The 288,358-nt window shown below is 47.7% G+C and overlaps 1 long non-coding RNA gene across 1 annotated transcript; it reads right to left on the minus strand.

Moving 5' to 3' along the window:
• Window positions 1-79,433: 79,433 nt before the first annotated feature.
• LOC138247239 (uncharacterized) lies at window positions 79,434-199,602 on the minus strand. The gene is made up of 2 exons (XR_011194380.1): window positions 199,524-199,602; window positions 79,434-79,820 (listed from the first exon to the last, which is right to left on the minus strand). It is a non-coding gene; the product is annotated as an uncharacterized lncRNA (long non-coding RNA).
• Window positions 199,603-288,358: the final 88,756 nt, after the last annotated feature.

Below are 288,358 nucleotides of genomic sequence, written 5' to 3' on the forward strand. Positions count from 1 at the left end.
AGCTGCCACTCTGGAACACCAAGGGAACAATGTCAAACCCACAGTTCCATAGTGATGGTCTGCACTGTATGTACATATTGGCAGCTGACCATCCCTACATTACTTTAAGCCACACTCTAAATTGGCCACCCTCCCATGCTGCATGTAGTGTGGAAGGGGTGTGCAATGTTTCTTGCTGCAGGACTTTCACTACAAGATACATAGCTTGAAGGTGCAGACTCACATGTTGCTGTCCCCTAAGACCTGAGGAAGTGCCAACAAAACAAAACCACCCCAGGGGTGCAGCATGCAGTTTGCAAATAGGAGGAAGACGGTGCTATGAACTCAGATGAATGTGGCACAATGCATGCTGCACATGGCTGCACACACAGAAAGAGCCAATTGGCAATCACAAAAGCATTTGTCCAGGGCAGTGTACTCTCCAGCACAGATACATCCACCTATACATGACAGATAGCCAAGTACCCTGGTGTAGGTAGGTGGGGTAGGTCCATGGCTACACATGTGCAACTGACGCAGGGGACAACAAAGGGTTGCCAAGTAACATTTCACATATGGGGCATCCTTGCATTGTTGAAATGTTGCAGGACACAGCAGCCAATTTAGGAGACATGTTCATCACATCTGACCCCATTGTGTTGTCAAGATGTGTCATTTCCCCTCTATCGATTGCACACTGATACAAAAGTGCACTACAAAATGCATAGTACATACATAGTGACTACTATTGTGGAATTCAAATCAAGTGTCCTAGGTCCTTGACCGAAACACAAAATTGTCATGTCCAACAACCTAGTGCTGAGGAAAGATCACACAAGGTTAGCAACTCACACTAAAACACAAATACATATGAGCCACAACCAGATCCTAATATCAACTGCCTTGCTACATGACTTATCTCTTGCAAGCCCTCATAATGATTTACTCCTGTATTGTTTTGCAGCACATATCGGTTATGGCATACAGCCATGGATAATGACCCCATTTCACAACCCAAGCACAGCAGCAGAGCGTGCATTTAATGAGGGAAATCGGAGGACACGGATCATTGTGGAGAGGACATTTGACATCCTGAAGTCCAGATTCAGGTGCCTGGACATCACAGTAGGCAGCCTCCTATATGCTCCACACATTGGCCCTCATTCCAACCCTGGCGGTCGGTGTTAAAGCCGCGACCATACCGCCGACAGGCTGGCGGTCCAAAAAATGGAATTCTGACCCTGGCGGTTACCGCCAACAGAGACCGCTGCTTCAACACTCCGACCGCCACGGCGGTACAAACAAACAGCCTGGCGGTCCCCGCCAACAGCCCGGCGGGAGACAATGTACCGCCTACCCGATAACGACCCACCAATCCGCCACTTTTTCCGGGGCGGGAGCCCCGCCGATAAAAACACGGCGGAAACAGACTACGAACGGGAAAACGCTCACCTCCACATACTCCACGCGAGATTCCGGCAGTATGGAACCCGAGTTACAGGTCATCCCCGCACTCCTATACCTGCTCCTGTACCAGGAGCACGCCCGGCGGCGCGGAAGACATCGGTGAGTACTGCACCTACGACACAGGGGAGGGAAAAGATTACCGGCACACACCCACCCACCCACACCCACTACAACACACACATCAATGCATTCCCACAGATCACTGTCACAACCCACAAACCCCCCCCTCCGAAATAATGCAAAGACCAAAAGAAGAGATCTTAAACGGGCAGATATATTGAAAAATGGACAGCAGTAATCCAAATAAATAAATAAACTATGTACAAAATATATACATCTACTATATGTAGTCCAACCACTGTCCGTGGACCACAGGGGTCCTGAGCAAAGGGGCAAGGCCCAGTCCCACGACAAGAACTCCACGGAGAGAACACTGCAGGGGCATCAGAAAGAAAAAAGGACAGGCACCTCAGGGGGAAGGGAAGAGGGGGCACCTCAGCCACGTGAGTACACGACGCCAGATCCACGAGGGGACTCCATGACCACTGGCCCATCCTGGGGAGAGCAAAGCCACAGTCCATACAGTCCATACAGTGGGTGGCCTGCCCACTGGGCCATCCTGGGGAGAGCAAAGCCACAGTCCATACAGTCCATACAGTGGGTGGCCTGCCCACTGGGCCATCCTGGGGAGTGCAAAGCCACAGTCCATACAGTCCATACAGTGGGTGGCCTGCCCACTGGGCCATCCTGGGGAGAGCAAAGCCACAGTCCATACAGTCCATACAGTGGGTGGCCTGCCCACTGGGCCATCCTGGGGAGAGCAAAGCCACAGTCCATACAGTCCATACAGTGGGTGGCCTGCCCACTGGGCCATCCTGGGGAGAGCAAAGCCACAGTCCATACAGTCCATACAGTGGGTGGCCTGCCCACTGGGCCATCCTGGGGAGTGCAAAGCCACAGTCCAAACAGTCCATAACAGACTCCACTGCCACTGGAGGAGGCATGTTGGCCAGAGGACATCCTGCAGCCCTGCCCGAGACAGATCCTGCCCTGCCACGTCTGCCAAAGGGCCAGCGGTTCTTGCCTTGAAGGGCCCAGTTCAGCGGCTCTTGCCTTGAAGGGCCCAGTTCAGCGGTTCTTGCCTTGAAGGGCCCAGTTCAGCGGTTCTTGCCTTGAAGGGCCCAGTTCAGCGGTTCTTGAGACGGCGGTCCCCAGCGGAGCGGTGCTGGAGACGGCGGGGCCCAGTTCAGCGGTTCTTGCCTTGAAGGGCCCAGTTCAGCGGTTCTTGAGACGGCGGTCCCCAGCGGAGCGGTGCTGGAGACAGCGGGGCCCAGTTCAGCGGTTCTTGCCTTGAAGGGCCCAGTTCAGCGGTTCTTGCCTTGAAGGGCCCAGTTCAGCGGTTCTTGCCTTGAAGGGCCCAGTTCAGCGGTTCTTGAGACGGCGGTCCCCAGCGGAGCGGTGCTGGAGACGGCGGGGCCCAGTTCAGCGGTTCTTGCCTTGAAGGGCCCAGTTCAGCGGTTCTTGAGACGGCGGTCCCCAGCGGAGCGGTGCTGGAGACGGCGGGGCCCAGTTCAGCGGTTCTTGCCTTGAAGGGCCCAGTTCAGCGGTTCTTGCCTTGAAGGGCCCAGTTCAGCGGTTCTTGCCTTGAAGGGCCCAGTTCAGCGGTTCTTGAGACGGCGGTCCCCAGCGGAGCGGTGCTGGAGACAGCGGGGCCCAGTTCAGTGGTTCTTGCCTTGAAGGGCCCAGTTCAGCGGTTCTTGAGACGGCGGTCCCCAGCGGAGCGGTGCTGGAGATGGCGGGGCCCAGTTCAGCGGTTCTTGCCTTGAAGGGCCCAGTTCAGCGGTTCTTGCCTTGAAGGGCCCAGTTCAGCGGTTCTTGCCTTGAAGGGCCCAGTTCAGCGGTTCTTGCCTTGAAGGGCCCAGTTCAGCGGTTCTTGAGACGGCGGTCCCCAGCGGAGCGGTGCTGGAGACGGCGGGGCCCAGTTCAGCGGTTCTTGCCTTGAAGGGCCCAGTTCAGCGGTTCTTGCCTTGAAGGGCCCAGTTCAGCGGTTCTTGCCTTGAAGGGCCCAGTTCAGCGGTTCTTGAGACGGCGGTCCCCAGCGGAGCGGTGCTGGAGACGGCGGGCCCAGTTCAGCGGTTCTTGCCTTGAAGGGCCCAGTTCAGCGGTTCTTGCCTTGAAGGGCCCAGTTCAGCGGTTCTTGTTTTGAAGGGCCCAGTTCAGCGGTTCTTGAGACGGCGGTCCCCAGCGGAGCGGTGCTGGAGACGGCGGCCATTCTATGGCCAACTGCTCATTGCCTGGTGGTGCCCTCCTGGGCAGCGGGGATGGTGCTCCTTCAATGCCCACCTGGGCTGTGGGTGGTGGGGCCCTCCTGGCCAGCTGGGCTAGGTCCTCCCTGGGCAGCGGCTATGGGGGTGGTGGGCTCTCCCTGGCAGCTGTGACGGTTCCTCCCTGGGCAGCGGCTATGGGGGTTGTGGGCTCCTCCTGGGCAGCTGTGACGGGTCCTCCATGGGCAGCAGGCCTGCTGCCTGACTTCTCCGCCTTGCTGCCCTTGCCCTCCTTAGTCGGGAGTCTGTGGCCCTTTCCTCCCTTTGGAGCTGTGGCTGTTGACGGTGGCTGGCTAGTGTCCTGGGGGGATATAGAACCCGGGCTCCTGCGGCGGCCCTTCCGCCTTCTGCTCCTCTTCCCAGGGGGTGGGCTGCCTGTCCCCTTGCTGCTGGGCGAAGATCCAGACATGCGGGCTGGTGGGCTCCAATACCCCTGCACCCTTGTCAAGGGGGCTGCAGGGCTGGTGGTGGCTGAGGTGCTCTTCTTACCCCGACGAGAAGGAGGGGGGGCTCAGGGTCAGGAAAGAAGTTAGCAGTAGCGAGAAAGATTTTCTTGGGACAATGGAGAGTGGTAGGTACAGTGGGAATGGGAGTGGAGGGAGAGGATGTGGTTGTAGGTGAGTCACGTTTGCTGTCTTTGGGTGCAGGTGCAGGAGGGATAGGCTGTCGTGAGGTGGATGGCTGTTGGGTGGGTGGGTGGCTGCGTTTGTGTGGTGTGGAAGAGGGGGTGACAGACACAGTGGGAGAGGACACAGGGGACGTGTAAATGGCAGTGGGGGTGGTGACTGCACGTGTGCGGACTGTACTGGAGGGTGTGCTGGTGATGGAAACACTGGCTGATGGTGAGGTGAATGAAGGTGTGAGTGTAGACGTCACAGGGAGGGAGGAGGGAGACGAGGAGGTGGGGGTCACAGAGGTGGTAGTGACTGTTGGCATGTCTGCATCGGAATGTTGCTCGTGTGAATGTCTGCGTGATCTGTGGTGCTTATGTTTGGATGAGCTGCTCTTGGGTGTTGAGGTGTGTGCAGGCTGGTCTGATGGTGTGGGTGGGACAGGCAGAGGAACAGGAGACTGGGAGGAGGGAGTTAGTAGAGGCAGGCAGGAGACAGGGACAATGGCTGCCGTCAGTGCTGAGGCCAGAGCCTGGAACGATCGCTGATGGGCAGCCTGACCCGAATGAATGCCCTCCAGGTACGCATTGCTGCGATGAACCTCCCTCTCCACCCCCTGGATGGCATTCAAAAGTGTAGACTGCCCAACAATGAGCGTTCGGAGGAGGTCAATGACCTCCTCACTGAGGGCAGCGGGGGTAACAGGGGCAGGGCCTGAGGTGCCTGGGGCGAAGGAGATGCCCGGCTTCCTGGCAGAGCGGGCACGGGGCGAACGCTAAGGGGCTGCTGGGAGGGCGGAGATGGTGCGCTGGGTGGCGGCTGTACCTGTAATGGCGGGGGGCACGGATGGTGCCACCCCCGCAAGGGAGCTCCCTTCCGAGGACGTGTCCCTGTCGCTGCAGGGTCCAGTCGTCCCCGTTGTGGAGCTCCCCTCGCCCTCCGTCTCACTGGTCCAGTCAGACTCTGTGGCATGGCCCTCCTGGGCCATGTGAGATGCAGCTCCCTCCTGCCCCGATGCCACTTCTCCTCCGCCTGATGATGCTGATGCACACAAGCACAGAAAGACAAACAAAAAGGGGGGGGGGAGAGAGAAATAAAGAGATTTTGAGTACATGGATCACCGGTACAGTTAGCGGACATGACAGACACAGATGCCCCCTGCACTAAGTTGCGCACTTGGGGTCCGCTACGCATTCCGTGGAACATGCCCTACACGCCTAGAGTTGACAACTGCACCCATGAATGACACGGCCCAGGGATGGCTGTACTGGCACACTACTGAGGGTGGTGGCTGGGGACACAGGGGCTTACGGGGTGCCCAGCCTACAGATATCGCCCTGGCCTAGGGGGACCCACAGCCCTCCTCCCCCACCCAGACACCTCCACTGCGCGACAACAGAGTAGATTATGCTTGTACTCACCCCCTTGTGTCTGCTGTGCTGCCCTCACGTGCCCATCCAAATCAGGGTAGGCCACCGCCAGGATCCGGAACATCAGGGGGGTCAGTTGACGGCAGGCACCCCGCCTACGTTGGGAGGCCATCCCCAGCAGAGACTCGGCGGTCTTCTTGGTCCCGCGGCGGATGTCCTCCCACCTCTTGCGGCAGTGGGTGCCCCGTCGCTGGTGGACCCCCAGGGTCCGGACTTCCTTGGCGATGGCACGCCAAATCCCGATCTTCTCATGGGCGCGGACCTATGTGACACGTACAGGGAGGGAGAAATACCACGTTCAAGTTTGTCTGCATTTTCGTTGCCAGTGGCCCAACGCCCCCCATCCCCGCCAGGCCCCCCGCCAGGCCCCCCGCCAGGCCCAACATGCCCCCCATCCCCGCCATGCCCCCGCCAGGCCCCCCGCCAGGCCCAACATGCCCCCCATCCCTGCCATGCCCCCCGCCAGGCCCCCCGCCAGGCCCAACATGCCCCCCATCCCCGCCATGCCCCCGCCAGGCCCAACATGCCCCCCATCCCCGCCATGCCCCCCGCCAGGCCCAACATGCCCCCCATCCCCACCATGCCCCCCGCCAGGCCCCCCGCCAGGCCCAACATGCCCCCCATCCCCGCCATGCCCCCCGCCAGGCCCCCCGCCAGGCCCAACATGCTCCCCATCCACGCCATGCCCCCCGCCAGGCCCCCCGCCAGGCCCAACATGCCCCCCATCCCCGCCATGCCCCCGCCAGGCCCCCCGCCAGGCCCAACATGCCCCCCATCCCCGCCATGCCCCCGCCAGGCCCAACATGCCCCCCATCCCCGCCATGCCCCCGCCAGGCCCCCCGCCAGGCCCAACATGCCCCCCATCCCCGCCATGCCCCCCGCCAGGCCCCCCGCCAGGCCCAACATGCCCCCCATCCCCGCCATGCCCCCGCCAGGCCCCCCGCCAGGCCCAACATGCCCCCCATCCCCGCCATGCCCCCCGCCAGGCCCAACATGCCCCCCATCCCCGCCATGCCCCCCGCCAGGCCCCCTGCCAGGCCCAACATGCCCCCCATCCCCGCCAGGCCCCCCGCCAGGCCCCCAAGCCAGCCAGTGGCCCCAAATCCATATTGAATTAAACTCACTTGTTGGTCTGGAGGACCGTAGAGTAGCGCATACTGGGGGAGGACCCCATCCACAAGTTTCTCCAACTCTTTTCCAGTGAAGGCAGGGGCCCTTTCCCCAGGCGCAGCAGCCATTGTCCCTTCCAGACCGAGGTCACAGCAACACTTGCAGTATAGGTCCTCTCCTGTGAAAGTTCAAGTCGCGAGTGAATAAGTAGTTAGAAAATGGCGGTCACGCCCGCGGCGGTGCGTACTGCGGCGGTGCGTACCGCCACCGCCGGCGCCCTTCGCCATTGGCTCCTGAAACCCATAGGCTTCAATGTTAACCAATGCGGCTTCGCGCCGCGGTCTTCGACCACCGACCGCCGCCTTGTGCCACGCCAGCGCATTGACCTCACATCCCATTGTCACACTTCACAGGTCAGGCAGCCGCCATTTCGAGGGTCCACATGGCTCAATTTCAACTGCGTCACACAGGCCTAGGCCTTGCATAGCCACTCATACACGCCATTCACTGCATAGAGAATCGTTTACTGTGCAAGCTGTGAGTACGTACCTGTGGGTTGCTTGACTGTGTGCTCCATGTTGTCCTTCCTAGGCACCGTCCGCTGGGTTTGGCGAGGAGAAGGAGGAATCCTCCCGTGTACAGACCGCTGGTGGACCTGTCGACAATGGAAGCACGCCACATTATCCTGACCTACCGGCTTGACCGTGCCACTATACATGAACTGTGTGCCCAGCTGGAGCCCGACCTGATGTCCCCCATCCGCCAACCCACAGGGATTCCCCCTCTGGTGCAGGTCCTGTCAGTACTCCATTTCTTGGCAAGTGGGTCATTTCAGACAACAGTGGGAATTGCTTCTGGGATGTCTCAGCCCATGTTTTCGAAGGTGTTATCCAGAGTGTTGTCTGCCCTGATGAAATACATGAGGAGCTACATCCTTTTCCCTGAGGTGGGCGAATTGGCTACAGTGAAGGGTGATTTCTATGCCCTTGGACATATTCCCAACGTCATTGGTGCCATTGATGGGACCCATGTGGCTTTGGTTCCCCCCCAAGGAAGTGAGCAGGTGTACAGGAACAGGAAAAGTTACCATTCTATGAACATCCAGGTGGTGTGTTTGGCTGACCAGTACATCTCCCATGTCAATGCCAAATTCCCTGGGTCAGTGCATGACGCCTACATCCTAAGGAATAGCAGCATCCCTTACGTGATGGAACAGCTAGAGAGACACCGTGTATGGCTATTGGGGGACTCTGGGTACCCCAACCTGTCGTGGCTACTGACCCCAGTAAGGAATCCCCGGACCAGGGCAGAGGAAGGGTACAATGAGGCCCATGGGCGTACTAGGAGGGTGATCGAACGCACCTTCGGCCTCCTAAAGGCCAGGTTTCGGTGCCTGCATATGACAGGTGGATCCCTAATGTACTCACCTAAGAAGGTGTGTCACATCATCGTGGCCTGCTGCATGCTTCACAACCTGGCTTTGCGCCGCCAGGTGCCTTTCCTGCAGGAGGATGGTCGAGACGGTGGTGTTGAGGCAGCTGTGGAACCTGTGGAGAGTGACGAGGAGGAAGACGACGGGGCTGAAACAGACAACAGGGACAGAATCATTGCACAGTACTTCCAATAGGACACAGGTAACAATTCAAACATAATTTAGTAAATGTAAACTACTCTCCTGCATCTCTGCTGCCTGTCTATTTGCCCCAGTGTATGATGACTGAGTTGTGGCTTTTCCCTCCCTATTTCAGATCTGGGGTCCCCACTACGAGTCCTGTGCTTCGTTTCCCCATGGACTACAGCTTTGTGGCAGCGCTTTGTTGACTTCACTATGTACAAGGACATATTTGCACTGTCATGTCAATTACAATATTTTGAAATCACAGCCAGACTCCAGATAGTTTTGTGCAAAATAGGTGTTTATTTCAGTGCTCAAAATGGGATGGGTGGTTTCAAGTGGGTGGGGGCTATGGTGAAGGAATGTCCATGGCAGAGTCCAGAGTAACAGTCACACAGGTGCATTGTCCATAGGCCTGTGGAGAGATGGAGCATGGGCAGTTCAAGGATGGACAGGGTGACAATGTGGGACAGTGGGATGACATCAGGTGGTATCCTTTGCTGGCGGGGGTCTTGACATCCTACTCTGTCTTCTTGCGAGATCTCAGGGCCCTCTTGCGGGGTGGTTCTTCTCCTGCAGGAGGTGGGGGTCTGGTGGGCTGCTGTTGTGCGGGGGCCTCCTGTCCACTAGCGCCGGCGGAGGTGGTTGGCTGTTCTTGGTCCAGGCTAGTGGCAGGGGCCCTTTGTTGTTGTTGAGTGTCCGTCCTGGTGTTGATGAGTTCCTGCAGCAGCCCTACCATGGTAACCAGGGTGGAGGTGAGGGCTCTGATGTCCTCCCTGTACCCCCGATAGTGTTCCTCCTGCAGTACCTGGATCTCCTGGAACCTGGCCAGTACCGTCGCCATCGTCTCCTGGGAGCGGTTGTATGCTCCCATGATGGTGGTGAGGGCCTCGTGGAGAGTGGGTTCGCTGGGCCCGTCCCCCCCCTGTCGCACAGCTGCCCTCCCAGTTCCCCTGTTTCCCTGGGCCTCTGCCCCCTGGCCGGTGTGCCCACTACCACTGCCCCCAGGTCCCTGTTGTTGTTGGGGTGGTGGGTTATCCTGGGTGCCCTGTAGTGGTAGACACACCGCTGATTGACGCGCCCTGGAGACAGAGGCATGGGCCCGCTGGGTGGGAGCTGTGCTGGTGTTCCCAGAGGGGTTTGGGTCTGTAGTGGCCTGTGGCTGTCTGAGGGGAACCGACTGTCCAGAGGTCCCCGATGGTCCGGGCTGGTCATCAGTGTCCAGGTCGACAGAGCTGCTGTCATCGCTGATGGCCTCTTGGGTGGGGGGTGTGGAGAATTCTGGGCCCTCGGTGGCGGTGTGTTGGCGGTCGGGTCCTGCAGGGGTATAGAGGTATGGTTATAGTTTCAATGTGTGCCATATGGGTGTATCTGTGGGTTCCCGTGTCCCCAAGTGCTGGCATTCGTGTGTGGGGGCTTTGGTGAGGGTGGCTTGTGGGGGGGATGTGTATATGCATTGTGCATGCTTTGGTGATGGGTGTCCATGCTTAGTGGACGCATGCAGGCCTAGGTTTTGGGATGTGTGGGTTGTGATGGTGAGACATTGGCAGGGAATAGGTGTGCTGGGGGTGGGGGTGAGGATTGTGGTGGGGGTGAGGATGGTGGTGGGGGTGAGGATGGTGGTGGGGGTGAGGGTGGGGGTGAGGATGGGGGTGGGGGTGAGGGTGGGGTTCGAGGATGGGGGTGAGGGTTGGGGTATGATTTGGCATGCAGGTGGGGGGGAAGCAGTATTGAAGCTTCAACTTACCAGAATCCATTCCTCCGCCGACTCCTGCGAGGCCGTCAGGATGCAGGATGTTCAAGACTTCCTCCTCCCATGTTGTAAATTGTGGGGGTTGAGGTGGGGGTCCTCCGCCAGTCTTCTGCACGGCGATGTTGTGCCTGGATACCATGGAACGCACCTTCCCCCGTAGGTCGTTCCATCGCTTCCTGATGTCTTCCCGATTTCTGGGGTGCTGTCCCACAGCGTTGACCCTGTCGACAATCCTCTGCCATAGCTCCGTCCTCCGGGCAATGCTGGTGTATTGGACCTGTGTGCCGAAGAGCTGGGGCTCTACCCGAACGATTTCCTCCACCATGACCCTGAGTTCTTCGTCTGAGAAGCGGGGGTGTCTTTGGGGTGCCATGGAGTGGTGTGTATGATGTGTGGGGTGGAGTATGTGTAGTTAAGTGTGTTGAGTGTGGTGGTGTGTGTTGTTTTGTGTGTGGATATTGTGTGGGTGATGGTGTAGTGTGCCTCTGTGTGATGGTGTTCTATGATCGCTGCTGTGTCTCTCAGTGCTTCTTTTTGGATTTTGGTCGAAGGGGTTTGTGGGTGATGTGGGTGTGTGTTTTATATTGTATTGTGTGTGTGGGAGTGGTGTGTGTATGTGTATCAGGTGTGTGGAATTCAAATCGTCCAATGTTGCTGAGTTTTGTTCGTTTGTGTGTATTCTGACCGCGGCGGTGTGTACTGCCAATGGAAAACCGCGATTGAAAGACCGCCGCGTGGATTCGTGGGTCAGAATGGCATGGGCGTATTTCTGTTGGCGTGACAGTGGAGGTTTGGTCACCTCCACTTTTCCGCCGACCGCTGGTCTGCGGTCTGTTGTGGCTGTCGGATTTTCGGCGGTTTGGCTGCTGTGGGTCAGAATGACCGTGGCGGATTACCGCGGCGGAATTATGGAGGATTTCTGACCGGCGGTAAGCGCCTTTTACCGCCGAGGTCAGAATGACCACCATTGTCTGCAAGATCATATTGACGTGTGCCATCCTGTGCAACATATGTGTATGGATGAATGTACCATTATATGAGCAGGTTTATGACCTGCCTGAGTAGGAGGAAGACTATGGTGGAGAAGTGCATAAGTGGGAAGACCATGGTATACGCCGCAGATTGCAAATTTTACAGAACTTCTTCACATAATCATCATGTAAGTCATCTTGTTAATGTTGTCAATAAACATCTCACTCATCCACACAATCTGGCTTTGGTGTCTTCAATCTCTCCAACATATACTTTAGGATTATGAGTCTAACCTCAGGGAGCATGTCACAAACACAGATCTGAAGAGTACTGTAGCAACATCACATGTGAAGCGTAAGAATGAACTGCTACCATCACACACATCACAATTAGCCAATCACTTGAATGTGACAACTGAAGGACACAGTTTATGGACCACAACATATAATTAACATACACGTTTGCCAACTTGAATAACAATATCGCATCACTCTCAGCAACAACATGTCTAAAAATGACCAAAATAAGAGGTCCACACATGAACAGTGGATGTCAAAATATGGTGAGACTGTAATGTTTGAACAGACCACTAACACAACTCAGTGTGATATTTGCAATGGCTACATGGAGCATGTGTGACAAGTGGGGACATCATTGATGACAATGCCCAATATGATTAGCCCAGGTATGACAAGCAATGGGAGAAATGGAGTATATGCAGTACATCCATGGAAATCACTCCTGCCACTGCCATGGGGCCAAATCCTGTCACAGGGTACACATGACCTCACACTTTTCACAGACATGTCTATGGAATGCACATCAGACTGGATGAGAACATGTGAAGATATAGCTGCAGGTCCACCACAAAGTAATTGTATTTACAAAGCAAAATGTTATGATTTTCAACTGTCTGTGTGTCAATACATGATGTGGTTGGATTGTAGACAGATTGTGTGTCAATCACAGTATGTAGCAAAGATGTGCACATGTCAAACATATGTGTAGCCCACACACAAGTCATCCATATACTCAAGATTAACACATGGAGACATTTGTTGCATAACATTTGCCAGTTAGCAAGGTTCAGCCATCATCAACAATCCCTGGGCTGTGAATGTTGCATGAAATGTGATGCTCTCTAAGACAACTACACACAGTACATAAGTGACACAAATCACAATCACATACCATGACGCTTGCATAGTACTGACTCCCATACATTTGTGGATACACTGTTGTCACAAATACAGACAAATGCATGATGTCTATATATTTGCATGCTGTTAATTCTGTATCACACACATTGGTGTAACACAACAATCATACACAAATCATATTCTACAATGGACTACCAGATGTGCCCATACACAAAATGTCATACTGCAGCCCAGCACATACATTATTATGTTGATACAGGGTGCATACATCAACAAATCTCAAAATCATGCCATCACAATCAGAGTAAAACAAAAAATGTGGCAAATGCGTTGGAAATATCCAGAAACTCAAACTACATGACCCATGGGCCCTTAGTGTATTTTCCACATTTGCACTCCTCGCAATGCTGATTTACTGTGAAATCGATACATAAGGGTAATGCGTCTATGTAAATAGACTCGCGTAAGTAATGCATCAAAAACACTCATGCAAATCTCAGGTGCGTCAACAAAATACACGCACAACAGAAATCATGTTGCAAGGGCACAGGAAGTGATGTCATAGGATATCCTGTTTACAGGCATGGTACAGAGGGTGTACTTTCACTTCCTCTTTACAGCCTGTGCCTCTTTTGACTGTTTGGTTGTGTTTTGGAGTTGGTGGTGTCTTCTTGCGATTCAGTCTATCTTGTGTTGTTCCCTCCTGTTGTGTTTACTGTTGAATTTTATTGTCATTTGTCCCAGTGTCTGTGAATTTGTTGTGTTCAGTGTATTTTACCTTGTATTTGTGCTGTCCGGTGTCTGTCCGGGTTAGTACTATAGTTGGGTTAGTTGGGATATTGAATTTTTGGGTGTTGTTTCCTTTCATTATTTCTGTGTCTCCATTGTACTGTATAACATTTTTTTCTACTTGTACCCCAGTGCTGTGTCTGGCAGTGGGAGGCTGACTAGAATGGGGGAGGAGGAGCTGGGAGGCTTTATTTGGCTGGACCCGTAGGGTCTGTTGTGGGTTACATATAGTTACAATAGGTTAGACTAGGATAGGTGTTAATTACTATTGTTTAATAGATTTATTAATCATAATAAATGTTATTGGGTACTTACTCACTTCATGTGTCATATGTTTGGATCTCAGGGTTTTCCCATGGGTGTACAGAGCAAATTGTGTATTGTCCTGGGGATTCTGTCCTGCATCTAAATCCCTCTCTTGCCATTTTCAACATCTCCTTATGACTGAGCTGTCACATTGGCAGCTACAACACATCTACTTACCTGTGCACCTGCCATCCAGTGTTCCCACCTCTGGCTGACTATATTGACCATGTATAGGACAGGATAGGTGTGGGCATTCGGCTATTTGTATGTGTTTTGTTTTGGGATGTTGGGCACTCTGGGACATGTTGCAACTGTCTTCATATCATTCATATCCTGCTAAACTGACCAGTGTCAATAATAGATGAGTTTGAGTCCCTTTGTTTCACACCAATGTGTTCTAGTGGTACTCTCAGCTGACGAAATTGCCCAATTACTGTTTCACACCCATTCTTGCAGTATGTAGTGGGTGTAGCATATATGTTTTCAAAATATATCACATATTCAGTGATTCGATTGTAGGGGATGAGGCCAACATCAAAGTACAACATGTAGGTACCATGTGCATAGATATGTGCCCACATATTTATGCACTCTTGTACTGACACTTTGGGGCATATTTATACTCTGTTTGCGCCAAATGTGCGTCAAAAATTTTGACGCTCAATCGGCGCAAACCCTGCCCCATATTTATAATTTGACGTCCGACACCGCGGGCGTCAAAGTTCCACCATGTGCGTCATTTTTTTTAAGTGGGAACCAGCCTTGCCTTAATGGTATGTAAGGTAGGCGTTCCCTTCCAAAAAATGACTTTAAGGCCTGTGCCCCATATTTATACTCTGACGTCATTTTGACGCACAGGAGGGGGCAGGCCTTAAAAAACAGCGCACAGCCTGATGGGCGCCGTTTTTTAACGCCTGGGTCAGGGCAGGCGTTAAGGGACCTGTGTGCTCAGAAGGAGCCCAGAGGTGCCCTCCCATGCCCCCAGGGACACCCCCTGCCACCCTTGCCCGCCCCAGTAGGACACCTAAGGATGGAGGGACCCATCCCAGGGAAGTTGAGGTAAGTTGGGGTAAGTATTTCTTTCGTTTTTTTTTTTTGGCATAGGGGGGCCTGATTTGGGCCCCCCTACATGCCACTATGCCCAATGACCATGCCCAGGGGACATAGGTTCCCTGGGCATGGCCATTGGGCAAGGGGGCATGACTCCTGTCTTTGCTAAGACAGGAGTCATGTCAATGGAGGTTGGGCGTAAAAAAAAATGGCGCAAATCCGGTTTGAGGCCTGAATTTTGCCTCAGACCTGAATTGCCCCATTTTTTGACGCCCAGCCTCCATTTTCCCATACGTCAGCACTGCCTGGTGTGAGTAATTTTTTTTGACGCACACCAGTCTGCAGCGCCGGCTAACGCCATTCCATAAATAAGGCGCTCGCATGGCGCGTTGGAATGGCGTTAGCCGGCTGTAACATTTTTGACGCACAACTGCGTATGCGCAGTTGTGCGTCAAAAAGTATAAATATGGGCCTTTGTGACTTAAGACATGTTACACACATCACAAACACTAGGCATAGTAGAAGTGTCACATCCCATATAAACATGCTGGTTGGGTAGGTGTTGTTTATTTACCAGTGTAACAGTGCAAAATATATAAAATGTCCAGGTCTGTGACCCCATTTGTGAAATCCATCCAATTGGGATATAACCCAAGTCCAGGGTTGAGGGACATGGGATATGTTTGGGTGAAGTGTCTTTCACTGCAGGAGTACATCAATTGCTAAATGTAAAGTTAGGAATAATAGCAGTCCATAGCAGAGAGGTCAACAGTGTGTTGAGGTGGAGTGCATATCTGTCAGAGTGCTAACACTGTCATGATGTCAAGTACAGGACTAAGGAAAACACTGTCCATGTGGGATAGACTGGTGCTACTGGGAACTCCTACAGGGGAAGATGATCTGTTTCACATCTTCATCCTCTGATGTGTGTGTTGCCTCCTGTATCCTTGATGGTAGTAGTGGGGAGGTAGAAGGACACACACACACCTCAGTGGTTACAGCTGTGGATGCCCAATTCCCAGCAGCTGTCATCTGTGGCACTACATATTGCATCACTGCAGGAAGGAGGATCTGCTGGTTTTTAAGTATAGCTGCAACATCCCAGAGGTAGGCAGCCATGTCTGCCCTGAGGGAGTCCAATTCCCTGTGCATGGAGGCCTTATTGTACTCAAGCCCACTGCTGCCAGTTTGGGAGTGCAGTTGTTATGGCCTCTCCCTCATGGCAGCAGCTATGTCCCTCAGACACTCCTGGAATCCACACATTGGGGAGTGTGTGCTTTGGTTGGCAGCAGTCTGTTCTGTTGCCGTGACCATGCACGTCCGCATCCCATCAAGGCTGGTTGCCATTGTTTGCTTCCCCACCTGCACCTCCTTTGCCAGCTCCCACTGGACTCCCATCACTGTCCTCTCGAAGCTGGTGCCTGTATCCTCTGAGTCATCTGCTGTGTCGGTCCTGGCAGGTCGTACTCTTGGGTTGCTAAGTGGGACCTCTTTGCGACTGGAGGTGATGTCTAATTGGCCACAAGGACTTTTTGGAGGGTCTCTTGGCTGATAGTTGCCAGCTGGTCATCCAGGTCATGAGATCTGCAGGAGAACCATTACCCTCCGCAATGAGATGGTGTAAAATCAGTCTATCTGTGTTATGGCAGTTGACAAGTGAGGTCACTGACTTGATATTGGAGGCACATTGTCATATTAGGCGCATGTTAATGTTAAAGTGGTGCAGCACGGCGCTGTGAAATAATAATCTGCGCAGCACTGCTTTACTTTGGTGACACAAGAGTGCACCGTACGCAAGTGATTATGGGGCGCCCCTGTGTTGTCCCCCATTCTGGTACAAGATTAAGCTGCCAGCGTAGTTGCAGGCATACTTGCATCATTGTGCAAGGATGTATGCGTTGAGGGGTGTGACTGTTAAAGTTCGTGACAGTGTCCCTTCATGCACATTAACCATCACCAGTGGCACTTTGGCACTTCTGTGTGAGCTGTAGAATGCAGCACACTCGGAAGAGCCAAATTGCCATTTACATATATTTGTTTATGTGCATAGAGGAACACCTTTATGGTCTTAAACAATCATTACTGGCATTTTGCTCTTCCTATGCATGCTGCAGATTGCAGTGGACATTGGAATTCAGAAATAAAGAAAGTGCTGTTCCAGTAGCTCTAGGGGCCTATGGTGCCCCCATTGGTTCCAATTGATTTTTCCAGTACATCATAGCTGCAGGCTACAGCCCTATGCCCAACCTGCGTATCACAGGAATGGGAGCCCAGTTGCCACAATTGTCTGTGTCATATCTTCTATGTGTGCTGTCCATCCTTATTGTGTTTTGACAGCCTCCTATCTTGTTCTACCCTCCCTTTGCATCCATTTGCATAGTGTTGCTTGCAATGTGTGTTGCTGTGCTCATGACACAGCACCATACATGGCAATGTTCACCTGTTCCAGTCTTACATGTTCCACTTACATCCATGATGTACTGAGACCATGCATCACCCCAGGGATGGCATAGTCACCACACTGTGCTCTTGTTGCCATTGATGTCTCCTCATGTTGTGATTTGTGTTTGTGTGCTACTTTGCATAGCACTCATAGACCTGGCAGAGTACTATTTCCTACACAACTCCCCCCCCCCCCAACACTGGGGCTTTTGCCACCTATAAGGAGCTCATACAAGCACTTCTTCAGGACTGCCATTGCAGCCTGAGTGAAATAGTGTAAGTACTATTTCACAGCCATTTTACACTGCACCAGGTCCCTTATAATTCACCTATATTTCTAAGCTTCAGACCCTGATGGTTAGGTGCATAGTGCCTGTGTGTGAGGGCACCCATGCACTAGTAGAGGTGCCCCCACGTTGTCCAGGCCCATTTTCCTGGACTTCGTGAGTGTGGGGACTCCATTATAAGTGTGCACATGCATATATGTTACCAATACGAGGAGGACTGGGAGATTTTTCTGGTCCAGTGTACTTACTCCCTATACGTGAACCTATAATAAAAAATGTGTACACTGTTCCAAAGCAAGAATATTGTCAATGAGGACGAAAAGAAGACTGAAAGAAATAATTGTAGGAGTGCCCTCAAGCATCACAATGGGATGCTAGGCATCATCATCGGGCTAACTCCTCGCCAGACCGGCACTGCAACGTCTGACGGGCCACCACACAAGAGGTGGTGGCTCTTCAACCGGAAAATGATTCTGCAGATCAAATTAGGTCCGCAGGACGTGCTGACAGAGGAGGAAAGGAGAGTGAAGGGTATATAAAATTGGCTCTGAACACCTAATGACTAGATTTAATGTTTATAGTAAGGGTCAGGCCAAGATTAAAAACAAGTAGGAGTATCAAGGAAATAATGTCTCCTATACTCCTAAAAAAGGGGAAGGAGGAAAGAGTCTTCACTCCTAACATTGGGTCAACATGTTTCGCGCCTACTCGGTCAGGGATTGATCCACTGGCGCTTCATCAGGACCGTTTAGTTGTAACTTCTCCTTAATATACAAAAAAACAAAAAACAAAAACAGAAACCGTAAATGCTGGGAGGTCACTTACAGTCTGTGGACCAGTCGTCACAGTCAGTCTAATTGTAGGTCGCCCTGCATAAGAGACAAAACACATATGTGAGACAAAGTACAGCAGGAAGACATTGATTGATGTCTTGCTGGAGAGTAGTGAGTGTGATAGGCATCAGGTCCCAAAGAAAAAATGAGGAGAAAAAGGTAAACATAATAGAAGGCTTACCATCACATGTAAAGACAGGGCATCATAAGGACGCGTAAAACCTCATAACCAAGGTGAGTTCACTAAATATGAAAAATTGTATTAAAGTATATAATCAAGTAAAACTGAAACATCAGCAGTTGATTAGAATAATGTTTGCACAGGGTTATCACATTTGAATTAATCAATATGAGAAAATTCCATGTCTAAAAAAATTATAGTAGTGCCTCTATAATTGTTTGTCTACACGCTCTCATAGTGCAACAAGAAACACAGAGTATAAAGTCTGCCCAGTCTTCCAACATCAGGGACTTAATCATTCATAGACGACCACGCAGACAGGACGTTTCCACAGACCAGCCCACACTATGGAATCTTCCTCCGGTCTCCGGACACAATCCGTGCGGTTCATGTAATGTTTGTTCCCTGACCAAACGGATAGACAGTCTACAGTTGAAACACTTTGGAGTCTGGCGCCTGACAAAACACACCAATTGTAACACACGTCACTGTATATATTTGATCACATGCCCATGTGACTTACAATATGTAGGGATGACAACGAGACCAGTAAAGTTAAGAATCAATGAACACCGTAGCAACGTTAGATGTGCTCGGATTACGACTAAATTAAGTTCACATTTTTTAGAAGCAAGACATGGCCCTAATGATATGTGGTGGACTGTTTTACAAGTACCTAGACATAATGAAAATGACCCTAAATATCTGTTCAGGACTGAACAGCGGTGGATTTTTCGACTTAAAACAGCTAGTGAGGGTCTCAACGATGATATTCCTTGGTGGACCCTGTCTCCTTAGCCTCCGTGACTGACTCGTTTAGATATGAATTGTCCTTGGTATCATACTCATGTCCCAATATGGAGGTGGAATACATGACCCCATAATAACATTCGGGTTGATGGCCTCTCCTATAATGTTATAGCATGCAGTTTTCGGTAGTAGTCCCCTCTTTGCATTTATGATATCACAGGGGGTCTAATAACAGGACAGTGTCCTGTAATACTAGACTGATTATATACCCCCATACTATAGGGTTACTGTATCTAGACTTCTTTTGATGATCCAGCCTCCGTTCCAAGATGGCCGCCGTTACCAAAGCTCTCTTTTTAGTCCTTCGTCGGTGTCTATTCACCTGACACCGACGTTACGCATTCAGGGCTAATTGCCTGATCTACACTTCATTTCAAAACGCCTCCTGAGCGTGCGTTGCCTTTGCTGTGAGGCACGCGACCTCGGGTAGGCAAAAAACAGACCACCAACAGAGTTGAAGTAAGTGAGCGTTATGTATGCTGGGCGCATTTTTACAGCTTGATCGAATTTTAAGACTGTTACTGAACGATCGGCTAGCGCGTGTTCAGTCATCCTGAATGAGCGCTTAGTCCCCGGCAAGATTTTGACTAGGCTGAACTTCAGCATTAACCTTTTACCAAGCGTCTGCTGCCAGTGTCTCCTGCCTCATTCAAATTATGGGCCACATACTTATATGATTAGGAGCTGGGTGGTCACTTTCATGTTTGTTGGTTACCTAGATGTGGACTCACAGACCCTGGGCAGACTTTATACTCTGTGTTTCTTGTGCACTATGAGAGCGTGTAGACAAACAATTATGGAGGCACTACTATAATTTTTTTAGACATGGAATTTTCTCATATTGATTAATTCAAATGTGATAACCCTGTGCAAACATTATTCTAATCAACTGCTGATGTTTCAGTTTTACTTGATTATATACTTTATTACAATTTTTCATATTTTGTGAACTCACCTTGGTTATGAGGTTTTACGCGTCCCTATGATGCCCTGTCTTTACATGGGATGGTAAGCCTTCTATTATGTTTACCTTTTTCTCCTCATTTTTTCTTTGGGACCTGATGCCTATCACACTCACTACTCTCCAGAAAGACACCAATCAATGTCTTCCTGCTGTACTTTGTCTTACAAATGTGTTTTGTGTCTTATGCAGGGCGACCTACAATTAGACTGACTGTGACGACTGGTCCACAGACTGTAAGTGACCTCCCAGCATTTACGGTTTCTGTTTTTGTTTTTTGTTTTTTGTATATTAAGGAGAAGTTGCAACTAAACGGTCCTGATGAAGCGCTAGTGGATCAATCCCTGACCGAGTAGGCGCGAAACATGTCGACCCAGTGTTAGGAGTGAAGACTCTTTCCTCTTTCCCCTTTTTTAGGAGTATAGGAGACATTATTCCCTTGATACTCCTACTTGTTTTTAATCTTGGCCTGACCCTTACTATAAATATTAAATCTAGTCATTTTATATACCCTTCTCTCTCCTTTCCTCCTCTGTCAGCACGTCCTGCGGACCTAATTTGATCTGCAGAATCATTTTCCGGTTGAAGAGCCACCACCTCTTGTGTGGTGGCCCGTCAGACGTTGCAGTGCCAGTCTGGCGAGGAGTTAGCCCGATGATGATGCCTAGCATCCTATTGTGATGCTTGAGGGCACTCCTACAATACCTTCTTTCAGTCTTCTTTTCGTCCTCATTGACAATATTCTTGCTTTGGAACAGTGTACACATTTTTTATTATAGGCAATCCATATATGTAACTTCACAATAATAACTCCGAATATGGCCATGTAAGGTGTCTCAGAACTGTAAGTTGTACCCCCAATCTGATTCTGGTATTGGGGGGCAATTCCATGCACCCTGGGGGCTCCACCATGGACCACCAGTACTGCCATACCAGTCTTCTGAGGTTTGCACTGCAGTAGCAGCTGCTGCCACCTCACAGATAAGCTTCTGCCTTCCTGGGTCTTGGGCAGCCCTATCCCGAGAAGGCAGAACAATGCATTTCTTTTAGGAGAGGTGTGTTACACCCTCTCCCTTTGGAAATAGGTGTTACAGGCATGGGAGGGGTATTCTCCCAGAGCCTCTGGAAATACTTTGAAGGGCACAGATGGTGCCCTCCTTGTATAAACCAGTCTACACTGGTTCAGGGACCCCCAGTCCCTGCTCTGGCATGAAACAGGACAAAGGAAAGGGGAGTGACCTCTCCCCTGTCCATCACCACCCCTGGGGTGGTGCACAGAGCTCCTCCAGAGTGTCCCTGGGTTCTGCCATCTTGTTTTCAGGATGGTCAGGAACTCTGGGAACATATGAGTGCCAGTGCCAGCAGGTGATGGCAGAGACCCCTCCTCATAGGTGCTTACCTGGTTAGGTGACCAATCCCCCTCTCAGGGCTTTCTAGGGCCTCTCTGCTGGGTGTTTCCTCAGATTTGGTTGTGCAAGACTAGAGCAGGAATATTCTGCCACCTCTGCTTCACCTTCTACCGTCGTATCAACTGCAGAACTGCTCCAGCAACTCTACAACTGCAACAAAGTATCCAAGAAGGCTACTGCAACCCTGTAACTTCAGCTCCTGCCAGCAACTGCAACAGTTTCCAGGCCGTACGTGCTACGAGGACTGCCGGTCTTCATCCTGCACCACAAGAACCGAAGGAATCTCCTGTGGAGTGACTAAGTCGCTTTCCTGCTTTAGCAGGCACTTTCTGCGGCAACGACCGGTACTCTGCGTCCCCTCTCCTGACGATGAGCGTGACTCCTGGAACATAGGTGGTGGACCGAAGTGACCCTGACTGTCTAAAGGTCCAACTGTCCTTTGTGTAGTGCTGTGATGACCGTGATTTGCAACTCCTTTGTCTGCATGTCCTGGGACTCCTGCGGTTGCTGTCTGGACCTCTGAGGGCTCCCTGAACTGTTGAGAGCCCCCCTCTGTCTCCTCAGTCCAAGTTGAGACCCCAGGTTCCTCCTGGATCCAGTTAGTGCCTTTCCAACCAAACACTTCTTTTGCATGAGCCAAAGCCTGTTGGTAGAATCAAACGCCAAAAACCAGCCTGCATTCTTCTACTCGACGTGGGACATCTCTTGCACCAAGTAGGAACCTGCAGCTGTCTTCTTTGGTGCATTTCTTCTAACCAGAGAATCCACTTTTGCAGTTTCATCCGGGTTAGCAGGGGCTCCTGTTAATCCTGGACTCTTCAGCTGTTCTTGGACTTGGTCTCCTCTCTCGGAGGTCTTCAGGTCCAGGAATTCATTGTTGGTGTCTTGCAGTCTTGCTTGCTTTTTGCATAATTCTTTATCACGACTTATTTGTGTTCTGAGGAAACTTGCTGTACTTTACCCCTGCTTTCCTGGGCTCTGGGTAGGGTACTACACTTACCTTTGATGTTTTCTTACACTCCCAGCACCCCTCTACACACTACTCTTGTCTAGGTGGGAAACCGACATTTGCATTCCACTATTTTAGTATATGGTTTGTCTTCCCCTAGGCCCATTTTAAACCATGGTGATTTTCACTATTTGCACTATTTTATGACTGTTTACTTACCTGATTTTAATTACTAGTGTATATTTTATATATAACACTTACCTCCTAAGGTAGTATAGTCTCTAAGATATTTTTGGCCTTGTGTCACTGAAACAGAGTACCTTATTTTTGTAACACTGAGTATTGTCTTTTTTGTGTGTAAATACTGTGTGACTACAGTGGTATTGCAAGAGCTTTGCATGTCTCTTATGTTCAGCCTTGGCTGCTTTGCCTACAGCTACCTCTAGACAGCTTAGTTTCTATACTCTGACTACATATCAATAATAAGGCACTAATAATGACCTGGTATAAGGTGTAAGTACCTTAGGTACCAACTACAAACCACATCAGCCTCATAAAGGAGCTCCTCTGGTATAGGTTCTGCGCAGGGAGTAGACTCCTCCTCATCAAAAGAGAAATCTTCAGGAGAGGGAGGGATAGTGGACAAGGGTTAGCCCTTTCTACCCTAGTTTTATGGAGCACTTGGTCGATTGCTCCAGGATCCAAGTTTCCCTGTCCTCTTTGCTTCTTGGCCTGAGCCGTGGTAAGAGCAAAGATGTGCCCTGGAATGCCCAGCATTGCTGCATGAGCCTCCATTTCCACTTCAGCCCAAGCTGAGGTCTCCAAATCACTGCCCAGTTGTGAGAAAACAGGGCTGATTGCAGAGGCCCCCTAACTTTTTGCCCCGCTTTCCACTTTTTGCTGGTGTTTTCCTGACTCTGATGATTCCCTGGGTACTGCTAACCAGTCCAAGGGCCTGTGCTCTGTGTAAAATCAATATGCAAATTAGGCTAATTATAATTGGCCAAGTTAACCTTCCTGTAAGTCCCTAGTATATGGTAGGGCATGTAGGTTTAGGAACCACAGCATAAGTAGTGCACCCATAGGTGCGCTGCTGAGGTTCCCAGTGTCATTTTAAAGGCAGGCCTGGCTTGCTGGCTGCTTTTAAATTAATGTTACATTCAAATTCGACTTTGGAATTAAAAGTAGTTCCAAAGTCTTAAACAACCTTATTTTTACATATAAGTCACCCCTATGGTGTGCCCTATGTGCCCCTAGGGCTGGGTGCCATGTAACTATAAGCAGGGACCTTATAAAAATAGTTTTATAAGCACTGGTGAGGTAAAAACAGCCAAATTTGTCTTCCCTCATTGTAGTGAATGGCCTTTATAGGCTAGAAAGGGGAGACATTACTTTAATTTTAAAAGTCCCCTAAAGTAATGGATACCAAGAGTTTGGTATCAAATTAATTGTTATAATAAATCCCACAACTTCCAGTTGTGGGATTTATTATAACTTGTTCAGGTAAAGAGTTTTAAACTTTATCTGAAAAGTTGCCAATTTCAGCCCTGCATTGATTTTTCTGCTGTGCTCTGATTGGCCAGCCTCTGGCAGCCTGGCCAGGCTGCCTTGATGAGGTGTAAAGTGGACTGGCTTCACACAAAGAGATGTGCCTGTAGGAGGGAATTTCCCCTCATCAGATGGTGAGGCAGGAAGGGGGAGGGCTGCCAAACTGGTCTTCAAAGGCAGAGAAGGACATTTGGAGCAACCCAGCAACACCCCCACATCCTGCAACCCCAGACAACTAGGTGCCTCCTTGATTAGATTAGGAGAGGGCAGGAGAGGGGTGTGTTTATGATTTTTAGCCACACCAGTGGGTGGGGTCAGCCAGATGTAACCTCCAAAAATCAGATTCAGCCATGATGGATTTTTGAAGAATGTTGCCTCCTGGGATTGATTTTTGCCACACTTCCCAGGAAGAGGTAATCACAGGGGGAAGGACCCTGCACCTGATTGGAGAATCAGGACCCCCCCTGTTTTTCACCCAGGAACAAGGATAAAACTGGCAGACCTGCACCCACACCTCAGTTCACTACCACATCCAACAATGAAGAACCAAAGGGGAAGAAGGACTGCCCTGCTGGACCCCTGGCCTGCATCTGGAACCTGCACTCAGAAGGACTGCACCAGCTGCACACTTGGGCTTCACCACACAAAGGACTTTGCCTGGCTTCACCTGGTTCAAGGAGGGACTCCCTGTTTGCTACAGGTGAAAAATTGCTAACCAGAGTCCCCTGCACCAACTCCTGAAGAAATCAACCAGCTGATCACTGCCCAGTGGCCAAAAAGGAGTTTGTGCCAGGTGCATTCTGGGAGTTGTAGTCTGCACCCCCAAGGATCATCTCAGAGCTTCTGGACCCTTGGGGTGAGCTGTGGACCCCAAAAGAACATTAAAAGAACATCTGGGAGAAGCCCCAGAAGTTTGGAGAAGGTTGGGGAACTTTTGAAAAAAAAGTCCATAGAGAAACCGACCCGCCGCAGCAACTCTAGCCGGCTTGCCTCAACCGCGACCGGGCCTGATATGCAGGTTCGTCCCGCTGAAAAAAATCTCAGAAAAAGAGACTAAGGTGGTCATTACAACCCTGGCGGTCGGTGTTAAAGCGGCTGAAAGAAAAAATTTGCAATTACAACTGTGGCGGAAACCGGAAACAAAGACAGCCACTTTAACACTCCGACCGCCACGGCAGTACAAACAAACAGCGCAGCGGTCACCGCCAACAGACAGGTGGGAGACAATGTACCGCCCACACTATAATTACAGGCCAATCCGCCACCTTTTCCGGGGCGGATTCACCGCGGATAAAAACACAGCAGAAACAGAATCCCGAAGGGAAAACGCTCACCTCTACACACCCCATGAGAAACGAGGACGCCATGGACCCGGAACTCCAAATTCTCCCTGCGATAGTCTTCCTGCTCCTCTACCAGGAGCACGAACGCTGGCGGCGAAGACCACGGTGAGTACTGCACCTACAACACAGGGGAGGGAAAAAACACAGACACCTCAGGGGGAGGGAAAGGGGGGGCACCTCAGCCGCTTGAGTGCACAACGCCAAATCCACGAGGGGGCCACATGCCCACTGTTCCATCCTGGGAGTGCAAAGCCATAGTCTCACAATTCTCTACAGTGGGTGGCATGCCCACTGTTCAATCCTGGGGAGTGCAAAGCCACAGTCTCTCAAATCTCACAAGTGGGTGGTTTGCCCACTGTTCAATCCTGGGGAGTTCAAAGCCACAGTCTCTCACGTCTCTACAGTGGGTGGGTTGCCCACTGTTCAATCCTGGGGAGTGCAAAGCCACAGTCTCTCAAGTCTATACAGTGGGTGGGTTGCCCACTGCCATATCCTGGGGAGTGCAAAGCCACAGTCTCACAAGTGGATGACGGTCTCCACTGGTTCTGGAGGGGGCATGGTGCCCAGAGTGCTTCATCCTGCTAAGTACAGAGGTAGTGGATGACAGTCTCCACTGGTTCTGGAGGGGGCATGGTGCCCAGAGTGCATCATTCACCCCGTGACGGACTCAGTTGCATCAGTGCCCTTGCCGCTCATGGGCCAGCGGTGCTTGAGATGGCGGTGCCCTATTCAGCGGTACTTGAGATGGCGGTGCCCTGTTCAGCGGTGCTTGAGATGGCCGTGCCCTGTTCAGCGGTGCTTGAGATGGCGGTACCATGTGCAGCGGTGCGTGAGATGGCGGTGCCCTGTTCAGCGGTGCTTGAGACGGTGGTGCCCTGTTCAGCGGTGCTTGAGACGGTGGTGCCCTGTTCAGCGGTGGTTGAGACGGCGGTGCCCTGTTCAGCGGTGCTTGAGACGGCGGTGCCCTGTTCAGCAGTGCTTGAGATGGCGGTGCCCTGTGCAGCGGTGCTTGAGATGGCGGTCTCCATTGCAGGGTCTCAGCTGCTGATGGTCCTTCATGGCCCAGCGGGGCTAGTGCTGGCGGTGGCCTCCTGGGCAGATGGGCTGGTGCTAGCGGTGGCCTCCTGGGCAGGTGGGCTGGTGCTGGTGGTGGCCTCCTGGGCAGGTGGACTGGTGCTCGCAGTGGCCTCCTGGGCAGGTAGGCCGGTGCTGGCGGTCCTGTCCTGGGCAGCTGGGCTTGTGCTGGAGGGGGCTCCGGGGCATCAGGGATGATGGCCGTCTTCTCCGCCGTGCTGCTCTTCCCAGACTTGCAGGGTTTCTTGTGGCCCTTCCCCACCTTGGAAGGTGTCACAGCTGACGCCACACTCCCACCGGGACCCCTGGGAGCGGCTTTGGTGGCTGGAGTCTTCCCCCTCTTCCGCCGGGCACTGGCCAACTTCTGATGCTTCACAGGTGGGGGACTGTCTGTGCTGTGGCTTCGTGCCACATTGGCTACACTGGTAGCTCCAGATTCCATCGACTACAGGCACCACTGGTCCCGGAGATGTTGTGGCTGAGATGCTACTTTGGGACCTATGAGACGGACGGGGTGGGGGAGGTGTGGGAAAGAGGTCAAAGTTGGACAGGAAAAGTTTTTGGGAGACACTGGGGCGGGTGGCTGGAGGGGGTTTGGGAGTGGAGGAAGAGGTGGTGGTTGTAGGAGGTGTTCATTTGGTGACTTTGGGTGTGGGTGCATGCGCTGGAGGCTGTCGTGAGGTGGATGGCTGTTGGGTGGGTGTGTGCCTGCGTTTGTGTATCTTGGGAGGGGCGTCACAGACACACTGGGAAAGGACAAAGGGGACGTGTGAATGGTAGTGGGGGTGGTGACTGCACGTGAGCGGGGTGTGATGGTGGGTGTGCTGGAGAGGGACGTAGTGGCTGTAGAGGTAGTGCATGCAGGTGTGAGTGTAGACAAGACTGGGAGGGGGGAGGGAGATGAGGAGGAGGGGGACACAGTGGAGGCAGTGGATGTTGGTGTGCCTGCATGTGTGTGATGCTTGCGTGAGTGCCTGTGGGATGTGTGGTGCTTATGTTTGCCAGAGCTTCCCTTGTGTGTTGACGTGTGTGCATGCTGGTCTGTAGGTGTGCTTGGGATAGGCTGAGGTACAGAGGTTTGTGTCTGGGTGGAGGAAGTTGGAGGGGGGAGGGAAGAGACGGGAACAATGGCTGCCATCAGTGCTGAGGCCAGTGTCTGAAAAGCTCGCTGAAGGGCCACCTGACCAGAATCAGTGCCCTCCAGGAATGCATTTGTTTGTTGCAACTGCCTCTCTACACCCTGGATGGCATTCAAAATGGTAGACTGCCCAACAGTGAGGGACCTGAGGAGGTCAATGGCCTCCTCACTGAGGGCAGCAGGGGTGACTGGGGCAGGCCCAGAGGTGCCTTGGGCGAATGTGATGCCCACCCTCCTGGGTGAGCGGGCACGGGACAAAGGTTGAGGGGCTGCTGGGAGGGCGGTGCTGGTAGGGGGGGGTGGCGGCTGTAGCTGTAGATGCGGGGGCACAGATGTTGTCACCACCACAAGGGAGCTCCCATCAGAGGACGAGTCCGTATCGCTGGTGTCAGCTCCTGTCCCCGCCGTGGAGCTCCCCTCACCCTCCGTCCCACTGGTGAACTCTGAGTCCGTAGTCTCGCCCTCCAGGGCTATGTGGGATGAAGCTCCCTCGTGCTCTGGTGCCACTGCTCCAATGCCTGATGATGCTAATGCACACAGAAACAGGGAGACCACAAAAAGGGGGGACGACAGAAGAAAGACATGTTGAGTGCATGCATTACTGCTACCGTTGGCGGACACGACAGACACAGAAGACCCTGCACTACGCCGCGCTCTTGGGGTCCACTGTTCAACTCCTGGGAAATGGCCTACAAGGCTATGGATGACATCTGTACACATAGATGACACAGGGGCATAATTAGGTGTACTTGGCACTCTACAGAGGTGTTGGTGGGGTGCCACATGGCCTGCCTTACGGAGGGGCCTTGCCTACGGAACTCGCCCTGGCCTAGGGAAACCCACAGCCCACCTCCCCCACCCAGACACCTCCACTGCACGCAAAGTCAGCAGAATGAGAGTGTACTCACCCCCTTGTGGCTGCTGTGATGCCCTCAAGCGCCCATCCAACTCCTGGTAGGCCACCGCCAGGATCTTGAGCATCAGGGGGGTCATGGTGCGACGGGCACCCCGCCCACGGTGGGAGGCCATCCCCAGCTGAGCCTCCACCGCCTTCGTGCTCCAGCTGCGAATGTCCTTCCATCTTTTACGGCAGTGGGTGCTACGTTTGTGGTAGACCCCCAGGGTCCAGACGTCCTTGGCGACGGCACGCCAAATATCTTTTTTCTGGTGGGCGCTGACCTACATGAAATGTACCGGGGAAAAAGAGAAGTTATTACCAACTGCACTGTCAAAGTGATTGGCCCCCATCCCTACCCTTGCCATGTGGCACATGCATTCACCGTCTTTAATGCACGCAGCACTCTCCCCCCTTCCTTCTTACATCCAGCCCTCTCCACACAGGCATGGCACATACAACATGCTCCCTGAGTACTTACCTGTTTGTCTGGAGGACCGTAGAGTAGCGTGTACTGGGGGAGGACCCCATCCACGAGCTTCTCCAACTCCTCCGATGTGAAGGCAGGGGCCCTTTCCCCAGACACTCGAGCCATTGTTTCTTCCAGACTGAGGTCACAGCAGCACTTGCAGTGTAGGTCCTCTCCTGTCGAAGATCAGGTATTGAGTGATTGAACAGATAGAAAATGGCGGTCACGTCCGCGGCGGTGCGTACCGTCACTGCCGGCGTACATCGTCATTGGCTCCTGGGACCCATAGGGTCCAATGTTAACCAATGCAGCATTGCGCCGCGGTCTTTGACCGCCTACCACGACGGTGTACGCCAGTGCAGTTACCTCACATCCCATTGTCCCACTTTACAGGTCAGGCAGCCGCTATTTCAGGGGCTCACATGGCTTCATTTTCAACTGCGTCACACATACCTAGGCCTAGACTCTGCACACATACAGGCCATCTTTTGTGTATGAATTGGTGTTCTGTGTAAACTGTGGGTACGTACCTCTGAGTTGTTTGACTCTGTGCTCGCTGTTGTCCTTCATAGGCACCGTCTGCTGTGACATGTGAGGAGATGGCGACATCCTCCGGTGTACCAACCGTTGGTGGACCTGTCGACAATGGAGGAGCGACATGTGATTATCACATACAGGCTTGACCATGCCACAATCCAGGAACTGTGTACCCAGTTGGAGCCAGACCTGATGTCAGCAATCCACCATCCCACAGGAAACCCCCCTCAAGTGCAGGTGCTGTCAGTGCTCCATTTCCTTACAAGTGGGTCTTTTCAAACAACAGTGGCCATAGTATCAGGGATGTCTCAGCCTATGTTTTCCAACGTATTGTCCAGAGTGTTGTCTGCCCTTCTGAAACACATGTGGCGCTACATCGTTTTTCCTCAGGTGGAGGATTTGCCTACAGTGAAAGGTGAGTTCTATGCCCTGGGACACATCCCCAACATCATAGGTGCCATTGATGGGACCCATGTAGCTTTGCCCCCCCCCCCCACAGGAGTGAACAGGTGTACAGAAACCGGAAGAGTTATCATTCCATGAATGTACAGATGGTATGTTTGGCAGACCAGTACATCTCCCATGTGAATGTCATGTTCCCTGACTCAGTGCATGACGCCTACATCCTGCGGAATAGCAGTGTCCCTTATGCACCTGAAAGCAAGTCAGTGGGAATGGTTGTCTGGGTCTGGGGATATCCCTCCAGGTTAGTGCGTGTCTAACAGTTGTCCCTCACCATTTGCAGGTGACTCTGGTTACCCCAACCTGTCATGGCTACTGACCCCAGTGAGGAATCGCAGGACAAGGGCAGAGGAACGCTACAATGAGGCCCATGGGCGAACTAGGAGGGTGATCGAGCGGACCTTCGGCCTCCTGAAGGCCAGGTTTCGATTCCTCCGTATGACAGGTGGATCCCTATTCTACTCACCAAAGAAGGTGTGCCAGATCATCGTGGCCTGCTGTATGCTTCACAACTTGGCTTTGCGACGACCAGTGCCTTTTCTGCAGGAGGATGGTCCAGATGGCGGTATTGTGGCAGCTGTGGAGCCTGTGGACAGTGAAGAAGACGAACCAGAGGGAGAAGACATGAACAACAGGGACTCAGTGATCCAGCAGTATTTCCAGTGAGACACAGGTAAGAGTACAGACCTGCCTACTACATGTACTTTAACACTACTACCTCTCTACTGTCTGTCGTTTTCACCTAGTGTATGGTCACTGAGTTGTCACTTTACCTTATGATTTCACAGATGTGGGTCCCACTGTGTGACATCTGCTTAGAATCCACATGGACTAGAGCTGTGTGACATAGGTATGTTGACATTGCAATTGAAAGAACATTTTGTCACTGTAATTGATAATACACTATTTCGAAATCACAGACAGACTCCAGATTGTTTTGTGCTTTAAGTGTGTTTATTTAAGTGCTCAATTTTGGAGGGGGTAGTGAAATGGTGAGGGGTGATGGCGGAGAAATGTCCATGGCAGAGTCCAGTCTATTATTCTCACAGGTGCATTGCCCATATAGGCATAGGAAGTGGAACTGGGGCAGTTTAAGTATGGACAGGGTGACAAAGTGGGACAGTAGGATGACAATCAGGGTGGTCTCATTTCTTGGCGGGGGTCTTGGCATTGTGCTCTGTCTTTGTCCTATATCTCAGGGACTGTTTGCGGGGTGGTTCTCCCTCTGCAGGGGGTGCGGTGCTGGTGTGGTGGTCCTGTGGTGGGGCGTCCTGTCCACTATCGTCCATGCTAGTGTCAGGGGCCCCTTGTAGTGCCTCAGTGTCCCTCCTGGAGTTCACAAGTTCCTTCAGCACCCCTACGATGGTGCCCAGGGTGGAGCTGATGGTTCTGAGTTCCTCCCTGAAGCCCATATACTGTTCCTCCTGCAGGCGCTGGGTCTCCTGAAACTTGGCCAGTACCGTTGCCATCGTCTCCTGGGAGTGGTGGTAGGCTCCCATGATGGAGGAGAGGGCCTCGTGGAGAGTGGGTTCCCTTGGCCTGTCCGCCCCCTGTCGCACAGCAGCCCTCCCAGTTCCCCTGTGTTCCTAGGCCTCCGACCCTTGGACCGTGTGCCCACTGCCACTGCCCCCAGGTCCCTGTTGTTGTTGGGTTGGTGGGTTATCCTGGGTTCCCTGTAGTGGTGGACACACAGCTGATTGATGTGTCCTGGGGACGGAGGTATGGGCCCACTGGGTGGGTGCTGTGCTGGTGTTTCCAGAGGGGGGGAAGGTCTGTGGTGGCCTGTGACTGGGTGAGGGGAACCGACTGTCCCGAGGTCCCTGATGGGCTGGGCTGGTCATCTAGATCCAGGTGGACAGAGGTGCTGTCATCACTGTGGGCCTCTTCTGTTGATGGTGTGGACATGTGTGGACCCTCCTGTCTGGTGACGTTGGGTAGGGGTCCTGCAGGGGTATAAAAGGATGGTTATTCCATCTGTGTGTGTCATGGTGTGCAATGGGTGGGTGACCGTGTACCCCAGTGCTTGCATTCCTGTGTGGGACCTTGTGTGATGATGGTTTAGGGGATTGTATGGGTATGTGCAGTGGACATGCTTTAGTGATGTGTGTTCATGCTTTGTTGTTGCATGCAGGGCTTTGTGTTGTGATGGGTGGTTTGTGATGTTGGGACATATGTGAGGAATTGGGGTGCTGGGGGTGAGGGTGAGGGTGGGGGTATGTGTTGGCATGTAGGTAGGGTGGGGGATGTAAAAATTAAGATTTGTCTCACCAGATTCCATTCCTCCACCTACTCCTGCGAGGCCCTCATGATGCAGAATCGGCAAGTCCTGCTCCTCCCATGTTGTTAGTTGTTGGGGAGCAGGTGGTGGTCTGCCGCCAGACCGCTGAACCGCCAGGTGGTGTCTTGAGACCACAGAACGCACCTTCCCCCGTAGGTCGTTCCACCTCTTCCTGATGTCCTCCCGATTTCTTGGGTGCTGTCCCACTGCGTTGACCCTGTCCACTATTCTTCGCCATAGCTCCATCTTCCTTGCAATTGAGGTGTGCTGCACCTGTGCTCTGAATAGTTGTGGCTCTACCGGGACGATTTCCTCCACCATGACCCTGAGCTCCTCCTCCGAGAACCTGGGGTGTCTTTACTGTACCATGGGGTGGTGTAGGTGATGTGTGGGGTGGAGTGTGTGGTGATAAGTGTGCTGATATGTAGTGGGGTGTTGTTTGAGGTGCGGGGAAGTTCTGTGGGTGATGGTGTTGTGTGCCTGTGGATGCTGTTGTTCTTGCTGGTGCTGTCTCTCTCTGGCCTTCTTTTGGAATTATTGGTCATAGGGGTTTGTGGGTGATGTGGGTGTGTGTTTTATATTGTAATGGGTGTGTGGGAGTGGAGTGTGTATGTGTATCAGGTGTGTGTATTTTGAATTTTCCAATGTGGCTGTGTTTTGTAAGAGTGTGTGTATTTTGAGCGCGGCGGTGTGTACCGCCAATGGAATACCGCAGTTGAAAGACCGCCGCGTGGATTCGTGTGTCGTGATAGGGTGGGCGTATTTCTGTTGGCGTGATGGTGGAGGTTTCGTTTTCGCCAGTTTATCACTGACCTTTGGTGTGGCGGACTTGTGCGGGTGTCTGAATTTTGGCGGATTCCGAAATGGGGTCATAATAGCTGTGGCAGAATTCTGCGGCCGCGGCGGTGTGTTGGCGGTCTTCTGCACGGCGGTAAGCGGCTTTTACCTCCAATGTTATAATGAGGGCCTAAGTCCGAAGGTAAAAAGTTGACCGGGACATCCCAGCCAGCGTATCCGAGGAGGGCTCTAAGGACGTCAGATCAAGATCCAGGTTTACCCCAGTCGAAGGATTTTCACCCCGAAAAAACGACTAGGTCCGAAGGTAAAAATCTCCACTGAGGATTCCTGCGACGCATATCCGGAGAAGAGTTCCAGGAGGTCGGATTGGACTGGTAGGTTCATCCTGCTGAAGAAAATCTTCAGAAACGAGACTAAGGGGCTCATTCCAAGTCCGGCGGGCGGAGGGCGCCGCCCGCCGGGCGGAAACCGCCCAAAGACCGCACAGCGGTCAAATGACCGCGTGGGTCATTTTGACTTTCCCGCTGGGCCGGCGGGCGATCTCCAGAAGATCGCCTGCCGGCCCAGCGGGAAAGCCCCTGCAAAGAGGAAGCCGTGTCCGAATGGACCCGTCGGAGTTGCAGGGGTGCGATGGGTGCAGTAGCACCCGTCGCGATTTTCACTGTCTGAATAGCAGACAGTGAAAATCATGGTGGGGCCCTGTTAGGGGGCCCCTGCACTGCCCATGCCAGTGGCATGGGCAGTGCAGGGGCCCCCAGGGGCCCCACGACACCCGTTCCCGCCATCCTGTTCCTGGCGGGTTTTACCGCCAGGAACAGGCTGGCGGGAAGGGGGTCGGAATCCCCATGGCGGCGCTGCAAGCAGCGCCGCCATGGAGGATTCCCTGGGCCAGGGGAAAACCGGCGGGAAACCGCCGGTTCCCCTTTTCTGACCGCAGCTTTAACGCCGCGGTCAGAATAGCCCTTGAAGCACCGTCAGCCTGTTGGCGGTGCTTCCGTTGCCTCCACCCTGGTGGTTTCAAACCGCCAGGGTCGGAATGAGGGCCTAAGTCCGAAGGTATACTTTTTGACCGAGGCCTCCCGCGAGCTGCAGCCGAGCAGGGCTCCATTGCGGTCAGCCTTAAACTTTTACTTTGCCCCGGTCGAGGTGCAACCAGATGACCCGATTGGCGCTTTTTGTTTCGAGGCGCTAAAAAACAATAAATCTTTAAAAATTCATATCTCCGGTTCCCCTTATCCGATTTTATTAATTTTTGTGTCATTTTAAAGATAAAAATATAGTCTATTTATATGAATTGGTTTAGGATTTTTAAACTGTTTCCTGTGTTTTATTTAATTAGTTTTGTGATATTTTAATGCTTTACACTCTGGGGGTGATTCTAACCCTGGCGGTCGGTGATAAAGCGGCGGTCAACCCGCCAACAGGCCGGCGGTCTAAAAAATGGAATTCTGACCCTGGCGGGAACCGCCAACACAGCCCGCCACATTAACACTCCGACCGCCGCAGCGGTGCAGACAAACAGCGTGGCGGTCACCGCCAACAGGCAGGCGGCAGACAATGTACTGCCCACACTATCACAACTCACCAATCCGCCACCTTTTCCGGGGCGGGAGCCCCGCCGATAAAAACACGGCAGAAACAGACTACGAACGGGAAAACGCGCACCAAAACACACTCCACGAGGAAGGAGGACAGCATGGAACCTGAATTAAACATCCTACCTGCTCTCGTCTACCTTCTCATCTACCACGAGTACGAACTCCGGCGCAGACGACAACGGTGAGTACTGCACCTACGACACACGGGAGGGGGGAGGAGGGAAGCTTACGGCACACACATATGCGACCCCCCCCCCAAACTATGTACACACTAATGCAGAGCAACAATGCACAGTGACACCACCCAAACCCCCCTTAAGAATGCAAAGACAGAAATAAATTGGGACGAAAAATTTATATAAAAAATAGACTCTGATATGGAGCGGTCAACTATGCAAAATATCCATAACAAAATGATACTATATACACTGCCATGGAGAACCGAGGCAATTAGTCCTGTACATGTAAGTTAAATGGAACAGTCCGTGGGCTACAGTGTAGCGACACAAGGGCAAAGCCCACACAGGAGACCTGAGTCCTTTGGAGAGAACACTGCAGGGGCATCTGGTGAAAAAATTACAGGCACCTCAGGGGGAAGGGAAGGGGGAGGCACCACAGCCACATGAGTCCACGACGCCAGATCCACGAAGGGGCCACCATGCCCATTGATGTATCCTGGGGAGTGCAAAGCCACAGTCTCACAAGTCTCTACAGTGGGTGGGTTGCCCACTTCACCATCCTGGGGAGTGCAAAGCCACAGTCTCTCAAGTCTCTACAGTGGGTGGGTTGGCGACTTCACCATCCTGGGGAGTGCAAAGCCACAGTCTCTCAAGTCTCTACAGTGGGTGGGTTGCCCACTTCACCATCCTGGTGAGTGCAAAGCCACAGTCTCTCAAGTCTCTACAGTGGGTGGGTTGCCCACTTCACCATCCTGGGGAGTGCAAAGCCACAGTCTCTCAAGTCTCTACAGTGGGTGGGTTGCCCACTTCACCATCCTGGGGAGTGCAAAGCCACAGTCTCTCAAGTCTCTACAGTGGGTGGGTTGCCCACTTCACCATCCTGGGGAGTGCAAAGCCACAGTCCATCTGGTGGATGACAGTGTCCACTGCTCAAGGAGGAGGCATGGTGGGCACAGTGAACCATAAACAGTGCTTGAGAGGAAGGGCCCAGCGGAGCGGTGCTTGAGACGGCGGGGCCCAGCGGAGCGGTGCTTGAGAGGAAGGGCCCAGCGGAGCGGTGCTTGAGAGGAAGGGCCCAGCAGAGCAGTGCTTGAGACGGCGGGGCCCAGCGGAGCGGTGCTTGAGAGGAAGGACCCAGCGGAGCGGTGCTTGAGACGGCGGGGCCCAGCGGTGTTCAGCAGTGCTCTTCTCCACGGCGGGCCCTGTTCAGCGTTGCCTATTTTCACGGCGGGGCCCTGTTCAGCGGTGCCTATCTTCACGGCGGGCCCTGTTCAGCGGTGCCTATCTTCACGGCGGGCCCTGTTCAGCGGTGCTCTTCTCCACGGCGGGCCCTGTTCAGCGGTGCCTATCTTCACGGCGGGGCCCTGTTCAGCGGTGCCTATCTTCACGACGGGCCCTGTTCAGCGGTGCTCTTCTCTACGGTGGGCCCTGTTCAGCGGTGCCTATCTTCACGGCGGGGCCCTGTTCAGCGGTGCCTATCTTCACGGCGGGCCCTGTTCAGCGGTGCCTATCTTCAAGGCGGGGCCCTGTTCAGCGGTGCCTATCTTCACGGCGGGGCCCTGTTCAGCGGTGCCTATCTTCACGGCGGGCCCTGTTCAGCGGTGCTCTTCTCCACGGCGGGCCCTGTTCAGCGGTTCCTATTTTCACGGCGGGGCCCTGTTCAGCGGTGCCTATCTTCATGGCGGGCCCTGTTCAGCGGTGCTCTTCTCCACGGCGGGCCCTGTTCAGCTGTGCTCTTCTCCACGGCGGGCACATCCAGTAGGTCAAGGGAGCCAGACCTGGCCTGGACTCCCTGCTCAGTCGCCCTCCGACCGTGATGCTTCTGGACCCTTCGGGGACGGAGTCCTGGGCCCTTTGGTGTCCTCCTTTCCAGCTGGGATGTGGCATGTGGGGCCCACCTGCTCCGCGCTCCTGCTGCCTGACTTCTCCGCCCTGCTGCCCTTACGCTCCTTAGATGGGGCTCTCGGGCCCTTGCCTCCCCTAGATGATGTGGCTGGTGAAGTTGGCGGAGTTTGCTCCTTGGGGGCAGCCGTGTCAGTCCTCGCACGGCGGCCCTTGTGTTTCCTGGTCCTCTTGCCGGGGGGGGGGCTGGATGTGTCCTTGCTGCTGATTGAGGTGTCACTGCTGGCAAAGGGTGGACTCCAGAACCCATGCACAACAGTGACACCCGAAGCTGGGCTGGTGGTGGCTGTGGTGCTCTTGGGACTCTTTGCAGATGGAGGGGGTAGGTCATCGGAGGGAAAGAGGTCAAGATTAGCCAGGAAAAGTTTTTTAGGGCCAATGTAAAGGGTAGGAGAAGTGGTGATGGGAGTGGAGGAAGAGGATGTGGTTGTAGGAGAGTCAGGTGTGCTGTCATTGGGTGAAGGTGCTGGTGCTGTAGGCTGTCGTGAGTTGGATGGCTGTTGGGTGGGTGGCTGCCTGCGTTTGTGTGTCTTGGAAGAGGGGGTGACAGACACAGTGGGAGAGGACACAGGGGACGTGTAAATGGCAGTGGGGGTGGTGACTGCACGCGTGCGGACTGTACAGGAGGGTGTGGTGGTGATGGAAGCACTGGCTGATGTTGGTGTGCATGCAGGTGTGAGTGTAGACGTCACAGGGAGGGAGGAGGGAGACGAGGAGGAGGGGGACACAGGGGTGGCAGTGACTGTTGGAATGTCTGCATCTGGGTGTTGCTTGGGTGAGTGTTTGTGGGAGATGTGGTGCTTGTGTCTGGATGAGCTGCCCTTGGGTGTTGAGGTGTGTGCAGACTGGTCAGATGGTGTGGATGGGATAGGCTGAGGAACAGGAGACAGAGACAGGCTGGAGGCAGTCAGAAGAGGGAGGCTGGAAACAGGGACAATGGCTGCCGTCAGTGCTGAGGCCAGAGCAGTGAACGATCGTTGATGGGCAGCCTGACCCGAATGAATGCCCTCCAGGTAGGCATTGCTCCGATGCACCTCCCTTTCTACCCCCTGGATGGCATTCAAAAGGGTAGTCTGCCCAACAATGAGCGTCCTCACAAGGTCAATGAGCTCCGCACTGAGGGCAGCAGGGGTGACAGGGGCAGGGGCTGAGGTGCCTGGGGCGCAGGAGACGCCCGCCTTCCTGGGCGAGCGGGCACGGAGCGTAGGCTGAGGGGCTGCAGGGAGGGCGGGGCTGGTGCGCTGGGTGGCGGCTGTACCTGTAGAGGCGGGGGTCCCGGATGTTTCCGCCACCGCTAGGGAGCACCCATCCGAGGACGTGTCTGTGTCGCTGCTCTCACCACCGGTCCCCGTTGTGGTGCTCCCCTCGCCCTCCGGATCACTGGTGCCCTCGGTGTCTGTTCCTGGGCCCACCGGGGCCTTGTGACTTGCAGCTCCCTCGTGCTCCGATGCCAAATCTCCTCCGCCTGATGATGCTAATGCACACATGCACAAGAAGATGAAGAAGAAGGGTGGGGGGAGAAAAAAGAAGACCAGGTTGAGTGCATGCAATGTCAACACCGTTGGCGGAGAGGACAGACACAGGAGCCTCATGCACTAAGCCGCGCATTCGGGGTATACTACTCAGTACTTCTGACTAAGACAACAGGTCAAGAGAGGACAAACGCGCAGATGTGTGAGGCTGGACCATCAATAGCTGTACTTGTCACCCTACAGAGGTGGGGGCCGGGAGCACAGGGCAATGCCTAAGGGAGAGGACTACACTACAGAAAGTGCCCTGGCCTAATGTCACCCACAACCCTCCTCCCCCACCCAGACGCCTCCACTGCGCAGAAAGATAGCAGAATGTGCTGATACTCACCCCCTTGTGTCTGCTGTGATGCTCTCAAGCGCCCATCCAAATCAGGGTAGGCCACCGCCAGGATCCGGGACATCAGGGTACGACTGGCACCCCTCCTAGGTTGGGAGGCCATCCCCAGCAGTGACTCGGCGGTCTTCCTGGTTCCGCGGCGGATGTCCTCCCACCTCTTGCGGCAGTGGGTGCCCCGTCTGACGTGGATACCCAGGGCCCGGACTTCCTTGGCGATGGCACGCCAAATCTCGACTTTCTGATGGGCGCTGACCTATGTTACATGTACAGGATGGGAAGGAAACATTCATCAACTTACTGCATGTTAGATGTGATTGGCCCCCCCTCCCCAACCTTGCCATATGGCACATGCTCTCATCTGTCGTGCGTTGCACTCCTCATTCGCCCCCCACCCCACCAACTTACATCCACCCCACTCCACACAGGCATCGCCCATTCCATGTGCACCCGGTGTACTTACCTGTTGGTCTGGAGGACCGTAGAGTAACGCATACTGGGGGAGGACCCCATCCACGAGCTTCTCCAACTCTTCAGACGTGAAGGCAGGGGCCCTTTCCCCAGTCGCAGCAGCCATTGTCACTTCCAGACCGAGGTCACAGCAGCACTTGCAGTATAGGTCCTCTCCTGTGGATGATCAGGTCTCGAGTGATTAGGCAGATAGAAAATGGCGGTCACGCCCGCGGCGGTGCGTACCGCGGCGGTGCGTACCGCTACCGCCGGCGCACCTCGTCATTGGCTCCTGAAACCCATAGGCTTCAATGTAAACCAATGCGGCTCCGTGTAGCGGTCTTCGACCGCCTACCGCCATGGTGTGCTCCGCCAGCGCATTGACCTCACATCCCATTGTCCCACTTCACAGGTCAGGCAGCCGCCATTTCAAGGGCCCGCATGGCATAATTTCTACTGCGACAAACAGGCCTAGGCCTTGCATTGCCACACATACACGCCTTTCAAAACATAGATAACCGTGTGCTATGCAAGCTGTGGTGAACGTACCAGTGATTGGCTTGACTCTGTGCTCCATGTTGTCATTCCTAGGCACCGTCCGCTGGGACTTGCGAGGAGAAGGATGAATCCTCGCGTGTACCGACCGCTGGTGGACCTGTCGACAATGGAAGAACGCCACATCATACTACGATACCGACTTGACCGTGCCACTATCCATGAACTGTGTGCCCAGCTGGAGCCAGCCCTGATGTCCCCCATCCGCCAACCCACAGGAATTCCCCCTCTGGTGCAGGTTCTGTCAGTCCTCCATTTTCTTGCAAGTGGCTCATTCCAGACAACAGTGGCCATGTCATCTGGAATGTCTCAGCCTATGTTTTCCAAAGTTTTGTCTAGAGTGTTGTCTGCCCTGACGAAACACATGCGGAGTTACATTATATTCCCTGAGGAGGTTGATTTGGCCACTGTGAAGGGTGATTTTTATGCCCTTGGACATATTCCCAACATCATTGGTGCCATTGATGGGACCCATGTAGCCTTAGTCCCCCCAAAAGACGATGAGCAGGTGTACAGAAGCAGGAAAAGTTACCATTCTATGAACGTCCAGGTGGTCTGTTTGGCTGACCAGTACATCTCCCATGTGAATGCCATGTTCCCTGGGTCAGTGCATGACGCGTATGTGATGCGTAATAGCAGCATCCGTTATGTGATGGAACAGCTACAGAGACAACGTGTGTGGCTAATAGGTGACTCTGGTTACCCCAACCTGCCTTGGCTATTGACCCCAGTGAGGAATCCCCGGACCAGGGCTGAGGAACGGTACAATGAGGCCCATGGGCGAACTAGGAGGATCATAGAAAGGACCTTTGGGCTCCTGAAGGCCAGATTTAGGTGCCTGCATATGACAGGGGGATCCCTGATGTACTCACCAAAGAAGGTGTGCCAGATCATCGTGGCCTGCTGTATGCTTCACAATCTGGCATTGCGACGTCAGGTGCCTTTCCTGCAGGAGGATGGTCCAGATGGTGGAGTTGAAGCAGCTGTGGAGCCTGCGGAGAGTGAAGAGGAGGAAGACTCAGAGGACGACACAGACAACAGGGACAGAGTTATCCAACAGTATTTTCAGTAGCACACAGGTAAGAATCACCCACGCCATTTTACTTTTCCTGCAAGCCTCCTGCTTCTCAACTTTGTCTATGACCCCCCAGTTCTTTTAAACTGATGTTTGATTTTCCCTTCCCTTTTCAGTGCTGTATGACCCACTCCGTGACTACTGCTTGGTTAGCCCATGGACTAATGCTTATTGATCTCGGTATGTGTTCGGCACAAAGTTAACAGAACATAATTGATCGGTAATGTGTTATACATTTGTAAATAATACAGCCTGACTCCTGTTTGATTTCAGTGCATTGAGTGATTTATTTTTTATGCTAGATAATGGTACATGATATAAACACGGTGATGGGTGGGGGTGGAGTAATGGCCATGGCAGAGTCCAGTTCTCAGTCTCACAGGTGCATTGTCCATATGCCTGTGGAAGGATGGAGCAGGGGCAGTTCAAGGTTGGACAGGGTGGCAATGTGGGACAGTGGGATGACTTCAGGGGGTGTCTCATGCTGGCGGGGGTCTTGACATCCTACTCTGTCGATTTTTTGGATCTCAGGCTCCTCTTGCGGGGTGGTTGTTCTTCAGCAGGAGGTGGGGTTCTGGTGGCCTGTCGTTGTGGTGGGGCCTCCTGTCCACTAGCGCCGGCGGAGGTGGTAGGCTGTTCCTGGCTAGTGACAGGGGCCCTGTGTGGTGCCACATGGTCCCGCAACGTGTCTTCTATCCGGTTGAGGGCCTGGACTATGCTCCCCATAGCGGTAGAGATGTTGGTGAGTTGATTGGTGAACCCCATGTAGCGTTCCTCCTGCTGTGCCTGGATCTCCTGGAACCTGGCCAGTACCGTCGCCATCGTCTCTTGGGAGTGGTGGTAGGCTGCTATGATGGTGGTGAGGGCCTCTTGGAGAGTGGGTTCCCTGGGCCTCTCCTCCCCCCCCTGCCGCACAGCAGCCCTCCGAGTTGCCCTGTTTCCCCCGGCCTCTGTCCCCTGGACGGTGTGCCCACTAACACTGCCCCCAGGTCCCTGTTGTTGTTGGGGTGGTGGGTTAGCCTGGGTGCCCTGTAGTGGCAGACACACCGCTGATTGACCTGTCCTAGAGACAGAGGCATGGGCCCGCTGGGTGGGAGCTGTGCTGTTGGTCCCAGAGGGGGTTGGGTCTGCTGTGGCCTGTGTGTGGGGAACCGACTGTCCAGAGGTCCCCGATGGTCCGGGCTGGTCATCAGGTCGACAGAGCTGCTGTCATCACTGGGGGCCTCTTCCGGGGGGGGATGGACATTTCTGGACCCTCCTGGCCGGTGTGTTGGCGTTCGGGTCCTGCATGGGGTAAGATAGTATGGTTATTGTTTCTGTGTGTGCTATTGCGTGCCATTGATTGGTGCCCTTGTCCCCCAGTGCTGCCATTCCCTTGGGGGAGGTGTTGTGGGGGTGTTTTGGGGTGGGGGGGTATGTGCAGGGGTCATGCTTGGGTGATGGGTGTCCATAGTTTGTGGTGGCATGCAGGGGTTGGTGTTGGGTGGGTTGTGCTGGAGAGACATTCTCAGGGAGGATGTGTGATGGGGGGTTGGGGGTGAGGGTGGTGGTGGGGGTTAGCATGCTGGGGGGGGTGTGAAGTAGTTGAGATTGTACTTACCAGAGTCCATTCCTCCGTGTACTCCAGCGAGGCCATCAGGATGCAGGATGTTTAGTACCTCTTGCTCCCATGCTGTGAATTCGGGTGGAGTGGGTGGGGGTCCCCCGCCAGTCTTCTGCACTGCGATGTTGTGTCGCGAGACCATCGAGCGCACCTTTCCCCTTAAGTCGTTCCAGCGTTTGCGGATGTCGTCTCGATTTCTGGGATGCTGTTCCACCGCGTTGACCCTGTCCACGATCCGCTGCCATAGCTCCGCCTTCCTGGCTATAGTGGTGTGCTGCACCTGTGAGCCGATGAGCTGCGGTTCAACTCTTATGATTTCCTCCACCATGACCCGGAGTTCTTGGTCCGCAAAGCGTGGGTGCCTTTGGGGTGCCATGGGGTGGTGTGGATGAGGTGTGGGGTGGTGTATATGGTGATGAGTGTGTTGGTGTGTGGTGCTTTGTGCTTCTATGTGGTGTGTGTGATGGTGTAGTGTGCCTCTGTGTGATGTAGCTCTCTATTCTGTGATGTGTCTCTCTCTCCTTCGTCTCTGATCTTCGGTCGTAGGGGTTTGTGGGTGATGTGGGTATGTGTTTTATAGTTGTATGGATGTGTGGGACTGTTGTTGGTATGTGTGTCAGGTGTGTGTATTTCAAATTGCCCAATGTGGCAGTGTTTTGGAGGTGTGTGTGTATTTTGAGCGCGGCGGTGTGTACCGCCAATGGAATACCGCGGTTGAAAGACCGCCGCGTGGATTGGTGGGTCAGAATGGCATGGGCGTGTTTGTGTTGGCGTGGCGGTGGAGGTTTGGTCATCTCCAGTTTTCCGCGGCCCGCTGATGAGGCGGCCTTCCTTGGATGTCGGGTTTGTGGCTGATTCACAGTTGTTGGTCAGAATGACCGTGGCGGTTTACCGCGGCGGTAGTATGGCGGAGCTCTGACCGGCGGTATGGGCCTTTTACCGCCAAGGTCAGAATTACCCCCTCTGTCTCCTAAGTTAAGCCTTGTAACTCGTTGCCAAGCTACCAAGGGTTGAGCTGGGTTTAATTTACTGAGACCTAACTGGACCTAAGTGGAAGTTAGTGGCCTATTGCTAATTGTAGGTACTTACCTGCCCTTACCAACAACCCATTTTCCAACTCCAGTATACATTCTACAGGTAGGTCAGTGAATACCACAACTTTCTTCGGACCAGTAACCACCCCCCAAGTTGAGATTCACAACAGCCATGGGGTGGCTAGCAGTGTTATTATGGGCGTCAGTCACTTGGTACTGATGACCAAGTAGGTGTTGCTCGGGGGGCAGCAGTTTCTCCATCACTATTGTGACACTGGCACCTGTGTCCCTGTAGGCCTCAACCTGAACACCATTGATTAGGGGTTGTTGCTTGTACTTATCCATATTAAGGGGACACGCAACAAAGGTGGCTAGGTCAATTCCACCATCAAAGACTAAAACAGCCTCAGTGGCTTCCCATAACTAAAACCACACCCACTACATTACCCAAAGTGAGCCTAGCTACACCCTTCGACTGGTTATTTGTAGTGTTTTTCCCACCACTACTGTTATTACACTAGTGGAAGTAGTGGGGGTTGTGGTGGTGGGAGTTTTGATGTTCCTCCTGGGACAAGTGGGGTCACTTTCCCAATAGCCTTTGCTTTGAAGGAGGAAACACCAAGGCTTTTTCTGTTGGATTTTTTGTGGGCTTGAAGAAGACTCTGACTTTTTATCTTTGTCCCCACCCTTGTCATGAGACTTACAATACTTTTTCTTGTCCTTGTCATCCCCTGTATGAGCTTTTCTGTTCACGTTTGTTCTGACCCATTTGTTTGCCTTCTTTCCCAATTCTTGGGAAGAGGTGAGATCTGAGTCTACCAAGTACTTGTGCAACAAGTCAGACACAAAATTGTTAAGAATATGCTCTCTCAAAATCAGATTGTATAGACCCTCATTGTCAGACACTTTGCTGCTATGCAACCATCCTTCTAAAGCCTTCACTGAACAGCCTTGTGAAGACTCTTTTTTGGCTTCTCTGAATGTAATTCCTTAATTCTGTATTGTTCAGTAGTTACGTCAAATCCATCCAAGAGTGCTGTCTTCAAAACATTGTAATTATCTGAATCCTCCTCTCTGACAGTAAGGAGTCTGTCTCTCCCCTTGCCAGATAAGGACAACCACAGAATAGCAGCCCACTGTATCTGAGGGACCCTCTGAACTTTACAGGCCCTCTCAAGTGCAGCAAACCACTTGTAGACGTCATACCCCTCCTTGTAAGGGGGGACAATCTTGAGCAAATTTCTAGAATCCCCAGTGCACATAGTTTGTGGCCTAATGTGTGCGTTGTCAGTAGTGCTTAACTGTGTCACTGAGGCTCTGCTAACAAGAACCTCATTGCTTATGCTCTCTCTGGTTCTAAATTTGTCATTATAGGCTAGTGACTTCATTTACCAATTTCATTTGGCACACTGGACCCCCCCTTCAAAGTCCCTAGTATATGGTACCTAGGTACCCAGGGCATTGGGGTTCCAGGAGATCCCTACGGGCTGCAGCATTTTGTTTGCCACCCATAAGGAGCTCAGACAAACCATTTCGACAAGCATGCCATTGCAGCCTGAGTGAAATAGTGCACACACTATTTCACAGCCATTTTCACTGCATTTAAGCAACTTATAAGTCACCTATATGTCTAACCTTCATTTACTGAAGGTTAGGTGCAATGTTACTAAGTGTGAGGGCACCCTTCCACCCCCACATAGTTCAGGGCCAATTCCCGGAACCTTGTGACTTCGAGGATGCCATTACAAGCGTGCACTCCATATAGGTCAATACCTATATATAGCTTCACAATGGTAATATGAATATGAATATGACCATGTAAGATGTCTAAGATCATGGAATTGTCCCCTCATTCCAAATATGGTAAGATGCCAATCCCATGCATCCTGTGGGCTCCACCATGGACCATGGACCCCCAGTACAGCCAAACCAGCACTGTGAAGCTTGCAATGCAGCTACAGCTGCTGCCTCCTCACAGACAAGGTTCTGCCCTCCTGGGTCTGAGCAGCTCAGTCCCAGGAAGGCAGAATGAAGCATTTACTTTGGCAGGAGGGTATTACACCCTCCTCCTTTGGAAATAGGTGTAACAGGCTGAGGAGGGGTAGCCTCTCCCAGCCTCTGGAAATGCTTTGAAGGGCACAGATGATGCCCTCCTTGCACAAGCCAGTCTAAACCGGCTCAGGGACCCCCAGTCCCTGTTCTGGCGTGAAACTGGACAAAGGGAAGGGGAGTGACCACTCTCTTGTCCATCATCACCCCAGTGTGTCCCAGACTTCAGCCATCTTGTTTTCCAAGGTGTGCGGACACTCTGGAGGTCTCTGGGTGGCCAGTGCCAGCAGGTGACGTCAGAGACCCCTCCTGATAGGTCCATACCTGGTAAGGTAGCCAATCCCCCTTTTAGGGCTATTTGGGGTCTCGCTGTGGGTTTTTGTTCAGGTTCTACTTACACGTTTCCAGCCGCAATCCTCTGCAACTACTACTTCATCCTCTGACCTCGGATCTATACCAGACTGCTCCAGCAACCGCTGTAACAGCAACAAAGTATCCAGAAGGGCTACTTTTCATGTGCAACTTCAGCTCCAGCCAGCAACTGCAGCAGTTTCCATGGTGTGCACATTCTGGGGACTCCCTGTCTTCACCCTGCACCAGAAGGACCGATGAAATCTCCAGTAAAGTGACAGAGTCACTTCCCTGCTCACGCAGACCCCTTCTAAGTCGACGACTGGTTCTCTTGGACTCCTCTCCTGGCGATGAGCGTGCTCCTTGGAACACAGGGGGTCGACCCCATCGACACAGACTGTCCTGAGGTCCTGCTGACTCAATTTGGAGGAGGTAAGACCTTGCCTTCACAAGAACAATAGTACCCCTGTGTACCGCATCTTCTTCAACTCCGGGGGCCTCTGTGCCCTATTTGCAAAATTCATTTGAGCACAGCCTGGCCCAAGTCTCAAGCACTCTATCCTGTGGCGCACAACTTGCTGAGTTCATCTCCAGCAGCATGGGACCCTCCTTTGTAGTGCTGCACCAACCACATTTTGTACCTCCTTTGTCCCCATGCCCTTGTACTCCTGTGGGTGCTGTCTGATCTTCTGAGGGCTCTCTGGAGTGCTGAGATCCCCCTCTTCTTCCGCACACAGGGTCCCTCCTGGGTCCAGACACTGCCACGTTGACGCAAAATGTGACTTTGCCGGAATCAAGGCTTGTTGGCACCAAAAGTCGTTTGCATCCAACTTCTCTTCGTGGGACATCCAGTGCATCATGCAGGAACCTGTTGACATCTTCCTTCGGTGCATTTCTGCAGTCTTCGTCCTACCGGGGACTCTTCTTTTGCACCCTCTTCTGGGTAGGCAGGGAATCCTGTCCTTCCTGGAACTTCTTCCAACTTCTGGACTTGGTCTCCTTCTTTTGCAGGTCCTCAGGTCCACGAATCAACCCTTTGTGGGTTGCAGTCTTGCTTGGTTCTTGCAATAACTCTAATCACGACTTGTAGTTGGCCTAAGGAAACATGCAGTACTTTACGCCTACTTTCCTGGGCTCTGGGGTGAGGTAATTTACTTACCTTTACTGTATTCTTACTCTCCCAGCGATTCTCTAAACACTACACTTGTCTAAGGGGGTATTTATGATACACATTCCACTTTCTTAGTATATGGTTTGTGTTGCCCCTAGACCTATTTTCTTCCATTGCATTCTGTAGCATTTCCTATTGTTTGCACTATCCTATGTCTAATTACTTACCTTATTTTGGTGCCTAGTGTATATATTGTGTATTATACTTACCTCCAGAAGGAATATTGGTGGTCATTATAACCCTGGCGGACGGTGTTAAAGCGGCGGCAAGACCGCCAACAGGCCGGCGAAAATAAAATGGGAATTAAGACCGTGGCGGAAACCGCCAACAGAGACTGCCACTTTAACACTCCGACCGCCATGGCGGTACAAACAAACAGCGCGGAGGTCACTGCCAACAGACAGGCAGAAGACAAAGTACCGCCCACAGTATCACAACCTACCAATCCGCCACCTTTTCCGGGGCGGATTCACCGTGGATAAAAACACGGCGGAAACAGGAATTTCAAAGGGAAAATGCTCACCTCTACACACTCCACGAGGAACGACAACACCATGGAACCATAACTCCATATTCTTCCTGCACTAGTCTTCCTGCTCCTATACGACGATCATCAACGCCGGCAGCGAAGACAACGGTGAGTACTGCACCTACGACATAGGGGAGGGGGGAGGCAAAAGACAGAGACACACACACGCAACACCCCCATCCCCACCCTCACCCACTACAACACACACACCAATGCATAGCCAAACATTACAGTAATAACCCTCAACCCCCCGGAAGAATGCAAAGACCAAAGGAAATTAGTGGAACCATTGTAATATATCAAAATACAGTAACCAAATTAATCCATATATATATATATATATATATATATATATATATATATATATATATATACACATTAAACAAAATATACACCACGATTAGTAGTGCAGGTAATGCACCATTCATTGTCCGTGGACCACTGGGCCCAAAATGCATGGGCGAGGCCCACACTAGATACCTGATCAAAACGGAGAGAACTCTGCTGGGGCATCAGATAGAAATACAACAGGCACCTCAGGGGGAAGCGAAGGGGGGGCACCTCAGCCAGATGAGTGAACCACGCCAGATCCACGAGGGGGCTCCATGCCCATTGATGTATCCTGGGGTGTGCAAAGCCACAGTCTCTCAAGTCTCTACAGTGGGTGGTTTGCCCACTGTACCATTCCTGGGGAGTGCAAAGCCACAGTCTCACAAGTCTCTCAAGTGGGTGGTTTGCCCACTGTTTTATCCTGGTGAGTGCAAAGCCACAGTCTCTCAAGTCTCTCCAGTGGGTGGTTTGCCCACTGCTTTATCCTGGGGAGTGCAAATCCACAGTCTCTCAAGTCTCTACAGTGGGTGGTTTGCCCCCTGTACCATCCTGGGGAGTGCAAAGCCACAGTCTCTCAAGTGGATAACAGTCTCCACTGGTTCTGGAGGGGGACTGCTGTCCAGAGTGCTTCATTCTGTGAAGGAAAGAGGTAGTGGTGCAGAACCTACACCAGATGAGCTGACAGCAGACACTGCTGAGCTTTTGGGTGCAGGGGGGCTGCTAGGGAAGAGCTGAGCATGGCACAGCAGGCCTGTCTCACACTAGAGGGTTTAAGACAGCAAGCTGTCAAGCAGCAGAATGGGGATGGCACTGATACCCACAAAGTCTATTGGGAAGATAACCTTCTCTATACTGAGTCAAGGGACCTAAACCTGGAGGTGGCAAGAGATTGGTCATCCCTTTGCAGTTTAGGGCGTTTCTTCTGACTTTGGCTCATGACATTCCTTTGGCTGGGCATTTGGGCCAAAGTAAAACATGGGACAGACTGGTTCCATTGTTTCACCGGCTTCATATGTCAGAGGACACCAAGGAGTTTTGGCGCTCCTATGTGACCTGCCAAGCCAGTTGCAAGACTGGTGGCACATCTATGCCCCCCTTAACTCCACTTTCAGTGGTTGGGGTGCCCTTTGAGAGGGTAGGGGTTGACATTGTTAGCCCCCTTAACTCTCCGACAGCTTCATGAAATAGGTTCATCCTAGTGGTAGTAGACCATGCCACTAGGTATCCTGAAGCTATACCCTTAAGGACCACTACAGCTCCTGCAGTGGCAGAAGCCCTCCTGGGAATCTTTTCCAGAGTGGGTTTCCCTAAGGAAGTGGTATCAGACAGAGGTAGTAACTTCATGTCTGCATATCTCAAAGCAATATGGAAGGAGTGTGGTGTTACTTACAAGTTCAACATCCACAAACAAATGGATTGGTTGAGAGGTTTAATAAAACTCTCAAAGGCATGATCATGGGACTCCCTGAAAAAAGGAGGAGATGTGATGTCCTGCTGCCATGCCTCCTTTTTGATTATAGGGAGGTACCCCAGAAAGGAGTGGGCTTCAGCCCCTTTGAGCTCCTCTTTGGACACCCAGTAAGAGGTACCCTTGCTTGCTCTTGTGAAGGAGGGTGGGTAACAACCTTTAAAAGCTCCCAAACAAGACATTGTGGACTAAGGCCCTCATTACAACCCTGGCGCTCGGTGTTAAAGTGGCAGTAATACCGCCAACAAGCCAGCAGAAATTAAAATGGGATTACGACTGTGGCGGAAACCGCCAACATTGACAGCCACTTTAACACTCCGACCGCCACAGCAGTACAAACAAACAGCGCGGCGGACACCGCCAATAGACAGGCGGGAGACAACGTACTGCCCAACCTATGACAACATGGCTATCAGCCACCTTTTCCGGGGCAGAACCAACGCAAATAAAAACACGGTGGAAACTTTACACAGAAGGGAAAACACTCACCTTTCCACACCCCACGAGGAAGCAGGACGCCATGGAGCCCATGTTACAGATACTGCCGGCGATGGTCTTCCTGCTCCTCTATCAGGAGCTCCAACGATGGCGGCGACGACCATGGTGAGTACTGCACCTACAACACAGGGGAGGGGGTAGGGTAAAGAGAGTGACACACACACGCAACATGCAACACCCCCACCCCAATCCTCACCCACAACACACCCCCCTTGAATAACGCAAGGACAAAATGAAATGATTGTCACGATTGTAATCAATAAAAATCCATTAGTCAAAATTCCAACTCCAGTATATACAATTATGTACACCAACTACAAACAGGCACCTCAGGGGAAGGGGGGCACCTCAGCCTGATGAACGCACGACGCCACTGTTCTACAAGGGGGCTCCATGCCCATTGATGTATCCTGGGGAGTGTAAAGCCACAGTCTCTCAAGTCTCTCCAGTGGGTGGTTTGCCCACTGCTTTATCCTGGGGAGTGCAAAGCCACAGTCTCTCAAGTCTTTTCAGTGGGTGGTTTGCCCACTGCTTCATCCTGGGGAGTGCAAAGCCACAGTCTCTCAAGTGGATAACAGTCTCCACTGTTTCTGGAGGGGGCTTTGTGCTCAGAGTCCTTCATCCTGCCAAGGACTGAGGTAGTGGATGAGATACTACACTGGTTCTGGAGGGGGCTTTGTGCCCAGAGTGCTTCATCCTGCCAAGGACTGAGGTAGTGGATGAGATACTCCACGGTTTCTGGAGGGGGTTTGTGCCCAGAGTGCTTCATCCTGCCAAGGACTGAGGTAGTGGATGCCTTTCTCCACTGGTTCTGGAGGGGGCTTTGTGCCCAGAGTGCTCCACGTGCATTGTGGCCGGAACAATACACTCGCCTGGGTGTGTGTGCCACGAGATTGCCGAGGTACAGGTAGGATGATACACCATGGAGGCAGAGACATACCCCACACTACTGTGGCTTCGCATTCCATATGCAGGTGACAACTGTAATGACAGTGATGCTTCATGGAAGCTGCCCATGGTCCTGGAACTCACCACCAGCCTCGGACGACTGGCCACTGGGGATGATAGCCATGTCTGCAGTGGTGCCACTGTCTGAGGATGTCGCGGGCCGCTGCTGTTGTCAGTCGCGGCGGTGCTGGCTGGGGGCTCTGCGGCAGCAGTGCGGGCTGCGGGCTCTGTGGCGGCGGTGCTGGCTCCGGGCTCTGTGGCAGCGGTGCTGGCTGCGGGCTCTGTGGTGGCAGTGCTGGCTGTGGCCTCTGTGGCGGCGGTGTTGGCGGTGGGCTCTGTGGCTGCGGTGCTAGCTGCGGGCTCTGTGGCAGCGGTGCTTGCTGCAGGCTCTGTGGCAGCAGTGCTGGCTGTGGGCTCTGTGGTGGCAGTGCAGGCTGCGGGCTCTGTGGCGAAGGTGCTGGCTGCGGGCTCTGTGGCGGCGGTGCTGGTGGCGGGGTCTGTCGGGGTGCAGGTGGTGGTGTTCTCCACCGTACATGTTGACGGCGATGTGGACAGACGGTGTGACACTGGTCCCTCTGTCGGTGCCACCATGCCCTCTCCTGACCTGCCCTTCAGTTTTTGGCCCTTCCCCACCTTTGATGGTGGCGCAGCTGTCTTGCCACTATCCCCTTTCGTTTTCCCTGACCCCTTGGTGGCACATGTTTTTGGCTTCTCCCTCTGGGATGTGGGCACCTTTTTCACCTTGGCAGATGGCGGAATGTCCTTGCCCTCGCTCCGTGGCACACTGGCAGCCCTGATTGTTGGCGCACTCCAATACCCCGCAGTTGCAGGCACCACTGTGCCTGGGGATGTGGTGGCTGAGGTGCTGGGCTGGGACCTGGAAAGCCTGGCCCTAGGGGAAGGCCGGGGGGGATGTGTAGGGAAGAGGTCAACATTAGCATGGAAAAGTTTTTTAGACACACTGGGACGGGTAGATGGAGGGGGTTTGGGAGTGGAGGTAGAGGTAGTGGTTGTAGGAGGTGCACGTCTGCTGAATTTGGGTGAAGGTGCATGGGCTGGAGGCTGTTGTGAGGTGGATGCCTGTTGGGTGGGTGTGTGCCTGCATTTGTGTGCTTTGGGAGGAGGGCTCACAGACACACTGGGAGAGGACACAGGGGATGTATGAATTGTAGTGGGGTGGTGAGTGTACGTGAGCGGTGTGTGGTGATGGGCGTGCTGGTGATGGAGGTAGTGGCTGAGGATGTAGTGCATGCAGGTGTGAGTTGGGACGAGACTGGGAGGGAGGAGGGAGACGTGGAGGAGGGGGACGCAGTGGAGGCAGTGGATGTTGGTATGTGTGCATGGGTATGATGCTTGTGTGAATGTCTGTGGGATGTGTGGTGCTTATGTTAGCCTGAGCCACCCTTGTGTGTTGATGTGTGTGCATGCTGGTCCGATGGTGTGCTTGGGATAGGCTGAGGTACAGGGGATTGGGTCTGGGTGGAGGAAGTTGGAGGGGGAGGCTGGACACAGGGACAATGGCTGCCATCAGTGCTGAGGCCAGAGCCTGAAATGCTCTCTGTTGGGCAGCCTGGCCAGAATGAATGCCCTCCATGTATGCATTTGTTTGTTGCAAATGCCTCTCAACACCTTGGATGGCATTCAGAATGGTAGACTGCCCAACAGTGAGGGATCTCAAGAGGTCAATAGCCTCCTCACTGAGGGCAGCAGGGCTGACTTGGGCAAGGACTGAGGTGCCTGGGGTGAAGGAGATTCCCACCCTCCTGGGTGAGCAGGCATAGGACACATGCTGAGGGGCTGCAGGGAGGGCGGTGATGGTAGGGAGGGTGGCAGCTGTACCTGTTGATGCGGGGGGCACAGAGGGGCCCGCCACCACAAGGGAGCTCCCATCAGAGGAGGAGTCACTGCTGTCAGCTCCTGTCCCTGCCCTGGAGCTCCCCTCGCCCTCCGTCGCACTGGTGGCTTCAGACTCCGTTGTTTCGCCCTCCAGGGCCAAGTGGGATGCAGCTCCCTCCTGCTCCGGTGCCAATGCTCCTCCGCCTGATGATGCTATTGCATTCAAGAACAGGGATACCACAAAACAGGGGGGGGAAGACAGAAGAAAGACATGTTCAGTGCATGCAACACCACAACTGTTGGCGGACACTACAGACACAGCAGCCCTCTGCACTACGCCATGCACTTATATTTCCTAGATTAATCACATGCCCATGGGGTACAAGGCCTAAGCCCGATTACTGCACACATGGAAGTCACAGGAGCCTGACTAGGTGTAGATGGCACTAACCACTAGTGGGGTTGGGGTGCCACTGAGCCTGCCTCACAGGGGACCTTGCCTACCAAGCTCGCCCTGGCCTAGGGGAACCAACTACCCACTTCCCCCACCCAGTTACCTCGTAATGCACGCAGAGTCAGCTGAATGAGAGTGACTGCCAGTGAGGGGTGTGTAGTGATAGGCGTGCTGGTGGTGGAGGTAGTGGATGAGGATTTAGTGCAAGCAGGTGTGAGTGGAGACGCTACTGGGAGGGGGGTGGACGAGGAGGAGGGGGACACAGTGGAGGCAGTGGATGTTGGATTGTCTGCATGGGGATGGTGTTTGTGTGAGTGCCTGTGAGATGAAGTGTGGTGCTTGTGTTTGCCTGAACCACTTCTGTGTGTTGATTTGGGTGATTGCTGGTCTGAAGGTGTGTTTGGGATAGGCTGGGGTTGAGGGGATTGGGACTGGGTAGAGGAAGTTGGAGGGGGGAGGCTCGAGACAGGGACAATGGCTGCCATCAGTGCAGAGGCCAGAGCCTGGAATGCTCTCTGTTGGGCCGCCACACAAGAGTGAATCCAGGTATGCATTTGTTTGTTGCTCATGCCCTGCTAGACCGCGGATGGCATTCAGTATGGTTGACTGCCCAACAGCGAGGGATCTCAGGAGGTCAATAGCCTCCTCACTGAGGGCAGCAGGGCTGACTGGTGCAGGGCCTGAGGTGCCTGGGGGGAAGGAGATGCCCACCCTCCTGGGTGAGCGGGCACGGGAAACACACTGAGGGGCTTCTGAGAGGGCAGTGCTGGTACTGGGTGGCGGTTGTTCCTGTTGTTGGGGTGGGCACAGAGGTGTCCGCCACCACCAGGGAGCTTCCATCGGAGGAAGAGTCGCTGTCGGTAGTGTTCCCTCCTGTCTCTGCTCCTCTCACCCTCTGTCCAACTGGTGCCCTCATCATCACTGAATTCGGCCTCCAGGACCATGTGGGATGCAGCTCCCTCTGTCGCTGGTGCCTCTGCTCCTCCGCCAGATGATGCTAATGCATACAAGGACAGGGTGACAAAACAAAAAGGAGGGGAGGGACAGAGGATACACTTGGTCAATGCCAGCAACAACACTATTATTGGTGTACACAACACACAGGGATCAGCCCAATGCACTAGGCCATGCACTACCAGTTACAATGCTAGTCACCAGCCCAAGGGGTACAATGCCTAACAGCATTAACTGCACACCTGAAACCCACAGGACCCTGCCTAGTATTAGATGCCCACTGACACTATTGGATTTGGACTGCATCAGAGCCTGCCCAACATGGGACCTACCCTGCCATGTTCGCCCTGGCCTAGGGGCACCCACAGCCCACATCCCCCACCCAGGTAAAACCTTAATGCACGCAAAGTCATGATTCAGAATCTGTACTCACCCCCATGTGGCTGCTGTGATGCCCTCAAGCGCCCATCCAACTCCAGATATGCCACAGCCAGGATCCAGAACATCAGGGGGGTCATGGTGCGATGGGCACCCCTCCCATGTTGGGAGGCCATCCCCAGCTGGGCCTCTGCCGTCTTCTTGCTCCAGCGCAAAGGTCCTCCCATCTTTTACGGCAGTGGGTGCTCCATCTGTGGTGGACCCCAGGGTCCGGACATCCTTGGCGATGGCACGCCAAATAGCCTTCTTCTGGTGGGCGCTGACCTAGAGGAATATTACAGGGGAAAAGGAAAATCCGTACCCGTCTGGACCGTCATTCTCATTGGCCCATATTCCCACCCTTGCCCTGACGCACATACACTCACCGTCCGCACATGCAGGCCTCAGTCCCCCCCCATTTATCTTCCATCCACACCACTCCAAACAGGCATTGCCCATGCAGCATGCTCACAGTGTACTCATCTGTTTGTCTGGAGGACCGTACAGTTGTGTGTACTGGGGGAGGAACCCATCCACTTTTTTCCCCAATGCCTCCGAAGTTAAGGCAGGGGTCCTTTCCCCGGACACATGACCCATTGTCGCTTCCAGACTGAGGTCACAGCAGCACTTGCAGTGTAGGTCCTCTCCTGTTGAAGATCAGGTATCAAGTTAGTGAACAGATAGAAAATGGCAGTCACGTCCGCGGCGGTGCGTACCATCACCAACGGCGTACATCGTCATTGGCTCCTCAGACCCATAGGGTCCAATGTTAACCAATGTAGGATTGCGGCTCGGTCTTCGACCGCCAACCGCGATGGTGTACAACGCCAGAGCAGTTACCTCATATCCCCTTGTCCCACCTTACAGGTCAGGCAGCCGCCATTTCAGGGGGCCACATAGCATTAATATTAACTGCATCACACCAATGTAGGCCTTAAATACACACAGTAACAGGCACATTGCTGATTAATAAATGTGTGCAAATTACATTTTGTGATACCTCAGTGTTGGCTGACTCTCTGCTCGCTGTTCTCATCCATAGGGCACGTCTACTGGGGCAGGTGATGAGATGGCGGCATCCTCCGGTGTACAGACCGCTGGTGGACCTGTCAACAATGGAAGAGAGACACATAATAGTCACCTACAGACTTGATGGTGCAACAATCCATGAACTGTGTGCCCAGTTGGAGCCAGACCTGATGTCAGCTATCCGCCATCCCACAGGAATACCCCTTCCAGTGCAGGGCTTGTCAGTGCTCCATTTCCTGGCAAGTGGTTCCTTTCATACAACAGTGGCCATTGAATCAGGGATGTCCCAGCCAATGTTCTCTAACGTGTTGTCCATAGTGTTGTCTGCCCTGCTGAAACACATGTGCAGCTACATCGTGTTCCCTCAGGTGGAGGATTTGCCCACAGTGAAAGGTTACTTCTATGCCCTGGGACATATCCCCAACATCATTGGTGCCATTGATGGGACACATGTGACCTTGGTACCCCCCCCGCAGGCGTGAACAGGTGTACAGAAACCGGAAGAGCTACCATTCAATGAATGTGCAGATGGTGTGTTTGGCCGACCAGTACATCTCCCATGTGAATGCCAAATTTCCTGGCTCAGTGCATGATGCTTACATTCTGAGGAATAGCAGTATCCCTTATGTGATGGGTCAACTCCAGAGGCACTGTGTGTGGCTAATAGGTGAAGACAAGGACCCAATACCGTGTGAACAGTAGTCTGGGAATGGGGTTGTCCCTACGGGTTAGTGTGTGTCTAACACTTGTCCCTCAACATTTACAGGTGACTCTGGTTACCCCAACCTTTCATGGCTAGTAACCCCAGTGAGAAATCCTAGGACAAGGGCAGAGGAATGCTACAATGAGGCACATGGGCGGACTAGGAGGGTGATTGAAAGGACCTTCAGCCTCCTGAAGGCCAGGTTCCGGTGCCTCCATTTGAATGGTGGTTCTCTCTAGTACTCACCAAAGAAGGTGTGCCAGATCATCGTGGCCTGCTGTATGCTGCACAACCTGGCTTTGGGACGGCAGGTGCCTTTTCTGCAGGAGGATGGTCCAGCTGGTGGTCTTGTGGCAGCTGTGGAGCCTATGGACAGTGAAGAAGAGGAGGCAGAGGAAGAGGATATCGACAACAGAAACAGCATTATCATGCAATACTTCCAGTGAGACACAGGTAAGAAGATGTCATTGCCTCCCACATCTCATACTATTGTTGGAGCTAGCATAAGTCTGTCATTTTCACTCAGTGTATGGACCATGACTTGTCACTTTGCCTTTCAATTTCACAGATGTCGGTCCCACGTTGTGCCCTCTGCTATATTTTCTCAAGCCCTACAGCTGTGTTACATCGGTATGTGAACAATTACATTGACATTGCTATATTCCATGGTTATTGCAATTACACGTTTGTGAAAGCAAAGACTGACTCCAGATTGTTTTGTGATTGAAATGTGTTTATCTCTGTGCAAATAATTGGAGGGGGTTATAAAATGGGCAGGGGGGATGGTGGAGGAATGTCCATGGAAGAGTCCAGTCTATTTGTTTCACAGGTGCATTGTCCAAAGGGGCATAGGAAGTGGAGCAATGGCAGTTTTAGGATGGACAGGGTGACAAAGGGGGACAGAAGGGTGACATTCAGGGGGGGTCTCATTTCCTGGTGGGGGTCTTGGCAATGTTCTCTGTCTTGTTCCAGGATCTCAGGGACCGTTTGCAGGGTATTTCTCCATCTGCAGGGGGTTGGGTGCTGGTGTCGTGTTCCTGTGGCAGTGCCTCCTGTCCACTAGCACCGGCGGAGGTGGAGGGCTGTTCATCGTCCAGGCTAGTGTCAGGGGCCCCTTGTTGTGCCATAGTGTCCCTCCTGGTGTTGACAAGGTCTTGCAGCACCCCTGCAATGGTGACCAGGGTGTTGTTTATGGACTTCAGGTCCTCCCTGATCCCAGACAGTGTTCCTCCTGCAGCCGCTGGGTCGCTTGAAACTTGGCCAGTACCTTTGCCATCGTCTCCTGGGAATGATGGTAAGCTCCCATGATGTTGGAGAGGGCCTTGTGGAGATTAGGTTCCCGGGGCCTGTCCTCCCCCTGTTGCACAACAGTCCTCCCAGTTTCCCCGTTTTCCTGAGCCTCTGTCCCCTGAACTGTGTGCCCACTGCCACTGCCCCCATGTCCCTAATTGTCTTGGGTCGGTGGGTTTGCCTGGGTTCCATGTAGTGGTGGACATACTGCTGCTTGACGTGTCCTGGGGACAGAGGGATGGACCCGCTGGGTGGGTGCTGTGGTGGTGTTTCCTGAGGGGGGAGGGTCAGTGGTGGCTTGTGCCGCTGTCAGGGGAACTGATTGACCCGAGGTCCCTGATGGGCCGGATTGGTCATCTTGATCCAGTTGTGCAGAGCTGCTGTCATCACTGTGGGTCTCTTTTGTGGGGGGAGTGGATATGTCTGGTACCTCCTGTCCAGTGACGTTGGGTTGGGGTCCTGCAGGGGTGTAAAGGCATGATTATTACATCTTTGTGTGCCATTGTGTGCAATGGGTGAGTGACCCTGTACTCCAGTGCTTGCATTCTTGTCTTGGTCCTTGTGTGATATTTGGTTTGGGGTCTGTGTGGGTATCTGAAGTAGACATGCTTTGGTGATGGGTGTCCATGCTTTGGTGTTGCATGCAGGGCTTGGAGTTAGGATGGGTGGGTTGTGAAAGTGGGGCATATGTGAGGTGTTGGAGTGATGGGGTTGAGGGTGGGAGTATGTGATGTCATTCAGGTAGGGTGGGGGATATAATAGTAAAGCTTGGACTTACCAGAGTCCAGTCCTCCTGCTACTCCTGCGAGGCCCTCAGGATGCAGTATTGCCAATACCTGCTCCTCCCATGTTGTTAGTTGTGGGGGAGGAGGTGGGGGTCCACCTCCAGTCCTCTGTACAGCAATTCGGTGTCTGGAGACCACGGAATGCACCTTCCCCCTTAAGTCGTTCCACCTCTTCCTGATGTCATCCTGTGTTCTGGGGTGCTGTCCCATTGCATTGACCCTGTCAACGATTCTGCGCCATAGCTCCATCTTCCTTGCAATGGAAGTCTGCTGCACCTGTGATTCAAATAGCTGTGGCTCTACCCAGACGATTTCCTCCACCATAACCCTGAGCTACTCTTCAGAGAACCTAGGGTGTTGTTGAGGTGCCATGATGTGGTGTGGGTGATGTGTGAGGTGGTGTGTATTGTGATGTGTGAGGAGATGTGTTGTTGTGTGTTGTTTGAGGTGCGTGGATGTTGTGCAAGTGATGGTGTAGTGTGTCTGTGGATGCCGGTGTTGTTTATGGTGGTGTCTCTCTCTGGCGTGGTATCAGAATTCTGGTAGTAAGGGTTTGTGGGTGATGTGGGAGTGTCTTTTATATTGGATTGGGTGTGTAGGCGTGGTGTGTGTATGTGTGTCAGGTGTGTGTATTTCGAATTGTCCAATGTGGTTGTGTTTTGTAAATGTGTGTGTATTTTGAGCGCGGAGGTGTGTACCGCCAATGGAATACCGCGGTTGAAAGACCACTGCGTGGATTCGTGGGTCGTGATAGTGTGGGCGTATTCCTGTTGGCGTGACGGTGGAGGTTTTGTTATCGCCAGTTTATCACTGACCTTTGTTGTGGCGGACTTGTGTGGGTGTCTGTATTATGACGGATTCCGAGCTGTGGGTCGTAATAGCTGTAGTGGAATTCTGCGGGCGCAGCGGTATGTTGGCGGTCTTCTGCACGGCGGTAAGCAGCATTTACCTCCAGGTTTGTACTGAGGGCCTAAGTGCTTGGCCTCAGATCAAGGATGGCTGAGTACATGAAAAAGGCCAGTAAAAACATTCAGGGCAGCCAAGAGCTCCAGAAGTAATGGTATGACCAGAGGGCTGTCCTGACTCAGTACCACCACGGACAGAAGGTGTGGGTATTGGAGCCTGTGGCACCAACAGCACTCCAGGACACATGGAGTGGACCCCATCTCATTGGGGAGAAGAAAGGTGAGGTCACCTATTTGGTGGACTTGGGCATTGCCAGAAGCCCCCTTAGGTGCTTCATGTCAATTGCCTGAAACCTTACTATGACAGGGCAGACTCAACCCTGCTCATGGCCACAGATGAGGGGCAGGAGGAAGAGAGTGACCCTCTCCCCGACCTCTTCTCCACCACTGAAGCTGATGGCTTAGTGGAGGGAGTTGTACTGGCAGATTGCCTTACTGCTGTGCAGAAGGACAACTGCACAAATCTCCTTGATCAGTTCTCTGAGCTCTTCTCACTTGTTAAAGGCACAACTACCTGGTCTGCGCATACAATTAATACTGGAGACAGTTTACCTGTCAGAAGTAACATTTATAGACAGCCTGACCTTCTCAGAGACTGTATTAAACAAGAGGTATAGAAAATGTTGGATCTTGGAGTGATTGAACCCTCTGAAAGCCCCTGGGCCAGCCCAGTGGTGCTTGTCTCCAAATCTCATAGTGAAGATGGAAAAAAAGAAATGCCGTTTTGTGTGGACTATAGGGGTCTCAATCAAGTAACCAAAACTGATGCCCACCCTATCCCCAGGGCAGATGAGCTGATAGATACACTGGCTTCTGCCAAGTATCTAAGCACTTTTAATTTAACTGCAGGGTATTGGCAGATTAAGTTATCAGAAAATGCTAAACCAAAAACAGCATTTTCAATCGTTGGAGGGCACTATCAGTTCACTGTTATGCACCTTGGATTGAAAAATGTACCTGCCACTTTTCAGAGGTTGGTGAATACAGTCCTTCAAGGATTAGAAGCCTTTAGTATAGCATATCTATATGACATAGCTGTCTTTAGCTCCACCTGGGATGATCACCTGGTCCACCTCTGGAAAGTTTTGGAGGTCCTGCAAAAGGCAGACCTCACTATCAAGGCCTCAAAGTGCCAGATAGAGCAGGGGAAAGTGGTTTATCTGGACCACCTTGTAGGTGGGTAACAGATTGCACCACTGCAGGGGAAGATCCAAACCATTATGGAATGGTCTCCCTCTATAACTCAAACTCAAGTGAGAGCCTTCCTAGGCCTCACTGGGTACTATAGGAGGTTCATCAAGAATTATGACACTATAGCTGCCCCTCTTCATGACCTCACATTAAAAAAGATGCCTAAAAAGGTATTATGTACAGCTGGCTGTCAAAAGGCTTTTGATGAGCTCAAACAGGCCATGTGCTCTGCACCTGTCCTAAAAAGCCCTTGTTACTTCAAAAAATTAATAGTTCCAACTGATACTTCTGAATTAGGGGTAGGGGCAGTTCTATCACAGCTAAACACTGAGGGCCAGGATCAACCTGTTGCTTTTATCAGCAGGAGGTTGACCTCTAGAGAAAAGCGTTGTTCTGCCATAGAGAGGGATGTCTTTGCTGTGGTCTGGGCCTTAAAATATTTGAGACCAACCTCTTTCGTACTCACTTTATTGTTCAAACAGACCATAAACCTCTATTATGGCTTAAACAAGGGACAGGTGAAAATCCTAAATTGTTGAGGTCATCCATCTCACTACAGGGAAGGGAATATACAGTGGAACATAGACCTGGGTGTACCCACTCCAATGCAGATGGACTCTCCAGATATTTCAACTTAGACAATGAAGACTCATCTGGGCAATGTTAGCTTTATTGTCCCTTGTTTGGGGGGGGGGTTGTGTAGGAAATCATCATCTTACCTGGCATGTTACCCTCATTTTTACATGTATGTCAGTTTGTTTTTGCCTCTCTCACTGGAATGTGGCTAGCCAGGACACCAGTGCTCACAGTTTGTGGCCTGAATGTGTATACCTGTTTTGTGCCTAACTGTGTCACTGACGCTCTGCTAATCAGAACCTCAGTGCTCATGCTCTCTCTGCCTTTAAATTTGTCACCATATACTAGTGACCACTTATACCTATTTCCATTGGCATTCTGGAACACCCTTATAAGTCCCTAGTATATGGTACCTAGGTACCCAGGGTATTGGGGTTCCAGGAGATGCCTGGGGCTGCAGCATTTCTTTTGCCTCCCATCAAGAGCTCAGACAAACCTTTACACAGGACTGCCATTGCAGACTGAGTGAAATAACACATACGTTATTGCACAGCCATTTTCACTGCACTTAAGTAACTTATAAGTCACCTATATGTCTAACCTTCACTTGTTAGGTGCAAAAGTTACTAAGTGTGAGGGCAGAAATGCCAAGAACCCTGCCAGAAAATGAGACTCTCATGATTGTCACCATTGTGTCCCACTCTGTCCCCCTGTACACCTTGAACTGCCAATGCTCCCCTTCCTATGCACCCCTGGACAATGCACCTGTGCTACAAACAGACTGGAACAATACCCTGGACTTTCCTCCAACATCACCCCATCCCATTGCACTTGCCCCTCTATACATTAGCACTTCAATGAACACCCTTTGAAAAAAAACATTTGGAGTATGTCATGTATATCATATAAGGTATTCATTGAAACAGGTACAAACATTGCAAATCAACTGTACATATAATGAGCATATATTAATGATGTGTAGCTGGCTGTAGTGATCACAACTGGAGTATATATCAGGTCACCAACATCTGCAAAATGAATTGCCAGAGGGGACAGTAAATGGGCATAGAAGTAAGAACTTTCGCCATGCCATTGCCACACAAATTACAACCAATGTCATTGAAATGTAAAGTAACACTGTCCTACCTGTGTGTCTTTGGAAGTATTGTCGGATCACATATTTTCAGTTGTCCTCAACCTCACGGTCCACTGGGTCTACTGTTGGCACACGGGCATCTCCAGCTTCCTCCTCCTGCAGGACTGCCACATGACGTCTGAGGGCCAGGTTATGCAACATGCAGCATGCCACTACTATCTGGCAGACCTTCTTTGGTGAGTACCACAGGGATCCACCTGTTAGATGGAGGCACTGGAGCCTGGCCTTCAGGAGGCCAAAGGTCCTTTCAATGATCCTTCTGGTTCGCCCCTGTGCCTTATTATAACGTTCTTCTGCCCTTGTCCTGGCATTCCTCACAGGGGTCCGCAGCCATGATAGGTTTGGGTAACCAGAGTCACCTGCAAATATTGAGGGACAACATTTAGCCACACACGATCCGATATGGCCCACACCATACCCATACACCAACATCTACTTGGTGGGAACCAGGGCTCACCTAATAGCCACACCCTGTGCTTCTGTAGTTGGGACACGACATTTTGGATACTGCTATTCTTTATGACAAAGGCAACATGCACAGACCCAGGATACTAGGCATTGACGTGTGAGATGTACTGGTCCGCCAAGCATACCATCTAAAAATTCATGGAGTGGAAACCCTACGATTCCTGAACACCTTTTCCTTCTGCCGTGGGGGACGAATGCAATATGTGTACCATCAATTGCCCCAATTATGTTGGGGATATGTCCCACTTGAATAAAGCTTGGCCTTCACTGTGGCCAAAACCTCCACTTGGGGGAAAACGATGTAGCTGCACATGTGTTTTTTCAGGGCAGACAACACTCTTGTCAGCACTATTGAGAACATTGGCTGTGACATTCCTGCTGCCAAGCCCACTGTCACTTGGAAAGAACCAGTTGCCAGTAAATGGAGCACTCATAGCACTTGCACAAGAGGGGGGATCCCATTGGGATGATGGATAGCAGATATCAGGTCAGGTTACAACTGGGCACACAGCTCTGTGATTGTGGCCCTGTCAAGTCTATTGGTGAGGATAATGTGCCTGTCCTCCAGTGTTGCCAAGTCCACCAGGGATCTATACATGGGGGTATGTCTCCATCTCCTATTCATCCGCAGCGGTAGGAATCTAAGGGACAAAAGAGTGAGGAGCCGGTCACAAACTGAACAAAGGAGCTACAACAGTAGTTTGCATCCTGTAAACATGTAAGGGGTCATTGTGATTTTTCCAGTATGTGCTAATATCTCCTGTGACGCAACATTATTCCATGGTCTGCCTCCCCCCGAAATGGCATCCGACTGTCCTGTGTGGCGCGACTAGTGGAAGTGAGGTCTTTCAGCTGATGTTGTGCACAGTTGTGGGAGGTGGTCAGGAACCGCCGTGCAACTCCTCATTGGTTAATATTGGACCCTATGGGGTACAGTGGCCAATGGTAATCTACACCGGCAGTGACGGTATACACGCCGCAGACGTGACTGCCATTTTCTGATACCTCACTTGCTACCTGACCTTCCATAGGAGAAGATCTACACTGCATGTGCTGCTGTGACCTGTGTCTGGAACCTACCATGGCCCTGGTGTCTGGGGAAAGGGCCCCAGCCTTCACTTCAGAGGAGTTGGAGAGACTAGTGGATGGAGTCCTACCACAGTACAGAATGCTGTATGGGCCTCCAGCCCAACAGGTGAGTACACTGTGAGCACGATGCATGTGGCATGAATGCATGGAGTTTTGTGTGTGAAAGCCTCATATAAGGGGGCTGGGTGGATGTCCTCTTGGCGGCATACAGGTTGTGTGCTTGGCCATGTGTGTGGCAATGGTGATGGGAATGGGTATGGTGGGCCATATGTGTAACAAGCAGGACTGTTTTTTTAATGTTATTTTCCTGTGTGTATTGCCTCTGCAGGTGAGTGCCCATCAAAAGAACGGTATATAGTGTGCCATCGGCAAGGAGGTGCAGACCCTGGGGGTCTATGGCAAGCGGAGCACCCACTGTCACAAACGGTGGGAGGACCTGAGACGCTGGGCACAGAAGGTGGCTGAGGCCCAGCTGGGGATGGCCTCCCAACGAGTAAGGGGTGCACGTCGAACCCTGACCCCCCTGATGGCCCGCATATTGGCGGTGGACTATCCAGAGCAGGATAGATGCTTGAGGGCATCACAGCTGCCACAAGGGTGTGAGTACAGTGCCCATCATTACAACTTAACCATGGTAGGGTGATATCCGGGTGGGGGATGTATGCCAGTGGGTGTTCCTAGGCCAGGCCTGACATTGCAGTGTAGGTCCCCCTGGTGGCTAGGGTTCTGAAGGGGTAATCCTGCTACCTAGCTTGTAAGCATCCAATACTGGTCAGGGCTGGGTGGGTCCCAGGTGTGCTGCAGTTGGCGTTGTGTGCCCCTCCCCATGCCTTGGTGGCAAGCTATTTCTCTGGTAGTGCAATGCATAGTGCGCAGGCCCAGTTCTCTGTGTGTGAGTGTGCTGTGTATGCCAACAGTGGTGTTGGTGCAACCATTGACCCAGTATATCCTTTGTCTTCCACCCTCTTTTTTGTTTTGTCATCCTGTCCTTATGTGCATTAGCATCATCTGGTGGAGGAGCAGGGGCACCGGCAACAGAAGATGCTACATCCCACAGGACCCAGGATGCAGAGTCCACCGACGGTGAGGGCACTAGTGGGACGGAGGGCAAGGGAAGCCACATGGCAGAGACTGGAGGGGAAAGTTCAGACACAGATACCTCCTCCAATGGAAGCTCCCTGGTGGTGGCGGACTCTTCTGTAACCTCTCCAGCTACAGGGACATCCGCCACCACGTACCAGCACCGCCCTCCAAGCAGCCCCTCATCAATGTTGCCCGTGCCCGCTCACCCAGGAGGGTGAGCATTTCCTTCACCCCAGGCACCTCAGGCCCTGCCCCAGTGAGCCCTGTTGCCCTGAAGGAGGAGGCTATTGACCTCCTGATATCCATCTCTGTAGGGCAGTCAACCATTGTGAATGCCAACCAGGGGCTGGCAGTCCAGATGTAACAATCTAATGCATTCCTGGAGGGCATTCTCATTGGATTGGCGGCCCAACAGAGATCTATTCAGACTCTGGCCTCCTCTCTGAAGGCAGCCATTGTCCCAGTTTCTACCGTCCCACCTCCAGCTTCCACTGCACAGTACCATTCCCCTCAACCCCAAACTATCCCAGGCACACATACAGATGAGCATGCACACAAGACGACACCCAAGAGTGTCACAGGCAAACAGAAGCATCACAGTTCATCCCACAGGCACTCACATAAACACCATCCAGTTGCAGACACAACAACTAATGACCCACCATCCAACATCGATTAAACATTACAAAGTCAAATTATTGAAAAAAAAAAAAAAACTGTGCATGACGGGGCCAGAGAACTAATAAAGCAACCTGTCAGCCTTAGGGTGGTCTTCCCCCAAACTTTTTGCCTGCTTGCCTCACATTTTTGCTGATTCTTTTTGTTGGTCTTAGAACTCTGAGCACTTTACCACTGCCAACCAGTGCTAAAAACATGTGCTTCTCCTCTAATTGATGCATCCGCAATTGGCATTTTTAATTTTCCTGCAAGTCCCTAGTACAGTATACTACATGTGCCATGGGCCTGTAAATTAAAGTGCTATTAGAGGGACTGCAGCACTGCTTGTGCCACCCACTCATGTAGCTCTTTAACATGTCTCAGGCCTGCCATTGCAGAACCTGTGTTGGCACTTTACCCTGCCATGACAACTTGGCATTTCAAACCCCTTGCCAAGCCTTAAGTTCTACTTTTATTACATATACATCACCCCTACGTTAGGCCCTAGGTAGCCCATAGGGCGGGGTGCATTGCAACTAAAAGGTAGGACATGTACCTTTAGGTTTTGCATAGCCTGGTAGTACAAAAACTCTCAAATTTGTTTTGAACTAAAGTGAGGCCTAACCCTCTCATAGGATAACATTAGATGGTCCTTTTTACATGTAATAAGCCGTAATTCCTGACTGTGAAGGGGTAGATTTGTCATGTTTAGTACCTACGGAATTGTACTGATAAATGATAAATCCTCTTTAATGTAAAGTCAGATTTATTGTTACAATTTTGAAAATGCTACTTTAGAAACTTGACATTTTTCTGTTCTCAGCCCAGAGTGCCTGCAGCCTGTCTACAATACACATCTGGGGTGGGTGACAGCTGAGTTTTGTGCATTCCCTCTTGATAGCCACACACAAAGGGAGCTTAGGTGTGAATGATGCACCATCAACATCTTGATGGGCCATCCCGAACAGGATTGGAGGGAGGAGCTGAGCACAGCCTCACAATTATACCTGAATAAGCTGTGTCATGTCTTCATAGAAAGGACTGCTTAGCCCTCTGTAGTGCTTTTAGAGTCAGGGCAAAAAAGGAGGACATATGTGCACCTCAAAGCCCTTCTTTGAAGCCGCCTACTTCAAAGGCACCACTAGGTATAAGAACTGGACTTATGACCCTGTCAACTCAGTACACTTCTGGACCTGTGGATACTCTTTAAGGAAGAAGGACTATTGTACGGTTACAATGATTGCCACTCTGCTGGACTGCTGCTCTAAAAGAATTGCTTTCTTGCTGTGCTAACCTGCTGCCTCTTGCCCTATTTGCCTAGGTGAGAAGGACTGGAACCACATTACTAGAACCCAATACCCAGAGTGACTCCAAGGGCGAACTGACTACCCCCCTGTTTTCTGAAGTCCTTGGGGCCCAAAATACTTTCAACTCACCTGCTAGAGCACCTGGATTCTCCCAACTGTGACCCTTGCCCTGCCAAGTGGTATCAATCCAGTCCTGCTTTAAAGGAACACAGGTCCCTAACCAAACATGTATAGGTTTTTACTGGGAAAACAGTTATGCCCATACACGATGTCCATTAAAAAAAGTTGAAAGTCTCATTTATTGAACAAATTAATCAAATCAGTTTGTGGAAAGACAAAACACAAAGGACCCAAAATTAAATAAACAAAATGACTCAGGCAATAATGTTGATTTTAATAGGGTAAGTGCATAAGAGTTGACAACATTTTGATTCTTACACAATAGTAGGATTATGTTCAGGACATTTATAAATCATGCCAGAGAATTTCATACTCAATGGTATGAGAGAAGAACTGAAAGAAAAGAAAAGGAAAGAGAATTAATTACCATCAGGACGACAGCTGTATGAATATCATGGTCATGCATGTTTCCATGTGTGAGATACATTAGGTGCCAAGGACTAATATACATGGAGACAATAAAGTCAATAAGGGAGTGTGCACCATGCAAAGGTCCCAAAGGGGGAACTAGGTAATATAAATGGCCTGAAATGTAAACAGCATTACAGCTGATATGAAGATACCAGCACCAGTAGTAAAGAGGCCCGCCAGGTAAGGATAACCTCCAAGGGTAAAACCAGTCTGGAAATGGGAATGCAATGAACTGCTGTTGACTGAGAGAACACTGCATAACAACCAGATACCAGCATAAAGGTGCGTTCGGCTGGGGTGCTATGAATGAAATAAAGCAGAATATGTGGGAAAATAATTACAGGCCATTAATTGAAAGGTCCTTTTCAAACCATGAGAACCATGCAGGTTACTTACATAACCCAATTGAATTGAAAGAGATCATCCAAGTGCTTCTGGGGCCTAGAGCTGCCAGGTCAAGCAACCGTGATGACAAGAGCACCGTGGTAAGGTTAGGATCCAGCCTGCAATGGTGTTCGGCTGGAGGGCTGTAGAGCACATAATCAGGGGAAACATTAGGGAAATGAACAGTGCAAACTGTGCTTTACTGTAAATGATTGGGCAGGCTGCCCAGCCTTACCTAATTAGTTATGTTATGTTATGGTATAGGAGTAAGATTAGGAACAATTAGCATGTTTGAATTGTTTGTGTTTTTTAACATTCTAATAATGCTTATTACAATGATGTGTTTCATCTGCTTGATAATCACAGTTCATGTTTTATTTACAAGGACAAGATTTTTTCAATATTTATTTAAAAATGTATTATTGTATCTTTTGTTTTGTAACACCTTGGGCATGCAAAACTGATGAATGGGTTAGGTCTGTTTCCTTGGTTATCTTAGGAATCAGATTAGTCATGTTCGAGGATATCAACAACATCTATATTAGTCTGCCCCAGGACGAAGGCGTGGACTTTTGATCGTATGCTACTATTAGACCAGGAGATTATAAGCCAACTTCATAAGAAAACAGAGGACTTCGTTAAGATCAATGCAGGGTCTGCCTCTACAACTATAGTCTGGGATACTTCTAAAGCAGTAATCAGAGGTAGGATTGTGAGCCTCACTGGTTACAGGAACAAGCAATACAGGAATGAGCTAAATCATATAGAGCAGGAGATATCACTATGCAACAGCTTGCGTATTAAGGAAGGGGATAAGCAGACATTAGATAATAGAATATACCACGTAAGGTATCAGCTGGAGAATGTATTGCAAGCTAAGATTGCAGAAAAATGGCAAGCAAGTAGGCTCGCCCATTTCAAGTATGGGAAGGTGCAGGGGACGTGTTAGCCTGGAAGTCTAAGGGAAAACAAGTACAAAATCATATTAAAGAGGTCAAGGCTGATCAATCTGTTGAACAGTCAGAGGTTAGGCTGACCTCCTCAGAAGATATAGAAGCTATCTTTCAGTGGTTCTTCTCTCAGCTCTATAGAGAGGAGACGGTGGTGCACGAGGAGGCAATTGAGCAATGGCTGGGGGCTAATTCCCTGCCTTGCCTGGGACAGGAGAAGCAGACTGCCCTGAATGAATCTATTTCTCAGGCAGAGTTAAAAGTGGCGTTGAAGGAGAGCCAGGCCCGATGGTAATTCTGTAGAATTGTATAAAGCATTGGGGGAATCTATTGTTCTAGCTATGTCATAACTTTTTTTAGAAATTTTGATGAAGGTATACCAGAAACCGGCTTCATGGAATGAAGCAATCATTTCACTCATTTTGAAGCCAGGGAAAAGCCCTCGCAAATGTGAGTCCTATAGACCAATCTCTTTGCTAAACAGCGAACATAAGCGGTTTGCAAAAATTCTAGCAGACAGGTTGAGTGGAGCAATGAGAGATTTGATAAATCCAGATCAGAGTGGTTTTTATCAGAAATAGATGCCTAGCTGTTATTGTACTTGATGCTATGAAGGCTTTTGATAGGGTTAATTTGAACTACCTAAATACGATTCTTAAGGACTTTAAGCTGGGTGTAAAATTATTCTGGGCCTTCTGTTCTATCTATCATTCTCCTTCAGCAAAGGTATTGGTGAATGGAAAATTAACTACTCCCTTTGAGATTAGTAGATGCACAAGACAGGGCTGTCCTCTCTCCCCCTGTTATTCTATCTATATATGGAGCCCTTCTCTGAAAAGATTAAGCAAAGCTCCACAATTTCTACCTTTCCCTGTAAGGGATGGGAGAAAAAAACTGTTTTATATGCCGATGATTGTCTGGTGTACACGCCAGATTTACCTACGAACTTCCCTACTCTATTAAGTATTGTAGAGGGTTTTGGGAAGGTTTTGGGTTAACATGTTAATACTGGGAAAACTGAGATAATGGCATAGAATCAGAAGGGTGATCAGAGGCAGACAAAAAAGTCAACGAGATATTTAGGTATAAAGATTGTGCAGAAAATCAAACAAATAGCTTTGATTAACCTAAACAAATCGCTGGTAGAGTGTGGGAGGCTGATGGGTGGCTGGCTGCATCTCCCCCTGACAATTATTGGCAGAGTCAATTTGGTTAAGATGATAATCTTACCCAAAGTGAATTGAATATGTAATTCTATCCCTTTACAAATGGACAAAAAAGTATTGGACAAATTTCAACAAAATATCAATTCTTTCATTTGGGCTCAGAAGGGCTTTAAGTTCACATGGAAGAAGCTGAGCAGAAGGAGAGAAAAGGGGCTCTCTCCCTTCCAGACTTGCAATATTATGCTTAGGCATTTCATCTTAAGAATACTAGGATGTTATTCTCCTCTCCGGGGGCATCAGCTACTGGAGTTATGTTTAAAGCCATGGTAGGTACAGTGAAATGATCAGCAAATTATTTTTTGCATAAAGTTGGTAACCCTAAATTCTTCAAAAAAGTACAACTTAAAATAATACAGTATATGGTTAAGACCTGATATAAGGTGCGGCAAACAGTAAAAATTGAGGATTATAGTCAATAGGTCCCGGTCCGGTACTCCCTTGGAACCCCTGAATGTTTGGGCAATGTAATGGCTCTGCCTCACAGGAGGGCGGGGATTGAAAACTGGGGGGACTTCGTCAGAGACGGCTCCCTAGTGTTCTGGGATGAGCTAACAGTAATTACCAGGGGAAACCTTTCTAGGTTGAACTATATACAGTTGAGTAATTGGTTACAAAGGTGTGGTATTTTTATGTTGGATCAAGGGAACTTGCTGGAGGATAAGCTAATTAGAGACATGGTATATGCCAACAAGATCTCCAGTTGGTACAAGGTAATCTCAGAGATACTTGACAATGACTTTAAGCTACCTGGAGAACTTTGGGAAGAAGATATGTTGTTGCCAGTAGAACGATTACAAAACATATGGCAATCATTTATGCGTATGTTTTTAAGTTCAGTAAGGCTTGCTACGCTGAGAAGGAACTATCTCTTTACATTGCATAGAGCCTACTACTCTCCCTTTAAACTCTCAAATATGAGGATCCTATTGTGAGCTGTCCAAAATGTGGATTGCTGAGTGCATTGGATGTCCATATGTTCACGGACTGCCCAGCTGTCTTTCACTTCTTGGAGGAAGTCTGAAAAATTATTTCAAGTATACTAAAACAAGAAGTTTCAGCCACCCTCCCTTTAATTATTTTTGGTCTACCAGAAGATGGGGAAATAAAGAGTAGGAAGGTGAAGATGGTATTGTTTTATGCGATATTGCTGGCCAGGAGAGAAATCTGTCAGCATTGGGTTTCTGTAGCCCCTCTCTTACATACAAATTGGCTGAATTAGCTTTTTAGAGTAGCAAAATTAGCCATGTTAGAGGGTATTTCATGAGAAAAGAAGGAAAAAATATGGTTTCTGTGGTTGGAATGAAGGGGACTTCAAGGGGAAATTGTGTACTTTGTTGGACTACTAGGTGTGTGTCCGTGTCCGATGTTTAATCACCACTCTACTCTCCCCCACTGGAGGCAGGTTTTGGCTCCAGGGTACTAGTGGGAGAGATTCTGGCATCCTGGCATCAGTCACCTCCACGTATGAGACGGTGCCACTTAATACAGTTTGGAGTGGGCTTAGAATCTGAGGTGTATGAGGACAAAAAAAAACTATAACACTAAAGGCTTAGGGGTTTAGATGTGGTACTGTGAGCTAGCCAAAAAAACAACATTTATGGATGATATAAATAGATTCAGTCTCTATAGTGTGAAGTTTTGTTGACCTAACACACAGTCCTACTAAATGCGAGGAACTGTGAAAGTCTTGAACTGCTCCGTGAGGTGTCAGACAGTGCACCACTCCAATGTGTTATGCCTGGATTCTGCCATGCCAATGTTTGGTATGGAGTCCCAATTGCTATCATTAAAGTCTTGCAAAGTTTTAGATACTGTTTGCCTAGCAGACTTATCTGAAACTAACTGAGCTTGGCCTGTATGACATTCATGTTCTTCAGCACCGAATTGTCTTCAGAATTTATTTTGGAATTTGAAATATCGGTAATACACCTTCGAATGTAGCAGGCCCCAGTTGAAAGGATAAGCATTCCGATCTAGTGAAATAGGGCATTTTAGTGGCTTTCACCAGAATGTTTCTGACAATGTTCATGGTGATAATCTGTAGCCTTTGAGCATTGCACCTTGGTTTATTGCTGGTCTTTTGTGTCGTACAGCCCTTTCAGATGAAGCAAAGAGAAATCACTGTGTGCTTTGTGGTTTTCTTTCCAACCTTTTCAGCTAATTGTCATGGAGTTCTCATGGCGTTGAGATGTCACTGGTCTGCACGTCTCTTACCACCATTGGCTGAGGAACTTGAAGGAACACCCAGGGGCATATTTATACTCCGTTTGCGCCGGAATTGCGTCGTTTTTTGTACGCAATTCCGACGCAAAACTAACTCCATATTTATACTTTGGCGTTAGACGCGTCTAGCGCCAAAGTCCATGGAGTTAGCGTCATTTTTTAGCGTGAACACCTACTTTGCGTTAATTATATGCAAGGTAGGTGTTCCCATCTAAAAAATCGACTCCGAGGCATGTGCGTCGGATTTATACTCCCGGGCAAAATTCACGCCCGGGAGTGGGCGGGTCAAAAAAAATGACATACGGCCGCTTTTGCGCCGTTTTTTTGCGCCTGCAAAAGGCAGGCGTTAAGGGACCTGTGGGCTCTGAAGGAGCCCAGAGGTGCCCTCCCATGCCCCCAGGGACCCCTCCTGTCACCCTTGTCCACCCCAGGAGGACACCCAAGGCTGGAGGGACCCATCCCAGGGACATTAAGGTAAGTTCAGGTAAGTGTTTTTTTTTGTGGCATAGGGGGGCCTGATTTGTGCCCCCCTACATGCCACTATGCCCAATGACCATGCCCAGGGGACAGAAGTCCCCTGGGCATGGCCATTGGGCAAGGGGGCATGACTCCTGTCTTTGCTAAGACAGGAGTTATTTCTATGGGGGTTGGGAGTGAAAACAAATGGCGCAAATCGCGTTGAGGTGAAAAAATTGCCTCAACCTGATTTGCCCCATTTCTTGACGCCGAAGCCCCATATCCCCCTACGCCAGCGCTGCCTGGTGTACGTCGTTTTTTTTAACGCACACCAGACGGCGCCGGCGGCTAACGCCGGCTAACGTCATTCAATAAATACGGCGCCCGCATGGCGCTTCAGAATGGCGTTAGCCGGTGCTAATTTTTTTGACGCAAAACTGCGTTAGCGCAGTTTTGCGTCAAAAAGTATAAATATGGGCCCCAGTCTTTTACTGGTGCTGGACTGGCCAAGATAGGGGAGACCCTTTCTAATAGCCACGGTCTGCTGACTGGAAAAGACGCCAAGACAGACCATACGCTCCAGAAAGAGTCCCAGAGGACAAAAAAAAAATTGGGGAAAAAACACTCTACCACAGGAACTCCTGAAAAAGGGGAAAAAGAAACAATGAAAAAAGAAAAAAATAGACTATAATCTTGCAGGAAGAAACAGGAACTTGGAAAACACGAAAAACAGGAGCGAGGATCACCACTCAAAGCGGAAATGTTTTCAACCAAAGAAAGAAAGGAACTGCATTGCTTATGTACCGGAAAACAGGAAGTGACACAACAGGAAGAAAGTATGACACCATCTTGGATTGGGAAAGACCATATATGAATGAATAGGAAAAAAGACCAAGTAGAAAAGGAAAAGGAAAAAGGCATGCTGGGAAGAACACCAAGGATGAAGACAATATGGACACCAAGAAAAAGAAGAAACGAAGACAGAAGAAAAAGAAAAAGGAGGAAAGAAGAGGAAAGGTCCAAGGAGGTGAGTAGGGGAAAAATCAGAGAGGCTGGCAGGGGCTGCGACACAACCCAGAGCACAAAATGTGCCTCCTGGGCTGCACCGTAGAAAAATGCAGATAGAAAAACGGGCTGCAGTGGTCCCGGTGCTCCGAAACGCGGACCCCTGGACCGACTGTGGTCTGATGAAGAGATGCCACAGTAGTGCGCACCATCACATGAGATCAGGAGATGTATGCCAATCTAATGGGCTGCTTTGTTTACTTTGCTGCCCTGTCTATCTCATTTTGAATCTCATTTTTCCCCAAGTTTTCTCCTGCTTCTTCATAGCACAAGTGAATCTTGACTCAGTCATGCCTTTGGCATCTGAACTTATTTGTTTCTTTGTGGAGCAGAACTGGTGTGCTGTGCAATGTTTCTTCAACACAGCTATATGGGTGTCAAATTGGCAGACTCATTGTGCAGTGGGGAAGATAGATATCCAGTGGCAGAGTTAATATGAGTTGTAGGGTGTATGTGTGAGTGTTGTGTGTGTATGTGTGATGTGTGATTTGTGATGTGTAGTTAGAATGTACAAAGAGGCTTCATGTGTTTTGAAGGAGCATTTTCAGGAAGTTGCTTGGTTGTTAGTTGTATGATGGAAATATATGTATGGGTTAGTCAGGATAGATGTGCAAAGGAAAGTATTATGCTGGAGCAAGAATGATGCATATAGGTATGTGTGTAAGCATTGTTTTCGAGCATGCAGTAGAATGCTAAGAAGTGTTCGGATTGTTTAAATATTGAGACAGATGTGATCACCTCTAGGGGTGGGTGATAAATTCTGCTCTGTTGTTGCTTGCAACACAGAGTACCACTCACAATCCACCAACCACCATGTGACGGAGATTTTTCTCCCATGCAGCTCACCTAAAGGAAGTTGGTGAGCGTAAGCAAGAATTGGCCTTGGTACCATGGGAGATTCTTCCAATGCGGACAGATGATTAGAAAGCTGCTGCTTAAATAGAAATCGACTTCAGCAGCAACAAACCAACTCCAGCAGCAACACCCTCTGGTGTGCTGCATGGTGCAATTCACGATTATTTCTCAGCGTGGAACGAGCTCCTAGTGCTAAAAATCAGAGTAAGCAGCACAACATGCTAATCCTCGTGGGTTTGGGAGCTCAACGGAATCTTGCAGAGTTTTCATGTATCTCAGCGAAATTCTGCAGAGTGAAACTTCACGAGTTCCGCCCACCCCTAATCTCAACCCGATTTTTGCCAAAAGTCTCAAGAGTGAACACGTTAGCTCTGTAGGCAGAACATGCATATTTTATAATGCCTATAAAGTACCATGTGGAAAATGGGGGCGTACATTTTAAAATATTCACTGTTTCTCCCATCTTCCTGAGAGCCACAAGACATTTGGTTTGGTAATTATCTTATTCTGAAAAAAAAAAAGTCTCATTTTCAGTTTTAGGTACATTATCAAAACTTTCCTAGGTGCAATGAATAAAAGTGTATAATCACTTGAGCTTTTGACTGGTTATGTTTTCTTTGCCGGCAAAGGAAAAAGGAGTTTTAAAACGTCCTGCAAGATGTAGAAACAATATTTGCTGCAGGATGTTGCTCGCTCTTTTGTTCAGACTAATAAACTTCTTCCATCAAAGCCATTTCCTGAAGTATGTGAAAAATATATTCCACAAAATCCTGACTAGCAATAGCTGTAAGATCAAGAGCCCTCTGAAAGGCAGAAGGTAGTAATAATTAGAAATCCATTTACCTCTCTGTGGTTTCTGCCTTTGTGCTTAATCCTATGATTTTTTTTATTCAATTAGTCTCCTAGTAACGTTTTCAGAGAAAAGGGAGTACACAAAAGTTCTTCTTAATGTGCGAATCACTATATTTGGAACCGTAGGTACCACCATGTAGAATTACTTTCATTATATATTTTAAGGAGTAGCTAACATTACCATCATGCTGGATTCAACATTTTGTGAAGACATGCTTACCTACACATCATAAAATCAAGTAAAGTGCCCCGCTAGAAGCACAAATGCACATGAAATGTGATTAGCCCTGAACCCTATGATTTTCCTATTAAGTGGGACCAATGTCCTAGGGCCTCATTACGACTTTGGTGGTCAGAATGATCTGACTGCCAAAGCCACGGGAGGAGGCTGCCATCATACCAGCGACTTCCTCCCAGTCAAAATAAAATGTTTCCACCAGGTTGACCTGTAGAAACATCGTAATATTACATTTCTGCTGGTCAGACTGATGAAAACAGTGCCATTGCATTGAGGGAGCTGGATTCAATGCCGGGGCAGAACAGCACTCTCTGAATGTGCACTGTCTACATTTGGAGGGCCGAGGGGTCATGGGCATGGGCCGTGCAGGGGCTCCTCTCTGGCCCCCAACACTGGCTTTCCACCAGCCTTTTCATGGCAGGGACCCAGCCACAAAAGGCTGGCATAAGAAGGACTCATGATCAGCATTGTGACACTGAATTCAATGCCGACATGGCTGACCAAGGCCCCGACCGTCACCACCCAACTGGGATCCATGATCCTGGCAGGCAGTCGCCAGGGTTGTAATCTGGCAGTTGGACTGCCAGTAGTGCGGAGGTCCAACTGCCACTGCAGGTTTGGCGCCCCTTGGACCGCCAAACTCATAATTTGGCCCCTTCTCTGTGCACCCTGATAGAATGCCCTCTTTGGTCATGTAACCCTTTTGTATTATATCTACAGATAGTTGTAGTTCATGGGCACCGTTGGTGGAGGAGAAAACATAACGCTGCTCTCTCAAAGTGAATGTATCCAAGTAGCTCCTGGCCAGCTGACTCAGAACGTTTCCGACACTCCATCAGCATTGGGGTGCATTTTCACTAGTTCTGCTTTATGCTTGGCTAAGAGGAGCGCGCTCTGCCCATAATACTGAACAAGATATGATTATGCACACTTCGGGCTCAATTATCCAAGATTCTGCTGTGACTAACTCATGTACTATGACTTCCTTAATTCTGAGGTGTGAGGTAAATCTTAATAACTGCTTGATTACTCTTTGAGTTCAGTAGCAAGATAGGAGTGCCACAACAGTATGGGTTTGGTGTACAATTCCATGTTACCAACTGGGAATGTGCAAATCATACACAGACTGGTTTGCCAACAGATATGTTATTAATGATGCTCACCATGTCCTAATAGGTTACATTACAAATTGCAATGTTTTGTGACCACTGGCTTTGCACAGGGTTATATAACAACGTAACTAGTGTATAATAATTAGACAGCCTGTCAAAAATATGGTTAACAATTTGGTGTGGAGGCGCACATAACAACTCAAATAACCAACACTGGACACAGCAAACATGGCTATTAAAGAATCTCTGCTCTTCCCCATTGGATATGGCACACAAGCAGTCAATTTCCTGAGACGTGCATGCTATGTTCAAGAAATACCTAGTAAAGAGCATAATTCAATAAAATTCCCAAATTATTATAATTTATGAAAATAGAGATACATGTAATGAGCAGAAAGACACCAATGTCATCAAAATAAATAAATGGAAACAAGAGGTAAGATTGAAGGCAAAAAGGAATTAGATAATTTCAGCAGTATGGAAAAGGGAAAAGCAACAGTTCACTGTGAACCAGGCATTGACGTCATTTTGGGGTCTCCAGGGGTTAAAGCTGTAAACCCTGGCTTGCCCATGGTAACCCCCGGCATTGCATTTGTGACCCCTGCTCTCTCAGGGGTGGCAAGATCAGTGCCAGAAATATGAGCAGATCATCCCTATGGACATTGGTTGGGGCTGCAATCTCCTTGTTTTTTTGTCAATTTATATTACATTAATAGTGAATACTGTAATAACACTTGATTCACTATTAGTGTAATACATATGGAGAACAGTTTGCTGGAAATTAACCCTCACTAGCAGCGGAGGATAGTAAAAATGCTTTTAAATGTATGATGTGTGCATGTGTGAGTGTTTGTATATGTGAGTGTATGTGAATATGTAAGCATGCATGTGTGAGTGAATGCAAAGTTCAAATGGCATGTGATGCAGGTTCCGTTACCCCCAGTTTTTTGGTGAATTGACATCCATGTGACTAGGACCTAGGCACTGAGATGAAGCAGAGGAGTAATCAACTAAGCAGGATGTCCCATTAAAACCTTTAGCTTTAGGCTAAGGGATGGATTTAGATCTGGATGGAGGGGAATACTTCTTCAGAAATATGACAGATATCCCGTCTGCTGCATTACAGTCCCATTATATCCTGTATGGATCGTAATACGGCGGACAGGATATCCGTCATGTTTGTGACAGAGTATTCTATCTGCCCAGATCTAAATCAGGCCCCAAGTCTTAACCTGCAGAAAAAACCTTTTTTGGTCAGTCCAGCAGTCCCTAGCTCCTCAGTTCAAACTTTTGTGGAGCAGGCGTCCTTACAGCCAGTTTCTATGCATGGTCTAACACTATTTAATCAGCTAGGCACTCTTGGAGTCAGGAGGCCTTCTGCTTTTGTGTCATTGTAGAAGGTAAACCAGAGACCTTTCAATTCTCTCTCGGAGAGCATTTCCAGGCCCTGGGTTCCAGTAGGATTCATGAATCCCTGAGCCCTTTTGTGAGTCCTCTCCTTGCTGCTGGTATCAGCAGTTAAAAGTCAGGATTCTTCTTCTACCAGAATGTTCTTCTTCATATGAAATCTTTCCAGGCCCAGCAATGTTCTTATGAAAAGCTCATGGTTTAGATGCAGATTCATCTTGTGCACTAGCCAGTTACTGGAGAAAATCTACCAACCAATCCTATTTTCACACATTTCTCTCATCGCTTCCAGAATTTACTCTTAGCTTTACTGTGGAATGATCCAGCATCCCCAACTTTAGCATGACAGAATCCAGCTACCATCAGGCAGGCCTATTTTCAGCTTCTTGTTCTCTTCTCTACTTCACAGATTCAAAATTGGGTTTTCTTTCTGCTGTGGATGGAACCTTGCTGTCTGAGAGGATACTGGGAATAAATAGGTGCACTCCATCTCAAAACCAAAATCGGTAGTGCTAATGTTGCCTCAGTCCTGCCAACTTCTCCTCCCTACTCCCAGACAGCTAATTCCTGCAAAGCAGTCAGTAGTTAACTCCTACTGCAATTGCTAAGCTTACCAATCTTTTCTGATCCAGGGCTGTCAGCTTTACCAGTCGTGCCTACAAATTCCAACACTGAAGGTGGAGTGAGTGGCTAAATGAGGTTTAACCATGTTCTGGCATTCTAAACACACTTTTAGAGAGTTACCCTTCTACTTATGTAATCAAACATCTGGTTTCAACATAAAGCCACATTTTCAACACTAAGCAGGAAACCATTTTCAAACATTTTTTCTGGCCCTTTTCCAAGCAAAGGAGCAAAACATATTTTAATCTCACTTAGTCCTTCCAGGTAAAAGTGTGGCAAGGCCCACCCACTGAAATAGATTTCACTTTTTTATATTAATATGAAGGCCCACTAAGCCAAATATGCAGTGCACCTTAGTTTTATACATTGGCACCCTGCTTTGGTTGTGTGGGCCTACAAAGCACCCTCTAAGTGTGACTTATGAATATATAAAAAGGGCACACTAGTCATGGCAAAGACACTTTGCCTTGCTATGATTGACTGAAGAGCTTTTAAGCCGCCGCATAGCCAGAGCTATATCTGTGTCTGGTGTATATACACACTACAGATAATGTACAGGGGACTTACAGTCAGTTTGAATGGGCCAAATACACACAGCACTTGTTTTAGAGGGGATGCACTGGCTATTTAGCATTGGAAAAGTGTACAGGATCCGAAAACCAAGAAAAATGGGTTCCTGAAAAATGGCAAAATTCTTGGCTGACCAGAAAGAAAATGCATATTTAGTACACAGCACATGTCTATTAAAGACACAGGTGTTACTTTAAAAAGAAATATTTCCAGTATAAGAACACATTTAAATAAAATAGGCAGTGGTCTTCTGGAGGACACACAACTCAATTCATATAGGAGACAATGTCTCAAGAGGACACCACTCCCTTTGGAAATCAGTCACCACTCCATCTTAAGGGGTCATATATTTTTAATGATTTGTGTTCACAATCCATTGGTACATTCCAATGGAACTTGCAAAAAGAAGATGAACATTAATTTCACAGCCGTCTTGTTTGCAATTTTTAAAAGCATGTTAAAGTTATTCTGGAGTAGTTGTATAATTGCTATTAAGCAATAGGGTGCACATCCTAGTTCCTAAAAAGAAAGGAAAGTATGTAGTGGTGGAAGTCAGTCCTTGGCAAATTCAGCTGTTGTTTGGCATCAGATTTGGCTCCTACTGAATCCGGAAATCCACTATTGTTTGCCTATTCAGACAGTATTACAGGATCATGTGGTTTGGAGGGATGTCTATAGACTATAGACAGGATGTTGTTGCATCTTCCCTCTCCCAGGGTACCTATGTGTGAAAATACATGAGTTGGAGTATTAGTCAATATGGCCACACCAACATACAAGATGCATACATAAAAAATCATGTGACAAAGAATTTCAGACTGAAAATACCATCACAACCAGCATACATCACAGCTGTCAAGTTCACAATGGTCAAATGTGACCCCCATGGCTGTTAACACATGTGTCCACAACATGGATTCGGGAGACACCCAACTATTCACTCCTTAATTCGCCCTCGAAATGTGACAGTTTTTCCCAACCGCCAAAAACACCATCAGTGGTGGTGGTTGCAATCATGCCATGGCCAGCAGGTGAAAGGGCCCCTGCATTCTCTCCAGAGAAGCTACAGAAGTTTGTGGACAGGTCCTTCCCTTGTTTGATTATCTCTATGGCTCACCAGGGGAGCAGATAAGAGTCTTATAGGTGCAATTGATTCTGGTATACACTGTCCCCTCCCTCCTCACAGGTTACAAGGTGTCACTGTGTGGCAGTTAGACTTTATGTGTGCCTCTTGTCACAGTTTGTGTGGCATCAATGGGATATTCATGGTGCAGGTATTATTGTAAAGTACTACATGTTTTGGAAATTCACATTGTGTTGTGTGATGTGTTTTGAGGCCTTGTTCCTCCTTGTGTAAGATGCATATATCTTTCAAGGAGACTTTACTGTCATACAATGACATTTCTTCGGATATGATGGTAGAAAATGACACACAACATGTATGTGCATGACAGCATGAGTTGTGTATGCATCTTGTTTTTGTATTTGAGGGTCTTGTAAGCAATGTGTATTGTGCCCCAGATCTTTCACTCCACATCTGACCTTGCCATTCTATTTTTTGGGAGTCATATCATGATTCATTGTGCCCTTTGGGTTGCCACACAAGCCACACGCCACATTGATGATGGCCGGATGATGTACTTTCCTGCATGGAAGTGATGGAAATGTGAGTGTCATCTGGTAATGCATGCAGAGACCAGGACCTATCAAATGTATCTCCCAGTATGGAACACACTCCAGACTGTGGGAGAGTCACTTTGGCACTGTGTCCACTCCCTGTAGACCTTCAGATCGTGTCATGTGGCCAATATGAGGAACTAGTGGCAAACCTTACCCAGAATGCCTCAGTCCATTGACTAGTTAAGGAATGGGTACTGAGGTAAATCCCTGAACTAGTTCATATGTGCATTTCACATCATTGTCAATGTGTGTCTTTGAATCATGACAGGTCCCTTACTCCCACAGCTCTGTTGTCACCTTCACATTAGTTACATTTGCCCAGTCGAGGAGTGATGCACAATTGACAAACCCACAATACAGATAGTGTGTGGATTCCAGGGAGGTCTTGACATGTGACTCAGTAACTTGGTTACATAGAAGAAATTCACCTAAACACACCTCTGTACAATCTCTGTACGTTTGTCACATATGTTCAGAGGTGTGTTATGTGTTACAGGTACATACCACTAAAACCCACCCTAACGTGATATGAGTCAACATTTGGTAGGCCACATGATAAGGCAGGCACCGTGTAGAGACCTTCCATGCCCACAATGACAGCCCTTTCATTAGCACTCAAGCCTTAAGGTAAGGTTTGTACTATGTTATTTGCCTGTAGGAACTGTATGCATTGAGTCAATGTTGTAGAGTGTAAATGTGTTGGTCCAGTCAGGCACAATGATGTGTAGTGTTTCATTGTGGCTGTCATCAAAGTAAATGTTGCTTGAGCCTGGGCTAACTGGTATTAGTAGGCTTTCTTAGTCACTGTAGGCCATGAGGAGGCTAGTGGGTCAGTTTGCAGATAACTCCAAAAGTGTGTAGTCATGTCCCTGCACTTATCAGCATGTGTACTTTACAGTTGTGGTGTATTGATAAGTGACACATTTTGTGCCTGGTCTTTTTGATGTGTGTGACGCAACCATTTGTGCAAAAACATGAGTGTGAAACATTTTGATTTTTCTCTTGCATCCATACAGGTCAACACCCATCAGAAGAAGGGTATTTGGAGAGCTATCGCCCAGAAGGTGCGGACCTCTGGGGTCCATAGCTGGTGGAGTGCCCACTGTCGGAAGAGGTGAGAGAACCAGAGATGCTGAGCCCTCAAGATCACTGAGGTCCAGCTGAGGTTGTCTTCCCAACGTCGGCGAAACACGTGTCGGAGCCTGACCCACCCTAATGGCCTGCATTCTCGAGGTGGCCTACCCAGAGATTGATGGGCTTTTGAGGGGAGCACAGCAGCCATAAGGAAGTAAGTCCATGGCATATTCCTGTCTGTCACATTACCAAGTGGATGTGTTAGGTTCGGCCATCTCCCCCTATAGATTGTGGATGGTCCATGTGTGAAACACAAGACGGGTAGCTGTTTGTGTATGCATGGAAGTTGATGAATGCTGATATGACTTGCCTATTAGCCCTGGTGTTGGACCTGGCCCTAAACCTTTTGCCTCCTTCCTCCTATTTTTTCTGACATCTGGCTGTTGGCTCTAGGACTCTGAGCACTTTGCTAATCAGTGCTAAAGTGCATGTACACTCCCTTCTAAAGTTGGTATGATTGGCTTAAACCTAATTGGCACTTTTAACTTACCTGCAAGTCCCTTGTACAGTGGTATCCCTATACCCGGGGCCAGTAAATTAAATGTCTATAGTGGACCTGCAGCACTGCTTGTGCACCCACAGAAGTAGCCTTTCAAACCTGTCTCAGGCCTGCTAGAGCAGGGCCTACATGCACAGTATACTGCCACAAGGACCTGGCATCTAAATTTACTTGCCAGGCTCAGACCTCCCTTTTACTACATGTAAGACACCCTTAAGGTGGACGCTAGCTAGCTCTATGGGTTGGGTGCTATGTATGTAGAAGGCAGGACATGTGCCTGGTTGTGTGGCCAGTCCTGGTTGTGACAAACAGCCTATTTGGTTTCTCACTGCTGTGAGTGTTGCCTTGTTCATAGGATTGCATTGGAAATGCCCTGCCTTATGACTAAGGGGTATTGTCTGATTTAATAAGGGTAGCATAGGCATGTTTGGTATGGTTGTAATGGTAGTGAGAAATGCTGCTTACTGGTGTAGGTGTTTTTTTATTATTATTATTACAGAAATGCCCCTTCTAGAAAGTGAGCATTTCTCTGTACATATGACTCCGGTGTTTTGCAGCTAGACTCCAATTCAGCTAGGTCCTCTTGCAACCCCTGTCCTGAAGGAGGGTAGGAAGAACGCATTCGGAACGCTTCACTTTGAGCAGGAAGAGTGTTTTTTCCTACAGGCTTCGGTCCAGGAACACATGAGGACCTCTATTCTTGATTTATTCCTAGCCCCTGGAGAGTGCTTTCTTTTTATAGACATCGCACTTTGAGAAGCGCATTCCTGTATTGCCCCTGGCGGATTCAACGCCATGACCCGGGCGGCTTGTTGAGGAATGTGCGTCCGAAGCACACTGTGTTGTGTACGCCCAGGGCACCAGAAGACGAAGAGTGGAGCGATTGCGATCCTGATGGTACCCCCAGAGCGAGGTGCACTGAGGAAGGCACCCCCAGGCATGGGCAGACACCACCTTTGATGAATTCACCACCGCAAGCCGAGGAGAAAGTCAGCTCGCCTGCCGATCGGGCAGGATATCCGGAGTGCCAGCACTGCCAAAGTGGGAGACCTGATGACTGAGGGCTCCCTTCGGCTACAGGAGCAGCTGTGTCATCCAGAGCTCTAGAGTTCTCACTACACACTCCAGGAGGAGCGCTCACCAGCAGAGAGGTTATGTACGGTGCCCCCAGACTATGAGGGGGCACCAGAGAAGCAGGACACAGGGAGGCAAGGGTGAGTCCCTCTCCCCCACGCTCACTGCGCTAGGAGCGTGAACACTCCTGTAGTGCTTGGGCCATTGGTCTCTCTGGACCCCCGTGAGGGTCAGACAAGGGCCCGGTGGTTTGGTATCATGTGAGGCATCCATAAGCAGACCGGGCTGGTGACCCTTGATGGAGATCCTTGGTCCTGCCAGAACCCACTCTGCTGCACAGCCGGTGCTACAACTGGAGCGCAGGAGCTTCGATATTGGCATATGGACATACCCAGTTTGCCTGCATTGTTTCAGGTTTGTAACACCCCTAAGAATATTGCCAAATTGCATATGCAGTCCTGCTGTTGTACTAAGTACATTCATGGGATTGGTTGATTTTGAAACAATGGTCATGCGTCGTCTTATGGTTTGTGCACCTAGGGTGATATGTACTTGTGACTTGCCATGTGTTTCCTGATGTTCCTTTTATGAGCATCTATATGTATTATGACATGCATTATTTCAGTAGTTTTCCTGACTGCTGCTTATGTTGTAGAATAATCAGTAACCTATGTGTTCTCTGTGACTACTGCTGGATTTCGAACTAGGACACAAACAAGTACAGTCAACAAATGATTTTCTCCACAGGGCCAACACATGGCTGTGTACAGTGATAAATCAAGTAATGTTATCTGTTTTTGTGGGTGTAATTTCTATACAACAGTCAACTACTCTTAAGTGTGACATCCAAAACAGAAGGAAGTAATGGATCACTGTCCTCAGCTATGTACCTGCTCAAGTGAGTAAATTGGCATCTGCACCCCAGAGGCCACTTGTCCTCTGTGTGTCACGTTTATAGTACCTCACTACTGTCTGTCATGTGAAAGTGACAATCAAACATGTGACAGAATACATTGTTCTTTGGGTGTAGCTACAGAACAATACTTTTCCTTGGTAAGTGGGAAATGCCCATTGACATGATTTGTATGGCATCACTTTTGCCAACATTCCTTGTGCCTACATGTTAGCATGTGTTCCTATCACTTTTCACAAATTGTTTTCACTGCTGTTTCATGCATTGTCTACCTGTCTTCATGGGATGATTTCTGTTGTCCTTCGCATGTGTGTGCATGCCAACATGTGTTTGGTATTGTACCTATGTCATGGGGCTACCTTTTATGTGGTGCCACAGATGGGAGTGTGTTACCATGGATCTTTGGCTCACACATATCCTCAGCCATCATTGCATGCTATTTGGCATGTAAAACTGCAGTGGCAAGGAAGGACATGACAGGTAGGACTAAACATTTATCCACAATGTGCATTTCCATACCATTGAAATGAGGAAGGTCCGTTACCTGACTGTTGGCATGCATCATGGAGTGACTTGCAGTTATGTTGAAATCATATGTGGTTGTGTACAACCATTCATCCCCAGAAACCTGGGTTTGCAGGACCAAAATGAAGACAATGATATAGCTTCATATAGGGAAACATGTAGGGGGATTTCTACAAGTACCTGATAATCCCTGGGCCTCCACAACTTTCGAAGGACTATTGGCTTTTATTGATGAAATCAGAGTATGTCATTGTCAGGAGTGTCATTCAAGAGAGGTAAATTCCCATTGGCTAGCTAATTCAATGTCTTGTAGAATGTTAGAGAGATATCTCCATGACATTTTGCACAATTGGTCAACAGTGCACATTTCCATGCTAGATATGGAGTATATCTGAGCAACAATAGTGCAACCTCCATGGCTCCATTAGGAAAAGTTACACATGGTGAAGTGAGCATTGTTGATTTGTTTACAGTGTGACATGGGCATTTCCATGTCACCTTCTTCTGGCTACCATACTTCTGCCAAGAAATGACAGGAGGTTGAACTTATAATTATTATTATTGTGGGATTGTATATGTGACATACAGGTGTATGCATGAGCTTATGTGGGATCTGGTGGAATGAACTTGACATTGCCCTACTATTATGACAACAGGTAACCAAGGTATGCACGTGAGACAAACCATTGAAGGTGATAAGATATCCTACTTGTTCAATGGTTACTGTGTTGCACAACTTCACCCATGCAATTGGAGTTGTCTGAGATTTGGATGTTCTCGTGGGCAACTGTTGACAGCTCATGTGGCATGCATGCATATGGTGTGCAAAATGTGGGAGACACTTTGATAGGGTTTATTGCTGGGGCCTACTTTACATCATAGTAATGTTTGCTAATCACAACTGTTGTTCAAGTGTGATCAGGAACATATAGTGACTCTAATTCTCTTTGTATTTGCTGCAGCATCCAGGGCAAGTGAAGGAGACAGGGCGGGACTAAGTAGCAAAGCATCTGGCCACGGTAACTTCAGTGATGATACCACCGACAGGTAGGAAACAAGTTGCTTCTGTTTAGGGGGAAGGGGTATGGGTGCTTGCAGGGGGGCACATGTGACAGAGGAGGACTTGAATGTGGAAAGCATTGGTTGGGAAGTAGGTGGGGGCCTCTTGCGTTTGGGAGGGGGTGGAGGTAAAAGGGGAAGGGCAAGCTCAAAAAGGAAACTTTCCAAGGTAAAACGAGGAAGGTCATTCGAAGGGATTGGGGATTTGGAGGTTGTGGGAGTGGTGGTCTTGTGCTACCTGCCGGTGTTGGTGGAGCCAAGGTGGTCTCTCCTCTATGGATCAGCATGCACCATAATACAGTGGTCCAACATCCAAGCCGAATGCAGTTAGACTGCCACCGCTGCCATAAAAGCCCACCGACCGCCAAACTCATAATCAGGCTCTTAGTCTGTTTAAGTCAATGTAGTTTTAGCCAAATCAAACATGGTATTCTCACCCTTTGCTCTACCAGCTAGTGCTGGAGTATCCTATTGAAAAAGACATAAAATCCATCAATGTACAATTCCTCCCTCATCAAAATCTCTTAACAAATACAATATAATAGTTGCTAGCAAAAGACAGCCAATCGACATTTGATATTTTGGTATGGCACCAGCAATATTCCAAGAAACAAGAGCCAAATCCTTAACTAGCCTAATAGGGGAAGATGGCAAGGAGGTATCAGACCCAAGACATACAGCTGTGGTCACTTGGGAGTGAGATTAAACAGCATTTCTTGGGTATAGTAGTCAACTATTTGTGCTATCCCCCATAAGTGGCTTAAAGTGATTCACTGTGGGAATATCAAAATAAGAATCACTGCCCTGCTAAACCTCTTTCCCCCAATCAAAATTCCAAGGAGGATGAGATGTCATACTGGTTGGTTTATAAAAATACCCCAAAGAACAAACAGGAATACAATCCAGATTCATAGACAGACAGGACAAATTGTGTAAAAGATACCTTACTAATGTTGGATCCTTTAAATTTAACCGCCACAGAATCTCCTATATTAGCCATCTTATGGAGGCCAGTCCATCCCACCCTTCTAACTAAAAGGATCTTGTTTCAGTTAGTCATACAATATTATTATTAATTTCACACTCTAACAATCCCTCCTCTGATGACTATTTATGTCATCACAAAACTATACTAATTAATGTATTAATTAACTGTATGTTAGCCTAAAACTTAGTCTCTTTAATACATCTATTATTGCTTGTATTTCTCCAATTTTCAGTTTGTCTTAAATCATAAAATTGTTTGCTTCTCAGTTTCTCAAGACTCAATTCTTCCCTCCTCAGATCATTTTTTATTTGTTTTCTCTTAATCAGCTTATTCAGTTTGTAAAATCCGATACTACAAATGACAAAAGTAATTACGATTAAAAATGGTCTCAGAATTTTGCTAACAGTCCCTTTACTAAGATTGCACAGCCAATTTCTCACACTTGTCACACTTTTGGCAACATTTTCCCATAACCCTGGCTCTTTCAGATCTTTTAAGTCTGAATTTGAATTTGTCAGGTTCTTAATACAATTTCTAATTTCTTTACTGTTGTCCGGTGTAAAGGCACAACAATGTTTTGATGGCAGCATCCGGCAGACTCCTCCTTCTTTTGCTAAAATGATGTCTAACACAAGACAGTTATGAAGAACCATTGAACGGACTGCAGCCATTTCTGTATCCATTAAAATTACAGTTCCAGAAAAATAAGTTAGCATGTTATCTGAAATAGTAGACAGCGTTCTAATTTTCAGAGCATTAAGAACAACTCCTATAGAAGGAGTAATTGCTTCAAATATATCCCCAATTATTTCAGAATCGGTTTCTCTTTTTTGGTCTTGATCTTTGTAATTCATTCAAATCATGTTTGTCATCTATGTTGTCAATTTGGTAAATTTTTGGGAATACATACAACTCCCAAATAGCATGTCCCATACATCCCCTTGGGGGACTATAATAAGCATTCTTTCCACAGATGTAATACACTCCTGGAATAACAAGGTCCTGGACATTTAGCAGAAAGTCACATGTATTCTTACATCAAAATACATGTCTGCATTCACTTGTTCCAACAAAGTTGGTATCAGTTCTGGACTGAGTTCCATAAATGCACAGCTTTCCTACATTTTTCACATCTAAAGTTAATTTCTCTTGTCTTTTAGTTTCACCAAATGCATAGTCATTTTGAAATGTCCTCTTCACTAACCCTTGCACTATCTTCTCCTTTAAAGATTTTCTCCTGTCATTATTTTGATCTAAAAAGGACTTTTCTACTGATGGAAGTAAGCATGCGAGATTGTTCCGAAGAGCATAGGCAGTCTCAAAGGTTAATGAAGGCTCAAAGAAACCTCCCGCAATGTCAATATTTCTTTCTTTGGCAATATTACTCAAATGCTGATTAACCAGAGCAAAAGAAAACACAATGGGCCTCATTACAACCATGGCAGACGGGTGAGAAGTGGCGGTAATACCACCAACAGGCCGACGAAAAAAAAAATGGAATTATAACTATGGCGGTTACCGCCACGGTAATCCACCACTTCTTCACTCCGACCGCCAGGGCGGTGACGACCACTGGGCTGGAGACTTTGGTCTCCAGCCAAGCTGCTGTCACCAGACCGCTGGCGGTATCATGACCCTGCATACCGACATTGATTACAAGTGGTTTGGAACCGCCACGGAATCCATGGCGCTAGGCACTATCAGTGCCAGGGAATTATTTCCCTGGCACTGATAGGGGTCTCCCCCACCCCCCTACCCAACCCCGAGTTCCCCCTACACCCCCCACACCCCTACCACCCCCAAAGGTGGCAGGACCCCCCTCCCCACCCCTACCCCCAACACGCACAGACACACACCCCTACACGCACACATATACTGCAACAGCACATACCCGCACACATACAAACAGACATGCACACAGACTGATCCGCACACATTTCCCATACACAACACACACCCTGCATGCATAGATGCACTCACACACCCCCTCTACATACTCACACGCACACCCCCATGCACGCATACAACACACAACACCCCCCCACCCCCTCTCCTAACAGACGATCAACTTACCTTGTCTGTTGATCCTCCGGGACGGGACAGGATCCATGGGGGCGGCTCCGCCGCCAGTTCCCCGTCACCAGAACACCGCCACACCGAATCATGTAACGTGATTCGGTGGGCGGTGTTCTGATGACGGGGTGGTGGAGGTGGAGCAGCCTCCACTTCCCCGCCGATGGCCAGTATGGCTGCTGGCGGCTCTCCATCCAAAAAAGGACAGAGGGCTGCCAGCAATCATAATACGCTGCGCGGAAAAAAAAACACCTGCACTGGCGGTCTTCAGCACGACGGTTCCTCTGAAGTCTTTGAAAAAGACCGCTGAGGTCGAAATGAGGGCGTATGTCTATTTTAGAATAGAAATCTTTAATGTATTCCTGGTTATAAAGCCTTTTTAGTAGAAGGCTACAACTAATTCCATATGTTAGAGGCAGACTATGAAAAGTTATTCCTTCTTGCACTGATGAAGGAACTTGCGTACAAACATAACCCTCTCTTACATTCATTGTCTCAACATATTCATACAACAAGCAATGGAAAACATTAGAAGAAAGATCTACTTGTGATTTGTCTAAATGTAAGTATTTGTCATCCTTATTACTCTTTGAAAGTGTAGTAGTCTTTACAGAACTAATATAAATATTTTCAGGTGTGTGATGAATACTTACGGCCACAATCAACAACAAATATGCTAACACAAAAACAATTCCCAAAACAATACACATACACTTGCAACACCTATTAGTTTTCACGCTATTGTGGTTGTCATCCATCCTGTAAAGAATCAGAAAGTAGAAGGAAAAAAATGTTTTACTAGGCAGATGAAAAATCAAAAACAAACATAATTTTTTGCAGCTATTTCAGCTTTGGGCCTCCTCTACAGAACTGTTGACAAAAAATTGGTTAAGCAGCTTGTCAAAATCAGTTCAGTTTGTCAAAAATGAGTTTCAAAGTCTCTTTCAGTATGTCATGGTCTAATAAACAACAATTTTTATTTGCACTTGTAGCGTGTAGTATTCTTATTGTTCAGCTTGTACTTTAGTTTCAAGTTTCAATTAAAAAAGAAATCAAGTTCCAAAATCTTGATCTGGAAATTCAAGATGAGAACAAAATGACAAAAATTCTCGTTGAAACTCAACTGCTGCACAGTATGCCCATTCAGGACCAGAGTATCTTTGACTTGCAACTCATTTTCTTTTCAATCTTTGATTTCTCCTTCGCTCAGATCTTCCTCTGTGTTTGCTCTTGTTGTGTCTGGCTCTTTATTTATTGTCTGCAGTACATCTGGAACTTTTTCATTTGTCTGTGATTCAAACCACTGGTCTCCTTTCACAATTTTCTTTGACAGCGTCTTTTGCAAAACCAGACTTATAGCCCTTTTTGCTTCAGCAGGATTTTCACTTTGACTTGATGTAACTGCATCATTGGCCAATTCAGGAGGAGTCAAATCTGTATGCCTTTAGGCAACCAGTCCAAACTTCAGATTAAACCAACATTTCTTAAACTTTGCATCTCTGCCAATATATGCTTGACCACAATAATGTCTTGCCATTGCGTCAGTAGACAGTTTGGTAAAACTACCTGTCCTTCAGTGGTAACCCAAAGATTATCTCTTTCAACATATTTTAATTTGATCCAATCTATCTTTTCTTCATCAGACACGTTTTCTTGGAGAGATTTAACCCTCATCCCACGCATCAATTGTGGTTAACAAGTAATTTGCATTTGTTTCATCATTTTCAGATTTCTGTCATTCTTCAGTAGTTGTAATCCAATTCAGAGCACAATATTTGGCTACTTAATCTGCATAATCATTCTTTCTTGAAACAAAATCATTTGATTTCAGATGTGCACTGCATTTAACCACATCAATCTTCTGTAGGGCTCTTAACAAATCATGAATTCTATCACCATTTTTAATTCATGAACCAGAACAGGTTATGTAACCTTTCTCTTACCACAACTGTCCAAAGGCATGGAGAATTCCAAATCCATACTGGCTATCTGTAAACATTGTGAGGGCAACTAATTCAGCAACTTGTGCAGAAAATACTCTTTGAAGCCATGAAGCTTCGAGTGTACCAGAAATTGTGCACACAGGATAGCCAGCTTTCAATATTCCCACATTATCTCTTAAACAGGAATCATCAACAAAAATAATGTCATCATTTTCTTCTAGAGGGGTATCTTTAATATCAGGTCTGTGTTTCGTACACAATTCAGTAACCTCCAGACAATCATGATCAACTTCTTTCAGATTCTCAATTTCAACATTGTCAATCGGGAGTAAGGTTGCTGGGTTAAGCACTGTACATGTTTTCAGTATAACATTTGGAGAACCCAATATGAGGGACTCGTAACAGGTCAATCTAGCATTCATGAGGTATTGCGTCCTGGTGCGCGTTAACAAAACTTCAACAGAGAGAGGGACCAAAACATTCAAGGGATGTCCCATTAATATGGCTTTGCATGGCTTCGCAACCAACCAATGTTACAGCTCACAAACAGCGGTATAAAGCTGCTGCAACTGAATCCAAATTAGAAGAAAAGTATGCTACTGGTTATGCATAAAACACAATATGTACCTGTGTAAGGATAGAATAACACAGACATTTCTTTCATGACAAAACAAAATAAATGGTTTTGTGTAGTCAGGCATTTCCAAAACTGGTGCTCTGCATAAACTGTCTCTCAACTCGGTAAAATCTTTCATACAAGAGTCATCAAAAGGAACCAACATCCTGACATCTCTTTGTGTAACTGGAGGATTCATTGGCAAATTAGGATTACATGGACTGTTCAGCACTTCCTTTAGAACTCTCTGATTTTTTGAAGCAGGAGTAACTACTTCAGTTACATCTAGTGCCATGTAATATTGCGATATCTGTGGAAAAACTACATTAGGTTTGACTGTGACTTTAACTGGTTCAACTCCTTTGATCAGACCAATATCTTTTCCAGATAAATCCCAAACCTTTAAATGTACTATATCTTGTACATCAGTCAGCAGGTCTTTCACTGTGAAAGCAGGAAAGAAACTAATCAGTGGAAATTCTTCATTCACTGAATCCCATTCAGTTTGTATAAATGAATCATCATCACTATTCGTCTGAATAGCAATTCCATCATTTGAACAGGGAAGCGAACAATTTGAATTGCACAATAGATCTCTTCCTAACAAGGAAACTGGACTTGAGTTACAAACTACAAATTCATGTAGTCCTTTCGAAGTTTCCAATTTTAATAGGGACTGGTTCAATTATAAGTGGATCAGTAATGGTTTTTTTCGAAGTTTCCAATTTTAATAGGGACTGGTTCCGTAATGGGGGTTTTCAGAAACTGATTTGCAACTCATACAATCTGTATTGTTTTCCCAGAAAGTGGCACCTTAGCAACTTCTGCTGTTCTCACTGTAGAGCATGTAGCTCCTGTATCAACTAGGAATGAGACATTATGACTCCTTACCTTTCTATTTACATAGGGACCCTTCTGATCCACTTATAATAAAGCTGCTAACACACATTCTTCTTCATCCGAAATTTCACTGTCATCCATCATTCCATCACTCATCACCTCATCATTCGATTCATCCTCACTATGAAGTGTGAATTGCTGAGCTGTATGATTACTGTGATTTAACTTTTGACCTTTGTTCCGCTGAGGAAGCATCATCTGCTGCTGCACCATTGGAGTTTGTGGTATTTGCATTTGTTGCTTTGATACCATTTGTACCTCAGGCTGAATTAACTGTGACTGTGGCACCTGGAAATGTGGCATTTGTATTTGCTGCATTGGTTGGGAACTTTGAATTTGCAGTGGAACTTGTTTCTGATTATTTTGGACATTTAAATTAGAAACCCTAATTTTAAGACCTCTCGAATTAGGAAACTGATTGTTTTAATTAATCTGTGTAACCATGCCTTCTTATACCAACATTGGCAACTGTGACAAGGTAACATCCTTTTCATTGCCTGCATATCACCTGAATTGACCATTACATTTGAATCGATGCGATTACCACCTCCATTTCCACCATGACCTCTACCTCTTCCATGATTCTGAAACAACATGTTTCCCTGTTGCTGAGGATAGATTCCCTGCTGACTTGGATAATTTCCCTGCATCCCTGATTGTGCCGCTTTAATTTGCATCACCATTGCATTTTGCTTCAATTTCTTTTGCTTCATTTCAATCTACAGTATTTCGCAAACTGTAACACTTCATCAACCAGTTTTGCTTGCCAACAAATCAAATGACTCTTAATCATCTGTCCAATTTTAGGTCTCAACCCTTCAACAAATCTAAACACAAAATGAATCATACCTTCAGCTCAATTGTTTCTGTTTCTGTACTACTATAATGTTTAAATGCTTGCAGTGATCTCTCATAGTATGCATGTATTGACTCTGTTGCTTCCTGTGCTCTCCTATCAATTCTCTGCCAATCAATACTTTTGGGTGAAGTTCTCATTTTCAAAAAGTCAATCACTTTGTAATAATACTTAATTACATCAGGTGATGGTGCACCTGTAACTGGATCTTGTGGAGGCTCTCTCAATGGCTACTCTACACTCCTCTTGCATTCAATCCATAAATCAGCTGGAGCCACTATTTTTAACAGGGTATGAAAGTCTTCCCACAGGCATTTCGCAAGCTTCACAAACCAATCTGTTTGCTGATACCATTCCACTGGTTTCACTCTCAATCTCGGGTAGTCATTTGTGAATGACAAAATATCACTTCTGTTCCAAGGGGCATGTACAAAATTCCCTCCTGGAATTTCTCTCATTGGAAATACTTTTACTGCTTTTCAGTCTGCTGTACATTAGTATTCAAATTTGCACAACAGTTTTTCTTCTGATCTCTTTTCTTCACCATCTGCCCTCCCATTTATGTAATGCTCCAAAAAACTGGATATTCTGAATTAATTCTTTAATTTAAATCTTCATTCCTGGTATTCTCATGTTCTCAAAATCTTTTGAATCAAATTCTTACCTGTAACGTCTTCTCAGTTGTTCTGTTTTCTCAAGATCTATGTCATATTTCTCTGCAAGATCTGCTAATTTCTAGTGTACCAGCCCTGCTTTCTGTATAGCAATTTTACATGTGAATCATAACTTATCCTCATTATACAAATCTATTCTTTTTAAATCAATTATTCCCTCAAATATTTCATTCATTTCTATTTTAAGCATTGCCAAGTTCAATTAATTTTCCCTCTCAGTACTTGCCTATGTCTTCGTTCCACTTAGCTTTTCTAGCCAGTCTAATAACTGCTGAGCTGTTAAGCCTTGTAATGAAACAGTATTATTATTTACATTGGGTACATTATTATTTACATTTGGTATGCCCTGTGGAGTAAAACATGGGGTCTCTGGAATCTATGAGGTTCTGGAACAACTCAAATCAGTTAGCAGACCTGTTTTGTCAAACGTCTGGTTCATTTGAGACATAACTCCTGTGTGAACATTTAGGCCCTCATTACAACAATGTTGGTAAATGCCGCTTACCGCCGTGCTGACGGTCGGCAACATACCGTGATCACGGCAGTATAAGGCTATGGGTATTATGACCCACACAGAGAAATCCGCCACTATACAGACACCCACACAAGTCTGCCAGCCCAAAGGTCAGTGATTAACTGGCAGTACCAAAACCCACAACATTACGGCAACAAAAATACGCCCACAGCATCAAGACCCACAAATCACCATGGCGGACATTCAACTGCGGTAAACCATTGGCGATACAGACCGCCGAGTTCAAAATACACACACACTAACAAAACTACACCACATTGGGCAATATAATCTATACACACCTGATACACATACACACACCACACCCACACACCCAATCCAATATAAAACACACACCCACAATACCCACAACCCCTTACAATGAAAAAAAATATTGCCAACGGAGAGAGAGAGAGAGACAAGCCAGGAGCACCCACTGAATCTGAGCCACACAACACCATCACTCATCCACACACCTCACAGCATACACCCCAACACATCACCCCACACACCCTCACACATACTACTCACACTACACCCATGGCACCACAAAGACACCCCAGGTTCTCAGAGGAGGAGCTAAGGGTCATGGTGGAGGAAATCATCTGGGTAGAGCCACAGCTATTCGGATCACAGGTGCAGCAGATGTCCATTGCTAGGAAGATGGAGCTATGGCGGAGAGTCGTGGACAGGGTCAACGCCGTGGGACAGCACCCAAGAACATGGGATGACATCAGGAAGAGCTGGAACGACCTATGGGGGAAGGTACGTTCCGTGGTAGCAAGACACCAGGCAGCTGTACAGAGGACTGGCTTTGGACCCCCATTTCATACCCCACAACTAACAACATGGGAGGAGCAATTCTTGGCGATCATGCATCCTGAGGGCCTGGCAGGAGTAGCAGGAGGACTGGACTCTGGAAAGTTAATTCTTTACTACTCCCCCCACCTACATGCCATCACAAACTCCTACCCCCACCCTCACCCCATCACTCTACCACCTCACATATACCCCACCATGACAACCCACCCATCCCAATACCAATCCCTGCATGCAACACCAATGCATGGACCCCCATCACAGACCTGCATGGACACCCATCACCACAGCATGCACACTAGTGACAATCACTTAGCCAAACCAAGCACAACTCACACAAGCCAAAGCTGCCTTGCTAATAACAACCATAGAGAGATACATATCCATGCACAAGATGGCACACGCAGATACAATAACACTGCATTACCCCCATAGGACCCCCACTCAACTTCTCCGGAGAGGAGGTGCCAGCCACATACAGTCTCCACCCCCCTGAAGAGGCCCACAGTGATGACAGCAGGTCTGCACGCCTGGATCATGATGACCAACCTGGCCCAACAGGGAGCTCTGGACAGTTGGTGACCCAGCAACAGTCCCAAACCACCACAGAGCCTCCCCCCTCAGGAAACACCACCACAGCACCCACCCAGCTGGCCCATCCCTCTGTTCCCAGGACACGTCAATCAGCAGTGTATCTACCACTACAGGGAACCCAGGCAACCCAACAAACACAGGACGATCAGGGACTGGGGTCAGTGGCAGTAGACACATGGTTCAGGGGACAAAGACACAGGACAACAGGGAAGCTGGGAGGACTGCTGTGTGACAGGGGGAGGACAGGCCCAGGAAACCGACTCTCCACGAGGCACTCACCAAGATCCTGGGAGCATACCACCATTCCCAGGAGACCATGGGCCAGATACTGTACAAGTTGCAGGAGACCCAGCGGCTGCAGGAGGGACAGTACCTGGGGATCAGGGAGGACCTGAAAAACATCCACACCACCCTGGTCACCATTTCAGGGGTGCTGGCAGACATGGCCAACACCATGAGGGAGGCAGTGGCACAACAACGGGCCCCTGACACTAGCCAAAATGATGAACAGTCCTCCACCTCCTCCGGCGATAGTGGACAGGAGGCCCCACCACAGGACCAACAGGCCACCAGCACCCCACCCCCTGCAGAAGGAGAACCACCTGCAAATGGTCCCTGCGATCCAGGCTGAAGCCACAGAACATTGCCAAAACCCCGCCAGGAAATAGGACTCTCCTGATTGTCACCCTTCTGTCCCACTCTGTCACCCTGTCCACCTTGAACTGACATTGCTCCACTTCCTATGCTCCTTTGGACAATGCACCTGTGATACAAATTGAATGGACACTACACTGGACTTTCCTCCATCACCAACCCAGCCCATTGCAATACCCCCTCCACCTATTGGCACATAAATAAACACCTTTTGAACAAATTCAAGTGTGGAGTCTGTGGAGTATATGACAAATGTATTAGTTTCACAAATTGTAAACATTGCAATGCAAATCTACAGTAATATTAACATAGGTATGACTTGTAGTTGGCAGCAGTAAACAGACCTGGAGCCAGAGTGGGGCACAGAGATTCCAAAGGATACAGTAAGTGCCCATAGAAATAGGGAAATCAGGCTTCCATGTTAAATGTCAAACACAATACTGCAATGGAAGGTGAAGTAACAGTGTCTTACCTGTGTGACACCAGAAGTACTGTTGAATGAGTGTACTTCTTTTGTCCACATGTTCTTCATCTGCCTCCTCTTCATCACTGTCCACAGGCCCCACCGCTGCCACACGACCAGCTACAAGCTCATCCTCCTGCACAAAAGGCACCTGGCATCTCAAGGCCAAGTTGTGCAACATGCAACGATGATCTGGCACACCTTCTTGGGTGAGTAGTACAGGGATCCACCTGTCAGGTGGCGGCACCATCTGGCTTTCAGGAGGCCAAAGGTTCTCTCAATGATCCTCCTTGTTCGCCCATGTGCCTCATTGTAACGTTCCTCTGCCCTTGCTCTGGAATTCCTCACTGGGGGCCAGATGTAGGAAGCATTTTGCATGGTGCAAACTGCGAAAATCGCAGTTTGCGCCATGCAAAATGCTAATCGCAGTGCTCATTCACAATTTGCGAGTCGGTACCGATTTGCGACTCGCATCGCGATGCTAAATTGCTTTGTGACCGCAAGCAATTCGCAGTTACCACCAGTGTCATACTGGTGGTAACCCATTCGCAAAAGGGAAGGGGTCCCCATGGGACCCCTTCCCCTATGTGAATGTTGCCCAAAACAAATGGTTTTGTAATTTTTTTTGTATTGCAACTCGTTTTCCTTTAAGGAAAATGGGATGCAATGCAAAAACAAAAACTACTTTATTTAAAAAGCAGTCACAGACATGGAGGTCTGCTGTCTTCAGCAGGCCACCATCCCTGTGAGTGCAGGGACTCGCTATGGTGTTGCAAAATGCGACCCACCTCATTAGCATTAATGAGGTGGGTCTTTGCGACCCCATAGCAAATCGCAGACGGTGTCTGAGACACCGTTCTGCATCCGCATTTGCGATTCGGAAATTGCGAGTCTCACCGACTCGCAATTTCCGAATCGCAAATGCAGAAATTGCTACATCTGGCCCTGGGTTCAGTAGCCATGAAAGGTTTGGGTAACCAGAGTCACCTGTAAATATTGAGGGATACCTGTTAGCCACACACTCACCCTTAGGGCCAAACCCACATCCATATACCTACATCCACTGGGTGGGGATCATGGGCTCACCTATTAGCCACACCCAGTGCCTCTGGAGTTGAGACATCACATATGGAATGCTGCTATTCCTCAAGATAAAGGCATTATGCACATAGCCAGGATACTTGGCATTGACATGGAATATCTACTGGTCCTCCAAACCCACCATCTGCACATTCAGAGAGTGAATGCTTTTTCTATTTCTGAACACTTGTTCATTTCTCCTGGGGGGACAGATGAAGTATGTGTACCATCAATGGCACCAATGATGTTGGGGATATGTCCCAGGGCATAAACGTCAGCCTTCACTGTTGCCAAATCCTCCACCTTGGGAAATAAGATGTAGCTGCGCATGTGTTTCAGCAGGACAGACAACACTCTGGTCAGCACGTTTGAGAACATTGGCTGAGATATCCCTGATGCCATGGCCACTGTTGCTTGGAAGGAACCATTTGCCAGGAAATGGAGCACTGACAGGACCTGCACTAGAGGGGGGATACCTGTGGGGTGGTGGATAGCTGAAATCTGGTCTGGCTCCAATTGGGCACACAGTTCTTGGATTGTGGCCCTATCAAGTTTGTATTTCAGGATAATGTGCCTGTCCTCCATTGTCGCCAGGTCCACCAGGTGTCTGTACACGGGAGGATGTCTCCATCTCCTATTCATCTTCAGCGGTTGTACTCTAGAGTGAAAAACGGTGAGCAGAGGGTCAACTTCACACATATGTTAAAATAAATATGCATTCCTTCCTTTACAGAAACAGTATGTGAACTCAAGAATCAGTTGATGTGCCAATGTCTGCTGTGACACAGTTAGCTCCCATGGCCTGTGCCCCCTGAAATGGCGGCTGCCTGACCTGTGAGGAGAGACAAGTGGTAATGAGGTAATTCTGCCGGCGTTGTGTGCCGTTGTGGTTGGAGGTCAACGACCGCCGTGCAACATCGCATTGGTTATCATTGGGCTCCATGGGTTCCAGGAGCCAATGTTGTTGTACGCCGGCAGTGACGGTATGCACCACCCCAGACATGACTACCATTTTCTATTTGTTCACTCAATTGCTACCTGACCTTCAGCAGGAGAGGACCTACACTGCAAGTGCTGCTGTGACCTGTGTCTGGAAGCGACAATGGCTCGAGTGTCTGGGGAAAGGGCCCCGGCCTTCACTTTGGAGGAGTTGGAAGGACTGGTGGATATGGTCCTACCCCAGTACACTTTACTCTATGGTCCTCCAGACAAATAGGTGAGTACACTGTGAGCATGATGCCTGGGTCATAATTGTATGGATTGCTGTGTGTGTAAGCCTCGTGTAGGGGGGGGTCTGAGGGGTCCTGGGCAGAGTGCTGCATGTCTGGTGGTCAATATCTGTGCGTAAGGGGATGGGAGGTATATGGTGGGCCATGAGAAAAAGGGTATTTGGCTTGCCATCACCTAGGAGGTGTGAACCCTGGGGGTCTTTGACAGGCAGAGCACCCACTGCCGCAAACAGTGGGAGGACCTGAGCCGCTGGGCACGGAAGAATGCAGAGGCCCAGCTGGGGCTGGCCTCCCAATGAGGAAGGGGTGCCCGTCGTACCCTGACCCCCCTGATGTTCCACATCCTGGCGGTGGCTTATCCGGAGTTGGATGGGCGCTTGAAGGCATCACAGCAGCCACATGGGGGTGAGTACAGATTCTGAATCATGACTTTTCGTGCGTTAAGGTTTTACCTGGGTGGGGGATGTGAGCTGTGGGTGCCCCTGGGCCAGGGCGAACATGGCAGGGTAGGTCCCATGTTGGGCAGGCTCTGATGCAGTCCAACTCCAATAGTGTTAGTGGGCATCTACTACTGGGCAGGGTCCTGTGGGTTTCAGGTGTGCAGTTAATGCCGTTAGACATTGTACCCCTTGGGCTGGTGACTAGCATTGTAACTGGTAGTGCATGGCCTAGTGCATTGGGCTGATCCCTGTGTGTTGTGTACACCAATGGTAGTGTTGTTGCTGGCATTGACCAAGTGTATCCTCTGTCCCTCCCCTCCTTTTTGTTTTGTCACCCTGTCCTTGTGTGCATTAGCATCATCTGGCGGAGGAGCAGAGACACCGGCGACAGAGGGAGCTGCATCCCACATGGTCCTGGAGGCCGAATCCAGTGATGGTGAGGGCACCAGTTGGACAGAGGGTGAGAGGAGCAGAGACAGGAGGGAACACTACCGACAGCGACTCATCCTCCGATGGAAGCTCACTGGTGGTGGCGGACACCTCTGTGCACACCCCAACAACAGGTACAGCCGCCACCCCGTACCAGCACTGCCCTCCCAGAAGACCCTCAGTGTGTTTCCTGTGCCCGCTCACCCAGGAGGGTGGGCATCTCCTTCCCCCAGGCACCTCAGGCCCTGCCCCAGTCAGCCCTGCTGCCCTCAGTGAGGAGGCTATTGACCTCCTGAGATCCCTCGCTGTTGGGCAGTCAACCATACTGAATGCCATCCGCGATCTAGCAGGGCATGAACAACAAACAAATGCATACCTGGATTCACTCTGGTGTGGCGGCCCAACAGAGAGCATTCCAGGCTCTGGCCTCTGCACTGATGGCAGCCATTGTCCCTGTCTCGAGCCTCCCCCCTCCAACTTCCTCTACCCAGTCCCAATCCCCTCAACCCCAGCCTATCCCAAGCACACCTTCAGACCAGCAATCACCCAAATCAACACACAGAAGTGGTTCAGGCAAACACAAGCACCACACTTCATCTCACAGGCACTCACACAGGCACCATCCCCATGCAGACAATCCAACATCCGCTGCCTCCACTGTGTCCCCTTCCTCCTCGTCCACCCCCCTCCCAGTAGCGTCTCCACTCACACCTGCATGCACTACATCCTCATCCACTACCTCCACCACCAGCACGCCTCTCACTACACACCACTCACTGGCAGTCACCATCCCCACATCCATGCACACATCCCCTGTGTCCTCTCCAACGTGTCTGTGACCCCTCCTCCCGAAGCACACAAACTCAAGCACACACACCCAACTGCCATCCACCTCACAACAGCATCCAGCCCATGCACCTGCACCCAAACACAGTAGACTGACATCTCCTACAACCACTCCCTCTTCCTCCACTCCCAAACCTTCACCCTCTTCCCGCCACAGTGTCCCTAAGAAGCTTTTCCTCACCAACATTGACTTATTCCCTACCCCTCCCCGTGTACTTTACCTCAGGCCAGGGTGGCCAGAACCCAGCCCAGCAACTCAGCCACCCAGTCCACGGCCACTGTGGTTTCTGCAGCTGTGAGAGGCTCAAAGGAGGCACCTGTCAGACCAGCCAGTGTGCCAGCGACACCTGCCAAGGCCAAGAAGGATCCGCTACCTGGCAAGGGCAAGAAGGGGACAGCAGCCAGCAAAGGGAAGGAGGCAGAACCAGCCAGCAAGGGTAAGTCAAAGACTCCAGGTGGCAGAAGCAAGGAGGCACCACAATATGCCAAGGGCAGAAAGGGGAACAGAACACCAGCCATGGCACTTCAGCCGTCCAAGGCCTGGAGGCTACTGCCACCACTGCCTGCACCGCCACCTGCACCGCGGCCAGCACCGCCACCTGGCCCGTCGCCAGCAGCACCACTGCCAGCAGCATCATCCCCGGTGGGCAGCCGTCCGAGGCTGCAGGTGAAATCCTGGAGGCTACCATCACCACTGCCTGCACCGCCACCTGCAGCACAACTGGCATACACTGAGCAGCCGTCACCTCCGGAGAGCAGTTTGTAGTGGTGACTACATGGGCTGCAGTGCGTCATGGCCCCTGCAACACCTGTTGGTGTGACACCCAGGTGAGAGACTGTGACCTTGCCCCATCCAGGATGAAGCACACTGGGTACAAAGCCCCCTCCAGAACCACTGGAAGAAGGCATCCACTCAGCCCCTCCTTGCCCGGATGAAGCACACTGGGCACAATGCCCCCTCCAGAACCACTGGAAGAAAGAATCCACTCAACCCCTCCTTGCCAGGATGAAGCACACTGGGCACAAAGCCCCCTCTAGAACCACTGGAAGAAGGCATTCACTCAGCCCCTCCTTGCCAGGATGAAGCACACTGGGCACAAATCCCCCTCCAGAACCACTGGAAGAAGGCATCCACTCGAGAGACTGTGGCTTTGCAATCCCCAGGACGAAGCAGTGGTCAAACCACCCACTTGAGAGACTGTGGCTTTGCACCCCACAGGTCTAAGCAGTAGGCAAACCACCCACTTTAGAGACTATGGCATTGCACTCCCCAGGACCAAGCAGTGGGCATGGAGCCCCCTCCAGACCAGTGGCGTTATACCATCTTCCGGTTGAGGTGTCCCCCATTCCCTGTCCCCCTGAGGTGCCTGTGTGTTTCCGACCTGATGCCCCTCCAGTGTTCTCTCCCTATTGAGGCAGGAGTCAAGTGTGGCCTTGGCCTATGTGTTATAGCCCGGTGAGCCATGGACATTTTGGAGTGGGCATTGTCCCTCCTTTTGTATATATTGTATTTGTTGTACATACTGTTTATTTCTTTCTGAACATATTTCTAATAATTACTTGTATTACACTCATTTCACTCCATTTCTTTTGTCCCTGTGTTATTCCTGAGGGTTACGGGGTGTATATGTAATGTTGTTGCATCTGTGTGTGTGTATGGTGTAGGGGGTCGGGGTGGAGGTGTTGCGTCTTGCGTGTGTGTGTCACTCTCTTTTTTCTCCCCCCTCCCCTGTGTGCTAGGTGCAGGACTCACCGTGGTCGCCGTTGCCGGTATACATGTTCCTGATGTTTGAGGAGGTATACCAGCATGGGGAACAACTGCAGTTCGGGCTCCATGGCGTCCTGGTTCTTCCTTGAGTGTCGAGAGGTGTTGTTTCCCTGCAGTGTTCCGTTTCCACCGTGCTTTTGATGGCGTTGGTACCGCCCCGAAAAGCTGGCAGATTGGCGTGTTGTAATGCAGTGGGCGGTACATTGTCTTCTGCCTGGCTGTTGGCAGGTACCGCCGCGGTGCTTGTTGCTACCGCCGTGGCGGTCAGAGTAATGGCGGTTTCCGCTCTTGTCATGATTCCATTTTTTTTTACCTCCAGCCTGTTGGCAGTTTTACCGCCACTTTATCCCCGACCACCAGGGTTGTAATGAGTGCCTTGATCTCTCCATTTCTGCATTTGAATTGAAAACATTCTGTACATTATTCTCATTATTTCCCTGGGTAAACAATGGTGCAACGGGCCCGATCAGTAGCTGATACTGTTAATGCTTCAGGAACTTTCTGATTTTTCGAGTAAGTTACTCCTGAATTCTGTACTGTCAAAATTAAAGAACTCGTCAGGGAACTTACAACAGGTGTGTACCCCTGAATATTCTGAACCTGTACTGGAGACACTAAACTAGGTATAGACTCCATCTGGACCATGACTGGTTTCTGGTAAGCCTGTGATATCTGTGATGACTGTACAATAGGCCCTGTTATACTCTGTGCGGAACTCACAACAGGAACAGTAGGATAGACTACAGGTGGGACAGTCAGAATCATAGGTGTCTGAGTAACAGCAATAAGAGGAATACTAGTTGCGATCTGTACTAGACTTTGTGTTACTACAACTGGAAGTGGAGCACTTGGATCACTAATAGTACTTGGATTGTGCTGTATATGGTGAACAATGGCTTCTCAGTAACTGCATTATAAATCATCATCTGATTCATCATCAGAAGTCAATGATTTTCTAGCCTCAACTGACTCCGACTCATCTCCTTCAGAAGACTCTTTATTTTAATTTTTAGTCTTTTGTTTGACACCGTTCTCTTTCTCTTTTGTAATTGCAGGAAACATTTTAATTCCCTGTAAAGTCTCAGTTCTCCAAAATGTTCCCATGTAGCTTCTGCTAATGTCTTCTTCGCTTTTCTCATTCTTGTCTCAAATTTTAATTTCTCTTGTTGTTGGCTACTAATTCCCAAATAGCTGAAGCTTCAGATTGTGCTGGTCTTGGAGGAGGTTTTAAATCGTACAGCACTTTTCTAAAGTTTTCTAAAGTTCTCATATTATAAGTTCCATGGACAGGAAATGCTAAACTCCCTTCATTCTCTGATATTTTGCACCAATGTTCTAACCAAAGAAATGCTCTGGTAGCTTTCTCCTCAATTACGACATGTACTGGAGTACCTTCTGGCCGGCAAATTTCTCCTACTCTAGCTGAAATATATTCATCTCCCCTTAACGCACGCTTTAACGCTTTGAAAAAATGCATTTTTTACTCAGATTTTGACCCAAAATCCTTTTCGCTTGTCTCTTTTAACCAGTAGCCCTTCACGGTTGTCCACCTATCTGTTCATGAGCTCCCTTTCGCCAATCGACCTATCTCAGAGCGGACCTATGTGATGTCACTCTTATGCACACAAGCTGACAAAGTCATGCGGCTTGTCCTCCCAAAAATCATATCTCACAAAAATAATGCAAAATATTGCAAGCACTAATAAAAAAAAAACACCAACTTGTCTGCTTGCTACAGGTGAAGGACACAAACACTTTGGAATCCTCACAGAATTTTCAAATGCGATATTTAGCTCTGATAACTACTCATTCAACTTCAGCATTCTCTGACTCACGAGTAAAATTCGACCAGCAAATTTTACCCTTGACCAAATTCTAGATCCTCCATGTGCACTCAGGAATCACCAATATTAGTCAAACTAAGACATCCCTTTAACACACACTCTAGGAATTTTGTCAGTCACGCTAGATCGACCTACTAAAAAAGGACAGGTTACAACAAAAACCCAAGTATCTCATATACTTGTATCAATTCTCCGGAGTCTTAGACCAACAAATGGTCCGTACAACAACAACCACATGGGCAATTTTGGAGCACAAGGCACCACACATGATTGAAGTTTGACGACTTTCCTACATGCACCCTTTGGAGTACGCACACTCTCTAACAAACTACATTGGAGTATGCCAACTCACTAATTCCCACAAACATCACAATTCACATGTGATTTGCTTAAGCAGTGCAAGCGCAAAACCCTCAATCACAAATCACATTAGGAACACTGAGAACATCTTCAAACATGTGTTGGCTAAATCAAATTCTATCCCTACAACCATTGCAACATTTTTAATTTTCAAAGAAACATTGGTAAAACCAATTTTCCAAATTTTTCTGAATGACATAAAATCTATTTTCTCCTACTGGGACATAGCCAAATCTCTTCTTATTGAGACATAACCATACTGGGACATAGCCAAACCTCACCTGATCTTCTGCAATAACCAAATTCTATTTGTGCGTCCTACCTTATATTTGTTTTGGTATTTTATTTAGAAGAGGACATGTAAGGGTAGTCAACCATCTACCCTCATGAGGTCGAATGAACCTTTGGACTGAGAAAAGTGTAAGTGTGTGGCTCTGAACAAAACAAAGTCAACAATAAACAAAACTTAACAATACCATCATTAATCAACATTAGAGTCAGTGATTTAAACACACCATGACCTATTTAGCCATGAATCACCACACCAGTTTAGTAAAGTTCAAGCATGTGTTTTGCTATTTAGATTGACAATGCTCAGATCAAGTAAATCAAGCGCAAAACCAAATTATAAAGATGCATGAATAACACCATTTGACCAAACCTTCTAAAGAATCTCAGCTTTGATAGAATATGAATTTATTAGGCACTCAAGAATGACCATAGCAGAATAATAGCAGTATCAGGTGCACTGTTGAAATTTAATGCATTGAGTTAACACAGATGTAAATATTTACAATCAGTTACTGTGTGCAGCCAAATTCAGAATGTGACATTCTAACTATTACCCCAAGCATGTTGGGCTTCATGCAAAAAGAAAAAAAGACAAAAAGAAAAAAAGAAGACAAAAACTAATTTGAAAAACATCTATCTATGGCGCTAGCAAATATAATGGTTGGGTTTCTAGAGGAGAAAAACATGAAAACATGTAAACTTGCAAGAAAGACAAATGTGCACATTAGGTCATACATCTCCTCATAGGTTTCAGCAGGCAGCAAAACCTTCATCAGTTGAGCATCTTCTGGTCATCTTCAGTGGACAGTGACATATGGGAAAAGTTCAGTAAAGTTTTGCCTTAATGCATCTGAATTGTAAGTGTCATATAGCACAATTTTTCATTTGCAGAAATAAGTGCACATTTAAACACAGCTTAGACAGTAACTGCAGCTAGAAATAAGTCTCTTTTGAGCAAGAAAGAAAGTAAGTCTGCACTTGGGCAAGAAATAATAAAATCTCCAACTCACATCACCTAAACATTGCTATTTTAAAGCCCCAGAAAATAATTAGCTACTCTACTATTGGTCAGATGATGTGGTGGTTAGGACAGAACCAAATACAGCTATACATGTTTCTTCCTTGCACATTTTACAGTTTTATCCTTCTCGTTGGTTCAGCCTCCCATACGAACATCACCATTTCCGTTGAGGAATGTAACATTTTTCAAACTACACAAAATTACTGAAAGACATTTTTCTCTGATGTGCATGTTCGGTCTTGGCAGCAACTACATTAATATTTCAATATTAGAACATTTCCTTCCAGAAACCACAATGTTTCAGGAAGGTCAGAAAACTTTCCATTGTTCTCAGAATTTCTAAGTATCACATTATTTCATTTTGAGGCTTTTTAAACACAGAGAGTAAAATGTGCAATGCAGTATAACATTTCATAAAACTCAAACTATTCATTTTTAAACTCCTAATTATTATTTCTTCATTATCTACAGTCTGTAAAACACAAAACACATTTAGTTAGACAGTTATTTATTATTTTTGAGTTAACTGTGTCAGTCTTCAAAGTGGGCTTCATTTTACATTTTAATCAATCAATCAAAGAATTTGTAGAGCGCGCTACTCACCCGTGAGGGTCTCAAGGCACTGGGGGGGATTCAGGGGGGGCAGGGAGGGTCACTTGTCGAACAACCATGTCTTGAGGTTCTTTCTGAAAACCAGGAGGTCTTTGGTTTTGCGAAGGTCGGTGGGGAGGGAGTTCCAGGTTTTGGGGGTGAGGTAGGAGAAAGACCTGCCTCCTGTGGTGGTGCATTGGATGCGGGGGACTGTGACTAGGACGAGGTCGGCTGATCCGAGGTTGCGTGTGGGAGTGTGGAAGTTAACTCTTTTGTTGAGGTAGGTTTTGCTGGTGTTGTGGAGGGAATTGTGTGTGTGGATGAGGATCTTGAATGTGATTCTCTTGTCTATGGGGATCCAGTGAAGGGATTTGAGGTGTTGTGAGATTCGTTCGTGGCGGGGGAGGCCCAGGACCAGGCGTTCTGGACATTTCAGCCTTGCACTTTTAAACACACATTTTTCTTTCAGTTAGTGACACAACATTATTAATAATTTCACACTCTAGCACCTGCCAGCCCCTGGTATGTTTTTACTGTTTTAGAAACAATAAAAACAAACCACAGGCTTGCACATTAGAGCACACAACCTAAACTCATGTTTTTAAAAATGTTCCTTTTGTGTGTTTATATCATGCACGCTGTTTTACTTTAGTACATCAATTTATAATACTATATTGAGAGGTGTTAGAAACTGGGTCTTTGGTTGGCAGTCAGGTTACCTCCTGTCCAAGCAAGGACCCTAACTCTAATCAGGGTAAAGGAAAATCACCCTCAGTTAATCCCCGATCACCCACATGGTAGATTGGCATGAGCAGACAGGCTTAACTTCAGGAGCAATGTGTAAAGTATTTGTACCCACACACACACAGTAACACAGTGAAAACACTACAAAATGACACAACACAGGGTTAGAAAAATAGGGAATATTTAGCTGAACAAAACAAGACCAAAACAATAAAAGTCCAACATACACAAGTCAAGATATTAATTTAAAAAAGAATAAGAGTCTTAATATTTAGAAAACAGTGAGAATGCTGTTATTGTTCAAAAGTCCCTGGGTAGCATCAAAATAAAGCTGCACGGGTGAGTGTGCATCGGAAAAGGCCAGCGAGACTGTACGTTGTTCCTACTACGGTCGGGTCGCCATGCGTCAGTTTTTCTCTCCTGCAAGAGAACGATGCGTCAATCCCAGATGGGCACCTCAGGTTCGGGCAGGTTGCGATGATTCTCCGCACCCAGCGATGTTGTGTTGAAATCCGGTTGCACGGTGTCAAGAAACCGTGCTGCGTTAGTGCTTGGGTCATTAACAGCAGCCACTGCAGGTGTTGCATGTCGTTTCTCCAGGCATTGCGTCAATCTCTCAGCCGCGATGCAGGCGGAGTGTTGATTTTAGCCGAGAGGCCGGCGCTATATTGTTTATAAGCCGTGGGGTGGGTGGTGCATCGAAGGTTTCCTAGCACATCGGTCTTTGCGTAGATTTCTGTCTTTTTCCGCCAGTTGCTCCTTTCAAGGGCCCGGAGACAGGTTAGGGTACCACTTGGCAAGGCAGGACTCTCAGCAGAAAGCCCCAGTACCAGCAGAGAGAAGTTTGTGTTGTCCCTGAGACTTCAGCAACAAGAGACAAGCTCAGTTCAAGCCCTTGGAGATTCTTCACCAGTAAGTAGTCACACTTAATTAGTCTTTGTCCTCTCTCAGGCAGAAGCAGCTACTGAAGGACAACCCAGCACAGTCACAGACAAAGGGGCAGTACTACTCCTCCAGCGTCTCCAGCTCTTCTCCTGGGCAGAGGTTCCTCTTGGTTCCAGAAGTAATCTGATTTTCAGGGGTTTAGGTCCTCTTCTGTGATGTTTTCAAGATCCTGCCTTTCCCAGGCCAGGTCCCAGACACACACACCAGGGGTTTGGAGACTGCACTGTGTGAGAGCAGGCACAGCCCTTTCAGGTGTAAGTGACCACTTCTCCCATCCCCTCAGCCCAGATGGCCCATCAGGATATGCAGGCTACACTCCAAATCCCTTTGTGTCACTGTTTAGAGGAGAGGTGCAAACAGTCCAACTGTCAAACTGACCCAGACAAGGAATCCACAAACAGGCAGAGTCACAGAGCAGTTTAAGCAAGAAAATGCCTACTTTCTAATGTCTGATTGGTTCCACATTTCATCCATTATTTGTGTTTGCATACTTTCTAAAAGTGGCATTTTCAAACACAATCTAAAAAAACAACTTCACTAAAAGATGTACTTTTAAATTGTGAGTTCAGAGACCCTAAACTCCAAATTTCTATCTGCTCCCAAAGGGAATTTATGCTTTAAGGATATTTAAAGGCAGCCCACAAGTTAACCTATGAGAGGGATAGGATTTGCAACAGTGAAAACTGAATTTGGCAGTATTTCACTGTGAGGATATGTAAAGCACAAAAGTACATGTCCCACCTTTAACATACACTGCACCCTTCCCAGTTGGCTACCTAGGGCCTTCCTTAGGGGTGCCTTACATGTATAAAAGGTAAGGTTTAGGCCTGGTAAGTGGGTATACTTGCCAGATCAAATTGGCAGTTTAAACTGCACACACAGACACTGCAGCTGCAGGTCTGAGACCTGGGTACAGGGCTACCAACGTGGGTAGCACAACCAGCGCTGCAGGCCCACTAGTAGCATTTGATTTACAGTCCCTGGGAAGCTCTTGTGCACTTTACTAGGGACTTACAAGAAAATCAAATACGCCAATCACTGGTAAGCCAATATACACATATATTTTATGCAGGGAACATTCACACTTTAGCACTGGTCAGCAGTGGTAAAGTGTCCGGATCAAACAAAACAGAAAAATAGAGTCCAGCACACAGGAACAACCAGGGAAGTACAGGTAAAAAGTTAGGGGAGACCACGCCAAGGATGCCAAGTCTAACAAGAGGTATGTAAACTGTTAATAAATGCTCTCAATATATTGATATGAACTGATGTACTAAAGTGAAACACACAGGCATGTTAAAATCATGAAAGCTAGCAATTTTAAATATGTGAGCTCAGGATGTGTGCATCCTGAAGTGACATATTTTAAATTGCTCTAGTCTCTTGTATGATTTTAACATGCAGGAGTATTTCACTTTAGTAAATCACTGTACTGAAAGGCATTTATTAACAGTATTCATAAATGCCTCTCATTATAGTGGCATAGCCTGTGTACTAAAGTGAAACGCTCCTGCATGTTAAAAGCATAGAAGAGAGCACTTTCAAATATGTGGGTTCATGATGCATGCATCCTGAAGAAAAGTGCTCTAGTCTCTTTTAACATACTCGAGCTTTGCACTTTAGTACATCACCTAATATCACTTTAATGAGAGGCATTTATTAACAGTTTTATTAAATGTCTCTCACTACAATGATATCACTGATGTACTAAAGTGAAATACTCCACATGTTAAAACCATACAAGAGGCACCCCATCCCGTTTAAGTTCCACCAACCACCACTGCCTGTGACACCCAGAAAGTACTGCCATTCTCTGACTATTATGCCCCCCTGTTCTATTTTGGCATTATTCTTTTAGAAGAAACTGTTTAGCACAGATCTACTTCTCTCTCTCCTGTACATTATAATTGTATTTGCCCATACCTGTCTTCCTGCAGTACATTGTGGAGCTTTCTGTAACAGTGAGGAGAGCATTTTACATCTTTGAGTTGAGTGGAGGTTTGGTATTTTGAAGGCCATGTTTAAGGTGTCACTTTCAAATACGGAATCACAGTAGCATGTATTGTTTTGCCACTGAATTACAGTCGAAAAAAACCTACATTTTTTTACAAACTACTGAAAGGCACGGGTAATCATTAGCAAATGGATAGTGGTCCCAAAAAGATTTTTTTTAGGAGCAGGCAATGGCCCGACGAACCAATGCCTACTCTTAAAAAATGGAACTAAAACATTTAAAGTTTTTCTTTTCAAACTCAGCCCATTTTCCTTCACAGAAATCGGGATTAGGTTCAAAGTAAAAATATTTCCTTATTTAAAGTCAATCACAGACATAGTAGTCTGCTGAGCCCATTATTCCGGCCATCATTCCAAATGGGTCTCAAACAGTGACCTACCTCTTTAATATTCATGAGGCAAGCCCATTTATGACCCGTTATGGATCACAAATTTAAAATGTAAAGATTCATACAATGGGAATAATGGTTACCAAATAGCTTTTCAGTAATAATCGCTATTTGGAAATCACCATTATTAATAGTCATACATCTGGCCCTAAGTGTGGGATGGCACAATTCGCTTTTCAAAATGTAACATAGTTCCCCATGCATGCAACAAAAAAGCTAAATAACACATCCATGATTATAGGATGACATGAGCATAATAGTCTACTGTGGGATGATCCAAGGTTTGTTAGGCTTTATCAAGCCAATAGTGGAAGAAGGCTGACTTGAAGCCCCTTTCAGTATGTATGGAGTATCAATTGAATAAAAAATGTTTGCTTAAATGGTGCAAGAACCATTACATTCCAAACCCAATACTGGTACAGGCACCATTAGACGTGAAGCCTAAAAACATACATACATTCTCATTCTTTCATTACATTTCTAATCCATTTAATGTGTTTTTTTAATAAAACAGTTGAAGGTGGATCTATTGGTCTTGCCTTTTCTGGTTTTGTTGTACTGACACAGGACCAGAAAAAATGGCCCACACACTGGCCCTTTCAAGCAAACTGGTATGACGGTGCCAGAGTTCCCGATATTCAAGTCCAACACTGCGAATGACAAATAACCTTGTGTCACTGCCTATGGTGGCAAAATAAGCAGGTCCAACTCTTGTGTACCAGTCTGCTAAAAAATGTGGTAGAGTGTGCAGTCCACATCCGATAAATTGAGCAATAGGAGCACTAAATGTAGAATCAATCTCAGCCACAGTTTTATGCTGACTGGTGTCTTTAGTAGTTGCAGTGCAAGAGCAACACTCTTGTACTATCTTAGACAGTGTAAGAGTGTGAATTTTCTAATATGTTTATTAATGACTTTCATACTAAAATGTATAATGAACTAATGTGCAAAATGAGTGACTTTTGAAAATGTTAGTTTTTCTGTTCTTGGCTGAGCAAACTAATATTCAGATGCTGTGGTTATTTTCCCTGAATCAAAGCTTTTCAGAAAAGTGTCTTCGAAGTTTGTGTAGATGTGCTCGCAGCTACCCCTAGTAGGTTGAAGCGTTATGCCTTACAAGGTCATGTTTTAACCAAGTATTTCATAAGTTGAAATGTTCTATTGTTTGATAATGTTGCTAATATCTGGTCTTTTCTCGAGGATGGAAGTGAAACTAAACCGTAAAAGTTTCTTCTTGGGAACAAGATATTCGAAAGGCGAGAAAATATTGGGGTTACAGAAGAGACAGAAGAAGCGACGATACATAGTAAGAAAATGTTATAGTTAGCGTAGATTAGTTGTGTTTTAGTTCATCAATTTAGTTGTTGATTGGCTGAAATGAAACCACCCCATAGACTGACCAATCATGAGCTCATTAGGATTTAGTTTAACAACTTGCTTAGAATTATCTAGGGGAGTGTGAGTAGTGCAGATTTAACAGATGAGTTCTGATTCTGATGGTTCAAGACTTATTGGCTGTAGCTGTCGTTAGGCCTAAATCTTCTCATGAAATAACTGATGGTGTCCTCAGACTGAAGCAAGCCATTTGCTGTTTCTTCTATTATTTTTGGTAATGTATGCCATTGAAATGTGAATTGTGCCTCTTTTGCTTTCCAGGTACCAGCTGCAACATATGATTTTATTGCTGCACATTAATAATGTTTTCCATTACTAATTGAGTTAGGGGTTTTCTAAATTTGTGTTACTAAATTCTTTTCACATGAAGCCCCACATGTTGATGCTAATTTGTGGTTAGTGAGGAGACTGACTTTGAATTGCCCATGACTTATTTCGAAATCATTTGATGCTGAACTAATGTATACTTTGCCATTATTACCAGTTTTTGTATTATTAATAAGTGTGATTCTTTTAGAGATAATTTGTTTGATTGTCTTAATCAAATTGAGATATATGCAACGCTTCAATCAACCGCTTTTGATCTTATATGCTTATCATTTGTGTTTGAGAGTGACCTTCGTGACATTAGCATTGTTAATATAGGGAAATAAATCAATAACTTCCTTGACTGAAGATTTATACCATTGATTAATATTGTTGATCCTCACACCTTTTATTGATGACATCCCTTCAAACCTATGTCGCTGTGATCCATCGTCCTCTAGCGCAGAATCCACTATTCCGAGTAGATAGCTTGGATTCCGTAGGGCGTTCGCAACAGTGATAAATGGTTGCTCGTCAATGGAGCTTTCAAGTCATGTGCTGCTTCTGGCTGGAAATGGAGCAGCATTTGTTCACATACCTAACCGAACAGAAAACTTTTTTTTTTTTTTTTATATTTGTGGCTCACACTTCTACGGACATAAAAGGCGTCCTCCCACTGAGAGAACAAGAAGAAATATGTAAGAGCCTTTCTATTCCTGTAGGAATAGCCAGGTTTGTAGTTGTTTTCTAAGTGCATAGTTTGCTTACTGGTGAAGCGGTAGAGGCGAAGAATTCCAATCAATGACTCGGAAAATGATCGCCCCCCAATATCGTGGGCACTCAATGTGAGGCACAGAAGCAAAATGGACATTAGCTAAGCGGAGGGCTCACGCAGTTTGTTGAGAATGTAGTTTTTTCTATAGATGAAAGTGCTTTATGAGCAAAACAGAGGATTTTTAAAAGAAGTTGCTCATTTATGGGTAGCAAATGAAAATCTCTTCTATGACTGGAAATATGAAAGCAGAGATTGGGTTCCTCCACGGGGAATAATATTTTACCAGCAGCATTTTTTTTATTTTTTTTTTAATATGATAAAAAATTAAGAAAATAATATACATTTTCCTATTGGATTCCACTTCCGTTGTACCAAGTTCTTTGGCACAAATATTACTTAACCAAGGATATGGAATCCTGTTTCGGAACTCATTGCAGTCCATGGGATCTGCACGGAAACCTGTGCCAGGCACAGATTTCCCTGAGGATGCCATGCGAAGTTCATTAATTCTAGAGAGTAGTCTATATTTACACGTGCTCTCGAATGCATTTTAGAACATGTAAAAACATACCCTTGTATACACTTTTAATGGCTCCTACCTGTCCTTTAAAACTAGCCCCTAAACATTTAAATGGTATCAAATCTAATCATTAAGAGAATATTCATAGACAATTAGTACAAATGGAGGCAACTGCGCCTTCTTTGCACTTTTACTAATAGGGAGATTGACGTTTTGGGACCCATTCACAAACGCATGTATGTAAAAAATAACTATAAGGGTACTTTTTACATAATCAAAAAATGCTGTGGCGAACAGGCCTCCAAGGCTTTCAACTGAACCTGAAGGTTCAACTGTGTTGGAGCACTTACCCTATCATAGCCAGCTTCTTGTGGCTAAACAGACAATTATGTGATCTGTGCTGAGCCTTCTGGTTTGTAGGGATATTTGCTGTTTTATAAGATCATTAAGGGTTACATTGTCACACACATCAGCAATAACATTTCATGCCTCTGTGTGAAATTGTGTCCTGCTCCTTTTAGCTGTCTCTGCTCGTGGTGTGCCTGTGTGTGGTTCTTTTTGATGGCCTTCCTGCTTCCATCTGTTTCTGTCCACTGTGAGAGTGCTGAGCAAGCTTTTAGGGACATATTTATACTCTGTTTGCGCTGAAATATTATAATTTTTTTTACGCTTTTTCAGCACAAACTTAACTCATGTTTATATTTTGGCGCTAGACCTCTCTAGCGTCAAAATATTGGAGTTAAAGTCATTTTTTGCCTGCGGAAAACTACCTTGCAGCAATGAGATGCAAGGATGCGTTCCGGGTCAAAAAATGACTCTAAGTCCAGGCGCCTTATTTATCCTCCTGTGCAAAAATGGTGCACGGGAGGGAGGCGGGCCTAAATAATGACACTAAGCCTGCTTAGCGCCATTATTTAGCACCTCGTCAGGGCAGGCTGCCCTTCCCTAGCCCCGGAGTCACCCCCACCCACACCCGAGGGACATCAGAGGATGGGGACTCCATCCCAGGTAAGTAGAGGTAAGTAAAAAAACCGAATTCTGTAGTGCCATAGGAGGACCTAACTTTGCATGGCACTGGGCCCAATGGCCATGCCTAGGGGACATGTGTCCCCTGGGCATGGCCATTGGGGTGGCGGGCATGACCCCTGTTTTAACTAAGACATGAGTCATGTCCATGGTGTTTTAATGTCAGAAAATGATGCTAGGCTGGTTAGAGGCATTATTTATGCCTCTGCCCATACCAGCGTCATCCTTTGACGCTAAACCCGCTGTTCCCCCTACGGCTTCCCCACTCGGTTAGCGTCATGTAGTTTGATGCTAATCGGGCCTTACGCCAGCTTGTGCCATTCCTGAAATATGGCGCTGGCCTGGCTCTCTGGAATGGCGCTAGCTGGCGCTATACTTTTTGACACAAACCTGTGCTAACGCAGGTTTGTGTCAAAAAGTATAAATCAGGGCCTTAGTTGCAAAAAAGCACAGGGTCCACAGATTGGAATTTTCTTGTACATTATGCAGTATAGGGTATTTTTTGGTGGTAAAGCAAACAGAGGCACAAAAGCAACGATATGAAACCTTGACAAATCACCAAATACCGAAGTCCTTTCCAGTGCTGGCATGAAAGAGCATACTCATGCTGACGTTAACAATGCTGCATAGATGGCGGCTTGGTCAGTGACTTAATTCCCTTCGAAAAATGGGCCCACCTGCCACAATTTAGACCACAATTTACCCCTGATTATGCAGGGCATTCATAAAGAGAAGTGCGTTAATTAATCTATTGCTTTATGATCTGCTGCAGCATCCAGAAGCATTGGTTTCCCACAGTAGCAAATCAGGCATGTCCCTATAATAACATTACGTGCAGCTTGCACAGTGCAGGCTATTATGATCCTTTTACATATCGAACCTTAAAAGCAGCGCAATATTGTTCAGAAAACTGCAGGTTATTCCTGAGTCTCATGTGGCCTGTGAGTTCTTCATCAGCCAGTGTTTAATTTGAGCTAGTGGTTTCTGGTGCTCAGCACTAGCACTTAATTGTCAACTCCGGCACTTTTGACAGTCTGACACATGATGGCACTGTTTGTCTAAGTTAGAGCCAGCAAAACAGCAGTTGTTTATTATTTCAATACATAATAGAAATTACTCATACCTGCTGCCAAAGCCATTCTTATAGCTTTGGAGGATTGGAATAGCCAGAATTGTAATACTTGTAGACTTCTGATGGGTAGTAGTTGCGTTGGAATGTAATTTGCTGTGCTGACAGCAGCAATGGGTGGTGCAAGTGGAACTGACCTCCTGTCAAGGGCCCTGGCCCATATTCTTTTACAAATCAAGCACTGTCATCAGCCTATATGACAACAATCAATCTGGGGTTTCTACCACATGAAAATCTTTGCACAAATGTAAAAATGTGCAGAAATGACTGTGAAATCATATTCAATGCAGAAACTACATAATTATCATTTTAGGTGAGTGTGAAAGTTTTAGCCAAGAAATCCTGAACCGGAAATATCCATATAATAAATTATTGTTGTACTTTGCTTTCTTTGTATATAATTGAAACTGAAACACAGTGATTTTGCTTCTAATTCAAACGTCTAAGTCACAATTTAAAAGTGGAGAAAATATATCTTGTCCACTTCGTATTATGAACAACACATATAGGGGCAGATTTACTAAGGTTTCTGCAACACAGGGCAGCAAGCAAAGTTGCTGCAGTGCACTGCGAGAAATGAAGAGAGGAGAAATGTGCCATTTCTGCTACGATATGCTGCACATCTTCTCCCTCCTTGTATTAGCACACTGTGTGCAGCATAGTTGCTATGCAGAAACCCTTGCTGCAAGAGTGCCTGCATTATGAGCAGGATTGTGTTTGTGCAGAAATGAGTGCCTTGTTGCACAAAAACAATCCTTAAAAGCATTTTCCTTTTTCTATGTGTGATGTGGAATGCATCACACATAGAAAAAGAACGTAAGGAGGAGAAGTAGCACCTGGGTCTGGGAGGAGCACAATTTTGGTGCAATCACAGGTTTACCTGACCTGAGTAAAAGTCCATGGGTGGATGCATGATAATGCCTATTGGAATGTCTCCCCGATGCAAAGTAAACCAAGGTAGAAGGAGAAAGAGAGAGTCTGCTAGTTGAAAGCCTCCAACTGAAGTGCACATAATGGTGAAAAATGGCAAAGAAATAAGGTTAGTGGGACTCATGTTCATAAATCATTCTAAAAATACAATACTATAAAACAAAACATTCTAACTTATCATTACATGTTGCAACAAGACAACAAATGAAGGGTCGCTTCACGAAAGTAACTTGCCTGTAGTAATATTGAGTGCTGAGTCTTCACACTCAGGGTAGAGTCTCCACAGTTGGGGTGGAGTCTCCACAATCAGGGTGGAGTCTCTGTTCTGCACACTACAGTGCACTGTGCAGCGATCCTGCCCGGAGTGGGGAGACACTGTCCTGAGTGTAGAGACTCCACACTTGTTACTTTACTACACATAAGTTAACTTCATGAATCAGGCCCTTCAGATTACCATCAACTGATCTGAGCTTTAGTTTTATTGTTAGGAAGTGGCTGGATCTGTTGCTTTTCGTAAATTGGAGGTGATCTTGTCCAGTGTGCAACTTGGTTAACTACTTCTGCTGTATTGCACCAGTTACTTATTATACACAGTTTTCAACTTCAAATAGAGTCTGGTGCCTTACTTTTATAACTCTTGACAATGAGGATGTGTGCAATTCCTCCTATAGATGGAATGTGGCATACTGTAAGGTACAAGTTTTTGTTCTCAGCCATCATCATACAATGTGGCCATGTAATTTGCTGGATGCATATATTTTCAGTGCTGCCCCACCAGGATTCACGGTGCAAATATAGATGATTTGCCAGATCTAATGGCCTAAATATGTGGCATCTATTCTAGGGCAAGAATGCACCATATGTCAGGCCTCTACTGGTCCCACATGGCGCATGATGGTGTTGTGTCTTCACAACTAACTGCTCTCAGGAGGCCAATGTGAGCCACTGTTGTATGATCCAGTTACCTCAGCAGCCCATTGACCAAAGATCTGTGTGTAGCTGCTGGTATAGATGTCATCATCTGTGTTTAGAAAGGAGACAAGTGAGGGGACCAATTGTAAACTGGTAAACAAAATCCCATTTGCATCACACTACTATTACTGTCATATATCATTTCTGTTAGAAATGGGGTGTCTGGTTGGCAGTCAGTTTGCACTCTGTCCAAGCTGGGACCCTCACTCTAGTTAGGGCAAAGGAGATACACACTTAAGATAACAACTGCTTGTAGGAGGCTGGCCTGGTTTGTAGTGGGTACTACTGTAGTCACACAATACTCACACACATGAAAGACAATACTCAGTGTTATCAAAAATAAAGGTACTTTATTTTAGTGACTCAAGGCAAAAAAAACTTTGGAGACTATACTCCCTTAGGAGGTAAGTAAATTACACAATAGATATAATAGTAACCAACAAAGGTAAATAAATAGTCAGAAAATAGTGCAAAAAGTGTAAATCACAATAGGTTGCAATGGGCTTAGAGGGAACAAACCCATATGCTAAAATAGTGGAATGTGAAATTTGGTTTCCCACCTAGGCACATGTAGTGTGTAGAGAGGCACTGGAGTGTAAGAAAACACCAAAAGGTAAGTAAAATACCCCAACCCAGAACACAGGAAAACAGGAGTAAAAATCAGCAAGTTTCCTAAAACACACTAGGAGTTGTGGTAGAAGGCAGTGTAAGAACCAGAAGAGACTGCAAGACACCAAAAATGGATTCCTGGACCTGAAGACCTGTGGAAGTAGGAGACCAATTCCAAGAAGTACTGAAGAGTCCAGGGAGAACAGGAGACACTGCTAACCCAGACAAAGGTTCAAAAGAACCACTGGTGAGAAGACAAAGTCAGTATTGCACCAAAGAAGATAGATACAGGTTCCTGGTTGGTGCAGAAGATGTTCCACACCGGATGGATGAATGCAGTCTGGGTTGCATCGCTGGATTTCACAAACAAGCCTCGGTAAATGCAAAAACTGCAGTTAGTGGAAAATGGCGCTGCCAGGGTCCAGGAAGGATCAGGTCAACTCTACTCAGGAGGGAGAGACAGAGGGGGCACTCAGCAACTCAGAGAGGCCTCAGAAGACCAGGCAGCATGCACAGGAGTCCCACAGCATGGGGAAAAAGGAGTTGTAAGTGGCAGTCGTTGCAGCACTAGACAAAGGGATCCCACGCTGCCGAAGAACAACTCAGAGAGCTGAGCGTCACAGGATAGAGTGCTGGTGCCCTGACCTGTGCACAAAGGAATTCTTGGGAAAGTGCACAGAAGCCCTAGGAGCTGCAACATATGTGGTGCACAAGGATACTGTCTGGCACAGGCAGGCAAGTTCTTACCTCCACCAAATTAGGACAGCTGGACCTTTGGACAGTCAGGGTCACTTTAGTCTATGACCTGTGTTCTAGGATCCAAGCTTGTGGTCAGGGAAAGGGACCCAGATTACAGGTTGTTGCTGCAGAGAGGTGCCTGCTGAAGCAGGGAAGTGACTCTGTCACTTCACAGGAGAGTTATTTGGTTCTGCTGGTGCAGGATGAAGACAGGCAGTCCTAGGAGCGTGCACAACCTGGAAAATGTTGCAGTTGCTGGCAGGACCTGAAGTTTCAAGGTCTCAGAAGTCGTCTTTGCTTCGATGTTGCAGTTTTGTAGAGTTCCTGGAGCAGTCAGCGGTCAATCCTTTGATAGAAGATGAAGTAAAGGATGCAGAGGATTCCTGCTGGAGTCATGCAATCTAAACCTGAAGAAACACCCAGATGAGAGACCCTAAATAGCCCTGATAGGGGGATTGGTCGCCTAACGAGGTAAGCACCTATCAGGAGGGGTCTCTGATGTCACCTGCCGGCACTGGCCACTCAGATGCTCCCAGAGTTCCCTGACCATCCTGAAAACAAGATGGCAGAACCCAGGGACACATTGGAGGAGCTCTGGGTACCATTCTTGGGGTGGTGATGGACAGGGGAGCGGTAACTCCCCTTTTGTTTGTCCAGTTTCACACCAGAGCAGGGACTGGGGATCTCTGAACCAATGTAGACCGGACTATGCAAGGAGAGCACCATCTGCGCCCTTCAAAGCATTTCCAGTGGCTCTGGGAAGATACCCCTTCCATGCCTGTAACACCTATTTCCAAAGGGAGAGGGTGTAACACCCGTCTCCTAAAGGAAATGCATTGTTCAGCCTTCCTGGCATTGAGCTGCCCAAGCCCCAGGAGGGCAGAAGCCTGTCTGTGAGGTGACAGCAGCTGGGGCTGCAGTTGAAACCTCAGAAGGCTGGCATGGCAGTACTGGGAGGACATGGTGGAGCCCCACAGAGTGGATGGGATTGTGCAACCAATACTGGAATCAGTATTGTAGTACAATTCCCAGTTGTTAGACACCTCACATGGCCGTATTCAGGGTGACCACAGTGAAGCTACATATATGTATTGACCTATATGTAGTGCACACCTATAATGGCATCCCTGCACTCACAATGTTTGGGAAAATGGGGCTGGATGACATGGGGAGCACCTCTGCTAGTGCAGGGGTACCCTCACACACAGGCACTATGCACCTAGCTTTCAGGGTCTGAAGGCCTGACATATAGGTGACTTAAAAGTGACCTGGTGCAGTCAAAATGGCTGGGAAATAGTGCATGCACTAGATCACACAGGCTGCACTGGCAGTCCTGTAGAAGCCATTGTATGGGCTCTTTATGGGTGCAAAAGTAATACTGCAACACATAAGGATCCCCTGGAACCCCAGTGCTCTGGGTACCTATGTATCATCTACTAGGCACTTATAAGGGGGGGGTCCAGTATGCCAATTTGGAGTGAAATACTGAGTCACTAGTATGTAAGTACAAATTGGGAACCAGAGAGAGCATGAACAATGGAGTTCTGATTAGCAGGACTCCAGTGACACAGTCAAGCATACTGACAAAAATTGTGAAACATACTGACAAAAATTGTGAAACATACTGACATGTAGGCCACAAACTATAAGCACTGGGGTCCTGACTAGCAGGATCCCAGTGACACAGTCAAAACACACAGACAAACAGGCCAGAAATGGGGGTAATAATGCTAGTAAGAGGCTACTTTCTCACACTGCTCACTCTCTTGGTTGATTGGCACAAGCAGTCAGGCTTATCTCAAGGGCAATGTGTAAAGTATTTATACCAACAAACGCAGTAATACAGTGAAAATGATACAAAGAGGACACCACACCAGTTTAGAAAAATAGGGAATATTTATCTAAATCAAAGAAGACCAAAACGACAAAAATCCAACATACAAAAGTCAAGATATGAATTTTCAAAAGAATAAGAGTCTTACTCCACAGAAAACAATGGAAATGTTGATTTTACAGAAAGTACCTGGATTGCATCAAAAATCAAGCTGCACTGGCGAGCGTGTGTCAGGAAAATCAACGATGCATCAATTCCTTACTCGCAAGTAAGGCTGTGTGTCATTTCTTCTCCGGTCAGGTCGGCGATGAGACGTTTTCCCCTCCTGCAAGAGATTGATGCTTTCATTTACAGACCGGGCACCTAGGATCAGTGCAGGTTCACGATGACTTTGATGCCCACCCATGATGCATAAGAAATCCGTTCCCACAGTGTTTGAAAACCACGATGCTTAGGGTTTGCAGCGTTATGAGCAGCTGCAAGCGGGTGTTGCATCGTTCAACAGCCTCAAAGAATCTATTTTAGCCGCAAAGCGAGTGGCCTTTCGTTTTTCAGCTGCGTTGCATGTGGTGCATCAAACTTTTACCTGCACAGCAATGGATTTGAGTCCTTAGTCTGCCGACTTCACCTCTCAAGGGCCCAGGGACTGGGTGGGGCACCACTTGGCAGTGCAGGAGTCTCAAAAGAGAGTCCAGGTGCTGGCAGAGAAAGTCTTTGATGCCCTGACACTTCAAAACAGGAGGCAAGCTCAATCCAAGCCCTTGGAGATTCTTCTTAAGCAGGAATGAAAAACAAACTCCAGTCCTTGTCCTCTTTCAGGCAGAAGCAGCAACTGCAGGTCAACCCAGCAAAGCATAGTCACAGGAAAGGGGGCAGTACTCCTCCTCCAGCTCTTCAGCTCTTCTCCTTGGCAGAGGTTTCTCTTGGTTCTATAAGTAACCTAAACATCTGGGGTTCTGGGCCCACTACTTATACTCCTTTCTGCCTCTGAAGTAGGCAAACTTCAAAGGAAAGTTCACAAGATCCTGCCTTGCCCAGGCCTGGCTCCAGACTCAGACCAGGGGGTTAGATACTGCATTGTGTGAGGTCAGGCAGAGCCGATTCACGTGTAAGCGACAACTCATCTCTCCACTCTAGCTCAGATGGCCCTACAGGATATGCAGGCTACACCCTAGCCCCCTTTGTGTCACTGTCTAGAGGGGATTTACAAACAGCCCAAATGTCAGTCTGACCCTGACATGGAATATACAAGCAGTCAGAGTGACAGAATGGTTTAAGCAAGAAAATGCCCACTTTCTAAAAGTGGCATTTTCAAACTGACAATATAAAAACCACCTTTACCAAAATATGTATTTTTAAATTGTGAGTTCAGAGACACCAAATTCCAAATTTCTATCTGCTCTCAAAGAGAAATTGCACTTAAAATATATTTAAAGCCAGCCTCCATGTCAACGTATGAGAGGGATAGGCCTTGCAACAGAGAAAACCAAATGTGGCACTATGTCGCTGTTAGGACATGTAAAACACATCAGTACATGTCCCACCTGTAACATAAACTGCACCCTGCCCATGGGGCTACTTAGGGCCTACCTAAGGGGTGCCTTACTTGTATAAAAAGGGACGGTTTGGGACTGGCAAGTGGGCACACTTGCCATGTCAAATTGGCAGGTTAAAACTTCACCCACAGACACTGCAGTGGCAGGTCTGAGCCATGTTTACAGGGCTACTCATGTGGGTCGCACAACCAGTGCTGCAGGCCCACTAGTAGCATTTGATTTACAGGCCCTGGGCACCTCTAGTGCACTTTACTAGCAAATTAATGGTAAATCAAATTTGCCAATCATGGAAAAGACAATTACACATACATTTTACACAGGGAGCACTTGCATGTTAGGACTGGTCAGCAGTGGTAAAGTGCCCAGAGAACCAAAAACAGCAAGAAATAGATTCCAACACAATAGTCAAAACATGGGAAGCAGAGGCAAAAAAGACAGGGCAGACCACGCCAAGGATGCCAGGTCTACAATGTGTGCAGTACTTCCCTGTATCCAGCATTTTACAGCCACACTCTTTTTAAAAATGACTGGGGGACAACCAATGTGTTGGAAGAACTGGAATCAGTTATACCAAATTGGGTTAGAGGTTAAGGGGGTAAAACCCTACTCAAGCAGCAACCCAATCTTTGTGAGGGAAAAGTCACAAGCAAATCCTAAATTAACCTGTGCTGAACCCTCTGGAAGCTTGACACAACAAGAGTCACACTTAACTTAACTTATATTTTTTCAGCACACCAAACCATAATAAAATAAAACATGAAAAAAATCCCATACCAATTTAGAACAATACAGTAAAATGTAATAAATAATGTAAGCCCAAAACAACAAAAATGTAATCAGTAGAACCGGAGAAAGGCAGTTTTAAATATTTAAGTGAATTTGTCGGCAAAAGCACATATCGCAGACTGTGGGTATTTGATCGGGACAAAGTCACAGGTTCAGATCGACCCCGATGGAGGTTCAGCCAGCTGCAGGGACTCAGTTAAACCTACTGAAAAAGTACTTCACATTCTGGTTGTGAAGTGATGCTGAGTCCCATGTCAAGGATACTGTGTGCAGCAGAGGTTTTTAGGAGTTGCTAGGCTGTGATGAGAGGTCCTCTTTCATCATTGAGGATGCCATCAATGAGGGGCTTGCAATGCAAAGTTCTGTGTCAAAGATGCATCACACAATCGCTGGTTCTGAAGAAACTGCGTGGTGCGTCTTGCATCATCGTAAAAGATGCCATTGATGAGGGGCTTGCAATGTGAGTAGGTACTTTGAGGATGTGTTATTCAGCAGTGGTTCCTGGGAGGCTGTGGGTGGCAATGAGAATTCCTATGCCAGAAATGTGTCGCCCAGAGGTCCAGATGAGGAGTTTGTAAGGCAATGTGTTGGGCAGCGGCTCCGCAGTGGAAATTTTGGGAGGTGATGCAACGTTTATGGGTTGGTTCTGTTGGCACCACAGTGGGGCTGGCAGAGCACCTTCAGGTGCACTTCCAAAAGTCTAAGGGGGTCATTCTGACCCTGGCGGTCATGGACCGCCAGGGCCAACGACCGCGGAAGCACCGCCAACAGGCTGGCGGTGCTTCTGGGGCCATTCTGACCGCGGCGGTAAAGCCCCGGTCAGAAAAGGGAAACCGGCGGTTTCCCAACGGTTTCCCGCTGCCCCAGGGAATCCTCCATGGCGGCGGGGATTCCGACCCCCTTCCCGCCATCCTGTTTCTGGCTGTTTTCAGCGGCAGAAACAGAATGGCGGGAACGGGTGTCATGGGGCCCCTGGGGGCCCCTGCAGTGCCCATGCCACTGGCATGGGTACTGCAGGGGCCCCCTAACAGGGCCCCATTAAGATTTTCAGTGTCTGCTTGGCAGACACTGAAAATCGCGACGGGTGCAACTGCACCCGTCGCACACCAGCAACTCCGCCGGCTCCATTCGGAGCCGGCTTCCTCGTTGCTGGGTCTTTCCCGCTGGGCGGGCGGGCGGCCTTTTGGCGGTCGCCCGCCAGCCCAGCGGGAAAGTCAGAATGACCGCCGCGGTCTTTTGACCGCAGTACGGTCTTCTGGCGGTTCCCGCCAGGCGGGCAGCTTCCGCCGCCCGCGGGGGTCAGAATGACCCCCTAAGTCTGGGGTGGCACCACTTAAGAGGACGGGACTCACACCTGGCAGATTCCATGTGCTAGGTTCAAGATGGAGAAAGTCTGTTCTGTCCCTAAGGCTTCTGATCAGAAGGTCAGCCAATTATCCCTTGGAGTCATTCTGGTGGTCCTGGGTTCAAGATACTTGTCCAGCACGTCTCACTCAGGCAGTGGGGCAGCAGGGCACAAGGGCAGGTGAGTGGCAGTTCTTCTTGCAACAAAGCTGCACAGAAGGCATTCTTCCTAGTCTTCCACAGGTCCAGATATGTACTGAAGAGTTGGGGTCAGAGGTCCAAAATGTATGGCTGGTGCCCACTTTGAAGTAGGATATGCTTCTTGAGTCTTTCACCCCCCCTGAGGTGTCTGACATCCCCTTTCTCTCCACGCTGGCTCCTGTTTGTCTAAGGATAAAAATGGCTAATGACAAACCCTTTTTGACAGTGCACAGGAGGAGCCTTTGTTATGTGCCATTGTGGTAGATGACAGCTCCTCCCCTTCATTATGTCAGAATGGCCCATTGTGCCAACACCTAGCTTCTCTTTGTTTCACTGTCTGGGAGCAATACACAAAGACCAAATGCCAAATACACTTAGACAAGTGACCAAGGGTTAGAGAAGTAAATGTCAACTTTCTAAACTCTGCATTTTCAGGACTCTGACTAAAAAGCTTACCATTAAAGAGGGCTTTTAATTACACTTCTTTAGACAGCAAACTCAAGCCGACTACCTGCTCCCAATTGAAAGTTATCACTTATCAAATGTAATAAGGTAACCAAATGTTATCCTATGGGAGATGCAGGCCCTACAGTAGTCAATAATGAATTTAGGAGTTTTTCACTACCAGGACATGTAGGGCCTAAAAGTACATGTCCTACATTTGTTTGATACTGCACCCTGCCCTCTGGGATGTTCAGAGCATATATTAGGAGTTACATATATGTGATCAAATGGATGTCAGTTGTACCATGTTTAAAGGAGAGCACATGCACTTTAACACTGGTTAGCAGTGATAAAGTACACAGAGTCCTAAGACCTACGAAAACAAAAACAGAAAAACAGGGAGGGGTGAAGGGAAAATGTTTGTAGGAAGATCACCTTAAGGCTAACAAACCTAACACCTATATTCTTGACTTACATTGCGGTAAAGGAAAAATAAAGAGTGTTCTGTCCACAGGAAGCTCACTCTACTGAGGTGCTAGCTATTTAGAGATTGTTTTGAATCCAAACATCTTTCAACATTGGAAGCACCTGATGACTTAGATGTCTTTGAGTATCAGTGATGTAGCCAGTGTGGCATGGGCTCTGTAAAGAGGGAAAGTGGCCCTCTGGTAACTAAGTGAATTGTGAAATACAGCAATTATGGTTCAGTGGACCGCTCAATCCTCTGGCATCTGCTGCACTAATGGAAGCAAAACCCTTGTTGAGTATGTCGTCATACACATGAGCTTGCACCACTGGAAAAAATACAAACATTGTCATGTAACATTATAAAATCTGCTTGAGGAAACAAGACAATGAAGAACGTTTAAAAAATACACAGCTGTTTGAGGTTTCTGGCCTCTGTCTGGGAAATAATTTGTGATGAAAATATTCGGTTCAGGTTTACCTTCATGTGACACTACAAGGGTGGAGCAATCTTCTTCTTTTGATAAGAGATACGAGGTCAACTATCTACTGAAATTGTTTTAGTTGTTACAAATGATGGAAATTGACCCACAAATCACTGAAAGAAAACAGGTGAATCAATATTTTCATTGCAGCAGTACCAACGATCTTAGTAATGTTCAGTATTTGACCAAACCAGAAATAGATGTTAACAAATGGGTCATTTTGGAAGAGTGTACAGATGTGTTGATGGGGACTTTGGCCTTAATACCAATGTAGTTCCTAATTTGGGAGTAGGAACGAATAAGTGTAAAGGGAAACCCAATTGCTTAATCAAAGTGAATGGCAAATAGGTTTTAGTGATGGTGGGGTCATGTGTATGGTTTACTTGGCTATGCAGTACTAGATGGCTACTTGCAACTGACACCAATCTGTGTATTACATAGAACATGACATAGGGTTGGATGGCTATTTTTAAAGCAAAATTGAGTCTGCGAGAAGAGAACATGAGAGACGGTCTATGTAGCATGCACAAGGGAAAAATACCAGAGTAAATACATCGGGATGGTAGGAATTAGGGTAGATTCAAGCCAGGCCTGCCTATTTATTTACTATTAGCAAAAAGAAGGAGTAAGCTATAGTAGAGAAAGGAGATGGGAGCATCAGCACTTTTCCTGGGAAATATACGATGAAAGAATTTAACAAAACACAATGAACTGAAGAATAAATGAGGATCTGAATTCAATGATAACTTGGGAAAGTCAGACCGTCTTTAACATTGTATAATATTGAAGACAATCACTATACTGGTCAGGTGAAGAAGGATCTTCGAACATACAGTGGAAAGTTATGGAATTGATGCTTGATTCATGTAAAAGGGGACATGCTTGAAGGACATCCGTCTTGGGGCCCTGAACCTAGGGTGGGACTACGTCCCCCAGGCTCCTTTGCTGCCCACTCGTGCTTATTAAGCGCTATTCGATCCCCGCAGCGCGGGACGTGCTAGAAGGACATCAGTCTTGGGGCCCTGAACCTGGGGTGGGACTACGTTCCCCAGGCTTCCTTGCTGCCAACTCAAGCTTTTTAAGCACTATTGATCCCCGCAGCGCGGGACGCATGAGAAGATGGGCCTGTTTTCGCCCACCATCATCTGACAGAGGATGGGCTTAGTACTACTATTTTCTAGAGAAGTAAGTTTTAACTTTCAGATATGACTTAAGGCTTGACTTATCAGTTCACATACCTCTGTTGTTTACTACTTTGCCATCCAGAGATGGGGAAACGAAAGGCTGTGGACACTCATGCTCATGTTAGTGGCTCAAAAAAATCAAGAATACGGTCCAAAAACAAACGAACCTTATATCTAACCAAGGAAGCCACTCCTTGGAAGACATAGATAGTTTAATTGAAGAAGTGGAGGCCATTTTAAGAGACCATTCAAATGTACTGCCTTTATAACAGGATCCCCCTGTTATAAAAATACCAGATATATTTAAGAAAAAGCAACTGCAGCCCAATCCACCAAGGGAGATTGAATCAAAGACTATTCCTCAAGCTCCAAGGATGGAACTACTTTGAGTGCCCTGTGGTGGGTTAGATGCTCTATTGTGCACTATAGGTGGCCTTCCTGTGGGGGGTGAGGCTCCCTGTCCTCCCTTGAGCCCTGAGGTTTTGGTGATGCCTAAGATCCCGTGTTATAAACTGTATGGGCCTCTGGGGAGCAAAGAAGGACACTGTAACACTGTTACATAAGTACGTACTGGGGCATGCGTGGATGTTGAAGACGCAATCAATTCACCTTTGGGTTTGGATAGATTACTGACACTGCACGGCAACCTTGATTTGGCCTCTGTTCAACACAAACTAGATGAAGTGAAGAATCTGGTGTTGACATTGATGAACCAATTGACGAGGGAACCTGGGTTGTTATGAGGTTGTAGATGTTCTCGATCAAGGTTGGAGGTGCCCCACCCTGTCACGGGGGCACATCCACTGTTCTAGCTCCATCCGATCTTAGGCCTCAAGTAGGCAATCAATTTTTACAGCCTGGTTCCATTTCTTTTCCCACTTTATCTTCTCTCCATATTGAAGGTCCACAAGTCCGGCCTGAGGCCACTAGGTGCAAGTGTGCGACTGGTACCAAGGATCAGAATTTTACCGGGTCTGATAGATACGGTAAAACCATACTTGCTGATTATAGTGAGGATCCTGGGGGGTGGTTGGTTCCCAGGTGTTGAGTGGAGCAGTCATCCCACCAACTTATCATACCAAGCCACCTGAACAAAGGAGGTACTTTGTTTATGGTTGAAGTACCTAAATTGCCTCCGGGGGCTGTGGAAACTCGGGATTCCTTCCTAAATAAGGTTATATACTGGTTCAGAGTCCAGCGGAAGTGCCTCTATTCAAGCAGATATTGTGGAGGAGGATCGACACAGCCAGTTTGGCTCCAAATTAGATTTTATCTCCATTCGTTTTGTGGATAGGTTGTGAATGGATAATCTTATTGATTTTAAATTGCACACTTGCTATCTTAGGAAGTCCAGTGGGATCGGTAATAGACTCAAATCCTCTCAGCCCTCTGCTAGTTTGTCTACAAATTGCGAAGATTCAATTGGTAGGAAGGCTGACACTAGCCACAAGTGTGCTTTGGTCTTGGCAGAAAACAATTTGCACTTATTAGCAGATGTTGATTGACTATCCACTGACTCCAATCTAACAATTTTCACTCGGGATCCAGTGGGTAGGCGGGGGGTGTTGAATAAGTCTGTAGATTATGGGGAAGTCAAGTGCCCTGACCCCAATTTAATAATTCCTACTCAGGGTCAGTGGGTAGGCCTGGGGTGTCAATCGATTCTATTGATTATGGGGAAGCTCCGTGCCCTGGGCCTAGAGATTCGGGAACTAGTGCTGAATTTTTTATTTTGTCTTGGAACTTGGCTGGGCTGGGCAGGAAACTGCTGGATCCTGAATGGGTTAATTACATAAATAAGCAGGATGTATGCTTATTCCAGGAGACATGGGCTATGGACCCTGTCTTCCTGGGTGTTTTTTTATCATACTAGGTGATGGCCCTACCAGCAGATGGAAATACTGGCCATGCCAAGCGAGGTTTATTGATACTGCCTAACAAGAGGTTGCAGTGCAACCACTTGGTATTAAAAATTGATTCCCCGGATTTACTAGGTGTGCAGCTTGTATTTAATAGAGGTTTCAAGTTTATTATAATTAATACTTATGCAAGGTCAGTGCGAGGGGACAAGAGTCTCAGACTTTGATCCAGCTGTCTGAATATTTAGATACCCTGTCTTCCAACACCAAAGTAGTGGTTGCAGAGGACATGAATTGCACATTTGAACCCTCTTATTTAAGCAATGACGTAACAATTGAAGAGGATGAACAATGAGGTATTCCTCGTTTGGTGAATGAGCAATCTTGTAGCCGCTCCCGTGTTGCCCTACAGTTGACATCATTGTGCCTTAAGTATGGTCTTAGAGCCTGTAATGGTTGAACGCATTCTGATCAAAACATTGCGTCCACCTTCAAACGAGGCCATGGGTCTAGTGTTATTGATTATTTTCTATTGGATGTCAGTTAATGGCCATTGTTGGAGGATATGAAGGTAGACTTCCACTGTGATAGTGACCATAACTTCTTGCTCCTTACTTTACATAGTGTTGAATTTAGGAGGTTTTTGAATACTCATCACACTGTTGTCCCTGAGCCACATTTGGATAACAGTCTTACCCGTTTTAGTTGGTCAAAAGTGTTGTTTAACCCACATATGATTAGGGAGATCTATGAATTGTTTATTGGTGTTATAGCGGACTATGAGGGACATGAGGTTGCCAATATCCCAATTCTTACCATACATGAGATAATGACACTTAAGTTGCACAACATTTTTTAAAAGAAAATTCCCACTAAGCAATTAGATCACCCACTTAAAAATAGAGAGTGGTTTAACAAGGATTGTCCGAAGACCAAACTTACACTAAATCTAGCCATTGTGTCCCGTTCCCAGGGTGCGATTAGAACAGCCAGACTAGCCTACTACAAAGTTATAGCACAGGCAAAGAAAAGTCAAGATGACTTAATTTTTCTGAATCTGTTGGATGCTGCCAGACACAATAACAACATGGTTTTTTTTGGAAATTACTTTCTGATAGACATAGAGAGGGTAAGAACATAATTTGTACCCACATCCATCCTGAGATTTTGGTCGATCACTATTCTAATCTTTATGCCATGCCCTGTAATTTTTTCCCTTATAACCTCAATTCCCAATAGTCAGCTGTAGAGGGCCTACCATTTGGTGACCCGGAAACAGATGTGTGCAAACAGGACCACCATATTGCTTTTACCTTATAAGAAGCACTAGCTCTAATTTATTCCCTAAAACCCCAGGTCCAGATAAGATACCGGGGGATTTATACAAGTCTGAGACAGTAATCTGGTTCAGTAATATAAACATGGTATCTAAGGCAATAGCAGCAAGGGGTCCGATACCCAGTACTTGGAAAGGGGCTGAAATAGACCCCATCTACAAAAAGGGAGTGGTGAGTTCTCCTGTCAATTATAGACCTATTAGTCTCATTGACAACCTCCCATAAATTTCTGCCAAACAACTTCTGGAAAGGCTTTTAGATTGGGCTGACACCCATTGTGAGATGTCTCCACTTCAGGCAGGTTTCCGCCCCAAAACTAGTACCATGGATCAGGTTTTCAGGCTGGCACTTTTATACTGCAAATATGTAACACTTGCTAAACAAAAACTGTATGTTGCTTTCATGGACCTTCGGTCTGCATTTGAAATGGTTCCTAGAGGAAAATTATGGGATGTTCCATACAAAATAGGTACTCCAATTAATATAATTAATCTCCTACAGTGGTTACATGAGGGCACCAACTTTATTTACTTTCTATATAAATGAGGTGGTACAAGCTGTATCTCTTTGTCAAAATGATGGCCCTTCCCTAAATGAGCAAAAGATTCCTATACTGCTCTTTGCGGACGACTCTCTCCTCATTTCCAAGACCCCAATGTGTCTTCAGACCCTTGTGGTTAGGTTCATAACCTTCTTTACTGACCAGGGGTTGGAACTAAATGCTAGCAAAACTAAATTAATAGTGTTTAGCCCAGGACCAGACAGGAGAAGTACTATCGCTTTAGCTGGGGATCCTTTGGGGGAAGTAAGCTCAATAGATTAACTGGGTGTGAGAATGTCTAACAAATTGCTGTGGGAAGAACAGATCAACAAGAGTGTGTCCCTTCTCCACCACAGATCTGGAGCCATTCTGAGCTTTTATAAGAGTTTATCTACGAAAGCCATTTCTCCGGCTATAAAGATTGATCTAGCTAAAGCACAAAATGTTGCTACTTATGACGCTGAGGTGTGGGGCTTTTCTAAAACCTCTAAATTAGCGGTGGGTGAGAATAACTTTGCTAGAGCACTACTCATGTGCCCAGATAGCATTCCCCTGATTCCCATCTTTTTGGACCTTGGTCTTAATCGTATCTCTGATATGATAGCTTTACTCTGCTGGGTAAGAATTTGGTCGACTCCCCAGCTTCTTGTTTATAGGGACTCTCTTCTTGACCTCTTAAAAAGACCTAATGCAGCCTCTATTCCATGGTTTAGGCATGTGTCCAACTGGTTTCGCAACCTGGGGCTTGGGAATTACTGGAAGAATCCACAGGATTTAGAGAAGGCCCATAAACTGCCTTTGAAAATAGCTTTCTGGTCCTATGTCAGGAATAGCTATCTCCTTGACTCATCGCATGGACGGTTGACCAGTGTTTTTCTCAGTTTTAAATGGCATCCCGAATTTGAGCCTTATTTAGATCTTATTCCTGACACTCTGGGAAAGTGTTTGTATGCCCGCTTCCGCTATGGGTGCTTACCGCTTCTGTCTTTTGTTGGTAGTTGGAGGTCATCACTGGCACCTAATTTATGTCCAATACTGTTCCGGAATCAGTTGAACATATTTCCTCCCCAACATAAGTGGATTTGTCCAGTTTGTCAGATGTTGGGCTTTAGGTAATTTGCTATTGCCCTTAGGATTTTAAAGAGTGATACTTCTGTTATCTTGATCAATGCAGTTAGCAAGTTTATTGTGGCTGCATGGTATATAAGGACTCGTTTTTTTAAAACATTGTAATTTATAAATAAGTATGCCTTGGGACAGGTATTGAGAGATTTTACTGGTCTTATTGCTAACTATGACTGATGTTTTTATTGTTTTTTTTTCTACTAAATTGTACTTGTATATTGTAATTATATGGAAATTGTTTTTGCTTTTCTGGTTTATGACCAAATAACCTGTGTGTTATGATGATGATTTATGCAAAAAGGAAATTATAAACCAATTTTATCTTACATTAATAATACTTCGGGTAATTTCAGTGAAGTATTTGACTATTGGACAGATTATGAACCCTTCCCGAGTCTACATGAGATGGTCTCGACTTTAGTAGGACCTAGAGTATATTCTGTCTTATATTTGGCAAGTGTGTACTGCCCGATTGAACTCGAAGAGGAATCTAAACACTTAATAGCCTTTTTGACTTTTGATGGAATATGCCAATGTTGTAGGCTGCTGTTTGGCCTGTTCAGCATGACATCTACATTTTAAAGGTTAATGATTGAATCCCTGGAAAGTGAAATAAGAGTGGTGGTCTTCCAAGATTATATTTTCAGTTATTGGAAGGGTGAATGTATACCTGATGATGATGACTTGAAGAAGGGTTAGTACCTCATGAAAGGGTTGACTGTGAATTTGAGATTTGTAGCCTTAGCTTCAACCAAATGAGGTGCTTAAAACATGATATACCACATAAAGGTATTAAGTTGAAGAGAAAACACGTGAAGGTGATACTAGAGGGTATTTCCCTTCGTGCTAAGGAACAATTCTATTTTAGGACTGACACTGTTCTCTCTGAAGTTTATTGATGCATATTCAAGCAAAGTTGAGTCTTTTAGATTGCTGTAAAAAATGCCAGGTTTATATGCTTCTCTGAACAATAGAGAACTTTTGTGTAGGTGAAACAAGAGACTGGTAATACTCCTTGTTAAAGATCACTGTTGTGGGTAAAAAGCATACGTTGGCAAAGGATGTGCAGTGGTGTAACGAAACTTGAGGGGGGGGTCCCTGTAAAGTACATGGAGCCTCTACCCATTTGAACTTACTTAGGAGCTCTCAGGCCAGGGTACTCTGCTGAGGCGGGGGGCGGAGCTTGCTGTGGCTTCTTGAATATTAATGGAAGCTGAGTGAATTCTTGAAATTCTGATTTTGGGCAACTGACCACAGTTTGTAAATGTACAGACGAGGGTGCTTCTTTGTAGGTGTGGGACTGAAAATAGGGAAAAAACAAATATCGTTTGACTCCATTGACCAGGTATAAAGGTTTAATAGGGGTATAAAGAAATTGATTCAATTACATGCAGTGAAAGGTGGGATGTGTTTGGTGAAGGCTTTGCAGGAAACTCTACTTAGTACACAACCACTCCCAATCTAGTCACAGATTAGTTTTCCTTTTAATTTGTTCCGGGATGGGGTGTACAAGCTTGGTTGAAAATTGATTCCACAGAGGTTGAGGAAGGTGTGAACAAAGAAAGAAACTAGGGGCCAGATGTAGCAAAAAAACAAATAGCGAGTTGAAATTTGCGAGTCCTTCCGACTCGCAAATTGCAACTCGCTATTTGGTATGCAGAACGGTGTCTCAGACACCGTCTGCGAGTCGGTATGGGGTCGCAAAGACCCACCTCATTAATATTAATGAGGTGGGTCGCAAATTGCGTCCCCATTGCGACTATGGGCACTCGCAAACATGGCGGCCTGCTGTAGTCAGCAGACCTCCATGTTAGTGACTGCTTATAAATAAAGCAGTTTTTTTTTTTTAAGTGTAGCCCGTTTTCCTTAAAGAAAAACGAGCTGCACTTAAAAAAAAATCCGAAACCTTTAGTTTCGGTATTTTTTCAGGGCAGGTAGTGGTCCCTTGGACCACTACCTGCCCTGAAAAAATAATTTGTGGTCCATTCACAAAGGGGAAGGGGTCCCATGGGGACCCCTTCCAATTTGCGAGTGGGTTACCATCCACTTCAAGTGGATGGTAACTGCGACACCATTTGCGACCGCATATGCGGTCGCAAATGGTATTGCACACCACTGCGAATCGCAAATAGGAAGGGAACACCCCTTCCTATTTGCGATTCGGAAATGCATTTTGCGAGTCGGTCCCGACTCGCAAAATGCATTTCTGCATTGGAAACTCACATTTGCGACTCTCAAACGGCATTTTTTGCCGTTTGCGAGTCGCAAAGAGTTTCCTACATCTGGCCCCAGATTATTTATTGGTGAAAAGGGCGAGAGTTGTTATGGTAGGAATGCTGTGGACAGTGCTTTTTTAATTTGTCAGAAGAGGAGATAAATGATGATAATGATCTCTGAGATTCTGGTGAAGATATCGAGGCAGAGGAAGAGCTGCAGATTGTCGTGAGCAGTGTCTTTCTTTGCTTATAGTCATAGATATTGAGTGTAGAAACTGTGTTCTGGTATGTTTAATGATCTTGTGTTAAGGTAATTTCAGTATAGGTCTGTGTAATTTTTTTCTCAGTATTTATGTATGGAGTGGTATGTTTTACACACCATCTGGGGACCGGACTGGTACTCATAGTGTTGTTAGACCCTAAGAAATCCAGCCGGATGTCATCTCTTTGAGGACCACTGCACTACGGTGCCTGGTCCACATAGTGTGTTTGGGTTCTTTCGAGTGAATGTTTCAAAAAACTAAAAAGGCTGTTTTATGTTCTTCGTGTGTGTGTGCGCAACTGTGTTGGTGTATTTGTGTGTAGTGTGAAGTGTGGTTGGGATATACGAGGATGCTTTTTATCAAGCCAGGGATCGCAGCTCCAACCCTTGGCGATCGCTAGATGACGTCAATGATGATCACATTTGCGAGTAGACAGAACACGCACATTTTACAAGGAAGTACTATGTGGAAAATGACGAGTTTCCATTTTAAAATGTTCACTGTTTTCCCTATCTTCCTAAATGCCACAATACGTGTGTTTTGCTAAATATGTTATTTAAGAAAAAAAGTCTGGCTAACATTTTAGGTATGTTAACAAAATGTTTTCAGTCACAATAAATAAAGGTGTACAATCACTTGAGCTTTTCAGCGGTTATGTTTTAATTGCGTGCTTGGGAAAAAGGTGTCGAATACATCCTGCAAGATGCACAAACAAGGATTAATTAAGCACGGTGAACATATTTGCTGCAGGATGTTGGCCGCTCTTTTTCAGACTAATAAACTCCTTCAACAGAGGTAATTTCCTGAGGTATGTGAAAAATATTTTCCACCAATCACGACTAGCAATAGTTCAAGTGCCTCCCACAGGAGCTATTAATAATTAAAAGTCCATTAGAACTCCATTTACTTGTGGTTTCTGTCTTTGTGCTAAATCCGAGGATTTTTTTTTTAAATTTGATTCGTCTCCAAGTAGCGTTTTTCAGAGAAAACGGAGTACACCACAGTTCCTCTTATTGGGTGAATCACTACATTTTTAACCAGAGGTATCACAAAGAAAGATTACTTTCATTATGTATTTTATGCAGTACCTTACATTACCATTATGTTGGATTCAATGTTTTGTAAAGCCATGCTGACCCACACTTCATTAAACCAAGTAAAGTGCCCTGCTAGAAGCTCAAATGCACATGAAATGTGATTAGTCCCAGACCCTGTGATTTTCCTGCTAACTGGGACCAATGTCCTACTCTGTGCACCCTAAAAGAACGCCCTCTTGGGTCATGTAACCCTTTTGTATTGCGTCTACAGACTTGTAGTTCACGGGTACGGTTGGTGGAGGAGAAAACAAAGGGGGTCATTACAACCCTGGCGGACGGTGTTAAAGCTGCGGAAATACCGCAAACAGGGCGGCGGACAAAAAAAGTGAATTATGAGCCTGGCGGTAACTGCCAACTAAGACAGCCACTTTAACACACCGCTCGCCAGGGCGGTACAGACAAGCAGCGCGGCGGTTACCGCCAACAGACAGGCGGGAGACAATGTACCGCCCACACGATTACAACCCGCCAATCCACCACCTTTTCCGGGGCGGATTCACCGTGGATAAAAACAAGGCGGAAACAGTTTTTGCTATGGGAAAACGCTCACCTCAACACATCCCACGAGGAACGAGGACACCATGGACCCCGAATTACAAATCCTACCTGCCCTTGTCTTTCTGCTCCTCTACGACCAACAGCTACGTAGGTGCAGAAGATACCGGTGAGTACTGCACCTACTACACGGGGGAGGGGGGAGACAAAAGTTAGGGGGACACCCACCAAACACCCCCACCCTCGCATATTACAACATACACACCAACGCAGTCACAAAAATCACAGTAACAACCCACGATCCCCCCGGAAGAATGAAAACACAAAAAAATCATAAAAAAATATACATATATATATATATCTCAAAATCACTCTTATTTACACATACAATCCGAGAAGTAGTGCAGATATGTACACAACAATGTCCGTGCACCAACAGTCCAAAAATGCATGGGCGAGGCCCACAATAGATACCTGACCAAAATCGGAGAGAACACTGCAGGGGCATCAGATAGAAACACTACAGGCACCTCAGGGGGAAGGAAAGGGGGGCACCTCAGCCACATGAATGCGAAGCCAGATCCACGACTGGGCTCCATGCCCATTGATGTATCCTGGGGAGTGCAAAGCCACAGTCTCTCAAGTCTCTACAGTGGGTGGGTTGCCCACTGTACCATCCAGGGGAGTGCAAAGCCACAGTCTCTCAAGTCTCTACAGTGGGTGGTTTCCCCACTGTGCCATCCTGGGGAGTGCAAAGCCACAGTCTCTCAAGTCTCTACAGTGGGTGGGTTGCCCACTGTGCCATCCTGGGGAGTGCAAAGCCACAGTCTCTCAAGTATATGCAGTTCTCTACTGGTACTGGGTGGGACTGGTTCCCAGACTGGATGAGTATCCCCGTGAAAGTTCATGTCCTGTCACTGTCCCAGCTGCACATGGGATAAGGATGCCTGATGTGGCGGCCTCTTCATTCCTACACGGTGCATGCCCTGTTCAGCGGTGCTTTGCCATGCCGGTCTATGGACTGTTCAGCGGTGCTTTGCCATGCCGGTCTATGGACTGTTCAGCGGTGCTTTGCCATGCCGGTCTTTGGACTGTTCAGCTGTGCTTTGCCATGGCGGTCTTTGCCCTGTTCAGCGGTGCTTTGACATGGCGGTTCAGGACTGTTCAGCTGTGCTTTGCCATGCCGGTCTATGGACTGTTCAGCGGTGCTTTGCCATGCCGGTCTATGGACTGTTCAGCGGTGGTTTGCCATGGCGGTCTATGGACTGTTCAGCGGTGCTTTGCCATGGCGGTCTTTGCCCTGTTCAGCGGTGCTGTGACATGGCGGTCTTTGCCCTGTTCAGCGGTGCTTTGACATGGCGGTCTTTGCCCTGTTCAGCGGTGCTTTGACATGGTGGTCTTTGCCCTGTTCAGCGGTGCTTTGACATGGCGGTTCTGATACGGACATTGGTGTGTGGCATGACGAACTCTACACTGGGCATTGGTGTGTGGCATGACGATCTCTACACTGGGCATTGGTGTGTGGCATGACGATCTCTACACTGGGCATTGGTGTGTGGCATGACATTCTCTACAATGGGCATTGGTGGGTGGCATGACTTTCCATCATTGCCCAGCGGGGCTGTGGCATCCTGGCCCCTCCTGGGCTGGGACTCCGGCGGTGGTCTCTGGACCAGTAACGATACTTGTGCCCTCCTGGGCTGTGACTCCGGCGGTGGTCTCTAGACCAGTAACGATACTTGTGCCCTCCTGGGCTGTGACTCCGGCGGTGGTCTCCTGACCAGTAACGATACTTGGGCCCTCCTGGGATGTGACTCTGGCGGTGGTCTCTGGACCAGTGACGATACTTGGGCCCTCCTGGGCTGTGACTCCGGCGGTGGTCTCCTGACCAGTAACGATACTTGGGCCCTCCTGGGCTGTGACTCCGGCGGTGGTCTCTGGACCAGTGACGATACTTGGGCCCTCCTGGGCTGTGACTCCGGCGGTGGTCTCTGGACCAGTGACGATTCTTGGGCCCTCCTGGGCTCTGACTCCGGCGGTGGCGGACCAGTGACGACCGTGCTGGTGGTTGTGTCTGGACCGCCGGAAATGATGGCGCACTTCTCCGCTGTGACACTCACAACAGGCTGGGCAGACTTCCTCTGGACCTTCCCCACCTTTGTTGGAGTTACAGCTGACTCACCAATCGCCTTGGAACCCATGTCACTTATCGTCCCACCAGGAGTCTTAACACGGTCCGGTCATCCACTCTCCAATTTTAGACCTTTACAGGGGGTGGGCTGCCAGTGCCTTGGCTCCGGGTCCTACTGCCTGCCCTGGTGGCCGGTGCACTCCACAAACCTTGAACACACACAACAGGTACTGGAGGCTTTTTGGCTGAGGCGCTACTTCGGGACTGATGAGTTGGAGGGGGGGGGTGGGGGCAAAAAGGTCAATTTTACAGAGGGACAGTTTCTGACGGACACTGGGATGGGTAGCTGGAGGGGGTCTGGGAGTGGAGGAAGAGGGGGTGGTTGTAGGAGGTGTCACTTTAGCTGTTTTGGGTGCAGGTGCAGGTACTGGAGGCTGTCGTGAGGTGGATGGATGTTGGGTGAGTGATTGCCAGCGTTTGTGTACTTTGGGAGGGGGCGTCACAGACACACTGGGAGAGGACACAGGGGACGTGTAAATGGCAGTGGAGGTGGTGAGTGTAGGTGAGTGGCTTGGGGTGCTGGGCGTCCTGGTGCGAGTCCTAGTGCCTGTAGATGTGGTGCATGCAGGTGTGTGTGTAGACGAGACTGGGAGGGAGGAGGGAGAAGAGGAGGAGGGGGACACGGTGGAGACAGTGGATGTTGCGGTGTCTGTATGTGGGTGAGGCTTGCGTGAGTGTCTGTGGTGTGTGTGGTGCCTATGTTTGCTTGAACTACTTGTGTGTGTTGACTTGTGTGCATGCTGGTCTGTAGGTGTGCTTGGGATGGGCTGGGGTACAGGAGATTGGGTCTGGGTGGAGGAAGTTGGAGGGGGGAGGCTGGACACAGGGACAATGGCTGCCATCAGGGCTGAGGCCAGAGATTGCAGGGTTCGCTGAAGGACAGCCTGACCAGAAAGAATGCCCTCCAGGAATGCATTACCATGTTGAAACTCTCGTTCTACACCCTGGATGGCATTCACAATGGTAGACTGCCCAACAGTGAGTGACCTGAGGAGGTCAATGGCCTCCTCACTGAGGGCAGCTGGGGTGACTGGGGCAGGGCCTGAGGTGCCTGGGGCGAAGGTGACGCCCACCCTCCTGGGTGAGCGGGCACGGGGCGAACGCTGAGGGGCTGCTGGGAGGGCGGTGCTGGTAGGGGAGGTGGCAGCTGTACCTGTAGAAGTGGGGCGCACAGATGGTGCCGCCACCACAGGTGAGCTCTCATCGGTGGACGAGTCCGTTTCGCTGGTTGGTGATCCGGTGCCCGACGTGAAGCTCCCCTCGCCCTCCGTCCCACTGGTGCATTCAGAGTCTGTGGTGTGGCCCTCCATGGCCATGTGGGATGCAGCTCCCTCGTGCTCCGGTGCCACTGTACCTCCGCCTGATGATGCTGATGTACAAAAGGACAGGGAGAGCAGAAAAAGGGGGGGAGACAGAAGAAAGAGAGTTTTAGTGCATGGCATACCGCTACCGTTGGCGGACAAGACAGACGCAGCAGCCCCCTGCATTACGCCGTGCTCCTGACCTCTGCACATGCAATTTCTGGGATATGGCCTACATGGCAATGGTGGACTTCTGCGCACATGGATGCCACAGGGGCAACTATACCTCAACTTGGCACTCTGCTGTGGTGGGGTTCAGTGCCACATGGCCTACATTACGGAGGGGCCTTGCCTACCGAATTCGCCCTGGCCTAGGGACACCCACAGCCCACCTCCCCCACCCAGACCCCTCCACTGCACGCAAAGTCCCCAGAATGAGGTTGAACTCACCCCCTTGTGTCTGCTGTGATGTCCTCAAGCGCCCATCCAACTCCGGGTAGGCCACCGCCAGGATCCGGAACATCAGGGGGGTCATGGTGCGACGGGAACCCCTCCCACATTGGGAGGCCATCCCCAGCTGAGCCTCCGCCGTCTTCTTGCTGCAGCGGCGAATGTCCTCCCATCTATTCCGGCAGTGGGTGTCTCGTCTCTGGTGGGCCCCTAGGGCCCGGACGTCCTTGGCGATGGCACGCCAAATGTCCCTCTTCTGGTGGCCGCTGACCTACATGACATGCACAAGGGAAGAGGTACAGTCATTACCAACTGCACCGTAGTTGTGAGTGGCCCCCTCCCTACTCTGGCCATGTGGCCCATTCATTCCCATGCATTACTGTTCTTAGAACTCTGCCCCCTTACCTCTTCCAACCAGCCCTCTCGATCCAGGCCTAGCCCATACAACGTGCTCCCTGTGTACTAACCTGTTGGTCTGGAGCACGTAGAGTAGCGTGTACTGGGGGAGGACCCCAACCACAAGTTTCTCCAACTCCTGTGCAGTGAAGGCAGGGGCCCTTTCCTCAGACGCAGCAGCCATCATCGCTTCCAGACCGAGGTCACAGCAGCACTAGCAGTGTAGGTCCTCTCCTGTCGAAGGTCAGGTATCTAGTGATTGAACAGATAGAAAATGGCGGTGACGTCCGGGGCGGTGCATATCATCACTGCCAGCGCACCTGTTCATTGGCTCCTAGGACCCATAGGGTCCAATGTTAACCAATGCAGCATTGCGCCGCTGTCTACGACCGCCTACCGCGACGGTGTGCAACGCCAGCGCTGTTACCCCACAATCCCATTGTCCCAGTTTAGAGGTCAGGCAGCCGCCATTTCAGGGGCCCACATGGCTTCATTTACTACTGCGTCACACATAGCTAGGCCTACACTCAACACACATACAGGAAGGGTTTTGTGTCTGGTGTAGTCTTGTGTGTAACTGTGGGTACATACCTGGAAGAATAGTGACTGGTTCTTCGCTGTTGTCCTTCGTAGGCACCGTCAGCTGGGACATATGAGAAGATGGCAGAATCCTTCGGTGCACCGACCGCTGGTGGACCTGTTGACAATGGAAGAAAGACATGTCATCGTCACCTACAGGTTTGACAGTGCCACTATCTAGGAACTATGTACCCAGTTGGAGCCAGACATGATGTCACCGATCCGCCATACGACTGGAATCCCCCCTGACGTGCAGGTGCTGTCAGTGCTCCATTTCCTTGCAAGTGGGTCACTTCAGACAACAGTGGCCATGGCATCAGGGATGTCCCAGCCTATGTTTTCCAACGTCTTGTCACAGAGTGTTGTGTGCCCTGCTGAAACACGTAAGGAGATACATCATATTTCCTCAGGTGGAGGATTTGCCTACAGTTAAAGGTGACTTCTATGCCCTTAGACATATCCCCAACGTCATAGGTGCCATTGATGGGACCCATGTAGCTCTGGTCCCCCCCGCAGGAGTGAACAGGTGTACAGGAGCAAGAAGAGTTATCATTCCATGAATGTCCAGAAGGTCTGTTTGGCATACCAGTACATCTCGCAGGTAAATGCTATGTTCCCTGGCTCTGTGCATGACGCCTACATCCTGCGCAATAGCAGCATCCCTGATATGATGGGTCAACTCCAGAGGCACCGTGTTTGGTTATTGGGGGACTCTGGTTACCCCAACCTTTCCTGGCTATTGACCGTAGTGAGGAATCCCAGGACCAGGGCAGAGGAACGGTACAATGATGCCCATGGGCGAACTAGGATGGTGATCGAGCGGACCTTCGGCCTCCTGAAGGCCAGGTTCAGGTGCCTCCATATGACTGGTTGATCCCTATTCTACTCACTGAAGAAGGTGTGCGACATCATCGTCGCCTGCTCCATGCTCCATAATTTGGCATTGCGACGCCAGGTGCCTTTTCTGCAGGAGGATGATACAGATGACGGTGTTGTAGCAGCTGTGGAGCCTGTGGACAGTGATGAGGATGAAGCTGAGGAAGAAGAAAACAACAACAGGGAGTCAGTCATACAGCAATATTTCCAGTGACACACAGGTGAGAACATTTTCTGGTTTAATATTACATTAACTTTCACACGTCTACCTCTATCCTGTACCTCCATTTCACTCACTATTTGTTAATTGAGTTGTACCCTTCCATTTCAGTTTCACAAGTGTGGTAACCTACGTGTCAACTGCTTGCATCCTTGAAGAGCTTGTGATGTGTGACATAGGTATGTTAGCCTTACAATGGGTAACCCATTATGACACTGTGATTGATAATACAAAGTACCAAATCATAGACTGACTCAAGATTTTTTGGTGTTTCACGGGTGTTTATTTAAGTGCTCAGAAAATGAAGGGGGTTTGTAAAATGGTGATGGGTGATGGTGGAGGAATGTCCATGGCAGAGTCCAGTCTCTTAGTCTCACAGGTGCACTGCCCATCTGGGCAATGGAAGTGGAGCTGGGGCAGTTCCAATCTGGACAGGGTAACAAAGTGGGACAGTGGGGGGACAATCAGGGTGGTCTTATTTCCTGGCGTGGTCTTGCCATCTTGCTCTGTCCTGTTCCTGGATCTCAGGGCCCGCTTGCGTAGTGGTAGTCCGTCTGCAGGGGGTGGGGTGCTTGTGTGGTGGTCCTGTGGCGGGGCGTCCTGTCCACTAGCGCCGGCGGAGGTGGTAGGCAGTTCATCGTCCTGGCTAGCGTCAGAGGCCCCTTGGAGTGCCACGGTGTCCCTCAAGGTCTTTTGAATGTCGGTCAGCACCCTTACGTTGGTGCCCAGGGCGGAGCCGATGGTCCTGAGCTCCTCCCTGAACCCCAAATACTGCTCCTCCTGCAGACGCAGGGTCTCCTGCTACTTGTCCAGGACCGTCGCCATTGTCTCCTGGGAGTGGTGGTATGCTCCCATGATGGAGGAGAGGGCCTCGTGGAGAGTGGGTTCCCTTGGCCTGTCCTCCCTCTGGCGAACAGCAGCCCTCCCAGTTCCCCGGTGTTCCGGTGCCTCCGTCCCCTGGACCGTGTGCCCACTACCACTGCCCCCAGGTCCCTGTTGTTGTTGGGGTGGTGGGTTACCCTGGGTGCCCTGTAGTGGTGGACACACCGCTGATTGACCTGTCCTGGGTAGGGAGGTTTGGGCCCACTGGGTGGGTGCTGTGCTGGTGTTACCAGAGGGTGGAAGCTCTGTGTTGGGCTGTGGCTGGGCAAGGGGAACCGACTGTCCTGAGGCCCACGATGGTCCGGGCTGGTCATCAAGGTCCAGTGGGGCAGAGCTGCTGTCGTCACTGTGGGCCTCTTCTAGGGGTGGAGTGGTGTTGTCTGGACCCTCTGGTGTGGTGACGTTCCTTCGGGTTCCTGCGGGGTATTAGAACATGATTATTGCATGTGTGTGTTTCATAGTGTGCAATGGGTGGGTGTGCGTGAGACCCAGTGCAGGCATTCCTGTGTGGGGTCTTGTGTGATGATGGTAGGGGGGGTGTTCTGGGTATGTGCAGTGAGCATGCTTTAGTGAGGGGTGAGCATGCTTAGTTGTGTCATGCAGGGCTTGGTGTTTGGATGGGTGTTTTGTGTTATGGGTAGATTAGTGAGTATCTGGAGTGATAGGGGAGGGTGCAAGGGTGGGGTGTGTGATAGCATGCAGGTATGGTGGGGGATATGATAGTTAAGAATTGACTTACCAGTGTCCCATCCTCCACCGACTCCTCCGAGGCCCTCAGGATGCAAGATGGTCAAGACCTGCTCCTCCCATGTTGTTAGTTGTGGGGAAGGAGGTGGGGATCCGCCGCCAGTCCGCTGTACCGCGATGTTGTGCCTGGAGACCGTGGAACGCACCTTCCCCCGTAGGTCGTTCCATCTCTTCCTGATGTCCTCCCTATTTCTTGGGTGCTGTCCCACGGCGTTGACCCTATCCACTATTCTGCGCCATAGCTCCATCTTCCTGGCTATTGATGTGTGCTGTACCTGTGAGCCAAATAGCTGTGGCTCTACCCGGACGATTTCCTCCACCATGACCCTGAGCTCCTCCTCGGAGAAGCTGGGGTGTCTTTGGCGTGACATGGGGTGGTGTGTGTCAGGTGTGGGGTGGTGTATGTGGTGATGAGTGTGGTGAGTGTAGTGGTATGTGGTGTTTTGTGCATGGATGTTGTGTGGGTGATGGTGTTGTGTGCCTCTGTGTGATGGGGTTGTCAATAGCTGTGCTCTCTCTCTCGCCTTCTCTCAGAATTTCTGGTTGTAGGGGTTTGTGGGTGATGTGGGTGTGTATTTTATTTTGTATTGGGTGTGTGGGAGTGGTGTGTGTATGTGTATCAGGTGTGTGTATTTGGAATTGTCCAATGTGGCAGTGTTTTGTAGATGTGTGTGTATTTTGAGCACGGCGGTGTGTACCGCCAATGGAATACCGCGGTTGAATGACCGCCGCGTGGATTCGTGGGTCGTAATAGCATGGGCGTGTTTCTGTTGGCGTGGAGGTGGAGGATTTGTTTCCGCATGTTTATCGCTGACCTTTGGTGTGGCGGAGTTGTGTGGGTGTCTGAATTTCGGCAGATTCCGTGATGTGTGTCATAATAGCTGTGGCGGGCTACCGCGGCGGTGTATTGGCGGTCTTCTGCACGGCGGTAAGCGCCTTATACCGCCAATGTTGTAATGACCCCCATAATCCGGTAACGGTGGCAAATGCCTATGAGGTGCTGCTCTCTCAAAGTGAACGTATCCAGGTAGTTCCTCCCTCGCTGACTCAGAACCTTTCCAACAATCCATCAGCATTGGGTTACATTTTCACTAATTGAAGCTTAGTAGGGACGCCTACGGGCAGCTAAGAGGAGCACGATCTTCCCATCATATTGCCCATCATACTCTGCTAGGACTTGATTGTAAGTCTTAAATACTGCTTGATTAGTCTTGGAGTTCAGAAGTAAGACAGGAGTGCTGCAACAGTGCGGGACGTATGTACTAGCCCATGTTACCACCAGGGAACCGATTCACAAAAGTAAACTTAGACTTTTGGTCTAAGTTTAGACCAAAAGTTTAAGTTTATTACTTTTTGGTATTCACAACGGTAAGTTACGATTTGTATCTTTACTTTCACGTTCAATGCAGAATCTCCGCACTCAGGCGGAATCGCTGCTCCGAGTACAGAGATTCCACTCAGCATCCAGTCTGTAATCTCCACACCTGCAGTGTAATTGCTGCACCCTGAGGGTACTCTCTGCATCTGGAGAGGAATTTCCGCACTCAGGACGGATGTCTGTCCGAGTTCGGAAATTCTGCCTGAGTGTGGACGTAAAAATACTACTCTAACTTACTTTTGGGAAAACTGAAAAGCCATGAACTTAGACTTTTAATCTAAACTTAGACCAAAAGTCAAAATTTACCTTTGTGAATCAGGTCCCAGGGATGTGAAAATTGCACACATACTGGTTTGCAAATGGAGATGTCATCAGCGATGCTTACCATGTCCTAATAGGTTAGATAGCGAATTGCAATGTTTTGTGACCTCCCCAACATTGTACAGGGTCACAGAACAACATACCTAAAGAATATTAATTGGATAGACTGTAAGAAATGGGAATATAAGTTTGGGACGGAGGAGCCCATACCAACTCAAAAATTAGACTCTGGTTAGGTCAAATACAGTTATGAAAGAATCTCTGTGCTAATCCTGGTAAATGTGGCACATCTAGCAGTCAGTCCCCAGAAATGTGCATGCTAAGTTCAAGAAATGTCAACAACTTTCAAGTAAAGAGCATAAGACAATAAAAATACAAAATCAATTTAAGAAAATAGAGATACATGTGATCAGAAGAAAGACACCAACATCATGAAAATAAATTAAGCGAAGTCAAAGGTGAGAATTTGTAAAATGTAAGGCAAAAACGAACTAGATATTATCAGGCAGTATGGAAAAGGGAAACACATCAGTTTGTGTTTGACCAGGACCTAGGCATTGGGATGGAACAGAGGAGTGATATAACAACCTAGATGTCCCAGTAAAACCACTACATTAGGACTCTGTCTTAACCTGCAGGAAAAACTATCTTTTGGTCAGTCCAGCAGCTCTTAGATCCTCAGTACAGTTTTTTCAGGATCAGGTCTCCCTCCAAAGAGTTTTCCTGCATGATCAAGAACTGTTTGATCAGCTTGGTCCTCTTGGAGTCCGGCTCCCTTCTTATTTTGTGTCACTAAAGAAGGAACAGTGGAGTCCTTGCAATTCACACTTGGAGAGCATTTCCCATACCTTGGTGCCAGTAGGATTCATGAGCCCTTGTGTGAGTCCTGATGGTTGAGATGCAGTTTTATCTTGTGCACTAGTCAGTTACTGGTGAAAATCTACCAACGAATCCTATTTCCACACATTTCTTTTGTTACTATTTGCAACTCTTCCTCCTTGCTTTACTGTAAAATTAGTCAACAACCCCTGCTTCAGCATGACAAGATCCAGCTACCATCAGGTAGCCCTGTCTGCAGCTTCTTGTTCAATCCACTACCTGACAGATACAAAACCGTTTTTCCCTCCACATGTGGATGGAGCCTTGGAGGATCCTGGGAACAAATAGAAGCTCCCCCCATCTCAAAACCAAAAGAGGTAGTGCTAATGCTCCCCTTAGTCCTGCCAACTTCTTCCATCTACTCCCAGATAGCTATTCCCTGCTAAGTAGTAGTTAAGTCCCACTGGTCTTGCCTAAGCTCACATGCTTATTATTCTTCTCTGAGCTAGGGCTGTTAACTTTCCAAACCCCATCTGTAAATTCCAGCACTGGAGGTACGACCAGTGGCAGAATATGGTGCAAGTCTGTTCTGACAGTCTCAATACACTTTTATAGAGTTACTTTTCTACTTATGTAATAAAATATCAGATTTCACCATTGAGTCATATTATAGAAACTAAGCAGGAACTAGCTTTGAAACACTTTTAAGCCCTTTCCCATGCAGAGGTACAAAAAAGGATCCAATCCCACTTAGGCATGTCATAGAAAAGTGTAGACAGGCCTACTCAGTAAAAAAGCTTTCACTTTTTATTTTAATGGGCAGGCCCACTAACCCCCCTATGTACTGCACCCTATTTTGTATATACCATCACCCTGACCTGTGGACCTATAAAGCACCAATAAGTGTGACTTATGAATACATAAAGATAGGCAAAATAGCCATGGCAAAGACACTTTTCTTGCAGTGCATTTAAACCGCAGAATGGCCAAAACTCCTAGCAGACACATTTTTTTGTCATATTTTTGGCTGGTATAAATACACACTACAGCCAATTTACAAGGGAGATACAGTGAAGTTAAGTAGGCCAATATAGATCCATGAAAGACACAGGTGTTTCTTTAAAAAGAAACATTTACGGTTTGACACAACAAAATGGAAGAGGCTGTGGTCCTCTGGAGCCAATGCAACTCAATTCATAAGAGATATGCTGTCCCAACTGGACACCACTCCCTTTGCAAAGCAGGTACCACTCGATCTTAAGGGACCATAAATCTTCAATGGTTTGTGTCTACAACTGAGGTCACAATCCATTGTTACATTCCTTTGCACCTCGCAAAGAGGAGTTGAATGGTTATTTCACAGCTGTCTTGATTGACATTTTTAGAAGGTCCCAGCACACTTTTTTACAAGTCAGAAAAACGATTCTGCATGTTCAAGGGGATTTATACATGGTGAAAAGGTGTTCACGATCCTTAGCCCTGATTCACAGCTTTGCATCGCAAACCATTAGTACATTAGGCCCTTAGGTCCCGATTTAGAGTTTTGTGGAGAAGTTACACATTTGCAAAGTCCAAACTGAAGGACTTCCCAATTTATTTAGAGCCAGCCAGATCTTCAGCATGTCAACAGCAAAGACTATTCCATCTCCAACATGCACCTCTGATGGCCCAATGGAGCAAGGGCAGTTGACGGTTTTCCCAATTGTCAGCCATCCTATTTAGGGTGGGCAGACAAATGGCAAGTTTTCACTGTCCCTCATTTGGTAGTAAGGGGCATTGAAAACTTCAAAATGACCCCCAGGCCATGGGTAGAAACTCTAATGGTCTTTGTATTTTTGTAATTCTCAAGAACAAAATTCTGCTTTGGGATTTTGTTTTTGAAAATCAAAAAGAGGCTGAAAGTTTGATACAGTGCTATCATGTTGACAGAGATGTCCATCATACTTGCAATGGACTTACAAGAACTGCTATGATGGCAGTTTCAGAAAATTTTAGAGTTGTCCTCTGGGCTGGCAGACATCTCTAAGTTAGGTGGGCAGAGTATCCTCTCCATGGCAGTGGTACATTCTCCGTCCTCCAAACTCTAAATCAGCCCCTTGGTCACAAAATCCACGTGAATCTGGCCCATTGTCTCAATGCACTGCAAAAAGTCTTAAGCTTAGACAAATGTTATCTTTGTATATATGCAAAACACATTGCTTTTTATGATTGACTGCAAGGTTACATTGCCCTTAGTGTCTCTGTTGATACCATGAACTACAACAATTCAGTGGATTAATGAAATCACGATACATCATAATGGTGTTATGTTATTTTTCATGAAAAATTACCATTTCTTTTTAACAAATTTCAAAGTGTACCATAAAGATGAGTGCTTATTTCAAAGGTTATACTTTTTAATGAACAGCTTTACCTAAAAGAGTACATTGTCTGTAATAAATAGTAGTTAGGAATCCCTCCACCATCAATCACCAAAAGGAGAGGAGAAAAGTCAAGACTAAAAGGACAGACCACTGAAGTACCTAATGCAGCCTTTCGTTATGTTCTCAGTGGGATAGGTGTAGGATCCGGTCTTGGTGGTTGGGGTGCTATAGCTAGATGAAGAATATATAACGTAAGGTCTTGTCCCATATGGTGCATTCTTCCATTTCCTGTTGCTCATAACTATTGGTGGGACGAAGGGGATTAGCAATAGTAATATATGTACGAGTGCTTGCCTCACTTCGGTTCAGTTTTATATGGGTTTTGGTTTTCCCTAGTGGCCTTTTGTTAGAATTACATAATTCTGCTACAGTATTTACTTATCTTTTCTGTAGCTAGCGTGTTTTATTTTTATATTTCTGCTGGCTCCAGTTAGTTTCTTTAGGGAAGCTGGGGTCGATCCACATAAGCCTGGTGCTTGTAACACCAGCACCTTGCAAAGAAATCTGTGAGCTGTGTTTTCTACTGTCCATCACATAGAATATTCCAACACTATATTATGGCATTAATCTTACTCCGATTGTATTTTCATTGATTCAATGGATCCAGCATGGATCTACATCCATGGGGATGCCGGTGTATCCCTCCAGTGTGGCTTCAGATATTACTGACCGGGGATGAAACTGTCTCCGTAATTCAACACATTGGGGGTCATTACAATATTGGCGGTAAAAGCCACTTACCGCCGTGCAGAAGACCGTCAATACACTGCCGTGGCTGTGGAATTCCGCCACAGCTATTATGACCCACATCTCGGAATCCGCCAAAATTCAGACACCCACACAAGTCCGCCACACCAAAGGTCAGTGATAAACTGGCGAAAACAATTCCTCCACCGTCACGCCAACAGAAACACGCCCATGCTATCATGACCCACGAATCCACGTGGCGGTCTTTTAACCGTGGTATTCCATTGGCGGTACACACCGCCGCGCTCAAAATACACACACATATCCAAAACACCGCCACATTGGACAATTCAAAATACACACACCTGATACACATACAAACACCACTCCCACACACCCAACACAATATAAAACACACACCCACATCACCCACAAACCCCTGCAACCAGAAATTTTGAGGAAGCCGAGAGACAGAGAGCACAGCAATTGAGAACCCCACCATACAGAGGCACACACCATCACCCATACAACATTCCACGCACAAAATACCACACACCACTACACATCACCACACACATCAACACATACACCACCCCACACATCACCCACACCACCCCATGTCATGCCAAAGGCAGCCCAGGTTTTCCGAGGAGGAGCTCAGGGTCCTGGTGGAGGAAATCCTCCAAGTAGAGCCACAGCTATTTGGCTCACCTCCATAGCCAGGAAGATGGAGCTATGGCGCAGAATCATGGACAGGGTCAACGCTGTGGGACAGCATCCAAGAAATCGGGAGGTCATCAGGAAGAGGTGGAACGACCTACGGGGAAAGGTGCGTTCTGTGGTCTCCAGGCACAACATCACGGTACAGTGGAATGGCGGTGGACCCCCACCTCCTCCCCCACAACTAACAACATGGGAGGAGAAAGTCTTGACCATCATGCATCCAGAGGGCCTCGGAGGAGTCGGTGGAGGAATGGACACTGGTAAGTCAAATCTTAACTATCATATCCCTCACCCTACCTGCATGCTATCACACACCTCCACCCTCACCCCCTCCCCTATCACTCCAAATCCTCCCTAATGTACTAATAACACAAACCACCCATCCCAACACCAAGCCCTTCATGACACAACTAAGCATGATCATCCCTCACTAAAGCATGCTCACTGCACATACCCATAACAACCCCCTAACCATCATCACACAAACCCCCAGACAGGAATGCTTGCTCTGGGGTACACGCACACCCACCCATTGCACACCATGACACACACACATGCAATAATCATGCTCTTATACACCTGCAGGACCATTACGGAAGGTCACCACATAGGAGGGTCCAGACATCTCCACTCCACCCACAGAAGAGGCCCACAGTGACGACAGCAGCTCTGGCCAACTGGATCCAGATGACCAGCCCGGACCATCATGGGCCTCGGGACAGTCGGTTTCCCTCGCACAGGCACAGCCCAACACTGACCTTCCACCCTCTGGTAACACCAGCACAGCACCCACCCAGCGGGCTCGTACCTCCATACCCAGGACACGTCAATCAGTGGTGTGTCCACCACTACAGGGAACCCAGGATAACCCACCATCCCAACAACAACAGGTACCTGGGGGCAGTGGTAGTGGGCACAAGGTCCAGGGGACGGAGGCACCGGAACACAGGGGAACTGGGAGGGCTGCTGTGCGACAGGGGGCGGACAGGCCAAGGGAACCCACTCTCCACGAGGCCCTCTCCTCCATCATGGGAGCATACCACCACTCCCAGGAGACGATGGCGACGGTCCTGGACAAGTTTCAGGAGACCCAGCGCCTGCAGGAGGAGCAGTATTTGGGGTTCAGGGAGGAGCTCAGAATCATCAGCTCTGCCCTGGGCACCATCGTAGGGGTGCTGAAGGACATACAAAAGACCATGAGGGACACCGTGGCACTCCAAGGGGCCCCTGACATTAGCATGGACGATGAACTGCCCACCACCTCCGCCGGCGCTAGTGGACGGGACGCCCCACCATAGGACCACCACACCAGCACCCCACCCCCTGCAGACGGAGAACCACCCGCAAGCTGTCCCTGAGATCCAGGAACAGGACAGAGCAAGATGGCAAGACCCCCGCCAGGAAATGAGACCACCCTGATTGTCCTCCCACTGTCTCACTTTGTTACCCTGTCCAGATTGGAAATGCCCCAGCTCCACTTCCTATGCCCATATGGGCAAAGCACCTGTGAGACGAATAGACTGGACTCTGCCATGGACATTCCTCCACCATCCCCCATCACCATTTTACAACCCCTCTCCATTTTTTAGCACTTAAATAAACACCCTTGAAGCACAAAACAATCTAGAGTCAGTCTGTGATTTGATAAATTTGTATTATCAATGACAGTGTCAAAATGCGTTTTCTATTGTAATGCCAACAAACCTATGTCACACATCACAAGTCCATGAAGGATGCAAGCAGATGACACACGTTGGTAACCACACCTGTGAAACCGTAATGGAAAGGTACAACTCAGTTACTAAATACTGCTACTAAATGACAGACAGGATAGAGGTAGAAGTGTGAAAGTGAATGTAATAGTAAAAAAAAATGTTCTCACCTGTGTGTCACTGGAAATATTGCTGTATGACTGACTCCCTGTTGTCTATGTCTTCTTCCTCAGCTTTCTCCTCATCACTGTCCACAGGCTCCACAGGCTCCACAGCTGCCACAACACCGCCATCTGGACCATCCTCCTGCAGAAAAGGCACCTGGCGTCGCAAAGCAAGATTGTGAAGCAATGAGCAGGCGATGATGATCTGGCACACCTTCTTTGGTGAGTAGAATAGGGAACCACCTGTCATATGGAGGCACCTGAACCTGGCCTTCAGGAGGCCGAAGGTGTGTTCGATCACCCTCCTAGTCCGCCCATGTAGCGTTCCTCTGCCCTGGTCCTGGGATTCTTCACTGGGGTCAGTAGCCATGACAGGTTGGGGTAACCAGAGTCCCCTAATAGCCACACCCGGTGCCTCTGGAGTTGACCCATCACATAAGGGATGCTACTATTCCGCAGGATGTAGGCGTCATGCACTGAGCCAGGCAACATAGCATTTACCTGGGAGATGTACTGGTCTGCCAAACATACCATCTGTACATTCATGGAATGATAACTCTTACGGTTCCTGTACACCTGTTCACTCCTGCGGGGGGGGACCAGAGCTACATGGGTCCCATCAATAGCATCTATGATGTTGGGGATATGTCCAAGGGCATAGAAGTCACCTTTCACTGTAGCCAAACCCTCCACCTGAGGGAAAACGGTGTAGCTCCTTACGTGTTTCAGCAGGGCAGACAACACTCTGGACAACACGTTGGAAAACATAGGCTGGGACATCCCTGATGCCATGGCCACTGTTGTCTTAAAAGACCAATTTGCAAGGAATTGGAGCACTGATAGCACCTGCACTTGAGGGGGGATTCCTGTGGGATGGCGGATTGGTGAGATCAGGTCTGGCTCCAACTGGGTACACAGTTCCTGGATTGTGGCACGGTCAAACCTGTAGGTGATGATTAAATGTCGCTCCTCCATTGTCAACAGGTCCACCAGCGGTCGGTACACCAGAGGATTCCGCCATCTCCTCATATATCCCAGCTGACGGTGCCTAGGAAGGACAACAGCGACCACAGAGTCAACAAATTCCCAGGTATGTACCCACAGCTACACAGAACACGACACCAAATACAAAACTCTTCCTGTATGTGTGTTGAGTGTAGGCCTAGGTATGTGTGACGCAGTAGTAAATGAAGCCATGTGGGCCCCTGAAATGGCGGCTGCCTGACCTCTAAAGTGGGACAATGGGATGTGAGGTATCTGCGCTGGTGTTGTACACCCTCGCAGTAGGCGGTCTTAGACCGCGGCGCAATGCTGCATTGGTTAACATTGGACCCTATGGGTCCCAGGAGCCAATGATGAAGTGCGCCAGCGGTGATGAGACGCACCGCCGCGGACGTCACCGCCGCCGTCGTGACCGCCATTTTCTATCTGTTCAATCACTCAATACCTGATCTTTGACAGGAGAGGACCTACACTGCAAGTGCTGCTGTGACCTAGGTCTGGAAGAAACAATGGCTGCTGCGTCTGAGGAAAGGGCCCCTGCCTTCACTGCTCAGGAGTTGGAGAAGCTCGTGGACGGAGTCCTCCCCCAGTACACGCTACTCTACGGTCCTCCAGACCAACTGGTAAGTACACAGGGAGCACGTTGTATGGGCTATGCCTGGGTGGAGAGGGCTGGATGTCAGTAGGAAGGGGGCAGAGGTCAGGGAACATGAAGGACTGTGAATGCATGTGCCACATGGCAGGGGTAGGGATGGGGGCCACCCACTTCAACGGTGCTGTTGGTAATGACTTCTCTTCTTCCCCTCTACATGTCATGTAGATCAGGGCCCACCAGAAGAAGGACATTTGGTGTGCCATCGCCAAGGACGTCCGGACCCTGGGGGTCCACCAGAGACGGGGCACCCACTGCCGGAAAAGATGGGAGGACATTCGCCGTTGGAGCAAAAGGACGGCGGATGCTCAGCTGGGGATGGCCTCCCAACGTAGGAGGGGTGCCTGTCGAACCATGACCCCCCTGATGTTCAGGATCCTGGCGGTGGCCTACCCTGAGTTGGATGGGCGCTTGAGGGCATCACAGCAGACACAAGGTGTTGAGTACACTCTCATTCTGCGGACTTTGCGCGCAGTGGAGGGGTCTGGGTGGGGGAGGAGGGCTGTGGGTTTCCCTAGGCCAGGGCGAGTTCCATAGGCTAGGCCCCTCCGTAATGCAGGCCATGTGGCACTCCAGCCCACCTCTGTAGAGTGCCAAGTACAGGTATACATGCCCCTGTGTCATCTATGTGTGCAGATGACCACCATAGCCATGTAGGGCAGATCCCAAGAATTGCATCTGTAGAGGCCAAGAGCACGGCGTAGTGCAGGGGGCTACTGTGTCTGTATTGTCCGCCAACGGTAGCGGTAAGCCATGCACTCAACCTGTCTTTCCTCTGTCGTCTCCACCTCTTTTTGTGCTCTCCCTGTTCTTGTGTGCATCAGCATCATCTGGCAGAGGTACAGTGGCACCGGAGCACGAGGGAGCTGCATCCCACATGGCCATGGAGGGCCACACCACAGACTCTGAATACACCTGTGGGACGGAGGGCGAGGGGAGCTTCACTTCGGTCACCGGATCACCAACCAGCGACACGGACTCGTCCGCCGATTGGAGCTCCCTTGTGGTGGCGGCACCATCTGTGCCTCTGACTTCTACAGGTACAGCCGCCACCTCCCCTACCAGCACCGCCCTCCCAGCACCCCCTCAGCCTTTGCCCCGTGCACCAGGAGGGTGGGCATCACCTTCGCCCCTGGCACCTCAGCCCCTGCCCCAGTCACCCCTGCTGCCCTCAGTGAGGAGGCCATTGACCTCCTCAGGTCACTCACTGTTGGGCAGTCTACCATTGTGAATGCCATCCAGGGTGTAGAAAGGGAGTTACAACACGGTGATGCATTCCTGGAGGGCATTCATTCTGGTCAGGCTGCCCTTCATCGAACCCTGCAATCTCTGGCCTCAGCACTGATGGCAGCCATTGTCCCTGTGTCTAGCCTCCCCCCTCCAACTTCCTCCACCCAGACCCAGTCCCCTGTACACCACTCCCAAGCACACCATCAGACAAGCATGCATACACCTCAACACACAAAAGTAGCTCAGGCAAACATAAGCACCACACAACCCACAGATACTCAAACAAGCATCACCCACATACAGACACAACAACATCCACTGCCTCCACTGTGTCCCCCTGCTCGTCGTCTCCCTCCTCCCTCCTAGTGTCGTCTACACTCTCACCTGCATGCACTACATCTACAGGCACTAGGACTTGCACCAGAACTCCCAGCACCACACCCCGCTCACCTGCACTCACCACCCCCACTACCATATACACTTCCCCTGTGTCCACTCCCAGTGTGTCTGTGACGCCCCCTCCCAAAGTACACAAACGCGGGCACCCACACACCCAACATCCATCCACCTCACGACAGCTTCCAGTACCTGCACCTGCACCCAAATCACCTAACTTTACACCTCCTACAACCACCTCCTCTTCCTCCACTCCCAGACCCCCTCCAGCTACCCATCCCAGTCTTCGTCAGCAACTCTTCCTCAGCAACGTTGACCTCTTTGCCACCACCCCCACCCCTCCAATTCATAGGTCCCGTAGTAGCACCTCAGCCAAAAAATGTTCAGTACCAGTGGTGCGTGTTAAAGGTGTGTGGAGTGCACCGGCCACCAGGGCAGCCAGTGTGACATGGAGTCAAAGCACTGCCAGTCCACCCCCTGTAAAGCACCTTAAGTTGGAAAGTGGCCGACGGGACAGGGTGATGACTCCTGGCGGCAAAACTGCTCACAAGGGTCCCAGGGACAGTGTTGAGTCAGCTGTGACTCCACCAAAGGTGGGGAAGGGCCAGAAGAAGTCTGCACAGTCTGGGAAGAGCAGCACGGCGGAGAAGGGCGCCATCCTGCCCGGCGGCCGGGACGCCACTGCCAGCACTGTCGTCACTGGTCCGGAGACCACCGCCAGAGTCAGTGCCCAGGAGGGCAGCACAATCGTCACTGATCCGGAGACCAGGAGGGCAGCACAATCGTCACTGGTCCGGAGACCACCGCCAGAGTCATTGCCGAGGAGGGCAGCACTGTAGTCACTGGTCCGGAGAGCACCGCCAGCGTCAGTGCCCTGGAGGGCCCCGGCAGCCACAGCCCCACTGGGCAATGAGGGACCGTCATGCCACACACCAATGCACAGGTCAGACATCAAAGGCAACCACCGCTGAACAGGTCAGAGACTGCCATGGTGAAGACCGCTGAACAGGGCAAAGCACCGCTGAACAGGTCAGAAACTGCAAAGTCAAGCACCGCTGAACAGGTCAGAGACCGCCATGGTGAAGACCGCTGAACAGGGCAAAGCACCGCTGAACAGGTCAGAAACTGCAAAGTCAAGCACCGCTGAACAAGGCACAGAGCGCCATGGCAATGCACCGTTGAACAGGGAAAAGACCACCATGGTGAAGACCGCTGAACAGGGCAAAGCACCGCTGAACTGGTCAGAAACTGCAAAGTCAAGTACCGCTGAACAGGGCACAGTCCGCCATGGCAAAGCACCGCTGAACAGGGACAAGACCACCATGGTGAAGACCGCTGAACAGGGCAAAGCACCGCTGAACAGGTCAGAAACTGCAAAGTCAAGCACCGCTGAACAGGGCACAGACCCCCATGGCAATGCACTGCTGAACAGGGAAAAGACCGCCATGGTGAAGACCGCTGAACAGGGCAAAGCACTGATGATCAGGGCAAAGACCGACATAGCAAAGCACCGCAGAACAGGGAAAAGTCCTCCAAATCAAGCATCGTTAGCCCATGTGCAGCTGGGACAGTGACGGAACAGGAACCGTCACGGGGAGCCTGATGCAGTCTGAGCACCAGTCCCCCTCCAGAACCAGTGGAGACTGTTATCCACTTGAGAGACTGTGGGGGTGATTCTGACCCCGGCGGTCTTAGACCGCCGGGGCCAGGGTCGGCGGGAGCACCGCCGACAGGCCGGCGGTGCCCCGCAGGGCATTCTGACCGCGGCGCTTTGGCCGCGGTCAGTGCAGGAAAACCGGCGGTCTCCCGCCGGTTTTCCGCTGCCCGTCAGAATCCTCCAAGGCGGCGCAGCATGCTGCGCCGCCTTGGGGATTCTGACACCCCCTACCGCCATCCTGTTCCTGGCGGTTCGCCCGCCAGGAACAGGATGGCGGTAGGGGGTGTCGCGGGGCCCCCGTAAGAGGGCCCCGCAAAGTATTTCAGTGTCTGCAAAGCAGACACTGAAATACGCGACGGGTGCAACTGCACCCGTTGCACCTATCCACTACGCCGGCTCCATTCGGAGCCGGCGTCCTCGTGGGAAGGTCGATTTGCCCTGGGCTGGCGGGCGGCCTTTTGGCGGCCGCCCGCCAGCCCAGGGCAAATCCCAAAATACCCTCAGCGGTCTTTTGACCGCGGAGCGGTATTTTGGAGGGGGAACATTGGCGGGCGGCCTCCGCCGCCCGCCAATGTTAGAATCACCCCCTGTGTCTTTCCACTCCCCAGGATGGTACAGTGGGCAACCCACCCACTGTAGAGACTAGAGAGACTGTGGCTTTGCACTCCCCAGGATGGTACAGTGGGCAACCCACCCACTGTAGAGACTTGAGAGACTGTGGCTTTGCACTCCCCAGGATCATGCAGTGGGCAACCCACCCACTGTAGAGACTTGAGAGACTGTGGCTTTGCACTCCCTAGGATGGTACAGGGGCAACCCACCCACTGTAGAGACTTGAGAGACTGTGGCTTTGCCCCCCCCAAGATGGTACAGTGGGCAACAAACCCACTGTAGAGACTTGAGAGACTGTGGCTTTGCACTCCCCAGGATCATGCAGTGGGCAACCCACCCACTGTAGAGACTTGAGAGACTGTGGCTTTGCACTCCCCAGGATGGTACAGTGGGCAACCCACCCACTGTAGAGACTTGAGAGACTGTGTCTGTGCACTCCCCAGGATACATCAATGGGCATGGAGCCCCGTCGTGGATCTGGCGTGGTGCTGTAATCCGGCTGAGGTGCCCCCCCTTCCCTTCCCCCTGAGGTGCCTGTTGTATTTCTATCTGATGCCCCTGCAGTGTTCTCTCAGTTTGTGGACAAGTATCTAGTGTGGGCCTCGCCCATGCATTCTGGGCCCAGTGGTGCACGGACATTGATATGTGCATACCTGCACTACTAATCGTAATGTATCAATTCTGAAATGTGTATATATATCTGTATATATATTAGCTTACTGTATTTTGATACATTACAATGGTTGAACTGATTTCCTTTTGTCTTTGCATTCCTCCGGGGGGCGCTGGGTTGTTACTGTGCTGTTTGGACATGCATTGGTGTGTGTGTTGTAGTGGGTGAGGGTGAGGGTCGGGTTGGGGGTGGGAGTGTTGCATGTGTGTCCCCCTGACTTTTGCCTCCCCTCTGTCATAGGTGCAGTACTTACCTTTGTCTTCGGCGCCTACGTAGATGGTGATCGTAGAGGAGCAGAAAGACAAGCGCAGGGAGTATTTGTAGTTCTGGCTCCATGGTGGGCTCCTTCCTCGTGAAGTGTGTTAAGGTGAGCATTTTCCCATTGCAAAAGCTGTTTCCGCCATGTTTTTATCAACAGTGAATCCGCCCCGGAAAAGGTGGCGGATTGGCGGGTTGTGATACTGTGGGCGGTACATTGTCTTCCGCCTGTCTGTTGGCGGTGACCGCCGCGCTGCTTGTCTGTGCCGTCGTGGCAGTCAGAGTGTTAAAGTGGCTGTCTATGTTGGCGATTTCCGCCACGGTCATAATTCCCTTTTTTTGTCCGCTGGACTGTTTGCGGTATTACCGCAGCTTTAACACCGTCCGCCAGGGTTGTAATGACCACCATTGACTGCTTACCCATGTCTTCCTCATTCAACACCCATTCGGGATTGGTTTTAATCTCTCCAATGGGTTACTGTGGGTTTATTTGGGATTCATTTTGAAGACCATGGTGTATTCTTTGTGTAACCATCTGACAAGAGATGAAAGATTTGTGAAAATCACAAGAATGACAAAGCGATGTGATAGATTGTTGAATACAATTAACTTTTTTGTTTCATTGTGTTGAAAGCTCAATACGTACACAACAAAAGCACTTGTTTTCTTTTCATCTCACATAGGTCATTTTGGTTTCGTCTGCTACAGAATAGAAGCTTTTGTTTCAAACAGAACCATTTTTGCACACAGTAGTAATCAGAAAATTATTTATGTGAAGTACTGTTATGGATAATAAAACAGATTATAGTGGTTTTATGAACTAAGAAGATGAGTTGGAATTTACTACTCATCAAGGATGATGATGATGGTGGTGATTATGGTGATGATAATAATGATGATTCATAAATAATATTTACATTTTCTAGTTGAAAAGCAATCTTTGCTTTCAATTGCCAGAGATTTTCATATATCTGGTGAAAGGGATGCTAAGCCTAGGAGCAGGGTGGGACAGTGATGTGAATACAGATCTCCGCCACACATCATGATGATCTGCAATTCAAGCTTTTGCTCTTATTATTCAAAGGTCTGCAAATTTAGTGGCATCAAATTGGGTACTACTAATTCGGATTACTGACAGCACTCATAAATAGCATAATGTGTGCATAAGTGCTATATAAATGCACAGTATTATTATTCGATTTGAGATTCACGTTTGCAATATGTTGGTTAGGACCACTTTACAATACTGGCTAATCATGCTTTATAAATATGCAGCCTCTAGACACATTACTGCTGGTTTACCACTACTCCTAGATGGTTGGACAACTTTGGAAACTACTGCACAGCTAGAAATGCAGACTCAAAAAATAGTTGAGTAACAGGAAGTCTGGTCTCTCTGACAAGATACTTTCTTTGCATGCTGGACTGGGGGAGAGGCAAGATGGCCGCTGCACAATGGTGTTTGGGCTAACTCTATGAAGACAGTATGTGTAGGTGTGCAGATGGAAGTCAAACCATATTATTTTATTGTGAGATTCACACTTTGGCAGAGTACAAGGAGTTGTTGTGTGAAGCAAATTTTAGAGGTAGGCTTGCATTTTTGGGTGTATGATGCCAGTTTTTTTAGTGAGTTCCCAGTATGGTGCAAGTAAAAAATCGAGTTTCTGGTTGGCAGAGGTATGCACCGTGTGCTACCAGGAACCACAGTCCTAGTCAGGGTATAACAGATACACATCCTAAATTGACCTGTGCTCACCTTCTGATAGCTTGGCACAGAGAAATCAGGGTTAACTTAGGAGGCAATCTGTAAAGTATTTGTGTAACACCTCAAACAGTAAATCAGTGAAAAAACACACAAAAAGATACCACACCTGGTTAGAAAAATAGAGCTTAATTTAATAAACAAAACATTAACAAAATGACAAAAATCCGCTAAGTTAACCAGAGTTATAAATCAAGAGTCCAATTCAAAGTGGTGGAGACTTCAAATAGATACCCTTGAAGTGCACAGAGTGCCTGGCCATCCTGCACTGACTCCAGACTCAGAACAGGGAGGTATGCAGCCCTTTGTGAGGGGACATTACACACCCTATTCAGGCGTAGGTTCAGCTCCCCCTCTCATCCTGCCTAGGATGGCCCATCAGGCTGCGGATGGCCCCACCTAAGCTCCCTTTGTGTTTGGTTGTCTGGAGGGAATGCACCTACCCCAGCTGTCACCAACCCCAGACATGTATTCAGAGACAGGGAAAAGGCACAAGATAGTTAAAGTAAGAAAATGTCAACTTTCTAAAAGTGGCATTTTCTGAATTATAATTTAGAATCCAACTTCACCATAAGTTGTGATTTTAAATTGTTATTCCTGAAACATCAAACTTAGGGGTCCCATCTCTTTCCAATTGGATATTTCACTTATAGGATCTAATAAGGTAATGTTAGAAATAGGGTCTCTGGTTGGCAGTCAGTTTGCACTCTGTTCAAGCAGGGACCCTCACTCTAGTCAGGGTAAAGGAGGAAAAACATCTGGTTGACCCCAGCTTACCCCCTTGGTAGCTTGGCACGAGCAGAAAGGCTTAACCCCAGAAGCAATGTGTAAAGTATTTGTACTAACACACACAGTAATGTAGTGAAAACATGACAAAAGAGACACTACACCAGTTTTGAACTATAGGGAATATTTATCTAAATCAAACAAGACCAAAACAACAAAAATCCAACATACACAAGTCAAGATATGAATTTAAAAAAAGAATAAGAGTCTTAATTAATAGAAAACAGTGAGAAGTACCGGGTTTATGTAAAAACAAAGCTGCACGGGCAATTGTGGGTCAGAAAAGTCAGCATTGCGTCAATTCCTTACTCGCAAGTGAGGCCCTATGCCATTTCTTCTCTGGTTGGGTTGGCGATGTATCATTTTTCCATCTCGCAATAGAGCGATGTGTCGATGTCCAGACGAGCATCTCAGGTCCAGGCAGGCTTTGCTTCGGTTTTTCACGCCCAGCGATGTTGCGTTTGAAATCCGGTCGCACAGTGTCAGAAAACTGCACTGCATGTGGCTTGCGTCATTATCAGCAGCCGCAAGCGGGTGTTGTGTGTCGTTTCTCCAGCCGCAATGCACCGATCTCCCAGGTGCGATGCAGGTGGAGCATCGATTTCAGCCACAAGGCTGACGGTGCATCGCTTATAAGCCGTTTTGCAGATGTGTGTCAAAAAGTTCCCGGAATTGCAGTCTGTGCATGGATTTACATCCCTTTCCACCAGCTTCACCTTTCAAGGGCCCAGGGACTGGATGGTGCACCACTTGGCACTGCAGGAGTCTCACCAGAGAGTCCAGGTGCTGGCAGAGGCAGTCTTTGATGGCCCTGAGACTTCAACAACAGGTGGCAAGCTCAAATCAACTCAAGCCCATGGATATTCTTCTCAAGCAGCAATGCACAACCAAGTCCAGTCTTTGTCCCCTTTCACAGGCAAAAGCAGCAACTGCAGGATAGCCCAACAAAGCACAGTCACAGGCAGGGGCAGCACTTCTCCTCAGCTCTTCAACTCTTCTCCTTGGCAGAAGTTCCCCTTGAATCCTTGAAGAAATATGTTTTTCAGGGGTTTAGAGTCCAACACTAATACCCGTTTCTGCCTTTGAAGTAGGCCTACTTCAAAGGAAAGCCTCTGTTGTTCACAAGATCCTGACTTGCCCATGCCAGGCTCCAGACTCACAGCAGGAGGTTGGGGACTGCATCATGAGAGGGCAGGCACAGCCCATTCAGGTGTAAGTGACCACTCCTCCCTCCACTCTAGCTCAGATGGGCCATCAGGATATGCAGGCTACTCCCAAGCCCCCTTTGTCTCACTGTCTAGAGGAGATTCACAAATAGCCCAACTGTCAATCTGACCCAGACCAGGAATCTACAAACAGGCAGACTCACAGAATGATTTAAGCAAGAAAATGCCCAATTTCTAAAAGTGGCATTTTCAAACTGACAATTTAAAAACCAACTTCACCAAAAGATGTATTTTTAAATTGTGAGTTCAGAGACACCACACTCCATATTTCTATCTGTTCCAAAAGGGAATCTGCACTTAAATATTATTTAAAGGCCCCTAAGGGTCATATTTATCAGAGGCTTGCGCCGCCATTGCATCAAAATTGTTGAAGCATCAGCGACGCAAGCACTACTAATCTGAGAATATGCATTTGTACAAATACCTCATTTTTGCAGATTTGAGTCACTGAAAAGCTGCGCCCAAATCGGCTGCACCACGCCTTAAGTAATGTATGCAAGGTAGGCATTCCTCAGCAAAATACACACAAAACGAACACAGTGATGTTTATGGTTTTGGCAATGTGTGATGCATTGCCTGGATGCTACACACAAAGCCTCAAATGCCCCAAAATTGCTGTGCATTGGCAACCCACGCTTAGGAAATTATGAATTGGTTGTGCTATATAAATCTGAACATACAAAAACACTTTGACAAGCTCAGCTACACCACTGAGGTGGTTATTCAGCAACTAGGAGTAGCGAGGAGACCACCACCACAATGTAAGCAGTAAAGGAGGAGGGAGCATGTGTTCCACCAGCATATCTCCCTCAATCTCAGAGAGGATGATGTAATAAAATTCTATAACCTCAGGAGGTAGTCCATCATAGAATGGCTGTGCTACAAGTGCTGCTTTCTGGGTAATTCTAGGTCACAACAGTGAGAGCGAAAGGAATATCACAGGCATCTTTTTCTGCCTTCCTGCCCATTGTCCTGGATGCCATAATTCGCCTCCCACCCCAGTACCTCCTCTTCCCCTAGACACAACAACAACAAATGGAGATCAAGAAATGCATCTATGCCATTGAGGGGTTTCCTCGTCTTAGGTGCTGTGGACTGAACACATATGCAATTGGTTCCCCCTGCAGCAGCAGCACACCTGTTCTGCAATAGAAAGCATAAATACTCCATCAACATCCAGACCGTCTTTGGTCTTCTGGGGAGGTTCACCAATGTGGTTGCAAAATACCCAGTAAGTTCACATGACACATACATCTTCAGGCACAGCATCATAAATAAACACTTCCGGAGTGGCCAATACGGGAATGCCCTACATGTTGGTAAGTAAATCTGAACTATACAATACAGCAACTGAACTTTAGAAGTGTATGACAGAATTGCCATATCTATGTCTCTTGGCGGAGCTAAGAGCATCTGTATGAGGGATGTGCCATATATTTCCGCCATACATTATGGTACACATGTAATGCTTGTCCCTAAGTCTGAAATTTCAAGGCACACAAATCAGCTATGGATCTTTTTGAATGACAAATCATTTAAGACTAATGCAACCCTGTGCAAAATGCTGTCTCACATGACTGTGTGCAAAGGAGATGTTCCAGGTGTGTTGTGTGGGTGTTACTAATAAACTGTCATGGTTGATGAAATGTGACATGTATACTAAACAATGGAAACCTGGGAATGTGTACAAAAATTATTGACATGCAGCTCATGTGTAAGAGGAATACATAACTGTAGTCCCTGAAGTCACATCCGCCTCCTATGTGTGTTGCAGTCCATGGCACATATACATAGTTGACTATGCCTCTAACAGTTACTTATGTACATGAATGTGTCCCTTCCAACACAAATTGCCAGGCAACACAGACACCCTTGAACCATGGTGAAAGGGTGCTTATGTTTGTACTAGGCAGCCCATTGTGTGCCAGTGCAGGTGAAAGGAAAGGAATGCGATCTGTTGGCAACCTGCTGTGCTATACTTCCCTTTCCCAGTGATGCAGTGCAGTGTTGATAGGTGACAATATGCTGCACTGTGCCACATTCATACATTTCTAGTCCCCATTGTCTTGTGCACATAGCGGGAACAACACACAGCAACATGTATATACTTAATTAACATACTGACATCTCTTAACTAATCTGTCAATGTCGGGCACTATTGAACACCTGTGAGCAGTAATTTTACACTCCACTAAGTGTGAATAAACTGAACCACATCCTCTGCAACAGGTCAAGTAATGACTAGAAAGGCCACACAGTACATAAGTGTGGGATGAGTGTCAACTCAATGGTGTACTTACACTTGGCATCAGTCAAAGGTTTACCTTAGTAGTATGCAAATAAATATTGTTGAACTGAAGAAGTTTGGCATACAAGGCAGTATACTTGTATGTTGTCCAAAGTTGTAGGAGCAACACTGGAAGAAGGAAATGCAAAATCCGTGTGGCATGCAATGTCTAAGTAAGTTTCTGAAAAATTTATAAAAGTTCAATATAGTGTAATATTCTAACATTACAAAACGCGCATATGTATCTCTCATACTGACAGTCTAGGTATATACATACACATAGGGATATAGGGATAAAGCCACATTTACACATATAAGCAACCAGATAGCTCAGCCGTTTAGTGGCATGAGTTGCCCAAATGAATAGGATATCAATCCAGCAACGTGAAACACACAAAGTGTAACACAATGCTGTCAAAAATGTCATACATCAGTCATGAACATAGATGAAAATGCAACCTGTAAAACACATTACAGTGTACTCATAATACCAATGTCAACATACAGTGGTCATAGCAATAATGACTGAGTTTAGGCATAGAGGCACCGAATCCCCTACAAGTTAGGGTCATACACATGCATTTTAGAAACAAAAATATTGTCTATACTACTGTAGTAGACAGCTACTCATAACAACATGAGTGTGTCCCCTATAACAATGGCACACATTGCCAAACATATGTGTCAATCAAAGTGCAACATGCCCACTTCTCTGTCAAATACAATAACCAAAGGCGGACCATAAATAGCATAACAATCTATGTGACATGTTAAACCGCACCGCATGTGTGCACCTAAATTACATGCTAAAGTAGGTGAACTATGGTTGGGTCAATGTCATGTAGGCCACAAACAACATCAGTTGAATCACATGGGCATATGTATGTGTGAGTGTAAGACATGTAGGCAATGCCAATACCTACCTAGGGAGGACCAACTGACCCAAATTGTCTGTCACCTTACACATGCAGTAAGTACTTAAAATGTGTGGCTTTAAATTAAACACAGCTCATGTGATCCAATTCCTGGCTACATTGTCACATATACCACATAATGCTACGGGTATACAAGTTTCACATTTGCCATGCATTGCACAGCAAGGCAGTGAGGAACAAAGGTTTGTCCAAAAACCATATGAGCAGATGTCATTGTACAGTGAGTAAAAGTATGACATTGGAGACGTATCATACTAACATCTGAACACCTGCGGAATACAGAGATGTCAAGAGTGTGAGTTCACTATGTCAAAAGTCTATCAAAACTGTATGTGTGTGCACACTAACTCACTGCACATGGTCAGATAACCATGGCAAGAGTTATTTAGTCTTGAGCTGAGTGTACTAGTTGATAGTTCAGAGGATCACAAATCTTATCATATCCAAAAGGGGGAATGCCATTTGAGTGTGTAGCATTACATAGTCCTGTGTCATGTATTGCATCAGTTTTGACCTAGGAGCCTTTTACAGGATTAAGACAGAGATCATGTGTGCTCTGCAGCTTGATGTTAATTGAACAGTAGTAGTCAACCTTAACATGTAACCTAGGTTCAATGAAATGAGTCCTACTGGCTCACTCAACTATACCAAAGCTCTGTCGCTGGGTATTACACTCACCCAGCACAATATCATGCTGAACATAATATATGTGTCCATAAAACACCATATGCCAAACACGCATTCGGGTAAGACATACACAACATAAAAATTGCAATGTGGAACACTATACACATGTTGAGAGTGTGTATGCTGATCCTACCACAGTCCAAAGGGAGTGTAGATCCAAACAGTATGCATTGACTAAGTGTGTGTATGGTACGTCATTACATCTGTGTCTAACCGACACATGTCAATCACAGTATAGTTACCTTAATGTTCTGTGACTGGACTGTGAACAGAGAGGTAAATAAGGAGCATGAAAACACAGTGTATGAAAGCAGAAGGCATGTAATGTCTTGTAAATAATATGATACATATCATTCATGCCTTTTTGTCTGTGCTCGAGCCACACTGTCTGTCTATGTCCAATGCTGGCTCATGTGCACCATGGAGCAAGGATGCTTGTATTGCATGCAGGAATTGAAATGTGCATGTAGGTGCGTCTACCTGTAAACAACTTTATCCTGTGAAGCATAGTCCACCATCTGTGTGTGCTGCTGAACGCAGCACACATTTGGAAATTCAGTAACAAGTCATTTTAAATCTCTATCTTCTTGTAATGGCCCTCCTGAGAAGGTTGTACTTGATTGTGCATCTCTACGTTTACCTGGTTGTGTAAGTCTGGGAATGTATCTACAACCATGGGATGTCAATGGGTACTAACATGCAGCAGCCAAAGAGTCTCTCCCTGTCGCAGAGAATATATGTCATATGGAATGAATACAGATATTGCTGATGATAGGGAATTCTATTTGGCGGACCATATCCCTCAGAAGCAATCTTCACATGCACATATGACTGTGGGAGACTTTCAAGTGTGCACCCTTGTGTGTATACCCTGATAACAGCTGTCACAACTAATGTGTGATAAGAAAGCGCATGATTCCTGCATTGCTGCGCTGCTATGTTGCCTGTTGTTCCCCTTGCTGGGTGAGGAGCAATGGGTATGCACACCTTGAACCCTGACTGACTCAACACACCATGTTCCGACCCACCTGTCATGAAGTGTCTGAGTCATGAAAGGATGTCAGCCACACAGATTCACCACCAGGAACCTGCCCTCTTGGCAACTGGTGGCACCCTATTCCCCAGATCTAAAGAATGCCTCACATCTCTGGGGATACTAGCCTATACATGTAAATGTATCTGCATCATCTCAGCTACCTAAGCCCACACAAGACTATTAAAAAGCACAAAAGTATGTAATTTTTTTAATCAGTATCATGACTCAACAATAACTAATTTTCCCCTATCACAATAAAACGACACCCAAAGAGTCACACTGAAGACATTAGCACACTTTGATGACTGAAATGCCACACATGAGCAAACTCAATACTTGGCAGCTATTACTCCAGGACAAATGGAAGTGTGGACAAGGTGTGAATTCATGCATTCCACAGCCCTCTACAGTAGATGCGATGCATTAGGACAGTTGTGTGGGTCCAAACCCATGCATTGCCCCTGTTGTACAGAGAATTGCACCATTTGCACTGGTTGGAAGCCGCACATTCTGGCCAATGCATGAAAGTGCCTGCAAAAGTTCAAATTCACTGTGCAGGCACCATGCATTGTCCTTTTTCGTAGATATGCATCAACAGAAAGTTATGCTAATTGTGGAAACATGCAACATTCACCCAGAAATGTCACAATAGGTGAGTAAGTCTGCAAATAGAGAAGCACTAATGTTACTTTCACTTTCCCTTACAGTCTGTGTTGTTTTTTTGCTGGGTGTTGGAGGTATTTTGGAGAGTGGCTGGTGTTTGATGGTGAAATATTGTATTGTCTGTGTTTGCTCCGTCCTTGTCTTGCACTAATGTTGTTTATTATGTATACTTGTTGTACATTGTCTTGTTGTTGTCATTGTATTGGTGGGTTTCCATTTGGGATTTTAGATTTTAGGAGTAGGGGTTTGGTTAAGGGGTGTTTGTTTGGGGTTTAGTGTATTGAGTGTAGGCATGTCAGGAAAGGGAAGGGAAAAGTACATATCAGAGGGAGAGTTAGGGGTCCTGCTAAATGGCCCATTATGTTCCGCAGATTATGGCATCCGGGGTAGAGTGATCCAGGTTTTCCCTCCAGGGAACGTAAGAAGCGCTGGGAGAGGGTGCATTCGCTTATTGCCAGCCTGAAACATTGATGGGTAGATGTGATGACACAAGACACACATGGCAGATTTAGTACACCACCTAGGACTGTAGATTCGTGGCTGTGAGAAAACAGGGCTGATTGCAGAGCCCCCTAACTTTTTGCCCCCATTTTCCACTTTGTGCTGGTGTTTTCCTGACTCTGATGGTCCCCTGGGTACTGCTAACCAGTCCCATGGCCTGTGCTCTGTGTAAAATGGATATGCAAATTAGGCTAATTATAATTGGCTAAGTTAACCTACCTATAAGTCCCTAGTATATGGTAGAGCATGTAGGTTTAGGGACCACAGCATAGGTGGTGCACCCATAGGTGCACTGCTGAGGTGCCCAGTGTCATTTTAAAGGCAGGCCTGCCTTGCTGGCTGCTTTTAAATTAAAGTTATATGCAAATTCGACTTTGGAATTAAAAGTAGTTCCAAAGTCTTAAACTACCTTATCTTTACATATAAGTCACCCCTAAGGTGTGCCCTATGTCCCCCTAGGGCTGGGTGCCATGTAACAATAAGCAGGGACTTTATAAAAATAGTTTTATAAGCCCTGGTGAGGTAAAAACAGCCAAATTTGTTTTTCCCTCATGGTAGTAAATGGCCTTCATAGGCCAGAATGGGGAGACTTTATTTTAATTTTTAAAGTCTCCTTAAATGATGCATACCAAGAATTTGGTATCAAATTAATTGTTGTAATAAATCCCACAACTTCCAGTTGGTGGATTTAATATAACTTGTTCAGGTAAAGAGTTTTAAACTTTACCTGAAAAGTTGCCCATTTCAGCCCTGCATTGTTTTTGCTGCTGTGCTCTGATTGGCCAGCTCTAGTAGCTTGGCCAAGCTGCCTTGATGAGGTGTGAAGTGGCCTGGCTTCACACAAAGGAATGTGCCTGTGGGAGGGAATCTCCCCTCAGCAGATGGTGAGGCAGGAAGGGGGAGGGCTGCCAAACTGGTCTTCAAAGGCAGAGAAGGACATTTGGAGCAACCAGCAACACCCCCACATCCTGCAACCCCAGACAACTAGGTGCCCCCTTGATTAGATTAGGAGAGGGCAGGAGAGGGGTGTGTTTATGATTTTTAGCCACACCAGTGGGTGGGCTCAGCCAGATGTAACCTCCAAAAATCAGATTCAGCCATGATGGATTTTTAGAGAATATTGCCTCCTGGGATTGATTCTTGCCACACTTCCCAGGAAGTGGTAATCACAAGGGGAAGGACCCTGCGCCTGATTGGAGAACCAGGACCCCCCTGCTTTTCACCCAGGAGCAAGGATAAAACTGGCAGACCTGCACCCACACCTCAGTTCCCTACGACATCCAACAAGGAAGAACAACAGAAGAAGAAGGACTGCCCTGCTGGACCCCTGGCCTGCACCTGGAACCTGCACTCAGAAGGACTGCACCAGCTGCACACTTGGGCTTCACCACAAGAAGGACTTTGCCTGGCTTCAACTGGTTCAAGGAGGGACTACCTGTTTACTACAAGTGAAAAATTGCTATCCAGAGTCCCCTGCACCAACTCCTGAAGAAAGCGACCAGCTGACCACTGTCCAGTGGCCAAAAAGGAGTTTGCACCAGGTGCATTCTGGGAGTTGTAGTCCACACACCCAAGGACCATCTCAGAACTTCTGGACCCTTAGGGTGAGCTGTGGACCCCAAAAGAACCTTAAAAGGACATCTGGGAGAAGCCCCAGAAGTTTGGAGAAGTTTGGACAACTTTTGTAAAAAAGCTCCATAGAGGGACCGACCCGCCGCGGCAACTCTAGCGGGCTTGCCTCAACCGCGACCCGGCCTGATTTGCTGGTTCGTCCCGGTAAAGAAAATCTCAGAAAAAGAGACTAAGGGGGTCATTCCGACCCTGGCAGTCATGGACCGCCAGTGCCGGGGACGGAGGAAGCACCGCCAACAGGCTGGCGGTGCTTCAGGGGCAATTCTGACCGCGACGGTAAAGCCGCGGTCAGAAAAGAGAAACCAGCGGTTTCCCGCCGGTTTTCCCGTGCCCCAGGGAATCCTCCACGGCGGCGCTGCAAGCAGCGCCGCCATGGGGATTCCTACCCCCTTCCCGACATCCTGTTGCGGGAACGGGTGTCGTGGGGCCCCATTAAGATTTTCAGTGTCTGCAAAGCAGACACTGAAAATCGCAACAGGTGCAACTGCACCCGTCGCACACCAGCATCTCCGCCGGCTCCATTCGGAGCCGGCTTCATCGTTGCTGGGGCTTTCCCGCTGGGCGGGCGGGCGGCCTTTTGCCGGTCGCCCGCCAGCCCAGCTGGAAAGTCAAAATGACCGCTGCGGTCATTTAACCGCGGTGCGGTCTTTTGGTGGTCACCGCCTGGCGGGCGGCGCCCGCCGCCTGCCGGGGTCGGAATGACCCCCTAAGTCCGAAGGTAAAAAGTTGACCGGGACCTTCCAGCCAGCGTATCCGAGGAGGGCTCCATGGATGTCAGATCAAGATCCAGGTTTACCCCAGTCGAAGGATTTTCACCTCGAAAAAAACAACTAAGTCCGAAGGTAAAAATCTCTACAGAGGATTCCAGCATCGTGTATCCGGAGAAGGGCTCCAGGAGGTCGGATTAGACTGGCAGATTCGTCCTGTTAAAGAAAATCTTCATAAAAAAGACTAAGGGGGTCATTCCAACCTCGGCGGTAAAAGGGGCTTACCGCCAGACAGAAGACCGCCATAACACCGCCACGGTCGCGGTAAACCGCCACGGTCATTCTGACCCACAACAGGCAAACCGCCAAAATCCCGACATCCACAGAAGTCCGCCACACCAAAGGGCAGCGAGAAACTGGCGATGACCAAACCTCCACCGTCACGCCAACAGAAATACGCCCACACTATCACGACACACGAATCCACGCGGCGGTCTTTCAACCGCGGTATTTCATTGGCGGTACACACCGCCGCGCTCAAAATACACATACTTGTACAAAACACAGCCACATTGGACAATTCAAAATACACACACCTGATACACATACACACACCACTCCCACACACCCAACACAATATAAAACACACACCCACATCACCCACAAACCTCCACTCCTACAGATTTGTGAACTCGCATCCGAGAAAAGACATCCGAGCACCCAGACGCCCAATTCACTGTCACCCAGCAATAGTAGCACGCACTTCACACAACACAACAATACACATCACCACACTTAGCACCACACAATCCACCCCACACATCACCCACACCACCCCATGGCACAGCGAAGACACCCCAGGTTCTCAGATGAGGAACTCAGGGTCATGGTGGAGGAAATTGTATGAGTAGAGCCACAGCTGTTCGGGACACAGGTGCAGCACACCACCATTGCCAGGAAGATGGAGCTATGGAGCAGAATAGTCGACAGGGTCAATGCTGTGGGACAGCACCCAAGAAATAGGGACAACATCAGAAAGAGATGGAACGACCTACGGGGGAAGGTGCGTTCCATGGTATCCAGGCACAACATCGCGGTGCAGCGGACTGGCGGCGGACCCCCACCTACTCCCCCAGAATTTACAGCATGGGAGGAGCAGGTCTTGAACATCCTGCATCCTGAGGGCCTTGCAGGAGTAGCTGGATGAATGGACTCTGGTAAGTGAAATCTTCACTACTGCATGCCAATTCATACCCCCACCCTCACCCCCACCCCCATCACACCTACTCCTTGCAAATGTCTCACCAACACAACCCACCCATCCCAAAACCTAGCCCTGCATGCGACCACAAAGCATGGACACCCATCACCAAAGCATGCCCACTGCACATACCCATCCCACCCCCCCACCACGTCACAACATCCCCCACAAAGGAATGCCAGCACTGGGGTACACGGGCACCCACCAATTGCACGCTATTGGCACACACAGAAGCAATAACCATACTTTTATACCCCTGTAGGACCCGAACGCCACGTCAATGCGCAGGAGGGTCCACAAATGTCCACTCCACCCCCAGAAGAAGCCCACAGTGAGGACAGCAGCTCTGTCTCCTTGGATTTAGATGACCAGCCTGGTCCATCGGGGACCTCGGGACAGTCGGTTCCCCCCAGACAGCCACAGGCCACAGCAGACTTCCCCCTCTGGGAACACCAGCACAGCACCCACCCAGCGGGCCCACACCTCTGTCCCCAGGACAATTCAATCAGCGGTGTGTCCACCACTACAGGGAACCCAGGCTAACCCAACACCCCAACAACAACAGGGACCTGGGGGCAGTGGTAGTGGGCACACGGTCCAGGGGACAGAGGCCCAGGGAAACAGGGGAACTGGGAGGGCTGCTGTGCGACAGGGGGGGGGGACAGGCCAAGGGAACCCACTCTCCACGAGGCCCTCTCCTCCATCATGGGAGCATACCACCACTCCCAGGAGACGATGCCGACGGTCCTTGCCAGGTTTCAGGAGATCCAGCTTCTGCAGGAGCAACAGTATATGGGGTTCAGGGAGGAACTCAGAAACATCAGTTCCGCCATGGGTACCATCGTAGTGGCCCTCAATCAGGTAGTCACCACATTGAGGGACACTGTGGCACCTCAAAGGGCCCCTGTCACTAGCATGGACCAAGAACTGCCTACCACCTCCGCCGGCGCCAGTGGACATGAGGCCCTGACACAAGACCAACAGGCCACCAGAACCCCAACCCCTGCAGAAGTAGAACCACCCCACAAGCGGGCCCTGAGATCCAGGAAGAAGAGAGAGTGAGATGTCAAGACCCCCGCCAGCAAAGGATACCGCCCTGATTGTCATCCCACTGTCCCACATTGACACTCTGTCCAACTTTAAACTGCCCCTGCTCCACCTTCCACAGGCATTTGGACAATGCACCTGTGATTCTGATAGTCTGGACTCTGCCATGGACAATACTCCACCATCACCCCTCACCGATTTGCAACCACCCATCCAATTTAGAGCACTTGAATAAACACACGTATTGCACAGAAACAATCTGGAGTCTGCCTGTGATTTTAACAAATGTATTATACATGACAGTGACAAAATGTTCATTCACATTGTGATGCCAACAAACCGCTGTCACACAGCTGAAGTCCATGGTGAAACAAATCAGATGTCACGCAGTGGGGCCCACATCTCTGAAAACGGAAGGGAAAGTCACAACTCAGTTACCATACACTGGGGGAATAAGTCAGACAGTAGAGAGGTAGAAGTCTTTAAGTAAATGTAATATGCCGGTGTGTACTTTTACCTGCGTGTCATTGAAAATACTGCAGTATTACTGTGTTCCTGTTCTCCGTGTCGTCCTCTTCGCCTTCCTCCTCTTCACTCTCCACAGGCTCCACAGCTGCTACAACACCACCATATGGACCATCCTCCTGCAGAAAAGGCACCTGGCGTCGCAAAGCCAGGTTGTGAAGCATACAGCAGGCCACGATGATCTGGCACACCTTCTTTGGTGAGTATATCAGGGATCCACCTGTCATATGGAGGCAACTGAACCTGGCCTTCAGGAGGCCAAAGGTTCACTCAATCACCCTCCCAGTACGCCCATGGGCCTCATTGTACTGTTCCTCTGCCCTGGTCCTGGGATTCCTCACTGGGGTCAATAGCCAGGAAAGGTTGGGGTAACCAGAGTCCCCTAATAGCCACACCCGGTGCCTCTGGAGTTCACCCATCACATACGGGATGCTGCTATTCCGCAGGATGTAGGCGTCATGCACTGACCCAGGGAACTTGGCATTAACATGGGAGATGTACTGGTCTGCCAAACACACCATCTGGACATTCATGGAATGATAACTCTTCCTGTACACCTGTTCACTCCTGCTGGGGGGGACCAAAGCAACATGTGTCCCATCAATGGCACCAATGATGTTGGGAATATGTCCAAGGGCATAGAAATCACCCTTCACTGTAACCAAATCCCCCACCTCAGGGAAAATGATGTATCTCTGCATGTGTTTGAGCAGGGCAGACAACACTCTGGACAACACCTTTGAAAACATGGGCTCTGACATCCCTGATGATATGGCCACTGTTGTTTGAAATGACCCACTTGCAAAGAAATGGAGTACTGACAGCACCTGCACTAGAGGGGGGATCCCTGTGGGTTGGCAGATTGGTGACATCAGGACTGGCTCCAGCTGGGCACACAGTTCCTGTATAGTGGCACGGTCAAGCCTGTATGTCAGTATGACATGTCGTTCCTCCATTGTCGACAGGTCCACCAGCGGTCTGTACATAGGAAGATTCCTCCATCTCCTCGCATGTCCCAGCGGACGGTGCCTATGAAGGACAACAGCGAGCACAGTCAATCAACCCACAGGTACGTTCCCACAGCTTTCACACTACACGATTCACAATGCATTGAATGGTTTGTATGAGTGTTGATGCAAGGCCTAGGTATGTGTGACGCAGTAGTAACTAAGCCATGTGGGCCCTTGAAATGGCGGCTGCCTGACCTGTGAAGTGCGACAGTGGGATGTGAGGTCAATGCGCTGGCGTGGCACACGTGGCGGTAGGCGGTCGAAGACCGCGCCGCAAAGCCGCATTGGTTAACATTGAACCCTATGGGTTTCAGGAGCCAATGACGATGTGCGACGGCGGTCGCGGTACGCACCGCCGCGGGCGTCACCGCCATTTTTTATCTGCTTAATCACTCGATCCCTGATCTTCCACAGGAGAGGACATATACTGCAAGTGCTGCTGTGACCTCGGTCTGGAAGAGACAATGGCTGCTGCGACTGGGGAAAGGGCCCCTGCCTTCCCTTCTGAAGAATTGGAGAAACTCGTGGATGGGGTCCTCCCCCAGTATGCGCTACTCTACGGTCCTCCAGACCAACAGGTAAGTACACTGGGACCAAGCTTTGTGGCCAATACCTGTGTTGAGTTGGGTGGATGAAAGATGGTGGGGAGGGGAGCGACTGAGGCATGCATCAAATGACAGATGAGAGCATGTGCCACATGGCAAGGGTGGGGATGAGGGGCCATTCACATCGTGCATGCAGAAGGTGATGATTTTTTTTCTCCCCCTGTACATGTCACATAGGTCAGCGCCCACCAGAAAGTTGCTATTTGGCGTGCCATCGCCAAGGACGTCCGGACCCTGGGGGTCCACAACAGACGGGGCACCCACTGCCGGAAGAGGTGGGAGGACATCCGGCGCTGGAGCAGGAAGTCGGCAGAAGCTCAGCTGGGGATGGCCTCCCAACGTAGGAGGGGTGCCAGTCGTACTTTGACCCCCCTGATGTCCCGGATCCTGGCGGTGGCCTACCCCGATTTGGATGGGCGCGTGAGGACAACACAGCAGACACAAGGGGGTGAGTACAAAGACATTCTGGTAACTTTGCGCGCAGTGGAGGTGTCTGGGTGAGGGAGGAGGGCTGTGGGTATTCCAAGGTCAGGGAGATTTCTGTAGGCTAGGCCCCTCCGTAAGGTATGGCCCTGTGCCCCCGCCCCCACCTCTGTAGGGTGCGAGGTACAGCTATTCATGGCCCTGTGTCATCTATGTGTGCAGTTGTTGTCCATAGGCTTGTAGGCCATGTCCCACTGATTGAGTAGTCGACCCCAAGTGCGCGGCGTAGTGCAGGGGGCTTCTGTGTCTGTCCTCTCCGCCAACGGTTTCGCCTATGCATGTACTCAACATGTCTTTCTTTCTCCCCCCCCTTTTTTGTGGGCTTCCTGTTCATGAGTGCATTAGCATCATCAGGCGGAGGAGAAGTGGCATCAGAGCACGAGGGAGCTGCATCCCACATGGCCCTGGAGGGCCATGCAACTGACCCTGAGTACACCAGTGGGACGGAGGGCGAGGGGAACTCCACAGCGGGACACGTGCTGATGTCAGTGACAGCGACTCGTCCTCTGAAGGGAGCTCCCTTGTGGTGGCGGCAACATCCGTGCCCCCCGCAACAACAGGTACAGCCGCCACCCAGCGCACCAGCACCGCCCTCCCAGCAGCCCCTCAGCGTTCGCCCCGTGCCCGCTCACCCAGGAAGGTGGGCATCTCCTTCGCCCCAGGCACCTCAGGCCCTGCCCCAGTCACCCCTGCTGCCCTCAGTGAGGAGGTCATTGACCTCCTGAGGACCATCATTGTTGGGCAGTCTACCCTTTTGAATGCCATCCAGGGTGTAGAGAAGGAGGTGCACCGGAGTAATGCATACCTGGAAGGCATTCATTCTGGTCAGGCTGCCCATCAGCGATCGTTCAACGCTCTGGCCTCAGCACTGATGGCAGCAACTGTCCCTGTCTCTAGCCTCCCCCCTCCAACTACCTCCACCCAGACCCAATCCCCTGTGCCTCTGCCTATCCCAGACACACCATCAGACCAGCCTGCACACACCTCAACACCCAAGGAAAGCTCATCCAGACATAAGCACCACACATCACACAAGCATTCACACAAGCAACATCCACATGCAGACATACCAACAGCCACTGCCTCCTCTGTGTCCCCCTCCTCCTCGTCTCCCTCCTCCCTCCCTGTGACGTCTCCAATCACACTTGCATGCACAACATCTTCAGCCACTATGTCCATCACCAGCACACCCACCAGAACACTCCGCACACGTGCAGTCACCACCCCCACTACCATTTACACGTCCCCTGTATCCTCTCCCAGTGTGTCTGTCACCCCCTCTTCCAAACCACACAAACGCAGGCAGCCACCCACCCAACAGCCATCCACCTCACGACAGCCTCCAGCCCAAGCACCTGCACCCAAAGACACCAGACTTCACTCTCCTACAACCACATCCTCTTCCTCTACTCCCATACCCACTACACCTACCCGTCCCTCTCTTTCTAAATTGCTTTTCTTTTCCAAACTTGACCTCTTTCCAACAACTCCCCCACCCCGTCCTTCTCATAAGACTCCAATCAGCACCTCAGCCACCACAAAACCAGGACCTATCAAGACTGTTGTCCAAGGACTGTGGAGTCCCCCACCCTCAAGGGCAGCTAGTTCTGCTAGGAGCCGGGGCACGGCCAGCCCACCCCCGGAAAAGCAGCAACAAATTGAGAGTGCCCGGTGCGAGAGGCCAACGACACCAGGGAGCAAAATCCCTACCCTGGGTCCGTCAGGAAGTGGGGTGCCACCTGGCACACCGCCAAAGGTTGGAAAGGGCCACAGACGAGCAGGGAAGGGTGGCAAGGGCAGCACGCCCGACAAGTCTGGCAGCAGGCCAGCTGGCCAGGAGGGCCCCACCAGCCCCATCCCAGGTGTGCAGGAGGACACCCAGAGGCCCGGTACTGCAGCCCAGGAGGGCCCCGCAAGCCAACAGACAGATGGGCAGGACGGCCCCGCCAGCCACATGTCAGGTGGCGAGTGACATCCATGCCATGGCCGGATCTGCTGACCTGGACACTCATCTCAAGCACTGCTGCTTTGGGCCCTTTCTCTCAAGCACCGCTGCATTGGGCCCTTTCTCTCAAGCACCGCTGCATTGGGCCCTTTCTCTCAAGCACCGCTGAACTGGGCCCTTCAATTCAAGCACCGCTGAACAGGGCACCGCCGTCTCAAGCACCGCTGAACAGGGCACCGCCGTCTCAAGCACCGCTGAACAGGGCACCGCCGTCTCAAGCACCGCTGAACAGGGCCCTTCAGGTCAAGCACCGCTGAACAGGGCACCGCCGTCTCAAGCACCGCTGAACAGGGCCCTTCAAGTCAAGCACTGATGAACAGGGCACCGCCGTCTCAAGCACCGCTGAACAGGGCCCTTCAAGTCAAGCACCGCTGAACAGGGCACCGCCGTCTCAAGCACCGCTGAACAGGGCACCACCGTCTCAAGCACCGCTGAACAGGGCCCTTCAAGTCAAGCCCCGCTGAACAGGGCACCGCCGTCTCAAGCACCTCTCCGCTGGGCCCTTCATCTCAAGCACCGCTCCGCTGGGCACCGCCGTCTCAAGCACCGCTCCGCTGGGCCCTTCATCTCAAGCACCGCTGCGCTGGGCCCTTCATCTCAAGCACCGCTGCGCTGGGCCCTTCATCTCAAGCACCGCTCCGCTGGGCACTGCCGTCTCAAGCACCGCTCCGCTGGGCCCTTCATCTCAAGCACCGCTGCGCTGGGCCCTTCATCTCAAGCACCGCTTCACTGGGCCCTTCATCTCAAGCACCGCTGCGCTGGGCCCTTCATCTCAAGCACTGCTCCGCTGGGCCCTTCATCTCAAGCACCGCTCCGCTGGGCACCACCGTCTCAAGCACCGCTCCGCTGGGCCCTTCATCTCAAGCACCGCTGCGCTGGGCCCTTCATCTCAAGCACCGCTCCGCTGGGCCCTTCATCTCAAGCACCACTCCGCTGGGCACCGCCGTCTCAAGCACCGCTCCGCTGGGCACCGCCATCTCAAGCACCGCTCCGCTGGGCACCGCTGGGCACCGCTGTCTAAAGCAACGCTGAACTGGGCCCTTCATCTCATGAACCGCTGGCCCATTGGCGGAAGGGGCAGGCCCGCATCTGTGTCGGGCAGGGCTGCACGAAGCACTCTAGGCACTAGTCCCCCTCCAGTACCAGTGGAGACTGTCATCCACTTGTGAGACTGTGGCTTTGCACTCCCCAGGATGGTACAGTTGGCAAGCCACCCACTGTAGAGACTTGAGAGACTGTGGCTTTGCACTCCCCAGGATGGTCCAGTGGGCAACCCACCCACTGTAGAGACTTGAGAGACTGTGGCTTTGCACTCCCCAGGATGGAACAGTGGGCAACCCACCCACTGAAGAGACTTGTGAGACTGTGGCTTTGCACTCCCCAGCATGGCACAGTGGGCAACCCACCCACTGTAGAGACTTGTGAGACTGTGGCTTTGCACTCTCCAGGATTGAACAGTGGCCATGGAGGCCCCTTGTGGATCTGGCGTCGTGTACTCATCTGGCTGAGGTGCCCCCCCTTCCCTTCCCCCTGAGGTGCCTGTAGTTTTGCTATCTGATGCCCCTGCAGTGTTCTCTCCGATGGAGTCAGGTATCCTGTGTGGGCTTTGCCCATGTGTTTTGGCCCAGTGGCCCACGAACAATGGCTGATACACATATCGGACAGGACAATTTATGTATATATAGTTATAGTTGTTTGATATATTTTATACTCAGCCTTACAATATAATTCAAATTTTATGATCATTTCCTTTTGTCTTTGCATTCTTGCGGGGGGCTTGGGGGGGGGTAACTGTGATGTATTGCTATGCGTTGATGTGTGTGTTGTAGTGGGCGAGGGTGGGGGTGGGTGTGTCGCGTATGTGTGTGCCCATAATATTTTCTCCTCCCCCCCCCCTGTGTCGTAGGTGCAGTACTCACCGTTGTCTTCTGCGCCGGCGTTCGTGCTCCTGGTAGAGGAGCAGGAATACAATAGCTGGGAGGATGTGGAGTTCTTGGTTCCATGCTATCCAGATTCCTCGTGGGGTGTATGGAGTTGAGCGTTTTCCGTTCGAAATGTCTGTTTCCGCCGTGTTTTTATCGGCGGGGCTACCGCCCCGGAAAAGGTGGCAGATTGGTGGGTTGTGATAGGGTGGGCGGTACATTGACTCCCGCCTGTCTGTTGGCGGTGACCGCCGCGCTGTTTGTTTGTCCCGCCGTGGCGGTCGGAGTGGTAAAGTGGCAGAATTAAATTTTTTTAATCGCCAGCCTGTTGGCGGGTTAGCCGCCGCTTTAACACTGACCGCCAGGGTTGGAATGACACCCTAAGTGTAAAGGTAACATTTTAACCGAGGCCTCCCGCGGCCTGTAGCCGAGCAGGGCTCCATCGCGGTCGGCCTGAAACTTTGACTTTGCCCCGGTCGAGGTGCAACCAGATGACCCGATTGGCGCTTTTTGTTTCTAGGCACTAAAAAAAAAATAATTCTTTAAAAATTCATATCTCCGGTTCCCCTGAGCCGATTTTATTCGTTTTGGTGTCATTTTAAAGATAAAAATATATTCTATTTGTATAAATTGGTTTTGGATGTTTAACCTGTTTCCTGTGTTTTATTTAATTACTGTTTTGTGATATTTGAATGCTTTACACTCTGTCTCCTAAGTTAAGCCTTGATGCTCGTTGCCAAGCTACCAAGGGTTGAGCTGGGTTAAATTTACTGAGACCTAACTGGACCTTAGTGGAGGTTAGTGTCCTATTGCTAGGTGTAGGTATATACCTGCCCTTACCAATAGCCCATTTTCCAACAGTGGCCCCATAGGAATGTACATGTGAACCAGCTGCATATAGTTGTGAAACTATGAGAGTTTACATTTTGGTTAAATTGTAAGGGACACATGATTTACAGTGTAGTTTCCTCAAATCCTGTGAACATCTCTCAAATTGTTATTTTCCAGCACCAGGGGCCTGTCCAATGCAATGTGGCTTAAACATGTAAAATAGACATGCTTTGTTTTGGGAACATGCCCTGATTTCACATGCGTGTTTGAGCAGGCCATGATCCACACCTTTTTTAACCTGGCGCAGGTGAGGTGTCATGTTGAAAGTCTTGTCATGTTAACATTTTCAAGTGTTTTGCATTGTTCAGCACACATCTAGTTTTACATGGCCATGGTAATTAGACTTGTTCATGTAGATAGCCCTTAGAAGACAGAGATGTATACCGTCTTTCAAGACATGCACTCTTGAACCATGCTGCATGGTTGCATGCTTTGCAGTAAGTCAACACTCTGTGCAGCAGTGACATGAATCGTTTGATTTGGTCCTTATGATGTTGCATACAGGGTATACCTGTTCTTTTCCGATCCAGTACTACTTTGCATTTCCTCGGGCCAATGGTTTTGCTCCCACGTAACATGGTGCAAGTGGCCGGGCGATGATGGTACGCAGTAATATGCGAAACAGTCCCATGTCTAAAGAATGCCAGAGGCATGTTTTGGGAGATACATATGAGCATCAACATACATCCACCTCTGCCATGTAAGGTAACTAGTTGCATCTCATATCTACAAACAATTTTTACATGTGTGTTTCCAACAACTTGAAAATACTGAATCATTGGGATGTAATAGCACTGTTAACAATATATTTATAGGGTGTATTTGCACTATTTACAATTCAACGTTCAAATTATTTTGTAGGTGGACCTGCACCATACACCAGGGCTAAATAGATAGCTTCCGGGATACAAATGCTACCAGTAAGTGTTATGAATACATGGTTGTATCTCTGTAAGGTTTTTGTGCTGTCCATGATAGCAGTATCATTGTGAGGTTGATGTGCATGAATCACTCACATGACCATTTCACCCTCAGTGTACATGCACAACAGAACTTGTAAATTGTAAAGAGAATGTAATCAAAAGTACTCCTGTCAATGTGCATGTAGTGACAACATATGCAAAGCCTCTAGATTAAGGCCCTCATTACGACCCTGGAGGTCGGTGATAAAGTGGTGGTAATACCGGCAACAGACCAGCGGTAATTACCACCAAATTATGACCATGGAGGAAAGATCTCCGAAAGACAGCCAATGTACCACACTGGCCGCCAGGGCAGAATTAACAGCCACCATGGCAGTAGCTGCCTACAGCCAGGCGGAAGCCAAAGTTCCACCAACCATTAAGACCCTGCAAACCGCCACCTTTTCCGGGGTGGTACCAATGACATCAAAAGCCTGGCAGAAACAGAGCTCAGAAAGTGAAAGAACTCATCATTGGAGACACAGGGAAGAACCACGCCACCATGGAACCCGAACTGCATGTATTTTGATGATATTCTATGTTCTGCTCCACCATGAACACCAACGCCAGGGAAGATGACGGTGAGTACAATCACCTAACACACAAGGGAGGGGGGAGGAAAATGACAGTGACACACATGCACCACACACGCCCCATACATACACACCATACACACAACCACATGCACAAGAAAACAAGTTAATCCCCCTAAAATGGCTGAATAACGCAAGGACAAAACAACTTTACTAAAGTGAGTATAATAATATCAACACAGTATAAAAATAACTTAGCAAATGTTACAGATATCTACAAATGTACAGAAAAAGGGACACTGCCCAGTCCTCACTTCGTGTGGGCCACATTGCCACAGGGCAAAGTCTAAGACTGCACTTGTCACCTGCATCAATACAGAGAGAACACTGCAGGGGCATCAGTTGGCAAATAGGCAGGCACCTCAGGGGAATGGGGGCACCTCAGCTGGAAGCGGAAACAAGACTACAGTCTTTTGAGTGGGTGTCTTGCCCACTGGTTCTGGAGTGGGCAACATGCCCTGTGATTGGTCCTGGGGAGTGATGGGCCACAGTATCTTGAGTGGATGTCTTGCCCACTGGTTCTGGAGGGGGCAACATGCCCTGTGCTTGGTCCTGGGGAGTTAAGGGCCACAGTCTCTCAAGTGGGTGTCCTGCCCACTGGTTCTGGACCTTCTTGCCTGCTAGTGCAGGCTCCTTCCCCTTTTGGGTGGCACGTGCAGGCTCCTTGCCCTTCTTGCCTGCAGGTACAGGCTCCTTGCCCTTCTTGCCTACTGGTACAGGCTCCTTGGCCTTCAGTATATGTGGCTGGAATCCTTTCTACCACGAGTATGTGCAGATGGAACTGGGCCTGTTGACTGTGTGGCTGAGGTGCTTGGCTGGGTTCGTGAAAGCCTGGCCTTACGTGCAGGATGGGAGGAGGGGTAAGGAAGAGGTCAATGGTATATAGGAAAAGTTTCTTAGGGACATTGGGGTGGGAAGAGGGAGAAGGAATGGGAGTGGAGGATGAGGGAGTGGTTGTTGGAGGTGTCTGTCTGCTGGTTTTAGGTGCAGGTGCATGGGCTGTATGCTGTTGTGAGATGGATGGCTGTGGGTGCCTGAGTGCTTGCGTTTGTGTACTTTAAGGTGGGGAAGACACTGTGGGAGAGAACACAGGGGACACATGCATGGATGTTGTGGTAGTGTCTGCCAGTGAGGTGTGTATTCTGCTTGGTGTGGTGTTGCTGGTAGTGGATGCTGATGTAGTGCATGCAGGTGTTAGTGTGGACGTGTCTGGGAGGGAAGCAGTGAAGTGGGAGAAGGGGGACACAGTGGAGGCAGTGGATGTTGTAGTTGTCTGTAACTGTATGGTGTTTGCATGAGCGCTTGTGGGATGAAGTGTGGTGCTTGTGTTTGCCTGTGGCACTCTTGGGTGTTGTCCTGTGTGCATGCTTATCTGGCTGTGTGCTCGGGATGGGTTGGGGTAGAGGAGAATGGGACTGGGAAGTGGTAGTTGGAGGGGAGACGGTAGAAACTGGGGCAATGACTGCCATCAGATAGGAGGCCAGAGCGTGGATAGATCTCTGTTAGCCGCCAATCCAGTGTGAATGCCCTACAGAAATGCATTAGATTGTTGCATCTGGGCTGCCAGCCACTAGATGGAATTCACAATGGTTATCTGCCCTACAGAGATGAATCTCAGGAGGTCAAAAGCCTCCTCACTCAGGGCAGTAGGGCCAATTGCAGCCGGGCTTGAGGTGCCTGGGTAGTGGTAGTGGATGCTTACAAGCTAGGTAGGCAGGATTATCCTTTCAGAACCCTGTCCATCAGAGGACCTACACTGCTATGTCAGGCCTGGCTTAAGGGCACCCACTGATACACATCCAGCACCTGGATACCACCCCACCAGCCGTAAGTTGTAATGATAGCCACTGTATTCACTCCCTTGTGGCTGCTGTGATGCCCTCCAGAGACCATCCAGCTCTGGATAGGCCACCACCAGTGTGTGGGCCATCAGGGGGATCAGGGTTCGATGGGCACCCCTTCTTCATTGAGAGGCCATCCCCAGCTGGGTCTCTGCTCGCTTCCGTGCCAAGCGTCTCAGGTCCTCCCACCGTTTGCAGCAGTGGTTGCTCGGCCTGCCATAGAACCCCAGGGTCCACACCTCCTTGGCGATGGCATGCCATATACCATTCTTTTGATGGGCGCTGACCTACAGAGGCAATACACACAGGAAAAGACCATTAGACAAACAGTCCAGCTTGTTACACATTTGGCCCACCATACCCATTTGCATCACCATTGGCACACACATAGCCCAGCACACAGCATCTACACTGCAATGAGGACATCCACCCACCCCCCTTACACAAGGCCTTCACACACACAACTCCATGCATTCATGCCACATGCATCTAGCCCACAGTGTACTCACCTGTTGGTCTGGATGCCCATACAGCAGTCCATACTGTGGTAGGACCCCATCCACCAGTCTCTTCAAATCCTCAGAAGTGAAGGCTGGGGCCCTTTCCCCAGTCACATGGGCCATGGTAGGTTCCAGACACAGGTCACAGCAGCACATGCACTGTAGGTCCTCTCCTATGGAAGGTCAGGTAGCAAGCAAGGAATATGATAGAAAATGGCAGTCACTTTGGTGGCGGTGCATACCTTCGCTGCCGGTGTAGATCACCATTGACCACTGTAACCCATAGGGCCCAATATTAACCAATGAAGAGTTTCACAGCCATTCCCCACCACCTCCCACCACGGCAAACAACATCAGCAGAATTACCTCTCTTCTACCCGTCCCTCCACACGATAGGTGGACGTCATTTCAGGGCAACTGGTTCTTTCCAAGTGACAGTGGGCTTGGCAGCAGGAATGTCACAGCTAATGTTCTCAATAGTGCTGACAAGAGTGTTGTCTGCCCTGATAAAACACATGTGAAGCTACATTGTTTTCCCCCACGTTTAGAATTTGGCCACTGGGAACGCCGATTTTTATGAAATGGGACATATCCCGAACATAATTGGTGTGATAGATGGTACACATATTGCATTCGCCCCCCCGGCAGAATGAACAGGTGTGCAGGAATCGTAAGAGTTTCCTCTCCATGAATGTTCAGATGGTGTGCTTGGAGAACAAGTACATCTCCCATGTCAGTTATGAGTATCCTGGGTTGATGCATGATGCCTTTGTCCTGAGGAATAGTAGCATCCCAAATGTGATGCCCAACTACAGAGGCACAGGGTGTGGCTAATAGATGAACCCTGGTTCCCACCCAGTAGATGTTGGTATATGGGTATGGTGTGGGCCATTTAGGATAGCGTGTGGCTAAATGTCGTCCCTCAATATTTGCAGATGAATCTGGTTAGCCAAACCTATCATGGCTGCTGACCCCTGTGAGGAATGCCAGGAGAAGGGAAGAAGAACATTATAAAGGCACATGGGCGAACCAGAAGGATCATTGAAAGGACCTTTGGCCTCATGAAGGCCAGGTTCCGGTGCCTCCATCTGACAGGTGGTTCCCTGTGCTACTCACCCAAGAAGGTCTGCAAGATAGTAGTGGAATGCTGTATGTTGCACAACCTGGCCCTCAGACGCCATGTCCCTTTTCCTGCAGAAGGAGGAGACTGGATATGCCCCTGTGACAGTAGTAGACCCTGGGGACACTGAGGGTGCGGAGGCAGAGGATGAGGATGAGGAGAACAGAACATCAGTTATACAACAGTACTTCCAATGGCACACAGGTAGGACAGGGTAACTTTACATTTCCATGACTTTGGTTGTAATCTGTGTGGCAATGGCATGCTGATATTCCCCACTTCTATGCCCACTTACTATTCCCTCTGGCAAATCATTTTGCAGATGTTTGTGATGTGACAAATACTTCTGGAGTGATCACTACAGCCAGCTACAGGTCATTAATCTATGCTCATCGTATGTACAATTAATTAGCAATGTTTGTACCTGTTTCAATGAATACATATTTGCTATACATGGCACACTCCAAATAGATGTATTTCAAAGGATGTTTATTGAAGTGCTAACATATAGGGGGAAGTGCAATGGGATGAGGTGATAATGGAGGAAAGTCCAGGGTATTGTTTCAGTCTATTTGTAGCACAGGTGCATTGTCCAAGGGGATATAGGGGACATAGGAAGGGGAGCAATGGCAGTTCAAGGTGGAAACGGTGACTGGATGGGACACTAGGGTGACAATCAGGAGAGTCTCATTTCCTGGTGGGTGTCTTCGCAAGTGAATCTGGCATCTGTCTGGATCAAAGAGAACGTTTGTGGGGTGGTTCACCTTCTGCAGGGAGAGGGGTGGTGGTGGCCTGTGAGTCCTGTGGCGGGGCCTCCTGGCCACTAGCGCCAGTGGTAGTGGAAGGCTGGCTAGTGGCGGGCCTGCTGGTGTGAGACTGCCTCCTTCATAATGTTGTCCATGCCTGCCAGAACCCCAGGTATGGAGATCAGAGTGTTGTTGATGACCTGCAAGTCCTCCTTGATCCCCTGGTACTGTACATTGTCCAGGATCTGGCCCATCCTGTCCTGGGAATGTTGATAGGATCTCGGACAGTGCCTCCTGGAGAGTTGGCTCCCTGGGCCTCTCCTCCCACTGGCACACAGCAGTCCTCTGAGTTTCCCTGTTGGCCTGTGCCTCTGTCCCCTGAACAGTGTGCCCACTGCCTGTTCTGCTTTCCTTCTTATCTCGTATCAGAGCTTACAGAACATATCAAGAATGCACTTCTGAGTTCAAAGAAGACCTTTATTGTTGTTAATTCTTCCCCACCCACAAGTTCGTGAGAGACGAATTGATAGATTTCAAGCACAAAAAGTATCTCAGCAATGAAAACAAAATATATCACAGTACTTCTCAGCTGCAATGTACACAGCAGGTTATATATATAATGCAAAGCAAAACAAATACTTCACCGTGTGAGAAACTGTTTACAGCTTCATCTTTCTGGGGTCTGCAAGTTGATGACTCCGGTCAACTGCAAGAAAGAGATTATCTACCCACACTGGAGACTGGCAACTGGCACCAAGTTCCAGTCCGAAGTCAGGCAGATTTCAATCTAATTCTCTGCAGCTCGAGTCATCCCTACAAAAGCGTGCCCCCTCCTCTCAGACCTGGGAAAACTATGCAAGCCTTTGGAGACTGGCCAGATCTCCTAGACTCCTCCTCTTCCCAAGCCTGAGCAGAAAGGAAAGCACCAAATGTGCCCTCTCTTATCAGGTCTAGTCTACTGTGCGAAGAAAACAGCTTGGTTCATCTTGTGCAAAAACACAGCTTGGAAAAATACAGCTTGGATTCTCAACTGCAATGTCTAACTCCACGTTAAAGGCTATAGGCAGCTAACCTAAATATCAAATGTAATGTCTAATGTCATGTCAAAGCCAATAGGCAACTGAACTGAATACAAAATGCAATGTCTAATATCATGTCAAAGCCAATAGGCAGCTGAGCTGAATACAAAATATAGGGCCTGATTCTAACTTTGGAGGACGGTGTTAAACCGTCCCAAAAGTGGCGGATATACCACCTACCGTATTACGAGTTCCATAGGATATAATGGACTCGTAATACGGTAGGTGGTATATCCGCCACTTTTGGGACGGTTTAACACCGTCCTCCAAAGTTAGAATCAGGCCCATAGTGTCTAATATCATGTCAAAGCCAATAGGCAGCTAAACTGAATACAGCATGTCAAAGCCAATAGGCAGAATACAGAATGTAATGGCTAATGTAATGTCAAATCCAATAGGCGGCTAAACTGAATACAGAAAGTAATGGCTAATGCCATGTCAAAGGCAATAGGCGGCTAGGCAAAACACACACTGTGCTACTGGTGAACATTGAGCAACTAATATGCGCAGTGGTGAAACACAAAGTCATTGGTCAAACCCAATGAATAGCATCACATTCCACCCTATGACCAATGAATTTTTGTTTCACATATCTCTTGTTTCAAACAAAAAAACTAAAAACATCAGCACAAAAAAAGAAACATTATCAGCAAATCAGATTTGAATGATAAAAGCAATCCCTGTAAAGCAATGAAAGTGGATTAACATATTGGTCTCATAACCTTTCACATCAGATACATCTACACAGAAAAGACTGAAACTTTTATACTCTAAATGAGATGATAGTGTCTCTAAAATAGCAATTTGATGTAGCATGAGTACTACTCATGTAAAGGTGCACGGTCCACCTGAAAGGTTTGCAGGAATGTAAGCGAAAGTCAGAGTTCCACACGAAAAAAGCACAGACAGTTAACTGTTAAGGTTGCTTAGTTCCAGTGGAAGAATGCAATTAAACAAGTTGAACTTGAACTGAAGGCGCCATGTGCGCAAAATGGATCCATGGTGCTGGCACTTTACTCAGCCAGGTCCAGGTTGTGGGTTCGGTTCCTTCCCTGACCCCACACACACACACCCGAAGGGGGACCACACAGCACACTCAGGGACATTGGCGAAACGTGGTAGGATCTGCAAAAGAAACAAGTATGACTTTTCTTGCAAATAACATTTGTCATTTGAAATGTACCCTTCCTCTTCATTTTCCCTGTTTTATAATCAGCAGGATGTTTTTGGGGCCCTTTGTTATATTTTCTGCAGGTTCTGGAGGGTCACTTAGGGCTTCAACCCACACCTCAGCACTGAGGTTTTTATCTGCTGCACCACAGCTTCCCTTTTCTTGCACTGTCAGAAGGGCTGGGGCAGACTCCTTCTTTACCAAACCTCCATTCACTGCACTTTTGACAAGCTGGGCCATTTTGTCTCCAATTTGTATGAATGAATCAGATTCTTTTCTAGTCATCAACATAATTTTGATTTCTCCTTGGTAATCTGCAGCAATCACTCCCTCTAAAACCTAATCAATTTGCCAAATCTGTCCTGGTAACTTTCCTCTCTCTGTGACTGCTTGTGGGACAGATTGCTTTTGTGCGTGCTGCACAGTTTTTATCAAATCTAGGGGAAAGTGCATCTCTTTCATCTCTGCCCACCTGTAAGTGTCTTTTTCTCCCAGCTGTTCACATTTCTGGTGCACCCACTTAGCCATCCCCACTAAGTCAGAATTCTGGGTGAACACTTCTCTCTCTGAATTTTTCTCTTTAACATCTGCAAGGGAATTGAACCAGTTAGGTGCAAGCCATGTGGAAAACCAATTGGCTAAACCATTGGCAGTAAACCAAGAATCAGTGTAAAAATGACACATCTAATGTAGCTCTTGCTTTAAAATCTGACACACATTGTACAACGTTGTTCCTTCTCCTGTGCCAGAAAACAACATTTCAGTCAGTGAATCATTAGTCAAACAAACATGCTTTTCATCCTCAATAGACACAAATTCAAATGGTGCACTCAATTTCACTAGTGACTCTTTTACCTGTGGTACTCTAGCCCTGTCTTGCATGTACCAGATCCAGTGTATGATCCTAGATAGGGGCACTATTTTCTTCCCCTGTTCCTGATTTACATGTACATCAGTGTTTCCCTCTTGCACTGCGCAGAAACCTAAAGTCTGAATTATTTCATTTACCAAATCACAAGCGCACAGCTGCATATAATTTTTCCCAGTGACCAAATACCAAAGTGTTAGGATTTCACTCAAATGAGGGCTATTCAGTTTCCAAAAATCAAACAAGCTAATGAAACTCGGTGTCTCTTGCTTAGTGCAAACAGTAAGAAACTCTAAAATCTTTCGTTTTACTTGTGCATTTTGCGATGGTACCTCGTAAATCACATTCTGAGCTCCGTCCCTGTTATCAGTTAAGGAATGCACTTTGACTGCCAAAAAACCTGGCTCACACGGAGGCTCAGAGTAGCTCAAAGCTGTCTTAAACACCTCATTACTGGAATGGGAAAAGACAGATTCTTCTAAAACAACAGTTTTAAAACTTTCAGCATTATCTTGCATTAATGTATTCTGGCTAATCTGCTCACGTAAATTCTTATTTTCATGTTCCAACTGCCTACATTTCTCCTGCATTTCTCTGTAAGCAGATAAAAGTATCCAAACCCTTCCTTCAAAAACAAAAGCAACATCATCGCTTCCAAAAGGCACATTTTCTAAATATGCTTCATCACAGAAAGAAAATGTATTTCTCACAGCACAATCAGGCAGTTTAACTGCACATGCATTTTCAAACATGGTCTGCCGTGCTTCTGTAATTCTCCAAACAACAAAAAACAATTACACTTTTAAATTGTGCACTTAGAAATCTATAATTCGACCCTTACCCCACTTCTGGTACCAAAATGTTCTGCTTTCCTTCTTATCTCGTATCAGAGCTTACAGAACATATCAAGAATGCACTTCTGAGTTCAAAGAATACCTTTATTGTTGTTAATTCTTCCCCACCCACAAGTTCATGAGAGACGAATTAATAGATTTCAAGCACAAAAAGTATCGCAGCAATGAAAACAAAATATATCACAGTACTTCTCAGTTGCAATGTACACAGCAGGTTATATATATAATGCAAAGCAAAACAAATACTTCACCGTGTGAGAAACTGTTTACAGCTTCATCTTTCTGGGGTCTGCAAGTTGATGACTCCGGTCAACTGCGAGAAAGAGATTATCTACCCACACGGAAGACTGGCAACTGGCACCAAGTTCCAGTCCGAAGTCAGGCAGATTTCAATCTAATTCTCTGCAGCGTGAGTCATCCCTACAAAAGCGTGCCCCCTCCTCTCAGACCTGGGAAAACTACGCAAGCCTTTGGAGACTGGCCAGATCTCCTAGACTCCTCCTCTTCCCAAGCCTGAGCAGAAAGGAAAACACCAAATGTACCCTCTCTTATCAGGTCTAGTCTACTGTGCGAAGAAAACAGCTTGGTTCATCTTGTGCAAAAACACAGCTTGGAAAAAAACAGCTTGGATTCTCAACTGCAATGTCTAACTCCACATTAAAGGCAATAGGCAGCTAACCTAAATATCAAATGTAATGTCTAATGTCATATCAAAGCCAATAGGCAACTGAACTGAATACAAAATGCAATGTCTAATATCATGTCAAAGCCAATAGGCAGCTGAGCTGAATACAAAATGTAGTGTCTAATATCATGTCAAAGCCAATAGGCAGCTAAACTGAATACAGCATGTCAAAGCCAATAGGCAGAATACAGAATGTAATGGCTAATGCAATGTCAAAGCCAATAGGCGGCTAAACTGAATACAGAAAGTAATGGCTAATGCCATGTCAAAGGCAATAGGCGGCTAGGCAAAACATACACTGTGCTACTGGTGAACATTGAGCAACTAATATGCGCAGTGGTGAAACACAAAGTCATTGGTCAAACCCAATGAATAGCATCACACTGCCACTGACCCCAGGTCCCTGATTGTCTTGTGTGCGAGGTGTGGCCTGGGGTCTCTGTAGAGGTGAACACACTGCTGATTGACATGTCCTGGGGACAGAAGTGTGGGTATGCTGGGTGGGTGCTGTGGTGGTGTTTCCAGATGGGGGAGGCTCAGTGGTGGTGTGTGACTGAGCTTGGATAACCAGCTGTCCAGTGGTCCCTGATGGGCCAGGTAGATCATCCACATGCTGAAGACCAGAGTTACTGTCATCACTGTGGGCCTCTTCCATTGGGGAACTGGATAGTGCTGGCACCTCCTCTCCGCTGACATTGGCTGGGGTATCTGTGGGGATGTAAATGATGTGTTATGGTTAATGTGTCTGCCATATTGCATATCCGTGGCTTCCTCTCTATGTTTGGATTTGCCCTGCCAGCTTTCACTTGTGTGTGTTAGTGTATGGTGGGATTGTTAAACTCTCTGGTGTGCATGCTTTAGTGATGAGTGTCCATGCAGGGCTGTGAGGGGTGTACATGCATTGGTACAGCATGCAGGGCTTGGCATTGGGATAAGTGAGATGTGATGGTGGAGTGTGTGGGATGTAGTGGAGTGATGCGAGTGGGGGTGAGGGTATGGCATGGCATGCCGGTAGGGGGGTGAGAATAGTAGATAGTTGACTTACCAGAGTCCAGTCCTCCTCCAACTCCAGCCAGGCCCTTAGGATGCTGTATTTCCAAGACTTTCTCCTCCCAGGCTGTGAGTTGTGGGGGAGGAGGTGGGAGTCCACCACCTGTCCTCTGTACAACGAGCTGGTGTCTTGCTGCTATGGAACGTACCTTCTCCCGTAGGTTGTTCTACCTCTTTCTGATGTCATCCCTAGTTCTGGGGGTGCTGTCCCATGGTGTTAATCCTATCCACAATTCTCTACCATAGGTACATCTTCCTGGCTAATGATATCTGCTCCATCTGTGCTCCAAATAGCTGTAGCTCTATCCTGACAATTTCCTCCACCATGACCCTTAGCTCTTCCTCTGTGAAACAGGGGTGTCTTTGTGGTGCCATGGGTGTTATGTGAGGTGTGTTGGTGAGGGTGTGTTGGGTACTGTGTTGGGGTGTGTGATGTGGAGTTCGTGAGTGGTGTATAGGTGTGAGTAGTGTGTGGCTCTAGTTGTGTTAATGGTCTTGGTGTCTCTCTGGTGGCAATGCTTTGTAGTTGTTAAAGGTTGTGGGTAATGTGGGTGGGTGTTTGATAGTGGTGTGGGTGAGTGGGTGTTATGTGTGTATGGGTGTCAGGTGTTTGTTGTTTGAATTGTCCAATGTGGTGTTGTTTTGTATGTGGGTGTCCATTGTGACCACAGCGATATGTACCGCCAATGGTTTACCCCCGTTGAATGTCCGCTGTGGTGATTCGTGGGTCATATTGTGATGGGCATTGTTCTGTTGGCGTAATGGTGAGGGTTTTGGGACCGCCACTTTATCACTAACCTTTGGTTGACAGATTTGTGTATGTGAGTGAATTCTGTTGAATTGGTGTGTGTGGGTGTCATAATATGGTGAACGGATACCCACCAGCGCTGTGGTAAGTTGGCGGCCATCAGCGTAGCGGTAATTGGGATTTACCACTAATGTCATAATGAGTGCCTAAGTCTTCTTTCTCTGCTATGGTGATGTTTGTTCAGCAACAGATTGGTCACCTACGACACATGTACAATCATCTGGCACTAACTCTGCTGATGGTTCGAGCAAGCAAAATGTGACGTCCTACACATCACACACACATAACAAACACTGATTTGTAAAATGTTGCAGCCAAGTGGAATAACTTGACTTAACTTATCTGGACATGCCATGCTTGGCTATGTCCATATCTTAGTTTGACACTGGTGCAGATGAAGTGTAACACATTGTCTAGACAGCAGTAAAGAGTGGAAACATAACAGTCTCATGTATTTTGAAAGAGAATACGTGTGTGTACCAATGCCACATTTATGGCTTCATTTTGCATCAGCCAATGCTTATACATGCTACATAGGTTCACTCTCTCCTGCAACCAGAGATCAATGTGAAAGACAATAGGCGAAGTCAGACATTAATGCTGACTGACAGTTAAGATGTTTTGCTTCCCTTACATGTATCTGTAGCTAAGTTGGATGTTAAAATGCCAAAATGTCAACACTTATGTGACTGGGTCAGCAGGTGAGCCATCACAGGCAAAACATTCTTCTTATGGTAGATTCTGCTAATGTTGTGCTTGTGTGAACATAATCCTAACCATTGATTTAACTCATTAATGAGGATATATAGAATGTCCAAAGGTGTAGGTGTAAGGGTGCTGGAACTTTATCAATAGGATTTCTGATTCATCGTGTGCATACCTTAATCTGAGTTATAACTGTTGAATTCTGGAATGTATTCTGGAACGTATTCTGTATTCAGAATGTCATCCATATGTCAAAAGGAGTGAGAGGGAAACTATTTCAACAATGCCATGGAGGCTGTAAGGATGTAGACCTACAACTACTCTATGGAACCATGGTGACGGATGCACAATGTGAGTGTAGATGTCGATATAGAAGGGTAAGGACATATGGCTTGGCAGGAATCCTACCTCAGTCATAAATTAAATTCATTGGAGCACATTGGGCACAAGTCACTATTCTGCACATGGAAATGTAAGGAATTGGTAAAACCATTTCCTGATTAATTCTATGTACCATCCATGGGCAGGCATTCAGAAAATGCAAGATTGTTTGAGACTTCTGTAGCAATGTGCACAAACACACATGCCGGGATGCACTGTGTCATAGTATACATCCCATTATTCTGTTCTCTTACTGGTAGTGTGACTTATACTGGTCAGCACCAACACAGTCACCCCGACTCATAGTGCAATTTTCCCTGCATCATACAAAACTAATTACTTGTACAGATGAAAATACAAGCATCCATTCCGACACTCCTGACATGCATTGCCTAATTCATGTTGTGTGAGGGAAACCAGCCTTGGCTACATATGCATACACACATTTGTATATGTGGAAGAGAACATGATATTGCTACAGCTGCATACCAGACACTTTTTGTTAGATTTCCATGGATTTTACCCGAGTCCATACAGGTAAAGTGTACAACAGTTAGGTCTTCAAGGATGTAGCTAGCCGAAATCCATCTATATATTGACTACCTGGCACTAAATCAGTTAAGACTGCAATGCTTGTTGCCTTCTGTATTTCCAGATGAGTAATGCAATGCAGAGGCACATGATTTCACTTATGTTACCTCACATTTCACATATGTGACTGAGCAAATGACAAAGCCTGGTGTATGAGGCTACACCACCACCAATGTATCTGTATCTTAACCATGTGGCCTGTTCCATGGGGAACATCATCATGCTTGTGACTCAGTGTTAGGAATTATGTGGTTATGAGTGAATTTGTGAATCCATTTCCATATCATTTGACTACACTGCCAGCACTTGAGTCATTTGGCCTTGTTTGATTAGGAGATCCCTTTTGTACAAAAGGTGTATTGTTCACATATCTTTCCCAATCTTTTGTCCTGGCTTGAGCTGGCCACATGTAATAATAGTTTGCGTGTGTTACCCTATTCTTTAGAACATCGTGTGCATTTACAATTGTAGCTGATATGTTATTCCTTGACTTTCCTTGTCCACCTGACAGATGAAGAGGCTAAAAACCTCAACATCCATTCAAGGCTGTACAGCTGCATACGTAAGGTCACCAATGACTGCAGGAAGATGGGGATCAGGAATGACAAAGGAAGGGCTACAGGAACATGGAATACAGGCAGGAATGGAAGGCAAGGGCCATCAAAGGCCACAGGTACACAGAACCATGTCCAACGTTGGCAAGATCTGCCTCAGGTCATTCCACGCTTATCAACTGCACGACCAGTATCAACTACACAGGACACACAGCACACCCCTGCCACTGGTTCAGTATTTGAGGCTGCGGCCCTGAGAGATCTTCAGGAGCTCAAAGATCATGTTTCAGGCATTGAGGGTGAGCTAGCAAGGCTCTGTGCCAAAATGCACAAACTACAAGAGGCCATGGAGAGAGTCAGTGACCAAAGATGACTCTCCTTTGTACATTTGCCTTTCCCACATTTTGTTTGTTGGTTATAGTTATTTATGCATAGTGTAGCTTTGGATTTACCATAGTAGTAGTGTAGGTTAGTATAAGTCCGTTATCATGTTTGATTAGGTAGTAGTTTTTAAGTGTGTTATATGTACATATTTTAATTGTGTGGGGTTGATATGTAGTGTGTGTTAATGTAGTAAAAAAATAAACAATTTATATTTGTTTGGATTTACATGTATAGTTGTGTGTTTTTAGGATGCTGTTTTTTATATATTGTGCTGCTATATGTGTATTAAGGTGGGTGAGGTGTGGATGTCATTTGTGAATCGTCTGTAAAGTAGCTTTGGATAAGTTAAGATAGAGTAGGCTAGAGTTAAGGTTACGATGGATTGTCTAGGTAGGTGTAGGAAGTGTATAATAAGTTAGGATAGTTGATGTAGTTATAAGGTTAATTAGTTTAGCTAGATTGGTGTAGGTAGGTTAGTCAGTTTTAATACATTGAATATTTTCATACTTTCACCACTTCTTCCTCATTTTATATTCTTGCATGGAATAAGTTGAGTTGGGTACATGATTTGGGTATTGACCTTCATGCTTTGTAGGTAAATGTTGCTTAGTCAGTGGCCTATGGGGAATTGATAGTCTACCAGTCATTTGAGTAAAGTGTGGAGCTTTCTCAAAACATAGCCTATGAAAGTATGCCTTGGTTTGAAATCTTACTCACAGCACAGACTGCATACTACTGTTGTACTCAGTGTGAAGGTGACAGTGCAAGTATTGTTAGTACATTCTTTGACAACATATTACAGATTGCAGGCACCTCTGGGACACATTGGTGCCTGGTAGTACCCCAAAAAACCCTTGTACCACTGAGCATGTGTATTATGGCTGTTAGATTGTATCCACACCTACCTGGAATATCTCCATCAACATTGACAATTTGTGAAGTGCGGCACTCAATAGATGTCAAATTTTTACCTCCTTGCTACGTTTTAATCACATGAGCCTCCCACATCCTCTTTCAATGGGTAAATGTTGCTATGTACCTGTGGTCTTGACCCTATGCAGTGATATGTGTGTACATTGTACAATAGATGTCATGTGTGGTTACACTTCCACTCTGAGCATTTTATGCCTCTCAGGTTCCGAGGAACACATCTAAATTTAACCAACCAGTGTAGCTTTGATTTCCATTCATAACTGAAACCAATAATCCCTTTCATTTCATGCATAATGACAACAAAGATATGTGACTGGTTTGTTTATCCTTGTGTGGAATGGATATGAATCAAATTCAGACGGTGCCTGACCATGACTATGTGCCTAATATCAGTGCAACCATGTTTATATTGAAGTTTCCCAAATTGAGAGGGTGTTTGATTAAGGGAAAAGATGGCGCTCAAAGCAACGAGGTAAGTTTAGAGCGTATCATAAATTATCACACGATGCACTCTTAGAGGACCACACCCCTAGTCCCCAACTGTATGGCTAGCCAAACAGACAACAATTAATATGCAAGTAAGAGGCACTCATTAAATACACATATGTATAACAATGAGTACAAAAGGTGTCCGCTAAAGTCACTGCAATTGTCCTATGAAAGAAAGCACCATACTATGGGGGTAATTTTGACCTCGGCGGTCTTTTGACAAGACCGCCGAGGGACCGCTGGGCTGAAGATCGCCAGTGGTGGCGGTTTTCCGCTCTGCGTATTATGACTGCTGGCGGCCCTCCGTCCTTTTTCGGATGGAGAGCCGCCAGCAGCCATACTGACGGGCGGCGGGGAAGTGGAGGTTGCTCCACCTCCACCGCCACGTCAACAGAACACCGCCCACCGAATCAGGTTCTGTGATTCGGCATGACGGTGTTCTGTTGATGGTGTGGTGGCGGCGGAGCAGCCCCCATGGATCCCGTCCCCTCCCGGAAGATCAACGGACAAGGTAAGTTGATCGTCCGTTAGGGGAGGGGGGTGGGGGTGTTCTGTGATGTGTGGGTGCATGGGGGTGTTCGTGTGAGAATGTGCGTGAGTGCGTGTATGCATGCGGGGGTGTAGTGTGAATGGAAATGTGTGCGTGTCTGTATGTATGTATGTCTGTATTGATGTGTGCGTGCATGTCTGAATGAGGGTGTGCGTGTATGACTGTGTGTGTCTGTTGGCATGTTTGTTCGTGTGTGTGCAGGAATGTGTGTTGGTGGTGCCTGCATGCGTGTCAGGTGTGTGTCTGTGTTGTGATGTTGGGGGTAGGGGTGGGGAGGGGGGTCCTGCCACCTTTGGGGGGTGACAGGGGAGTGGGGGGTGTCAGGGACAGACTTGGGGGAGGGGGTGGGGGGTGGCGGAGACCCCTATCAGTGCCAAGGAAGGAATTCACTCGCACTGATAGTGCTCACCGCCATGGATTTCATGGCGGTTCCAAACCCCACGAAATCCATGGTGGTAAGCTGGGTCATGAGACCACCGGAGATCTTGTGATGGCCGCTGGGCTGGAGACCCAAGTCTCCAGGCCAGCGGTCGTCTCCGCCATGGCGGTCTGATCGGAGAAGTGGCGGATGACCATGGCGGTAACCGCCATGGTCATAATTCCAATTCTTTTACCGCCAGCCTGTTGGTGGTAAAACCGCCACTTCTCCGTCAACCGCCAGGGTCGTAATGACCCTCTATGTGTCTTAGGAAGGTGTGAAATACAAAAAAAAAATTTAAGAGGCAAGCAGCGAGATTCCGAAAATCTTGAGATTTAATATCAATGTCGAAATTCAATCCAGTCAGTTATTCAGTAATACTGCTGTGAGTCATAATCTTGGTATTTCTTTGTTCCAATCAGACCCCACAGCCAACACGTGTTTCGTCCAGGGGATACCCCATCGACTTCATGAGTGCTGAAATTTTACCAAACATACACCACTTTAGCAAATTTAGACAATCATCAAGTACCAAAAATATTTTTTTCTTTTTATAGACCCTTCACCATACCAAACGTGGGATGGATAGATGTGGACTTATAGTGAAACAAGTACTATAAAGTAAGAAGCACAATATAGTGTCTATTGCCATGACAATATCCCTAAATTGTGAACATGAGTTTAGAAGTTCCCAAAAAAACTTACTAGCATAAGTCCAAACGTGTCTCAAACCGTTACAATGTAAAAAATATATGTATATATAAGTAGAAGGAAACACTGAAAAGTAACGCTTAACCTCAAATGATTAAAGTCCCTTGGTATCAGGCAAGCATCGAGGAGCAGATATATACAATAGCCTGCCAGTGTTCATGCATACAAACAATACAGTGAAGTCAGGGATAGCCAATAAAGGTGTTACCTGTAAGGCAAATCCGCCGTAAGTCACAAGTCCTGAGATAGTACAGTTACAAGTCACCTATTTTTAAGCAATTCTGATGCTCCTCTCTGTACACCGCCTCCGTTATGTGGCCTTTCAAATCTGCTAAGTGATAGGTATAATTCAATCTCAGAACTACTTACAATAATATAACACGTTAAGTTATTAACATAAACGTTACCGCACTACGGCCAAAAACATAGTGCGATTATCAGAATAGCCAATGACATGGAAACTCAAAAGAACCCACCTAAAGAAAGATTTCAGTAAGAGCTGCTGCCATACCTGCCCGGGGTTCCAACATTCCGTTGCTTTCGTGAGCACGCAACCGATCTCGCGTCCGGAAATTCCTTTTCACATCGGCTCATGAAAATAGACAGAGGACTGAAAAACATCCTCTATTTTAACCGCTATGCCTGTGTATGGCATTACACAGAAGAAAGTGAAATAGAAGGGGGAATTCTGTTAAGAGCCCATGGCCATTTTGTATAAGCCTGTCAATATCCACTCCCCAATGACTAACTAAGAGAAAAGACTGTGTAGCTCCAATTCAACGCGGAGAAGATGGGAACCTTATAGATATTTGTGGATTTCCAAATATTACAAGTACATAACAACCACCAAACATGCTGGCCAAATATAGACAAATGGTAGATAGGTACTTACCATTGAAATAAGTGGTGAATAATAGTGATTACAACAAATGCTATAGACATGCGTCTAGCACTACTCCGAAAATTAACAATAAACAAAAATATGTAGGGAAGATAATTTATGTGAGAAAGCAAACTGAAAATTCTAATCCCTCCTGCAATGATAGTTTTAGTATTTGATGGTGTAAACTATTAGTATATCAGTATAAATAATGAATCAAATAGTTACCAACCAAAATGTAACCCACCCAATATTGGACATCGAGCATTTGTGAAACATAAACAAAGAGGCATCTTTTTTGACTAACATAGGAATAATCTTCAGGTGTCTATACATAATAACGTAATCACTGTGACCTAAAATTAAATAATGTGTTCACATATGTAATCCAATCATTAAATAAAGAAAAAGACAAATACATACATCATGGTTAGTCATGTGAGGATAGGGGAACATGCAAGGGCACTATTGCATGAAGATGTAAGGTATCCATTGGTGGCACAGATGATGACATGCGAATCACAGGGTCCTCGTAAATCTTTTGAATTCTTTGGGATTGAACACACAATACAAGACCCCAGAGGGGGCAATAGAGAACTAGCTCTGCGTAGAAAGGAGGCACTGTGGATATTGCGCCTCAGAGCAGTTGAGGAAGGTCTCAATACGGATCGTAAATTAGAATACTTCCAAGGAGATCATGTATAGTTAGGTGTGTTATTCGCTGCCTTATGCGATAACCACTGATTAAGGGGAACTTTGCGATAGTAAATGACTAACCATGATGTATGTATTTGTCTTTTTCTTTATTTATTTATTGGATTACATATGTGAACACATTATTTAATTTTACGTCACAGTGATTACGTTACTATGTATAGACACCTGAACATTATTCCTATGTTAGTCAAAAAAGATGCCTATATTGTTAATGTTTCACAAATTCTCGATGTCCAATATTGGGTGGGTTACATTTTGGTCGGTAACTATTTGATTCATTATTTATACTGATATACTAATATTTTACACCATCAAATACCACAACTATCATTACAGAAGGGATTAGAATTTTCAGTTTGCTTTATCACTATTATTATGTTCGCTACATATTTTAATTCTCTTTATTTTTTGTTTATTGTTCATTTTTGGAGTGGTGCTAATCGCATTTCTATAGCATTTGTTGTAATCACTATTATTCATCACTTATTTCAATGGTAGGTACCTATCTATCCTTTGTCTACATTTAGCCAGCATGTTTGGTGGTTGTTATGTACTTGTATTATTTGGAAATCCACAAATATCTATAAGTATCCCCTCTTCTCCGTGTTGAATTGGAGCTACACAGTCTTTTCTCTTAGTTAGTTAGTCATTGGGGAGTGGATATTGACAGGCTTATACAAAATGGCCGCGGGCTCTTAAGAGAAGTCTCCCATCTATTTCACTTTCTTCCGTGTAATGCCATACACAGGGATAGTGGTTGAAATAGACGAGTTTTTTCAGTCCATTGTCTATTTTCATGAGCCGATGTGATAAGGAATTTTCGGATGCAAGATGGGTTGCGTACTCGCGAAAGCAACGGAAGGTTGGAACCCCGGCTGTTATTGTGGCAGCTCTTACTGAAGTCTTTCTTTAGGTGGGTTCTTTTGAGTTTCTATGTTTATGGCTATTCTGATAATCGCACAATGTTTTTGGCCGCAGTACGGTAACATTTATGTTAATAACTCAACGTGTTATATTATTGGAAGTAGTTCTGAGTTTGAATTATACCTATCACTTAGCAGATTGGAAAGGCCACATAACGGAAGCGATGTTCAGACAGGAGCATTAGAATTGCTTACAAATAGGTAACTTATAACTATACTATCTCAGGACTAGTGACTTACAGCGGATTTGCCTTACAGGTAACTCCTTTATTGGCTATCCCTGACTTCACAATATTGTTTGAATGCATGAACACTGGCAGGCTATTGTATATATCTACTCCTCGATGCTTATCTGATACCATGGGACTTTAGTCATTTGAGGTTAAGTGTTACTTTCCAGTGTTCCCTTCTACTTATATATATACTTTTTTTTACACTATAATGGTTCGAGACACGTTTGGACTTATGCTAGTAAGTTTTTTGGGGAACTTCTAACCTCATGTTCACAATTTAGGGATATTGTCACGGGCATGGACACTATATTGTGCTTCTTACTTTATAGTATTTGTTTCACTATAAGTCCACATCTATCCATCCCACGTTTGCTATTGTGAAGGGTCTATAAAAAGAAACAAATATTTTTGGTACTTGATGATTGTCCAAATTCGCTTATGTGGTGTATGTTTGGTAAAATTTCAGCCCTGATGAAGTCAATGGGGTATCCCCTGGATGAAATACGTGTTGGCTGTGGGGTCTGATTGGAACAAAGAAATACCAAGATTATGACTCATGGCAGTGTTAATGAATATCTAACTGGATTGAATTTGGACATTGATATTAAATCTCAAGATTTTCGGAATCACGTTGGAGACTGCTTCGCCTCTTCAATTTTTTGTTTGTATTTCACATCATCCTAAGACACATAGGCCCTCATTACAACCCTGGCGGTCGGTGTTAAAGCGGCCGTAAGACCGCCAACAGGCCGGCGGTAAAAAAAATGGAACTATGACCGTGGTGGAAACCGCCAACATAAACAGCCACTTTAACGCTCTGACCGCCATGGTGGTAGAAATAAACAGCATGGCAGTCACCGCCAACAGACAGGCGGAAGACAATGTACCACCCACACCATTATGAGAGGCCAATCCGCCACCTTTTCCGGGGCGGATTCAACGCAAACAAAAACACGCGGAAACAGGACTTGGAAGGGAAAACTCTCACCTCTACACACCCCACGAGGAACCAGGACGCCAACTCCAAATTCTCCCTGTAATAGTCTTCCTGCTCCTCCACCAGGAGCACGACTGACGGCGGCGGCAACCACGGTGAGTACTGCACCTACAACACAGGGGGGGATGGAAAAGAGAGTGACACATACATGCAACACGCATCACACCCACCCCCACCCTCACACACAACAACACAGACCAATGCATGCTGAAATGTTACATTTACCCCCAACCCACCTGGAAGAACGTAAGAACAAAAGGAAATGATTTGAACAATTGTAATCATGAAAAATCCATTACTCCAAAATATATATACACTATTAACAAATATGTACTGCAATAATTCAAGTCCATGTATTGGACCTACATAGTCCGTGGACCACTGGGCCCAAAATGCATGGGCGAGGCCCACACAAGATTCCCAATCCAAACGGAGAGTACACTGCAGGGGCATCGGATCGAAATAAAACAGGCACCTCAGGGGGAAGGAAAGGGGGGCACCTCAGCCGGATGAGTGCACGACGCCAGCTCCACGAGGAGGCTCCATGCCCATTGGTGTATCCTTGGGAGTGCAAAGCCACAGTCTCTCAAGTCTCTCCAGTGGGTGGTTTGCCCACTGCTTAATCCTGCGGAGTGCAAAGCCACAGTCTCACAAGTCTCTCCAGTGGGTGGTTTGCCCACTGCTTTATCCTGGGGAGTGCAAAGCCACTGTCTCACAAGTCTCTCCTGTGGGTGGTTTGCCCACTGCTTTATCCTGGGGAGTGCAAAGCCACAGTCTCACAAGTCTCTCCAGTGGGTGGTTTGGCCAATGCTTTATCCTGGGGAGTGCAAAGCCGCAGTCTCTCAAGTGGATAAAAGTCTCCACTGGTTCGGGAGGGAGCTTTGTGCCCAGAGTGCTTCATCCTGCCAAGGACTAAGGTAGTGGATGCCTTTCTCCACTGGTTCTGGAGGGGGCTATGTGCCCAGAATGCTTCATCCTGTCAAGGACTGAGGTAGTGAATGCCGTTCTCCACTGGTTCTGGAGGGGGGCTTTGTGCCCAGAGTGCTTCATCCTGTCAAGGACTGAGGTAGTGGATGCCTTTCTCCACTGGTTCTGGAGGGGGCTATGTGCCCATAGTGCTTCATCCTGCCAAGGACTGAGGTAGTGGATGCCTTTCTCCACTTGTTCTAGAAGGGGATTTGTGCCCAGAGTGCTTCATCCTGCCAAGGACTGAGGTAGTGGGTGTGACACTCCACTGATGGTGGGGCAACATGGAGGCTGTCCAGGCCCCTGGAACTGATCACCAGCCTCGTACGAATGACTACTGGGGATGGCAGCCATGTCTGCGGTGGTGCCACTGGCACAGGATGTGGCGTGGCCACTGGCGGTGCTGGCGGCGGGCTCAGTAACGGCGGTGCTTGCGGCGGTCATTGGGCAGCAGTGCTGGTGGCGGCCTCACTGAGCTTGCTTGCTGCTGGCGGTGGTGTCCTGAGCAGCGGTGCTGGTGGGGGGCTCACGGAACTTGCTGCTGGCGGCGGTGTCCTGAGCGGTGGTCCTGGTGGGGGGCTCACAGAGCTTGCTGCTGGCGGCGGTGCTGGTGGCGGCCTCACAGAGCTTGCTGCAGGCGGCGGTGTCCTGAACGGCGGTGCTGGTGGTAGCCTCAGTGAGCTTGCTACTGCTGAAGGGCACAGTGTCTGCGGTGCAGGTAAAGGGCACAGTATCCTGGGTGCTGGTGGCGGTGCCCGTGGCGGTGGTGCATGTGGCGGTTCCGTTGGCCGTCTTGTCCGCCGTGCAGGTTGGCGGCGACTTGCCTTTCTTTCTCTGGCCCTTCCCCACCTTGGATGGTGGCCCAGCTGTCTTGACACTCCCAAATGTTTTCCTGGCTGAGCCCTTGGTGGCAGGTGTTTTGGCCTTCTCCCTCTGGGATGTGGGCAACTTCTTTTGTTTTGGATGTGGGGCATGTCCTTGGCCTCGCTCCTTGGGACACTGGCTGCCCTGCTGCTTGGTGCACTCCAGAAGCCGGTTACTGCTGGCACCATTGTTCCGGGTGATGTGGTGACTGAGGTGCTGGGTTGGGACCTGGAAAAGCGGGCCGCAGGGGACGGAAGGGGTGGGGGAGGTGAAGGGAAGAAGTCAAGGTTTGACAGGAAAAGTTTTTTAGTCACAATGGGACGGGTAGATGGAGGGGGTTTGGGAGTGGAGGAAGAGGTAGTGGTTGAAGGAGGTGTTCGTTTGCTGACTTTGGGTGAAGGTGCATGGGCTGGAGGCTGTCGTGAGGTGGATGGCTGTTGGGTGGGTGTGTGACTGCATTTGTGTAGTTTGGGAGGAGGGCTTGCAGACACACTGGGAGAGGACACAGGGAATGTGTGAATGGTAGTGGGGGTGGTGAGTGCACGTGAGCGGTGTGTGGTGATGGGCATGCTGGTGATTGAGGCAGTGGCTGAAGAAGTAGTGCATGCAGGTGTGAGTGGAGACGTGACAGGGAGGGAGGAGGGAGACGTGGAGGAGGGTGACACAGTGGAGTCAGTGGATGATGGTATGTGTGCATGGGCATGATGCTTGTGTGAGTGCCTGTGGGAAGTGTTTTGCTTCTGTTTGCCAGAGCTAGCCTTGTGTGCTGAGGTGTTTTCATGCTGGTCTGATGGTGTGCTTGTGATAGGCTGAGGTACTGGGGATTTGATCTGGGTGGAGGAAGTTGGAGGGGGGAGATTGGACACAGGGACAATGTCTGCCATCAGTGCTGAGGCCAGAGTCTGAAATGCTCACTGTTTGGCTGCCTGGCCAGAATGAATGCCCTCCAGGTATGCATTTGTCTGTTGCAACTGCCTCTCTACAGCCTGGTAGGCATTCAGAATGGTAGACTGCCCAACATTGAGGGATCTGAGGAGGTCAATGGGCTCCTCACTGAGGGCAGCAGGGCTGACTGGGGCAGGGCCTGAGGTGCCTGGGGCGAAAGAGATGCCCACCCTCCTGGGTGAGTGGCCACGGGGCACATGCCGAGGGGCTGCTGGGAGGGCGGTGCTGGTAGGGGTGGTGGCAGCTGTGCCTGTAGATGCAGTGGGCACAGAGGGACCCGCCACAGCAAGGGAGCTCCCATCAGAGGAGGAGACGGTGTCGGTGTCGCTGGTCTCAGATCCTGTTCCTGCCGTGTAGCTCCCCTCGCCCTCCGTCCCACTGGTGAATTCTGAGTCCGTAGTCTCGCCCTCCGTGGCCATGTGGGATGCAGCTCTTTCCTGCTCCGGTGGCACAGCTCTTCCGCCTGATGATGCTACTGCACACAAGAACAGGGAGAGAACAAAAAGGGGGGGAAAGAAAGTAGAAAGACATGTTCAGTGAATGCAGTACTGCTACAGTTGGTGGTCACTCCAGACACAGCAGCCCTCTGCACTAGGCTATGCACTTTGAGGTCCCTAATTGATCACAGGGACATGGGGTACAAGGCCTAATCCCGATTGCTGCACATATGGAAGGCACAGGAGCCTGACTAGGTGTAGTTGGCTCTTACCACTGGTGGATATGGGGTGCCACTGAGCCTGCCTCACAAAGGGTCCTTGCCTACAAGGCTCGCCCTAGCCAAAGGGAACCCACAGCCCACCTCCCCCACCCAGACACCTCCAATGCGTGCTGAATCAGATGCATGTGAGTGTGCTCATCCCCTTGTGGCTGCTAAAATGCCCTCAAGTGCCCATCAAACTCCGGATACGCCACCGCCAGGATCCGTAACATCAGGGGGGTCATGGTGCGACGGGTACCCCTCCCACATTGGGAGGCCATCCCCAGCTGGGCCTCCGTCGTCTTCTTGCTCCAGCGGCAAATGTCCTCCCATCTTTTACGGCAGTGGGTGCTCCGTCTGTGGTGGACCCCCAGGACCCAGACGTCCTTGACAATGGCACGCCAAATATCCTTCTTATGGTGGGCGTTGACCTACAGGAATAGTACAAGTGAAAAGGTACAACATCAACCGTCAGGACCGCCACAGTCATTGGCCCACATTCCCACCCTTGCCCTGACGCACATACACTCACCGTTGTATCATGCACACCTCATTCCCCTTCCTATCTCCCATCCACACCACTCCAAACAGGCATTACCCATAAAGCATGCTCACAGTGTACTCACCTGTTTGTCTGGAGGACAGTGTACTGGGTGAGGACCCCATCCACTAGTTTCGCCAACTTCTCCGATGTGAAGGCAGGGGCCCTTTCCCCAGACACTTGAGCCATTGTCAATTCCAGACTGAGGTCACAGCAGCACTTACAGTGTAGGTCCTCTCCTGTCGAAGTGCAGGTCCTGTCAGTACTCCATTTCCTAGCAAGTGGGTCTTTTCAAACTACAGTGGCCATTGCATCAGGGATGTCCCAGCCAATGTTCTCTAACGTGTTGTCCACAGTGTTGTCTGCCCTGCTGAAACACATGCGCAGCTACTTCGTTTTCCCTCAGGTGGAGGATTTGCCTACAGTGAAAGGTGACTTCTATGCCCTGGGACATATCCCCAACATCATAGGTGCCATTGATGGGACACATGTGGCCTTGGTCCCCCCCGCAGGAGTGAACAGGTGTACAGAAACCAGAAGAGTTACCATTCTATGAATGTGCAGATGGTGTGATTGGCCGACCAGTACATCTCGCATGTGAACACCAAGTTTCCTAGCTCAGTGCATGATGCTTACATTCTGAGGAATAGCAGCATCCTATGTGTGATGGGGCAACTCCAGAGGCACCGTGTGTGGCTATTAGATGAGGACATGGACCCTATACAGAGTGAATAGTTGTCTGGGTCTGGGGTTGTCCCTAACGGTTAGTGTGTGTCTCACAGTTGTCCCTCAACATTTGCAGGTGACTCTGGCTACCCCAACCTGTCATGGCTACTGATCCCAGTGAGGAATGCCAGGACAAGGGCAGAGGAATTCTACAATGAGGCACATGCGGGAACTAGGAGGGTCATCGAGAGGTCCTTCGGCCTCCTGAAGGCCAGGTTCCGATGCCTCCATATGACAGGTGGTTTCCTATACTACTCACCGACGAATGTGTGCCAGATCATTGGGGCCTGCTGTATGCTGCACAACTTGGCTTTGCGACAACAGGTGCCTTTTCTGTAGGAGGATGGCCCAGAAGGAGGTGTTCTGGCAGTTGTGGAGCCTGTGGACAGTGAAGAAAAGGAGGCAGAAGAAGAGGACATATACAACAGAAACACCGTGATCCATCAACACTTCCAGTGATACACAGGTAAGAAGACAACACTGCCTCCTACATCTGATAAATTTGTTCTACCTCTGATCTGTCTGTCACTTTCACCCAGGGTATGGACCCTGACGTGTCACTTTTCCTTTCCAATTCACAGATGTCCCACTGTGTGACCTCTGCTATTTTACATCATGGACTAGAGCTGTGTGACATAGGTATGTTGACAATACAATGGACATTGCTATTTCCCTCAGTTATTGCAAATACACAATTGTGACAGCACAGACTGACTCCAGAATGTTTTGTGATTTAAGGGTGTTTATTTTAGTGCTAAGTAGTGGAGGGGGTTGTAAAATGGTCAGGGGTGATGATGGAGGAATGTCCATGGCAGAGTCCAGTCTCACAGGTGCATTGTCCAAAGGGGCATAGGAAGTGGAGTTAGGTCAGTGTAAGGATGGACAGGGTGACAAAGTGGGACAGAAGGATGACATTCAGGGTGATCTCATTTCTTGGCAGGGGTCTTGGCATTGTTCTCTGTCTTTGTCCTGGATCTCAGGGATGCTTGCGGGGTGGTTTTCCATCTGCAGGGGGTGGGGTGCTGGTGTTGTGGTCCTGTGGTGGTGCCTCCTGTCCACAAGCCCCGGCAGAGGTGGTGGGCAGTTCATCCTCCAGGCTAGTGTCAGGGGCCCCTTGTTGTGCCACAGTGTCCCGCCTGGTGTTCACAAGGTCCTTCAGCACCCCAACAATGGTGCCCAGGGTGGTATTGATGGATTTGAGTTCCTCCCTGAACCCCAAATACTGTTCCTCCTGTAGCCGCTGGGTCTCCTGAAACTTGGCCAGTACCGTTGCCATCATCTCCTGGGAATGATGGTAGGCTCCCATGATGTTGGAGAGGGCCTAGTTGAGAGTGGGTTCCCCGGGCCTGTCCTCCCCCTGTCACACAGCAGCCCTCCCAGTTCCCCGGTTTTCCTGGGTCTCTGTCCCCTGAACCGTGTGTCCTCTACTACTGCCCCCAGGTCCCTGCTGTTGTTGGGGTGGTGGGTTAGCCTGGGTTCCCTGTAGTGGTGGACACACTGCTGCTTGACGTGTCCTGGGGACAGAGGTATGGGTCCGCTGGGTGGGTGCTGTGCTGGTGTTTCCTGAGGGGGGAGGCTTTGTGGTGGCCTGTGACTGTGTGAGGGGAACCGACTGTCCCGAGGTCCCAGATTGGCCGGGCTGGTCGTCTAGATCCTGTTGGACAGAGCTGCTGTCATCACTGTGGGCCTCTTCTGTGGGGAGACTGGACATGTCTGAAACCTCCTGTCCGATGACTTTGGGTAGGGGTCCTGCAGGGGTGTAAAGGCATGATTATTGCATCTATGTGTGCCATGGTGTGCAATGGGTGGGTGACCCTGTACCCCAGTGCTTACAATCTTGTCTAGGACCTTGTGTGATAATTGTTTAGGGGTCTGTGTGGGTATGTGTAGTGGACATGCATTGGTGATGGGTGTCCATGCTTTGTTGTTGCATGCAGGGCTTGGTGTTGGGATGTTTGGTTTGTGATAGTGGGACATATGTGAGGAGTTGGAGTGATGGGGGTGAGGGCAAGGGTGGGGGTATGTGATAGCATGCAGGTTTGGTGTGGGATGAAGTAGTTAAAGATTTAACTTATCAGAGTCCATTCCTCCAGCTACTCCTGCGAGGCCCTCAGGATGCAGTATAGCCAAGACCTGCTCCTCCCTGTTAGTTGTGGGGGAGGAGGTGGAGGTCCGCCGCCAGTCCTCTGAACGGCACTGTGGTGTCTTGAGACCACCAAACGCACCTTCCCCCATAGGCGTTCCACCTCTTCCTGATGTCATGCAGTGTTCTTGGGTTCTGTCCCACTGCGTTGACCTTGACCACGATTCTGCGCCATAGCTCCATCTTCCTAGCTATGGTAGTGTGTTGCACCTATGATCCGAATAGCTGTTGCTCTACACAGATAATTTCCTCCACCATGACTCTGAGCTCCTCCTCAGAAAACCTGGGGTGTCTTTGCGGTGCCACGGGGTGGTGTGGGTAATGTATGAGGTGGTGTGTGTTGTGATGTGTAAGGCGATATTTAGGGGTGTGTGTTGTTTTGTGCATGGATAGTATGTGTGATGGTGTTGTGTGCCTCTGTATGCTGGTGTTGTCTTTGCTTTGCTGTCTCTCTGGGGTTCTTTAAAGTTTTTGGCTGTAAGGGTTTGTGGGTAATGTGGGTGCGTGTTTTATATTGTAGTGGGTGTGTGGGAGTGGTGTGTGTATGTGTGTCAGGTGTGTGTATTTTGAGCGCGGCGTTATGTACCGCCAATAGAATACCGCGGTTGAAAGACCGCCGCGTGGATTCATGGGTCGTAATACTGTGGGCATATTCCTGTTGGCGTGATGGTGTAGGTTTTCTTATCACCAGTTTATCACTGGCCTTAGGTGTGGCGGACTTGTGTGGGTGTCTAGATTTTGGTGGATTCCGAGCTCTGGGTCGTAATAGCTGTGACGGAATTCCGCAGCTGCGGCGGTGTGTTGGCGGTCTTCTGCACGGCGGTAAGCGGCATTTACCGCCAATATTGTAATGAGGGACATAGTTTGGTGCTTTCTTTCAAAGGACAATTGCAGTGACTTTAGCTGACACCTTTTGTACTCTTTGTTATACATATGCATGTTTATTTTTGGACCTTAGGATCTCTTCAGTACGCACATTAAGGCTATTATATGTGTTTGTCATGGTCTGATGTTCACCAACTTAGAGTTATGTGGATGAGTCCAACAGTGTTATTTAATCACATGCCGCTCTGACGCCATGTCCCTTTTCTGCAGGAGGAGGAGACTGGAGATGCCTCTGTGACAGCAGTAGACCCTAGGGACAGTGAGGATGAGGAGGCAGAGGATGAGGATGAGGAGAACAGAACATCAGTTATACAACAGTATTTCCAATGACACACAGGTAGGACAGTATACCTTTACATTTCAAAGACTTTGGTTGTAATCCGTGTGGCAATGGCATGCTGATATTCCTCACTTCTATGCCCACTTACTGTTCCCTCTGACAATTCATTTTGCAGATGTTGGTGATGTGACAAATACGTCTGGTGTGATCACTACAGCTAGCTACAGGTCATTAATCTATGCTCATCGTATGCACAGTTAATTAGCAATGTTTGTACCTGTTTCAATGAATACATATATTTGATATACATGACACACTCCAAACAGATTTCTTTCAAAGGGTGTTTATTGAAGTGCTAACATATAGGGGGAAAGTGCAATGGGATGGGGGGATAATGGAGGAAAGTCCAGGGCATTGTTCCAGTCTATTTGTAGCACAAGTACATTGTCCAAGGAGATATAGGAAGGGGAGCAATGGCAGTTCAAGGTGGACAGGGTGACTGAGTGGGACACTAGGGTAACAATCAAGAGTCTCATTTCCTGGTGGGAGTTTTGGTAAGTGTCTCTGGCGTCTGTCTGGATCACAAGGAACATTTGTGGGGCAGTTCACCTTCTGCAGGGAGAGGGGTGGTGGTGGCCTGTGTGTCCTGTGGCAGGGCCTCCTGGCCACTAGCGGCAGCGGTAGTGCAAGGTTTGCTAGTGGCAGGGGCCTGCTGGTGTGAGACTGCCTCCCTCATAATGTTGGACATGTCTGCCAGCACCCCTGCTATGGACATCAGGGTGTCGTTGATGGCCTGCAAGTCCTCCCTGATCCCCTGGTACTGTCCCTCCTGCAGCCCCCTGTTCTCCTGCATGTTGTCCAGGATCTGGCCCATCATGTCCTGGGAGTGTTGATAGGCTCCCAGGATCTCAGACAGTGCCTCCTGGAGAGTCGGCTCCATGGGCCTGTCCTCCCCCTGGGGCACAGCAGATCTCCTAGTTTCAATGTTGGCCTGTGCCTCTGTCCCCTGAACTGTGTGTCCACTGCCACTGACCTGAGGTCCCTGATGTCTTGTGTGTGAGCAGTGGCCTGGGGTCCCAGTAGAGGTGGACACACTACTGAGTGACGTGTCCTGGGAACAGAGGTGTGGGTATGCTGGGTGGGTGCTGTAGTGGTGTTTCCAGATGGGGGAGGCTCGGTGGTGGTGTGTGACTGGGCTTGGGTAACCGGCTTCCAGTGGTCCGTGATGGGCCAGGTAGATCATCCAGATCCTGAAGACCAGAGTTACTGTCATCACTGTGGGCCTCTTCCATTGGGGAACTGGATAGTGCTGGCACCTCCTCTCCGCTGACATTGGCTGGGGTACCTGTGGGGATGTAAATGATGTGTTATGGTTAATGTGCATGTCATATTGTACATCCATGGCTTCCTCTCTATGGTTGGATTTGCCCTGCCAGCTTTCACTTGTGTGTGTTAGTGTATGGCAAAATTATTAGTTCTCTCTGGTGTGTATGCTTTAGGGATGAGTGTCCATGCAGGGCTGTGAGGGGTGTCCATGCATTGGTACAGCATGCAGGGCTTGGCATTGGAATAAGTGAGATGTGATGGTGGAGTCTGTGGGATGTATTGGAGTGATTGGAGTGATGGTGAGGGGATGTGATGGGATGCAGGTAGTGGGGTGATAATAGTAGAGAGTTCACTTACCAGAGTCCAGTCCTCCTCCAACTCCGGCCAGGCCCTCAGGATGCAGTATTTCCAAGACTTGCTCCTCCCATGCTGTGAGTTGTGGGGGAGGAGGTGGGGGTCCACATCCAGTCCTCCATACAACAAGCTGGTGTCTTGCTGCTATGGAACGTACCTTCCCCCGTAGGTCTTTCCACCTCTTCCTGATGTCATCCCTAGTTCTGGGGTGCTATCCCATGGTGTTGATCCTGTCCACGATTCTCCACCATAGCTCAATCTTCCTGGCTATTGATATCTTCTCCATCTGTGCTCCAAATGGCTGTATCTCTACCCTGACTATTTCCTCCACCATGACCCTTAACTCCTCCTCCATGAAACGGGGGTGTCTTTGTGGTGCCATGGGTGTTATGTGAGGTTTGTTGGTGAGGGTGTGTTGGGTAATGTGTTGGGGTGTGTGATGTGGAGTCCGTGAGTAGTGTATAGGTGTGAGTAGTGTGTGGCTCTAGTTGTGTCAATGGTATTGGTGTTTCTCTGGTGGCAATGCTTTTTAGTCGTAAAGGGTTTTGGGTAATGTGTGTGGGTGTTTTAAAGTGGGGGGTGTGTGGGTGTGGTGTGTGTGTATGGGTGTCAGGTGTGTGTTGTTTCAATTGTCCTATGTGGTGTCGTTTTTTATATGGGTGTCCATTGTGAGCACAGCGATATGTACCGCCAATGGTTTACCCCTTTTGAATGTCCGCCGTGGTGATTCGTGGTCGTAATGTGATGGGTGTTGTTCTGTTTGCGTAACAGTGAGGGTTTTGGGACCGCCACTTTATCACTGACCTTTGGTCTGGCAGATTTGTGTATGTGTGTGAATTCTGTTGGATTGATGTGTGTGTCATAATATGGTGAACGGATCTCCAACATCGCTGTGGTAAGTTGGCAGCCGTCAGCGTGGCGGTAAGTGGGAATTTCAGCTAATGTCATAATGAGGGCCTAAGTCTTCTTTCCCTGCTTTGGTGATGTTTGTTCAGAAACAGATTGGTCACCTATGTCACATGTACAATCATCTGTCACTAAATCTGCTGATGGTCCCAGCAAGCAAAATGTGACGTCCTACACATCACGCACACATAACAAACAAGAGTGGAAACATAACAGTATCATGTATTTTGAAATAGTATAAGTGTGTGTACAAATGCCACATTTATGGCTTTATTTTGCATCAGCCAATGCTTATATGCCAATGCTTATACATACTTCATATGTTCACCCTCTCCTGCAACCAAAGATCAATGTGAAAGACAATAGGCAAAGTCAGACATTAATGCTGACTGAGAGTTAACCTCTTAGCTGCTGGGCCTTTTTTCCCCCAGTGCTAAGCCCCTTTTTGGCTATTTGGGGTAGTTCGCGCTTAGGCCTTCATAACTTTTTGTCCACATAAGCTATCCACGCCAAATTTCTGTCCTTTTTTCCAACATCCTAGGGATTCTAAAGGTACCCAGAGTTTCTAGGTTCCCCTGGAGGAGACCAAGAAATTAGCCAAAATACACCTAAAATTTTGGGTTTTTCAAGAAAATGGGAAAAAAGAGCTGCCGAAGAAGGCTTGTGTTTTTTTCCCTAAAAATGGCACCAACAAAGCGTTTGCGGTACAAAAATCACCATCTTCCCAGCTTTCAGGAACAGGCAAACTAGAATAAAAAAAACAAATTTTTCAACACAGGTTTGGCATTTTACTGGGACATTCTTCATTTTTACTATTTTTGGTGCTTTCATCCTCCTTCCAGTTAGTGACAAGAATGGGTGTGACAACAGCACTGGATCCTGGAAATCTAAGTATTTCCGAAAAGTATAAAAAATTCTGAATTCAGTAAGGGGTCATTTGTGTAGATCCTACAAGGTTTTCATACAGAAAATAACTGCTGAAATTAAAAAATATTGAAATTGAGCTGAGACATCCATTTTTCTTCACGTTTTACTCTGTAACTTTTTCCTGCAATGTTAGATTTTTTAAAGCAATATACTATTACGTGTGCTTGACTCTTCTGGTTGCAGGGATATATAGGGCTTGTAGGTTCATCAAGATCCCTGGGTACACAGATTCAATAAATGAGCTGCACCTTGCAATGGGTTTTCATTCTATATCGGGTATACAGCAATTCATTTGCTGAAATATAAAGAGCGAAAAATAGGTATCAAGAAAACCTTTGTATTTCCAAAATGGGCATAAGATAAGGTATTGAGAAGCAGTGGTTATTTGCCCACCTCCGAATTCCGGCGTGCCCATACTAGCATGTGAATTACAGGTCATTTCTCAAATAGACGTCTTTTTTACACACTGTCTTACATTTGGAAGTAAAAAATGTAGAGAAAGACAAGGGGCAATAACAGTTGTTGTGCTATTCTGTGTTCCCCCAAGTTTCCCTATAAAAATGGTACCTCACTTGCATGGGTAGGCCTAATGCTCGCGACAGGAAAGGCAACATGGACACATCATATTTTTACATAGAAATCTGACGTGTTTTTTGCAAAGTGCCTAGCTGTAGATTTTGTCCTCTAGCTCAGCCGGCACCTAGGGAAACCTAGCAAACCTGCACAGTTTTGAAAACTAGATACCTAGGGGAATCCAAGATGGGGTGACTTGTGGGGCTCTGATCAGGTTCTGGTACCCAGAATCCTTTGCAACCCTCAAAATGTGGCCAAAAATACACTTTTCTCTCACATTTCGGTGACAGAAAGTTCTGGAATCTGAGAGGAGCCACAAATTTCCTTCCACCCAGCGTTTCCCCAAGTCTCCCGATAAAAATAATACCTCACTTGTGTGGGTAAGCCTAGTGCCCTCAACAGGAAATGACCCAAAACACAACATGGACACATCACATTTTCACAAAGAAAACAGAGCTGTTTTTTGCAAAGTGCTGAGCTGTAGATTTTTGGCCTCTAGCTCAGCCGGCACCTAGGGAAACCTAGCAAACCTGCACAGTTTTGAAAACTAGACACCTAGGGGAATCCAAGATGGGGTGATTTGTGGGGCTCTGATCAGGTTCTGTTACCCAGAATCCTTTTCTAACCTCAATATTTGGGAAAAAAACACTTTTTCCTCACATTTCGGTGATAGAAAGTTCTGAAATCTGAGAGAAGCCACAAATTCCCTTCCACCCAGCATTTCCCCAAGTCTCCCGATAAAAATGGTACCTTACTTGCGTGGGTAGGCCTATTGCCCGCGACAGGAACAGATCACACAACGGTCAATGCTGGTACTTACATAAGGCAACTATTGTCCCTGGGGTAATCCATTCCTTACGCAGGCACTAGGTATAGGCATTCAAGTGGGGTATTTTGTGGATTGCAGCATATTCCTATAGTTTGTGTGACAGAAATGCAAGAAAAACAGAGTTTTTCTTCAACATTTCAGGTTTGCAGGGTATTCTGGGAATTCTGGGTAAGAAAACTTTAGGGAATCCACACAAGTCACACCTCTGTGGACTCCCCCGGATGCCTAGTTTTCAGAAATGTTTGGGTTTGGTATGTTTCCTTATATGGCCGGCGAACCCAGGACCAAAAACACAGGTGCCTGCCTTAGAAAACCAGTTTGTTTTGTGATAGATAATTTTGATGTCTCCACAATACAATTTGGGCAGTGGAATTTGGGGCTGAACTAAATCGGGGAGCTCCCTATAGAGCACCTTCTCTGTGCTTGCTACCACATTCACCTGCTCTCTGGGTTGGGCTAACCCACTATTGCCCCATTGTACAGACTGTGCTTGCGAAGGGACAACAGGACTGCCCTCATCACCTCCCTCACAATTTACTGGAAGGAGTTATCCAATGGGACTCCTCCAACTGAAAATCACTCCCAGAGTCTGCGCCATTGTCCTATCCCTCAGATGCTGTCTCAGTATCTGCTGTCTCAGTCTCTGATCCTATGTCAGAGCTGTCCTCTATAACCCGAGTGACGGCGTCAGCAGCAGTCATCCATCAAGATGCCATCTCTGCTATTGGCTAAACTGATGCTCTAAAACACTAGCCTACAAAGACAGTCACACAATTGCTGGTGTGTGTGTGTGATACGTGCAACAATAGAGGCCACCTTACCTGCGCTTCTTCCCTCAATCATCACTTTCTTTCAAGACACTCAAACACCTTGTCACATACCCTTCGTCACAGTCTTAAGTACCTCCTGTGCCCAGTCTAATAATCATTATTTGTGCTCCACTCCCTTGTCCACCTCCTCGGATTCCCTCATTACCACCCATCAAAAGTTCCCTTCATCTCTCCATAGCGACCCCCCACCCAAAATGGCCCCCAGGGAAACCCTACAACTACTAAAAAAAAGTATTGCCCCCACAGGGGGTCGCCTTGCCCACGAGCGACCCCCTCTCAATTTCTTTATTTAAAAAATAAAAAATAGCCTCTGGGGGTGGCGCGATCGTACCACTCAAGGTGGCACCAACCTTCAAATAAATAAATATGGCCCGTTTTCCGTGGGGGGCCGACTCCCCCAAGCAAAATCCCTGGTGTCTAGTGGCGTTTCCTGGCAGCTGTGCAGCGATCGAGGGCCAGGAAACGCATTCAGGAAGGCCTCATATGAAAGGGGAGAGTCTCCTCTTTCATACAAGGCCTTCCCAAAAGTCAGGAAGGCCGTTTGGGTACGTTTTTAACAACAATGTGACATCACAAAGTTGCGGGTGGGGGGCGGCGGAGACAAGGAAGAGCTTCTGTGTCTCCCAGGGGTTTGAGAAAAAAAATCTTCGGGTGCGACCCCGAGGATTTTCTAACCACCTCCCTGGTGTTGACCACTGGTCGTGAACCGCACCAGGGAGGTAGTGTGGGCATCGGCCAGTGGCCAACGCCCGCACCAATGGGGTTTAGATGTGTTGTTGCCCTCACATGTATCTGTAGCTAAGTTGGATGTTAAAATGCTAAAATGTCAACACTTGTGTGACTGGGTCAGCAGGTAAGCCATCGCAGGCAAACTATTCTTTCTATGATAGATGCTGCTAATGTTGTGATAGTGAGAACATATTCCTAACCATTGATTTGACTCATGAATGAGAATATATGGTAGGTCCAAATGTGTAGGTGTAAGGGTGTTGGAGCTTTATCAGTAGCATTTCTGATTCAATGTGTGCATACCTTAACCTGAGTTATGGCTATTGAACGTATTCTGTATTCAGAATGTCATCCAAATGTCAAATGGATTGAGAGGGAAACTATTTCAACAATGCCCTGGAGGCTGTAGGGATGTAGGCCTACAACTCTATGGAACCATGGTGTTGGACAAATCATTTCCAGAATGCCTGACGGATGCACAATGTGAGTGTAGATGTCGATATAGAAGGGTAAGGACATATTGCTTGGCAGGTCATGACAGGATGTCAGGAATCCTACCTCAGTCAAAAATGAAAGTGATTGGAGCACATTGGGCACAAGTCACTATTCTACACATGGAAATGCAAGAAATTGGTAAAACCATCTCCTGATTAACTCTATGTACTATTCCTGGGCAGGCCTTCAAACAATGCAAGATTGTTTGGGACTTTTGTAGCAATGTGCACAAGAACACATGCAGGGATGCACTGTGTCAGAGTATGCAGCCCATTATCCTGTTCTCTTACTGGTAGTGTGACTTATACTGGTCAGCACCAACACAGTCACCCCTGACTCATGGTTCAATGGTCCCTGCATCATACACAACTAAATACTTGTACAGATGAAAATACAAGCATCCATTCCCACACTCCGACATGCATTGCCTAATTCATGTTGTGTGGGGGAAACCAGCCTTGGCTACATATGTATACACAGATTTGTATATGTGGAAGAGAACATGATATTGCTACAGCTGCATATCAGACACTTTTTGTTAGATTTCCATGGATTTTTTTTGAGTCCATACTGGCAAAATGTACAACAGTTAGGTCTTCGTGGATGTAGCTAGTCAGAATGCATATATATATTGACTACCTGGAACTAAATCAGTTAAGACTGCAATGCTTGTTGCCTTCTGTATTTCCAGATGAGTAATGAAATGCAGAGGCACATGATTTGGCTTATGTTACCTCACATTTCACATATGTGACTGAGCAAATGACAAAGCCTGGTGTATGAGGCTGCACCACCACCAATGTATCTGTATCTTAACCATTTGTCCTGTTCCATAGGGAACATCATCATGCTTGTGACTCAGTGTCAGGAATGATGTGGTTATAAGTGAATTTGTGAATCCATTTCTATATCATTTGACTACACTGCCAACACTTGGGTCATTTGGACTTGTTTGATTAGGAGATCCCTTTGTAAAAATGGTATGTTGTTCATATGGGAGACACCCAGAAGAACTAGTCCGGAACCACAAGGCTGTGAAAAACAAAATCGAAACAACGCTTTTGTTTTCCACGACTCCCTGGTTTTGGTACCTAAACCACTCATGTCTGAACAACATACATGCGTGGTTAAGGTACAGAAGGGAGTCGGAATGGACGCGGTGAAGGAGGCAGTAAGTTGGGCTGGGACTGGGGCTGTTTTGGGGTGGGGAGGCTGGGGGTGATTAGGGTTTGGGGGCAGGGTTTAGGTTTTAGGGGAGGGGGTGGGGACTTGGGTATTTTTAGTTTTTGGGGTGGGGTGGGGGGCTGGGGGTGGTTAGAGTTTAGGGGGGTCAGGGTTTAGGTTTAAGGGGCGGGGTGGGTGGGGGGCTGGGGTGGAAGCATGCTGGGTCGTGCATGCTGATTGGTAATGCCTTTACCAGGAATGCGTTTATAATGGTAAAATTGTTGTAAACACATTCGTGGTAAAGGCATTAGTGTTTAGAATGAGGTCGTTTTTCCGACCTCGTTCTTGAGCCACGGGTGGTTTAGGCACCTGTGGTTCTGACATATCACCGGTTCATATCTCTTTCCCTATCTTTTGCCCTGGCTTGGGCTGCCACATGTAATAATAGTCTTCATGTGTTACCCTATTCTTTAGAACATAATGTGCATTTTCAACTGTAGCTGATATGTTATTCCGTGACTTTCCTAGTCCACCTGACAGATGAAGAGGCCAAAAACCTCAACATCCATTCAAAGCTGTACAGCTGCATACATAACTGCAGGAAGATAGGGATCAGGACTGACAAAGGAATGGCTACAGGAACATAGAATATGGGCAGGCATGGAAAGCAAGGGCCATCAAAGGCCACATGTGCACAGAACCATGTCCAACATCGGCAAGATCTGTCTCAGGTCATTCCACGCCCATCAACTGCACGACCAGTATCAGCTACACAGGAAATACAGCACACCCCTGCCACTGGTTCAGTATTTGAGGCCAAGTGCCTGAGGGATCGTCAGGAGCTCAAAGATCATGTTTCAGGTATTGAGGGTGAGCTAGCAAGCCTCCGTGCCAAAATGCACAAACTACAAGAGGCCATGGAGAGAGTCAGTGACCAAATATGAGTCTCCTTTGTACATTTACCTTTCCCTACATGTTGTGTGTTGGTCATAGTTATTTATGCATAGTGTAGCTTTGGATTTAGCAAAGTAATAGTGTAAGTTAGTGTAAGTCTTTCATTACTGTATGTTTGATTAGGTAGTAGTTTTTAAGTGTGTTTTTATAGTTGTACATTTTTAATTGGATGGGGTTGATATGTAGTGTGTGTTAATGTAGTAAAAAAATAAACAATTTATATTTGGTTGGATTTACATATATTGTTGTGTGTTTTTAGGATGTTGTTTTTTTATGTATTGTGCTGCTGTATGCGTATTAAGGTGAGTGAGGTGTGGATTTCATTTGTGAATCCTCTGTAAAATAGCTTAGGATAAGTTAAAATAGAGTAGGCGAGAGTTAAGGTTACGTTGGATAGTCTAGCTAGGTGTAGGTAGTGTATGATGTCAGGATAGTTGATATAGGGATATGGTTAATTGGTTTAGCTAGCTAGGTGTAGGTAAGTTAGTCAGTTTTAATACATTGAACATTTTCATACATTCACCACTTCTTCATCATTTGATATTCTTGCATGGAATAAGTTGAGTTAAGTGCATTGTCGTGAAGGCTCTAATTATTCTAATGAAATTACTGGACTTTGAGCGACAGAATCACCCGCGTTGTGGGAGACTAAGTTCAACCCACTGCGGGTGACATCTGTCTCTCCATCCGGGTTTTGCTCCGGCCAACTAGCACTGCCTCATCCCCATCAGAGAGTGTGGATGATTGGGCAGCCGAGCGCATGACACACTAGGCTTCTCAGGGAAATTGTGCTCACTCAGGTCTCATCCGGCTCTCTCGCCTGTTCAGGTGTTTCTGCAGGTGCTGCCTGCTTCTGCATGGGCTCTCTCTTTTGCTGCGCGACCCCTTTGTTTCCTCCTCTAAGGTGTGACCTCCTCCACACAGTACACAGGATTACTGTCTGGCGTAGGGAGGCAGGGTCTTACCTCCACCAAATTTGGACAGAAGTACCACTGGACTGTTGGGTCACTTGGATCCAGCTCCTGTGTTCTAGGGACCAGGCTTGTCAAGATGAGAGGGGACCCAGAGGACCAGTGATGCATACATTTGGTGTCTGCATTAGCAGGGGGAAGATTCTGTCGACCCACGGGAGATTTCTTCTTGGCTTCCAGTGCAGGGTGAAGGCAGACAGCCCTCAGAGCATGCACCACCAGGAAACAGTCGAGAAAGCCGGCAGGATTAGGCGATACAATGTTGCTGGTAGTCTTCTTGCTAATTTGTTGCGATTTTGCAGGTGTCCTGGAGCAGTCGGCGATCGATCCTTGGCAGAAGTAGAAGAGAGAAGTGCAGAGGAACTCTGGTGAGCTCTTGCATTTGTTATCTTAAGAGAAACCCACAGGAGAGACCCTAAATAGCCCTCAGAGGAGGATTGGCTACCTAACCAGGTAAGAGCCTATCAGGAGGGGTCTCTGACATCACCTGCTGGCACTGGCCACTCAGAGGTCTCCATTGTGCCCTCACACCTCTGTATTCAAGATGGCAGAGGTCTGGGACACACTGGAGGAGCTCTGGGCACCACACCTGGGGTGGTAATGGACAGGGGAGTGGTCACTCCCCTTTCCTTTGTCCAGTTTTGTGCCAGAGCAGGGGCTGGAGATTCCCTGAACCGGTGTAGACAGGTTTATGCAAGGAGGGCAAAGCATTTCCAGAGGCCAGGAGAGGCTACTCCTCTTGGGCCCTTAACACCTATTTCCAAAGGGAGAGGGTGTAACACCCTCTCTCAGGGGAAATCCTTTGTTCTGCCTTCCTGGGACTGGGCTGCCCAGGCCCCAGGGGGGCAGAAACCTGTCTGAGGGTTGGCAGCAGTGGTACCAGCAGAGAAAACCCGGAGAGCTAGTTTGGCAGTACCCGGGGTCGATGCTGGAGCCCTGGGGATGCATGGGATTGGCACCCCAATACCATATTTGGCTTCGGGGGTCGATTCCATGATCTTAGATATGTTACATGGCCATGATTGGAGTTACCATTGTGAAGCTACACATAGGTATTGACCTATATGTAGTTCACACGTGTAATGGTGTCCCCGCACTCACAAAGTCTAGGGAAATTGCCCTAAAAAATGTGGGAGTACCTTGGCTTGCCTTGGGTGCCCTCACACTCAGTAACTTTGCACATAACTTTCACCCAGTGAGGGTTAGACATAGAGGTGACTTATAAGTTACTTAAGTGCAGTGTAAATTGGCTGTGAAATAACGTTGATGTTTTTTCACTCAGGCTGCAGTGGCAGTCCTGTGTAAGAATTGTCTGAGCTCCCTATGGGTGGCAAAAGAAATGCTGCAGCCCAGAGGGATCTCCTGGAACCCCAATACCCTGGGTACCTAGGTACCATACACTAGGGAATTATAAGGGGTTTCCAGTGTGCCAATCAGAATTTGAGAAAATAGTCACTAGCCTGCAGTGACAATTTTAAAAGCAGAGAGAGCTTAAACACTGAGTTTCTGGTTAGCAGAGTCTAATGATACAGTTAAGCACCACACAGGGAACACATATAGGCCACAAACTTATGAGCACTGGGGTACACACTGACAACATAGGGTTTCCACTATGAGCACTGGGGCCCTGGCTAGCAGGATCCCAGTGTGACAGTAAAAACACCCTGACATATACTCACAAACAGTCCAAATGTGGGGGTTACAAGGCTAGAAAGAGGCTACCTTCCTACACCTTGTATTAATAAGAAAAATGTAATAACAAAACCAATCCAAAGTAGAAAAGTTAGGACAGTCAAAGAGAGCCATAGATAGTTCCATGGAAAAACAAAATATGTTTCTTTCAGCCAGTTTTTTAGCTAACGTGCTCTTGATAAGTCAGCTATAGAAGAGGTGAATGAGTCTGAGAAGTCATAATCGAAGTTGGCAAAATTTCCAGAAGCAGTTCATGCAAAGGGTGGAGCCGTGGTCAGTGGTGGAGTTAGTGTTTCTCCTGGTGTCACACTATAGATAGCACCATCCGTCTGTGTTGGAGTTGAATCAACTCGGTCAACTGTATCTATATTGTGTGTGATGTTAGTTGAACCAGTGCAACATCATCTTCCACCCTCCCCAAGCTCGGAGAGGCGTCGGTGTTGGTATAAACAACTTGTAGAGGAATTGACCAGTAGTGAGAGGGATTCGGGAACTACTAGATGTTCCTCTCAGTCGGCTGTGCAGGATTGGCCACATGGTGTAATTTGACATTGTCGATGGAGACAAAACGATTTCCTTTGGCACCTGCCAACGGTGGTAGAATCACAGTTCTGGTACCGTGTATCCCTAATACTGGGACTGGTGCTCCCTAAGATGGACCAAATACCTTTTCTTCACAATGACTTTCTCACGTACAAGATCCCCAACTCTGTGAATCCAGCCAGTAGATGTTACAGGAACATCCTTGATTCCTGTGGAAGCAGCGCTGATAGAAGAATTATAGTCACGGAAATTAGCAATTCCTGTAAGACAGTGACACGTTCATTTATGTCAAAAGGTGTTTTTGCTGCCTCCACGCCAGGACCATCAAGATCAAGAACATACATTTGAGTTCCGAACAGGCAATCATATGAAGTACGACCCCCCCAGAGACCTTCTAGGCAGATTGTTAAGTGCTCTCTGGACTCCATATAGGTGGTTAAGCCAACTACAACCCATACCTAAGACTCTGACTGTTAAGGATTGCTTTAAATCATGGTTTAATCGCTCCAAAACACTATTTCCCTCAGGATGAAATGGAGACAAGTACTGGAGTTGGGCCCCCAATGAAGCCATGGCATCCCTGAATGCCCTTGAGGCAAAAGCAGGGCCCTGGTCCGAATGGAAAGCCGCAATCGCATGTGTACCGATAAAGACTCGCAAATCTTTAATAACAGTCTGAGCGTCAGCCGAGCATTGTGGCCACACCCATAAAAATCTGGAGCATGAATCAACAGTGATTAAAATATGCTTGTATGCACTGTCCGGTGTTAGGGAACCAAAATGGTCCAAGTACAAACATTGTAATGGTTTGTTTGAAATCAGGACCTGTGTCTGTGGTGGGCGTTTGGCAGTGGAAACTTTAATTTGTTGACAAATGTCACAACAAAGGAAATACTGCTTTGTCTCCTTATAGAGAACTGGCCACCAATAATGAGCCTGCAAGATCGAAATCGTAGCCGCCACACCAGCAGATGCCACCCCCTTGTGCACTGCTTTAATCAACTGTGATCTTATATCTCTATTGGGAATGTCTCATACACCTACGCCTGGTATCTTGACTTCAGCGTTTAGCATACCTCCCATGCTGTAGGAATATTTGTTAGGAAATACTTTAGGATAGGGCGTGCTATCAGCCATATCTGTCACGGCAGCCCAAATGTCTGCATCCGGTTTTGAACTCAAACGAGTCACTGCAGCCACAGCAGCCACAGCCACTGACACTGCTGACTTTGCGGCTTCATCAGCCAATGTATTTCCAGCAACGTGTTTCCCAACGCGCTGGTTTCCAAGTGTATGTACAACATGGACATTTGGTAACGTCTCTTTCAGATCTGCTACTTTACCCCAGAGTAGTCTGTGTTTTATGGTGTTGCCTTTGGAATCTCTGAACCCATTCCTGCGCCAATTAATGCAGGTATTCATTAAAGGACTGGACACAATAATATGAATCACAAACAATCAGAGTGGGCTGTGCAGGATCCGTGTGCTCCAGTGCCATCAGCAGAGCTTTTAGTTTTGCCAACTGTGCTGTGCAATCCCCTTGGGTTTGCGTAAAGGTGTGTAGAGGACAAAATTTATCGCCCTCCATGTACAACTCACGACTGCGCAAGCAGCAGAATAATAGTGTTTTGTGTCAATTGCGGGTTGTGCAGAGCCATCCGGGTACATGACTTTATGATATTGTTCAATAGGCAATGTATTCGCTGGAACTGGGTACTCTATTTTGTACTGTAAAAATTCTTGAGTTTGTAACTTTGGGTCAAAAATATAGTCTACATCAGTGACTGTCAAAAGCGTGACCCATTGTATCCAACGTGGATGTAATGCTTTTGCGTTTGGAACGCTGGCTTTTGTAACAGCCTCTAGTGCTGGAATTGGAGAAATGACAATAATACGTTTTCCTTGGGCAAGAGGTCTTTCTTTAATGACAGCCATCTGTACAGCAGTGAGAATTTTCTCAGTGGGAGCGAAGCGTTGTTCTGCAGCTGAATATAAATGTGATTTGTATACAATCGGGACTGCCTCACCTTCACTGAATGTCACATAGGTGGAACCGATGGCACCAGCTATTACTCTGATGACCAAATGTTTTTTTTTTATCCCTCGTGTGTATGTGTTGTGCTGCAAGCATGTCTGTTTGCAACTCATGAAGAATACGTGTATGTTCAATATTCCAGAATTTGCTTGAGAAATTGGGACGTATTAGGTCATATAAAGGTTTTATGAGTGTAGCATAATCTGGAAAGTAAATTCTGCCAAAATATAGGAAACCCAATAGAGATTGGAGTTTTTTAATTGTATTTGGTGGTTGTAACTGTGAGCATTTCTCTAAGAATTGTTGCGCTAGGCTCTTTCCTTCATTTCACAGCTCATATCCCAAAAACAGTAGGCTGAGGAAGGTCAATTTAGTTTTTTAAAAATTGAATTTGTAGCCAAATTCAGCAAATCCTACGACAATGCGGGCTACCTGTCTTAAACGTTGTAGTAATTCATCATCCATAAGGTAGATGTCATCTGCATATGACAATGCTTCAGGATCGATCTCGTGCAAAACTGCTGTCACACGAGCAGCGAACAGTTCTAGACTGTTCTTATACCCCTGAGGTAAACAACAGAGTTTTTTCAGGGAGCCTAGCGCATTGAAACTTGTTAAGTCTCTACTCTCAGGCGCTATATTCTGGCAGAAAAACCCATTGGAAATTTCCAGTGTTGTTTTGTATTTTTTATGCACTATATTGTTTATTAGTGCTGTGCTATGTGAAGTTTGTATGGCATATGTGCGTGTATGACTGTTTAAGTGTCTGTAGTCTAAGACTATTTTATATGAATGGTCTGGTTTAGCTACTGGGAATAAGGGATTATTCATTGGAGAGACACAAGATTCAATTACCCCCTGGTACTCTGAGTGAGTATTTCTCTATTTCTCTCACAGATGCTTTTGCTTTGTGTTTTATAGGACACTGAGGTTGCGGTTGAGGTTCATTTTTAATTGGGATTACATGGTAGGGTGATTCTCTATCCCATCCTACGTGATTGCGGTGTAAAGCAGGAGCCTGTGCCAAAGTCCAATAAATGGCACAGGAGTCAGTGAGTTCCTCTAGAACAAGGGGTGAGAAGGAAGGCTTAGTCACCTCTTCCCCATATGGGCAGGTACGGACAAATTCAGGTGGCCAATCTTGTTCGGCCAACAAAACATCATATATGTTTACCACGCTATCCCAAAAGATTGCGTCTATTATGCGCTCAATGTCTCCTTCTAACTGTAGTGTTACTTTATACACCCTATCAGGCGTGGAGACACGCATGTCCGCAGTTTCTACTTGTATAAAGTCATCAGTTGCTTTCACCTCCAGATGCTCTTGAAGACTCTGGCAAACTATTGTGACCCTTTGCTGCGCTGTCTAGCAGTGCTAGAGCCCACTTCTTGTTCTTCAAGAGGACCCTTTTCCTGAGTGGCATGTCGAACTGTGACTGCTGCCACTTTTTTATTTTTAAATTGTGGTTTTTGTTGAGCGGGTTTCTCTTCCTTTTTAACAGAAACCTCCGAAGAGCGTTGTGATTCCTGTCTCGGTTTCACGTACTTTGTCCTTCGCTCTGATCGCCCACCTCTCTCATTTCATTTTTCCATTAAGTCCTGAAAGGAACTAGATTGGCGTGTATCAGTATATTGATATCTATCAGGTGTTTTTATATTATCTCTATTTCTGAGATTGTATCTGTTCTGTAGGGTCTTCACACGCGGAGATTCTCCCCTCTCTTTCTTAGGAGTTTGTTGTTTTTTATCCCAGCGTTTCTTATTACCCTCAGGTGCTTGCTTGGGAAATCTTTATTCAATTTGCCCTGAAATTGTGGTTTAGATGGTCTGGCCCCTAAAATGTCTCGACCAATACTAGAATATGTTTCTTGAATAGATAAAGGGATTTCTAAATATGTGTATGCTCTGTATTGTCTAGGCGCATTTTCAAGTGTATAATAATGAAATGCATTTGTGTTCCCATCAACTGCTAAAAATGTGACCAAAGAATAAAGAAGTTCTGTTCTACAAGCCGCATGGGCATCCACCACGAATGTGACTGGACCCCCCTGGAGCATTAGGCCATTTGCTAATAAATGTGCAGTCAGAGGTTGTCTCATAATAACTGCTATGTGTACCTGCTGCAAATTTGCCATTATAGACAAACTATATGTTCAGAGAAGGCACACCAACTAGGGCTTTCCTTTTCAAAGTTCAAGCTTGAACAACCCCAGTTACAAATAGGATAGCCTACGTAGCTGGGGTGGAAATCCTCAGTACCACGGACATATCCGTATACGATAGTGAGGCTTCATTATATATAATGAGACAGAGATTCTCCGGTGGACCTGAAAATTAGAGCCTGACCAAACGTTGGAGGCGCTATGTCGTGTAGGCTCTCATTATTCTAATGAGACTACTGGAATTTGAGCAGCAGAATCGCCCTCAACCTACTGCGGGTGACTCCTGTCGCTCCAATCCGGGTTTTGGTCTGACCAACTAGAAGTGCCTCATCCCCATCAGAGAGTGTGGATGATTGGGCAGCCGAGCGCATGACATACTAGGCTTCTCAGGGAAGTCATGGTCACTCAAGTCCATCCGGTTCTCTCACTTACAATTTAGTTTCATATATAAATGACAAACAGAAGCAGTATATGTTTCAATATTAAGTTTAATAAAACAACTGCAACTTAGAAAGCAAAGCGTGAGCTGCAATAACCAGGACAACATGACAGTATTAGAATTGTGACAAGAGGAGTGAAGCATAAAAACAACAATATCATATTGTCACTATTTTCGATGAGTTAATCCCTGCCTAGGCTAAGATAGAGCACAGTATATTAAGCTCTAATTCTGCCCTTCAGGTTCCCCTGGGAAGATATCAACCCCCATACTTGATCAAAGGCCTGTGGTCTGCGTTAGCATCTGTAGCGAAACATTCCGCAATCAGCATAAGGCTGTGGTACCCTGGCTGGAATCTCCCTCTAGCGTGTTAGGGACAAGGAAGTGTTTTTATAACAACACAGCTGATGTTCTAGGAAAATGTCCTTACGTAAGGATGTGTATTTTCTATGAATTTTGGAGACTAAACGTCTACCACGTTCACCGGCAATGTACCGTGCTGTAGCCTTTGAAGAAGCACAGAGTGAGCAAGAATGCCTTGTTTGAGAACAAAGTGCTGGCCTAGGCAAAACAGTTAGATAGACTGAAATAACACAAGACCATAAAAATGGTTATTGTAAAAATAATAAGGTGAAGCCGAATAAAATATATCTAGGTTAAAGTGCACAGCGGCCTAGTGTATTAAAATAAAATGCATGGAGCTATAACTAAAATGGCTACACAACAACATGATGTGGGTATTGACCTGCATGCTTTGTAGGTAAATGTTGCTTAGTCAGTGGCCTATGGGGAATTGATAGTTTACCAGTCATTTGAGTCAAGTGTGGAGCTGTCTCAAAACATAGCCAATGAAAGTATGCCTCGGTTTGAAATCTTACTCACATCACAGCACAGACTGCATACTACTGTTGCACTCAGTGTGACGGTGATAGTGCAAGTATTGACAGTAAATTTTTTGACAACATAATTCAGAAGGTGTCTGACCATGAGTATGTGTCTAATATCAGTGCAACTATGTTTATTTTTGTACCTTAGGATCTCTTCAATATGCGCATTAAGGCTATGATATGTGTTTGATATGTTCTGATGTTCACCACGTTAGAGTTATGTGGATGAGTCCAACAGTGTTATCACATGCAGCTCAGGCCCCATTCTTTGCATGTCGACATGTTGGATGGAGTATGACTGTGTGACAGTTAAATAAGTGACACATTGTCACACCCTGACGTTCCAGAGGGTAAACAATTGATTCCATATTATGCCATTGCAATGGATGTACTTTGTGTTGGTGGAAATTCATAGGGAGCCGATGGCAGGTACTTAGTCACAATCTCCTTGAGATGCTAAGAAGCGTGTTCTGCTACTAGATATCCACCACGGTAGAACTAGTCCTTTGTGCAACAGAAATACAGCACTCGGGTTCATGTGAGTGCATTTATTTATCCATGATTGTGAGATAAAATTATTTTGGAGCTAAGGAAGTCCATTTGGGTGACATGACAATAGACATGGAGAGGCAAGAGCAATTGCAGTCATTACGGCAATTCGCCATTGCCATTAGGACAGAAGTGGATAATGTTAATATGTTAAAAAACAAACGTACAGTGCAAGTTGATGTAGAAGGTGGCATGATTATAGACACATGACACTTTGAAACAAACTGGCCAGGGGACACAGACAAATCTTACCTGGTGGATCATCTACGCACCAGGTGCAGTCCACATCTTCCTCACCTGATGGGTCTTGTGCCTCCCCTGAAGTTGGCTGTATTTCTGTGGGAGGCAGCTGAGGCCAAACCACAGATAGAGGGTGAGAAGATGTGGTTATCGTCTCCCTGTCAGCATTTGTTTGTGCCAGCAAGGAACGTAGCACAGCTCTGAGAAGGGTTTGTAACCCTCTCAAAAAGGCATCGACATCACATTGAAGGGCACCCAATGTTAATATTTTGAGTCCAACTCGTGCTCCATAGATGCCAAGATTTCATTGATGGTCTCCATCTTGGTGTCAACACTACTGGTGCCAGAGGGAGAGGGCTGTTGTTCTTGCCTCTGCCTCATGACACCAGCAATGTCTGCTAGGGACTCATCAATACAATGGAGTCAAGTGTGGTGCCTCTGATTACCTCTGTTGTACCCTTATTGGGACTGAGACACTCCAAACTCTTTCTAGGGTGCCCGCCATGGTCGCCATTCCCACCCGCACCTCTTCTTCCATTCAGTGCTGGACTACTACTTATCTCCATTGGAAGGTAAAACCATGGTCCTCACAGTTCGCACCTGGAGTTGGACTGGCAGATAGGGAATGTCCTGCAACACTGGATTTCCTTTCCATGAGGAGAAGAGGAGACTTTATGAATGCCAGGAGTTATTGGTGGGTGACATCCTCTATGAAGAGCAGGAAGCCATCCCCAACATGCCAGTCATCCAAGACAGGCTGCTTTACAGAGGTGTGGTTTGCGCCTCTACAATGGTAGAGGAATATGTTAATGATGATCTATGATAGATGTTGACACAAGTAATTTGTGTGACACTAAAAGAGTAATTTCAATCACTTTATGTTACACATAGATGTGTAGGACATTGGTTACTGCAAATACATGAGGCCAAATTAAATTGTTTTTGGCTTTCACATGTCAATATTTTTACATTATTCATGTAACCACTGTCTGATAAGGGGTCCTTCTTTTGCCATACTACACATTGCAACGCAGTTACACAGCTTGCTGACCTGCCCTGCCAGAAAGTGTGAGTGCAGAGAAGGGCCACATTTGCGATGGAGCTTGGCTATTATCGGACAACAAAATTTATATAAGGTTCACTTATTGACACCACTGCTGATAACATTGCACCATGTCTGCATTCTCTCTAGGCATAATTTAGGCCACTTTCCAGAATGAGCAACAGTATTGTATCATCTCTTTGATTTGGGCCAGCAGTCTGCTTTCTGCTTAATACAGGGTGCATATCTGCCTGCTTGTGCTGACTTGCATGCAATTTGTGCATTTATGGGGACATATTTGATACACACCCGCACAGCCTCACCCCACAACCGACCTTGCTGCACTGCAGGGAGGGGGTAGGGCAATCACTTACCATAGCTTAAATATTTGTGTAGAATGCAGTCGTTTTCTAGCACACACACTCATCTCCAGAGTCAGGGACAATGGCAGTGTTAACCATCACTGAAGGGGTTAGGCACGGTCACACTTGGTATTGCACATCCAATGGGGCACACTCAATTTCCTCATTTCCAAAGTTGCTCATCTACAGAGTTGCACATATCTCTAAGCTCAGCCCTACTCACTTGTACCTGTACATTACTCCTCTAGCAATCCTGAATCTGAGCCAGGCACTCTACATAATGTCACACACTGATGACACTCAGATCATACTACGACTCTCAGGTGACACAAACATCACCATGTGTTGCTATTTGCATTTTCACAACATGCCTGCCTGTATGTATGAACTATGCCTGATGATTTACCTCACAAGATATTGTTAATGCCATACAGTACCAGGTATCCTGCCCTGTTTGTCCACACAACTAGGCCCAAATACTTCATACTCCAAGCATCTCCCTAGCCTGCCCATCATCCTGGACACCTGACGTACCCTGTCACTTCACATTTCCCTATTTCACATCCTCCTGCTTTGGCATGTGTAGCATAGTTTGACCTCTCTTCTGAAGGCTCCCTCCTGACACCTGCTACACCATCTCCCAGGACCACAAAACATGTAGACTACGGTACAGCAATGGCCTCTTCTACAGCATCCCTTCACAGCTGCTACATAAGTGTGAAAGTATTCTACACAGCAGTGCGTGACTATCACTCAGGCTACCATGCCGCACACACATTAAATCTCACCTCCTTGAGATTCAATGGCTCCACTTTTAGACACACTGCCAGTTCAATGTACTCTGCTGCACCTACATGCCTTTACACCCACCAGGGGCCCAACAAGCTTGTACCCTATCTTTGCTTCCAACACACACTCATGAACCTCTGGTGTGCTTCACTTGCATTCAGCCCCATACGCACTGATTATTTGTAAAAGGGAAGAGGTAGTGTGGTCCCTAACATGGCAAGCAACACTGGTGACATCTCACCCAGCACATCAGGGGAGCTGTGTGCAATATGTTGTCATGCTAGTGACTGTACATGTGTTCCATGATCCTACTTGGTGATCCTTCACATAATCAGCATCTGGATCCCCTCTAGGGTGAGAATTACTCCACTGGCAAGCCAATTCCATTCCATTACTATATACTCCACTTCTGGCAGTATAGGCCCAAGACAGGCACATTTGCCTCGTGGTACAAGGTGGCCTGCATTGTCACTATCAGGTTGGGGAAGATTTTAAGGTTCATGCATGAAGTGCCGCTCCTGTCCCAGTACGTAGCTGTGTATCCTGGGACTTGTAGTACTGGTTACTCATGTTAAACATTATACTGCAAGTCATCACGCGTGGCCATAGCAAACCTGGCAGGCTGGACGGGGCAGGACAAATTGTCAATGGGCAGGACCCTTACATTTATGTGATGTACGAGTTCACATGTGAGACATTCCTGCCCTTTACCTTCCGGACAGCGCAGTGCTGCACAGTGTGGTGCTGCACAGCATTACATTTTATGCTTTATTGTCCCTTGTTGCCACTTACCCTTAGATGTTCCTTCCCCTCATGCGGAGCACTGTTGTGTCCTTCCACGCTGCCACTAACTATATTGGGATAAGTGATGCCACCTGCTCCTCCAATGCGTCCAAACTCTCCAGGGCCTCATGTCCTCCTCCGGTCCACATGGCTGCCTTAAGGTTCTTAAATAGTTTCTCTTTGGTCCAGCGCTTATTATCGTGCCAGAGCTTCTTCAACTCTAGCACTGTCCTTTTTGTTTGGCCTATACTGCTAATCTTATCCAATATGGACTGCCACATGGTTTCCTTCCTCACTAATGCTAATTTTGATGCAACAAAGAGGAGATGTGGATTTCTTGTCACCTCAGCAATTAATATTTGGTTCTCCTCATCACTGAAATTGCTCTTCCTCTTCTCCTGGACGATCTTGGCCGGTGTGGCCCTTGTTGCCTTTACTGCTGGTGGTACCTGCTCCCTCCTTTTCCTGGTTTGTTTGTGTTACCATAATTTTTTTGTAATGCATCAATCTTATGGGCTTTTTGACTCACAATGCATTCCAATGTGGGGCACTGCTGCTTTGCACCATATTTGGATCAGATGTTCTACAACACTTTTCAGCATTCTTCCCACTGAAGCAGCAGTATTTTTGACTCACCTGGGACCTTACGACATGGTGCTCTGTACCATAAATACTGTGTATCCCGGCCGTAAAAAAGTGTCATAGTGAAGCACAACTTTTTCCTGCGCATCACTGCCTTGCAGCAGCAATGCATCAGGTCTCATTAATTTGTCCCTACAAATGAACATGCATTGGCAAGTCCAATAAGTATGGTTTGTAACTGAAAAGTATAAAGATAACAAGATCATTAAAATAGGATAAGGAGAACTGGGGATATGAAGTTTTAAGGATGTAAAACAAAAAGCACCTAGAAAAAAGTAAAATACCACTGAAAGCCAACAGCTGACTAGGAACAAGGTGCAATTTCAGACTGACTACAGTGAACTGGAAGTTGGATATACAATGTGGGTCATGCCAGTCAGAGTTTTTAACATGGGATTTAGGCCCTCATTACAACCCTGGCTGTTGGTGATAAAGCAGAGGTAATACCGCCAACAGGCCGGCGGTAAAAAAATATTAAATTATGACCATGGCGGAAACCGCCAACACAGACAGCCTCTTTAACAGTCCGGCTGCCACGGCGGTAGCAACAAGCACTGCGGCAGTAACCGCCAACAGGCAGGTGGAAGACAATGTACCGCCCACTCTATTATGAGAGGCCATTCCGCCAGCTTTTCCAGTGCGGTATCAACATTCACCTCTCGACACTCAAAGAAGAACCACAACACCATGAAGCCCGAGCTACACATTTTTCCAATGCTGATCTGCCTCCTCCTACACCAGGAACACGAACAGCGGCAAAGACAACCATGGCGAGTACCGCACCTAGCACACAAGGAAGGGTGGTAGGAAAAAGAGAGTGACACACACACGCAACACGCAACAGCCCTACCCCCAACACCATACACACAAACAGATGCAACAACATTACATAACCCTCAGGAAAAATGCAAGGACAAAGTGAATTGATTAAATTGAGTGTAATAGTACAAATTGAGATAAATATGTCCTTAAAGCAATAAACAGTATGTACAATATGTACAAATTGAGCGACAATGCCCACTCTAAAATGTTCGTGGCCCACGGGCCATAACACATAGGCCAAGGCCACACTTGACTCCTGCCTCAATACGAAAAGAACACTGCAGGGGCATCAGGTCAAAACATACACAGGCACCACAGGGGGACGGTGAATGGTGGGGCACCTCAGCCGGAAGATGGTACAACGCTACTGCTCCTGGAGGGGGCAACATGCCCTCTGTGATGTCCCGGGGAGTGCAAAGCCACAGTCTCTCAAGTGGGTGGTTTGCCCACTGCTTGGTCCTGGGAGTGCAAGGCCACAGTCTCTCAAGTGGGTGGTTAGCCCACTGCTTCGTGCTGGGGAGTGCAAAGCCACAGTCTCTAAAGTGAGTGGGGAGTGCAAAGCCACAGTCTCTCAAGTGGGTGGTTTGCCCACTGCATGGTCCTGGGGAGTGCAAGGCCACAGTCTCTCAAATGGGTGCTTTGCACACTACTTGTTCCTGAGAAGTGCAAGGCCACAGTCCCTCAAGTGGGTGCTTTGCCCACTGCTTGGTCCTGGGGAGTGCAAGGCCACAGTCTCTCAAGTGGATGCCTTCTTCCACTGGTTCTAAAGGGGGCTTTGAGCCCAGTGTGCTTCATCCTGGCAACAATGGGGTGAGTGGATGGCTTCTTCCACTGGTTCTGGAGGGGGCCTTGTGGCCGGTGTGCTTCATCCTGGCAAGGATGGGGTGAGTGGATGGCTTCTTCCACTGGTTCTGGAGGGGGCTTTGTGCCCTGTGTGCTTCATCCTGGCAAGGATGGGGTGAGTGGATGGCTTCTTCCACTGGTTTTGGAGGGGGCTTTGTGCCCAGTGTGATTTATCCTGGATGGTGCAAGGTCACAGTCTCTCACCTGGGTGTAACATCCACAGGTGTTGCAGGGGCCAGGACGCACTGCAGCCCATGTAGTCATGACTACACATTGCTTGCCGGCGGCGACGGCTGCTAAGTGGATGGCACTTGCAGTGCAGGTGGCGGTGCTGTCAGTGGTAGCCTGATAGAGGTAGCTAAAGCAGAGCAGCTTAGGCTGATCTTGGAGACATGCAAAGCTCATGGAATACCACTTACAGGTACACAGTACTTATACACAAGTAGAGACAATACTCAGTGTTACCAAACATAAAGGTATTTATTTGGGTGACACAGTACCAAAAATATCTTAGAGACAATACGACTTCTGAAGGTAAGTATTATACACAAAATATTCACTAGACACCAAAATTAGACAAGTAAATAGTCATAGAACAGCGCAAACAGTAGGAAATCCTATAGAATGCAATGGGAGAAAATAGGTTGGGGGCAACACAAACCGTATACTAAAAAAGTGGAATGTGAATCACAAATTCCCCCCTAGACAAGAGTAGTGTGTGCAGAATCACTGGGAGAGTAAGAATACATTAACGGTAAGTAAATTACCCCACCCCAGAGCCCAGAAAAGCAGGAGTAAAGTGCTGCAAGTTTCCTTAGGACACACTACACCTCATTTTTTGGAATTTTGCAGCAGTCAATCAAGTCCACAAAGAACAACTGCTGGATTATTGGATCTGAAGACCTGCGAAGGAAGGGGACCAAGTCCAGAAGTCAAAAGAAGTTCCAGGAAGGACAGGAGCCACTGCCAACCCAGAAGAGGGTGCAAAAGAAGAGTCCCTGGTTAGTTGAAGATTGCAGAAATGCACCCCAGGAAGATGCCAGCGGGTTTCTGCATAATGCAAAAGATGTCCAACAGCGAGAAGATTGTTGCAGATAAGATTTTGTGCTGGTAGGTACCAAAAAGCCTTGACTATGACAAAAGTGCATTTATCATCAAAATGGAAATGAATGGACCTAGGAGGGACCTGGGGGCCTCAACTCTGTGTGAGGAGGAAGAGGAGGCTCACAGCACTCTAGAGACCACTCAAGATGCCAGCCTGCACTCCCAGAAGCTGCAGAATTTGGGTTCAAAGGAGTTGCAAAACACAGTTGATGCAGTGCAACACAGGAAGGTCCCATGCCACCGGAGAACAACTCAGAGCATTGAGCATCACAGAGTGGAGTGCTGTGGACCTGGGCCACGCTGTGCATGAAGGAATTTTGCAAAGAGTGCACAGAGGCCTCAGAAGGTGAAGAAGACACAATACACAAGGGTACCATAGTTCTCGGGGAAGGGAAGGCCTTACCTCCTCCAAATTGTGTCAGCAGGACCTCAGGACAGTCTGTGTTGATTGTGTTGGTACGCTGTGTCCTTAGGAGCATGTTTGTCGCTGTGAGAGGAGTCCCAGGATACTGGTCATCGCCTTGGAAGGTGCCTGTTTGGAGCAGGGGAGTGACTCCGTCACTCCATGGGAGTTTTCTTCAGTCCTTCTGGTGCAGGATGAAGGCACGGGGTCGCCAGAGCATGCACAGCATGGGAACTGTTGCAGTTGCTGACTTGGAGCTGAGGTTGCTGAAGAAAAGTGTCTCTTGTAGAAACTTTGTTGCAGTTGTAGCGTTTCTTGGAGCAGGCTGAGGTTGATCCGAGGTCAGAAGAGTCTGGAATTGTTGCAGAGGATTCCTGAAGGAAACTTGCAAGCAGAATCTGAAGAACTCACAGGAGAGACCCTAAATAGTCCTGAGAAGGGGATTGGCTACCTTATCAGGTATGGACCTATCAGGATGGGTTTCTGACATCACCTGTTGGCACTGGCCACTCAGAGCCCTCCAGAGTACCCCCACACCTTGCAAAGTCTGGGACACACTGGAGGAGCTCTGGGCACCTCCCCTGGGGTGGTGATGGACAGGGGCGTGTTCACTCCCCTTTCCGCTGTCCAGTTTCCTGCCACAGCAGGGGAGAAAGGTCCCTGAACCAGTGTAGACTGGTTTATGCAAAGAGGGCACCATCTGTGCCCTTCAAAGCATTTCCAGAGGCTGGGGAGGCTACCCCTCCCCAGCCTGTAATACCTAGTTGCAAAGGGAGAGGGTGTAACACCCTGCTCTCATAGGAAATGCTTTGTTCTGCCTTCCTGAGACTGGGCTGCACAGAGTCCAGGAGGGCAGAACCCTGTCTGTGAGGTGGCAGCAGCTGTAGCTGCAGTGCAATCCTCAGAGAGCTGGTTTGGCAGTACTAGGGGTCCATGGTAGAGCCCCCAGGATTCATGGAATTGGCTCCCCAATACAAGACTTGGAATGGGGGGACAATTCCATGATCTTAGACATGTTAGATGGCCATATTCGAAGTTACCATTGTGAAGCTACATATAGGTTTGACCTATATGTAGTGCACAAGTGTAATGGAGTCTCCGCACTCAAAAAGTCCGGGTAAATGACCCTGAACTATGTGGAGGCCCCTTTGCTAGTGCAAGGGTGCCCTCAAACTTAGTAACTTTGCACCTAACCTTCAGCAAGTAAAGGTTAGACATATAGGTGACTTATAAGTTACTTAAGTGCAGTGAAAAGTGTGGAGTGTGTGGAAGCAGGAGGAGGTTAGGGCATTGGTTTGCTGTGTCATGGAGAGGGAGGGGTCTAGGATGATGCTGAGGTTGCGTTCGTGGTTTGCGGGGGTGTGTGCGGAGCCTAGGGCGGTGGGCCACCAGGAGTCGTCCCATGTGGTTTTGTTGGGGCCGAAGATGATGATCTTGGTTTTGTTGGAGTTAAGCTTGAGGTGGTTAGTAGTCATCCAGTTGGCGGTGTTGAGGAGAGCAGTGTGTAGAATGCTTTTGGCTGTGGTGGGGTTGCGGGTGAGGGAGAGGAATAGTTGGGGTCATCTGCGTAGGAGAGGATAGTGATTCCGTTTGTTTGGAGGATGTTGGTTAGAGGGATCATGTAGATGTTGAAGAGTGTGGGGCTGATGGAGGACCCTTGGGGGACTCCGCAGATGATCTTGGAAGTGGTGGAGTGGAAAGGTGGGAGGCGTACTCTCTTGGTCTGGTCGGTGAGGAAGGAGGTGAGCCAGTCTAAGGCTTTGTGGCGAATGCCTATGTTGTGGAGGCGTGTGCGGAGTGTGTGGTGGCAGACGGTGTCAAAGGCTTCAGAGAGGTCTAGGAGGATGTTAGGCACTACACAGGCATACACATTAGGCCACAAACTATGAGCACTGGGGTCCTGGCTAGCAGGATCCCAGTGAGACAGGCAAAACACACTGACATACAAGTTTTTATGTATGAGCACTGGGGTCCTGGCTGGCAGGATCCCAGTGACACAGTAAAAACACACTGACACACACTCACAAACAGGCAAAAAGTGGGGGTAACCATGCTAGAAAGAGGCTACTTTCTCACAGTGGTGCTGGATGGGGTGCAGGTGGCAGTGCTGTCAGTGGTGGGTGGAGGCTCCAGCCTCTCCCCTGCAGCCTCGGACATCTAAAGTGCCATAGCTGGTGCTGTTTGCCCAGATGCTGGTCCAGCCCCAGCCACCAGATCCATCCTGCCCACGGCGTCAGTTCCTGTAACACTGGCCTTTGCAGCTGTTGTCCCCTTCCTGCCCTTGGCAGATGGTGGTGCCTCCTTGCTTCTGCCAGCTGGTGTTCCCTTCCTGCCCTTGCTGGCTGGTGGTGTCTCGTTCCCCTTGCTGGTGGTGCCTCCTAGCGTTGCTGGCTGGTGGTGCCTCCTTTCCCTTGCTGGCCGTTGTCCCCTTCTTGCCCTTGCTAGGTGGTGGCCCCTTCTTGCCCTTAGCAGGTGGTGCAGGCTCACTGGCTGTGCTGACGGGTGCCTCCATGGAGCCTCTCACACCTGCAGTAGCTGCAGAAACCTCAGTGGCCGTGGGCTGGGTGGCTGAGGTGCTGGGCAGGGTTCTGGCCACCCTGGCCTGAAGTGAAGGATGTGGGGGAGGGAATAGTTCAAGGGTGGCGAGGAAAAGCTTGTTAGGGTCACTGGGGCGGGAAGAGGGTGAAGGTTTGGGAGTGGAGGAAGAGGGAGTGGTTGTGGGAGGTGTCTGTCTGCTGTGTTTGGGTGCAGGTGCATGGGCTGGATGCTGTTGTGAGGTGGATGGCTGTTTGGTGTCTGAGTGCTTGCGTTTGGAGGAGGGGGCACAGACACAGTGGAGTGAGAGAGGACACAGGGGACGTGTGCATGGATGTGGGGGTAGTGACTGCCAGTGAGGGGCATGTTGTGATAGGTGTGCTGGTTATGGAGGTAGTGGATGAGGATGTAGTGTATGTAGGTGTGAGTGGAGACGCTACTGGGAGGGAGGTGGACGACGAAGAGGACTGGGACACAGTGGAGGCAGTGGATGTTGGTGTGTCTGCATCTGGATGGTACTTGTGTGAGTGCCTGTGGGATGAAGTGTGGTGCTTGTGTTTGCCTGAGCCACTTCTGTGTGTTGATTTGGGTGCATGCAGGTTTGAAGGTGTGCTTGGGATAGGCTGGGGTTGAGGGGATTGGGACTGGGTAGAGGAAGGTGGAGGTGGGAGGCTGGAGACAGGGAAAATGGCTGCCATCAGTGAGTTGGCCAGAGCCTGGAATGCTCTCTGTTGGGCTGCCATGCCAGAGTGAATGCCCTCCAGGTATGCGTTTGTTTGTTGTAAATGCCCTGCTAGACCCTGGATGGCATTCAGTATGGTTGACTGCTCAACAGAGATGGATCTCAGGAGGTCAATAGCCTCCTCACTGAGGGCAGCAGAGCTGACTGGGGCAGGGCCTGAGGTGCCTGGGGTGAAGGAGATACCCACCCTCCTGGGTGAGCGGATATAGGAAACTCGCTGAGGGGCTGCTGGGAGGGCGGTGCTTGTATGGGGGGTGGCGGCTGTACCTGTGGTTGGGGTGGGTGCAGAGGTGTCCACCACCACCAGGGAGCTTCCATCGGAAGAGGTGTCGCTGTTGGTACTGTCCCCTCCTGTCTCCATCGTTGTGCTCCCCTCACCCTCCGTCCCACTGGTGCCCTCACTGTTTCGGCCAACAGGCCCATGTTGGATGCAGCTCCCTCCGTCGCTGGTGCCTCTGCTCCTCCGCTTCTCCGCCAGATGAAGTTGATGCACACAAGGACAAGGTGACAAAACAAAAAGAGGTGGGGAAGAGAGAGAGGATACACTTGGTCAATGCCAGCAACAACACTACCGTTGACGTACACAACTCACAGGGAACAGCCCTATGAACTAGGACAGGCACTACCAGTTTCAATGCTAGTCATCAGGTCATGGGGTACAATGCCTAACTCCATACATTCATGCCCCACGCATCATGCTCACACTGTACTCACCTGTTGGTCTGGAGGACCAAACGGTACTAGGGTAGGACCCCATTCAGCAGTTCTCCAACTCCTCCGAAGTGAAGGCAGGGGTCCTTTCCCCAGACAGTCGAGCCATGGTCACTTCCAGACACAGGCCACTGCAGCACTTGCATTGTAGGTCCTCTCCTGTTGAAGGTCAGGTAGCAACAGTGTGTCTAGTTACCGCCGGCGTACATCGCCATCGGCTGCTGGAACCCGTAGGCCCCAATGATAACCAATGCGGTGTTGCACGGAGGTCGTCGACCACCTCCCGCAACGGCGCACAACGCCAGCAGAATTACCTAATTTCCACTTGTCCCTCTGCACAGGTCAGGCAGCCGCCATTTCAGGGGGGCACAGGCCATGGCACCTAGCTGCGTCACAGCAGACATCGGCACATGAACGGACCTACACTTTCACATACTGTTTCTGTAAAAAAAGAAAAGCATATTAATCAGAGTATATGTTTGAATATGTCAATAAATCAAATAAGGTACACACGGTTCCAAAAATGCAAGAAAGTTTCTTTCAAAAGGGTGGTTCAGCATTCAATGGAAACTGAAGTCTTCGAAGCAAGAGCCCTCACTCACCTTCCGGTGACATGCTTCATCATAGGGCCAAGCTCCTCGTCAGGCCGGCACTGCAATGCCTGACGGGCCCCACACGGGGGCTCTTTGCCGGAGATCTTTTTGAGAATGATGCACAACCGGTCAAAAGATAGTGAAGGATTGGTATAAGGTTGGTTAAAAAAGACTAGATGTAACGAATTGTAATTTTATTCTAAAGCTGATACCTCTGACATGATTAAAAACAATATATAGGAATATAGTAAAATAATGTCTACACTCCCCATATAAAAAACAGATAGGTATAGTTACTAAATCTCGTAGAAGAGATTAGTAAAAAGAAGAAAGTAAGCACAGGATCCCCTGTGTCACTCTATATCGTAGGTCAACATGTTTCTTGCTGTTTTATAGTCAATAAATGATCTTATGCGATTCGTCAGGACCTTAGTACATACCTAATCCTTTAAACAATGGAGAATCCCATAATAAGGAAATCAAAACCCTCCAAATACTAATGGTAGGGCCACATCGGGGTAACATCAGGCTTTGGAAATCCACTATGGTTTTGAGTTGAGCCAAACAGTCCTTGACCACCTACGCCTGCTGATAATCCCCGGAACTCCTGAATATGACCATCTGCTCACAGTTTTTCACCCTAGAGTTCAACCGCTGAGGATGAATAGGAGATGGAGATATCCTCCCGTGTACAGACCCCTGGTGGACCTAGCGACAATGGAGGACAGGCACATTATCTTAACCTACAGACTTGATAGGACCACAATCCAAGAGCTGTGTGCCCAATTGAAGCCAGACCTGATATCAGCTATCCGCCACCCCACAAGTATCCCCCCTCTAGTGCAGGTCCTGTCAGTGCTCCATTTTCTTGGCAAGTGGTTCCTTCCAAGCGACAGTTGCTTTGGCATCAAGGATGTCACAGCCTATGTTCTCAAATGTGCTGATGAAGCTACATCGCATTCCCCCAGATGGAGGATCTGGCCACAGTGAAGGCTGACTACTATACAATCGGACAAATCCCTAACATCATTGGTGTTATTGATGGTACACATATTGCCTTTGCCCCCCCCCCGGAGAAATGAACAGGTGTTCAGAAATCGAAAGAGCTTTCACTCTCTGAATGTGCAGATGGTATGTTTGGCGGACCAGTACATCTCCCATGTCAATGCAAGGTATTCTGGCTCTGTGCATGATGCCTTTATCTTAATAAATAGCAGCATCTCATATGTGCTGTCTCAACTCCAGAGGCACAGGGTGTGGGTAATAGGTTGCCTCATAGTCCCCACCCAGTTAATGTAGTTATATGGGTGTGGCCCTAAGGGTGAGTGTCTGGCTAAAAGGTATCCCTCGATATTTGCAGGTGACTCTGGTTACCCCAACCTTTCATGGCTACTGACCCCAGTGAGGAATGCCAGGACAAGGGCAGAGGAATGTTACAATGCGGCACATGGGCGAACAAGGAGGATCATTAAGCGTACCTTTGGACTCCTAAAGGCCAGATTCCGGTGCCTCCATCTGACAGGTGAATCCCTGTACTACTCACCCAAGAAGGTGTGCCAGATCACCGTTGCATGTTGCATGTTGCACAACCTGGCCTTGAGACGCGAGGTGACTTTTCTGCAGGAGGAGGAGGCTGGAGATGGTCGTGTGGCAGCGGTGTAGCCTGTGGACATTGATGAAGAGGAGGCAGAGGAAGAGGATGTGGACAACAGAACTACTGTAATTCAACAGTACTTCCAGTGACACTCAAGTAAGACACTGTAACTTCACCTTCCATTGCAGTTTTGTGTTGGACATTGTACATGGCAGCCTGATTTTCTGATTTCTGTGGCCACTTACTGTACCCTTTGGCATCTCTATTTTCAGATTTCTGTCCCCCACTCTGGCTCCTGGTATGTTTATTGCTGCCCACTACAGGTCATACCTATGTATATGTAACTGTACATTTGAATTGCAATGTTTACAGCTTGTTAAACTAAAACATATTTCAATCAATTGACAGACTCCATACTTATATTAGTTCCAAGGGTGTTTATTTCTGAGATAATAAGTGTAGGGTGTATTGCAATGGGCTGGGTTGATGGTGAAGGAATGCCCAGGATAGATTACAGTCTATTTGTATCACAGGTGCATTGTTCAAGGGGGCATAGGAAGTGGAGCAATGTCAGTTCAAGGTGGACAGGGTGAAAGTGGGACACAAGGGTGACATTCAGGGGAGTCTTATTTCCTGGCAGGGGACTTGGCAATGGTCTCTGGCGTCTGCCTGGATCGCAGGGACCTTTTGTGTGGCGGTTCTTCTTCTGCAGGGGGTCTGGTGCTAGTGGCCTGTTGTTCCAGTGGTGGGGCCTCCTGTCCACTAAAGTCAACAGAAGTGGAGGGCTGTTCATCGGTGTGGCTAGTGTCAGGGGCCCGTTGGTGTGCAACTGCCTCCCTCATGATGTTGGCCATGTCTGCCAGCACCCCTGCAATGGTGAGAAGGGTGTTCTGGATGTCTCTCAGGTCCTCCCTGATCCCCATGTACTGTGCCTCCTGTAGCTGCTGGGTCTCCTGCAGCTTGGCCAGTATCTGGCACATGGTCTCCTGGGAATGGTGGTATGATTCCAGGATGTTGGTGAGTGCCTTGTGGAGAGTTGGTTCCCTGGGCCTGTCCTCCCCCTGTGGTACAGCAGTCCTCCCAGCTTCCCTGTTGTCCTGTGCCTCTGTCCCCTGAACCGTGCACCCACTGCCACTGACCCCAGGTCCCTGATCATCCTGTGTTTGTGAGGATTCTTGGGTCTCTGTAGGGGTGGACACACTGCTTATTGACATGTCCTGGGGACAGAGGTATGGGCCTGCTGGGTGGGTACTGTGCTGGTGTTTCCTGAGGGGGGAGGCTCTGTGGTGGTTTGGGAATGTGGTGGGGTCACAGACTGTCCAGAGGTCCCTAATGGGCCAGGTTGGTCATCGTGATCCAGGCGTGCAGAGCTGCTGTCATCACTGTGGGCCTCTTCGGGGGGAGACTGGATGTTGCTGCCACCTCCTCTCCGGTGACGTTGTGTGGGGGTCCTGTGGGGATGTAAATGCAGTGTTATTGTTTCTGCGTGTGACATCTTGTGCATGGGTATGTTTCCCTCTATGGTTGTTATTACCAAGGCAGCTTTGGCTTCTGTGAGTTGTGATTTGGTTGACTAAGTTATTGTCACTAGTGTGCATGCTGTGGAGATAGGTGTCCATGCAGGTCTGTGATGGGGGTCCATTCATTGATGTAGCATGCAGGGCTTGGGATGGGTGGGTTGTGATGGTGTGGTATATGTGTGGTGGAGTGATAGGGGTGAGGGTAGGAGTAAGAGTTTGTTATGGCATGCAGGTGGGGGGGGATCAAGTAGTAAAGATTTGACTTAGCAGAGTCCAGTCCTCCTACTACTCCTTCCAGGCCCTCAGGATGCATTATAACCAAGACTTGCTCCTCCTATGTTGTTAGTTGTGGGGGAGGAGGTGGGAGTCCACCGCCAGTCCTCTGTACAGCTATCTGGTGTCTTGCTACCACGGAACACACCTTCCCCTGTAGGTCGTTACACCTCTTCCTGATGTTATCCCTTGTTCTGGGGTGCTGTCTGACGGCGTTGACCCTGTCGATGACTCTCCGCCATAGCTCCATCTTCCAAGCAATGGACATTTGCTGCACCTGTGATCCAAATAGCTGTGGCTCTACCCGGATGATTTCCTCTACCATCACCCTTAGCTCCTCCTCTGAGAACCTGGGGTTTCTTTGTGGTGCCATGGGTGTAGTGTGAGTGGTGTGTGTGAGGGTGTGTGGGGTGATGCTTTGGGGTGTGTGCTGTGAGGTGTGTGGATGGTGTATGGTTGATGGTGTTTTGTGGCTATGATTCAGTGGGTGCTCCTGGCTTGTCAGTTGTCAATTCCTTTTTTCGTAAAGGGTTGTGGGTAGTGTGTGTGTGTTTTAAACTGATGTGGGTGCATGGGTGTGGTGTGTGTATGTGTGACAGATGTGCGTATTTTGAATTGTCCAATGTGGTGGTGTTTTGTTAGTGTGTGTATTTTGAGCGCAGTGGTCTGTACCGCCAATGGTTTACCGCGGTTGAATGTCCACCGCAGTGATTCGTGGGTCATAATTGTGTGGGTGTCTGTATAGTGGTGGATCTCTATGTGTGGGTCATAATACGCATAGCAGTATACTGCCGCGGTCGCTGTATGTTGGCAGCAGCCAGTATGGCGGTAAGCGGTACTTATCCTTAATGTCATAATGAGGGCCATAATCTCTGAAATGGAAATTAATATCTTCCATCGGGGGAAGGTCTACTATTGTGGCTAGCACTGTGGCCAAAGTCACATTTGTTATTGTCGAGCTCCTCCTGAAACCAATTTGGCTCCAAAATCTCCAATTAGGACTAAGTTGAATTTTATAACCTCTGAGACTGCTTCATTAACTGGATTGATTTGCTGTGTTGCCCTAGTCTAATGTTTTACCTTTGGATGTAGTCACTTTTTAGTGAAAAACCTACAGCATTCCAGTACTGTAAGCTGTAGCCAGCAGGTGTCAGATCTCACTTCCATTTCTCTTCGGCTGGACTGATAGGAAGTTCATGTAGTAAGCTCCCAACTTCCCTCACCACCACGACAGCCCAACAAGGTCAAGCCAATCTGGGTAAATGGGGGAAGAGGGGATGGAAAAGAAAGAAACACAGGTCCCACAGTCAGTGCTGCTATTTATGTATTATGCAATCATTTTTTGTTAGCCTTCCTATGTGAATCCCCTCTTCTGTTTAGCAGACATGTGGTTGATAAATGGGTGATGGGTGGGATCTTATAACTTTCAGTTCGGGGCATTAAAGAATAAGCTCAATTATACAAATTAATGTGACCTTAGAAAAGTCCTTCTCACTTATCTCTTTACAGTTCCAGAATAAATACTAATATATCTCACAGGATCACCTCGTTTGCGGCAAAGTAAATAGGCCCCAGGGATAGCATGTCAAGATCAGTTAAGTAATTGTAGACAAAAATGCACACCATGCAAAATATCAGTATGTACTTTAGGGTTCTGAATGTTCTTTTTCTTTTCTGTTCAGGATATAAAGGCAGGAGATCAAGCAAGAAGATTTACCCTTAGAAGTCCCAGGAGGCAGACTCAGTATCAGATGCGTGTATGCAACTAATAAACACCAAAGAAGTGCAACGCTTTACGCCTATGTTGTTTTGAAAAGTGCGATACTTTCAAGTTCTTGTTATGTCTGTTCCTTTCTTTTTTTTGCAGGCATGAGGTCAGGAGATAAGAAGAAGCGCCCTCATCAAGAGTCCAAGAATCCCTGAAGCGAAGAAGGAAAGCTGACAAAGAAACAATGGGAGATGGCGAGAGCGACGTGTGACCCAGCAGCAGAAAGGTAAGTGAGACCAGCGGCAAGAAACTGCAGGCACACAAACACTAGACCGCAAAGCAGCTTCCTGGTAGCTTTATGCCTGCTGTGCTCTGCCCCCACTTCATTCAGCACATGGATCTTGGCAGACGCAACAGTAGAGTTCTACAAGGGTGGAAACCTTCAGATGAGTTTCTTCTGCATCTGTTTTCAGCATGTCAAAAAGCCCTGAGAAGGACAGATCTGTTTTTCTTTCAACAGATGGTGCCACCTTCTTGTGCAAACATGAGTACTTCATCTAGGCCTTCAGAGATGGAAAAATGGGTAAGCCCCACACTGTCAAACTGCTGGGAAAGTTCTTTCTCAGTAATCCTGCTGCCCTCCACCGGGGTTCTATGCACCAGGTCTTCCTCCAGCCAGGTCTCCTGCAGGGGCAATTACTCTGTGATCAGCTGGGCTCTTATGGAGACAGGAGTCCTTCTGATTTTTATGCTCTGAAACAGGCAAACAGGGAGCCAGCCATTTGACTTTTGGATAGCAGTTCCAGTCACAAGGTGCCAGCAATAGTCAGCATTCCTATTCCCTTTAATCCTTGAGTGAGTCCTGTTCACCCAGAAGGAGTCAGGCCTCTTTTTCCAGCATGGCTTTCTTATTTAGATAGAATCTTCCCAAGACGTTCTGAGCAGGCGGTGGTTAAGCTGCTAGATGTATCCTGTGCTCTAGCCAATGATGGGAGAAATTCTGCCACCCAGTCCTAAGTATTTTGTTGAAGCTCTCCGTTTCCTTTTGCAGCACATCCACAATACCTTCCTGTTGTGTTTCTCAAGAGCCCCTGTTTCAATATGACAAACTATTCTGAAAAGCATGTAGACCTATCTTCAGCTGCTTAACCACTCCCCAATTTAGGTTTGCTTTCTTCCCATCTGACAGTGTGGTTGTCTTGGCCAGCGTGACTTCAGCCTCTCTAGGAGGAACCTGGAACTAACTTGGAAAATCCTCCTTGGCATCTCCATCTTAAAAGAGGCAGTTCTCTGCCTGATCTTTGTTCTCCCAGATATTCTTGTCCACTCCCAGATTGCAAATCCCTGCAAAGTGGGCAACCGTTAACACTACCCTGTCCTTCCTGGGCTCAGAGGTGATCAGAGGCAGGCCATTGAGTTCAGAGCCTTGATTGTGAACTCCCCCCACCAGTAATGTTTATTCCAGATTTGGTGGTTTGATGAGTGCTAGTTCTGGATTAAGAAACCCAAAGTACATTTTTCTGAAAGTTATCAATCAACTCAGGTTATCAAAAATCTTACTTCACCTTTACATTTTGAAAATTGAAGCAAATAATGTTGAATAACATTTTCCCAGATGGAGATACAGAATCTGGGGCCAGATGTATCAAAGCTTTTTGCATTCACAAATGGTGCAAATCACAAAATTCTACCGTTTGCGAATGCAAAAGTGCCTTTCAAGATTTATGAAAGGCATTTGCAGTGCAATTTCAAGGAATCGCTAAAATAGTCGCGATTTTCTAAATAGGAAATCACAAATAGGGAATTCCTATTTGCAATTTCCAAAGCACATGTATTATGCATTTCCTAAATGCAAATTGGGCATTTAGGAAGTGCAATTACCGCCAAATCCAATTTGGTGGTAAGCATGTGCAATTTTTAAAAATGCATTATAAATGCATTTATAAAAATGACATGTAGTGCACACTTGCCCTTTCAGATGTTTGCAAATATTTTTGGGGTGCATCAAAGGGGGCCTTAGGCCCCCAGCACCCTGTAGTTTGCACTACCTAATTTGCGAATTCCTAACAGGAATTCGCAAATTAGGTAATGCAAAACTATTCGCACCTATGGACCTACAGGCCCATAGGGATGAATGGAGTCCCATTCCCTAATTGCGATTCTGTAATAGCAATTGTGATTTTTAAGAAATCGCTATTACCGAATCACAATTTTCATGTATCCCATTTTGCATTTCTTAAATAGCGATTTCTTAAAAATCGCTATTTAGGAAATATAAACCGGGATGATGATACATCTGGCCCTAAATACTTTAATCACGCCCAGTATTATGAAAAATGTAGCCTAACCTAAAAAGAAAAATAGCTTTTAGGTCTGCAGTCACTTTGAGGGCATACCTTTTAGGTATAAAATGTGGCCCTTTTTATATACTGGGCACCTTGCCTTGTAGTCTTACAAGGTAGACTTTAGAGGTGATTTAATATATAAAAAAAGTTCTTGCTACTGAGTGAAGACATATTTCGTTGTCATGGGTTACTACAATGCCTTTAAACTGCTGCCAGGCCACAGTTCAGTGATGCTTCTGGGAGACACACTTTTGTCAAAAGATATGGGTGATGGTAAAGACACACTCCAGCCCACATATGACATTGAACTCCAATGTCAGGGGAGCATTTTCTGTGCCACCTACTATGTCCTGACACAAAGGTTAACTAAACCAATTGTGTCAAACCAATTTTACCAGTACAGTTTTGGGGCCCAAGCACAGGCACTGTGGCACTGAATAGCAATCATACTGTCCCAATACCAACAAAAATAATGTGCAGAAAAAGGGGAAAAAACTGGGTTGACCATGCAGTAATTGCGAATTTGCTACAGAATTACGCTGTGAATGTTGTATACACAGTGTAAAACCCCTTACAACCCTACTGGCTTGAACATATGTTTTTCACAGTTAATATCAGGTCCATTGTCTTTTTAGTAACTTTTCATAATAAACCAATCAGACCTATGGCATCGGCCATATTGTTTCCACTGAAGCAATGAGGCCTACAGCCCTCATCCTATGCTTGCCACCTCACGACGACTTCATTAAGCATAAGCTTTGCCACATAAAATCATAAATATATAAAAAAGTATAGTTGCCAAAACAATATACAATTCCTTTTAATAGGGAGTAATCATGGTTGTCATAGTGCAAATCCTCTACCCCTAGGGTTTGCCAAAGGGGTAACCAGCATCACAACCCTTGCCTATTATAGTAATCTTGTAACAAAACAAGTGGCCCCAGCAGTAGTTCTCAACCTGTGGTTGGGGGACCCCCTAGGGTCCATAAAGCCTCCTCAGGGGGTCCGCAACTGCTTAGAAAATTAAACAATGTTAACAGATTAATAAAGTGTGTAAATATAAAGTGGCTAAATGTGCAACTGAAAATTAGAAATAGCACCAAAAAGCAGAAAGTGCCACTGACAACATATGGAAGTGGTAGATGGGGACCTAGGCATGATTTGAGGTCAACCATGATGGAGCCCTGGTCAGATACAACTAGTGGACTGGACCAGGGGAGTCTGGAAGTCCAAAAGTTTAAAAACAATCTAAGTTCCACTTTTGAAATGGACATTGTCACTTTTTGAAGAAAAGTGCTGAAAAATCTTCTAAGTCCCAGTTCAATATGGGACTTCATCATTTTTTTAGAAGAAAAATTCTACCCCATGAGGGCCACCCGTGAAACTGTAGCTGCCTCAGTGGAATCCAGTGCTGGATAGCTAAAACAGATTGGTCCAGCTAGAGTTCTGGAGCTTTGGAGATATCTCGCTGGAAAGTTTCCCAGGGCATAATAAGACTTACTTGTTTTAGTTTTTTTTATAAGTGTTGGAAGCCTTAAGGGAGGCTAATCTGAAATTCAATCTAATATTTTCTGGTGGGTCTTGCTGAAGCCCTGTAGGAAATGTTTTCAAAAGTTTTTGACCTTTCTCTTTATGTCAAAGCAGCCTCCCAAGGGTCTGGGACCTCTGAGGCAGACACTAAGGGGCATATTTATACTTTGTTTGCGCCAGATTTGTGTCTCCTTTTTCATGCAAATCCAGTGCAAACTTAACTCCATAGTTATATTTCGACGCTAGACCTGTCTAGCATCAAAATATTGGAGTTAATGTCATTTATTTGCCGTGAAAACCTACCTTGCGTCAACGAGATGCAAGGCAGGCGTTCCTGACCAAAAAATGACTCTAAGCCCTTAGCGCCTTATTTATCCTCCTGTGCAAAAATCATGCACGGGAGGAGGAGAGCCTTAAATAATGGCGCTAAGCCTGTTTGGTGTCATTATTTAACGCCAGGGTAAAGGCAGGCGTTAGGGGACCTGTGGGCTCATTTCCATAGTCAAGGACCCTGGAAGCAGTCCCCAGATGCCCTTCTGTGCCCCCAGGGACACCCCCAGCCACCCTTAATCACACCTGGAGGACACCTAAGGATGGGGGGACCCATCCTAGGTAAGTCCAGGTAAGTTTTACATTTTCTTTTTTAAAGTGCCATGTGGGGCCTAACTTGGCCCCCCCTACATGGCACTGTGCCCAGGGGGCATGCCCAGGGGACATAAGGCAGAGGGGCACGTCTCCTGGCTTTACCAAGACAGGAGTCATGTCCATGGGGGATGTGTGTCAAAAAAATGACGCTAGTCAGGTTAGAGTCATTTTTTTTTACTCTAACCTGACTAGCGCCATTCGTTGCTGCACAACCTCCTGTTTTCCCTACGCTTCTCCCGTAGGGAGCTTAATTTATTTTGATGCTAAACGGGCCTTACTGCAGGAATGGAGCTTGCCAGCAGTAAACTTTTGGACGCAAACCTGCGCTAATGCATGTTTGTGTCAAAAAGTATAAATCAAGGCCTTAGAGACTCCTATGCCCATTTTAATGAAACATGATGCACAACTGTGCTAGCTCAGTTGTGCATCATTTTTCTTAGTGCAAGCTAACTCTATTCCTCAATGCCATCCTTCCGCCATATTTGAGAAATGATGCATGATAGCGCTAAAGAATGTTTAGCGTCTCGAAAAAAGATGCTAGCTGTTGATGGATGGCGTTAGGGTAAATGGCTCAAGGGGGTCAAAAATGATGATAGGCTGACTAGTGGCAAAATATCTGTCGCTAGTGAGCCTAGTGTCATTTTTCCACGCACAAGCATCCAAAACATTACTCCTGTCTAAATATAGACAGGAGTAATTTCCACAACCCCAATGACCACCACAGGGGACTAGTGTCCCCAGGGTAAGCCCAACATACCCAGTGGCAGTCGGGGGTCCTGACACATACACATACACTTACCTGAGGTAGGCTCCCCCCTCCAGTAGTGTCCCTGTGGTGTGGATGCTGGTGATGCTGGGGGTTGGGGTGGGGTGGGCATCTATGTGCCTATTCCATGGTGTTTCCCCCTGGAAATGAGCCTATCTGCACATTAACGTCTGGTCTGACCAGGCCTTAAATAATGGCGCTAAGCAGGCTTAGCGTCATCATTTAGGTCCGTCTCCTAGTTGTGCATCATTTCAGCATCTGAAGTTAAATATGGTGCTGGGGAGCTAGCATCTTTTTTAGAAAGGGAAAGCCTACCTTGCATCTCATTGATTCAAGATGGGTGGACGCTTCCTACAAATGCGCTAACGCCAATATTTTGACGCTATGCGGGTCTAGCTTCAAATTATGAATATGGAGTTAAGTTAGCGCCACTTTAGTGTCAAAATAAATGCCCCTAAGGCAACCTTCCATAAATATGGGCCCTAGCAAGGACTTGTCCAGGCCTTGGTGCTAACTTTTTCATCCAGGGTACTAGAGGGAGCAAATTCAGTACGTCAGGGCTCCTCTCAGGGCGCAGACAGCAGGTCTGGTCTCGTTCTGATCCTCTGCAGGTCCTGAGAGTGCACTAAGGATGGTGTCTTGAGGTGCCACATTTATGGTTGGCACCAGCTAGTGGTTAGGAGTGATTCCTGGGAAACCCCTTTCCAATAGGGTAACCTTAAACCTACCCACTTTTTCAGCAGTTCCTGTTTGCCCTTCTACAGTTCTTTCAGATGTGCTCCTCACTTTCAAAATTCAAGATAGGGGATCTTGTTTGTCTTGTGCAGCGCCTGTATGCCCACCCAGAGATGTGGCAAGGGTAATTAGCAGCCCGCTCCTCTGTGGTCACTTAAAGCCAATTCTGAGGATAACTTTCCTGCTGCTGGGTTTGTTGCCAGCCCAACTATGAGGACAAAGGCTGGGCTTTTCTAGGTGTCATCTAACATTTATTGTGACAGGGCCCTTTCATAGCTAATGAACTTCATGTGTCCACTGTAACTGGTTTTCCAGCAAGGGAAGAAATTACCTTCCAATACCCAAGACTTTTGTCATACTCTGGGAACTGCCTTCCCACATCTTTCAAACATCATTTTGGCTAAGCGCAGGCTTCTCAGTGACTAGAAATCTAATGCAAATTAGCTCCCAGGCACAGTAAATGTAACTTTCTGTAGGCTACATTACCAATATATTTAGTAAGAACCAGACCACTTTTAGATTGAATTATTTTTCAATACTCAAAATAAGCCTTTGAATAGAGTCTTTAGCTGGTGCAGTTCAAAAGTTAATGGTAGAAATGGTTGACAGTCAATATGCACTCTGTCCAAGAAGGGACCCTCACTCTTGTAAGGGTAAGGAAGATACACACCTAGAATACTTCCAGCTCACCCTCTTGGTAGCTTGGCATAAGCAGTCAGGCTTATCTCAGAGGCAATATGTAAAGTATTTGTAACATCACACACAGTAGTACAGTGAAATCACTACAAAATGGACACCACACGAGTTTAGAAAAATAGCCAATATTAATCTTGATCAAACTAGACCAAAATGAAAAAAATCCAACATACACTAGTAAAGTTAATTATTTTTAGGGAAAAAAGAGTCTTACTCCATAGAAAACAATGGATGTGTTATGTTATACAAAGTACCTGGTTTGCGTAAAAAATAATGCCGCATGGGGGAGCATGCATGGGAAAAGTATGTGATGTGTCAATTCCTTACTCGCAAGTGAGGCTGTGCATCATTTCTTCTTCGATCGGGTAGGAGATGCATCATTGTTATCTCCCACAAGAGAGCGATGCGTAGATTTCATGATGGGCCTCTGAGGTCCGGGCAGGTTCACGTTGATTTTGATGCCCAGAGATGATGCGTGTGAAATGCGTCCACACAGTGATGGAGAAATGCACTGTGTGGGGATTGCGTCAGCAGCAGCAAGTGGGTGTTGCGTCACTTTTCCAGTCACAATGCAGGTGATGCCTTGATTTCCCAGCCACAATGCAGGTGGTGTGACGATTTCTCAGCAGCGATGCAGGTGGTACATTGTTTTTACAGCCGCGTTGAAGGTGGTGCGTCAAATTTTTCCATGCACGGCTCCCGTGCATGGATTTCCATCTTGGTTCCACCATCTCCACAGTTTAAGGGCCCAGGGGATTGGATAGGGTACCTCTTAGCTGGGTAGGAGTTTCAACAGAGAGTCCAGGTGCTGGCAGAGGAAGCCTCTTATGGCCCTGAGACTTCAAAACATAAGGCAAGCTCAGTTCAAGCCCTTGTATATTATTCTCCAGCAGGAATACACAATAAAGTCCAGTCTTAGTCACATTTCACAGGCAGAAGTAGCAACTGCAGGATAGCCCAACAAAGCACAGTCTCAGGCAGGGGCAGCACTTCTCAGCTCTTTAGTACTTCTCCTTGGCAGAGGTTTCTCTTGATCCCATACGTAATATAAAAATATGGGGGTTTGGGTCCACTACTTATACCCTTTTCTGCCTTTGAAGTAAGCAAACTTCAAAGGAAAGTAACTTGTTCACAAGATCCTGCCTTGCCCTGGCTCCAAACTCACACCAGGGGGTTGGAGACTGCATTGCGTTAGGGCGGGCACAGCCCTTTCAGATGTAAGTGCCAGTTCCTCCTTCCACTCTAGCTCAGATGGCCCATCAGGATATGCACGCTATATCCCAGCTCCCTTTGTGTCACTGTCTAGAGGGAATTCACAACAGCCCAACTGTCAGTCTGACCCAGACACTCAACACACAAGCAGGCAGAGGCACAGAATGGTTAAGCAAGAACATGCCCACTTTCTAAAAGTGGCATTTCAAACTGACAATTTCAAAAACAGCTATATCAAAAGATATATTTTAAATTGTGAGTTGAGAGATACCAAACTTTACATCTCCATCTGCTCCCAAAGTGAAACTGCACTGAAAAGATATTCAAACACAGCCCCCATGTTAACCTATGAGAGAGATAGGCCTTGCAACAGTGAAAACTGAATTTGGCAGCGTTTCGCTGTCAGGACATGTTAAACACATGAGTACATGTCCTACCATGTCCTGCCCATGGGGCTACCTAGGGCCTACTTTAGGGGTGCCTTGCATGTACAAGAAGGGAAAGTTTGGGCTTTGCCAGGTCAAATTCACAGTTTAAAACTGCACACAGAGACACTGTAGTGGTATGTCTGAGCCATGTTTACAGGGCTACTCATGTGGGTGGCACAGTCAGGGCTGCAGGCCCACTAGTAGCATTTGATTTGCAGGCTCTGGGCACTTCTAGTGCACTTTACTAGGGACTTACTTGTAAATCAAATATGCCAACCATGGAAAAGCCAACAGCACATACAATTTACAGACTTTTGCACTGGTCAGCAGAGGTAAAGTGCCCAGAGTACCAAAACCAGCAAAAACAAACTCCAGCACATAGTCAAAACATGGGAAGCAGAGGCAAAAAAAGATAGGGGGGGCATGCCAAGGATGCCAGGTCTAACAGTTACAGATTAAAGTGACTTTTCCTCTACGCTAGTTACATCCCAGGCAGTTACAATGTTATTTGGGCATAGGCATTGGGGAAACATACCATTGCTAATGTTGCACATGTTCCACTCTTAGATGTTATGCACCATGTTTTCTGGGCAGCCAGGTGTGCTTATTGGTGACTCATTAATTAGCTGGAATCCGGTTTTCCTATCTCTCAAAACAGTGGTTTTGACAGAATCTGTGCAGCATGGTTGAAGCTTCTGTTGACAGGCTACATGTGTGTAGGAAAGTACTATCTTTCTTGGCATGTTACCTCTAATTTCTGCCTGCTTGCCAGTGTGTTTTGCCTGTCTCATTGGGATACTGCTAGCCAGGACCCCAGTGCTCTCAGTATGCTTAACTGTGTCACTGAAGTTCTGCTAACCAGAATTCCAGTGCTTATGCTCTCTCTATTTACCAAACTTTTCACTACACTTTAGTGACTCCATATTCCAATTCTGATTGGCACACTGGACCCCCCCCCCCTTCTAAGTCCCTAGCATATGGTACCTACATTCCCAGGGCATTGGGGTTCCAGGAGATCCTTATGGGCTGCAGCATTTCTTTAGCCACCCATAAGGAGCTCAGACAAACCCATTCACAGGACTGCCACTGCAGCCTGAATGAAATAGTGCACACACTATTTCACAGCCATTTTACACTGCACTAAGTAACATATAAGTCGCCTATATGTCTACCCTTCATTTACTCAAGGCTAGGTGCAAAGTTACTGTGTGTGAGTGCATCCTTGCACTAGCAATGGTGCCCCCACATTGTCCAGAGCCAATTCCCTGGACTTAATGAGTGCGGGGATACTATTATACGCATGCACTACAAATATGTTGATACATAAATGTAGCTTCACAATGGTAAATCCGAATATGGCCACGTGAGGTGTCTAAGATCATGGAATTGTCCTCCCATTCCAAATCTGGTATGGGGAGGGGGAATCCCATGCATCCAGGAGGCTCCACCATGGACCACCGGTACTGCCAAACCAGTTCTCTGAGGTTTCCACTGTAGCCCAAGCTGCTGCCACCCCACAGACAGGTTTCTGCCCTCCTGGGGACTAAGCAGCTCAATCCCAGGAAGGGAGAACAATGCATTTACTTTGGGAGGAGGGTGTTACATTCTCTCTCCCTTTGGAAATAGGTGTTACAGGCTTGGGAGGTGTAGCCTCCCAGACCCTCTGGGAATGCTTTGAAGGGCACCGATGGTGCCCTCCTTGCATAAACCAGTCTACACAGGTTCAGAGACCCCCAGTCCGTGCTCTGGGGCAAAACTAGACAATGGAAAGGGGAGTGACCACTCCCCTGTCCATCACCACCCCAGTCCTACCATAATATACCTTAATTAATTTCGCCTCATTATCCTCATCCGTGGGTAAGGCCTGACAACCCCGTGCCATGTGGTGGGGGGCAGCTCCAGGAGCCCCCCTCAGCACCGTACCCAGAACTGAGAGCTCCTAAGTCAGTCTGGAGCGGAGCCCCTCCATGTAATTTGGAAGGGGAACCATCTCAAGTTTATTTACACATATGACCGGGGCTGGCACTTTCCTAAATATAGGAGAGACAGCAACCTTAGGACACTACCTAGAAATATTTCTGATATAATGCATAAGGTCTGACCATTTGCTATTTTACAGTGTTTGCAGCCCAGTTAAAGAGTTGGAATTCTGTTTTAGCTGCAGAACTTAACACCCTCTCACAGTTTCGGTTTCTTTGACATATTTTGCCCACTGAATTTATCCCTTCCTCCACATCCCCTGGACTGTCATGAGTTGAAAGATAATTTCACCAGTGTACAGTAGTTACTCACTTGCAAACTCAGTTCTTGCTAAGGCTAACAAATATAACATCTGTGGCTTATATATTCTTAGACCCATCTCTGCCCTGTAAATATACTGCTGTATCTAGGAAGCCCAGTATTCTCAACCTCCTAGGACATGTGAGGGCTCTAGATCCTTGATCTTTGTAGTTGAACACCGGGATCCAGAGCACATAAATTATCCACTCCTTGCCCTAGAGGTTGTATGCCAGTTTTGTATGGACCGGTAACCTCAAAAGCAATTGCAGCTGGATCTAGATCATCAATGTCTAGCTCGTAAGTCATAGTGATCAATCACTTGTTTTGCCTCCCGGGCGATGTAGGAAATAACATGAGAGAATGTAGGGTGTTTTGCTAGAAGACCACAAATTACCGTCTTGGAGTACTTCTCCACCTCATGTAATGTAGCACACTTAATTGTTCTAGGATGTCTATCCAGTACCTCTTCAATCTTGGACAGTTCCATAAGATATGCTGACGTGTAAGTTTCCACTCATGTTCCTCCCAACATCTTCTCTTCCTTGGATATATTTACTATAGCTATTTGATCTGAGAAAAAAAATCATCCAATTGTTTTTCATTGAAGGTGATCCCTCACACTTATTCCCAGTGTAGCTGGTAAGTACATTTGTTAGGGATATGGCATTTGTTTAAAATTGCATTTAGTTAGGAAAACATGCAATGTGGGGAAGTGAACACCTGAAGGAATCCCTTGAAAAGAGTGAAATCTCTTGCTACTCTATCATTCACTGCTGGGTGCAAAGCCCATTGTCTCAGTTATATGTAATGAAAGCCTTATCTGTGGGATACCATACACACTTTTGATGTCCTCAACGTATCTGATGGCAATTCTGTAAAAAAATGTAATTCTAAAACATCACCCTTCCCTCCAAGGTTGAAAGAGTTCTGATCGCCAAATAGTTGGGTGAGGGACGAAAGATGACTAGTCAAGTGTGTCTTACGTGTCAATTGGTCCCAAATTATCAATATGACTCTTGTGAACTGTGATGTATACATTTGTCCTCCATATTGGTTTTGCAGAACCCTGCAGACCTTACCTAGTGGTCAGCTGCCCTGAGTGTGGTTATATAGCACCAGAGTTTGTCCATTTCTCTTTGCAGTCATTATATCATGATGCATAAGTGAATGCTTGATAACACCCTCACTGACCTGTTTGGGGTTTTTAGCACACAGCACCAGCCTAATCTCAGCTGCTTGTGTGACCAGATGAAAACATTGCTGAGTGCCTAAATTAGAGAGATGTCACTATGTTTTACTGGCACAGAAAATAAGTGAAAGATATTAAGAACCCTACGTAGAATACTAATTTTCAGAGATGGAATCTGACCCAACGAAGAGAGCTGTTGGTGGCACCACAATCAAACCCTCCCAAAAGCTTGCAATAAGGCTGATAAATTCTCTGCAATGCTAATATGAAGGTTCAGAGTCAACCTAATGCCTAAATGCCACAGGGGATCTGCCATCTAATCAAAGGGAATGAAATTCTACAATTGCTTCATAAATCTATTTCCTGCCATTGGAAAGATATCTTTGGGCTTCTGCAAATTGACCCAATGCCAGTGACTCTCTGAAAGCTCGATAACTCAAGAAGGATTTCTGTCGGGGACCACTGTGTGTCTGTTGGAGTCATTAGAAGATGATAAGCAAGTGCTGTCAGCTTAAACAGGGCAGTTTGGAAGTGAATACCCTTGATCAAGGAGTTATCTCAAATGTTCTGTAACAGGAGCTGTCTGGAGAATAAAAGTGGGGAAAAGAGGGCGCACATGGCGCTTTCCTATCTGAAACATAACAACCTTTTACAAACACTGCCCATTCACCCTAACTCTGGTCAAGGTGCTTCATAATTGACTAATACATAGGCAGCGCAAACCAAATCCTAGTGATAGCACGGTGCCTTCAATAATGCTCCAGTCTACTAGGTCAAAGGCTTCTCAGCATTGACTGAAAGGAGAACTGTGTTTCACCTTGGCATCACCTCAACTAGCCTGTTTATGAGGGTTTTGGTGAAAAGTTTCACGTTGATGTTCAGTAACTAAATCGGGCGGTATGAGCAACAGAGAGAGGGGTCCTTGGTTGGTTTCAAAATTAACAAAAATGCTGCCTCTGACATAGATGGATTTACCCCTTAGTTCACATTAAAGCCATTATCTATGTTGGTTTGAAGAGGAACTATCTGTGGTGCAAAGCTGCTGCAATGTAAAAAGTGGCCGATTGGCAATCTGGTCAGCTTTTTTAGCGTTGCTATAGAAATCATTTGCTGCTTGTTAACAGCTTATGGTGTGAGCACAGTATTAGGGAGTTTGATGTCTGCAATGATAGCTGAGATGTCCCTTTGTCTCTTCTTGACTGTGTTTCTCACTAATCAGGTCCACAACGGCAAGCTTTCCCCTTGGCCCATTCGCATCCCACATTCAGTCTCTCTGAGGTCCCTCGCAAGGCTGACCATCAGGGCCAGCAGCAGTTCTCTGTGGGACATCTATTAGGATGCTTTCTGTATGGGGATCTGTGATGGGGCGGCTGGGTCAGCAGCCACCCCTCGGTACCCCGGGGGCACATATCAGTGGGAGGAAGGCCCCGGGGTACCTTCCTGTGACTATCCACCTGACCCGGAAGCCGTACAGAGTGTTTCCGGCAACCCCGAGTGGAGGACCGTAGCAGCAGGGATTCATAAAAGCCACAGCCGGCATATGTGGGAGAGACAGGAAGCAGAGGATGGATTCCGAAGATCCGCCGAGGCCGAACCAGAGGGACGTGACCAGCCGACATCTTGGAGCGCAGGAAGCCAGGAGGAGGACGGCGCTAAATCCGGCCTCACTCTGGAGAGCGTGGTCACACCAGGTACGTAAGGGGACAATAATGGAATGGTGTATTTTTTTTATTATTTTTCTGCAGGGTTTTGGGTGGTATTGTTAGTTTATTTCTTCTGGGGACAAGTTTTATTTTTTATCCCACTGACAAACGAGACCTGTTTTTCTTTATTTCATCATGTTTGTTTTACATTTTGTGCCTGAGGGGTGCAGGAGCCGAGTTTTTTGTTGTTGTTCAATCCGGTCAGCGCCTATAGACATTGATATGTTGGGCTCCTGATACCTAAAAACAAGTTTTGTTTTTCTTCTCTGTTTAGTACGCATTATATAAAAAACAAACCACCCTGGAAACAGTTTCGGTATTGATTACTCTCTGTATTGATTTGGCACACCAGGTCATCCACACAACACGAGTGAACAGGAGGGAGAGTTCAGGTTTTTTTTCTTTTTTTTTGGTTGTTGTTTAGGGGCTGAACTAGTAAAAGAGAAAAAATAAAACAAAAGAAAGAGAAAACTATAGAAACTGAAGCAGAGCGGTTAACCTCTTTGAGCTAGAAGGAGAGAGAGAGAGAGAGAAAAGGAAGGAAGAAAGAAAGAAGGAACCAGTGAGAAGAAATACAAGAAAAGACAGAAGGAAAGCAAGAACAGGACACTAGTAAAAGAAAAGAAAGGGAAAGGAAAGAAAAGAAAAGAGACAAGTATGAGATCAGTCAGACAAATGCAGGGAACAAAGAGCGGGGGGTTGGAAGACAGGAAAAGAGGAAAAGAAGTGAGAACGACTTACCCACTACTTGTGTTCTTCTTTCTTTTGCATGCTCCTCCTGAGTGAACCCTGGGAATGAAAGAGAGACGAGAAAGAACACGTGAAGACCTACATAAAGAAGGAACAGCACTAAAAGCCATCACAGACCATCCTAAAAGCTGTTCTTATCATTCAATAAAACGTTTGCTTTGTGTATAACAATACATCAGCATCCTTCCATTTTCTGGCATCTCTCACAGGCCTCAGTCATGGCTTTGAGGCCCCTAGTGTGGATTGCATCGCCTCACAGTGCAGAACAGCAGGCATGCCAGCAGACACACTGTGTGTTCCGTATGGGGGTGTCTGTGGGTGACCATCCTTTTTTAAATCCAGGTCTGCAACTCCACTACATGTAGGTTGCGTACTGTCAGAGACTCTGACTCGCTATCCAGATACTTGTCCTTCCCACACCAGTGCACTGTCGCTGTACAATAATTGTGGCTGGGTGGTCCTTTTTGGATCCCTAGGAATGCTGTACGACCATCTTGAGGTCTGCAAGCACCACTCCACTGTCTCCACTGACTCCACTGTGACACACTCTCTGTCAATTACACAATGAGGTGGCAGTGATGGTGCTGTCTCCATCACTTCATGCCATTGTACCCAGCGTTCTAGTGTCCCGAAGTTGCTGCTCTAGGTGGCGTTAGATGTTGAGCTTGGCCAAACCCTTTGCCCTTTTTATTAAGCAAATGAACAAGTATTAAAGAGTAACACTGCTACTCATTTTGAAAACCTAGGTTTGTCTTCTAACATGCCCCTTACAACAGATTTAACTTTCTTTCTCCATGCCTACTGTTTTTGGTGCACCGCTTACTTTTGAGTTCAGTTTATAGCTGGTTAACTAATTATGAATGCTGTGACTCATACTGAGGACATGATTGTGGAAGTCAAATTGAAGTGAATGGGAATTAATACGGTACAAGTAATAAGCAATCCTATATTAATGATTTATTGCCTATTTATGATGGCCCCCCAAGTGAAAGTGGAATAGTAGGAATATTAAAAGAAAACACCCTTGTCCCTAAAGTGAGTGGTCACACTCAGGATTTAGCTGTTTAAGCATTCTTTATTATAGCAGTATGTGCCCACAATAGAAAAGCACAAGAGATGTCCTGAATCTTAGAATACCTGGCAGTAACTGACAAACCGGTCACTGCCAGAACTCTGGAAAGCAAGGACATTCTTTTTCGTATACTAACATTCTAAATCTGACATTGTATTACTCTAACTCTTACACCTTCCCTTTATCAACTTGACAAAAACCTAAAAACTTATATAACGTAAACTGAAAAAATATACATTATAGTTTAATACATCACAAAATCCTTACATTTACATGGTACCTTTGCCATTTGTGCACTAGATGATCCTCCTGTAGTAACATTAGGAGTATTACAATCAGTCAAACTAGGTGAATGAATTTGAACATTTTGACTACTTGTTGCATCCAGCATTTGTTTATTTGCTATATCCTGTGATTGCATTCAAGCCTGCCAATCGCGGTCACTATCTATACTTCTTCTCCTAATTCTAATGTTAATCTGTTCAGCGGATTTTTTTTTTATGTTGTAATTTTTTATTAGTATTGAGAAAAGCAATAAAGATACATTGTAACACAGCATCAATATGCAAATAGGTAAACCAAAAAGAGCAGTATTTAACTGATAACGAATCTTGCACAACATGGTCCAAAGATCGCAAGAGCTTTGCCTGAGGCAGGACTATAGAAACAAAGCATAGGCATGGACAACGGAATATTCAAATGGTGGTAGGAGAAGAATGAGAGAAGAATGTCAGAATGGGATGACAGTATAATAGGGGTGGGGGGCAAACGGAATTTGGGATGGGAAACAGAACACCAATGCCGAAGGGATGGGGGAAGGGAGAACAAAGAGGGGGAGGGGGGTAAATAACGGATGTAGGTCTCAGAGAAGTACACCGCCCCCCAAAAAAACAAGGGGCTACCGGCTTGTTCGGGTAACAGTCCGAGGTAGGGCCTCCACATAGTAACCCTGTATCGCTGTGTGTCGATTCCTCCATTGGTGAGTGCCACTATGGTCAAAGATTCTATACAACTATCACAGATGTGATCCCTCCTGCAACAAAGGCTATCAGGTAAGGTAGGATCAGAAGCAAGGGTTAGCTGCGCCTTGGCGTTCTGGTGATTCTAAAAATAAGGGTTATAGAGACAAGGATGGGAGAAAGGTGGGACATCTCCAGGTCTTGCAAGGCTTGTCGATAAATATACAGAAAAAATAAAAAAGAAGGGGGAGGGCAGGAAGGGAAAATAAAACAGGGGGGGACTGGTGTCAGAAAAAGAAAGAAAGATGATAGGAGAGAGTAAAGGAGAATAGATAAAATGAGATATAGATATATATATATATATAGAAAGGGGGTAGGGGAAGGGAGGATAGCTAGACCAGACAAGCGGATGTGGTGGCTGCAGGGCAAGGACGATAAGAGGGTAGAGAGCATGAAAAGAGGGTGAAAGGAGGGGGGCTGAAATGGGTGGAAGGTAAGGGAAAGGGCATGGGAGGTGCAGGAGATTAACTGGGGGACAATAATGGTGACTTTGATGCAGTCGGACACCCGTGAGGAGGTGGGCCCATATCTGAGCAAAGATGACCGCCTGATCCTGAAGGTTATATATGACTCTCTCATGTGTTTCTATGCTAGTCACCACCACAATCCATTCCTCAGGAGCTGGGGGAGTTGCAGATCTCCAGTGCAGGATATATAATTTCACGGTAGCCAAGGCTTTATGTAGAAGCCTCTTTTGCGGTCACTATAAGGCCGGGAGGGAGGTCATGACGTGCAGCAGGAGTAGTTGGGGGGTTAAGGGTTTGGGAGCAACATGCGTGCGATGAGGGGGTCTAGGTTGTCTGCCACCATTCATTCTAGGCCACAGTTGATAAAGACCCCAGGTATTTAAGGCACTTTGGGGTCCAGCGAAATGAGAAGCCCAGGAGCACTGACTTCGTCGTCCCCCGTGAAAGGGGGAGGGCCTCGCTCTTGTCCCAGTTTACCCTATAGCCAGAAATGGGAGCAAAATCTTCAATGATCTCCTTGAGAGCAGGCAGTGAGCGGTCGAGGTCGGTTAACGTGAGCAGGACATCGTCAGCGTACAGGTAAAGTTTAGAGGTGGTGCACCCTGGAAGAGGGAGGCCGGCTATCCCGGTGGACGCATGAATGGCAGCCGCCAGCAGTTTACCCGCGTCGTGGGATGGTCATACAGCAGACGGACATTGGAGATAAATTGATCGCCCAGCCTGAACTTCGCCAGTGTTGCAAATAGGTATGGTCATTCTATACGGTCAAACGCCTTTTCGGCATCAAGGGACAGTGCTAGCGCGGTCTCCGGCATGGCCCGAGCCCCCATAGGTTGTGGCAAAGGGTACAGAGATGATTCCTTGAGTTGCGGCCCAGCACGAATCCGACCTGCGTCCGGTGTATGAGAGACAAGATGACCTTCTGCAGGCGATTCGCCAGGACACTGGCCAATATCTTGATATCACCGTTCAGGAGGGATATGGGTCAGTAACTACCACAAAGTAGAGGGTCCCGGCCGGGTTTTGGTATAACAGCAATTATGGCAGTGTTGGAGATCGCCCCCAGAGAGTCCAGCTGACACGCCTCATCCAGCCCCTCATGTAGGACTTCCAGCGGTTCTTCTCCCGCCCACTTGTAGAATTCCGCAGGGAATCCGTCTTCACCGGGCGATTTATGATACAGGAGAGCAGAGACAACCTGTAGTAGTTCCTGCCTGGTGATGTCTCCCCCCAGCAGTTCTCAGCCCTCGTCGGAAAGCGAGGGCAAAGTAACTGTATTAAGAAAAGCCTCTATCTGGGTAAGAGAAGACTGCGATTCCGGGGCATAGAGGTGATGGTAAAAGGTCACAAATTCGTCTACTATCTCTTGCGGGTATGTGAGAGTCACCACCATACAGGCCTTGATGGCCGGTATAGCTAGGGTTGTCGCACGTTGGCGAAGCTGACCTGCTGTCAACAAGTGGCCAGCCTTCTCCCCCTGCCCGTAGTGCCGACAGACCCCCACCTAATATGGAAGCGTCCTGTGTGTGCAGCACTAGGCTATGTGAAATAAGGAATTAGTCCAGTCGGGATTGGATACTATGGACCGGAGAGAGAAAGGTATACTCCCTATCCGTCGGATGTGTCAACCTCTAGAAGTCCTCTAAGCCGTTGTCCTGCCTTACGTCAGATTGCAATGCTCTGTCGCCGTTATTGGTGGTATCCAGAGTCCCAGTCCTGTCTAGTATTGCATCTCTAGTCAGATTCCAGTCTCCGCCAATTATGTTTCGGGAAGCCCCAATTTCTGTCAGGAGACGGTTGACACATAGAAAAAACTGCCTTTTGGAGCCAATTGGGGCGTAGACGGAACCCACACAGAGCAAAGAACAGCCCAATCTCAATTTGGCAAACACATAATGTTCCTCTGGGTCGACCAACATTTTGGTAACTGTGAAAGGCAGGCTCTTTCACAGTAATATTGCAGCACCGCACTTCCGCAGAGCACTGCTCTGTTCGTCTTGCGGAGGAGGACTACAGCTGGACAGCACTGTCCCCACCCAGTCCCGTCGTAGCTTGTCCGATTCAGGCCTGGTCAGATGTGTCTCCTGAAGGAGAGCTACGTCCGCCCGCTTGATGTTGAGGTACAAAAGTATTTTTTTTCGTTTAATGAAGTGGGTGAGACCATTAACGTTCAAGAGACAACCTGTAGCGGGGTGGGTGAGGCGGGTGAATGTCCGGCCATGAGGAGAGGCTAGAGGGGGGCGGCAAGGATGGGTGCTATGGAGAAGAGGAAGAAAGAAACAAGGAGAGGGGAAGAGGGGAATGTGGAGTCCTGTGATATAAAAAAAACTGTAGAATTATGAATGGGGGAGAAGCGTGGGAAAGAGAGAGATAAAGAGGAGCGAAATTTAAAGAGACACAGGGGTGGGGGGAAATAAGAGGGTGTTAGATGGACAGCGAAAATATGAAATAAAAAAAAGGAAGTATGAAAAGATATAATAAGAGGGCGGGAAGATAGGGGTGAAGGAGGAAGAAAGGAAGGTATGAAAAAGGGGAGGTGAAGAGAGCGGGGCTAAGACAAGCAAAAGACAGAAATAAAATAACAAAACTGATCCCAGCTCAGGGAATGGAGATGATTAAGAAAGTATGAAAAGGATAAGGGAGGAGGGAGTGGAGGGGGAAAAAAACGAAAGAAAAGAATAGAGCAAAACAAGACCCCCAGAGATCCTAAACCTTAATCTGCTGGTCTATACCTGAACCCAGAGAGTCCCCGCGCAAGGCCGGCCGGGCCACGGCTGGAGGAGGAGGCGCGGCGCTGGACTACTACCACCATCCAATGGCACGGACTCCCCACGGCCACAGAGCCATAGTGCTTCAGAACGATAACCGCCCCATTCGGACTGAAAGAGCACAACGCCGCGCAATGTGAGAGCTAGCCTGCCGGGGGACGCCACAGCGATCGCAGCCGACCCCCCCTAGGGAAAAAAGGAGGGCGCGGAAAGAGGGAGGGGTGGCAAAGGCCAGTATGGTGTCCATGTTGCTGCACGTGTAATAGAGGAGGGGAAGGGGGATGGGCGGAAGGAGGGGAGGGGCAGGGGAGCAGAGCTGAGCACGGGCAAAGGACGGGGACAGAAATTAACAAAGCTGGACCATACAAATATCAACACCAGAACCTCAAAAGGAAAATTCAAAAGCGAGGAATGATCAATCAGTTAGCATTACAATATGAGCCGTTGAGTTAACTTAACTGTGGGGCTGCTAGGTTCAGAAAGTTCTCAATGTCCATCGTGCCATCAGTCCCAACAGGGTCTAAGTAGTCCTATGAACCTATGCGGTACCCACATTATATCTGTATTAGGACATGCTGTATAGTGCTGTATAAGAATGACATAATAACAAAACACCCAATATTATGCAATAATAGAGGTTGGTACTCAGCCAGCCATTGAATCGGAGAGGGATCTGCCGGCCCCAGTCCAGGAGAGGCCAGAGTCGTCAGGCTATTGGTTTTCTGCAGCCCAATAGGAAGTAGCAAGTTGAAGTGGGGTTTGCAGAGGGATTCAAGGGGGAACGGGACTTGTCTCTGTCGGCCACATGTGTGTGACTGGCTACCGCGTACAGCACCTGCCCGCTGTCATCATGGCTGTTCATGTGTCTCTCCAGGTCCCATCCCCTGGGGTGAAAGACAGTAGGGTGGAGGTCAAACCCTGACCCTCCTGGGTTAAGGTCTTGAGGCAAAGCATTCTGGTCAATGATCAGTGGAAGTCTCCATGGGTGACAGGCCATCCAAGGAAGAGCACAGGTCTTCCGGGTCGTAAAAGTCTTTGGACATACCATTTTTCAAAATCCACATTCTGACCGGTTCGAAAAGGCCAAACTTCACCTCCATCTGTCGCAGCCTGGGACGAAGGGACAGAGACGCCCTCTGACGGTCACTAGTTTCCTTAGAGAAGTCCGCTGACATTCAGATCACCTGTCCGTCCATCTGGCAGGGACCTTGACTGCGTGATCTCTGTATCAGTTGATGAGCTTGCGCATGACAAAGGAGGCAGGCTATGATCGGTCGGGACCGGGTGGCCATGTCGGGTCTCCTAGGACCCACTCAATGCACTCTTTGGAACTCCAGGGGTGGGTCAAAGGTAAGGCCAGTGAGTTTGGGCAGCGTCTCTCGCAAAAATGCTTGAATGTCCTCACCCTCAATGTTTCCTCAATGTCATGGTAGCAAGGGTCCACCATCTTGGGGGGACGAGGGGGAAGGGGGGCAGGCGAGTGCAGGAAGGAGAAGATGGTACTCCCAAGAAAGGGGCGATTCACCGGTGGGCTCCCAGTGCAGCGCGGGTCCGTTGATGGTGCGCGGTGCCAGCCCCACTCCAGCTACTCCAGGGGCAGGCACAGCAGAGAGACACAATTGCAGGCCCCCACCACAAGCCGTGGACAAGCGGCAGCATGAGGGGTCGACTGGAGTGGTGATGGAGGGCTGCAGGGGGAACAATGTGGGGGAGCTCCTGCTCCACTGCCGCCTGATCCGGCTACTCACAGGATCTGCGCCGGGCCTGCCGAGCAGAGGAGGCCACGGCTCCTAGCCCTGCCCTAGGCCACGCCCCTGCCTCACCAGTTCTCCGGGGCCACAGGTCCGCGGCATCCCCGGGGATCACTGCCGCCGCCGTGGCATCCTCCAGCCACTCCCACAACCATAGAAAGAGGCTCCACGCCTCTACAGCGTTCTCGTCTCCGGCCCAAGCCTGGCCGCCTCATGGAGCGCTCCAGTCAGGCGGCTATCTTCTTCCGTGGCGAAACCACGCCGCCCTCAGGTGATATTTTAACCAATTGCTGTTTGTTCCCCCAGTCTTTCCCTTCCAACAAAATGGAACTTTTGGTAACTTTCCAAACTTGACCTGAAAGAAAAATATTAGCTTCTTCTTTTTTAACTTTCTTTGGGCTTTTTACCATGACCGAATCTCCAATTTCATTTTTGTAAAAGATATTCTTTCATATTAACCTGTTTAATACAACAATGTAATATACTTTTCCATTAAATCAACTCTTTCTTTCTCTATCATGTTTGTCCCCGAATTAGTTTGGAAACAAACAAGTATGAACATCTTATCCCCCCAATAAAGTGAATGGTGATGACCCTGGCGGAAGGCGGAGAAGCGGCGGTAAGACCGCCAACAGGCTGGCGGTCTTTTTTTTGTATTATGACCGCCATGGTCATCCGACGGTTCTCCGTTCCGCCCGCCGGGCAGGGTCTCCAGCCCGGCAGCCGTCATTATACCACCAGCGGTACTTTGTCCCGGCTTACTGCCGTGGATTTCATGCGGTTGGAACCGCCATGAAATCCATGGCGGTAAGCACTATCAGTGCGGGGGAAGGAATTCCCTGGCACTGATAGGGGTCTCCCCCAGCCCCCACCCCATCCCAACTCCCTGCCCTGCCACCCCCCAAAGGTGGCAGGGCCCCCTCCCCAACCCGACCCCCAACATCACACACACAACACACATGCAGGCACCACCAACACACACACGTACACACACCGACATACATGCCAACATACACACACACAGTCAGACACACACACCCACATACAAACATACACACACACATCCATACAGACATACCCTCAGACATACACACACTCATTCCCAAAACATGCAACACCCCCGCAAGCATAAACGCACTCACACACCCCCTCTACATACACAGACGCACACCCCATGCACCCACACAGCACCCCCCCACCCCCTCCCCTAACGGACGATCAACTTACCTGTTCCGTCGATCCTCCGGGAGGGGACGGGAGCCATGGGGGCTGCTCCACCGACACCACACCGCCAACAGAACACCGCCATGCCGAATCACAGGACGTGATTCGCTGGGCGGTGTTCTGTTGGCGTAGTGGTGAAGGTGGAGCAACCTCCACTTCCTCGCCACCCGCCAGTATGGCTGTTGGCGGCTCTCTGGAATGGAGAGCAGCCAACAGTCATAATACGCCGAGCGGCAAACCGCCACTACTGGCGGTCTTCCGCACGGCGGTCCCTCGACGGTCTTGTAAAAAGACCGCTGAGGTTGTAATGACCCCCATGATGTTTGAAAAATGAACATATGTTCTCAGAAACCAAATGTGTGTCATTATCTGTTATGATTTCCCTTGGTGACCATTCCAAAAATGTTATGGTATTCTTAGTATTTGGAGATTATTTGTACGAAAAATAAATTTGTTTAGAATAATAATCAATGAAAACAATTAAATATCTCGCATGATTTTGAAGTAACGAAAATGGACCTGAAAAATCCAAACCTACTTTGTCCCATGCAGCTGTAGGAAAAGGCACTTAATGCAAAGGAGTTTTTATTGCTCACCAGTATACATCTGAGATTAAAAAACCAGGACATTTATAAATCACACATTTTACATTGCTGCCTAAAGACTACAACCAATAAAACTGTTTTAATTTTGTACACGTTTTAGAAATGCCTAAGTGTCCTTGATGAGCTAAATTAATCAGTTCATGTTTCACACCTTCAGGTGGTAATAATAACTCACCTCTCATTACTAATCCATTGACTATTGACAATTCTTCTGTAATTATAGCAAATGCTTTGCGCTCACTGAGTAAACATCTGGTTTCCAGCCAACCTTGAGCAACTTACAGGGTTATTTCTTTCAAGTTTGTATCAGACTGACATGCCTCCAGCCATTATTCTTCTGATATTTTGCTTCCAAATTCATTAATAGCAACTACAGCTGCTACAACACATTCAGTATCTTCTAGTATTTCTTCATCATCATCATCTATTAACATGCATGATAAGCAATCTGCTTGGAAATTCTTACCACCAGGAATGTGTATGTCTTCAAAATTATATTCTTAAAGTTTAGAGACTAGTTTTATAAGCCTGGCAGGAGCATTGCTCGACCTTTTTCCACAAAGTATATGCCCAAGCAGTTTATGATCTGCGAACAGATCAAACGTACATTCCCAAAAATCCATTCTAAACTCCTACACTGTCCATTCACAAGCAAGTGCCTCTCTTTCTGCAGTACTGTAGTACTTATCAGATTGCATCACTCATATATTCCTTAGGCAACTCACCTACTCTCACTGGATTTTCTGCACCTGGAACTAAATATAGTCTGATTTTTGCTAAATCCTTCCATCAAATAATATTCTTTCCTTTGACTGCGACATATACTTTGGTGTAAGTAATCCTTCCTAAACACTTCAACTTAGTTTCAAAATAGTCAGTCATCTCAATATACATTTCTCCAAAGGCTTTGGGATTGACAACTGAAGGAGTCAAACTTAATTTGTTATTCCATAAATAATTTTAAGTAGTGTTCCTTAGACTTGTTATGAGATCATGCATTTGCCATAACTTGTAAAGCAATACCTTGAATTTTAGCATTTACCAAAGACCTTTCTCTGAATTTTGATCCTGCACAGAATTGCATTCAATTGTTAAAACTGCATTGCTAAGTCTTTCCATCACTTTCTGTTCCCCAAAGTCTACATTACTTACTTTCACCGGTGTGTTGGAACTTTTGCACACTGCCTGGAAGTCACCTATTTTTTATACAAGACATACAGCGTTTTCCTAATGCAGGATCGATAGGATTGTTGCCTATATGACTTTTAGAACCACATCTATAACAATGTACGTTTTATTTCTTCATAACATTGTTCCCTTTTTCTTTGTAAATTAACAGCAGACAGAGCTTCCCTCGATTCCTCCATGTTTTCATCGCTGTAATTTAAAACATTTACCGGAACTGCAGTATTTAAAACCTTAGAAGAATTTATAGAGCGCTCGATTCCCCTGGCTAAGTCATTCACCTCATTGAGGATTGGATTCCAACAATCTTTGTTGAATTTTACATGAAAGACAATTAAATACAAATGGATCATGAATCTGTGAGTCAATATTTGCTCCAAACTCACAGGTTCCTCTAGGAATCCTTTATGCTGACACATTTTCCTCAACACTTTCTTCTGTATGTTGTTTGTGTTTAAAAAATGTATGCCTTTCAATCATAACACTACGTTCATCAGAATAATGCACTCTTAGTCTTTCTACAGTTTCTTTATATTGATTCCATTCACCATCTCCAGAATGACCCTGGGGTGATGTTAATGCCAATAGACTGTCAAATATTTCTTGCGCTGCATGTCCCAGACTACCAAATAATAATGCCAATTTTTGTGCAGTTGAGTAACCCATATATCATCACTAATGGTGTGGGGTAGTAGGAACTGAAGGTAAGACTAGGTCAGTCTTTTTTCAGTGGTGTTGGTAAGGTCACTGTAGATCCTCAGGTCGGGAAGTCATAGTTGGAAAAATGTCCAAGCTATGGGGTGCTGTGTTGCCTACAGGGGGATGGGGGATTTCCCTTACGGACTAGGTGGTCTCACACACATAATAGTGTCTTGCTTCATCATATGACCACCTAGCCCCACCCAAGTAAGATGATACTACTTGGGCGGACTCAACCTCGTGGTTAAAAGAACCAGAGGGAGTGCTGAAATTAAACTGGCTGGATAGTTATATTGATCCAGAAGGGGTGAATACTAAAATTACCAAGCATGTCGCCAGTAGCTTCTGCTGATTTTAATGAAGGTGCATGCTGGTAAACCTAAAACTAAAGGGGAAAGGCTCGTTGAAGAGTAATGTCTCTTGGAGTCTAAAAGAAAAAGTGGATGACCAACATGTTTCTGCCCTCACTCAGTGCTGGTAGGTCAGGGGCATTCGTCAGGGTCAGAGCACACGCAGTAAGTGGGGTGCTCAAAAAGTGAAAAATGTATATGGCCTACCTGAACGAGTAGTTCACGGTGGGGTATGCCCCAGGGTAAGGGGCAATCTGCCTCTGGTCTGGCTAGTGCCGGGGGGAGGGGGTTTTCCCTTGTAGTCACACTCACTCCAAAGGGAATACCAAGGGGGGTTACCTACATGCCGGAGCCAGGCCGCTCTGAAGTAACCCATACCATCAATTGCATCTAAATTATTTACAAATAATGTGTACCATAGCTTCCATTTAATTGATGATGGTGGTGGTTGCACAAACTGGTGTGGGGAAGCAGATGAAGACATGAAGCGTCGAAGAATACCTGTTACTGTGTCAAAGTTAAAGAATTAATATGAAAATATAATGTGCTTATGGTGCTCCCGTCACCATGTGCAGGGTAAAAATTTCACAGCTGCTTTAGGTGTGTCTATCACCAAGTGCAGGCTAACATTTTACAAGTCGTTTTAGGTGTGCCTGTCACTGTAATATAAACACAATACTTAATCATCAAATGAATCCTTGAGATACAATGTAGTTCAAGGTGTATCCATGACTATGTGTAGACAGTCAAGAAACGTATGCCTGTCACAGTAAAACTGTTAGTAAATTCCTATCAAAATGGTGAAACTTATCTCAAAGTTTCAAAATAGCAGTGAAGAATGTAACAAAACATGCTTTTTTATGATAGAAAATAGAGCTTGTAATGGCAGTTTGCTTAACAACATCACACATTACACGTTAGGCTGTGGGTCTACCAAATTCCCAACTTAAAATGGCAACTTGCATGATTACGTCACACGTGTTACAAGGCATCTACTCTGTCCTGCTGGCTTTCTGACCACATTTCCCAACTTAAAATGGTGGCTTGCATGATTGTGTCACACACGTTACAAGGTGTCAAATCTGGCCTGTCTGCTCTCCGACCAATGTTGTTCGCTTGCACACTCTAACCACCTCAACAAAGTAGAGTGGCAGCACGGAAATGCTCGCTGCTCCGCTGAAATCTGACTCTGATGCCACATACACATAAAGAAGCAAAGTCTCCACAACACAGTAAGTTGAGCAGGTAGTGAGGGTGGCGCAAATATTATCCACCTCAGAATGAAGCAGGTCAGTGGGCGCTGCTGGTTTCCTCTCGTCACCAATATGAACTGAATATCACACTCCGAAATTAGTTGTTTAAGCATTTGTTTTATAGCAGTATGTGCCCACAACAGAAGAGCATGAAGGGACATCCTGAATCTCAGAAGTAACTGACAAACTGGTCACTGCCAGAACCCTGGGAAGCAAAAACGTATTCATTCCAACATTCTTATACTAACATTCTAAATCTCACATAGTATGACTCTAACTGTTACAACGGTCCCAAAGACAAGAAAAGCCTACCTTACAGTTTGACAGCTCATCTATTAGCCTGCCAGAATGATGACACCCAGTTTCTGGCCACAGATGAACCACCAGATTCTGTGTTTCTCACATCATAGGTGTGGCGGGCCACTCTCCTTTAAACAAATCTCACTTGCCCTGCAAGAACTATTTCACGAAAACATGTACAATAGCGTTGTTAATCTAGGGAAATACATGTTATAATTCTTCTTAATAAACTGGTGTGGTTATTGTTTGAGGTTTAATACCATTGATTATGCTGATCATTGCTGATGGTTACATTACTCATTGATGACATCCCTTTAAACTTATGTCGCTTCGATCCATTGCCCTCTAGCGCCGAATCCACTATACAGTATATTTAATAGCTAGGATTCTGTAGCCCTGAAGCACCGGAAATGGTTTAAAGTTGCCTACCTTAAGTTATGGAGCTGGCTTGACACAACTTTCAGCGTATCATAGCAGCCTGAACAGTCTTTCCATTGTTGGAGGTGACAGCCTTCCATTGGGAAGACTTTGACTGTAGCCTTCTTCAATCTCTAAATATGGCTTTTAGCAAAAAAGTGAGTAGACCAAATCTCTGCTGATTTTTAGATGAAGTACTCTTCCCACACATCTCTTAAAAATACCCAAAGTGTGATACTGTTAAGGGAGTATGGGGCTAAATGTGCAGTCAATTTACAAAATGAAACATTTTCTTTGTGTGGTCTTTGGGCACCACTCATACTAAAACATGCAATTATAGATTTATAGATTCAGCTGTAGGATTGTTGCTCCAAGTTGACAATGCATATGAAGTTAATTTGTGGAAGGCCCAGAAAGCTACATAATCTACAACAATTAATGAAAATCAAGAGGTTTTCGAGGGGCCTGACTTTAAGGGATTGCTAAATCTCAGGTCCATTGTGCCTTCTTGGTCCCCGACACTGAGTTGTTTAGAAACTTAACAGGCAGAAGGAATGCACAGACCAATACCAAATCGATGTGGAACAACTTACAATAATGTGAAGTGGAAGAGCTAGGAGAAGGTTGTTGATGCCTGAAAACATGCCCACAGCAGACTAGGCATTGTACCCTTTAAGACTCCATTGAGCCTGTTGCAGGATAGACTGCTTAAGGAACATGGACTCATGCAAACAACAATGCAGCTGGTATTTCATGAGTAGCGTAAATAGTGCCTAACCCTAGCACAAATGTATATTTCTCTTTAGCACCCAGAGATTTTATTTGCACAGGCAGGTTCGTAGATCCAGAAATGTAAACTCTAAAATCATGAACTAGGCAGTTCTTACTGTCTATTCAGTGGTGACAAAATGAAAGGTGTGATAGATGCAGCATTGCACACCCTTTAATCACAAGTCTCCAAGAATGCCAATTAACCTTAATGATATGATGAAGACGCATAGTTGAAATATAAAACAATGTTAGGAATCTTATTGAAGCCAATGCTTGGTAAACATGTCATACCAGGTACTGCCATCATTTGAGTGGAACTGCTTCTACCACAAGCCCAGACAGTATGTGCCAGGTTCTGCCAACATATGACAGGTATGGTCCCACAAGCTTGCCCATATATGCAAATTCCACCCCATAAGTTCAGATACAGCCAATGTATGCTTATTGACAGCCATATATGTCAGGTCATTTCATTATATGCCAGTTGCCCATCACTAAACCTACTCTGTGCTAACCTCTAATGTCCCATGGACTGCCACCATGCCAGGTAATGATTACATATAAGGCAAAAAGATGAAAGTGGCCCTGCGCTGTAGCCACAGTATAGCCAGTTGCCCTATCTGGCTTAAAATGTATACAATCTTATAGTAGATTGGATGGGTGCAAAAACAATACAATCAGGCCATTCTACTATCAAATTCTCTTTTTATTTTTAAACACTACAAAGTGCAAGAACTTTATAATGTTAAGTCAAACAGCAGTCTCAAATATTCCCAAAAGAGCATATTCACATAAAACAAGTAACCAGCTAAACAATTTTAATTCTCAATGAACAGCTTGAACGCTGTCAGCCAAAACGTGTTTCATGGTATTTTGATGTCTCTTCGTCAGGCCCCAAAAGAAATATTAAAATAAGTTAACATCAAACTGAGGTCCTTAGTCAATCATACAAAGTCATCCAGGACACTTCCCTCAATGAAAATAAATAAACAAAAAGACAGTTTTTTTGGTGAAAAGACACATTCTTCAAAATTGCACTAAAATATGAAGCGGATAGATACTGTCATTTAGAGAGCACTCCCCAATGCTTCTTCAATTAAAATACATGTACATCAAACAGAATATCAACTCTTAACAAAAGTTGAAGAAAACATTGGAGAGCACTCTCTATCTTCGATCATTTTTTTGCCTTATATGGAATCACTGTTTCTTAGATGAGGTCCTGCTGTTTATTCCCATGCTCATTGTGGGAGGACAATTGATGATATAGTTGTCTTGGTAATTGTTTATTATTTCAAATCGTGAGTTTTGCTTGTGTTGCATTTTCTTTATTTGCAGGTATATCAGCATACGTCTACAGTTAATGAAAGGCATGCAGTGTGTATTGGAGATAAAAAGGGGTATGGAAGGATATGTTGGCAAGGATGATGAGCACTTACGAACAGATGAGAGAGAAGAACTGCTTTGTGAGCTCCTGGACACTGGGGGTACCTAAGGTTGTCCTGAGGTTTTGTTTGCATGATGAAAGTCTGATGGGAGATGCAAATTCCAAACTGTGCACGAAAGACTGGTGATGATGACGTGGATTCTCAAATGTTCTGTAAGGTCTAGTGTGGTGCTCAGTCCGTTGGTGAGACAAACCCTTTCTACTCTTTGACTAGAGCAGATTCCCTTAAGACTCAAGGCCTCATTTACAAGAAACTGACGCATCAGGCCAATGCATCAGATTTCTTGAACTGCCCAACTATTCCCTAATGACACAATAGATGCACTGTATTTACTATACAGATCTCCATGGTGCACGTTTTCACAAAAGCACGGTGTCATTTTAATGCCTCCTCTGAACAGTGAGGTCTCGAAATGACGCAGTAAAATGTTGTAAATTTTGCGGTGTCAGATCTGCATGGCTTTTTGCCTGGGAACGCCTACCTTTCATACCGGCACAGAGATATTGTGATGCAAGGCTTTACAAACTGATGCAGTGGGCCCAAAGCATCAGTTTGTAAATCTTAAGCAGTATAAAGCACAGCTTAGTGCTGCCACTGCATCAAAACAAATGATGCAATGGTGATGCAAAGACGTTGTAAATGATGCCCAGAGAGGGGTAAAGATCTCCCTATTCTTAATTAAGCTGAGTGGTTTCATGTTACGCACATATCTCTTACAGAACTTCTACTGAGGCTGCTGTTATGCTGACACTTATGAGTGCATTTCCAGAGAAATCTTCATGTTTTCCCCCTAGCTTGATTACAATATTTAGATGTTATTAGCCTTCAGGTGATTAGATAGGAGAACCTAAATTTGGACTCTGAGAACCAAGTGCTATTTCTTAACTTTTGTATTACTGTGACTGAAATACTTGTTTGCCCTATGCTGGTACGAGTCAATCTGATTCTATGCTTTAATTCGCCTTTTGTAATTTTGTACCTACATAGTATGTTTCTGAGCCTCATTTATATAAGTCTGACCTTGAATTTGTAATAAAACTTTTGAACTTGAACTTCTGTCTCCGAGATTTAATGTGTGACCAAATGGGTTACACTGTATATTGATTTGAAAGTATTGGGTTGTATCTCCTCAACTCTCTTGGAACTCCTTAACAGATTTGCCACCACCATGGAAACTACAAAATGGGTCAGATTCATTCTCAGATGGTAGCAAATGATGGTTAAAATTCTGAAGTAAGGAGAGCTAGCACCCTTTGTCCTAGATTAGTTAGTCCCCAGAGCCCAGTCCCTAGTGCCCATGTCCAGACTTTGGTGGATCGACCGAGTTTTAGAGATTAGGAAGAGAGTCATATCAGCAATAGAGGAGTGAGTATTGATAGGGTCATAAATTCCAGTGGTTCATGTTAATTTTGGGGTGTTTGTGATAATGGACCATGTTTTACAGAGATGTTTTGAATCTTGTAGGAGTGTGATGTTTAGTAAATAAGTTGAATTTGTTACTGTGTTTGACATGACCTAAGATCCCAGGGTAGTATTAAAAGGTGTAGAAGACACCATATTGTGATTGTCTGCTACGTTTGTTGGTACTTGCCATGAAACACCGTCGACGGCCCAATTGAGACAGTGACTTTGGCCCTCATTACAACCCTTGCGGTCAGCGGTAATTTGGGGAAAGGTACTGCCAACAGGCTGGCAGTATCTTTTCCCAAATTATGGCATGTGCTGTTTGGCTCAAGGTAAACCACGAACGTACCACTCTGACTGCCAGGGTGGTAACGGCGGCTGGGCTGGAGACTTCAGTCTCCATCCCGGCGGCCATCACAATCCCACCTTCAGGATTATGACCCCGCCTACCGCCATGGTTTTCGTGGCAATCTTACTGCCATGAAAACCATGGTGGTAGGCACTATCAGTGCCAGGGAATTCCTATGCTGGCACTGATAAGGGTCTCCCTCTTCCCCTTCCCCTCCCCAGAGCCCTCATCCACCGTCCCCCTCCCGACCCCCTGACATCAACACACCCACACGTGCACACAGATACACACACGCATACCCACATCCACCCACGCATACACACTAACATACATTGTAGCACACACGTATTCACAACACACAACATACACGTACACTCACATGCAGGCATTTACGCACTCATTCAAGGAGACTCACACCTGCATGCACGCAGTCATAAACAGACACCCCTTTCAACCACACAATACTACACAACACCCCCACATGCGCACACAACACCCCCCACCTCCCTCTCCTGTTGGAGAACCCGACTTCCCTGCTTGCAGGGGTCCTCCGGCTGGAGACGGGACTAGACACTGCTGTCAGCAGCAGCGTCCGCCAGCGGAACACAGCCAGGCCATATCATTGCTCATGATGCGGTCAGTGGTGTTTTGCTGGGGTGGCGCTGCTGCTGACAGCAGCGCCACCTTACTGCCGTCTGCCACCATGACCATCAGCGGTATTCCGCCAGCCTTCTGGTGGAATTCCATTGACGGTCATAATGCAGGTGGGCGGCTGGTAGCCACGGCAATGGTACATTGGTGGCCGTCGCCGTGGCGGTAAGCGGCAGTTACCCCCAATGTTGTAATGACCCCCTTTATCTTTTGTGAATTTGAGGCGATTGGTATAGAGGATCTTAATGTACTGAGTGAACCTCTACAAATCTGGATGATATCCCGCAGGTCAAGGTTTCATTCAAAGTGTTTGATACTCTTGTGTGACTGGATACTGTTGATTTTAGTGGAGAAGACATAGGATAATGTATTGTATTTTGTTGCATGCGTGTGATGTTGAAGAGAGTTAATGCGTAAAGATTGTAAAGGAGGATGAACTCCTGTAAGGAACGAGATTGATGTCACAGTGTTCCGTGTGGGTATAGGTCAGTTGTTGTGGTGCTGCGCTTCTAATGGTTGTGCACATCATAAGAGGTTGCACTGTGGTGTTTGTTACTGCTGAACAAGGGATTGTGAATACCTCATTGCTTCCTGATTCAAAACTAAATTTTACTGTAATTATTAATACTTGATTGGAAAAGGAAATATTTCACGATTATGCTAGACTTGTGTAGAGGAGATGTGCTTATACCCAGTAGAGAGGGAGAAGAAGTACATACCAAAGATACTCCAGGTCATTACATGGTAATAAATGTAGGGCTCCATATATGTGTTTGGCTTAATAAATGGCACAAGATCATAGAAAACAAAGGTGCATTGAGGTTTCCACGATATGGCACATTCAATTTGAGAATTGAAAGTCTGAGGAGAGTGTTGTACAAGATGAATCCGCTTCCTAGACCTGCACAGTATGAGACACTTAATACTTGGGAACGTGCTTCTCGCGCTAGGGTGAAAGAGAAATATAAAGCTAGAGCCCAAAGAGCTGTGTGCACCTATGTGGATGCTAGATGGGATACTGAACAGAAAAGATGGAGGACCGATTTGATAGAGGGAGTTAGATTGTATCCAACCTTGATGAGCGAAACAATTGCGGAAGAGAAAGAAACAAAGAGAGACAAGAAACAAAAAGGGGGAAAGGGAAAGGAACCAGATGATATGAGTGAGGTCAGTGACAGTGATTCTGGAGAGAGCCTTCTAGGTGTGTTATCATCCAAACATCTATCCCATAAAATGAGACTTGGCAGGAGAGAGGAAATGGCACAGGTAGTAGTGGAAAGGTTTAATTTGCTACTACCCCAGTGTTTAACCTGTCACACTTAGAGTGGTCTGCCCCAAAAATGTAGTGCCTGTTTGCCTAACATTTTTGCTGAATCTTTTTGTTGACCTTAGAACTCTGAGCACTTTACCACTGCTGGCTAGCACTAAAGTACATGTGCTTCTCCCCTAAAAATGGTAGCATTGGTTTATTCAAAATTGGCATAATTACTTTACGGGTAAGTCCCTTGTAAAGTAGAACACCAGATAGCTAAGGCCTGTAAAGTAAATGCTGTTAGTAGGCCTGCAGTACTGATTGTGTCACCCACACAGCTAGCCTTTCAAACTTGTCTCAGGCCTGCAATTCCAGGGCCTGTATGTGCAGTTTCACTGCCACTTCAACTTGGCATTTAATTGTCCTTGCCAAGCTTTAAACACCCCTTTTATTACAGACAAATCTTCTCAAAGGTAGACCCTAGGTAGCCCATAAGACTGGGTGCTGTGTATGTAAAAGGCGGGACATTTGTTTTTAAGTTTTACATGTCATGGTGGTGAAAAAGTCCCAAAGTCATTTTCACTACTACTTTACTCCTCTCATAGGCCAGCACTGGGAATTTCTTAATGCACTTTTAGCTGTAATTCCTGATACGAAAGGAGTGGTTACATCATAATTGATATAATTGGAACAGTAATGATAAATCCTCTTTGCTAACAAAGTCGGATCTATTATTGCTATTTTAGAAATGCCACTATTATAAAGTGGGTGCTTCTCTGCTATAACTGCTCTATGCGCCTTGCAGCCTGTCTCCAATACACGCCTGGGGTGGATGACAGCTATATGTTGTGCATTCCTTCTAGGCAGCCACAAACACATCAAGGATGAGTGTGTCTGAGTACTCATCTATAGTCATCTGCCTTCTGATGAGCCTTCTTGGGCAGGAAGGTTGGAGAGGCCTGACACTTACACATAAAGTCTGGAGCCAGGACTAGGGATAAAGGACCTCTGTGTGCTTGAAAGACCCTTCTTTGAAGTCACCCCCACTTCAAAGGCACATTTGGGTAGAAGAACTGGGTCTCTGATCCCTACCAAATCAGTACACTACTGGACCTACGAAGAACTCTCTCTGGGTGTAAGGACTGCTGTGCTACAAGAAGTGCCACACTGCTGTACTGCTTTCCAGGAATGACTGCTCTCTGCCTTGATGAGCTACCCTGCTGCCTGCTGATCTCTGTTCAGCTGAGGAAGGACTGGACCCTCTCATCTGACCCAGAGTGACTCCAAGGGCTTGCTGGGTTGCCCCCTTTCTCCTGCAGTCTCAGGGACATCAAAGACTGCCTGCAATTCTGTTTGGCTGCTGGACTCTGCAATCTATGAGTCCTACCACTGCCTGAGGTGCCAATCTTGCCCTTGGAAGTAGGTTTGCAGCTGCCTTTTCTGCAAGAACCAACTCAGTGTCCTCCCATGCATTGCTGATTCAACAATGACGTGGGATCGGACAGTGAGGTTTGAAGGCAACGCATTTCTTTCATCTCAATAGAGTGTGACACCAACAAGGGACTTTAAAGTCATGTTCAACATTGACACATCGACCTAACTGCGTGGATCAGAACCAATGCCTCGGGATTGATGCTTGCTCCAAGTTACTCCTTCAGCGGGTTGTGCGCCAGTCCTGTAGCCAGCCTACCCTCCATTGTGGTTGGCCTGAACTTTGGATTTACTGTGCTCTAGTACGACATCAAGTAACCTTTTAGCACTATTGACTTCTAAGCACTATTTTTTGTTTATTCTTTGAAAATTTATATCTCAACTTCTACTGATTGAATCTTTGCCATTTTGGTCTCACTTTACTCAGATAAATATTCTTTATTATTCTAAACTTGTGTGGAGTCTTTATGTTGTGTTTTCATTGTGCTACTGTGTGTGTGTTGAACAAGTACAAAGGAAAAGTAAGGGACTCTGAGGTTTTGGGCTCTCCAGTGTACACTCTTCCATAGAAATAGAATGACTAACAATGGGTACACTCTTCTGAAGTAATTAACTCCACACTACAAAGTTGGAGGGTAGAAAAAGATCATCCAAAGCAATTGCTTGTTTAGGAGCAAGAGCTCTCACCCACAATTAGATATTATGCTTCATCATTGGGCTTGCTCCTCTGCGGGCTGGATGAAGAGTCCTTCACAGTTGGTGATGAAAAAGTATCAGCAGGTGATGACATTTTTTAGGTAGAAGGTACAACCCAAAGATGTAGATTGGATTGAAATTGATAGAGTGACTCAGGAAACCAAAGAATTGGTTCACGCTCGCTATGAGAGATTGGTATGGGCATTCAAGCAGTATTGTGGAATGGAGATGCTCGAAATCCAGGACGTTTTGTGCCATGGTTTGTGTTAGACCTGGCATCCTTGGCGTGGTCTCCCCGGTCTTTTTTGTCTCTGCTTCCCAGGTTTTGACTGTGTACTGAACTCTGTTTTTGCTGTGTTTGGTACTCTGGGCACTTTACCACTGCTGACCAGTGCTAAAGTGCAAGTGCTGCCTGTGTAAAATGCATGTGTGATTGGTTTATCCATGATTGGCATATTTGATTTAAAAGTAAGTCCCTAGTAAAGTGCACTAGAGGTGCCCAGGTCCTGTAAATCAAATGCTACTAGTGGGACTGCACTGATTGTGCCACCCACAGGAGTAGCCCTTTAAACAAGGCTCAGACCTGCCACTGCAGTGTGTGTGTGTGCAGTTTTAAATTGCCAATTCGACCTGGCAATTGTACCCACTTGCCAGGTCCAAACCTTCCCTTTTTTTACATTTAGGGCACCCCAAAGGTAGGTATCAGGTAGCCGCATAGGCAGGGTGCAGTGTATGTTAAAAGTGGAGCATGTACTGGTGTTTTCCCATGTCTTAACAGTGAAATATTGACAAATTCGGTTTTCACTGTTGAAAGGCCTATCTCTCTCATAGGTTAACATGGGGGCTGCCTTTATATAACTTTTAAGTGCAGATTCCCTTTGGGAGCAGATTGAAATTTGGTGTTTGGTGTCTCTGAACTCACAATTTAAAAATATTTGTTTTAATAAAGTTGGTTTTTAAATTGTCAGTTTGAAAATGCAATTTTTAGAAAGTGGGCATGTTCCTGCTGAAACCATTCTATGACTCTGCCTGTTTGTGGATTCCCTATCAGGGTCAGCCCTCCAGCTGGGCTGTTTGTGAATCCCCTCTAGATAGTGAGACAAAGGGAGCTGGGGATTAGCCTGCATATCCTGATGGCCCTCTGAGCTAGAGTGGAGGGAGGAGTGGTCACTTACACCTGAATCGGCTGTGCCTGCCCTCACACAATGCAGTCTCCAACCCCAATGTGTGCCTGGGGCCTGGCCAAGGCAGGATCTTGTGAATCATAGAGACTTTCCTTTGAAGTTTGCCTACTTCAAAGGCAGAAAGGTGTATAAGTAGTACACCAAAAAACCCACATTTTCTGATTTCTGCAAGAGTTCAAGAGGAACCTCTGCCAAGGAGAGGAGCTGAGGAGAAGTGCTGCCCCTGCCTGTGACTATGCCTTGTTGGGCTATCCTGCAGTTGCTGTTTCTGCCTGGGGATAAAGACTGGACTTCGCTGTGCGTTCTTGCCAGAGAAGTCTCTCCAAGGGCTTGAACTTAGCCTGCTCCTGTTGTTGAAGTCTCAGGGCCATCAAAGACTTCCTTTGCAGGCACCTGGACTCTCTGGTGAGACTCCTGCCCTGCAAATTGGCCCCCCATCCCGTTCCTGGCCCCTTGAGAGGTGAAGCTTATGGAAAAGGACAGAAATCCACACACAGACTACCGTGCAGGGACATTTTCGACACACCATCTGCAACGAGGCTGATAAACGTCACCGGCCTTGCGGCTGAAAGATCGACACATAGTGGCTGGAAAAACGTTGTGCAACACCCACTTGCAGGTGGTGATAATGACGCAACCCCCACGTAGTGCAGTTTCCTGACACAAGGGGCCGGATTTTGAATGCAACATCGCTGAGTGTGAAAAATCGACTAGAAGCTAGCCGGGGCCCGAGGTGCCTGTCCAGAAATCGACGCAACGCTCTCTTGCGAGGGAGAAAAACGACGCATCGCCGACCCAACCAGAGAATAAACGACGCACGGCCTCACTTGCAAGTAAGCAATCAACGCATCGCTGACTCTTCCAATGCATACTCACCCGTTTGGTGTCATTTTTGACGTAAAGCATGTTCTTTGTGTAACAACAACGTTTCCATTGTTTTCTAGGGAGTAAGACTCTTATTCTTTTGAAAATTCACATCTTGACTTGTGTATGTTGGATATTTGTCATTTTTGTAGTGTTTAATTTAGATAAATATTCCACTATTTTTCTAAACTGGTGTGGTGTCAATTTTGTAGTGTTTTCACTGTATTACTGTGTGTGTTGGTGCAAATACTATACACATTGCTTCTGGGGTTAATCCTTTCTGCTCGTGCCACACTACCAAGGGTGTGTACAGGGGTGAACCAGGTGTGTTTCTCCTTTACCCGGACTAGAGTGAGGGTCCCTGCTTGGACAAAGTGCAAACTGACTTCCAACCAGAGACCCCATTTCTAACAGTTTGTAACAGGATTGAGACCTGAGATTAGCATGTTGATTCAGTAACACTTGATTTGTAAACAGAATAAATCAGTTAATGAGATCTTGAGGTATGCAAAGTATTGCAGTGATGAACTTGAGAAAAAAAGCAGAAGAAGCTGAAGGAGAAGTTAAAGATTTGCTCAGATGAGGGCTGCTCAGAGGAGTTGTCTAGTTCAGCCATTTGTAGGAAATGTTGGTGCTATGCAAGGAGTGTATCATTAGGGACAAAATCCAATGTAGGGTAGAATTTGAGGAGTCACAACTGATCCCAGTACATGTCAATAGCTTGAAGATGACAACCCCTTGCCATTTCTCAACAACTTGTGGCAATGGAACAGGGAATGTTGTCTTAACACAGCAAATGAGTTTCAGAATTCAGGGTTTATACCATCTTAGAATAATACCCCAGCACAAATGCAAAATGTTCAAAGAAAGAAAGGAAAGAATTTCACAAACTAAAGTGATGCAGGTTTCACAACCCCTGAGGCCATAGCAAAACGCCAATGGTCCTAGACTAAATTGAAACCAAGCCCGAACATGAATTTGAATGCGTTCCAAGATAATAATCCTTTAAAAATTATGAATTTGAATTTGACCATGATTGTCTAGATGTTACTGAACTTTGCACCAAACCCAGACAAGATATATACGAGATGAGCCACTATCTGAATCTGATTTTGTGCTGTATGTTATAGTTCATGTTTATGTAACAATGAAGGAAGTCTGAAAGCATCTAATGCTACCTGCACAATTTCAAGAGTTGCTGAAGCTTTCTGACTTCAAGGTACATTCACTGCAGAAGTGGCTGAATCGATGGCTCTTACTAGGGCATGCCGTGTTTCAGACCAGCTGAAAGTGTCAATTTTTACCGATAGTCAGCATGGCTTTGATAATGTTCATGACTTCGGACAATTGTTGCCCCAGAGGAAGTTAATGACCTATCCTGGTTCTACAATCCAGAATGGCAGGCAAGTGAGGCGCTTCCTTGGAATGCCTCAGTTACCTGAGCAGGTTGTCGTGATCAAGTGCGCTGCACACCATCATGGGACTGGTCATGTGACATTATGTAATAATTATGGAGATGAGGTGGCACAGTACTGTGTTCATAATGTCTGTACCTCTAAACGAGAATATACATATGAGGGAATGGATGAGAACAATTATAACCTTTTCTTAACAACTGTAGATACATGGGAACAGGTAAAGAGGTTCCAGGAAGAAGTATGAGAGAAAGAACAGCAGAGATGGGTTGGAGCAGGATGTTCCAAGAGAGATGTTGACATTTGGATTTCAATATGTAGCAGACCAGTGTTGCCAAAAAGTTTGTTACCCCAAATGGCTAAGCATTTTCACTATCCAGCTCATGTTGGTAGAGATGCCACGGTGAGGTTGTTTAGGGAAACCTGGTTTAATCTCAAAATCAGGTTGATGGCTGAAGTGTTGTGTTACAGATGTGTTGGGTGTCAACAAAATATTGTTGGAAAGAGAACTGCAGTAACATTGATTCCCATAGAGAGATCAGGCGGACCCTTTAATAGGATGCAGTTGGACTTCACTGAGATGCCTGTGTGTAATGGACTGGGATACATCCTGGTGATTGTGTGCCTTTTCTCACGCTAGGTCAAAGCTTGCCCAGCCAGAAAAAATGACAGTCTCACTGTGGCACAACTACTGTTGAGGGAGCTTATACCCAAGGTTCAGCTTCCCGACTTCCATGGAATCAAATCATGGGTCTGATTTCAATAATGAGGTCCTGAGGCTGTTATGCGCAGCATTGCATTGCAAGTGGAACAGAAATTACACAGCAGCTATAGACCTGAGACTTTGGGTCCTACTAAGCAGGTGAATGGGATGCTGAAATTCAGTCTTGCAAACGTGTGTGCTTCAACATCTCTGAAAGGGCCTGATGCATTGCCTCTTGTGCTGATGAGTCTTTGCAGTGTACCTGATCAGAAGAAAGGATTGTCTCCTCATGAAATCCTCATGGGTAGAGCAATGAGGTTGCCAGGAAATCCTGCAAATGCAGTTGTGAACATTATAGATTATATGGTCCTTGACTACTGTAAAGGGCTAGCAGATGTGGTACGTTCTGTGTCTAATCATGAGTAGCTACAGCCCCTCCGCATCACGAGCAGTGCCAAGACCTCAGTCCCGGCAAATGGGTCTTGGTGAAGAAACACTTAAGAAAGACGTGTTTGGAGCCTTGTTGGCGTTAGCCATATCAAGTCGTCTTGATCACAACAACTGATATGAAGGGTGGAGGTCTCCCCAGTTGTATTCACGCTTCCCATACTCACACAGTTAAGTGTCCCCTTGTTGTGACAGGCGTGTTCAAGAAGTGCTGGTGGTGACAGAAGAACGTCAGGAGAAGGTTAGCCAAGCTGTTGGGAGTCAGACAGAGCCTGAAATAGCACATGAACGATCTGAGGGTGCCCTAGTGTAGGAAAGTATAATCTTTCTTGGTATGTTACCCCCAATTTCTGCCTGTTTGTCAGTGTGTTTTGCCTGTCTCACTGGGATCCTGCTAGCAGGACCCCAGTGCTCATAGTTTGTGGCCTGAGTGTTGTCAGTATGCTTAACTGTGTCACTGAAGTTCTGCTAACCAGAACACCAGTGCTTATGCTCTCCCTACTTTCCAAATTAGTCACTATTGTTTAGTGACTTCATATTCCGATTCCATTTGACACACTGAACCCCCTTATAAGTCCCTAGGATATGGTACCTAGGTACTCAGGGCATTGGGGTTCCAGGAGATCCTTATGGGCTGCAGCATTTCTTTTGCCACCCATAGGGAGCTCAGACAAACCTTTCTTCAGGACTGCCAGTGCAGCCTGAGTGAAAAAGTGCACACACTATTGCACAGCAATTTTCACTGTACTTAAGTAACTTATGGGTCACCTATATGTCCAACTTGCTGAAAGTTAGGTACAAAGTGTGAGGGCACCCGGGAACTAGCAAAGTTATGCCCACATAGTTCAGGGCCATTTCCCCTGGCTTTGTGAGTGCGGGGACGCCATTACACACGTGCACTACTTATAAGTCAATACCTATATGTAGCTTCACAATGGTAACTCCAAATATGGCCGTGTAATATGTCTAAGATCAAGGAATTGTCCCCCCATTCCAAATCTGGTATTGGGGAGCCAATTCCATGCATCCTGGGGGCTCCACCATGGACCCCCAGTACAGCCAAACCAGCTCTCTGAGGCTTACACTGCAGCTACAGCTGCTGCCACCTCACAGACAGGGTTCTGCCTTCCTGGGGTCTGGGCAACACAGTCCCAGGAAGGCAGAACAAAGTGTTTCCTCTGAGAGCAGGGTGTTACACCCTCTCCCTTTGTAAAAAGGTGTTACAGGCTGGGGAGAGGTAGCCTCCCCAAGCCTCTGGAAATCCAGAGTGCCCTCCTTGCATAAACCAATCTACACAGGTTCAAGGACCCCTTCTCCCCTGCTCTGGCGGGAAACTGGACAAAGAAAATGGGAGTGACCACTCCCCTGTTCATCACCACCCAAGGGGTGGTGCCCAGGGCTCCTCCAGTGTGTCCCATATGTCAGTCATCTTGCTTTGCGAGGTGTGGGGGCACTCTGGAGGGCTCTGAGTGGCCAGTGCCAGAAGGTGATGTCAGAGACCCCTCCTGATAGGTCCATACCTGATAAGGTAGCCAATCCCCCTCTAAGGGCTATTTACGGTCTCCCCACTGGGTTCTTTTCAGATTCTGCTTGCAAGGTTCCTTCAGAAATCCTCTGCAACAACTTCAGACTCTTCTGACCTCGGAGCAACGGCAACCTGCTCCAAGAAATGCTGTAACTTCAACAAAGTGTCTACAAGAGACACTTTTCTTCAGCAACCTCAGCTCTAAGTCAGCAACTGCAACAGTTTCCATGATGTACACGCTCTGGGGACTCCCTGTCTTCATTCTGCACCAGAAGGACTGAAGAAATCTCCCATGGAGTGACGGAGTCATTCCCCTGCTCCAAGCAGGCACCTTTCAAGACGACCGTTACCCTGGGACTTCTCTCACAGCGATGAGCCTGCTCCTAAGGACACAGAGGGTGGACATCAGTGACATGGACTGTCCTGAGGTCTTGCTGATGCAATTTGGAGGAGATAAAACCTTGCCCTTCCTGAGAGCTACAGTCCCCCTGTGTACTGCATCTTCATCGCCTCCTGAGGCCTCTGTACACTCTTTGCAAAATTCCTTTGTGCACAGCCTGGTCCAGGTCCTCAGCACTCTATCCTGTGACGCACAACTCACTGAGTTGTTCTCCAGCGGTGTGGGACCTACTTTTGTTGTACTGAATCAACTGCATTTTCCACCTCCTTTGAACCCAGATCCTGCTACTCCTGGGGGTGCTGGCTGGTATCCCGAGGGTTCTATAAAGTGCTGAGAGCCCCTTCTTCCTCCTCACAGAGAGCTGAGGCCCCCAGTTCCCTCCCGGGTCCATCCAGAGCCATTTTGATGCAAAACACACTTTTTTCGTAGCCAAGGTGTGTTGGTGACTTCCAACACGAAACCTCATCTGCAACGATCTTCACCCTGTGGGACATCTTTTGCATCATACAGGAACCTGCTGGCATCTTTGACTAACTGCGGACTCTTCTT

This window comes from Pleurodeles waltl, chromosome 7 (assembly GCF_031143425.1).
Source record: "Pleurodeles waltl isolate 20211129_DDA chromosome 7, aPleWal1.hap1.20221129, whole genome shotgun sequence".
Classification (NCBI taxonomy): domain Eukaryota; kingdom Metazoa; phylum Chordata; class Amphibia; order Caudata; family Salamandridae; genus Pleurodeles; species Pleurodeles waltl.